This window comes from Chiloscyllium plagiosum, unplaced genomic scaffold (assembly GCF_037043375.1).
Source record: "Chiloscyllium plagiosum isolate Xiang-an unplaced genomic scaffold, Cpla_swu_hap1 HiC_scaffold_39, whole genome shotgun sequence".
Taxonomy (NCBI): domain Eukaryota; kingdom Metazoa; phylum Chordata; class Chondrichthyes; order Orectolobiformes; family Hemiscylliidae; genus Chiloscyllium; species Chiloscyllium plagiosum.
In genome coordinates this window covers 30857043-31142147 of record NW_028270177.1, presented here as the reverse complement: position 1 = coordinate 31142147, position 285105 = coordinate 30857043, and the positions used below count along the sequence as shown (strand labels likewise).

General features: G+C 45.8%; 2 protein-coding genes and 1 pseudogene across 3 annotated transcripts; 1 reads left to right on the top strand and 2 right to left on the bottom strand.

Moving 5' to 3' along the window:
- Positions 1–26817: 26817 nt before the first annotated feature.
- Positions 26818–29906, bottom strand: LOC122545454 (zona pellucida sperm-binding protein 3-like). Its single transcript, XM_087981203.1, has 8 exons — positions 29682–29906; positions 28282–28397; positions 28089–28192; positions 27820–27997; positions 27610–27736; positions 27444–27532; positions 27235–27356; positions 26818–26936 (listed from the first exon to the last, which is right to left on the bottom strand). Exons 1-8 carry the CDS (start codon positions 29904–29906, stop codon positions 26818–26820), a joined length of 1080 nt encoding a protein of 359 aa, XP_087837329.1.
- A 49303-nt stretch (positions 29907–79209) lies between these two features.
- On the bottom strand, positions 79210–270964 carry fkbp16 (FKBP prolyl isomerase 16). 2 transcript variants are annotated; one of them, XM_087981241.1, is made up of 8 exons: positions 269556–270964; positions 262377–262546; positions 227534–227622; positions 136885–137102; positions 101959–102059; positions 91409–91486; positions 80203–80340; positions 79210–80102 (listed from the first exon to the last, which is right to left on the bottom strand). In XM_087981241.1, exons 1-8 carry the CDS (start codon positions 270025–270027, stop codon positions 80016–80018), a joined length of 1353 nt encoding a protein of 450 aa, XP_087837367.1. In that variant the 5' UTR covers positions 270028–270964; the 3' UTR covers positions 79210–80015. The 2 variants fall into 2 exon arrangements, with proteins under 2 accessions (XP_087837367.1, XP_087837366.1); XM_087981240.1 differs by having other exon boundaries at positions 101887–102059; positions 269556–270407.
- LOC122547970 (5S ribosomal RNA) lies at positions 82667–82790 on the top strand (annotated as a pseudogene).
- Positions 270965–285105: the final 14141 nt, after the last annotated feature.

The window sequence follows — 285105 nt, the reverse complement described above, 5'->3', positions numbered from 1 at the left end:
AGACACACCCTTCAGCCCAAACTGGTCTGTGCCGACCACACTGTCCATCCACACTAACCCCATTTCCCTGTACAGGGCCCACAGCCTTCTAATCCTTTCCTATCCATGTGTTTCTCTAAATGCATTTTTGAACATCGTTTATGTACCTGCCTCAAACACTTCCGCTGGCTTCTTATTCCATATGCTTACCCCCCCCACCCCACCCCACTGTGTGAAATCATTGCCCCTCTGGTTCCCTTTCATTCTTTCCCCTCTCACCTTAAACTGATGCTCTCTAGTCCTTGACTCCTCCTCACTGAGTACATTCGCCCCATCCATGCCTTTCATGATCTGATACACTTCCATAAGAATCCACCATCAACACCACCCCCCCACCCCACCCCTGCCCCTCTGTGGTGTAAAATTCCAAGCAGTGGAATGTGGTGAAACGGTTAAAAATTATGTCCCAATACATGTGTGAATCTAACCGGAATGGAGGTGTTGCTTAGTCCCGTGTGAATCTTATTACACACCTCCCCGTGTGAATCTTCTTATCTGTATGTAACCAGAATGGAATGTGTTTTTTAGCCTTGCTCTGCTGTTCACATGAATGTTTATATCTGGAAAAGAGTATATCAGCTGGAAAAGTCTCCAGTTCGGGGAGTCTGCTCCGGGGTTACGTTTAACCGCCGAGCGTGGGTTGTTGGCAACCGCTCTACGAGAACTGACGGCTCCCAGTTCCGGTAACATGTAGAGTGAGTATAAGCCAGACCCGTTGAAGTATGAGACCTGGTTGTGGCGACGCTGCGGGGAATAAAACGCTCATATTCTAGCAGACTCGCCTCTTGGTCGTTTGTTCTGTGTCAGACTACTCTCCTACGAACCTGACCTTGAGAATTTTTTAAAACATTTGGCGCTGCGAGCAGGGTCAATCGCAATTGAGGAGAGATTTTGATACAGAACAATGTTTTGGAAAAAGACTAAGAAACCAGAAGAACAAACTGTGGAGGTCCCGACCGTCCCGGGATGGCATGGATGTGGGCATGTACGTGGCAGTTTGTTTGAGAAATGGTGGGGGGCAACCGGAGGAACCCCAGGGTCGCTGCTATCCACCCTTGAGAGGATCCCAGTCCTGCCGAAGAACCCCTTGCCTGGGGTACAGCGGAGGATGTGGGCATGTCCAAAAAGCTGAAGCGGAGTTAACAGAATTGAATGGGATTGAACTGAACTGAACTGAGTGGAACTGAAGTGAATCAAATTGAACGGAACAAAATGGAACTGAGCTAAATTGAATTGAAATGGACGGAACTGAATTGAACACAATTGAATTGAACTGAACAGACCTGAACTGAGCTGAATTGAACTACACTGAATTGACTGAACTGAAATTAACTGAAACGAATTGAACTGAATTAATCATAATGTAACACATGTATTGGGCCAAGCAGTGGAATGTGGTGTAAAATTCCAAGCAGTGGAATGTGGTGAAACGGTTAAAAATTATGTCCCAATACATGTGTGAATCTAACCGGAATGGAGGTGTTGCTTAGTCCCGTGTGAATCTTATTACACACCTCCCCGTGTGAATCTTCTTATCTGTATGTAACCAGAATGGAATGTGTTTTTTAGCCTTGCTCTGCTGTTCACATGAATGTTTATATCTGGAAAAGAGTATATCAGCTGGAAAAGTCTCCAGTTCGGGGAGTCTGCTCCGGGGTTACGTTTAACCGCCGAGCGTGGGTTGTTGGCAACCGTTCTACGAGAACTGACGGCTCCCAGTTCCGGTAACATGTAGAGTGAGTATAAGCCAGACCCGTTGTATGAGACCTGGTTGTGGCGACGCTGCGGGGAATAAAACGCTCATATTCTAGCAGACTCGCCTCTTGGTCGTTTGTTCTGTGTCAGACTACTCTCCTACGAACCTGACCTTGAGAATTTTTTAAAACACCCTCCCCCACCCCCGAGTCTCCTTTGCTCTGAAGAAAAATGTCCGAGCATGTCCAACCTCTCCCTCCAACTCAGACCCTGAGTCCTGGCAACATCCTTGTAAATTCCTTCTGCACTCTATCCTGTTTAACAGCATTTTTCCTACAGCAAGTTGGCCAAAACTGAACACAATACTCCAAGTGCATCCTCAACACTGTTCTGTACACCTGCAACATAACTTCCCAACGTCTGTACTCAGTGCCCTGACTGATGAAGGCCAGTGTGTCAAAAGCCTCCTTCACTGCCCTCTCTACCTGTGACTCCACTTTCAGAGAACCATACAACTGAACTTCGAGGTCTCTCTGTTCCACTACACTCCTTAAGGCCCAACCATTCATCATGAAACTCCTACCTTGATGTGACTTTCCAACTGTAACACCTCATACTGATCTACATTGAACTCCATTTGCAATTTCTCGGTGCACGCGCCCAGTTGGGAAAAAGGGAGAACTGCAGATGCTGGAGATCAGAGTCGGAAAGTGCGGTGCTGGGAAAGCACAGCTGGTCAGGCAGCACCTGAGGAACAAGAGAGACAACCTACCCTATGTCTTCTACTTTCCAGCCAGTTCTGTACCCACATCCCTGTATACTATGAGATCTAACCTTGCTAACCAGGCCCCCATGAGGCACTTTGTTGAATGCCTTGCTGAAGTCCATACAGATCACGTCCACCACACTGCTCTCATCAATCCTCTGTGTTACTTCTTCAAAAAAGTCAATCAATTTTATGAGAAGTGATTTCTCACGCACAAAGCTATGCTGACTATCCCTAATCAGTCTTTAGCTTACCAAATACATGTAAATCCTATCCCTCAGGAATCCCTCCAACAACTTGCCCACCACCAATGTCAAGCTCACTAGTCTGTAGTTCCCTGGCTTTTCCTTACCACCTTTCCTAAATAGTGACAACACATTAGCCAAACTTCAGTCTTCCAGTACCTCACCTGCAAATGTTAATGATACAAATTTCTCAGCAAGAGGCCCAGCAATCACTTCCCGAGCTTTCCACAGAGTTCCAGGGTACACCTGATCAGGTCATAGAGATTTATCCACATTTATGTTGAATCATGGAATCCCTACAGTGTGGAAACAGGCCATTTGGCCCAACAAGTCCACACTGACCCTTTGAAGAGTAACCCAGCCAAACCCATTCCCTTACCCTATTACTCTACATGTTCCCTGACTAATGCACCTAACCTACACGTCCCTGAACACGAACGGTAATTTACCACGGCTCATTCAGCTAACCTGCACATCTTTGGATAGTGGGACGAAACCAGAGCTCCCAGAGTAATCCCACACAGACACAAGGCGCATGTGCAAACTCCACAAAGAGAGTCGCCCGAGACTGGAATCGAACCCATGTCCCTGGAGCTGTGAGGCAGCAGTGCGAACCACTGTGCCACCGTGCCGCCCCATCTTCCCTTTTAGAATGAATGTTAAATTCTCTGAACACCCCGCACCTGCATCTACCCATCACCATCCCAGCTCCCTTACCCCCATTCTTAATCTCCGATTTATCTCTCAGCCCCCTTTCCCAATCCACAATCCTGATGAAGGGCTCATACCCGAAACATCGACTCTCCTGCTCCTCAGATGCTGCATGACCTGCTGTGCTTTTCCAGGGCCATACACTTTGTGATCTCCAGAATCTGCAGACCTCACTTTCTCCCTCAACACCATCCCCCAACAAACTCCGCCAGGGCAAGGTCAACGTGGGACTCGATACATTGAGCTTCCTCTGCTCATTGTCACTGAACAGAAAGCTGTCTCTACACTTTTAAACTAAATGTACAGCTACACTGTCTACATCAAACACTTTCAATCAAGGGACATCCCTGAGTTAGAAACAGAGTAAAAGATTCTACTCTCTGCAACTGAAACTAAAGCTTCCCCTATTCTTGAAAACTGGAAGGAAAGCTGTCCCCATCAAAGACTCCCAGGACACAGACAGCACGCAGTGAAATACAGAGTAAAATTACCTCTACTCTGGGAATTAAAAATAAACTGAAGGTCAAGCTCTCCCTGCATTGTCCCGATCAAACACTCCCCAAACAGGGACATGACACATTCAGATACAGAATAAAGCTTCTTCCATATTGCCTCCATCAAACACTTACAGGGGGAAGTATAGTATAAGGTCAATCCCTTTGTTCTACCCAAACCCCATTCTCAGACAATCTCTTTGTGGGTCTCACTGAGAGTCCCTCAGGTGAGGGTGGGCAGGACCCAGCAGTCACCCTCCTGGATCAATGAGCTATGTTTGATGATTGTATCCATGGGGCCTTCACCATGAGACCTTGTGGAGCTGAATTCAGTCAGGTGACAGCACAGCAGCTCACAGCCACTCCTATTGGTCCAAATGAAATAGGCCATCCTGGTAATAACTCGATGAGTTCAGTCATTGGTGGAAATTGTAGAGATTGGGTCTGGTTGATTGGTTCAATGTTGCTGCTTCTGGTCACATTGGTGTCAGGTGAGTGCAGGTTGTGTGTATAAAAGGAGCTGTTTGGAGGGTGTGTGGGGATGGTTGTGTTGTTTAGGATCATGGGTGATTTTGTAGTGAGGGGTTTGTTCCCTTTGTTGGTGTTAGTTGGAGTTGTTTGTTGCTCTGAAACATGGCAACAGTTTCTGAGCCAGAAGTTTCCATGGACGATAGTGAGAGCCAGCCCTGTTCCTGAGAGAGTGCCTCCTCATGGGGATCTCATTGGTTCTAGTTTCTGAATGTCTGAGGTTGGGAGTGTGTCCCCACTGCAGACTGTGATGGTGCAGTGTGGAGAGCACAACCTGCTGGTCAGGGCCCAGCTGGATTTATTTGGAACCAGGCACCTGATTAAAGCTGCTGACCTGACCCTGGGGACAGCAGGTTGTTGGCCAACCAGGGTCTACCCTGAGAACCACACTGTCCTCTTTGACTATGGGCTGCATGAATGTGGCAGCAGACTGCAGGTAATGGGGGCTGTCTATACTTGCTGGAAGTTTGGGCTGTAGACTATTCTTGACTGTAACCCTAAATGAGATGTTATTAATATTGAGGACTTGTCTCCTATGTTCTCAAATCATCAGACTTGGTTCCTCTCCTGGATTGGACTGTGCCTGAACTGTTCTCCATCTGTAGCCTTGTGCTCCCATTCTAATTAGTTTAGAAGCTTCTGATTAGAGGGGTTGTTCTGTTAAAATGTATGTTTAGTATGAATTAAGTATCATGGGTTGACTTATGGGTGGTGTGTTGATGCTGTGAATGTTCTCCTGACTTGCTTTAGTGACCGATAGTGTGGCTTTCTATATTATAATTACATTCTCAATAGTGAGGTCACAGGAGCACAACTCTGAGCAGCATGACTTGTGTTTAGTTGGATGGAAAGTAGCTCCATAACCATCAGGCAAATTGTCTTGACTCCCTCCCACTAGGGGTGCTCGTCTATGAATAAATCGACGGCTCTTGTCCTTGAGCTCCACATTTAGCCTGTTGGTCAAACTAGTTTGATTTTATTATGGCTAACTATTTTCTCTATTCCTATCTCATGCACACTGTTTTATTGCCTCACCTTACTATTAATCTCCATATCCTGATCATAATCTGAAGGTTTCATGATTACACTGGGAGATGATGGCCAAAAGATCCCTGCAGCCTCTTCCCTGTGATAACAATCACCACGTCCCTGTTCCCTCAATATTTATCTCTCATTCAGTCTGGGAGCCCAACACACAACCTCCGTTGAACCAACTTTTTTTGTTCAGGAATTCTCATCCTGATCTTTGGAATGATGTCATTGTTAAATTGATCCTAAATGACCCCTGACCTGTGACCTATTGCCCTTGAATACTGGTCTCTCCAGCTCCGGGTGTGAGAAAGCAGTCTCCTGGCCCTGAGCCTGTTGCACTCCCTAAAGAATGTCCAAATAGAATGTTGTCATTGTGAACCCTGTGTAGAACATTCTTATTTCCGATTAGTCACTCATTCTGCAACCTGGTCTTCCAGATGACTGGAGATTTCCTGATCTACACCACCCACCTGACCCACATCCCAAACTATCCTGGATCGCTCATTGTGAGAACCAATGGTGCTGTTGTTCCCATTAAATGTCGTTATTTGAGGTGAGAATCTTTACTCGATTGTCAGTATGATCCCCTGCTGCTGCTGTCTGATGCTGTCCTAAAATGGCTGCCCTGTCTCCTTCCCCCAGGAAGGGCAATGTGAGCAGCAATCCCATCAAGCCCACCTGGATCCCATTCAGCTCCACCAGGTCTGGAGAAGGGTATCTGTCATTCTCCCTGCGTCTAATGAATGGTATGTGATGGGTGGCTGGGGAGGGATCTCCTGGTGTCTCTCTCTGGGAGTTGTACCCATTGGCTCCAACCCTTGTCTTGCTGTACTTCAGGTGACTGGCTGACAGAGCGCACTTCCACTGTCTACTCCCTGGGAGACCTCATTCACATTGAGGCATCTGTTTCAATGGCCAACCATGTGCCCCTGAAGCTGTACATTGATCACTGTGTGGCTACACTGAGCCCAGACAAGGACTCCACCCCGAGATACAGCATCATTGACTACAATGGGTAAGGAGCTCTCTGCTTTCTCCAGCTGCTCCCATCTCAATGACTTCACTCCATTCACTTCATGGCCCTTTGTCCATCTGCAGTTGCCTCCTGGACAGCAAAGCTGAGGACTACTTTTCAACCTTTGTGTTGCCGAGAGACGGGCGTGAGCCGGACAAGCTCCGGTTTGACCTGGATGCCTTCCGTTTCTATGGAGATGAGCGATCCTTGGTAAGAGGAAGCTGCTGATGTGCTTCTCCACAATGGGGAGGGAGTCACTAAACACTGACTTGTTCTGAATGTGTCCCTCAGATGTTCATCACCTGTTACCTGAGAGTTGCTGCAGTGGATCAGGGAGATTCCAGGAATAAAGCTTGTACTTTCCAGAAGCTGCAGAATATGTAAGTTCCCTCTCCCTGTCCCTCAGGGATGTTGTTGTTGGGAGAGGTGATGCACCATGTAGTTGATGGGCTGTTTCTTGTTTAGCTGGACCCCACTGGAGGAGTCAGACAGTGACATTTGTGCCTGTTGCCATGTGGGGAACTGTGGGAGCACAAGGGATATCCTGATCCCCTCCAGAGGAAGGCGAGGCCTTGGCACCGAAGCTGGTAGGACCCTGATCCTCTAGATGTTGGGTCTCTCCCCTCACCCCCTCCCTGACTGGGATGTTTGATGTTGCAGTGAGTGAAGCTGGATTGAAGTGGGAGTGGGAGGCCTCACTTGACCCCCTGATCATTCTGGATACTGAGTTGAACAACCTGGCAACTCAGCCCCTGACTGAGGGTGACGGAAGGATGCAGGAGAGGTCTCCAAGGGGTGAGTTGGCTGCCTGCTAGTTTCCCTTTCTGTCTGTTTTCCCTCCGTAACCATTGGTTTCTTCTTGTTTTGTAGGTGTGGAGTCAGAGATGGTTGTGATGGTGGTCCTGACTGTGATAGCTGTCTGTCTGATCTCTGCTTCATTGCTGTCCTTGTTCCTGTACAGGAGACACAAGCAAACACCCATCAACTGGTGATTGGAATAGTCAATAAAGCAGTGATTCATGGTTTCTTCTGTCTGGAGCTGGTTTGTTTCTGCATCCTTTCTTAGTTTAAACAATTCCTGGGTCAATCCCTAGCTTTAGCCTCTCCAATGCATGAACTGAGCTGAGTGAGTGAGTATATTGTTTGCTCCTCCCAGTGAGTCCAGGAGATTGATGACCACCTTGGAAAGGGGCTTTCTGTTCTGATTAAGTCAGTTTGCAGAATGTGCTGGAAGAACTGCTCAGATGTGGCAGTGTCTGAGGGAGGAACAGTTGGTATTTCTCATCTGTTTAGATTCTCTTCAGCAGTGTCCAGGTGCATTCCCAATGTTACCATCTCCCGGTGTGTGGCCAGTCCTGTTGTCAGTGTCCTGTTTTCCCTCAGAATACTGAAATCTACAGTATTCAGTTTTCAAACTGATGGGCTGAATGTTATCCTGTCCCTAAACCATCAAACTAAATGTCCGGAAAGGTATCTGCTCAGTCAAATGCTGAGAACCCCATTTGGAATATTGATTACTCCTTGTTCTATTCTGAGGTGAATTTGTTTGACTGTGCTCACATCTAGAACAGGGGATGTGGTTTAAGCCATCTAGGACCACCTGCTCTGTAATATTGAAATTTTTCAAGATGTCACCATCTCGTTCCCCATTTTCCACCTTCCATATTGTCCCCCACAGTAGACACTGAAATATTCTTGCTCCCCATGGGTGTATAACATGTTAACAATAGTCATCAATGAAATGGAGGGCAAGATGTGTAATGGTGGTAGTGCAGCTGTGGAAGAGGAACTGTTCCATGTACCAGACAGAGGCAGGCATAGATGTAGTCCATGCAGGTGCCCATGGCTACCCCTTTGGTCTGACAGTTAGTTCCACCAACCAACCCCACCACCCTGTGGCTGAACACTCCAACTGCCCCTCCTATTCCAAGGATATGCAAGTCCTGGACTGCTTCTGCCACCAAATTCTAGCCACCCACAACTGCATCTTTAGGACCCTCCAACCTGATGAGATCAATGTGGTCTTTGCCAGTTCTGATCTCCTGTTCTTCCCCTCCCATCCCAGATCCAACTTGCTAACTCAGCACAGTCCTTTCTGAACTGTCCAACATGTCTACCTTCTTTCCCACCTATCACCAGCAGCCCCCACCTTCATCTCCCTATTGTATTCCCAGCTACCTTTCACCCAGCCCCACTCCCTCCCATTTGTCTGTAGCCTTGCTGTCTCATCCCATATTCCTGATGCTGAGCTTATTCTTGAAATGTTGACTCCCCTGTTCCTCAGTGCTGCCTGACTGGCTGTACTTTTCCAGCACCACATGTTTTGACTTTAGACCAAGTAGTCATAATGGCATAAACCCTGAGGGGGGTAAATAAGTTCCATTACAAGGCTCCAAAACAACCACTGAAAGCTAACTCTACTAATTCTGGTTCTGAGAGCTGGACTGCACCCGTCCAGGCTGCTTCTTTTATTCCAATTTCTTAAACAAACCCCAAGGCCTCATAAGCTGTTTACTTCACTGGTTACTAATAGACAGTTCCCTGCCTTTGCCTCCAAGATTCTTTTCAACAAACAGGACAAAATATAATTTCCAGTATACTGGAACAGAATGGATAGGGACGTGGCATGTTCAGGAATACAGGTCTTTCACCTTACACCCTGACTAACATTGTGGGAATATTGGCTTCACAGTATCCAATGTCTGCAGCTGTTTCTGTCACATGGAGTCAATAGTACTGACTGAAAACAGGTATCGGTGATGCTGGGGACGACAATGGATTGGCCCTTTGGAGATTACTGGCTGCAGATTGTTGCAAATGCTTCAGCCTTATCCTTTGTGCAGGGCTCCCCCCACCCCCCCCCCCCCCAGTCGAGGGTGGGGATATTGTGGAACCTCCTCCCCTTGGCAAATTGGTCCTTGCCTATGAAAATGTCCATCCCCACTAACCCCATTTCCCTGTACATCACCCACAGCCTTCTAATCCTTTCCTATCCATGAATTTGTCCAAATGCACTTTGAACGTTGTTTACGTACCTGCCTCAACCACCTCTGCTGGCTTCTTAGTCCATATGCGGACCTCCCTCTGTGTGAAATCATTGCCCCTCAATTCCCTTTCATTCTTTCCCCTCTAACCTTAAACTGGTGCCCTCTAGTCCTTGACTCCTCAACCCTGGGAAAAAGACTGAGCACATTCATCCCATCCATGCCTTCCTTGAGTGTTTACACTTCCATAAGACTCCCACCCCAGGCTCCTTTGCTCTAAAGAAAAACGGCCGAGCTTGTCCAACCTTTCCCTCCAACTCAGACCCTGAGTCCTGGCAAACTCCTTGTAAATTCCTTCTGCACTCTATCCTGTTTAACAGCATCTTTCCTATAGCAAGGTGACCAAAACTGAACACAATACTCCAAGTTCAGGCCTCGTCACCATTCTGTATAAGTGCAACATAACTTCCCAACGTCTCTACTCAATGCCCTGACTGATGAAGGCCAGTGTGTCAAAACCTGCCGTCACTGCCCTGTCTACCTGTGACTCCACTTTCAGAGAACCATACACCTGAACTCCATGGTCCCTCTGTTCCACTACACTCCTTATGGCCCAAACATTCATCATGAAACTCCTACCTTGATGTGACGTCCCATTATGTAACACCTCATACTGATCTACATTGAACTCCATTTGCAATTTCTCAGTGCACGTGCTCAGTTGGGAGAAAGTGAGGACTGCAGATGCTGGAGATAAGAGTCCCAAGAAAGTGTGTTGCTGGAAAAGCACGGCTGCTCAGGCAGCATCTGAGGAACAAGAGAGACGATGCGTCAAGCACAAGCTCTTCATCAGGAATGAGGGGATGCCCTCAAGATGCATCACAGATAAATGGGATGCGGTGGGGCTGGGAGGAGGGGAAATGAGGAAACTGGTGAAATCGACATGGCCCAATCACATTGGATCATGGTAACCTCCTTCGCTGTACACTACAACACCAATTTTGGTGTCATCTGCAAACTTACTAACGATACCTCCTATGTTCACATTCAAATCATTTATACAAATGATGAAAAGTAGTGGACCCAGCACCGATCCTTATGGCACTCCATTAGTCACAGGCCTCCACTCTGAAAAGCAATCCTCCACCACTACCCTATGTCTTCTACTTTCCAGCCAGTTCTGCATCCAAATCTCTGTATTCTATGAGATCTAACCTTGCTAACCAGTCATCCATGAGGAACCTTGTTGAATGCCTTACTGAAGTTCATATCAATCATGTCCACGACCCTGCCCTCATCAATCCTCTTTGTTACTTCTTCAACAAACTCAATCAAGGTCATGAGACATGATTTCCCACGCACAAAGCCATCCTAATTATCCTTAATCAGTCGTTGGCTTACCAAATACATGTGAATACTGTCCCTCAGGATTCCCTCCAACAACTTGCCCACCACTGATGTCAAGCTCACCAGTCTATATTCCCTGGCTTTTCCTCAGCAACTTTCTTAAATCATGACAACGTGTTAGCCAACCTCCAATCTTCCGGCACCTCACCTGCAACTATCAATGACAGAAATATCTCAGTAAGGGGCCCAGCAATCATTTCCACAGCTTCTCCGAGGTCGAGGGTACACCTTTTATACACCTTTATCTAGAATCATACAATCCCTACAGAATGGAAACAGGCCATTTGGCCCAACAAGTACACATTGACCTTCTGAAAGATAACCCACCCAGACTCATTCCCCTCCCCTAGTCCCCTATTACTCAACATGTCCCCTCAATAATGCATCTAACTTACACATCCCTGAGGAAAGTTTGCATGGCCAATCCACCGAACCTGCACATCTTAAGACAGTGGCAGGAATCCAGAGCACCCAGAGTAATCCCACACAGACACAAGGACAGTGTGCAAACTCCACACAGGGAGATGCCCGAGACTGGAATCAAACCCCTGTCCCTGGTGTAGTGCTAACCAATATGCCACTATGCTGCCCCATCTTCCCTTTTAGAGTGAATGTAAAATTCTCTGAATACCGCGCACCTGCATCTACCTATCACCAACCCAGCTGCCTTGCCCCCATCCCCAAGGCATCTATCTATCACAATCCGAGCTTCCTTGCCCCCACCCCTAACCTTCTATTTATCTCTAAGCCCCCTTTCCCAATCCACAATCCTGATGAAGGGCTTATACCCGAAACCAACTCTCCTGCTCCTCAGATGCTGCATGACCTGCTGTGCTTTTCCAGGGCCACACACTTTGACTGTGATCTCCAGAATCTGCAGTCCTCACTTTCTCCCTCAACACCATCCCCCAACAAACTCCACCAGAGCAAGGTCAGTGTGGGACGCGATACATGAGCTTCCTCTGCTCATTGTCACTGAACAGAAAGCTGTCTCTACACTTTTAAACTAAATGTATAGCTACACTGTCTACATCAAACACTTTCAATACAGGGACATCCCTGAGTTAGAAACAGAGTAAAAGATTCTACTCTTTCCAACTGAAACGAAATCTTCCTCCTTTCTTGAAAACGGGAAGGAAAGCTGTCCCCATCAAAGGTTCCCAGGACAGAGACAGCACGTGGTGAAATACAGAGTAAAACTGCCTCGAGTCTATGAATTAAAAGGAAAGTGAAAGTAAAGCTCTCCCTGCATTGTCCTGATCAAACACTCCCCAGACTGGGACATGACAAGTTAACATACAGAATAAAGCTTCTTCTCTATTGACTCCATCAAACACTTCCAGGAGGATAAGGTCAATCCCTTTGTTCTATCCAAACCTCATCCTCAGACAATCTCTCCGTGGGTCTCACTGTCAGTCCCTCAGGTGAGGGTGGGCAGGACCCAGCAGACACCCTCCTGGATCAATGAGCTACGTTTGATGATTGTATTCATGGGGCCTTCACCATGAGACCTTGTGGAGCTGAATTCAGTCAGGTGACAGCACAGCAGCTCACAGCCACTCCTATTGGTCCAAATGAAATAGGCCCTCCTGGTAATAACTCAATGAGTTCAATCATTGGTGGAAATTGTAGAGATTGGGTCTGGTTGATTGGTTCAATGTTGCTGCTTCTGGTCACATTGGTGTCAGGTGAGTGCAGGTTGTGTGTATAAAAGGAGCTGGTCCTCGGGGATCTGGGGTGGAGGGTGTTGCATGCAGCAGTCCCCTGCAACTGCAGATTGCGGTGGTTCACGGACTCCCAGCCCAACTGCTTGTTCTGTGGACCATGTATATATTGGGTGTGGGCGTTTGCATTCCCTTTTGATTTTCTGAAAAACCTTCTCCTCTGTTTTTGGCTGCACTTCAGTCCCACGCTCCTGATCTTTGGGTACCCGGTATGGAGGAAGGAGGGCAGGTCTGAAGATCTCCTCGTGGGTCTGCTCCTGGGCCTGGCCAAACTGGCCATCAACAGGTCCAGGCAGCGGGCCGTGGAGGGGGTCGTTAAGGCCGGCTGCCTGCCCCTCTTCCGCGGTTATGTTAGAGCCCGGGTGTCCTTGGAGAAGGAGCACGCAGTGTCGACCAACACCCTGGAGTTGTTCAGGGAGAGGTGGGTGCCGCAGGGAGTGGAGTGCATCATTTCTCCCTCCAACTCTATTTTGATTTAGCCCCTACCCTCCCCTCCCCTTCACTGTTTTGATCACACAGCACTGTCCCTTGATGTGAAGGGCAGTGTTTGTCACTGGCCACCCGGGTGTTTTCCTATCATCCTGGTGGTGGAAATCGAATAAAGATTCGTGCACTTTGTGTCTTTCACTGTGTCTCCCACCTGCACACACACACCATGGATACTGGGGAAAAAATAAGCACTACCGCACTTAGGTGGTAGTGTGGGGGTTTAAAAAAAAATAAATAAATAAATAAAAGGAGCTGGTCCTCGGGGATCTGGGGTGGAGGGTGTTGCATGCAGCAGTCCCCTGCAACTGCAGATTGCAGTGGTTCACGGACTCCCAGCCCAACTGCTTGTTCTGTGGAGTCCGTGGACCATGTATATATTGGGTGTGGGCGTTTGCACTCCCTTTTTGATTTTCTGAAAAACCTTCTCCTCTGTTTTTGGCTGCACTTCAGTCCCACGCTCCTGATCTTTGGGCACCCGGTACGGAGGAAGGAGGGCAGGTCTGAAGACCTCCTCGTGGGTCTGCTCCTGGGCCTGGCCAAACTGGCCATTAACAGGTCCAGGCAGCGGGCCGTGGAGGGGGTCGTTAGGGCCGACTGCCTGCCCCTCTTCCGCGGTTACGTTAGAGCCCGGGTGTCCTTGGAGAAGGAGCACGCGGTGTCGACCAACACCCTGGAGTTGTTCAGGGAGAGGTGGGTGCCGCAGGGAGTGGAGTGCATCATTTCTCCCTCCAACTCTATTTTGATTTAGCCCCTACCCTCCCCATTGTCACAATGGGATGGTGTCATTATGAACACTGTAGTTCCTTCTCATTTCAGATCAGCCTCTCATTGCTTAACCTGGTGTCTTTTAGCTGACTGAAGATTTCCAGATCTACACCACCCACCTGACCCACATCCCAAACTATCCTGGATTTGTCATTGTGAGAACCAATTGTGCTGATGTTCCCACTGAATGTCGTTATTTGAGGTGAGCATCTTTACTCGATTGTCAGTATGATCCCCTGCTGTTGTTGTCTGACACTGTTCTAAAATGGCTGCCCTGTCTCCTTCCCCCAGGAAGGGCAATGTGAGCAGCAATCCCATCAAGCCCACCTGGATCCCATTCAGCTCCACCAGGTCTGGAGAAGGGCATCTGTCATTCTCCCTGCGTCTAATGAATGGTATGTGATGGGTGGCTGGGGAGGGATCTCCTGGTGTCTCTCTCTGGAAGTTGGACCCATTGGCTCCAACCCTTGTCTTTCTGTACTTCAGGTGACTGGCTGACAAAGCGCACTTCCACTGTCTACTCCCTGGGAGACCTCATTCACATTGAGGCATCGGTTTCAATGGCCAACCATGTGCCCCTGAAGCTGTACATTGATCGCTGTGTAGCTACACTGAGCCCAGACAAGGACTCCACCCCGAGATACAGCATCATTGACTACAATGGGTAAGGAGCTCTCTGCTTTCTCCAGCTGCTCCCATCTCAATGGCTTCACTCCATTCACTTCATGGCCCTTTGTCTATCTGCAGTTGCCTCCTGGACAGCAAAGCTGAGGACTCCTTTTCAACCTTTGTGTTGCCGAGAGACGGGCGGGAGCCGGACAAGCTCCGGTTTGACCTGGATGCCTTCCGTTTCTATGGCGATGAGCGATCCTTGGTAAGAGGAAGCTGCTGATGTGGTTCTCCACCCTGAGGAGGGAGTCACTAAACATTGACTTGTTCTGAATGTGTCCCTCAGATGTTCATCACCTGTCACCTGAGAGTTGCTGCATTGGATCAGGGAGATTCCAGGAACAAAGCTTGTACTTTCCAGAAGCTGCAGAATATGTAAGTTCCCTCTCCCTGTCCCTCAGGGATGTTGTTGTTGGGAGAGGTGATGCACCATGTGGTTGATGGGCTGTTTCTCTTGTTTAGCTGGACCCCATTGGAGGAGTCAGACAGTGACGTTTGTGCCTATTGCCATGTGGGGAATTGTGGGAGCACAAGGGAGATGCTGTTTTCTTTCAGAGGAAGGAGAGACCTTGTCCCTGAAGCTGGTAGGACATTGCCCTCCTAGATGCTAGGGATCTCCCCTCACTCACCCACCCACCCCCTTCCTTGACTGGAATGTTTATCTTGCAGAGAGTGATGCTGGATTGAAGTGGGAGGGGGAGGCCTCACTTGGCCCCCTGATCATTCTGGATACTGAGCTGACCAACCTGGCAACTCAGCCCCTGACTGAGGGTGACGAAAGGATGCAGGAGAGGTCTCCAAGCAGTAAGTTGGCTGCCTGCTAGTTTCCCTTTCTGTCCCTGTTTCCCTCTGTAACCATTAGTTTCTCTTTGTTTTGTAGGTGTGGAGTCAGAGCTGGTTTTGATGGTGGTCCTGACTGTGACAGCTGTCTGTCTGATCTCTGCTTCATTGCTGGCCCTTTTCCTGTCCAGGAGACACAAGCAAACACCCATCAACTGGTGATTAAAATAGTCAATAAAGTAGTGATTCGTGATGTCTTCTCTCTGGACCTGGTTTGTTTCTTCTTAGTATAAACTATCCCTGGGTACGATCCCTAGTTTTAGCCTCTCCAGTCCATGAAGTGAGCTTCCTAAATGATTGGGTTATGCAAGATATTTTTTTGCTGCTTCCAGGGAGTACAGTCGATTGATGACCACCTTGGAAAGGGGCTTTCCATTCTGATTAAATCACTGTTTGCAGAATGTGCAGGAGGAACGGCTCTGATGTGGCAGTGTCTGAGGGAGGAACAGTTGGTGTTTCTAGTCTGTTCTGTTTCTCTTCAGAAGTGTCCAAGTGGATTCCCAATGTTACCATCTCCTGTAATGCTGCCAGTCCTGTTGTGTTTGCGAATTGTTATCCCTCTGATTTCTGACCTCTACAGTATTGGGATATCAAACTGATTGGATTGAAATTATCATGCCCCTGAACCACAATGCTGTGTTAGAAAGTCCTGAAGGGTTGTGGTCATCTGACTGAATAGAAACCTAATTTTGAATATTGATGGCCCTAATGATCTATTCAGAGTTGAATGTCAACTGTGCTCACCTTCCTGGACAGGGGATTGGCTGAAGATATGAGGAACCACCTCTAATATGGACGTTTTTGAAGATGTCACCATCTGCTTCCCCACTTTCCACACCTTCCATATCCTCCTCCACAGTAAACACTGAACTGTTCTTTTCCCCCCCACCTTGTGCAACCACAAGGTGGTAAAAATACTATCATCAAGTAATGGAGGGCAACATGTATAATGGTGTCAGTATAGCTGCAGAAGATGAACTGACAGAGGCAGGCAGAACTGGGGCCATGTAGGTGACAATTTTGGTTTCACCAACCTGCAGAACATCTCTTGGACACATAATTAACCCCAGCACCCTCTGTGTGAACAATCCAACTCCCCTTCTCCCAAGGACATGCATGTCCTCAACTGCCTCTGCCACCAAATTCTAGCCTCCCAACAACTGGAGGATAAGCAATATCTTCCATCTTTCCCACTCTCCAACCAGGTGGGATCGATTATAGACTTCATCACTTCTGATCTCCCTTCCCCAGTTTATCCCAGATCCAACCCTCTAACTCAGCACTGCCCTTTCTGAACCAAAGAGTCCCAAGGAAAATTGGATTCAGTGGGATTAGAAAATCTTTGCTGGTTGGAGTCATGCCCAGCACAAAGAAAGATGGTTCTGGTTATCAATATTCAATCACGACATTCCCAGGACATCTCTGCCAGAGTTGCTCACGATACTCTTAGACACAACCGTCAGGCAATGACTGTCTCCAACAAGGGAAAATCTCACTATCACACCATGACAGTCTCCATGACATTCCCATTGCTCAATTCCTCACTATTAACATCCTGTGGCTTCTCTGTCTCGGCTGGGATTTGTTGCCTGTCCCTAATTGCCCTTGATTTGATTGGTTTGCTCAGCTATTTCAGAATCAGCGACATTGCTGTGGGTCTGGAGTCACATTTAGACCAGACCAGGTCAAGATGGTAGATTTCCTTCCCAAATAGGAATTGCAAACGAGATGGGATTTTATAAAAGATCAGTTTCACAGTCACAATTACCGAGAGTAAATATTTTCAAAAAAGGATAGAACACAAAAATCCATCAGTGACTACAATCAGATTTGAGCCCCCAGCCTCAGATGATTAACCTGACTCACTGAATTCCTGTCTCAGTAACACTACCATTATGCCACTTGTTCCACCCACCTGTAGACAGAAGCCTGAGCCTAAGACAGATAGCTCAGTGATAGGCATTAGTGTCAAGGAATCAGGAGTTTGATTAACATAGAATCCCTGCAGTGTGGAAACTGGCCATTCAGTCCAACAAGTCCACACTGACCCTCTGAAAAATAAGCCACCTAGACCCATCCTCTTACTCCACATTAACCTCTGATTAATGCCCCTAACCTACATATCCCTAAAAACTATGGTTAATTTAGCATAGACATTTCATCTAATCTGCACATCTTTGGATTGTGGGAGTAAACTCACACAGAGACAGGGAGAATTCCACATAGATAGTCACCCAAGACTAGAATCGAACCAAATGCTAACCACTGTGCCACCATGCTGCCCAAGAGAATGCGGGAGAAATCTTAGCAGCGACTGGGGAGACAGGTTCACGTTTGTGTTGTGTGAGACTCTTGGAAGGTTAGCAGTACCTGACCACTGATGCAGCCAGACTACCTGAGTTTTCCCAGCATTCTGTGGTTTCAGATTTCCAGCCTGTGCAGTATTTTGCTTTAGTCCTGAGTGTAAGTTCTTTCAAGAGTCTTCAGCATCTGACAATGCTATGGTTTTAAGAATTATATTTTGTCCCAGTTTTTTGAAGAGAGTCTTTGAGGCAGAGGTGGGAGCTGTCTGTTGAAAACCAGTAAACAGACTACGAGGCCTTGGGTTTTCCAATTAAATTGAAACAATAGAAGCAGCCTGCATGGATGTGGTCACGCTCTCAGAATCAGTACTTTTAACAGTGCTGTTAAGGCCTTGAAGTGGAAGCTATTTTCCCCCCAGCCCTTCAGTCACAAAATCTGTGGAGGTCTGGATTCTTTCTGCTTTTGGATTTGCAAGAAAGTGGTTTCTAAACTTGCCTTTTGTCAAGGGGTTGTTTATGGGAACTGACTATATTGGACCAGGGAGAGGGGGATGGCTGCAGATGTGCAGATCAGAGTCAAAACATGCGGTAATGGAAAAGCACAGCTGGTCATACAGCATCCAATGAACAGGAGAGTCAACATTTCAAGCATAAGCTTGGCATCAGGAATGTGGGAGGGGGTCCCAAGAGGGCAGAGAGATAAATGCAAAGGGGTGGGGAAAAGTATCTGGGAATACAATATAGTTAGTTGAAGGTTGGGGGGGGGGGGGGGGAGGTGTGATGGTCCTAGGACAAGTAGATGGGAAAGAAGATAGACATGTTGGACAGTTCAAAGAGAACGAGGGCAGTGCTGAGTTAGATGGTTGAATCTGGGATAAGGTGTGAAAGGAAGATCAGAACTGGTGAAATCCACATTGGAACCCTCCAACCACGAGATGAAAAGGTAGAAGAGAAGGTGTCCTTCCTCTAGTTATTGGGAGGCTAGAATTTGGTGGTAGAGGCAGCCCAGGACTTGCATGTCCTTGGCAGAGTGGAAGGGGGAGTTGGAGTGTTCAGCCAGAAGGTGGTGCGGTTGATTGATGTGAGGGCCAGAGATGTTCTGCAGTTTGGTCCAACCAATTCAGAGTAAAGGGGTCGCCATGGGCCCCAGCTCTGCCTGCCTTTTGTCAGGTACAGGAAACAGTTCATCTTCTGCAGCTACACTGGTACCATTACACATCTTGCCCTCCATTACTTGATGACAGTATTGTTACTATCTTGTGCTCCCACAAGGAGGGAGAACAGTTCAGTGTTTACTGTGGAGGAGGATATGGAAGGTGTGGCAAGTGGGGATGTAGATAGTGACATTTTCAAAAATGTCCATAGTAAAGGTGGTGTTAGATGTCTTCAACCACATCCCCTGTCCTGGAGGAGTGAGCACAGTTTAAATTCAACTCTGAATAGATCATTAGGGCTATCCACATTCAAAATTAGGATTTATTCAGTCAAGTAACCATAACCATTCAGGACTTGCCAACACAGCTTTGTGGTTCAGAGGCATGATAATTTTCAGTCCATCAGTTTGATATCCCAATACTGTAGAGGTCAGAAATCAGAGGGATAACAATTCGCAAACACAACAGGACTGGCAGCATTACAGGAGATGGTAACATTGGGAATCCACTTGGACACTTCTGAAGAGAATCAGAACAGACGAGGAACACCAACTGTTTCTCCCTCAGACACTGCCACATCAGAGCCGTTGCTCCAGCACATTCAGCAAACAGTGATTTAATCAGAATGGAAAGCTTCCGATGAAGGGCTTCTGCCCAAAGTGTCAATTTTCCTGCTCCTCGGATGCTGACTGACCTGCTATGCTTTTGCAGCATCACACTAATCTATGTTGCTAGATTAGTTGCATTCCTATAACATCTCTATAGCAAAACTACACAGTGGAATGATGCACTGTGGAAGGTCACTAAAATCAATTCAGGAGAAAGTTCACAGTATCCTAACATTCACAAATCCCCACATGATACCCAATTCATACTGAGAAAACATACATTGTTCTGTTACAATGTATATAACCAGAAGCTTCCAAACCAGTGAACATGGCAGCACAAGACTAGAGAAGGAGAACAGTTAAGGCAGGGCCCAATCCAGGATAGGAACCTAGTCTGAGGTATTTCAGAAAGCAGAAGAATGGTCCACCTCAACATCAATGGTCTCAGCCCAAACTTCCAGCAAGTTCAGACAACCCCCATTACCTGCAATCTACTGCCACACTCATGCAGGCCATAGTCAAAGAGGACAGTCTGGTTCTCAGTGAAAACTCTGGTTACCCGATAACCTGCTGTCCCCAGGGTCAGGTCAGTAGCTTTAATCAGGTGCCTGGTTCCAAATAAATCCAGCTGGGCCCTGACCAGCAGGTTGTGCTCTCCACACTGCACCATCACAGTCTGCAGTGGGGACACACTCCAAGCCTCAGATATTTGGAAACTAGAACTAATGAGATCCCCATGAGGAGACACTCTCTCAGGAACAGGGCTGGCTCTCACTATTGTCCATAGAAACCTCTGGCTCAGAAACTGTTGCCATGTTTCAGAGCAACAAACAGCTCCAACTAACACCAACAAAGGGAACAAACCCCTCACTACAAAATCACCCATGATCCTAAACAACACAACTATCCCCACACACCCCCAACCAGCTCCTTTTATACACACAACCTGCACTCACCTGACACCAATGTGACCAGAAGCAGCAACATTGAACCAATCAACCAGCCCCAATCTCTACAATTTCCACCAATGACTGAACTCATTGAGTTATGACCAGGAGGGCCTATTTCATTTGGACCAATAGGAGTGGCTGTGAGCTGCTGTGCTGTCACCTGACTGAATTCAGCTCCACAAGGTCTCATGGTGAAGGCCCCATGAATACAATCATCAAACATAGCTCATTGATCCAGGAGAGTGTCTGCTGGGTCCTGCCCACCCTCACCCGAGGGACTGACAGTGAGACTCATGGGGGTGGACGGGGACAGGGTGTACATGTTCGTGTTCGATGGAGGCAATATGGAAGAAGCTATATTCTGTATCTAAACATGTCATGTCCCTGTCAGGGAAATGTTTGATCGGGACAATGCAGGGAGAGCTCAACTTTCAGTTCATTTTTAATTCACAGAGTAGAGGTAGTTTTACTCTGTATTTCACTGCGTGCTGTCTCTGTCCTGGGAGCCTTTGATGGGGACAGCTTTCCTTCAAGCTTTCAAAGATAGAAGAAGCTTTAGTTTCAGTTGCAGAGAGTAGAATCTTTTACCCTGTTTCTAACTCAGTGATGCCCCTGTATTGAAAGTGTTTGATGTAGACACTGTAGCTATACGTTTAGTTTAAAAGTGTAGAGACAGCTTTCTGTTCACTGACAATGAGCAGAGGAAGCTCATGTATCGAGTCCCACGCTGACCTTGCTCTGGCGGAGTTTCATGAGGATGGTGTTGTGGAAGAAAGTGAGGAGTGCAGATGCTGGAGACCAGAGTCGAAACGTGTGGCACTGGAAAAGCACAACAGGTCATGCAGCATCCGAGGAGCATGAGAGTCCACTTTCCCAGTATGAACTGTTCATCAGGATTGTGGATTGGGAAAGGTGGCTGAGAGATAAACAGGAGGTTAGGGGTGGGGGCAAGTTAGCTGGGATGGTGATAGGTAGATGCAGGTGTGGGGTTTTGAGGGAACTGAAATTTCATTCCAAAAAGAAGATGGGGTGTCATGTTGGCACAGTGGTTAGCACTGCTGCCTCACAGCGCCAGGGACATGGGTTTGATTCCATTCTCAGTTGACTCTTTGTGTGGACTTTGCACATTCTCCCCGTGTCTGTGTAGGATTATTCTGGGTTTTCTGGTCTCCTCCCACTATTCAAAGATGTGCAGGTTCAGTGGGCTGGTAATGGGAATTTACCCACAATGTTTGAGGATGTGTACGTTAGGTTCATCATTCAAGGGAATGTGGAGTAATAGGGTAGGGGAATGGGTCAGTGTGGACCTTTTGGGGCCAAATGGCCGGTTTCCACACTGCAGGAATTCTATGATTCAACATAAAGATGGAAACATCCATCGGACCTGATCAGGTGTCCCCTACAACCCTGTGGGAAGCTCCGGAAGTGATTGCTGGGCCCCTTGCTGAGATATTTTGTATCATCAACAGTCACAGGTGAGATGTGGAAAGACTGGGGTTTGGCGAATGTGTTTCTACTGTTTAAGAAAGGTGTAAGGAAATGCCAGGGAACTATAGACTGGTGAGCCTGACATCAGTGGTGGGTAAGTTGTTGGAGAGAATCCTGAGTGTGAGGATTTACATGTATTTGGTAAGACAAAGACTGATTAGGGATAGTCAGCATGGCTTTGTGCATGTGAAATCATGTCTCATGCACTTGGTGGGGCGTATTGAAGAAGTAACAAAGAGGATTGATGAGGGCAGAGCGGTGGATGTGATCTGTGTGGACTTCAGTAAGGCATTTGAAAATGTCCTCATCGGGGCCTGGTTAGCCAGGTTCGATCTCATGGAATGCAGGGATGTGGATACAGAACTGGCTGGAAGGTAGAAGACGCAGGGCAGTGGTGGAGGATTGCTTTTCAGAGTGGAGGCCTGTGACCAGTGTGTGCCATAAGGATTGGTGCTGGGTCCACTGCTTTTTGTCATTTATATAAATGATTTGGATGTGAACATACAAGGTATTGTTAGTAAGTTTGCAGATGACACCAAACTTGGAGTGGTAGTGGACAACGAAGGAGGTTACCATGATCCCTGGAGATTGGACCATATTGATTTCACCAGTTTCCTTATTTCCCCTCCTCCCAGCCCCAGCCCCTGCCCCTCCCATTTGTCTCCCAGATACTTTGGGGGAGGGCTCTTTCCTGATGAAGAGCTTGTATTTGAAACGTTATCTCTCTTGTTCCTTAGATGCTGCCTGACCAGCACCACACTTTGACTCTGATCTCCAGCATCTGCAGTTCTCCCTTTTTCCCAACTGAGCGCGTGCACCGAGAAATTGCAAATGGAGTTCAATGTAGATCAGTATGAGGTGTTACAGTTTGGAAAGTCACATCAAGGTAGGAGTTTCATGATGAATGGTTGGGCCATAAGGAGTGTAGTGGAACAGAGGGACCTTGGAGTTCAGGTGTATGGTTCTCTGAAAGTGGAGTCACAGGTAGACAGGACAGTGAAGGAGGCTTTTCACACACTGGCCTTCCTCAGTCAGGGCATTAAGTACAGACGTTGGCAAGTTGTGTTGCAGGTGTACAGAATGTTGTTGAGGATGCACTTGGAGTATTGTGTTCAGTTTTGGTCACCTTGCTATAGGAAAGATGCTGTTAAACAGGATAGAGCGCAGAAGGAATTTACAAGAATGTTGCCGGGGGGGGCAGCGGTGCGGAGGGTGGTGTTCTTATGGAAATGTATAAGATCATGAGAGGTATGGAAAGGGTAAATGTGTTCAGTTGATTCCCCAGGGTTGGGAAATCAGGGACTAGAGGACATCAGTTTAAAGGTTTGAGGGAAAAGAATAAAGGATAAGGCTGAAGCATTTGCAACAGCCTGCAGCCAGAAATCTCCAAAGGGACAATCCATTGTAGTGCCCAGCATCACTGATACCTATCTTCAGTCAGTACTATTGACTCCATGTGACAGAGAAACAGCTGCAGATATTGGATACTGTGAAACCAATGCACCCTGACTAACATTATGGGAATAAGGTGAAAGAGCTGTGATCCTGAACGTGCCGTGTCCCTATCCATTCTGTTCCAGTACAGCTACAGCTGCAGCATCTACCTGGAAATGGAGATAATTGCCCAATAGTGACTTGTTGACAAAAAGTGGGACAAATCCAACCTTGCCAATTCCTCCCCTATCAATCCACTCTCAATCACAAGTGAAGTGATGGAAGTTTTTGTTAACAGTGTTATCAAGGCACATGTCCTCCACACTAACCTGTTCACTGATACTCAGTCTGTGATCTACCAGAGTTACTCACCTCCTGATCTCAGTACAGCTTAGTCCAAGTGTGACTGAAAGAGCTGAATGTAAAGGGGGGAGAGTAAGGGTGACTGCTTTAAGACCAAGGCAGAATTTGACTGAGCAATTTACCAAGGGGTCAGAGGAAAATTGGACTCATTAGGAAAACCTCTTTGCTGGTTGGAGTCATGTCCAGCACAAAGAAAGATGGTTCTAGTTATCAATGTTCAATCAACACATTCCCAGGACATCTCTGCCAGAGTTCCTCAAGGTACTCTCTTAGACACAACCATGTCAACTGCACCAAAGACCTTCCCTCCATCAGAATGTCAGAAGTGGGGATGTTTGCTCATGATTGCCCAATGTTCAGCCCCATTGACAACGTCACAGATACTGAAACAGTCCATGTTCAAATGCAGCAAGACCTGAACAACATTCACATTCAGAGACAACACAACTGTCAGGCAATGACTGTCTCCAACAAGGGAAAATCTCACTGTCACACCACGACAGTCTCCATGACATTCCCATTGCTCAATCCCTCACTTAATATCCTGTGGCTTCTCTGTCTTGGCTGGGATTTGTTGCCTGTCCTTAATTGCCCTTGATTTGATTGGTTTGCTCAGCTATTTCAGAATCAACGATATTGCTGTGGGTCTGGAGTCACATTTAGGCCAGACCAGGTCAAGATGGTAGATTTCCTTCCCTAATGGGAATTGTGAACGAGATGGGATTTTATCAAAGATTAGTTTCACAGTCACAATTACTGAGATTAGATATTTTCAAAAAAAAAGGAACACAAAAATCCATTAGCAACTGCAATAAAATTTGAGCCTCCAGCCTCAGATGATTAACCTGACTCACTGAATTCCTGTCTCAGGAACACTACCATTATGTCACTTGTTCCACCCACCTGTAGACAGAAGCCTGAGCCTAAGACAGATAGCTCAGTGGTAGGCATTAGTGTCAAGGAATCCTGAGTTTAATTCACATTGAATCCCTACAGTGTGGAAACAGGCCATTCAGTCCAACAAGTCCACACTGACCCTCTGAAAGGTCAGCCACCCTGACCTTTACTCGACATTCACCACTGACCATCCATCTAACCTCCACATCCCAAAAAAACTATGGTCAATTTAACATAGCCAGCTCACCTCACCTGCACATCTTTGGGCTGTGGGAGGAAACCCACACAGACAGGGAGAACTCCACGTAGATAAATTGCCCAAGGATTGAACCTAGGTTCCTGGTGATGTGAAGGAGCAGTGCTAACTACTGTGGCACCATGCTGCCCAAGAGAGTGGAGGAAAAAATCTTCGTAGAGTCTCTGGCAAGACAGTTCATGGTTAATGATGGATGTGACTCTTGAAAGATGAGCAGTGTCTGTCCACTGATGCAGCCTGACTACCTGAGTTTTCCCAGCATTCTGTGGTTTCAGATTTCCAGCCTGTGCAGTATTTTGCTTTTAGTCCTGAGTGCAAATTCATTCCACAGTCTTCAGCATGTGACACTGCTATGGTTTTAAGAATTATATTTTGTCCTTGTTTTGATGAGACTTTGAGGCAAAGGTGGAGAGCTATCTACTGAAAGCCGGTAAAAATAAACAGCCTGAGGTCTTGGGTTATAGAGAAATTGGAACTATAGAAGTAGCCTGAATGTGTGTGGTCAAGCTCTCAACCAGAATGAGTAGTTTTACCTTGCAGCAGTTGCTGCTGGGACCCTTGAAATGGAAGATATTTCCACCTATCTCCACCCCCCAGTCAGGTAGAATCTGGGGTGGGGAAGTACTGTCTCTCTTGCAACTGAGACAATATATTTTTAAGTTTGCCTTTTGTCAAGGGAGTGTTGTTGGGAACTGACTACAGTGGACCAGTGAGAAAGTGGGGACTGCAGATCAGAGTCAAAGGGTGTGGTATTGGAAAAGCACAGCCAGTCAGGCAGCATCCTAGGAGAACAGTCAACATCAGGAACTTGGGAAGAGGGGTACCAGAGGATGAGAGGTAAATGGGACATGGTACAGCTGGAGAGAAAGGTAACTGGGAATACAGTAGGTAGATGAAGGTGGGGTGTGATGGTGGTAAGTCACTGTGGAGATGTCAGAAAGACATGTTGGACAGTTCAGAAAGGGCAGTATTGAGTTAGAGCATTGGATCTGGGAATAAACGTCAGACGTGATGATATCTATATGGATCCCATCAGTTTGGAGGGTGCCAAAGATGGTGCTCATCCTCCAGTTGTTGGGTGGCTAGAGTTTGATGGCAGAGGCAACGGAGGACATGTCCTTGGAAGAGTGGGAGGGGAGTTGGAATGTTCACCCACAGGATGCTGGCATTAGTTGTGTCCCAGAGATATTCTGCAGGCTGGTGAAACCAACTGTAGCCATGGGCACCTACTCTGACTGCCTCCGTCAGGTACAACAAAGTTCATCTTCTGCAGCTACACTAATACCATTACACATCTTGCCCTCTATTGCATGATGATTGTATTGTTACTATCTTGTGCTCCCACAAGGAGGGAGAACAGTTCAGTGTTTACTGTAGGAGGAGGATATGGAAGGTGGAGAAAGTGGGCAAGTAGATAGTGAGACCTTCAAAAAAAGTCCATATTAGAGGTGGTGTTTGATGTCTAAAACCACATCCCCTATCCGAGAGGGGTAAGCACAATTTAACGTCAACTCTGAATAGAACATCAGTGAAATCCCAATACTGGAGAGGTCAAAAATCAGAGGGATAACAGTCCACAAACAGGACTGGCAGCATCTCAGGAGATGGTAACATTAGGAATCCACCTGGATACTTGTCCAGAGAATCTGTACTGACTGGAAACACCAACTGTTTCTCCCTCAGACACTGCCACATCTGAGCAGTTCCACCAGCACATTCTGCAAACAGTGATTTAATCAGAATAGAAAGCCCCTTTCCAAGATGGTCATCAATCCCCTCTACTCACTGGAAACAGCAAACAATATCTTCCATAACCCAATCATTCAGGAAGCTCACTTCAAGGACTGGGAGGCTAAACTCAGGGATTGTACCCAGGGATAGTTTAAACTAAGAAAGGATGCAGAAACAAACCAGGTCCAGATAGAAGACACCATGAATCACTGCTTTATTGACTCATTCAATCACCAGTTGATGGGTGTTTGCTTGTGTCTCCTGTACAGGAACAAGGCCAGCAATGAAGCAAAAATCAGACAGACAGCTATCACAGTCAGGACCATCACAACCAGCTCTGACTCCACACCTACAAAACAAGGAGAAACCAATGGTTACTGAGGGAAAACAGGGACAGAAAGGGAAACTAGCAGGCAGCCAACTCACCACTTGGAGACCTCTCCTGCATCCTTCCGTCACCCTCAGTCAGAGGCTGAGTTGGCAGGTTGGTCAGCTCAGTATCCAGAATGATCAGGGGGCCAAGTGAGGCCTCTCCTTCCCACTTCAATCCAGCTTCACTCTCTGCAGGATCAAACACCACAGTCAGGGAGGGGGTGTGGGGAATGGGGTGAGGGGAGATCCCCAGTATCTAGAGGGCAATGTCCTACCAGCTTTAGTGCCAAGGTCTCTCCTTCTTCTGGAGGGGATCAGGATCTCCCTTGTGCTCCCACAGTTCCCCACATGGCAACAGGCACAAATGTCACTGTCCGACTCCTCCAATGGGGTCCAGCTAAACAAGAGAAACAGCCCATCAACCACATGGTGCATCACCTCTCCCAACAACAACATCCCTCAGGGACAGTGAGAGGGAACTTACATATTCTGCAGCTTCTGGAAAGTACAAGCCTTGTTCCTGGAATCTCCCTGATCCACTGCAGCAACTCTCAGGTGACAGGTGATGAACATCTGAGGGACACAGAACAAGTCAGTGTTTAGTGACTCCCTCCCCATTGTGGAGAAGCACATCACCAGATTCCTCTTACCAAAGATCGCTCATCTCCATAGAAACGGAAGGCATCCAGGTCAAACCGGAGCTTGTCCAGCTCCCGCCCGTCTCTCGGCAACACAAAGGTTGAAAAGGAGTCCTCAGCTTTGCTGTCCAGGAGGCAACTGCAGATGGACAAAGGGCCATGAAGTGAATGGAGTGAAGCCATTGAGATGGGAGCAGCTGGAGAAAGCAGAGAGCTCCTTACCCATTGTAGTCAATGATGCTGTATCTCGGGGTGGAGTCCTTGTCTGGGCTCAGTGTAGCTACACAGCTATCAATGTACAGCTTCAGGGGCACATGGTTGGCCATTGAAACAGATGCCTCAATGTGAATGAGGTCTCCCAGGGAGTAGACAGTGGAAGTGCGCTCTGTCAGCCAGTCACCTGAAGTACAGCAAGACAAGGGTTGGAGCCAATGGGTACAACTCCCAGAGAGAGACACCAGGAGATCCCTCCCCAGCCACCCATCACATACCATTCATTAGACGCAGGGAGAATGACAGATGCCCTTCTCCAGACCTGGTGGAGCTGAATGGGATCCAGGTGGGCTTGATGGGATTGCTGCTCACATTGCCCTTCCTGGGGGAAGGAGACAGGGCAGCCATTTTAGGTCAGTGTCAGACAACAACAGCAGGGGATCATATTGACAATCCAGTAAAGATTCTCACCTCAAATAATGACATTTAATGGGAACAACAGCACCATTGGTTCTCACAATGACAGATCCAGGATAGTTTGGGATGTGGGTCAGGTGGGTTGTGTAGACCAGGAAATTTTCAGTCATCTGTAAGACACCAGGTTAAAGAATGAGAGGCTGATCTGAAATGAGAAGGATCTACACAATGTTTACAATGACACCGTCCCATTGTGACAATTCTTTACGGAGCGCGACAGGCTCAGGGCCAGGAGACTGCTTTCCCACACCAAGCTGGAGAGACCAATATTCAAGTGCAAGAGTTCAGGGGTTAGTCATTTAAGATCAACTTAATGTATTACAAAATGCCAAATATCAGGATGGGAATTCCTGATGCAAATGTTGGTTAAAAAGATGCGTTGGGCTCCCAGGCAGAGTTAGAGATAAATATTGATGGAAGAGGGACATGGTGGTTAGCACTGCTACCTCACAGCACCAGAGACCCAGGTTCAATTCCCACCTCAGGCAACTGAGTTTGCTCCTTCTCCCTGTATCTGCTTGGGTGTCCTCCCACAATCCCAAAAGTGTGCAGGTTAGGTGAATTGGCCATGCTAAATTGCCCCTAATGTTTGGTGAAGGGGTAAATGTAGGGGAATGGGTCTGGGTGCGTCACCTTTCAACATGGACTTGTTGGGCCAAAGGGCCTGTTTCCACACTAAGTAATCTAATTTTTAAAAATGGTGATTGTTAACACAGGAACAAGGCTGCAGGGATCTTTCTGACATCAACTCTCGATGTTCTCAGGAAACCTCCAGATTGTGAGCAGAGATTGCTAGCAGAATACCGAGAGATTAATAGCAAGGAGACAGAAGAGTAGAGGAAACAACAATTTACTGGTATTAAATAAAATGACTTTTACCAACAGGTCAAAATGTAGAGCTCCTCAAGGAGGAGAGAGTCAATTTATTCATAAAAAGCTCCCAGTGGAAGGGAATCAAGTCAATTTGTCTTATGGGAATGGAACTACTTTCCCTCAAACTAGCCACAGGCCATGCTGTGATGAGTTAGTTCCTGTGACCTCCCTATTGAGAAAAGAATCACTGTCAAAAACCACACTTCAGAAGGTCACTGAACCAAATTTGGAGAATGTTCATAGTATCAAAACACCATCCACATATCACCACATGATATGTACTTCATACTGAAAACATACATTGTAACAGAACAACCCCTGTAATCAGGAGATTCTAAACCAATGAGAATGGGAGCACAAGGCTAGAGATAGAGAACAGTTCAGGCACAGACAATCCAGGAGAGGAACCTGGACTGAGGATTTGAGAAAGCAGGAGAATGATATAGAGAAGGACCAACGATCTCTCAGCCAGGAAGCTTCTGCAGCCCAAACTTCCAGCAAGTGTAGACAACCCCCATTACCTGCAATCTGCTGCCACACTCATGCAGCCCATAGTCAAAGAAGACAGTCTGGTTCTCAGGGTAGACCCTGGTTGGCCGACAACCTGCTATCCCCAGGGTCAGGTCAGCAGCTTTAATGAGGTGCCTGGTTCCAAATAAATCCAGCTGGGCCCTGACCAGCAGGTTGTGCTCTCCACACTGTACCATCACAGTCTGCAGTGGGGACACACTCCCAACCTCAGACATTCGGAAACTAGAACCAATGGGACCCCCATGAGGAGGCACTCTCTCAGGAACAGGGCTGGCTCTCACTATTGTCCATGGAAACCTCTGGCTCAGAAACTGGTGCCATGTTTCAGAGCAACAAACAGCTCCAACTAACACCAACAAAGGGAACAAACCCCTCACTACACAATCACCCATGATCACAAACAACACAACTATCCCCACACACCCCCAACCAGCTACTTTTATACACACAACCTGCTCTCACCTGACACCAATGAGACCAGACGCTGCAACATTGAACCAATCAACCAGCCCCAATCTCTACAATTTCCACCAATGACTGAACTCATTGAGTTATGACCAGGAGGGCCTATTTCATTTGGACCAATAGGAATGGCTGTGAGCTGCTGTGCTGTCACCTGACTGAATTCAGCTCCACAAGGTCTCATGGTGAAGGCCCCATGGATACAATCATCAAACATAGCTCATTGATCCAGGAGGGTGTCTGCTGGGTCCTGTCCCCCTCACCCGAGAGAACTGACAGTGAGACCCACGTAGAGATTGTCTGAGGATGAGGTTTTGGTAGTACAAAGGGATTGACCTTATACTACACCTCCCCCTGGCAGTGTTTGATAGAGTCTATATAGAAGAAGCTTTATTCTGTATTTAAATTTGTCATGTCCCAGTCTGGGGAGTGTTTGATCGGGACAATGCAGTGAGAACTTTACTTTCACTTTCCTTTTAATTCATAGACTCGAGGCAGTTTTACTCTGTATTTCACCACGTGCTGTCTCTGTCCTGGGAACCTTTGATGGGGACAGCTTTCCTTCCAGTTTTCAAGAAAAGTGGAAGATTTCGTTTCAGTTGGAAAGAGTAGAATCTTTTACTCTGTTTCTCAATCCAGGGACATCCCTGAGTTAAAGTGTTTGATGTAGACAGTGTAGCTATACATTTAGTTCAAAGGTGTAGAGACAGCTGTCTGTTCAGTGACAATGAGCAGAGGAAGCTCATGTATCGTGTCCCACACTGACCTTGCTCTGGTGGAGTTTGTTGGGGGATGGTGTTGAGGGAGAAAGTGAGGACTGCATATTCTGGAGGTCACAGTCAAAGTGTGTGGCCCTGGAAAAGCACAGCAGGTCATGCAGCATCTGAGAAGCAGGAGAGTCGGTTTCGGGTATAAGCCCTTCATCATGATTGTGGATTGGGAAAGGGGGCTTAGAGATAAATAGAAGGTTAGGGGTGGGGGCAAGGTAGCTCAGATTGCGATAGATAGATGCCTTGGGGATGGGTAGATGCAGGTGCGGGGTGTTCAGAGAATTTTATATTCACTCTAAAAGGGAAGATGGGGCAGCATAGTGGCATATTGGTAAGCACTACACCAGGGACAGGGGTTTGATTCCAGTCTCGGGCGACTCTCTGTGTGGAGTTTGCACACTGTCCTTGTGTCTGTGTGGGATTACTCTGGGTGCTCTGGTTTCCTGCCACTGTCTAAAGATGTGCAGGTTCGGTGGATTGGCCATGCAAACTTTCCTCAGGGATGTGTAAGTTAGATGCATTAGTGAGGGGACATGGAGAGGAGTAGGGGAGGGGAATGAGTCTGGTTGGGTTATCTTTCGGAAGGTCAGTGTGGACTTGTTGGGCCAAATGGCCTGTTTCCATTCTGTAGAGATTGTATGATTCTAGATAAAGATGGATAAATCCCTAGGAGCTAATCAGGTGTCCCCTCGACCTCGGAGAAGCGAGGGAAATGATTGCTGGGCCCCTTACTGAGAGATTTCTATCATTGATAGTTGCAGGTGAGGTGCCGGAAGATTGGAGGTTGGCTAACACGTTGTCATGATTTAAGAAAGGTGCTAAGGAAAAGCCAGGGAATATAGACCGGTGAGCCTGACATCAGTGGTGGGCAAGTTGTTGGAGGGAATCCTGAGGGACAGGATTCATATGTATTTGGTAAGCCAAAGTCTGATTATGGATAGCTAGCATGGCTTTGTGCGTGGGAAATCATGTCTCATGTACTTGATTGAGTTTGTTGAAGAAGTAACAAAGAGGATTGATGAGGGCAGAGTAGTGGACATGATTGATATGAACTTCAGTAAGGCATTCAACAAGGTTCCTCATGGATGACTGGTCAGCAAGGTTAGATCTCATAGAATACAGAGATTTGGATACAGAACTGGCTGGAAAGTAGAAGATATAGGGTAGTGGTGGAGGATTGCTTTTCAGAGTGGAGGTCTGTGACCAATGGTGTGCCATAAGGATCGAAGCTGGGTCCATACTTTTCATCATTTGTATAAATGATTTGAATGTGAACATAGGAGGTATCGTTAGTAAGTTTGCAGATGACACCAAAATTGGTGGTGTAGTGAACTGCGGAGGAGGTTACCATGATCCAATGTGATTGGGCCATGTCGATTTCACCAGTTTCTTCATTTCCCCTCCTCCCAGCCCCACCACGTCCTATTTTTCTCTCAGGCATCTTGAGGGCATCCCCTCATTTCTGATGAAGAGCTTGTGCATGAAGCGTCGTCTCTCTTGTTCCTCAGATGCTGCCTGAGCAGCTGTGCCTTTCCAGCAACACACTTTCTGACTCTGATCTCCAGCATCTGCAGTCCTCACTTACTCCCAACTGAGCACGTGCACTGAGAAATTGCAATTGGAGTTCAATGTTGATCAGTATGAGGTGTTACATAATGGGAAGTGACATCAAGGTAGGAGTTTCATGATAAATGTTCAGGCCTGAAGGAGTGTAGTGGAACAGAGGGACCTTGGAGTTCAGGTGTACGGTTCTCTGAAAGTGGAGTCACAATAGACAGGGCAGTGACGGCAGGTTTTGACACACTGGCCTTCATCAGTCAGGGCATTGAGTAGAGACGTTGGGAAGTTATGTTGCAGTTATACAGAATGGTGACGAGGCCTGCACTTAGAATATTGTGTTCAGTTTTGGTCACCTTGCTGTAGGAAAGATGTTATTAAACAGGATAGAGTGCAGAAGGAATTTACAAGGAAGTTGCCAGGACTCAGGGTGTGAGTTGGAGGGAGAGGTTGCACAAGCTCGGACTTTTTTCTTTAGAGCAAAGGAGCCTGGGATGGGAATCTTATGGAAGTGTAACATGTCAAGAAAGGTATGGATGGGATGAATGTGCTCAGTCTTTTTCCCAGGGTTGAGGAGTCAAGGACTAGAGGGCACCAGTTTAAGGTTAGAGGGAAAAGAATGAAAGGGAATTGAGGGGCAATGATTTCACACAGAGGGAGGTCCGCATATGGAGTAAGAAGCCAGCAGAGGTGGTTGAGGCAGGTACATAAACAACGTTCAAAGTGCATTTAGACAAATTCATGGATAGGAAAGGATTAGAAGGCTACGGGCCATGTACAGGGAAATGGGGTTAGTGGGGATGGACATTTTCATAGGCAAGGACCAATTTGCCAAGGGGAGGAGGTTCCACAATTTCCCCACCCTCAATGATGGGGGAACCCAGCACAAAGGATAAGGCTGAAGCATTTGCAACAACCTGCAGCCAGTAATCTCCAAAGGGCCAATCCATTGTAGTCCCCAGCATCACCGATACCTGTCTTCAGTCAGTACTATTGACTCCACGTGACAGAGAAACAGCTGCAGATATTGGATACTGTGGAGCCAATGCACCCTGACTAACATTGTGGGAATAAGGTGAAAGAGCTGTGATCCTGAACGTGCCGTGTCCCTATCCATTCTGTTCCAGTACAGCTACAACTGCAGCATCTATCTGGAAATGGAGATAATTAACCAGTAGTGTCCTGTTGACAAAAAGTGGGATAAATCCAACCTTGCCAATTCCTCCCCTATCAATCCACTCTCAATCACAAGCGAAGTGTTGCAAGGTTTTGTCAACAGTGTTATCAAGGCACATGTCCTCCACACTAACCTGTTCACTGATGCTCAGTCTGTGTTCCACCAGGGCTACCCAGCTCCTGATCTCAGTACAGCTTGGTCCAAGTGAGTAAAAGAGCTGAACTTAAGAGGGGAAGTGAGGGTGACTGCTTTAAGACCAAGGCAGAATTTGATTGAACAATTTACCAAGGAGTCCTCAGAAAATTGGACTCAGTGGGATTAGAAAAACCTCTTTGCTGGTTGGAGTCATGTCCAGCACAAAGAAAGATGGTTCTAGTTATCAATTTCAATCACCACATTCCCAGGACATCTCTGCCAGAGTTCCTCAAGGTACTCACTTAGACACAACCATGTCAACTGCTCCATCAAAGACCTTCCCTCCATCAGAATGTCAGAAGTGGGGATGTTTGCTCATGATTGCCCAATGTTCAGCCCCATTGACAACGTCACAGATACTGAAACAGTCCCTGTTCAAATGCAGCAAGACCTGAACAACATTCACATTCAGAGACAACACAACTGTCAGGCAGTGACTGTCTGCAACAAGGGAAAATCTCACTATCACACCATGACAGTCTCCATGACATTCCCATTGCTCAATCCCTTACTATTAACATCCTGTGGCTTCTCTGTCTCGGCTGGGATTTGTTGCCTGTCCCTAATTGCCCTTGATTTGATTGGTTTGCTCAGCTATTTCAGAATCAGTGACATGGCTGTGGGTCTGGAGTCACATTTAGGCCAGACCAGGTCAAGATGGTAGATTCCCTTCCCAAATGGGAATTGTGATCGATAAAAGATCAGTTTCACAGTCACAATTACCAAGAGTAGATATTTGCAAAAAAGATAGAACACAAAATTCCATCAGCGACTACAATGAGATTTGAGCCCCCAGCCTCAGATGATTAACCTGACTCACTGAATTCCTGTCTCAGGAACACTACCATTATGCCACTTGTTCCACCCACCTGTAGACAGACACCGGAGCCTAAGACAGATAGCTCAGTGATAGGCATTAGTGTCAAGGAATCAGGAGTTTGATTAACATGGAATCCCTGCAGTGTGGAAACAGGCCATTCAGTCCAACAAGTCCATACTGACCCTCTGAAAAGTAAGCCACCCAGACCCATCCCCTTACTTTACATTTACCCCTGACTAATGCACCTAACCTAATCTTCCCTGAACACAATGGTCCATTTAGCATAGCCAGTTAACTTAACCTGCACATAGAATCATAGAGATGTACAGCATGGAAACAGATCCTTCGGTCCAACTCATCCATGCTGACCAGATATCCCAACCCAATCTCGTCCCATCTGCCAGCATCCAGCCCATATCCCTCCAAACCTTTCTTATTCATATACACATCCAAATGCCTTTTAAATGTTACAATTGTACCAGTCTCCACCACTTCCTCTGGCAGCTCATTCCATACATGTACCACCCTCTGCGTGGAAAAGTTGCCGCTCATGTCTCCTTTATATCTTTCCCCTCTCACCCTAAACCTATGCCTTCTAGTTCTGGACTCCCCACCCCAGGCAAATGACTTTGTCTATTTACCCTATCCAACCCCTCATGATTTTATAAACTTCTATAAGGTCACCCCTCAGCCTTTGACGCTCCAGGGAAAACAGTCCCATCCTATTCAGCCTCTGCCTGTAGCTCAAATCCACCAAAGCTGGCAACATCCTTGTAAATCTTTTCTGAACCCTTTCAAGTTTCACAACATCTTTGCGGTAGGAAGGAGACTAGAATTGCACGCAATATTCCAACAGTGGCCTAACCAATGTCCTGTACAGCTGCAACATGACCTCCCAACTCCTGTACTCAATACTCTGACCAATAAAGGAAAGCATACCAAACGCCTTCTTCACTATCCTATTCTACCGACGACTCCACTTTCAAGGAGCTAAGAACCAGCACTCCAAGGTCTCTGTTCAGCAACACTCCCTCGGACCTTACCAATAAGTGTCTAAGTCCTGTTAAAATCTGCTTTGCCAAAATGCATCACCTCACATTTATCTGAATTAAACTCCATCTGCCACTTCTCAGCCCATTGGCCCATCTGATCAAGATCCCGTTGTAATCTGAGGTAACCCTCTTTGCTGTCCACTACACCTCCAATTTTGGTGTCATATGCAAACTTACTAACTATACCTCGCATGCTCACATTCAAATCATTTATATAAATGACAAAGTAGAGGACCCACCACCGATCCTTGTGGCACTCCACTGGTCACAGGCCTCCAGTCTGAAAAACAACCCTCCACCACCCTCTGTCTTCTACCTCTGAGCCAGTTCTGTATCCAAATGGCGAGTTCTCCCTGTATTCCATGAGATCTAACTTTGCTAACCAGTCTCCCATGGAGAATCTTGTCAAACACCTCACTGAAGTCCATCTCAATCACATCTACTGCTCTGCTGTCATCAATCCTCTTTGTTACTTCTTCAAAAAACTCAATCAAGTTTGTGAGATATGATTTCCCACGCACAAAGCCATGTTGACTATTCCTAATCAGTCCTTGCCTTTCCAAATACATGCACGTCCTGTCCCTTAGGATTCCCCCAACAACTTGCCCACCACCAATGTCAGGCTCACTGGTCTATAGTTCCTTGGCTTGTCCTTACCACCCTTCTTAAACAGTGGCACCACGTTAGCCAACCTTCAGTCTTCCAGCAACTCACCTGTGACTATTGAGGTTACAAGGTGTCCTGCAATCACTTCCCTAGCTTCCCACAAAATTCTGGGGAACACCTGATCAGGTCCTGGTGATTTATCCATTTCAAGACCTCCAGTACTTCTTCCTCTGTAATATGGACATTTATCAAGATGTCACCATCCATTTCCCTATATTCTATATCATCCAAGTCCTTTTCCACAGTAAATACTGATGCAAAATATTCGTTTAGTATCTCCCCGATCTCCTGCGGCTCCACACAAAGGTCGCCTTGCTGTAGTCTTGAGGGGCCCAGTTCTCTCCCTAGTTACCCTTTTGTCCTTTATGTATTTGTAAAAACCCTTTGGATTCTCCTTAATTCTATTTGCCAAAACTAGCTCATGTCCCCTTTTTGCCCTCCTGATTTCTCTCAAGTATATTCCTACCACCTTTATACTCTAAGGATGCATTGATCTATTCTGTCTATTCATGACATATGCTTCCTTCTTTTTCTTAACCAAACCCTCAATTTCTTTCGTCATCCAGCATTACCTCCACCTACCAGCCTTCCCTTTCACCCTGACAGGAATATACTTTCTCTGGATTCTCGATATCTCATTTCTGAAGGCTTCCCATTTTCCAGCCGTCCCTTTACCTGCAAACATCAGCCCCCTATCAGCTTTTGAAAGTTCTTGCCTAATACTGTCAAAATTGGACTTTCTCCAATTCAGAACTTCAACATTTAGATATGGTCTATCCTTTTCCATCACTATTAAAAAATTAATAGAATTATGGTCGCTGGCCCCAAAATGCTCCCCCACTGACACCTCAGTCACCTGCCCTGCCTTATTTCCCAAGAGGAGTCACGTTTTACAACTTCTCTAGTCGGTTCATCGACATAATGAATCAACAAATTTTCTTGTACACACTTCACAAATTCCTCTCCATCTAAACCCTTAACGCTATGACAGTCTCAGTCTATGTTTGGCAAGTTAAAACCCCCTACCATAACTACCCTATTATTCTTACAGATAACTCAGATCTCCTTACAAGTTTGTTTCTCAATATCCCTCTGACTATTGGGGGGGTGTCTATAATACAATCCCAATGAGGTGATCATCCCTTTCTTATTTCTCAGTTCAACCCAAACAACTTCCCTGGATGTATTCCCAGGAATACCCTCCCAGAGTACAGCTGCAACGATATCCCTCGTCAAAAACATCACTCCCCCTCCTCTCTTGCCTCCCTTCCTGTCACGTTTGTATTGTGGAACTTCAAGCTGCCAGTCCAGTCTATCACTGAGGCAGGTTTCTGTAATTGCTATGGTATCCCAGTCCCATGTTCCTAACCACACCCCTGAGTTCATCTGCTTTCCTGTTAGTTGTTGTATTGTGGGAGGAAACCCACATAGATGGAGGGAGAACTCCACACAGATCATTGGCCAATGCTGGGATCAAACCCAAGTCCCTGGTGCGATGATGCAGTCATGCTAACCACCGCACTGCTATGCTGCCAGCAAGAATGCAAGAGGGGCCTTGGGGGTTTGTTTAAGAAATTGGAATAAAAGCAGCAGCCTGAACGGGTGCAGTCCAGCTCTCAGAACCAGAATTAGTAGAGTTAGCTTTCAGTGGTTGTTTTGGAGCCTTCAAATGGAACTTATTTACCCTCCTCTCAGGCTTTATGTCATTATGACTACTGGTCTAGAGTCAAAACATGTGGTGCTGGAAAAGTACAGCCAGTCAGGCAGCATCTAAGGAACAGGGGAGTCAACATTTCAAGAATAAGCTCAGCATCAGGAATGTGGAAGGAGACTCCAAGGCAACAGAGATACATGGAGGAGGTGACTAGGTGAAAGGTAGCTGGGAATACAACAGGGAGATGAAGGTGGGGGGCTGCTGGTGATAGGTGGGAAAGATGATAGACATGTTGGACAGTTCAGAAAGGACTGCTGAGTTAGAGAGTTGGATCTGGGATGGGAGGGAAACAGGAGATCAGAACTGGCAAAGTCCACATTGATCTCATCAGGTTGGAGGGTCCTAAAGATCCTAAAGGTGGAAGATGAGGTGTCCTTCCTCCCAGTTGTGGGTGGCTAGAATTTGGTAGCAGAAGCAGTCCAGGACTTGCATGTCCTTAGAATAGGAGGGGCAGTTGGAGTGTTCAGCCACAGGGTGGTGGGGTTGGTTGGTGGAACCAACTGTCAGACCAAAGGTGTAGCCATGGGCACCTGAATGGACCACAGCTATGCCTGCCTCTGTCTGGTACAGAGAACAGTTCCTCTTCCACAGCTGCACTGCCACCATTACACATCTTGCCCTCCATTTCATTGATGACTATTGTTAACATGTTGTACTCCCATGTGGAGCAAGAACAGTTCAGTGTTTACTGTGGGGGACAATATGGAAGATGGAAAATGGGGAACGAGATGGTGACATCTTGAAAAATTTCAATATTAAAGAGCAGGTGGTCCTAGATGGCTTAAACCACATCCCCTGTTCTAGATGTGAGCACAGTCAAACAAATTCACCTCAGAATAGAACAAGAGTAATCAATATTCCAAATGGGGTTCTCAGCATTTGACTGAGCAGATACCTTTCCGGACATTTAGTTTGATGGTTTAGGGACAGGATAACATTCAGCCCATCAGTTTGAAAACTGAATACTGTAGATTTCAGTATTCCAAGGGATAACAGGACACTGACAACAGGACTGCCCACACACTAGGAGATGTTAACATTGGGAACGCACCTGGACACTGCTGAAGAGAATCTGAACAGACTGGAAACACCAACTGTTCCTCCCTCAGACACTGCCACATCTGAGCAGTTCTTCCAGCACATTCTGCAAACAGTGATTTAATCAGAATGGAAAGCCCCTTTCCAAGGTGGTCATCAATCCTGTACTCACTGGGAGGAACAAGCAATCCAGTTCATGGATTGGAGGGGCTCAACTCAGGGATTGTACCCAGGGATGGTTTAAACCAAGAATGATGAAACAAACCAGCTCCAGAGAGAAGACATCATGAATCACTGCTTTATTGACTTTTTCCAATCACCAGTTGATGGGTGTTTGCTTGTGTCTCCTGTACAGGAGAAAGGCCAGCAATGAAGCAGAGATCAGACAGACAGCTGTCACAGTCAGGACCACCAACACAACCAGCTCTGACTCCACACCTACAAAACAAGGAGAAACCAATGGTTACTGAGGGAAAACAGGGACAGAAAGGGAAACTAGCAGGCAGCCAACTCACCGCTTGGAGACCTCTCCTGCATCTTTCCGTCACCCTCAGTCAGGGGCTGAGTTGGCAGGTTGGTCAGCTCAGTATCCAGAATGATCAGGGGGCCAAGTGAGGCCTCCCCCTCCCACTTCAATCCAGCATCACTCTCTGCAACATCAAACATCCCAGTCAAGGAAGGGGAGGGGGGGGGTGAGGGGAGATCCCCAACATCTAGAGGGTCATGTCCTACCAGGTCCAGCACCAAGGTCTCTCCTTCCCCTGAAAGGGATCAGGATCTCTCTTGTGCTCCCACAGTTCCCCACATGGCAACAGGCACAAATGTCACTGTCTGACTCCTCCAATGGGGTCCAGCTAAACAAGAGAAACAGCCCATCAACCACATGGTGCATCACCTCTCCCAACAACAACATCCCTGAGGGACAGGGAGAGGGAACTTACATATTCTGCAGCTTCTGGAAAGTACAAGCCTTGTTCCTGGAATCTCCCTGATCCACTGCAGCAACTCTCAGGTAACAGGTGATGAACATCTGAGGGACACAGAATGAGTCAGTGTTTAGTGACTCCCTCCCCATTGTGGAGAAGCACATCAGCAGCTTCCTCTTACCAAAGATCGCTCATCACCATAGAAACGGAAGGCATCCAGGTCAAACCGGAGCTTGTCCAGCTCCCGCCCGTCTCTCGGCAACACAAAGGTTGAAAAGGAGTCCTCAGCTTTGCTGTCCAGGAGGCAACTGCAGATGGACAAAGGGCCATGAAGTGAATGGAGTGAAGCCATTGAGATGGGAGCAGCTGGAGAAAGCAGAGAGCTCCTTACCCATTGTAGTCAATGATGCTGTATCTCGGGGTGGAGTCCTTGTCTGGGCTCAGTGTAGCTACACAGCGATCAGTGTACAGCTTCAGGGGCACATGGTTGGCCATTGAAACAGATGCCTCAATGTGAATGAGGTCTCCCAGGGAGTAGACAGTGGAAGTGCGCTCTGTCAGCCAGTCACCTGAAGTACAGCAAGACCAGGGTTGGAGCCAATGGGTACAACTCCCAGAGAGAGACACCAGGAGATCCCTCCCCAGCCACCCATCACATACCATTCATTAGACGCAGGGAGAATGACAGATGACCTTCTCCAGACCTGGTGGAGCTGAATGGGATCCAGGTGGGCTTGATGAGATTGCTGCTCACATTGCCCTTCCTGGGGGAAGGAGACAGGGCAGCCATTTTAGGACAGTGTCAGACAACAACAGCAGGGGATCATACTGGCAATCGAGTAAAGATTCTCACCTCAAATAACGACATTCAATGAAAACAACAGCACCGTTGGTTCTCACAATGACAGATCCAGGATAGTTTGGGCTGTGGGTCAGGTGGGTGGTGTAGATCAGGAAATCTCTAGTCATCTGAAAGACACCAGGTTAACAAATGAGAAGGTTCTACACAGGGTTCACCATGATACCATCCCATTGGGACAAGTCTTTCAGGGTGTGAGATAGAAGCAGCCTCCTGAGCCTACCAGCAACCACCGACCCCACCCCTACATTCCCAGAGCTGGAGAAACCACTGTTCAAGAGCAATGTGTCACAAATCAAGGATTAGTCATTTAGGATCAGCTTAACGAGATTGACATCATACCAAAGATCAGATTTGAATTCCTGATGCAAAAGTTGGTTTAAAGGAGGATGGGTGTTGGGCTCCCAGACAGTATTTGCAATAAATATTCAGGGAACAGGGATGTGGTGATTGTTATCACAGAAGGAGGTTGCCAGGATCTTTTGGCCATTTAATTACTAATTAAATCAGGAAACCTCTGGGTTTGAGGAGAGATTACGATGCAATACCTGGAGGTTAGCAGTAAACTGAGGCAAGAAATGCTGTGTCCAAGAGCTGAGAAAAGTAGAGAAAACAATAGGTCACCAGAATGAAATCAAAACAGTTTTACCGACAGGCCAAGTGTGGAACCCCTCAAGTACAGAGCAGTCAGTTTATTCATAAATAGCCCCCCCCCCCACCCCGTGGGAAGGAGGTCAAGTCCATTTACCTGATGAAATGGAAGATACTTTCCCTCAAACTAAACACATCATGCTGCTATCCTGAGGAAGGGCTTCTGCCCAAAGTGTCAATGTTCCTGCTCCTCGGATGCTGACTGACCTGCTGTGCTTTTGCAGCACCACACGAATCTGTACTGCTATGTTATTTACATTCCTATAACATCTCTATAGAGAAACTACACAACACAATGATGGACTATGGAAAGTCACTAAATCAATTCAGGAGAAAGGTCACAGTATCCAAACATCCAAAAATCACCACATCATACCCAATTCAGACTGTTCTGTTACAATGTATGTTTTCAATGTATATAACCAGAAGCTTCCAAACCAGTGAAATGACAGAAGACTAGAGAAGGAGAAGAGTTAAGGCAGGGCCAATCCAGGATAGGAACCTAGTCTGAGAATTTGAGAAAGCAGGAAAATGGTCCTTCTCAATAATCTCAGCCAGGAACCCTTGACAGCCCAAACTTCCAGCAAGCTGAAACAACCCCCCCCCATTACCTGCAATCTGCTACCACACTCATGCAGCCCATAGTCAAAGAGGACAGTCTGGTTCTCAGGGTAGACCCTGGTTGGACGACAACCTGCTGTCCCCAGGGTCAGGTCAGCAGCTTTAATCAGGTGCCTGGTTCCAAATAAATCCAGCTGGGCCCTGACCAGCAGGTTGTGCTCTCCACACTGTACCATCACAGTCTGCAGTGGGGACACACTCCCAACCTCAGACATTCGGAAACTAGAACCAATGGGACCCCCATGAGGAGGCACTCTCTCAGGAACAGGGCTGGCTCTCACTATTGTCCATGGAAACCTCTGGCTCAGAAACTGTTGCCATGTCTCAGAGCAACAAACAGCTCCAACTAACACCAACAAAGGGAACAAACCCCTCACTACAAAATCACCCATGATCCAAACAACTCAACCATCCCCACACACTCCCAACCAGCTCCTTTTATACACACAACCTGCGCTCACCTGACACCAATGTGACCAGAAGCAGCAACATTGAACCAATCAACCAGCACCAATCTCTACAATTTCCACCAATGATTGAACTCATTGAGTTATTACCAGGAGGGCCTATTCCATTTGGACCAATAGGAGTGGCTGTGAGCTGCTGTGCTGTCACCTGACTGAATTCAGCTCCACAAGGTCTCATGGTGAAGGCCCCATGGATACAATCATCAAACATAGCTCATTGATCCAGGAGGGTGTCTGCTGGGTCCTGCCTCCCTCACCCGAGGGACTGACAGTGAGACCCACGAAGAGATTGTCTGAGGGTGAGATTTGGATAAAACAAAGGGATTGACCTTATACTACACCTCCCCCTGTAAGTGTTTGATAGAGTCAATATAGAAGAAGCTTTATTCTGTATGTTAACTTGTCATGTCCCAGTCTGGGGAGTGTTTGATCGGGACAATGCAGGGAGAGCTTTATTTTCACTTTCCTTTGAATTCATAGACTCGAGGCAGTTTTACTTTGTATTTCACCAAATGTTGTCTCTGTCCTGGGAACCTTTGATGGGGACAGCTTTCCTTCCAGTTTTCAACAAAAGTGGAAGATTTTGTTTCAGTTGGAAAGAGTAGAATCTTTTACTCTGTTTCTAACTCAAGGATGTCCCTGTATTGAAAGTGTTTGATGTAGACAGTGTAGCTATACATTTAGTTTAAAAGTGTAGAGACAGCTGTCTGTTCAGTGACAATGAGCAGAGGAAGCTCATGTATCGCGTCCCACACTGACCTTGCTCTGGTGGAGTTTGTTGGGGGATGGTGTTGAGGGAGAAAGCGAGGACTGCAGATTCTGGAGGTCACAGTCAAAGTGTGTGGCCCTGGAAAAGCACAGCAGGTCATGCAGCATCTGAGGAGCAGGAGAGTCGTTTTTGGGTATAAGCCCTTCATCAGGATTGTGGATTGGGAAAGGGGGCTTAGAGCTAAATAGAAGTTTAGGGGTGGGGGCAAGGTAGCTGAGATGGCGATAGATAGATGCCTTGGGGATGGGGGCAAGGCAGCTGGGTTGGTGATAGGTAGATGCAGGTGTGGGGTGTTCAGAGAATTTTACATTCACTCTAAAAGGGAAGATGGGGCAGCACGGTGGCACATTGGTTAGCACTACACCAGGGACAGGGGTTTGATTCCAGTCTCGGGCATCTCCCTGTGTGGAGTTTGCACACTGTCCTTGTGTCTGTGTGGGATTACTCTGGGTTCTCTGGTTTCCTGCCACTGTCTAAAGATGTGCAGGTTCGGTGGATTGGCCATGCAAACTTTCCTCAGGGATGTGTAAGTTAGATGCGTTAGTGAGGGGACATGGAGAGTAATAGGGGAGTAGGGGAGGAGAATGAGTCTGGGTGGGTTATCTTGTGGAAGGTCAGTGTGGACTTGTTGGGCCAAATGGCCTGTTTCCATTCTGTAGGGATTGTATGTTTCTCGATAAAGGTGGATAAAAGGTGTACACTCGACTTCGGGGAAGCTAGGGAAAGATTGCTGGGCCCCTTACTGAGATATTTCTATCATTGATAGTTGCAGGTGAGGTGCCGGAAGATTGGAGGTTGGCTAACACATTGTCATGATTTAAGAAAGGTGCTAAGGAAAAGCCAGGGAATATAGACCGGTGAGCCTGACATCAGTGGTGGGCAAGTTGTTGGAGGGAATCCTGAGGGACAGGATTCACATGTATTTGGTAAGCCAAAGACTGATTATGGATAGTTAGCATGGCTTTGTGCATGGGAAATCATGTCTCATGTACTTGATTGAGTTTGTTGAAGAAGTAACAAAGAGGATTGATGAGGGCAGAGTAGTGGACATGATTGATATGAACTTCAGTAAGGCATTCAACAAGGTTCCTCATGGATGACTGGTTAGCAAGGTTAGATCTCATAGAATACAGAGATTTGGATACAGAACTGGCTGGAAAGTAGAAGACATAGGGTAGTGGTGGAGGATGGCTTTTCAGAGTGGAGGTCTGTGACCAGTGGTGTGCCATAAGGATCGAAGCTGGTTCCACTACTTTTCATCATTTGTATAAATGATTTGAATGTGAACATAGGAGGTATCGTTAGTAAGTTTGCAGATGACACCAAAATTGGTGGTGTAGTGGACAGTGAAGGAGGCTACCATGATCCAATGTGATTGGGCCATGTCGATTTCACCAGTTTCCTCAATTCCCCTCCTCCCAGCCCCACCGCATCCCATTTATCTGTGAGGCATCTTGAGGGAATCCCCTCATTCCTGAAGAAGAGCTTGTGCTTGAAGCGTCGTCTCTCTTGTTCCTCAGGTGCTGCCTGAGCAGCTGTGCTTTTCCAGCAACACACTTTCCGACTCTGATCTCCAGCATCTGCAGTCCTCACTTTCTCCCAACTGAGCACGTGCACCGAGAAATTGCAAATGGAGTTCAATGTAGATCAGTATGAGGTGTTACATATTGGGAAGTCACATCAAGGTAGGAGTTTCATGATGAATGTTTGGGCCATAAGGAGTGTAGTGGAACAGAGGGACCTTGGAGTTCAGGTGTATGGTTCTCTGAAAGTGGAGTCACAGGTAGACAGGGCAGTGACGGCAGGTTTTGACACACTGGCCTTCATCAGTCAGGGCATTGAGTAGAGATGTTGGGAAGTTATGTTGCAGTTATACAGAATGGTGACGAGGACTGCACTTAGAATATTATGTTCAGTTTTGGTCACCTTGCTATAGGAAAGATGTTATTAAACAGGATAGAGTGCAGAAGGAATTTACAAGGAAGTTGCCAGGACTCAGGGTCTGAGTTGGAGGGAAAGGTTGGACAAGCTCGGACTTTTTTCTTTAGAGCAAAGGAGCTGGGGGTGAGACAATAGACAATAGGTGCAGCAGTAGGCCATTCAGCCCTTCGAGCCTGCACCGCCTTTCAATATAACCATGGCTGATCATTCCTAATCAGTATCCTCTTCCTGCCTTATCTCCATCACCCTTGATTCCACTATCTTTGTGAGCTCTATCCAACTCTTTCTTAAATGAATCCAGAGACTGGGCCTCCACTGCCATCTGGGGCAGAGCATTCCACACAGCCACCACTCTCTGGGTGAAGAAGTTTCTCCTCATCTCTGTCCTAAATCGTCTACCCCGTATTTTTAAGCTGTGTCCTCTGGTTCGGCCCTCACCCATCAGCGGAAACATGTTTCCTGCTGCCAGAGTGTCCAATCCTTTCATAATCTTATATGTCTCAATCGGATCCCCTCTCAGTCTCCTCAACTCAAGGGTCTCCAAGCCCAGTTGCTTCTGTCTTTCAGTGTAAGGTAATCCTGCCATTCCAGGAATTGACCTCGTGAACCTACGCTGCACTCCCTCAACAGCCAGAATGTCTTTCCTCAAATTTGGAGACCAGACCTGCACACAGTACTCCAGGTGTGGTCTCACCAGGGCTGTATACAGCTGCAGAAGCACCTCTTTGCTTCTATACTCAATTCCTCTTGTTATGAAGGCCAGCATGTTATTAGTCTTCTTCACTACTTGCTGTACCTTCATGCTTGCCTTCATTGACTGGTGTACAAGAACACCCAGATCTCTCTGTACTGCCCCTTTACCTAAATTTATTCCATTGAGGTAGTAATTTGCCTTCCTGTTCTTGCCACCAAAGTGGATAACCATACATTTATCCACATTAAACTGCATCTGCCATGCATCTGCTCACTCACCTAACTTGTCCAGTTCACCCTGTAATCTCCTAACATCCTCATCACATTTCACCCTGCCACCCAGCTTTGTATCATCAGCAAATTTGCTAATGTTATTGCTGATATCATCTTCTATATCGTTAACATATATTGTAAAAAGCTGCGGTCCCAGCACGGATCCCTGCGGTACCCCACTGGTCAATGCCTGCCATTCCGAAATGGAGCCGTTTATCTCTACCCTTTGTTTCCTATCAGCCAACTAATTTTCAGTCCAAGTCAGTACGTTGCCCCCAATACCATGCACCCTTATTTTGCTCACTAACCTCCTGTGTGCGACTTTATCAAAAGCTTTCTGGAAGTCCAGGGACACTACATCTACTGGATCTCCCTCGTCCATCTTCAGAGTTACATCCTCAAGAAATTCAAGAAGATTAGTCAAGCATGATTCCCCCTTCATAAATCCATGCTGACTCTGTCCTATCCTGTTACTACTATCCAGATGTGCCGTAATTTCAAGCTTTATAATAGACTCCAGCATCTTTCCCACCACTGAGGCCAGGCTAACTGGTCTATAATTTCCTCCTTTCTTAAAAAGTGGTATAACATTAACCACCCTCCAATCCTCAGGAACCGACCCCGAATCTATCAAACTCTGGAAAATAATCACCAACGCATCTACGATTTCCTGAGCCACCTCCTTCAGTACCCCGATATGTAGACCATCAGGCCCTGGAGACTTATCAACCTTCAGACCTAACAGTCTCTTCAACACAAATCCTGGCAAATATAAATTCCCTGAAGTTCAGGTCCTTCAGCCACTGTTACCTCAGGGAGATTGCTTGTGTCTTCCCCAGTGAACACAGATCTGAAGTACCCATTTAATTCTTCTGCCATTTCTTTGTTCTCCGTAATATATTCCCCTGTTTCTGTCTTCAAGGGCCCAATTTTAGTCCTAACCATTTTTTTGCCTTGCACATACTTAAAAAAGCTTTTACTATCCTCCTTGATATTATTGGCCAGTTTACCTTCGTACCTCATTTTTCCTCTGCGTATTTCCTTCTTCGTAATCCTCTGTTGTTCTTTAAAAGCTTCCCAGTCCTCAGTTTTCCCACTTATCTTTGCTATGTTATACTTTTTCTCTTTTAACTTTATATGTTTCTTAACTTCCCTCGTCAGCCACGGCCGCCCATACCTCCTCCTGGGATCTTTCTTCCTTTTAGGAATGAACTGATCCTGCAACTTCTGCATTATACACAGAAATATCCACCATTGTTTCCTCCACTGTCATCCCTGCTAAGGTATTGCAACATTGAACTTTGGCCAGCTCCTCCCTCATGGCTCCATAGTTCCCTTTATTCAGCAGAAGTACTGTCACTTCCGACTGTACCCTCTCCCTCTCAAATTGCAGATTGAAGCTTAATGTATTATGGTCACTACTTCCCAATGGCTCCTTCACTTCGAGGTCACTGACCAATTCTGGTTCGTTACACAATACCAAATCCAGAATTGCCTTCTCCCTGGTCGGCTCCAGCACCAGCTGCTCGAAGAATCCATCTCTGAGGCACTCTACAAAGTCTCTTTCTTGAGGTCCAATACCATCCTGATTCTCCCAGTCTACCTGCATCTTAAAATCCCCCATAACAACTGCAGTGACATCTTTGCGACAGGCCAATTTCAGCTAGTGATTCAACTTACATCCGACATCCAGACTACTGTTTGGGGGCCTGTAGATGACTCCCAAGAGGGTCTTTTGAAATCGTAAGAAAGTGTACAATATCAAGAAAGGTATGGATGGGATGAATGTGCTCAGTCTTTTTCCCAGGGTGGAGGAGTCAAGGACTAGAGGGCACCAGTTTAAGGTTAGAGGGGAGAGAATGAAAGGGAATTGAGGGACAATGATTTCACACAGAGGGAGGTCCGCATATGGAATAGGAAGCCAGCAGAGGTGGTTGAGGCAGGTACATAAACAACGTTCAAAGTGCATTTGGACAAATCCATGGATAGGAAAGGATTAGAAGGCTGTAGGCCATGTACAGGGAAATGGGGTTAGTGGGGATGGACATTTTCATAGGCAAGGACCAATTTGCCAAGGGGAGGAGGTTCCACAAGTTCCCCACCCTCAATGATGGGGGAACCCAGCACAAAAGATAAGGCTGAAGCATTTGCAACAACCTGCAGCCAGTAATCTCCAAAGGGCCAATCCATTGTAGTCCCCAGTATCACCGATACCTGTCTTCAGTCAGTACTATTGACTCCACGTGACAGAGAAACAGCTGCAGATATTGGATACTGTGAAGCCAATGCACCCTGACTAACATTGTGGGAATAAGGTGAAAGAGCTGTGATCCTGAACATGCCATATCCCTATCCATTCTGTTCCAGTACAGCTATAACTGCAGCATCTATCTGGAAATGGAGATAATTAACCAGTAGTGTCCTGTTGACAAAAAGTGAGATAAATCCAACCTTGCCAATTCCTCCCCTATCAATCCACTCTCAATCACAAGTGGAGGGATGTAAGCTTTTGTCAACAGTGTTATCAAGGCACATGTCCTCCACACTAACCTGTTCACTGATGCTCAGTCTGTGTTTCACCAGGGCTACCCAGCTCCTGATCTCAGTACAGCTTGGTCCAAATGAGTAAAAGAGCTGAAATTAAGAGGTGAAGTGAGGGTGACTGTTTTAAGACTAAGGCAGAATTTAATTGAACAATTTACCAAGGAGTCCTCAGAAAATTGGGCTCAATGGGATTAGAAAAATCTCTTTGCTGGTTGGAGTCATGTCCTGCACAAAGAAAGATGGTTCTAGTTATCAATGTTCAATCACCACATTCCCAGAACATCTCTGCCAGAGTTCCTCAAGGTACTCTCTTAGACACAACCATGTCAACTGCTCCATCAAAGACCTTCCCTCCATCAGAATGTCAGAAGTAGGGATGTTTGCTCATGATTGCCCAATGTTCAGCCCCATTGACAACGTCACAGATACTGAAACAGTCCCTGTTCAAATGCAACAAGACCCGAACAACATTCACATTCAGAACACACAACTGTCAGGCAATGACCGTCTCCAACAAGGGAAAATCTCACTGTCACACCATGACAGTCTCCATGACATTCCCATTGCTCAATCCCTCACTATTAAACATCCTGTGGCTTCTCTGCCTCGGCTGGGATATGTTGCCTGTCCCTAATTGCCCTTGATTTGATTGGTTTACTCAGCTATTTCAGAATCAACGATATTGCTGTGGGTCTGGTGTCACATTTAGGCCAGACCAGGTCAAGATGGTAGATTCCCTTCCCTAATGGGAATTGTGAATGCTAAAAGATCAGTTTCACAGTCACAATTACTAAGATTAGATATTTGCAAAAAAGAGAACACAAAAGTCCATCAGCCACTACAATCAGATTTGAGCCCCCAGCCTCAGATGATTAACCTGACTCACTGAATTCCTGTCTCAGTAACACTACCATTATGTCACTTGTTACACCCACCTGTAGACAAAAGACTGAACCTCAGACAGATAGATAGTGATAGCCATTATTGTCAAGGGATCAGGAGTTTAACTAACATGGACTCCCTGCAGTGTGGAAACAGGCCATTCAGTCCAACAAGTCCACACTGACCCTCTGAAAAGTAAGCCACCCAGACCCATCCCCTTACTTTACATTTACCCCTGACTAATGCACCTAACCTAATCATCCCTGAACACAATGGTCCATTTAGCATAGCCAGTTAACTTAACCTGCACATAGAATCATAGAGATGTACAGCATGGAAACAGATCCTTCGGTCCAACCCGTCCATGCTGACCAGATATCCCAACCCAATCTAGTCCCACCTGCCAGCACCCAGCCCATATCCCTCCAAACCCTTCCTATTCATATACCCATCCAAATGCCTCTTAAATGTTGTAGTTGTACCAGCCTCCACCACTTCCTCTGGCAGCTCACTCCATACATGTACTACCCTCAGCGTGGAAACGTTGTCGCTAGGGTCTCCTTTATATCTTTCCCATCTCACCCTAAACCTCTGCCTTCTAGTTCTGGACTCCCCCACCCCAGGGAAAATACTTTGTCTATTTACCCTATCCATGCCCCTCATGATTTTATAAACCTCTATAAGGTCGCCCCGCAGCCTTTGACGCTCCAGGGAAAACAGCCCCAGCCTATTCAACCTCTCCGTATAGCTCAAATTCACCAACCCTGGCAACATCCTTGTAAATCTTTTCTGAACCCTTTCAAGTTTCACAACATCTTTGCGATAGGAAGGAGACCAGAATTGCACGCAATATTCCAACAGTGGCCTAACCAATGTCCTGTACAGCTGCAACATGACCTCCCAACTCCTGTACTCAATACTCTGACTAATAAAGGAAAGCATACCAAACGCCTTCTTCACTATCCTATTCAACCGATGACTCCACTTTCAAGGAGCTATGAACCTGCACTCCAAGGTCTCTGTTCAGCAACACTCCCTAGGACTTTACCATTAAGTGTCTAAGTCCTTTAAAATTTGCTTTGCCAAAATCCATCACATCACATTTATCTAAATTAAATTCCATCTGCCACTTCTCAGCCCATTGGCCCATCTAATCAAGATCCTGTTGTAATCTGAGGTAACCCTCTTCGCTGTCCACTACACCTCCAATTTTGGTGTCATCTGCAAACTTACTAACTATACCTCGTATGCTCACATTCAAATCATTTATATAAATGACAAAAAAATAGAGGACCCACCACCGATCCTTGTGGCATTCCATTGGTCACAAGCCTCCAGTCTGAAAAACAACCCTCCACCACCCTCTGTCTTCTCCCTTTGAGCCAGTTCTGTATCCAAATGGCGAGTTCTCTCTGCATTCCATGAGATCTAACTTTGCTAACTGGTCTCCCATGGGGAATCTTGTGGAACACCTCACTGAAGTCCATCTCTATCACCATCTACTGCTCTGCCCTCATCAATCCTCTTTGTTACTTCTTCAAAAAACTCAATCAAGTTTGTGGGACATGATTTCCCACGCACAAAGCCATGTTGACTATTCCTAATCAGTCCTTGCTTTTCCAAATACATGTACGTCCTGTCCCTTAGGATTCCCCCAACAACTTGCCCACCACCAATGTCAGGCTCACTGGTCTATAGTTCCTTGGCTTGTCCTTACCACCCTTCTTAAACAGTGGCACCACGTTAGCCAACCTTCAGTCTTCCAGCAACTCACCTGTGACTATTGAGGTTACAAGGTGTCCAGCAACCACTTTCCTATCTTCCCACAAAATTCTGGGGAATACCTGATCAGGTCCTGGTGATTTATCCATTTCAAGACATCCAGCACATCTTCCTCTGTAATATGGACGTTTTTCAAGATGTCACCATCCATTTCCCTATATTCTATATCATCCAAGTCCTTTTCCGCAGTAAATACTGATGCAAAATATTCATTTAGTATCTCCCCGGTTTCCTGCGGCTCCACAAAGGCCGCCTTTGAGGGGCCCAGTTCTCTCCCTAGTTACCCTTTTGTCCTTAATATATTTGTAAAAACCATTTGGATTCTCCTTAATTCTATTTGCCAAAGCTAGTTCATGTCCCCTTTTTGCCCTCCTGATTTCTCTCTTAAGTATATTCCTATCACCTTTATACTCTAAGGAGTAATTGATCTATCCTGTCTATTTCTGACATAAGCTTCCTTATTTTTCTTAACCAAACCCTCAATTTCTTTAGTCATCCAGCATTCCCTACACCTACCAGCCTTCCCTTTCACCCTGATTGGAATATACTTTCTCTGGATTCTCGATATCTCATTTCTGAAGGCTTCCCATTTTCCAGCCGTCCCTTTACCTGCAAACATCAGCCCCCTATTACCTTTTGAAAGTTCTTGCCTAATACTGTCAAAATTGGCCTTTCTCCAATTCAGAACTTCAAAATTTAGATATGGTCTATCCTTTTCCATCACTATTAAAAAATTTATAGAATTATGGTCGCTGGCCCCAAAATGCTCCCGCACCTGCCCTGCCTTATTTCCCAAGAGTAGTCAAGCTTTGCAACTTCTCTAGTCGGTTCATCGACATAATGAATCAACAAATTTTCTTGTACAGACTTCACAAATTCCTCTCCATCTAAACCCTTAACACTATGACAGTCTCAGTCTATGTTTGGCAAGTTAAAATCCCCTACCATAACTACCCTATTATTCGTACAGATAACTCAGATCTCCTTGCAAGTTTGTTTCTCAATTTCCCTCTGACTATTGGGGGGGTCTATAATACAATGCCAATGAGGTGATCATCCTTTTCTTATTTCTCAGTTCAACCCAAAAGACTTCCCTGGATGTATTCCCAAGAATACCCTACCAGCGTACAGCTGCAACGATATCCCTCGTCAAAAACATCACTCCCCCTCCTCTCTTGCCTCCCTTCCTGTCACGTTTGTATTGTGGAACCTCAAGCTGCCAGTCCAGTCTATCACTGAGGCAGGTTTCTGTAATTGCTATGGTATCCCAGTTCCATGTTCCTAACCACAACCTGAGTTCATCTGCTTTCCTGTTAGTTGTTGTATTGTGGGAGGAAACCCACACAGATGGAGGGAGAACTCCACACAGATCATTGGCCAATGCTGGGATCAAACCCAGGTCCCTGGTGCGATGATGCAGTAATGCTAACCACTGCACTGCTATGCTGCCAGCGAGAATGCAAGGGAAATCTTCGCAGAGTGTGTGGAAACACAGTTCATGTTTTGTGTTGAAATGGAGATAATTAACCAGAAGTGTCCTGTTGACAAAAAGTGAGATAAATCCAACCTTGCCAATTCCTCCCCCACCAACCCACTCTCAATCACAAGTGAAGTGATGGAAGTTTTTGTCAACAGTGTTATCAAGGCACATGTCCTCCACACTAACCTGTTCACTGATGCTCAGTCTGTGTTCCACCAGGGCTACCCAGCTCCTGATCTCAGTACAGCTTGGTCCAAATGAGTAAAAGAGCTGAACTTAAGAGGGGAAGTGAGGGTAACTGTTTTAAGACCAAGGCAGAATTTGATTGCACAATTTACCAAGGAGTCCTCAGAAAATTGGACGCAGTGGGATTAGAAAAACCTCTTTGCTGGTTGGAGTCATGCCCAGCACAAAGAAAGATGGTTCTGGTTATCAATGTTCAATCACCACATTTGCAGGACATCTCTGCCAGAGTTCCTCAAGGTACTCACTTAGACACAACCATGTCAACTGCTCCATCGAAGACCTTCCCTCCGTCAGAATGTCATGAGTGGGGATGTTTGTTCATGATTGCCCAATGTTCAGCCCCATTGACAACATCACAGATACTGAAACAATCCCTGTTCAAGTACAGCAAGACCTGAACAACATTCACATTCAGAACACACAACTGTCAGGCAATGACTGTCTCCAACAAGGGAAAATCTCACTGTCACACCATGACAGTCTCCATGACATTCCCATTGCTCAATCCCTTACTATTAACATCCTGTGACTTCTCTGTCTTGGCTGGGATTTGTTGCCTGTCCTTAATTGCCCTTGATTTGGTTGGTTTGCTCAGCTGTTTACTACATCAAGTCAAGATGGTAGATTTCCTTCCCTGATGGGAATTGTGAACGAGATGGGCTTTTATAAAAGATTAGCTTCACAGTCACTATTACCGAGAGTAGATATTGCACCCACCTGAGGACAGAAGCCTAATCCTCAGACAGATGGCTCAGCAATAGCCATTAGTGTCAAGGAATCCTAAGTTTAATTAATATAGAAACTCTTCAGTGTGGAAACAGTCCATTCAACCCAACAAGTCCACACTGACCCTCTGAAAGGTAAGCCACCCAGACCTTTATTCGTCAATGACTACTGACGCTCCACCTAACCTCTACATGAAAAACTATGGTCAATTTAGCATAGCCAGCTCATCTATGGACTGTGGGAGGAAACCCACACAGACACAGGGAGAACTCCACGTAGATAATTGCCCAAGGATCAAACCCAGGTCCCTGGTGCTGTGACGGAGCAGTGCTAACCACTGTGGCACCATGCTGCCCAAGAGAGTGTAGGAAAAATTTCAGTCGAGTCTGTGGAAAGATAGTTCATGTTTATGATGGATGTGACTCTTGAAAGGTTAGCAGTGTCTGTCCACTGATACAGCCAGACTACCTGAGTTTTCCCAGCATTCTGTGGTTTCAGATTTCCAGCCTGTGCAGTATTTTGCTTTTAGTCCTGAGGGTAGGTTCCTTCCACAGTCTTAAGCCTGTGCCAATGCTATGGTTTTAAGAATTATATTTTGTCCTGGTTGGTTGGAGAGAGTCTTTGAGGCAAAGGTGGAGAGCTACCTGTGGAAAACCAGGAAACACCTTTCAGCCGTTGCTGCTTAGGCCTTGACGTGGCAACTATTTTCTCCACTCCCCTCAGTCACAAAATCCAGGGGGGGGGGGGGGTGTTTATCGGAACAGACTATATTGGACCAGGAAGAGAGGGAGGACTGCAGGTGTGGAGGTCAGTCAAAATATTGTGCTGGAAGAGCATAACTGCTCAGGCAGTATCTGAGGAACAGGAGAGTCAACATTTCAAGCATAAGCTTGGCAGCAGGAATGTGGGAGGGGTATCCAAGGGGAAGGGCTTGGACCAGGGTGAAAAGTAGCTGGGAATACAAGAGTTAGGAGGGATGGTGTTAGTGAAACATCAAATACATCCAAGGTTGCCTAAACTGCTCACTGGAAGCAGCAAATATCTGCCAGAACCCAATCAATCATTCAGGAAACTCAGTTCACGGATTGGAGAGGCTAAACCTAGAGATTGTACCCAGGAATAGTTTAAATGAAGGAAGGATGCAGAAACTAAACCAACTCCAGACAGAGGACATGAATCACTGCTTTATTGATTATTCCAATCACCAGTTGATGGGTGTTTGCTTGCGTCTCCTGTACAGGAACAAGGCCAGCAATGAAGCAGAGATCAGACAGACAGCTGTCACAGTCAGGACCACCATCACACCCAGCTCTGACTCCACACCTACAAAACAAGGAGAAACCAAAGGTTACTGAGGGAAAACAGGGACAGAAAGGGAAACTAGCAGGCAGCCAACTCACCGCTTGGAGACCTCTCCTGCATCCTTCTGTCACCCTCAGTCAGGGGCTGAGTTGCCAGGTTGTTCAGCTCAGTATCCAGAATGATCAGGGGGCCAAGTGAGGCCTCCCCCTCCCACTTCAATCCAGCTTCACTCTCTGCAAGATCAACATCCCAGTCAGAGAAGGGGGAGTGGGGTGGGGATTCCCAACATCTAGAGGGACAATGTCCTACCAGCTTCAGGGCCAAGGTCTCTCCTTCCTCTGAAAGGGAACAGCATCTCCCTTGTGCTCCCACAGTTCCCCACATGGCAACAGGCACAAACGTCACTGTCTGACTCCTCCAATGGGGTCCAGCTAAACAAGAGAAACAGCCCATCAACCACATGGTGCATCACCTCTCCCAACAACATCCCTTAGGGACAGGGAGAGGGAACTTACATATTCTGCAGCTTCTGGAAAGTACAAGCTTTGTTCCTGGAATCTCCCTGATCCACTGCAGCAACTCTCAGGTAACAGGTGATGAACATCTGAGGGACACAGAACAAGTCAGTGTTTAGTGACTCCCTCCCCAGGGTGGAGAAGCACATCAGCAGCTTCCTCTTACCAAGGATCGCTCATCTCCATAGAAACGGAAGGCATCCAGGTCAAACCGGAGCTTGTCCGGCTCCCGCCCGTCTCTCGGCAACACAAAGGTTGAAAAGGAGTCCTCAGCTTTGCTGTCCAGGAGGCAACTGCAGATGGACAAAGGGCCATGAAGTGAATGGAGTGAAGCCATTGAGATGGGAGCAGCTGGAGAAAGCAGAGAGCTCCTTACCCATTGTAGTCAATGATGCTGTATCTCGGGGTGGAGTCCTTGTCTGGGCTCAGTGTAGCTACACAGCGATCAATGTACAGCTTCAGGGGCACATGGTTGGCCAGTGAAACCGATGCCTCAATGTGAATGAGGTCTCCCAGGGAGTAGACAGTGGAAGTGCGCTCTGTCAGCCAGTCACCTGAAGTACAGCAAGACAAGGGTTGGAGCCAATGGGTACAACACCCAGAGAGACACCAGGAGATCCCTCCCCAGCCACCCATCACATACCATTCATTAGACGCAGGGAGAAGGACAGATGCCCTTCTCCAGACCTGGTGGAGCTGAATGGGATCCAGGTGGGCTTGATGGGATTGCTGCTCACATTGCCCTTCCTGGGGGTGGGGGGGGGGGGGGGGGGAAATAAAGGAGACAGGGCAGCCATTTTTGGACAATGTCAGACAATAGCAGCAGGAGGTCATATTGACAATCAAGTAAAGATTCTCACCTCAAATAACGACATTCAATGGGAACAACAGCACCATTGGTTCTCACAAGGATCGATCCAGGATATTTTGGGATGTGGGTCAGGTGGGTGGTGTAGACCAGGAAATCTTCAGTCATCTGAAAGACACCAGGTTAAAGAATAGAGGCTGATCTGAAATGGTAAGGATCTACAGTGTTTACAATGACACGGTCCCATTGTGACAATTCTTTAGGGAGTGTGACAGGCCCAGGAGACTGCTTTCCCACACCAAGCTGGAGAGACCAGTATTCAAGGGCAACAGGTCACAGGTCAGGGGTTTAGTCATTTAGGATCAACTTAATGTATTACATCATTCCAAAATCAGGATGGAATTCCTGATGCAAATGTTGGTTAAAATGACGTGTTGGGCTCCCAGGCAGAGTTAGAGATAATTATTGATGGAACAGGGACATGGTTGTCAGCACTGCTGCCTCAAAGCGCCAGAGACCCGGGTTCAATTCCCACCTCATGCGACTGACGAGTTTGCACATTCTCCCCATATCTGCGTGGGTTTCCTCCGGCGTCTCTGGTTTCCTCCCACAATCCCAAAAAGTGTAGGTTAGGTGAATTGGCTATGCTAAATTGCCCCTAAAGTTCGGTGACGGGGTAAATGTAGGGAAATGGGTCTGGGTGGGTCATCTTTCAACATGGACTTGTTGGGCCAAAGGGCCTGTTTCCACACTATGTAAATCTAATTTTAAAAAATGGTGATTGTTAACACAGGAACAAGGCTGCAGGGATCTTTCCGACATGAACTCTTGATGTTCTCAGGAAACCTCCAGATTGTGAGCAGAGATTGCTAGCAGAATACCAAGAGATTAATAGCAAGGAGACAGAAGAGTAGAGGAAACAACAATGAACTAGTATTAAATAAAAGAAAGACTTTTACCAACAGGTTAAGTGTAGAGCTCCTCAAGGAGGAGAGAATCAATTTATTCATAAAATAGCCCCCAGTGGAAGGGAAGCAAGTCAATTTGTTTTATGGGAATGGAACTACTTTCCCTCAAACCAGCCACAGGCCATGCTGCAATGTTCTTGTGACCTCCCTATTGAGAAAAGAATCACTATCAAAAACCACACTTGAGAAGGTCACAACCAAATTTGGATAAAGTTCATAGTATCAAAACACCACCCACATATCACCACAAGACACCCAATTCATACTGACAAAACACACTAACAGAACAACCCCTGTAATCAGGGGATTCTAAACCAATGAGAATGGAGCACAAGGCTAGAGATAGAGAACAGTTCAGGTACAGACAATCCAGGAGAAGAACCTGGACTGAGGATTTGAAAAAGCAGGAGAATGGTCCTTCTCCAGAAGAGTGATCTCAGCCAGGAACCTTCTGCAGCCCAAACTTCCAGCAAGTGTAGACAACCCCCATTACCTGCAATCTGCTGCCACACTCATGCAGCCCATAGTCAAAGAGGACAGTCTGGTTCTCAGGGTAGACCCTGGTTGGCCGACAACCTGCTGTCCCCAGGGTCAGGTCAGCAGCTTTAATCAGGTGCCTGGTTCCAAATAAATCCAGCTGGGCCCTGACCAGCAGGTTGTGCTCTCCACACTGCACCATCACAGTCTGCAGTGGGGACACACTCCCAACCTCAGACATTCGGAAACTGGAACCAATGGGATCCCCATGAGGAGGCACTCTCTCAGGAACAGGGCTGGCTCTCACTATTGTCCATGGAAACCTCTGGCTCAGAAACTGTTGCCATGTTTCAGAGCAACAAACAGCTCCAACTAACACCAACAAAGGGAACAAACCCCTCACTACACAATCACCCATGATCCGAAACAACTCAACCATCCCCACACACCCCCAACCAGCTCCTTTTATACACACAACCTGCACTCACCTGACACCAATGTGACCAGAAGCAGCAACATTGAACCAATCAACCAGACCCCATCTCTACAGTTTTCACCAATGACTGAACTCATTGAGTTATTACCAGGAGGGCCTATTTCATTTGGACCAATAGGAATGGCTGTGAACTGCTGTGCTGTCACCTGACTGAATTCAGTTCCACAAGGTCTCATGGTGAAGGCCCCATGGATACAATCATCAAACGTAGCTCATTGATCCAGGAGGGTGTCTGCTGGGTCCTGCCCACCCTCACCTGAGGGGACTGACAGTGAGACCCACGGAGAGATTGTCTGAGGGTGAGTTTTGGGTAGAACAAAGGGATTGACCTTATACTATGCCTCCCCCTGGAAGTGTTTGATAGAGTCAATATAGAAGAAGCTTTATTCTGTATGTTAACTTGTCATGTCCCAGTCTGGGGAGTGTTTTATCAGGACAATGCAGGGTGAGCTTTACTTTCACTTTCCTTTGACTCGAGGCAATTTTACTCTGTATTTCACCACGTGCTGTCTCTGTCCTGGGGGCCTTTGATGGGGACAGCTTTCCTTCCAGTTTTCAAGAAAAGAGGAAGATTTTGTTTCATTTGGAAAGAGTAGAATCTTTTACTCTGTTTCTAACTCAGAGATGTCCCTGTATTGAAAGTGTTTGATGTAGACAGTGTAGCTATACATTTAGTTTAAAAGTGCAGAGACAGCTGGCTGTTCAGTGACAATGAGCAGAGGAAGCTCATGTATCGCGTCCCACACTGACCTGCTCTGGTGGAGTTTGTTGGGGGATGCTGTTGAGGGAGAAAGTGAGGAGTGCAGATTCTGGAGATCACAGTCAAAGTGTGTGGCCCTGGAAAAGCACAGCAGGTCATGCAGCATCTGAGAAGCAGGAGAGTCGGTTTCGGGTAAAAGCCCTTCATCAGGATTGTGGATTGGGAAAGGGGGCTTAGAGATAAATAGAAGATTAGGGGTGGGGGCAAGGTAGCTCAGATTGCGATAGATAGATGCCTTGGGGATGGGGGCAAGGCAGCTGGGTTGGTGATAGGTCGATGCAGGTGCGGGGTGTTCAGAGAATTTTACATTCACTCTAAAAGGGAAGATGGGGCAGCACGGTGGCACATTGGTTAGCACTACACCAGGGACAGGGGTTTGATTCCAGTCTCGGGCAACTCTCTGTGTGGAGTTTGCACACTCTCCTTGTCTGTGTGGGATTACTCTGGGTGCTCTGGTTTCCTGCCACTGTTAAAGATGTGCAGGTTCGGTGGATTGGCCATGCAAACTTTCCTCAGGGATGTGTAAGTTAGATGCGTTAGTGAGGGGACATGGAGAGTAATAGGGGAGTAGGGGAGGGGAATGAGTTTGGGTGGGTTATCTTTCGGAAGGTCAGTGTGGACTTGTTGGGCCAAATGGTCTGTTTCCATTCTGTAGAGATTGTATGATTCTAGATAAAGGTGGATAAAAGGTGTACCCTCAACCTCGGAGAAGCTGTGGAAATGATTGCTGGGCCCCTTACTGAGATATTTCTATCTTTGATAGTTGCAGGTGAGGTGCCGGAAGATTGGAGGTTGGCTAACACATTGTCATGATTTAAGAAAGGTGCTAAGGAAAAGCCAGGGAATATAGACCGGTGAGCTTGACATCAGTGGTGGGCAAGTTGTTGGAGGGAATCCTGAGGGACAGGATTCACATGTATTTGGTAAGCCAAAGACTGATTAGGGATAGTTAGTATGGCTTTGTGCATGGGAAATCATGTCTCATGTACGTGATTGAGTTTGTTGAAGAAGTAACAAAGAGGATTGATGAGGGCAGAGTAGTGGACATGATTGATATGAACTTCAGTAAGGCATTCAACAAGGTTCCTCATGGATGACTGGTTAGCAAGGTTAGATCTCATAGAATACAGAGATTTGGATGCAGAACTGGCTGGAAAGTAGAAGACATAGGGTAGTGGTGGAGGATGGCTTTTCAGAATGGAGGCCTGTGACCAATGGAGTGCCATAAGGATCGGTGCTGGGTCCACTACTTTTCATCATTTGTATAAATGATTTGAAAGTGAACGTAGGAGGTATCGTTAGTAAGTTTGCAGATGACACCAAAATTGGTGGTGTAGTGGACAGCGAAGGAGGTGACCATGATCCAATGTGATTGGGCCATGTCGATTTCACCAGTTTCCTCAATTCCCCTCCTCCCAGCCCCACCACATCCCATTTATCTCTGAGGCATCTTGATGGCATCCCCTCATTCCTGATGAAGAGCTTATGCTTGAAGCATTGTCTCTCTTGTTCCTCAGATGCTGCCTGAGCGGCTGTGCTTTTCCAGCAACACACTTTTTGACTCTGATCTCCAGCATCTGCAGTCCTCACTTTCTCCCAACTGAGCACGTGCACCGAGAAATTGCAAATGGAGTTCAATGTAGATCAGTATGAGGTGTTACATATTGGGAAGTCACATCAAGGTAGGAGTTTCATGATTAATGTTTGGGCCATAAGGAGTGCAGTGGAACAGAGGGACCTTGGAGTTCAGGTGTATGGTTCTCTGAAAGTGGAGTCACAGGGAGACAGGGCAGTGACGGCGGCTTTTGGCACATTGGCCTTCATCAGTCAGGGCACTGAGTAGAGACGTTGGGAAGTTATGTTGCTGTTATACAGAATGGTGACGAGGCCTGCACTTAGAATATTATGTTCAGTTTTGGTCACCTTGCTATAGGAAAGATGTTATTAAACAGGATAGAGTGCAGAAGGAATTTACAAGGAAGTTGCCAGGACTCAGGGTCTGAATTGGAGGGAAAGGTTGGACAAGCTCGGACTTTTTTCTTTAGAGCAAAGGAGCTGGGGGTGGGACAATAGACAATAGGTGCAGCAGTAGGCCATTCAGCCCTTCGAGCCTGCACCGCCTTTCAATATAATCATGGCTGATCATTCCTCATCAGTATCCTCTTCCTGCCTTATCTCCATAACCCTTGATTCCACTATCTTTGAGAGCTCTATCCAACTCTTTCGGAAATGAATCCAGAGACTGGGCATCCACTGCACTCTGGGGCAGAGCATTCCCCACAGCCACCACTCTCTGGGTGAAGACGTTTCTCCTCATCTCTGTCCAAAATGGTCCACCCCGTATTTTTAAGTGTGTCCTCTGGTTCGGCCCTCACCCATCAGCGGAAACATGTTTCCTGCTGCCAGAGTGTCCAATCCTTTCATAATCTTATATGTCTCAATCAGATCCCCTCTCAGTCTGCTAAACCCAAGGGTATACAAGCCCAGTCGCTTCTGTCTTTCAGTGTAAGGTAATCCCGCCATTCCAGGAATTGACCTCGTGAACCTATGCTGCACTCCCTTAAGAGCCAGAATGACTTTCCTCAAATTTGGAGACCAGAACTGCACACAGTACTCCAGGTGTGGTCTCACCAGGGTCCTGTACAGCTGCAGAAGCACCTCTTTGCTTCTATAATCAATTCCTCTTGTTATGAAGGCCAGCATGCTATTAGCCTTCTTCACTACCTGCTGTACCTGCATGCTTGCCTTCATTGACTGGTGTACAAGAACACCCAGATCTCTGTACTGCCCCTTTACCTAAACTGATTCCATTGAGGTAGTAATCTGCCTTCCTGTTCTTGCCACCAAAGTGGATAACCATACATTTATCCACATTAAACTGCATCTGCCCACTCCCCTAACTTGTCCAGGTCACCCTGTAATCTCCTAACATCCTCATCACATTTCACCCTGCCACCCAGCTTTGTATCATCAGCAAATTTGCTAATGTTATTGCTGATACCATCTTCTATATCATTAACATATATAGTAAAAAGCTGCGGTCCCAGCACGGATCCCTGCGGTACCCCACTGGTCACTGCCTGCCATTCCGAAATTGAGCCGTTTATCACTACTGTTTCCTATCAGCCAACCAATTTTCAATCCAAGTCAGTACTTTGCCCCCAATACCATGCACCCTAACTTTGCTCACGAACCTCCTATGTGGGACTTTATCAAAAGCTTTCTGAAAGTCCAGGTACACTACATCTACTGGATCTCCCTCGTCCATCTTCAGAGTTACATCCTCAAGAAATTCAAGAAGATTAGTCAAGCATGATTCCCCCTTCATAAATCCATGCTGACTCTGTCCTATCCTGTTACTAGTATCCAGATGTGCTGTAATTTCATCCTTTATAATAGACTCCAGCATCTTTCCCACCACTGAGGCCAGACTAACTGGTCTATAATTTCCTGCTTTCTCTCTCGCTCCTTTCTTAAAAAGTGGTATAGCATTAGCCACCCTCCAATCCTCAGGAACCGACCCCGAATCTATCGAACTCTGGAAAATAATCACCAACGCATCTACGATTTCCCGAGCCACCACCTTCAGTACCCTGGTATGTAGACCATCAGGCCCAGGAGACTTGTCAACCTTCAGACCTAACACTCTCTCCAACACCAAATCCTGGCAAATATAAATTCCCTGAAGTTCAGGTCCTTCAGCCACTGTTACCTCAGGGAGATTGCTTGTGTCTTCCCCAGTGAACACAGATCTGAAGTACCCATTTAATTCTTCTGCCATTTCTTTGTTCCCCGTAATATATTCTCCTGTTTCTGTCTTTAAGGGCCCAATTTTAGTCCTAACCATTTTTTTGCCTTGCACATAAAAAAGCTTTTACTATCCTCCTTTATATTATTGGCCAGTTAACCTTCGTACCTCATTTTTCCTCTGCGTATTTCCTTCTTCGTAATCCTCTGTTCTTTAAAAGCTTCTCAGTCCTCAGTTTTCCCACTTATCTTTGCTATGTTATACTTTTTCTCTTTTAACTTTATAGGTTTCTTAACTTCCCTCGTCAGCCACGGCCGCCCATGCCTCCTGCTGGGATCTTTCTTCCTTTTAGGAATGAACTGATCCTGCAACTTCTGCATTATACACAGAAATATCCGTCATTGTTTCCTCCACAGTCATCCCTGCTAAGGTATTGCACCATTGAACTTTGGCCAGCTCCTCCCTCATAGCTCCATAGTTCCCTTTATTCAGCAGAAGTACTGTCACTTCTGACTGTATCCTCTCTCTCTCTCTCAAATTGCAGATTTAAGCTTAATGTATTATGGTCACTACTTCCCAATGGCTCCTTCACTTCGAGGTCACTGACCAATTCTGGTTCGTTACACAATACCAGATCCAGAATTGCCTTCTCCCTGGTCGGCTCCAGCACCAGCTGCTCTAAGAATCCATCTCTGAGGCACTCCACAAAGTCTCTTTCCTGAGGTCCAATACCATCCTGATTCTCCCAGTCTACCTGCATGTTAAAATCCCCCATAACAACTGTAGTAACATCTTTGCGACAGGCCAATTTCAGCTAGTGATTCAACTTACATCCGACATCCAGACTACTGTTTGGGGGCCTGTAGATGACTCCCAAGAGGGTCTTTTGAAATCGTATGGAAGTGTACAATATCAAGAAAGGTATGGATGGGATGAATGTGCTCAGTCTTTTTCCCAGGGTTGAGGAGTCAAGGACTAGAGGGCACCAGTTTAAGGTTAGAGGGGAGAGAATGAAAGGGAATTGAGGGACAATGATTTCACACAGAGGGAGGTCCGCATATGGAATAGGAAGCCAGCAGAGGTGGTTGAGGCAGCTACATAAACAACGTTCAAAGTGCATTTGGACAAATTCATGGATAGGAAAGGATTAGAAGGCTGTGGACCATGTACAGGGAAATGGGGTTAGTGGGGATGGACATTTTCATAGGCAAGGACCAATTTGCCAAGGGGAGGAGGTTCCACAAGTTCCCCACCCTCAATGATGGGGGAACCCAGCACAAAGGATAAGGCTGAAGCATTTGCAACAACCTGCAGCCAGTAATCTCCAAAGGGCCAATCCATTGTAGTCCCCAGCATCACCGATACCTGTCTTCAGTCAGTACTATTGACTCCACGTGACAGAGAAACAGCTGCAGATATTGGATACTGTGAAGCCAATGCACCCTGACTAACATTGTGGGAATAAGGTGAAAGAGCTGTGATCCTGAACGTGCCATATCCCTATCCATTCTGTTCCAGTACAGCTACAACTGCAGCATCTATCTGGAAATGGAGATAATTAACCAGTAGTGTCCTGTTGACAAAAAGTGGGACAAATCCAACCTTGCCAATTCCTCCCCTATCAATCACTCTCAATCACAAGTGAAGTGATGGAAGGTTTGGTTAACAGTGTTATCAAGGCACATGTCCTCCACACTAACCTGTTCACTGATGTTCAGTCTGTGTTCCACCAGGGCTACCCAGCTCCTGATCTCAGTACAGCTTGGTCCAAATAAGTATAAGAGCTGAACTTAAGAGGGGAAGTGAGGGTGACTGCTTGAAGACCAAGGCAGAATTTGATTGAACAATTTACCAAGGAGTCCTCAGAAAATTGGACTCATTGGGATTAGATAAACCTCTCTGCTGGTTGGAGTCCTGCCCAGCACAAAGAAAGATGGTTCTGGTTATCAATGTTCAATCACCACATTCCCAGAACATCTCTGCCAGAGTTCCTCAAGGTACTCTCTTAGACACAACCATGTCAACTGTTCCATCAAAGACCTTCCCTCCATCAGAATGTCAAAAGTGGGGATGTTTGTTCATGATTGCCCAATGTTCAGCCCTATTGACAACGTCACAGATACTGAAACAGTCCATGTTCAAATGCAGCAAGACCTAAACAACATTCACATTCAGAACACACAACTGTCAGACAATGACTGTCTCCAACAAGGGAAAATCTCACTATCACACCATGACAGTCTCCATGACATTCCCATTGCTCAATCCCTCACTATTAACATCCTGTGGCTTCTCTGCCTCGGCTGGGATTTGTTGCCTGTCCCTAATTGCCCTTGATTTGGTTGGTTTGCACAGCTATTTCAGAATCAGCGACATTGCTGTGAGTCTGGAGTCACATTTAGGCCAGACCAGGTCAAGGTGGTAGATTCCCTTCCCTAATGGGAATTGTGAATGATAAAAGATTAGTTTCACAGTCACAATTACTAAGATTAGATATTTGCAAAAAAGATCGAACACAAAAATCCATCAGTGACTACAATGAGATTTGAGCCCCCAGCCTGAGATGATTAACCTGACTCACTGAATTCCTGTCTCAGTAACACTACCATTATGCCACTTGTTCCACCCACCTGTAGATAGAAGCCTGAGCCTGAGACAGATAGCTCAGTGATAGGCATCAGTGTCAAGGAATCAGGAGTTTAATTAACATAGAATCCCTGCAGTGTGGAAACAGGCCGTTCAGTCCAACAAGTCCACACTGACCCTCTGAAAAGTAAGCCACCCAGACCCATCCCTTTACTTTACATTTACCCCTGACTAATGCACCTAACCTAATCATCCCTGAACACAATAGTCCATTTAGCATAGCCAGTTAACTTAACCTGCACATTGAATCATAGAGATGTACAGCACGGAAACAGACCCTTCGGTCCAACCCCTCCATGCCGACCAGATATCCCAATCCAATCTAGTCCCACCTGCCAGCACCCAGCCCATATCCCTCCAAACCCTTCCTATTCATATACCCATCCAAATGCCTCTTAAATGTTGTAATTGTACCAGCCTCCACCACTTCCTCTGGCAGCTCATTCCATACATGTACTACCCTCTGTGTGGAAACGTTGTCGCTAGGGTCTCCTTTATATCTTTCCCATCTCACCCTAAACCTATGCCTTCTAGTTCTGGACTCCCCCACACCAGGGAAAAGACTTTGTCTATTTTCCCTATCCATGACCCTCATGATTTTATAAACCTCTATAAGGTTGCCCCGCAGCCTTTGACGCTCCAGGGAAAACAGCCCCAGCCTGTTCAACCTCTCCGTATAGCTCAAATTCACCAACCCTGGCAACGTCCTTGTAAATCTTTTCTGAACCCTTTCAAGTTTCACAACATCTTTGCAATAGGAAGGAGACTAGAATTGCACGCAATATTCCAACAGTGGCCTAACCAATGTCCTGTACAGCTGCAACATGACCTCCCAACTCCTGTACTCAATACTCTGACTAATAAAGGAAAGCATACCAAATGCCTTCTTCACTATCCTATTCTACCGACGACTCCACTTTCAAGGAGCTATGAACCTGCACTCCAAGGTCTCTGTTCAGCAACACTCCCTAGGACTTTACCATTAAGCGTCTAAGTCCTATTAAAATTTGCTTTGCCAAAATGCATCATCTCACATTTATCTAAATTAAACTCCAACTGCCACTTCTCAGCCCATTGGCCCATCTGATCAAGATCCCGTTGTAATCTGAGGTAACCCTCTTCGCTGTCCACTACACCTCCAATTTTGGTGTCATCCGCAAACTTACTAACTATACCTCGTATGCTCACATTCAAATCATTTATATAAATGACAAAAAATAGAGGACCCACCACCGATCCTTGTGGCACTCCACTGGTCACAGGCCTCCAGTCTGAAAAACAACCCTCCACCACCCTCTGTCTTCTACCTTTGAGCCAGTTCTGTATCCAAATGGCGAGTTTTCCCTGCATTCCATGAGATCTAACTTTGCTAACCAGTCTCCCATGGGGAATCTTGTCGAACACCTCACTGAAGTCCATCTCGATCACATCTACTGCTCTGCCCTCATCAATCCTTTGTTACTTCTTCAAAAAACTCAATCAAGTTTGTGGGACATGATTTCCCACGCACAAAGCCATGTTGACTATTCCTAATCAGTCCTTGCCTTTCCAAATACATGTATGTCCTGTCCCTTAGGATTCCCTCCAACAACTTGCCTACCACCAACGTCAGGCTCACTGGTCTATAGTTCCTTGGCTTGTCCTTACCACCCTTCTTAAACAGTGGCACCACGTTAGCCAACCTTCAGTCTTCCAGCAACTCACCTGTGACTATTGAGGTTACAAGGTGTCCAGCAACCACTTCCCTATCTTCCCACAAAATTCTGGGGAAACCCGATCAGGTCCTGGTGATTTATCCATTTCAAGACATCCAGCACATCTTCCTCTGTAATATGGATGTTTTTCAAGATGTCACCATCCATTTCCCTACATTCTATATCATCCAAGTCCTTTTCCGCAGTAAATACTGATGCAAAATATTTGTTTAGTATCTCCCGATCTCCTGCGGCTCCACACAAAGGTCGCCTTGCTGTACTTTGAGGGGCCCAGTTCTCACCCTAGTTACCCTTTTGTCCTTAATATATTTGTAAAAACCATTTGGATTCTCCTTAATTCTATTTGCCAAAGCTAGTTCATGTCCCCTTTTTGCCCTCCTGATTTCTCTCTTAAGTATATTCCTATCACCTTTATACTCTAAGGAGTAATTGATCTATCCTGTCTATTTCTGACATAAGCTTCCTTATTTTTCTTAACCAAACCCTCAATTTCTTTAGTCATCCAGCATTCCCTTCACTAACCAGCCTTCCCTTTCACCCTGACAGGAATACACTTTCTCTGGATTCTCGATATCTCATTTCTGAAGGCTTCCCATTTTCCAGCCGTCCCTTTACCTGCAAACATCAGCCCCCTATTACCTTTTGAAAGTTCTTGCCTAATACTGTCAAAATTGGCCTTTCTCCAATTCAGAACTTCAAAATTTAGATATGGTCTATCCTTTTCCATCACTATTAAAAAATTAATAGAATTATGGTCGCTGGCCCCAAAATGCTCCCCCACTGACACCTCAGTCACCTGCCCTGCCTTATTTCCCAAGAGTAGTCACGTTTTACAACTTCTCTAGTCGGTTCATCGACATAATGAATCAACAAATTTTCTTGTACACACTTCAAATTCCTCTCCATCTAAACCCTTAACACTGACAGTCTCAGTCTATGTTTGGCAAGTTAAAATCCCCTACCATAACTACCCTATTATTCTCAGATAACTCAGATCTCCTTACAAGTTTGTTTCTCAATATCCCTCTGACTATTGGGGGGTCTATAATACAATCCCAATGAGGTGATCATCCTTTTCTTATTTCTCAGTTCAACCCAAACAACTTCCCTGGGAGGGTATTCTTGAGAATACATCCAGAGTACAGCTGCAATGATATCCCTCATCAAAAACATCACTCCCCCTCCTCTCTTGCCTCCCTTCCTGTCACGTTTGTATTGTAGAACTTCAAGCTGCCAGTCCAGTCTATCGCTGAGGCAGGTTTCTGTAACTGCTAGGGTATCCCAGTCCCATGTTCCTAACCACACCCTGAGTTCATCTGCTTTCCTGTTAGTTGTTGTATTGTGGGAGGAAACCCACACAGATGGAGGGAGAACTCCACACAGATCATTGGCCAATGCTGGGATCGAACCCAGGTCCCTGGTGCGATGATGCAGTAATGCTAACCACTGCACTGCTATGCCGCCAGCGAGAATGCAAGAGAAATCTTAGAGTGTGTGGAAACACAGTTCATGTTTTGTGTTGAAATGGAGATAATTAACCAGTAGTGTCCTCCACACTAACCTGTTCACTGATGTTCAGTCTGTGTTCCACCAGGGCTACCCAGCTCCTGATCTCAGTACAGCTTGGTCCAAATGAGTAAAAGAGCTGAACTTAAAACAGTCACCCTCACTTCCCCTCTTAAGACCAAGGCAGAATTTGATTGAACAATTTACCAAGGAGTCCTCAGAAAATTGGACTCATTGGGATTAGAAAAACCTCTTTGCTGGTTGGAGTCATGCCCAGCACAAAGAAAGATAGTTCTGGTTATCACTGTTCAACCACCACATTCCTAGAACATCTCTGCCAGAGTTCCTCAAGGTACTCTTAGACACAACCATGTCAACTGCTCCATCAAAGACCTTCCCTCCATCAGAATGTCAGAAGTGGGGATGTTTGTTCATGATTGCCCAATGTTCAGCCCCATTGACAACGTCACAGATACTGAAACAGTCCCTGTTCAAATGCAGCAAGACCTGAACAACATTCACATTCAGAACACACAACTGTCAGGCAACGACTGTCTGCAACAAGGGAAAAAATCTCACTATCACACCATAACAGTCTCCATGACATTCCCATTGTTCAATCCCTCACTATTAAACATGCTGTGGCTTCTCTGTCTCGACTGGGAGTTGTTGCCTGTCCTTGATTTAGTTGGTTTGCTCAGCTGTTTACTACATCAAGTAAAGATGGTAGATTTCCTTCCGTGATGGGAACTGTGAACGAGATGGGCTTTTATAAAAGATTAGCTTCACAGTCACTATTACCGAGAGTAGATATTGCACCCACCTGAGGACAGAAGCCTAATCCTCAGACAGATGGCTCAGCGATAGCCATTAGTGTCAAGGAATCCTAAGTTTAATTAATATAGAAACCCTTCAGTGTGGAAACAGTCCATTCAACCCAACAAGTCCACACTGACCCTCTGAAAGGTAAGCCACCCAGACCTTTATTCGACAAAGACTACTGACGCTCCATCTAACCTCTACATCATGAAAAACTATGGTCAAGTTAGCTTAGCCAGCTCATCTAGCCTGCACATCTTTGGACTGTGGGAGGAAACCCAGACACAGGGAGAACTCCACGTAGATAATTGGCAAGGATCAAACCCAGGTCCCTGGTGCTGTGAAGGAGCAGTGCTAACCACTGTGGCACTATGCTGCCCAAGAGTGTCAGAAAAATCTCAGTCTGTGGAAAGATAGTTCATGGCTTATGATGGATGTGACTCTTGAAAGGTTAGCAGTGTCTGTCCACTGATGCAGCCAGCCTACCTGAGTTTTCCCAGCATTCTGTGGTTTCAGATTACCAGCCTGTGCAGTATTTTGCTTTTAGTCCTGAGGGTAGGTTCCTTCCAGAGTCTTCAGCCTGTGCCAATGCTATGGTTTTAAGAATTATATTTTGTCCTGGTTGGTTGGAGAGAGTCTTGGAGGCAAAGGCAGGGAGCTACCTGTGGAAAACCAGGAAACACCTTTCAGCAGTTGCTCCTTAGGCCTTGACGTGGCAACTATTTTCTGCACCCCCCCTCAGTCACAAAATCCAGGGTGGGGTGGGGGGAGAAGATACCCTTCCTGCTGTGGAGTTGGAGGAGACAATGTTTTGAGAGTTTGCCTCAGAGGAGGGGGGCTGTTTATTGGAACAGACTATATTAGAGCAGAAAGAGGGAGGACTGCAAGTGTGGAGGTCAGTCAAAATAGTGTGCTGGAAGAGCACAACTGCTCAGGCAGTATCTGAGAAACAGAAGAGTCAACAATTCAAGCATAAGCTTGGCATCAGGAATGTGGGAGGAGTATCCAAGGGGAAGGGCTTGGACCAGGGTGAAAAGTAGCTGGGAATACAAGAGTTAGGAGGGATGGTGTCAGTGATTCATCAAATACATCCAAGGTGGCCTAAACTACTCACTGGAAGCAGCAAATATCTGCCATAACCCAATCATTCAGGAAACTCAGTTCACGGATTGGAGAGGCTAAACCTAGAGATTGTACCCAGGAATAGTTTAAATGAAGGAAGGATGCAGAAACTAAATCAACTCCAGACAGAGGACATGAATCACTGCTTTATTGACTATTCCAATCACCAGTTGATGGGTGTTTGCTTGTGTCTCCTGTACAGGAACAAGGCCAGCAATGAAGCAGAGATCAGATAGACAGCTGTCACAGTCAGGACCACTATCACAACCAGCTCTGACACCACACCTACAAAACAAGGAGAAACCAATGGTTACTGAGGGAAAACAGGGACAGAAAGGGAAACTAGCAGGCAGCCAACTCACCGCTTGGAGACCTCTCCTGCATCCTTCCGTCACCCTCAGTCAGGAGCTGAGTTGCCAAGTTGTTCAGCTCAGTATCCAGAATGATCAGGGGGCCAAGTGAGGCCTCCCCCTCCCACTTCAATCCAGCTTCACTCTCTGCAACATCAAACATCCCAGTCAGAGAAGGGGGGGTGGGGGGATACCCAACATCTAGAGGGTCAATGTCCTACCAGCTTCAGGGACAAGGTCTCTCCTTCCTCTGAAAGGGAACAGCATCTCCCTTGTGCTCCCACAATTCCCCACATGGCAACAGGCACAAATGTCACTGTCTGACTCCTCCAATGGGGTCCAGCTAAACAAGAGAAACAGCCCATCAACCACATGGTGCATCACCTCTCCTAACAACAACATCCCTGAGGGACAGGGAGAGGGAACTTACATATTCTGCAGCTTCTGGAAAGTACAAGCTTTGTTCCTGGAATCTCCCTGATCCACTGCAGCAACCCTCAGGTGACAGGTGATGAACATCTGAGGGACACAGAACAAGTCAGTGTTTAGTGACTCCCTCCCCAGGGTGGAGAAGCACATCAGCAGCTTCCTCTTACCAAGGATCGCTCATCTCCATAGAAACGGAAGGCATCCAGGTCAAACCGGATCTTGTCCGGCTCCCGCCCGTCTCTCGGCAACACAAAGGTTGAAAAGGAGTCCTCAGCTTTGCTGTCCAGGAGGCAACTGCAGATGGACAAAAGGGCCATGAAGTGAATGGAGTGAAGTCATTGAGATGGGAGCAGCTGGAGAAAGCAGAGAGCTCCTTACCCATTGTAGTCAATGATGCTGTATCTCGGGGTGGAGTCCTTGTCTGGGCTCAGTGTAGCTACACAGCGATCAATGTACAGCTTCAGGGGCACATGGTTGGCCATTGAAACAGATGCCTCAATGTGAATGAGGTCTCCCAGGGAGTAGACAGTGGAAGTGCGCTCTGTCAGCCAGTCACCTGAAGTACAGCAAGACAAGGGTTGGAGCCAATGGGTACAACTCCCAGAGAGAGACACCAGGAGATCCCTCCCCAGCCACCCATCACATACCATTCATTAGACGCAGGGAGAAGGACAGATGCCCTTCTCCAGACCTGGTGGAGCTGAATGGGATCCAGGTGGGCTTGATGGGATTGCTGCTCACATTGCCCTTCCTGGGGGAAGGAGACGGGGCAGCCATTTTAGGACAGTGTCAGACAACAGCAGCAGGGGATCATATTGACAATCGAGTAAAGATTCTCACCTCAAATAACGACATTCAATGGGAACAACAGCACCATTGGTTCTCACAATGACAGATCCAGGATAGTTTGGGATGTGGGTCAGGTGGGTTGTGTAGACCAGGAAATCTTCAGTCATCTGAAAGACACCAGGTTAAAGAATGAGAGGCTGATCTGAAATGGTAAGGATCTGCATAGTGTTTAGAATGACACCATCCCATTGTGACAATTCTTTAGGGAGCGTGACAGGCCCAGGAGACTGCTTTCCCACACCAAGCTGGAGAGACCAGTATTCAAGGGCAACAGGTCACAGGTGAGGGGGTTAGTCATTTAGGATCAACTTAATGTATTACATCATTCCAAAAATCAGGATGGAATTCCTGATGCAAATGTTGGTTAAAATGATGTGTTGGGCTCCCAGGCAGAGTTAGAGATAAATATTGATGGAACAGGGACATGGTGGTCAGCACTGCTGCCTCACAGCACCAGAGACCCGGGTTCAATTCCCACCTCATGCGACTGACGAGTTTGCACATTCTCCCCATATCTGCGTGGGTTTCCTCCAGGTGCTCTGGTTTCCTCCCACAATCCCAAAAAAGTGCACAGGTTAGGCAAATTGGCTATGCTAAATTGCCCATAGTGTTAGGTGGCAGGGTAAGTGTCAGGGAACGGGTCTGGGTGGGTCACCTTTCAACATGGACCTGTTGGGCCGAAGGACCCATTTCCACACTAATCTAATTAAAAAGTGGTGATTGTTAACAGGAACAAGGCTGCAGGGATCTTTGACGTCAACTCTCGATGTTATCAGGAAACCTCCAGATTGTGAGCAGAGATTGCTAGCAGAATACCGAGAGATTAATAGCAAGGAGACAGAAGAGTAGAGGAAACAACAATTAACTAGTATTAAATAAAAAGACTTTTACCAACAGGTCAAATGTAGAGCTCCTCAAAGAGGAGAGTCAATTTATTCATAAAATAGCTCCCAGTGGGAGGGAATCAAGTCAATTTGTCTTATGGGAATGGAACTACTTTCCCTCAAACTAGCCACAGGCCATGCTGTGATGAGTTATGTTCCTGTGACATCCCTATTGAGAAAAGAATCATTATCAAAAACCACACTTTAGAAGGTCACTGAACCTAATTTGGATAAAGTTCATAGTATCAAAACACCACCCACATATCACCACATGATATGTACTTCATACTGAAAACATACATTGTAACAGAACAACCCCTGTAATCAGGGGATTCTAAACCAATGAGAATGGGAGCACAAGGCTAGAGATAGAGATCAGCTCCGGTACAGACAATCCAGGAGAGGAACCTGGACTGAGGATTTGAGAAAGCAGGAGAATGGTCCTTCTCAAGAAGAGTGATCTCTTAGCCAGGAACCTTCTGCAGCCCAAACTTCCAGCAAGTGTAGACAACCCCCATTACCTGCAATCTGCTGCCACACTCATGCAGCCCATAGTCAAAGAGGACAGTCTGGTTCTCAGGGTAGACCCTGGTTGGCCGACAACCCACTGTCCCCAGGGTCAGGTCAGCAGCTTTAATCAGGTGCCTGGTTCCAAATAAATCCAGCTGGGCCCTAACCAGCAGGTTGTGCTCTCCACACTGCACCATCACAGTCTGCAGTGGGGACACACTCCCAACCTCAGACATTCGGAAACTAGAACCAATGGGACCCCCATGAGGAGGCACTCTCTCAGGAACAGGGCTGGCTCTCACTATTGTCCATGGAAACCTCTGGCTCAGAAACTGTTGCCATGTTTCAGAGCAACAAACAGCTCCAACTAACACCAACAAAGGAAACAAACCCCTCACTACACAATCACCCATGATCCTAAACAACTCAACCATCCCCACACACCCCCAACCAGCTCCTTTTATACACACAACCTGCACTCACCTGACACCAATGTGACCAGAAGCAGCAACATTGAATCAATCAACCAGCCCCAATCTCTACAATTTCCACCAATGACTGAACTCATCGAGTTATTACCAGGAGGGCCTATTTCATTTGGACCAATAGGAGTGGCTGTGAGCTGCTGTGCTGTCACCTGACTGAATTCAGCTCCACAAGGTCTCATTGTGAAGGCCCCATGGACACAATCATCAAACGTAGCTCAGTGATCTAGGAGGGTGTCTGCTGGGTCCTGTCCACCCTCACCCGAGGAGACTGGCAGTGAGACCCACGGAGAGATGTCTGAGAACGGGGTTTGGGTAGAACAAAGGGATTGACCTTATACTACAACTTCCCCTGGAAGTGTTTGATGGAGGCAATATGGAAGAAGCTTTATTCTGTGTCTAAACATGTCAAGACCCTGTCTGGGGAGTGTTTGATCGGGACAATGCAGGGAGAGCTTTACTTTTCATTTCCTTTTAATTCATAGACTCGAGGCAGTTTTACTCTGTATTTCACCACGTGCTGTCTCTGTCCTGGGAACCTTTGATGGGGACAGCTTTCCTTCCAGTTTTCAAAAAAAGTGGAAGATTTTGTTTCAGTTGGAAAGAGTAGAATCTTTTACTCTGTTTCTAACTCAGGGATGTCTCTGGATTGAAAATGTTTGATGCAGACAGTGTAGCTAATCATTTCATTTAAAAGTGTAGAGACAGCTGTCTGTTCAGTGAAAATGAGCAGAGGAACTCATGCATCGCGTCCCACACTGACCTTCGCTCTGGCGGAGTTTGTTGGGGGATGGTATTCAGGGAGAAAGTGAGGTCTGCAGATGCTGGACATCACAGTCAATGTTTATGGTCCCTGAAAAGCACAGCAGGTCATGCAGCATCTGAGGAGCAGGAGAGTCGACATTTCAAGTATAAGCCTTTCATCAGGATTGTGGATTGGGAAAGGGGCCTTAGAGGTAAATAGGAGATTAGCGGTGTGGGGAAGGCAGCTGAGATGGCGATAGGTAGATGTAGGTGTGGGGTGTTGAGAGAACTTTCATTCTAAAATGGAAGATGTGGTGTGGTGGCACGTTGGTACAGTGGTTGGTACTGCTGCCTCACATTGCCAGGGATCCATGTTCGTTTCCAGTCTCGGGCGGCTCTCTGTGTGGAGTTTGCATATTCTCCCTGTGTCTGTGTGGGATTACTCTGGGTGCACTGGTTTCCTCCCACTGTCCAAAGATATGCAGGTTAGGTGGATTGGCTGTGGGAAATGATCCATCGTGTTCAAGGATGCATAGGTTAGGTGTATTAGTCACGAGACAAGTAGAGTAATAAAGTAGGGGAATGGGTCTGGGTGGGGTACTCTTCGACGGGTCAGTGTGGACTTGTTGGGCCAAGTGGCCTGTTTCCACACTGTAGGGATTCCATGATTCTACATAAAGGTGAATAAATCCCCAGGACCTGATCAAGTGTACCCCTGAACTCTGTGGGAAGCTAGGGATACGATTGCTGGGCCCCTTGATGAGATATTTGTATTATTGACAGTCACAGTTGAGGTTCAGGAAGACTGGAGGTTGGCTAATGTGTTGCCACTACTTAAGGCTGATGGTAAGGAAAAGCCAGGGAACTATAGACCGGTGAACCTGACATCGATGGTGGGCAAGTTATTGGAGGAAGTTCTGAGGGACAGGATTCACATGTATCTGGTAAGCCAAAGACTGATTAGGGATAGTCAGCATGGCTTTGTGCATGGGAAATCATGTCTCATGAACTTGATTGTGTTTTTTGAAGAAATAACAAAGAGAATTGATGAAGGCAGAGTGGTGGACATGATATATGTGGACTTTAGCAAGGCATTTCACAAGGTTCCTCTTGGGTGACTGATCAGCAAGGTTAGATCTCATGGAATACAGGGATGTGGATACAGAACTGGCTGGAAGGTAGAAGACGCAGGGCAGTGATGGAGGATTGCTTTACAGAGTGGAGGCCTGTGACCAGTGGTGTGCCATAAGGATCAGTGCTGGGTCCACTGCTTTTTGTCATTTGTATAAATGATTTGGATGTGAACATGGGAGGTATCGTTAGTAAGTTTGCAGGTGACACCAAACTTGGAGGTGTATTGGACAGCAAAGGAGGTTACCATGGTCCCATGTGATTGGACCATGTCGATTTCACCAGTTTCCTTATTTCCCCTCCTCCCAGCCCCAGCCCCTCCCATTTATCTCTCGGCCCCCTTGGGGGAACCCCCTCATTCCTGATGAAGAGCTTGTATTTGAAACGTTGTCTCTCTTGTTCCTCAGATGCTGCCTGAGCGGCTGTGCTTTTCCAGCACCACACTTCCCAACTCTGATCTCCAGCATCTGCAGTCCTCACTTTCTCCCAACTGAGCATGTGCACCGAGAAATTGCAAATGGAGATCAATGTAGATCAGTATGAGGTGTTACAGTTTGGAAAGTCAAATCAAGGTAGGAGTTTCATGATGAATGGTTGGACCTTAAGGAGTGTAGTGGAATAGAGGGACCTTGGAGTTCAGGTGTATGGTTCTCTGAAAGTGGAGTCACAGGTAGACAGGGCAGTGAAGAAGGCTATGGGCACACTGGCCTTCATCAGTCAGGGCACGGAGTACAGACGTTGGGAAGTTATGTTGCAGGTATACAGAATGTTGTTGAGGCTGCGCTTGGAGTATTGTGTTCAGTTTTGGTCACCTTGCTATAGGAAAGATGCTGTTAAACAGGATAGAGTGCCAAAGGAATTTACAAGGATGTTGCCAGGACTCAGGGTCTGAGTTGGAGGGAAAGTTTGGACAAGTTCAGACTTTTTTCTTCAGAGCAAAAGAGACTGAGGAAGGATCTTATGGATGTGTATAAAATCATGAAAGGCATGGTTGGGGTGAATGCACTCAGTCTTTTTCCCAGGGCTGGGAATGAAGGATGAAAGGATATCTGTTTAAGGTTTGAGGGGAAAGAATGAAAGGGAACCTGAGTGGCAAATATTTCTCACAGAGCGGGGTACGCATATGGAATAAGAAGCCAGCGGAAGTGTTTGAGGCAGGTACATAAACACTGCTCAAAAATGTATTTAGACAAATACATGGATAGGAAAGGATTAGAAGGCTGTGGCCCTGTACAGGGAAATGGGGTTAGTGTGGATGGACATTGTGGTCGGCACAGACCAGTTTGGGCTGAAGGGCCTCTGTGTGCTGTAGGAGTCTGAATTTAAAAATTGCCAGGAGGTGGTTCCACAAATTTCCCCACCTTAATGATCTGGGAGCCCAGCACAAAGGATAAGGCTGAAGCATTTGCAACAACCTGCAGCCAGTAATCTCCAAAGGGACAATCCATTGTAGTCCCCAGCATCACCGATACCTGTCTTCAGTCAGTACTATTGACTCCATGTGATATCGAGAAACAGCTGCAGATATTGGATACTGTGAAGCCAATGCACCCTGACTAACATTGTGGGAATAAGGTGAAAGAGCTGTGATCCTGAATGTGCCGTGTCCCTATCCATTCTGTTCCAGTACAGCTACAACTGCAGCATCTATCTGGAAATGGAGATAATTAACCAGTAGTGTCCTGTTGACAAAAAGTGGGATAAATCCAACCTTGCCAATTCCTCCCCTATCAACCCACTCTCAATCACAAGTGAAGTGTTGGAAAGTTTTGTCAACAGTGTTATCAAGGCACATGTCCTCCACACTAACCTGTTCACTGATGCTCAGTCTGTGTTCCACCAGGGCTACCCAGCTCCTGGTCTCAGTACAGCTTGGTCCAAATGAGTAAAAGAGTTGAACTTAAGAGGGGAAGTGAGGGTGACCAAGGCAGAATTTGATTGAGCAATTTACCAAGGAGATGGAAGATGAGACGTCCTTCCTCCAGGTGTCATGTGGCTAGAGTTTGGTGATGGAGGTAGCCCAGGACTTGAATGTCCTTGGTGGAATGGGAGGGGGATTTGAAGTGTTCGGCCACAGGACGGTGGGGTTGGTTGGTGCGTGTATCCCGGAGAAGTTCTCTGAAACGTTCCGCAAGTTGGCGGAACCAACTTTCAGACCAAAGGAGTTGCCACGGTCACCCGCATGGGCCCCAGCTGTGCCTGCCTCTTTCAGGTACATGGAACAGTCCGTCTTCTGCAGTTACACTGGCACCATTCCCCCACCTATACCCATCACAACAATGACTGTATCGGCGCCACCTCATGCTCCCACGAGGAGGTGAACAGTTCATCAACTTCACGAGCACCTTCCTCCCTGACCTCAAGTTCACCTAGATCATCTCAGACACATCCCTCCCCTTCCTGAACCTCTATATTGGAACAGTGAATTAGTCGTAGTTGATAATCTATTATTCTGTTAAGTTTTCCAATAGAGTTAAGTTATACCAATTTCTTCTTTCTTTTGTTGTATTTTACTTATCGTGCATGAATAAAACGTGTTTTGCTTTAAATCTGATAGTCTGACCAATCGAATTGCATCCAGAATGGAATGCCATGTATTTGCCTTTAAAATAAGAAAACATTAGCGTCTAGACTATCTTCTTAATGTATTTTGAGGGAGGTCTGTTCTGGTCCATAACAAGCACATCATCTCAGCTACCATACAAACACAGTGCTGAGGCTGTACAGCTACCCTTAGAAAGGGCAGGAGCAGGAATAGCCTCTTAACTGCTAAAGCTTGGATTTCCTTCAGTAAATATGATGGCTATCCAAATATTGGATCTTCTATTCTGCACAATATTAATAGTCTTAATAAGCCAATTGGTTTTAAGATGCGTATTATTGCAAATCAAGACTTTTTTAATATAAAAATGCAACGAACAATTGAATGAATGAAATTCAGTCTTTCATACAAAATGCAATGCCACAAATTAGATTGAATCAAGTTTATTTTTCAATGCTTCTTGCATTTGTTGATTGTGTTTTACAGCGTTCCTGCGGGATACGTCTACAGGGCAAATGTCTAGCAAAGTTATCAACTCAAAATAGTGTGGATTGCGATATCATGGTTTGACCTTTCTGTTTCTTGTATAATGAAATGATGTAGCACATGTGCATAATACACCTCCAACAAAATCGCCCCTCCAACACTGAATAAAGATACTGAAGTTGCACAGGATTATTGGCAATTGATTAATCCAGGAATAGGTTTGTAAACTGCTTTACAATAACTGCTTTATTGGAATGTGATTGTGGAATCTTACAGCGAGAGGTAGCCATTTGATCCATCCTGTCCATCCATGCCCAACCTATACATTTCTTATTCCCAAAGTAGTTGTCTGTGTTTTACAGAAATATTTCCAATATTCAATTCAATTTGTTTGTCATGCCTGAACTGAACACGATTAAAATAATTTGGCTCTGTTTATACTGAATTAACTGATCGCACTAATGCTCCATACCATAGTTTGGTTAAAAAGGAAACTGAGCTGAGTTTCAGAATTGCTGAAAACTTCCTAACTCTCTAATTGGGCAAATGCTGTATCGATGTTATTTTGAAAAGAAACCGGGATTTTCTACCCTTTTTCTCTTTCTGTGAAATGAGCCAACGTCAGAAGATACAGACAGGTTAGCCAGTCCAGAACTAACTCAGCTGAGTCAGATGCGTCTTCTTCAAAAGCCTTGGTGTGGTCTTGCCTCTTCGTTCTTACTTAGCCTCGTGCTGCCAAGACAACAGAGGTCACCATGCTTCCAATGATCACCATCGCAGCTCCGAACAGCCACTTCCAAGGGATAGCCTGCAACACAACATGGAGGTTAGTGGCGCAAAGCAGTGATCTCTCAAAATGCGCTTTTCATGTTGATCTCGGTTACATTGCAGTCAGATAAATGTCATACCAGGCCTGACTTCTGAGACTCTGAATGAAAAGTTGCTCGTTTCTCCCCAGGTTTCTGACACAAGCTGTTCTTTAGCTTCAAGGTTCCTCCCCGACCAGTCCTTTTCTGTACTAGTTTGGAGAGTTCTGCATGAATGGCCTGGAGAAAAATTTAAACATCGATTAACATTCATTGCCTGTGCCTCTGGGTATAGTTTCGTAAATATTCGCACAAAAGGAATATCCAGTTTTCTCATATGGTCAAAGAAACAAAGGTAAATCTTTGGACCTTTCCATGTAGATGTTTCCCTGTGAGATGCTCATAAGAACCAACCAGCTTATCTGCAGTTTCTTTAATAGGATCAGTTTTAAAATGGTCCTCACTTACTCTCACAGGCAGCTTTGACAGTGCCCACTCACCTTCATTTTTCCTTGATTCAGCAAACCCACTTGGTTAAAAGGATGCGTGAGCATAGAGTATTTTTATTTTCTTACTTTTGTGGTCAAATCAATATGTAGCCACTCACTCACTCACTCATCCCACCTATCTCTAGTAATCTTTTCTCATTATATATTCCCCACCTCCCCACCAGGATCTCCTTTGATTTGGCCATTTTTGTACCCCCGCCCCCCAGAATGTCCTTTACCCCTATCTGTCAACTTTCAGGATCCCAGTCTCTACAGCCCCCTCTCTACACCTCTTCACCTCTCTCTGCTACTTAAATCACCTCCTTTTGATGTACTCCTTCGGCCAAGCCTTTGGTCACCTGCCCCAATTTCTCCTTCTTTGGCCTTGGCGCCAATTAGTTTGTTTGAGAATGAAGTCCTGCAGCAAGTTTTAAACATTAAAGCCACTATGTGACTGCAAACTGTTTTTGTTTTTTTTTTGTTACATCTGTGTGCTCCTTCAAGCCTTACGTGTTTCCTGGTAATTCCTCACTTAGTTGTGGCTACATTCCTGACTATCACAACAAGAAGTGAAAAATCCTTAGGTGAAATGTGGCTTCCCATAGGAATCAATGTTAAAGTCAGAAATGGTTTCTTGTGGACATTTTGTGCCATTACAAAGCAATGCACAGGTTGAAATACAGTACAGTACAGCCATATAGCATGGAAACCGAGCGCTTAGACCATAGTGGGAATACCCACTATGTTCCCAAACCAAACTACTCCCATTTGCTTGCCCTTTGCCTGTATCCCTCCAAACATTTCCTCTGCATGAACTTATCCAAATATCTTTTAAATGTTGTCACTGTACACGCATCCACCAATTCCTCTGGCAGTTCATTTCCACATCCGAATCAGTCCCTGTGTAAAAAAGATGCCCCTCATGTCCTTTTTAAGTCTTTCTCCTCTCACCTTAAAAATATGCCCCCGAGTTTTGAATTCCCACACCGTGAGGAAAAGGCCTTTCTTATTCACCCTCATGATTTTGTAAACCTTTACAAGATAACCCGTCAACCTCCTACACTCCAGTGAAACAAGTCCCAGTCTATCCCGCCTATCTTTATAACTCAAACCCTGCATTCCTGGCAACATTCTGAAAAATCTTTTCTGAGTCCTGTCCAATTTAATATGTCCCAGGAGACCAGAACTGTACACAGTGCTCCAGAAGCGACCTCACCAACTTCCTGTACAACCTCAACATAACGTCCCAACTCCTATTCTCAAAGGTCTGAGCAATGAAGGCAAGTCTGCTGCACACCTTCTTAACTGCCCTGTCAACCTGTGACACAAATTTCAAAGAACCATGTACCTGAAACCCTAGGTCTCTCTGTTCTACAACACAACCCAGGGCCGTTCCATTATTTGTATAAGCCCTGCCCTGGTCTGTATTATCAAAATTCAATAGCTCACATTTATTCACTAAACTCCATCTGTCACTCCTCAGCCCTTTGACGCAATTGATGAAGATCTTTTTTGTAATCTCATATAGCCTTCTTCGCTGTCCACTACACCATCAATTTTGGTGTCATCTGCAAACCTCCTAATCATGCCTCCTATAGTCTCATCCAACTCACTTATATAAATGACAAACAAAAGGGGATCCAGTACTGATCCCTGTGGAATAACACTCCACAGGCCTCCAGTCCAGAAAACAACCCTCCACCACCAACCTCTGTCTCCTATTGTGAAGCCAATTTTGTATCCAACTAGCAAACACTTCCTGAATCCCATGTGATCTAACTTTACTAATTAGTCTACTATGTGGAACCTTGTCAAAGGTTTACCTAACTCCACATAAACAAGGTCTACGCCTCTGCCTTCATCAATCTTTTTGCTTACTTCCTCAAAACACTCAAGTGAATTTGTGAGACATGATTTCCCTTGTTGACTATCCTTAATCAGTCCTTGCCTCTCTAAATGCATGTCAATTATATCTTTCAGAGTCACCTCCAACAACTTACCTGCCACCAATCGCAGGCTCACGGGTCTATATTTCTCAGGCTTCTCTTTATAGCTTTTCTTAAATAAAGGTCCAACATGCCTACAGCCATAATAGTCTGAACAAAAGCTGCCCGATCTCTTCTGGTCTCGGAAGCCAAGCAGGCTCAGGCCTGGTTAGTACTTGGATGGGAGACCACCTGGGAATACCAGGTGCAGTAGGCTTTAAAAGAGTCCACTGCATTTTGTCATTTATATAAACGATTTGGATGTGAATAAGGATGGTTAGTAAGTTTGCTGATGACACCAAAATTGGAGGTGTAGTGGACAGCGAAGAAGGTTACCTCAGATTACAACGGGATCTTGATCAGATGGGCCAATGGGCCAAGGAGTGGCAGATGGAGTTTAATTTAGATAAAGTGAGGTGCTGTATTTTGGAAAGGCAAATCAGGCAAATTAATTACACTCATTGGTAAGGTCTTGGGGAGTGTTGCTGAACAAAGAGACCTTACTTCCTTGAAAATGGAGTCACAGGTAGATAGGATAGTGAAGAAGGTGTTTGGTATGCTTTCCTTTATTGGTCAGAGCATTGAGTATAGGAGTTGGGAGGTCATGTTGCGGCTTTACAGGACATTGGTTAGGCCACTGTTGGAATATTGCAATTTTGGTCTCCTTCCTATCGGAACGATGTTGTGAAACTTGAAAGGGTTCAGAAAAGATTTACAAGAATGGGCTGGGGCTGTTTTCCCTGGAGCATCGGAGGCTGAGAGGAACTTATAGAGGTTTATAAAATCATGAGGGGCAGGGATAGGGTGAATGGGCATTCTTTACCTCAAGTGGGGGATTGCAAAACTAGAGATTTAGGGTGAGAGGGGAAGAATTTAAAAGGGACTTAAGGAGCAACTTAGGTGTGTGTATGGAAAGAGCTGCCAGAGGAAGTGGTGGAGGCTGGTACAATCACATTTAAAAGGCATCTGAATCGGTAAATGAATAGGAAGGGTTTAGAGGGATGTGGGACAAGTGCTGGCAAATGGGACTAGATTAGTTTAGGATATCTGTTTGGCATGGACGAGTTGGACTGAAGGGTCTGTTTCCATGCTGTACATCTCTATGACTCTATTAGCCACCCTCAAGTCCTCCAGCACCTCACCCGTGGTTGTAGATGATACAAGTATCTCTGCTAGGGGCCCTGCAATTTCTTCCCTAACTTTCCACAATGTCCTGGGATAGACTTGATCATGTCCCAGAGATTTATTCATCTTTAAATTTTCTAAGAACTCTCGCACTTTCTCTCCTGTAACGTGATCTATCCTCAGAACATCAATAGTTATTTCCTGGAGTTCTCTAGTCTCCATTTCTTCCTCCACAATAAAAACTGATGCAAAATATTCATTTAGTATCCCTCCCAACTCCTGAGGTTCAATACACAGACATTATCCTGGCTGAGATAAAAATAAATCTCTAAATAGAAAAGAAATACAGTTTGATAGTTTAGGACATTTCTCAGGTAAAACTAACTTCTGAATATTCTTAAATTTAAATGGTGTACATTCCTAAATGCCTGCATTTTAAAACAAAATGACAGTTAAATTAAATGCATCTTAAAATATAGAATAAATAGTATATAATTTAATTGCTATAAATAAAATGTTACCATTAAACTGACCTGACAAAGTTTTAACTGGCCTAGTGGCACCTGCTGGTGAACAAACACTAAGCACCAACTACCACTAGGTGGAGCCCAGGACACCAGTCCGGGTTCAGAACAGCTGAGAGTCTAAAACTAAGAACAAAGGGTGGAAATGATAGGAAGTGCGGGTGGTGAGTTAGGGGGCAGTTTACAGGTGTGCAAAGAGAGATTGTGAACAGGAGCTGGAGGAAGGTCAGGGGGACTGAGTGTAGGGGTGGACAGACAGAAAAAGGTGGCAAAAACAATGACTGCAGATGCTGGAAACCAGATTCTGGATCAGTGGTGCTGGAAGAGCACAGCAGTTCAGGCAGCATCCGAGGAGCAGTAAAATCGATGTTTCGAGCAAAAGCCCTTCATCAGGAATAAAGGCAGAGAGCCTGAAGCGTGGAGAGATAAGCTAGAGGAGGGTGGGGGTGGGGGTGGGGAGAAAGTAGCATAGAGTACAATAGGTGAGTGGGGGATGAGATGAAGGTGATAGGTCAGGGAGGAGAGGGTGGAGTGGATAGGTGGAAAAGGAGCTAGGCAGGTCGGTCAAGTCCGGACAGGTCAAGGGGACAGTGTGGAGCTGGAAGTTTGAAACTAAGATGAGGTGGGGGAAGGGGAAATGAGGAAACTGTTGAAGTCCACATTGATGCCCTGGGGTTGAAGTGTTCCGAGGCGGAAGATGAGGCGTTCTTCCTCCAGGCGTCTGGTGGTGAGGGAGCAGCGGTGAAGGAGGCCCAGGACCTCCATGTCCTCGGCAGAGTGAGAGGGGGAGTTGAAATGTTGGGCCACGGGGCAGTGTGGTTGATTGGTGCGGGTGTCTCGGAGATGTTCCCTAAAGCGCTCTGCTAGGAGGCGCCCAGTCTCCCCAATGTAGAGGAGACCGCATCGGGAGCAACGCATACAAGGTCACTGAGGAAGTCTGTAGCAAACATCGTTAAACTGGTATATAGTCACTATTTTGTTTTCGATGTTAACTGGGTCAACCTTATATGAGGATTTAATATAGAGTGGATAAGAATCTGCCCTCATCTTTTCACTTTCTTACAAAACTCAACAAAATTTGTGAAAAGACTAAAGTTTTTGGAAGATTATAGAGCTGGAGAGGTTACAAAGCTAGAGTCGGACAATGTGGGATTTTGAGCACACGGATGAGAAAGTAAAGCTACACAGTGTTAACTTGTTCCTATTACCTGGAGTCTCGTGATAATGTCCATGTAGCACACAATACTGGTGTCACTAACTTTGCTAATTTTGATGGAATTTATGTTCAAGTATCTTTCCATGCCATTTATGTTTATGCTAATGATTGCAACAAATGTAATCATAAACTTGTCTTCGAAATGCGTCATTATGAAGATTTTACTGTGGATTTGAAGTAAAAGCTGGAAAATGAACTGGAAATCAGCCTCTGTTCTGAGGAAGGGTCACTGGATGCAAACGTTAACACTGACCTCTCTCCACAGATGCTGCTAGACCTGCTGAGCTTTTCCAGTAATTTCTGTTTTTGTTGTAAATCAGCCATGTCGAACTGAATTCTGGAGCGATGCTGAATAACTTTTAATTACAGCAATGATCACTTCAACAGTACTCCATTGGTTGTAAATTACTGTATTATTGGAAATCCTTTTCTCCTCAGATGCACATGAGGGCTCAATGTGATGTTTCTTACAAAATGTCTGGAATAAATCTGCTCCATAATGAAATAAAAGGCATGAAGGGCAATATTTAGTACTGAGACCATCTTATTTGGTTAGTACATGGTATTACCTGACAATAGGAGTTTCTTGCTTCGAGTTAACTTTTGACTGTGCTCATGGGACTTGCAGAAGTGCAGTTCTCTGAATCTACAGCAGAGGGCAACCGTAACTAATAATTCTTGCTGAGTGTTGTAGCAAGTATTGTCACCAAGCTGTTTACAAGTGGAATGGTAAGCCCAGGTTTCCTTCACACTCCAGTTACCTCAGATTGAATTCTGTGAACTTACGCTTGGCTGCGTTAAATTCCATTGCTCTGTCTCCAATCTATTTTCCTCTCCTTTGAGTATTTGCTCAGCGCCTCCTATTTGTTGGTGTGGTGGATTGAGTGCCTAAATAAAACAAAGACGCGTGGGTACAGGCTATCTAAATGTATGCTCTCTCCTTCTAGGGTTTGCAGGTCCATTTCAGAGATTGGAGTGTCCACCTTCATTTTTCATTAAACTGAGGCTTTATTCTCTCTCTGAAATGAATGTGAAGGATCCCAGGGCTCTTTCGAAGAAGAGTAGGACAATTTTACCTCGCTTCCTTCAAAATTTCACTGCTCAGCTAATGTAATACAAAAAACAAATGGGCTGGCCATGATAACACAGCTGTTTTATGGGAATTTGTTGACCACTGTGGTTGAAAATTACAACTGTGACTCGACAACGCTTCAGTAATGTTGGAACTGCCTGGAGACGTGAACGATGTTCCATCAGTGCAAATATTTAATAATCCCCATCTTAATCTGCTCACAGTAACATTCCACAGTCATTTACTGCAGTTTTCACCACCCAGCTTTATGGAACAATCTACTTCAGCCACTGTAGTTGCTCTGGCCGCCTGAATGCAGTTAAATGTGGGACAAACATGTTGCTATGAAAAATTGTTCCATTCCCCTTTGAAAAAAATTATGGAAAGATGGGACTATCTCAGTTCATGTTTTATTATCCTGTGTACTAATGCATACGTGATTCACTGCCAAAAATAACTCAGTAATACTGCAAGTCCCATGTCACAGGCAAATCTTACTTGAGATCCAGTTTCACAGAGGGGCGTTCTGATTTTTACAGAGACACTTTGATTTTACAAAGAGATGTTGTGAGTTTTAGAGAGAGATGCTGTGATTTGTAAAGAGTGATGCTGTGTTTTTTTTTACTGAACTCATTTGTGGATAGATTACTGAATGTGCAAACATGTTCTATTGCCTTGGTTGTAAGAAGACAACCGGTAAAGGTCAGAACATATGTTAGAAGAAATAAAATTATAATCACATGTTTCTAACAAAGGATACCAAGATTGGGTAAAGCTTCAGTCTTGGAACTTTGAAGCTGACATCTATCTGAATGTGAGACCATGGTTTATGAAGCTATTTAAGATGAGAATATATTATTGTCTTTATATACGATCTGTCTTCCTCTGGATATTATAACTGCTTAATGTTTGGAATTCCAAATTACTGTTTGCAGATTTTATTTTTGCTTAAGATAATCCTGCTGGGGTTTTTGGCTCTATTTCCTACCTCTCTTTGCAGTAAGCTTTCTTCACAACATTTCAAGCATTCATCTCGTACAGATAATGAATTGTCATCTTTGGCATAAACTGCACACAGTGCAGGACCTGGGTTCTGTGGTTCCTGCTACAGCACTGAAGTTACATCAAGACTTTCCTTGTAACCTGGTGGAAAGGCATAAGGTAATAATACTTTGGACAGTTCAGGAATGTTTATTGTTTATTCACAAGTGCTGCTGGCTAGGCCAGAATTCATTGTCCATCTGTAGCTGCCCCTTGAACTGAGTAGCCTGCTCGGCCATTTCAAAGGGCATTTAAGGTTCACCTGCATGGGTCTGGTGTCACGTGTACAATAAACCAGGTGAGAACAGTTAATTGCCTTCTCCAAAGGCCACTGTTAAACCAGTTGATTATTTACAACAATGGTTACATTCTTTGTTATCCCCTAATGGGCGGTGTGTGTCACTGGCTGGGCCAACACTTATTGCCAGTCCCTAGTTGCCCTTGAGAAGGTGATTGTGAGCTGTCTTCACTGGACATCACTGAGCAGCTTATTGCTGAGCAGGTGCTGCTTGGTAGCACTGTTGATGACAACTTCCCAAAACTTTACTGGCGATCGATAGTAGACTGATGGGGCAGTACTGACTGGGTTGGATTTGTCCTGTTTTTTTATGTACAGGACATACCTGGGCAATTTTCCACATTGTCAGGTCGACGTCAGTGTTGTAACTGAACTGGAACAGCTTGGCTAGGGGAGCAGCAAGTTCTGGAGCACAAGTCTTTGGTACTATTGCTGGAACGTTGTCAGGGTCCACAGCCTTTGTGGTATCCAGTATCTCCACCCATTTCTTGATATTACGTGGAGTGAATCAAATTGGCTGAAGACTGGTGTCTGTAACGCTGGGACCACTGGAAGAGGCCGAGATGGATCATCCCCTCAGCACTCCTGGCTGAAGGTTGCTGTGAAAGCTTCAGCCTTATCCTTTGCACTGATATACTGGGCTCTTCCATCACTGAGGACGGGGATATTTCTGGAGGCTTCTCCTCCAGTGAGTTCTTTAATTGTCCACCACCATTCACGACTGGATATGGCAGGGCTGCCGAGCTTAGATCTGATCCATCGGTTATGGAATCGCTTAGCTCTGTCTATCACTTGCTGGTTACACTGTTTGGAATGTAGGTGGCCCTGTTTGGTGGCATCACCGGGTACGTCTGGTGCTGCTCCTGGCATGCCCTCCTGCACTCTCCATTGAACCAGGGTTGATCCCCTGGCTTGATGGTAATGGTTGTGTGGGGAAATGCCAGGCTGTGAGGTTACAGATTGCACTGGAGTACAATTTTGCTGCTGTTGATGGCCCACAGCGCCTTGTGGATGCCCAGTCTTGAGTTGCTAGATCTGTTCAAAGTCTGTCCCATTTAGCATGGTGATGGTGCCACACAACATGATGGAGGTTATTCTCAATGTGAAGGTGGGACCTTGTCTCCACAAGGACAGTGCAGTGGTCACTCTTACTGACACTGTCATGGAGAGATGCATCTGTAGCCAGCAGATTGGTAAGGATGAGGTCAAGTATGTTTTTTCCTTATGTTGGTGCCCCCACCGCCTACCGCAGACCCAGTGTAGCCGCTAATGTCCTTTTGGGCCTGACCAGCTCGCTCAGTAATACTGCTGCTGAGCCACCCCGTTGGGGACCAAGTATATTCTGCACTCTTGCTGCTCTCAGTGCTTCCTCCAAGTATTGTTCAGGAGGTGTACTGATTCAAGCGGCTGAGGGAGGACGGTATGTAGTAATCAGCAAGAGATTTCCCTGCCCATGTTTAACCTGAAGCCATGAGACTTCATGAGGTCTGGAGTCAATGTTGAGAACTCCTATTGCAACTCCCCCCACCACTGACTGTATATCATTGCGCTGCCATCTCTGCTGGGTCTGTCCTGCTGGTGGGACAGGACATACCTACGATGGTGATGGTGGTGTCTGGGACGTTGTAAGTAAGGAACGATTCCATGAGTATGACTATGTCAGGCTGTTGCTTGACTCGTCTGTGAGACAGCTCTCCCAATTTTAGCGCTAGCCCCTAGATATTAGTGAGGCAAACTTTCAGGGTTGATAGGGATGTTTCTGCCCTTGTCTTTTCCAGTGTCTAAGTCGATGCCAGGTGATCTGTCTGGTTTCATTTCCTTATTGAGATTTGACAGTGATTTATAGAATTGAACAGCTTGCTCGGCCATTCCAGAGGGCAGCTGAGAGTCAACCACATTGCTGTTGGTCTGGAGTCACATGTGTGCCAGAAAAAGTGAGGATGGCATCTTTGGACTGTGGGAGGAAACCCACACAGACACTGGGAGAACGTGCAAACTCCACACAGACGGTCACCCAAAACTGGAATTGAACCTGGGTCCCTGGCACTGTAAAGCAGCAGTGCTGCCCCTTTCATTTCCTAAAAGCCAGGTATGTAGTTTTCTAGAAAGCTGCAGTTTCTGGTCAATGATGAATGTTGATGGTGAAAACTCAAGGATGCCGCAGGGGTACGATGAAGATAGTTAGATTTTTTCTTCTTGGAGGTGGCCATTGTCTGCCATTTGTGTGAATTGAATGTTACTTAATGCTCAATTGCCCAATCCTGGATGTTACTCGGATCCACTTGAATTATCAATGAATACCTTCAGTTTTGACATGTGGAAGATTATTGAGGAAGCAGCTGAAAGCATTTAAACCTGGGATACTATGCGTGTGGCATAGGGACCCTTGTGGTGCAGTGGTAGTGTCCCTATCTCTGAAGCAGGAGGCCTGTGTTCAATTTCCAGCTGCCCCAGAACTGTCAAATGATATCTCTGAACAGGTTGATTGAAAATATCTACGTGGGTGGCATAACTGGTGAGAATTGTGTAACTGATGGTGGTTTCATAAATGATAGGAACTGCGTAGTGATGAAAAATTGGCTGGTGTGTGAAAAGGGTATTCAATCTGAACTCACCCCATTTCGAGCCGATGGGTTCAGTTAAAATGGGGGCTCTATTAAGTTCAGTCTGAACTGTTTCTAAACCAGACTGGAGAACACAGCAGGACTGGTATCAGACAGTCTGCAGAAACAACACAATAACCCAAAGATGTAATTGCTAGAGAATGAATAAAGCCAGCGGCTCTATAGAGACTTTCATAATATTGGAGCAGTCTGGTAAATGCCTGTCTGGTAATAATCCCTTTCTATTACAATGTTTTCAACAATGATCCAAAATAAATGTAAAGTAATAGATTAATGTTTGTGTCTGTTTCTGTTAGCTTTGCTCGTTCCAATGTCTATTTGTAGCAACATGTCTCGGAGTATATTAAAGTGCTCAGTAATTTGACCTTTGGCTAATCTTGAACTCTGTGCGGATAACAGCTTGTACGTTAAGTGCAGGCAGTCTAAGTAATTCTCTCAGCTTAAGAACCCTGTGGGTGTGCAGAAACAGAAATGATAGACACATTTAGTTTGTTCCAGAGAGTTTGGCTTCTGTGCCATTCTGCTTTAGGTGGGATGCAGTTGCTGAATCGGTATGGGAGAAACAAAAACATGATATTTTGCAAAGTATAAAGCTTGCTCACTGCTCAAAGTTCACAGCTCAGTGCAGATATACTTCAACAACATTGTGGGACCAGTTAAATAGCCAAGCCAAGATAGTCAAATGATTTTTATTAGTTACTCTAGACTCAAGAGGATTTGAGTCTCAATGAAGAAAGCATTATCATTACCCGGGAGCTTTGACGTAATTAAATCTGATTGTACAAATACACATTCCCAATCCCCGCTCAACATCTTCTGTTTGGATTAGCACTGTACCCTGAAACATGTCATCTGCAATCTTCTTTGAAGGCAGGGACTAACATTCTTCTGTATATGTGTACAAGGTTACATTGAGGTTTAATGCATTTATTTACCTTTGTACTTGGTTCAAGTTTCAATGCTCTCTTGAGCGTCTCCATGGCTTCCTCATAGTCACCCCGTTCAGATAACAACTGCAACAAATTGGAAAAACAGAATGAATCATTTTGACTCACCAAAAATAAATTGGACCATTACTGGTCTGTTTGTTTTGATGGGCAGGCTGCGTTTGTATTTTGCCTGGTTAAATGTGTGTGGAAATTTAATTTAAAAAGTCATTTACAATGGCTTCAAGGGACTTTTAGAGCCACAGTGATGTACAACTCAACATCGATTATAATCCGGGGTGAGAGAAAGGTTATTAACTGGTCCAGTCAGTCTGTGTTTCTGTCGGTTCATTGCTTGTGTGTAACTGGTTCAAACTCTGAAGCAAATCAACATGACCCTCTCTCCAGCCGCCCCCTCATCCTCACCTCCCCAAAACTCTTAGTTTCAAATTCTTACCGTCGTACATAAGCTTCATCCGCAAAGTGTTTAAGTTGAGGAGAATGAAGCCCTGGGAGCCGAAGGGATACATTCAAGCAGCTCAAGGGAAATGGGAAAAGCACTAACTGGAAAACACAGCTATATGGATGTATGCCAAAGGATTGGAGAATGGGCAATGTAATGAATGATTATGAAGCTGTTCTATCTAGAAATGAGTGGCACGGTGGCTCAGTGGTTAGCACTGCAGTCTCACAGCACCAGGGTGGTGTGAGACTGTCTGTGTGAAGTTTGCACATTCTCCCCGTGTCTGCGTGGGTTTCCTCTGGGTGCTCCGGTTTCCTCCCACAGTCCAGAGATGTGCAGGTTAGGTGGATTGACTGTGCTAGAATGTCCATAGTGTCTGGCGATGTGCAGGTTAGGTGGGTTAGCCATGGGAGAGTTGGGAGGTAGTGGCCTAGTGGTATTATCGCTGGACTATTAATCTGTGGGTTGGAATTCAGTTGTTAGAATTTGAATCCAGTAAATAAAGAAATCTGGATATAAGAGTCTAATGATAACCATTGTTGGGAAAAACCCATCTGGTTCACCAATGCCCCTTAGGGAAGGAAACTGCCATCCTTACCTGGTCTAGTCTGCATGTGACTCCAGACCCACAGCAATGTGGTTGAATCTTAACAGCACTTGGGGATGGGCAATAAATGCTGCCTAGCCAGTGACACCCTCATCATGAATGAGTAAAATGCTGGGTTACAAGGATAGGGTGAATCTAGGTGGGATGCTCTTCGGAGGGTTAGTGTGGACCTGATGGGCTGAATGGCCTGCTACCACAGTGTAGGGATTCTATGTTCTTGTTTCAATAGGTGAGTGTCAACCAATAGCTGGACCAGCTGTCTTCATGTTTTGAGTACAGGGTCAGGAATGACCCTGGAGGGAGGGTAGGTTGTGTGTCAGATTTCTTTCTTTACTCCCCTTCCTGGATTAGATGAGATTAGGATCCCTACAGTATGGAAACAGGCCCTTCGGCCCAACAAGTCCATACCAACACTCCGAAGAGTAACCCACCCAGACCATTCCCCTACCCTATATTTACCCCTGACTAATGCACCTAACACTACGGGCAATTTAGCATGGCCAATTCACCTAACCTGCACATCTTTTGGACTGTGGGAGGAAACCGGAGCACCCGGAGGAAACCCACGCAGACACGGAGAGAATGTGCAAACTCCACACAGTCAGTCGCCTGAGGCAGGAATTGAACCCGGGTCTCTGGCGCTGTGAGGCAACAGTGCTAACCACTGTGCCACCATGCCCTTAGGAAGAGCAGTGTTGTACTTACTGCTGCTCTGTCACTTTCGGAAAATACAAGTTCAAGGTGGAAAGTGACCATTACCCTGAGGTCTGATGTACAGGATTATGCCTGACATCCCCCAGTAGCATCCTCTATCTGTCCCTGTCATTATTTTCCCATCACCATGTGGCTCTGTCTGCCTGGTCTGTGAACTGATGTGGTTTGCTGAACTGTTTTTGTATTCAGTCTATTAAAGTGAGTGGAGTCTGTCCAAAACCATTCCCGTTCTCTCTGACTAATGTGGTTCCTGGATTCAGAAGAGAGACAGAGCTAACCCAGGAAAAACCTGCACTAGAAGTGATAGGGTGAAACAGTGACATTTCTGTTAAAGATAAAATCTTCCAGATGTCCAGATAAAGAGACAATCATTAAAATTACAGAAACTAAGACTATATGGCCAAACTAATACAGTTCTTAGTGAAAAGAGCCAGTTTAGCTGGAGGGGGGATTTGCAATGGTCGTGATGAATGTGGATTTTCAGAAAGCCTTAAAAAGTTATCACACAAGAGACTATATAAAAAGATTAAGGGGTTTGAAACTGGACAAAGCTGGCGATTTGCCTTAAAAACTGAGAGTAGCAGCATCAGAGAGGGAGGGTTCAAGGATGGTGCTCAAATGGCTGCAGATTGACAGACATAGAATCCCTACAGTGTGGAATCAGGCCATTCGGTCCATCGAGTCTAAACCGACTCTGTGAAGAGCAACCCACCCAGACACCCCCTCCTACCCTAACCCCGTAACCCTGCATTTCCCATAGTCAATCCACCTAACCTACACATCTTTGGACTGTGGGAGGAAACTGGAGCACCCAGAGGGAACCCACACAGACGTGGGGAGAATGTGCAAACAGCTGATCACTGAACACATCAATGGAGAGCTGGAGCCAAACATCTCTATGTTTAGATGATTCTAACATGAAGACCCAATTTTAAAGACCAACGTGAACTGAAAGGGGTTAACAAGCAATCTGCAATTGGTAAAATGTGACACAATGATTTCAATGTCATTAAGCGTGAGGTGCTAAATTTTCAGTGAAAATTAGAGGGAAAAAATTATATATCAAATGGTCAGGTTTTTTAATGTGAAGGAGCAGAGGGATTGGGCGAGGTTAGATTTGCAAGATATTAAAATACTGTGTCTCAAATGGTTGAGAATGGGGTATATACTGGGACTTTGGGCAGAATTACAGAATCTTTAAACAAAACAAAAGTTGTAGAGTTTATCTGTGTTCATCCTTGGTAAGGTGACAGTTGTATTGAAATCCAAGCAAGGGGAAGGATGTTGTGGATTGAGACATTCTGCAACACAGCTTTCCTGAGGTGCTGCCAGGAATGAGGAAATACTGAGGTGAAACACAGGCATGATAAATCTGGGCTGCTGGGTGGGCAGAGATGTTTAAAATGACAAAAAAAAAGGATACACTGGATAGAGACTATTTGCTATAACTGTACAAACTGGAATGGGGAGATACACATCGAAAGTTAAACATCAGCAGCAGGAAACAAAGAGAAACATGTCTTGGTCTTGATGAGGTTAAACAACATCCCTTTGGTGGAGAAATCCAGAAAGATCAGCTCAGAACTCACGGCTGCCTCACAGCGCCAGGGACCCAGGTTCAATTCCAGTTTTGAGAAACAGTCTGCATGGAGTTTGCACCTTCTCCCCGTGTCTGCATGGGTTTCCTCTGGGTGCTCCGGTTTCCACCCAGAGTCCAATAATGTGCAGGTTAGGTGGATTGGCCATGAGGAATGCAGGGCAACAAGATCAGGGTGGGATGCTCTTCAGGGGGTCAATGTAGACTCAATGGCCTCCTTTTGCTTTGGAGAGAGTCTATGATCATCTCAAACTTAGAACTAATCTTTTCTGACCGAATGAAAGCGTGCATCTTTACATAAGAAGCAGAGTAGATTTGGCACTCTCTCGCCCAGAATTCGGGAAATACTGGAGGTAACCTGAGGGGAAGAAAATAAGGGATGAGGAGAAAGGATGGACTAAGTAGGATTGGGATAGAGATCAGTCAAGATATATCTGCACACAGCAGACCCAAAAGGCTGAATGTCAGAAAAAGGCACATTCAGAAAGTTAATATTAAACTCTAAGTATGGGGAATAGGGCAATCTAGTGAAAGGCAAATGTAGGGCCATATTAGGAAATCTTTAGACAAAAACGATCAACACTTGGAATGAAGGTACAAATACGGTCTTGGAGGAGAAAGACTAAATAAACGATAGGGGCTGAAGGACTATAGAGTGATGCCGTGTGGGTGTCAGAAGATGGGCCAAAAGGTCCTCCACATCCAGAATCAATGTGTAAATGTTATCAAATCATGTTCGGGTGAATACAGCAAATCACCAAAGGTGGAAGTGAGACAAGTTCCATTCTGAGGAGTGACGTGAAAGTGTTCCTGACTTGGGAATAAAAATAAAAAGAACTGTAGACACTGAAAATCAGAAACAAGAGCAGGAATTGCTGGAAAGGCTCAGCAGGTCCGGAAGCATCTGTGGAGAGAAAGCAGAGTTAATGTCATGGGTCCAGTGACCCTTCCTCAGAACTTGATGGTTGGTTAGTTTTTATGCAGAGAACAGGGTGGGTGGAGTAAGGAGTAAATGATAGGTGGAGATAGAGCCCAAGAAGAGAGAAGAACAGTTGGACAGACAAAGGAGGGATAATCTGGCTACGAGGATGAATGGGGACAATTAGTGACAAACAATGGGTTGTGTATAATAGCAGACCATGTGATAACAAGGCCTGGTGTTGGAGGGGTGGGTAAGGACATGGGAGAAGCTCAAGCCCTAAAATTGTTGAACTCGGTATTGAATCCAGAGGGTCATTGAGTTCCCAAGAGAAAGTTTCCAAGTTTTTTTTGTTTGTTATTGTGGATCACAGTGCCACAACAGAGCAAGTGAAGTTATGACCTCCTGCCAAAATAACTGATGTCAAGCCATGGCTAAAAATCCTTGTAGGTTGTGCTTACTGGGACTCTAACCCTCCTTCAGACAACCTCACAGGGTCAATGGTTCTATTTTTGTGTCAGATGGCCATGGATTCAAGTCTGTAAATTATTAAAGAACTGTCAGCGCAGTTAGCTTGGAACTAAGACACCATCTGTTTTTGATTAACATAGGAGAAAAGTAACTCATCAAAAACAAATCAATTTGTCCAAATGCTCATAAAGTGAAAGATAAGAGACTGAGATTGAGGGATAAACAGCCCAATAAGCCGCAATCTGCCTCCCAACCATATGGCATTTTAAACTGATGTACCCTGGCATTGACTCCACATGGAAACGGAACTCCAGGCAACAGAGAATTAGGAATGGTTAATATGTCAGCTAATGTGGACTGGATAGGGACAGGAACATCCGTCCGATCAAATTTAAGGTTTAACACAAGGCATGATGCATTGATTTGGTTTTACGGGGAGGGGGAGGAGGGTATTGTGCTCAGATTTCAGAGAAATGTACAAAATAAAAACTAAAAGAACTGCAGATGCTGGAAATCAGAAACAAAAACAGAAATTGCTGGAAAAGCTCAGCAGGTCTGGCAGCATTTGTGGACAATCCACTACCAGCTGTTCATTCTCCCAGGCTGACCATTATCCACACCTTTCCCTGTCAACTGTTCTTCTCTCTCTTTAGGTTCTATTTCTAATCTATCATTTAGTCTTTACCCCCTTCCTATCTTCTGCATAAAAAAACTTCTTTCCTACCCACCGTCAGTTCTGAGGAAGGGTCACTTTTCCCATAAAAACATATAAATGTATGAAGGGAATACATCAGGTGGAAGCGGGGAGGGTAATAGATGCGGACAGGTAAGTGGACCTGAGTCCATGAAAAGATCAGCCACGATCTTATTGAATGGTGAAGCAGGATCGATGGGTCAGATGGCCTACCCCTGTTCCTAGTTCTTATGTTTGAAGCTGATGCGTTAAATCTGATTTCCCTCCACAGATGCTGCCAGACCTGTTGTGCCTTTCCAATAATTTCTGCTTTTAGAGTCATAGAATCATAGAGATGTACAACATGGAAACAAATCCTTCCGTCCAATTCATCCATGCTGACCAGGTATCCCAACCCAATCTAGTCCCACCTGCCAGCACCCGGCTCATATCCCTCCAAACCCTTCCTATTCATATACCCATCCAAATGCCTCTTAAATGTTGCAATTGTACCAGCCTCCACCACTTTCTCTGGCAGCTCATTCTATACACGTACCACCCTCTGTGTGAAAAAGTTGCCCCTTAGGTCTCTTTTATATCTTTCCCCTCTCACCCTAAACCTATGCCCTCTAGTTCTGGACTCCCCATCCCACGGAAGAGACCTTGTCTATTAACTCTGTCCATGCTCCTCATAATTTTGTAAACCTCTATAAGGTCACCCCGCAGCCTAGAATGCTCCAGGTAAAACAGCCCCAATTGATTTACCTCTCCCTATAGCTCAAATCCTCCAACCCTGGCAACATCCTTGTAAATCTTTTCTGAACCCTTTCAAGTTTCACAACATCTTTCCAACAGGAAGGAGACCAGAATTGCACGCAATATTCCAACAGTGGCCTAACCAATGTCCTGTACAGCCGTAACATGACCTCCCAACTCCTGTACTCAATACTCTGACCAATAAAGGAAAGCGTACCAAAAGCCTTCTTCACTATCCTATCTACCTGCGACTCCACTTTCAAGGAGCTATGAATCTGCACTCCAAGGTCTCCAAGGTTCAGCACTCCAAGGTTCAGCAACACTCCCGAGGACCTTCCCATTATATGTATAAGTCCTGCTAAGATTTGCTTTCCCAAAATGCAGCACCTCGCATTTATCTAAATTAAACTCCATCTACCACTTCTCAGCCCATTGGCCCATCTGGTCAAGATCCCATTGTAATCTGAGGTAAGCCTCTTCGCTGTCCACTACACCTCCAATTTTGGTGTCGTATACAAACTTACTAACTGTACCTTTTATGCTCGCATCCAAATCATTTATGTAAATGACAAAAAGTAGAGGACCCAGCACCGATCCTTGTGGCACTCCACTGGTCACAGGCCTCCAGTCTGAAAAACAACCCTCCACCCTCTGTCTTCTACCTTTGAGCCAGTTCTGCATCCAAATGGCTAGTTCTCCCTGTATTCCATGAGATATTACCTTGTAATAAGTCTCCCATGGGGAACCTTGTCGAACACCTCACTGAAGTCCACATAGATCACATCTACTGCTCTGCCTTCATGATTCCTCTTTATTACTTTTTCAAAAAACTCAATCAAGTTTGTGAGACATGATTTCCCACACACAAAGCCATGTTGACTATCACTAATCAGTCCTTGCCTTTCCAAATACATGTAAATCCTATCCCTCAGGATTCCCTCCAACAATTTGCCCACCACCGAGGTCAGGCTCACTGGTCTACAGCATCTGCAGTCATTGATTTTACCTTTTATATAGTTCCTTGGCTTGTCTTTACCACCCTTCTTAAGTAGTGGCACCACAATTGCCAACCTCCAGTTTTCTGGCACCTCATCTGTGACTATCAATGATACGAATATCTCAGTAAGAGGCCCAGAAATCACTTCCCTAGCTTCCCCAGAGTAATTAAGTACACCTGATCAGGTCTTGGGGATTTATCCACTTTTATGTGTTTCAAGACATCCAGCACTTCCTCTGTAATATGGACATTTTTCAAGATGTCACCATCTATTTCCCTAGATTCTATATCTTCCATGTCCATTTCCACAGTAAACACTGATTTTGTTTCAGAGAAATGTGTTTGGAGATACCTATTAGGACCTAACACTCTTTCACATGTTCTCTTTAGGCAAGTGTACTTACTGCAGAGATGAGGTGTAGCCAGCTGCTTGGCTTTTGAAACTGAAAAATATTGTTTCTGTAATCTCATCAAACACAAACAGCAAGTTTCTGATTAACATTCAGCGTTCAATGTTCTGTCCTTAAAGCTGAGAGGGCTTTACACTTGTGGAAAACAAATTATAAATTAGAAGAGAGAGGTCTGGTAGGAAAGTTAACACGTGATATAAATTGACTTGCATTTTTGTCTAAAGATATGAATATCCAACATGCATAGAGAAGATTTTTACTTTGGGATTAAAGTTTCTTCAGAAAGCCAGGAAATTCAGCTTCTGATCCTTTTCCCTTCATGTTTGAATTGGAGAGAGGTCATATGGATTACTTTGTTATTACACTGACCAATGGAAAATTGTGTATTCAATATTTCAACCACATTGTGTGGAAAAAAGAGTCACACGTCGAAAAGCCTGGCAAGCATCCTTCGTTTGGAAGATTCTTGGTCCTAACATCTTGCTAAATTGTCATTTCCGATCCTACAATTCTAATGCCCTGATACCTGTGAAGATTGTTTGAAATGAGAGAGATGGGTTTCTATGAAGTCTCAGGCAATAAATGCTTGGTGACGATGTCAATGGATTGATACAGTGCCCACATTCAGCACACACAAACCAGGAAACTTGTGGTTAAATTAGGCCTCAGGCCTTGGATCACATCTGCCTAAACTAGTAGCTGGAGAGCCTGCAGCAGCAAATGACTTTTTATCAAAGGCCAAAAAGCCACCTGCCTCCCGGCAGTTTGGAGATGGGATTAGGACAGTGGCAGTGGGATCAGGTTTTATTCAGGAAAGTATCTCTAGTTGGCGGACCTTACTTAGGCCATAGAGCTGGATGCTGAAAGAAACACGAGCTGGGTAGCCCCAATGTCTGCTATTGTGAGGTCACCTAGAACAGACATTAGCCCTCTGTTAAGGCGAAATACTGTGGATTCTGGAAATCTGAAACAGAGAACATTGGAGAAACTCAGCAGGCCTGGCAGCATCTGCAGAGAAAGATATACAAAACTTGAAACATTAACTTTGTTTCTCTATCTACAGATGCTGAGTTTCTCCAGGATTCTCTATGTTTCTTTCATTCACTGTCTGTTGATATTTGCAACGAACATAACTTTATTTAAGTTAATTTCAACTTAATTCAGGTTAACATCTGGCAAAATATTATTCCTTGGAATGCGGCAAGTTGGTGTCTGAAATTGAACATTTTATGCCCATTTTATGCCAGCTAAATGGCAGCAAACAGTGCTTACTCCACTATTTTTTAGTTTAGGGATGGCACGTTAAGCTTTCTCTGGAAAGTGATAATGGCAAGTGATCTCTAAGCATGAAACATCTGCGCACGTACAAACAAAATCCATTTAGTTCTCCATCAATCCTGGGGACAGTGCTTGAAATTACAAGTGAAGGGAATCACCCAACATGGTTGTGGTTTGATAAGAATAGATGAGAACCCGTTAGTTCAGATGAGGCTTTGATGCCTCTAAACCTGAAGTGAGTCCAAAAAGATAGCATATTTTCTCAAACAGTGGTTCATTCTTAACTCTTACTCATTGCCTGATGCTAGACTGGGTGAATAGAAGTGCAAATGCCAAATATGTTGGTATGATGTTCCTAACCCCTTCCTTTCTGCCAGGATTAAAGGCAGGGGAGTGGGACTAGCTGAGATATAATTACAGAGAGCTTGCACAGATGCAGAGGACTAAATAGCCGTCTCCTGTGATGTAGCTGATCTATGATTCCCTAACTAGTGGAGAACTGATTCATTCAAATAGATGGGTTAACCTTCTGTAGTGAGGTCAGCCAGGTGGGCCTCATAGAACTGAGGAAGGGTCACTCAACCCGAAAACGTTAACTCTGACTTCTCTCCACAGATGCTGCCACACCAGCTGAGCTTTTCCAGCAATTTCTATTTTTGTCTCGAATATGAGTTCCCTGACTGGGGCTGTTGACCTGATCCAATTAGGGAATCCTGGCTGACAGATATAAACAGGAGTGTCAGAGGTACTGTTCACTGTGAGAAGAAAGTGAGGTCTGCAGATGCTGGAGATCAGAGCTGAAAATGTGTTGCTGGAAAAGCGCAGCATGTCAGGCAACATCCAGGGAACAGGAGAATCAACGTTTCGGGCATAAGCCCTTCTTCAGGAAAGGCATTCCTGAAGAAGGGCTTATGCCCGAAACGTCGATTCTCCTGTTCCCTGGATGCTGCCTGACCTGCTGCGCTTTTCCAGCAACACATTTTCAGCTCTGTTCACTGTGAGAGCTGGTTCTGAGGGAGCTAGATCAATGTTAAGGATTCTCTGCATGTTAATAAAGGGTGAGTTGGTGACAGGATACCAGTCTCAATAGAGTCTTTTTTAATTCATTCACAAGGATGCTGCTGGCTGGACCAGAACTTATTGTCCAACCTAATTGCCTAGAGGGCAGTTTAAGAACTACTCATATTGTTGTTGGTCTGGAGTCACATGTAGTCAAGATTAGGGTGGTGCTGGAAAAGCACAGCAGGTCAGGCAGCTTCCGAGGAGCAGGAAAATCGACATTTCGGGCAAAAGCCCTTCATCAGGAATGTTCAAATCTCGCATGGCAGATGTTGGAATTTGGATTCAATGAAAACAAATCTGGAATGAAAAGACCAATGATGGTCTTGAAACCATTGCTGATTGTTGGGAAAACCCATCTAGCTCACTAATATTTTTTTGGGGAAGGAAATCTGTCATCCTTACCTGGTCTGCTTACATGTGACTCCAGGTGGAATTCATTGACAAATGAAGGGATGAAAGAGCTTCACGCAAATGGGAAAACCCACACAAAGTGAATACACGCAGTAAGGAAATGCTGGTGGGGAGTTGTCGATACTCAACTTTTCCTTTCCTGAACAAAGCTTTCACATGATTGGGGTCCAGCTGCAGCACAGCGTTACTGGAAGCAATCACCTCATCTCGGAGATCCAACTTCAGCTGAGCAGCCGCCAAGTTGTTCAGACACTTCAGTCCGTCTTCCTGCAATTCTTCTGCTTCCTGAGCGCTGGGATTAGCTGAAATTTGAAAACAGCAGAGATATTAAAAGACTAGAAATAGAAAGAAGCGTCATAGTGATGTGTCCCATAAGGAAAAGCCAGTAAAATGTGCAAATCTGATATCCGACTGGATTTGTATACCTCAAAATGGAGGTTCAGTGCGACCATTACATTTATTTTCAACTATTGCTGTTTTCTTTCCTTCTGGCTTGCTGCTACTCAGACCTATGGCACTCTGTAGTTAACAAACTGTGTTTTCTATTGTAATGGTTTCTGTCAGATTTTTGTGTCAGCTTTTCCCATCCTAATTTCCTATGGGCACATTTAAAATTGAAGCTGTCTATGTCATATTGTAATAGCAGTGTGTCGTGGGATTTCCATTTGTCATTTCTCAGTTCTGCTAATTAGAGTTCAGTAGAAGCAATATTGCTTTTCTTCCTCCCACCCCCCTCCCCCCCAAATTTCTGTAAGTTGTGTGGCTTTTCTACTTTCTCTTTCCGAAATGTTGTCTGAAATCAAGTTTTCAATTTTCAGGATCCGTTGTTGGGTTCATGTGGGAGTCCTGGGCTCACTCACATCACCCCTGTACCCCATGTCACAGTCTGAAGGCTGCCTAATTGTGGCCCCAGACTTGGAATGCAAGAAGCTTGCATTGATGCCAGGACCCATCAGGAGAAGTAGGTACTGCTGAGGCAGGTAAGAGGCTGTGATAGTGTCTCAGTATGCAATGCTCTCATCTATCTGCATTCATATCATCAAATAAAGAGATCTGAAGCCAAAAGCGCCATTGGGAATGGAGGCGAAATTACAGAGACAGGAGGTTATGCACTTTCCTCCTCTGGCTGTGTCATTAAGACATGGAGTCTTTGCCTCCAATGGCCCTGGTCTGCCTCATTAGAGCTGGTGGCCTCCATATGAGTCAGCGGACCTATCCAAAATTGAATGAACGCTGATGTCATGGTCCCTAAGCAGGGTCTCATTTGCCACAATTGTCTATATCTGTTGAGAGGGCAGAACCCAGTTTGTTGCCTGACCTGGAGGCAGTAACACATTGTAGAACTATCCTAGAGTGGCTCCTCCCTGGTCATGACAGCCTTCTCCAACCCTGTGTCACCAGAACTGGGAAGATTCAGCTCCAAGTATCACCTTGGTGCAGTGGTAGTACCCTTACCACCCATGGATTCATGTTAAAACAACATTGCAGATCTTAAACATGTACTGAAGGCTGACATGTCTGCATCATACAGAATGCTGGATGATCAGAGGTGCTGATTCTTTGACAATACATTAAACCGTTGGTTATGTTTAAATAGCTGTTAAAGATCATTTAAATCATATGAAAAGCAATACAGTTCACCGGGTGATGTGATCAAAATTTATCCTGGAAAGCAACATCACCAAAACCAATTTAGTTTGTCATTTCTCTCACAATTGTGTGCAGATAACTGCAATGATTGACCACATACCAATCCTAACTACTTTTCAAACGTATTCATTAGATTTGGGTGTCTCATGGACTTAAAAGTGCCACGTAATTGCAATTCATTTTCTATCCCGTAGTATCATTTTACTAGTTTGTATTCATGTCCCTTTGTGTTGCAGTCTTGTCTAGGATTAGGATTAGCTCAGGATTACCTTTTTCTATTCCACATAGTATTTTAAGTACAGTCAAGGGTTTCTTAATGATCCCACTTCACAGCTGAAGTGTTCCAGTCTTAGGGGGAAACCACTGTTTCTCACCACTTCCAAAGTTTGAGTGCCTCTCCCTCACGACTTGTTGATCAGAACCAAAAGCACTTTCTGGCTGTATGTTTAGCAAATCTTTATGCAGCTTGAGTATGTAATATCAGAGTAACACACTGCAGATTCAGCAAGACTCCTCAGCATTAAGAATACAAACTCATCTGACTGCGCCATATTCTCACCTACTTGGGAAACCTTTCACTCCCTTTCTTAGCAAGAATCCATTCGATTCTGTCTTAAATATATTCAAAACCACTGCTTTCACCAGCTTTGGGGAAAGTGAGCTTAAAAACCTCAACTTTCTGTGAGAAAATATTTCCCCTCATCTCTGTCTTAAATGGATAACACTTGTGTGTTTTAACAAATTGATTGCATTGTGTAACATAAATGAGGTGAAGCAAAGTTTGTTTTAACTGGCACCTAATGAATCAACATATTTAATAATTATAATAACCTCAAATACCACAAGATTTACTGTATTATTCTGCCCAATTATTACAGTTTCTAAAATGTATTTACTGCAATGTGTTGTTCAATCAAATGGCCACACGAAATGTCAACAGCTGATTCGATTTCGAGTCAATGATCTACCACAATGTTTGAGTAGCCAGTTGAGGGTGTGAGTGCGAAGACTCTGATGCTAAGTTTTATTTATGCTGTGGGTGAAGTGATGTTTGAATCCCCTGCATTACATTTCTATTATTTGGTGTGTGTTTTTACATTGATTATGTGGATCTCTTGATTCTCTACAATATTTGAGCAATTGGTACACTCCTGGTCCCATAGGTGCTGGATGTTAAAAAGTGTACTGTACATGGATTCTGTTTAATTGAAGATCTCTGGTGGTCTTATTTTAAACTAATGCATACGGTAGAGAATCCATAGCCATGGCTTGTGCCTTTAATGCTGCAGTGCGGCGATCCTACGTCCTGTCGTCATGTGACAACATCTGGGTATTTGAAGCATTTCCAAGTTGATCTTTCAAAGGGACATCACTCCAAAATTGATAATAGAATGTATTTTTTTCCAAAGACATCTCTTGAATGCTACAAGTGAAAGCACATAAGCTTTGGGTAACAGCAGTTATATTCAGATAGGCATTGTAAAATTAACACATATGGAAGTCAAAGAGTCCATATGTCATTTTGATGGTCTGTCATACAAATGAGGAATGTGGAGGATCTCTGGTGGTTTTAATTACAGCTAAACTAATATATATAACACAGAGTAATCTCCAGACACAGCTTGTGCCCTAGGTACTACAGTGCAGAGGGATTGTAGTCTGTGACAACATCTGGGTACTTGGCTTATTTATATGTTAAGTTCCTAAAAAGGATATCACTCCAAAGCTGATAGCACAACCGTCTTATTTTTAAACTATGACTCCTGGTTCTAGATTCTTCCACAAGAATTCTTTCTACATTTATTGTATAAAGACCTCTTGGTATCTTACATATTTCAGTTAAGTTGCCTCTTACTCTTCAACCTTTCCTGATCTGGATATTAAGATTTGCTCCTTCGCGATCCTTAGCTGAACTCCCACCAAGTCTGAATTGCATTATCATACTGGGTCATGCTTCAGGCACTCCTCATGTTAACCTTTTCACACCCTTACACCCTTGAACAACAAAGGTGAGTGGTTAAATGCGTGAGTGTGTGGCACAGTGGGGCTGGGTTTGGGATGAGTCGGGTCGCTGGGTTAGTTGGGTGGGTGGAATAGGGTAGTCAGTCAGTGGGTGTTTGGGTCAGGCCAAAGGAGTCGTCAGATGTTGGAGGGGGGAGGATGTTGTAGCCAGGCAGGTCGGAGTTTGATGGGTCTAAGGGTTGTCAGGACAACGTTCTTGGTTTGCTGCTCTGTTTAGTAACACTGGCTAACCATGGAGTTAAGTATAAACCAGTGCACCCCCTCCTAGATAAATATCCAGCTGCGTGCCTGACCCAAGTCTTCAGCTTGGGCTCAGTATTAGAAGAATTCTGGGTACTGGAAGTCAGTTAAAACTTCCCAGGCAACTTCATTTCTCCGTGTGTCAGGATATCCCCAAGGTCCTGATGGGCTTCTCCCAACTTACTTATATTTTGAAAATCCATAGACTGGAAGATTTGGATGATCTACTTTTCTCTACCTGACTGACTGAGCATTTCCACCGTTTTCTGTTTAAGTCTGCTCAGTGGGTGATGTTTCTTTTATAAGTTCTTTCCTGCAATGGTAACTGTCAATTGAGGCATTCAAGAGTGCATTGGATAATTATTTGGATGGAAATAGAGTTCAAGGGGATGGGGAAAAGGTAGAAGATTGTCACTACATGATAGAACCATCGAAATGATACAGCACAGAAGGTGGCTGTTCAGCCCATCTTGTCCATGCTGACCCAAATGTGCTTTCTAATTGTTATGGTGCTCCTTTGAAGAGCTGGTGGAGGCATGATGGCCAAATGACCTCATTTTACGCTGTAACCATTCCCAAATTCTGTGTAAAGTTTATTAATCACTCCCAGAACTCCTCAATCTCTGCCTTTTCAATTCCATCCATTCAGCAGATTCCTACACTCCTTCCAATGAATTACATAAAATAGCAGTGGAAATGATGTTGTCAGTTCTGAAGGACCTGATCTACCCTGGCAATGGTTAACAGCATTCAGTGTTGAGTGAAGATGGGATGTGAGGAATGACAGTTAATGATCTCTGAAGCCTTGGAACAGCTGAGTCCAGCAGCTGGGAAAACTCAGTTTGAATCCTGGCAAATTTATTTCCCAGTTGCATCCAGATTTGCAAGGTCTATGTAAGTATCATTAATACGAACTTTAGCACAGGGTAAAAATAACTATTGAGCTCTTGCAGTGCCCCTACCTCTGGGCCAGAAGATCTGGGTTCAACTCCCACATGTTCTTTAAACTTTCTAAACTTACCAGGATGGAATCAGTTGGGAATAGAGGTCAGGTGGGCATGTAGACTGGAGGCTGTTGCGGGGAGGTGCATCCCTGGTATGAATTGGAAACAAGTCCCTGGACTGGAGGTGAGTCCCTGGACTAGAGGCAAGTCCCCGGGATGGAGGTGGGGGACTGGAGGCCATTGAGAGGAGGCGTATCCCTGGTGTGAATTGGAGGGAAGTCTCTGGACTGGAGGTGAGCCTCTGGACTGGAGGCAAGTCCCTGGGCTGGAAACAGGGGACTGGAGATTGTCACAAGGAGGTGAGGCCTCAAGTTTCAAAGCCCAGTGTGGTCTGGAGATTTGGCCTAGTGTGGGCTGGAGGCGAGGTGCACAGACTGGAGTGGAAGGACTGTAACTGAGTATCATTTTTAAAGTTTTTCCTTTTATTATTATCTGAGACTCCTTTTTTTTCTAATTTATACCAAATAATTTAGTATCTGTACCTAAGTATCTTCTACCTAAGCTGATGCCATAAGTGGCAACTTGTAAACTTTTCACTGTACTAATTCGAGTACATGTGATAATAAAGCAAATTCATTAATTAATTCATGTCCAGGCATGTGTCATAACAGTTTGAATAAAAATATCTGAAAGGGAATATTGGGAACAAAATCCACCAACATACACGTGAGATTTTTGCTAGGCCTCATCATTCATTTGTCTTTATAATAACGGTTCCATATCTCCTCTGATTGAATCAGTCAGCAGTAGCTGCAACAAGTTAAACACATCAGTCACACATAATGGGCAGGGGGCCATAGAAAACAGAAATGCCTCACTGAGGTTGTCAGACTAGTTAACAGGCTTCAATATCACCTCAAAGGTGGACGAACTTAAACTCTTCCAACAAAAACTACTCACGATTAACTTTCCCACAGTTACTTTCCCTGTGCTGACAAGTAACAGCTAAGAACAATATGAAAGGGGAAAAAGCATTAAAGTTATATAAGCTCTAAGTATTTATCAAGTGAAACATAGAGAGATGAACAGCCTAATCAGGCACTGTTGGCATTTGCAAGGGACTGCAGGTTTAATAATCTCATCCACGCTCCCCTGATTTTATTTCTGCAGTGATTGTAACAAGGTCAGCCAGGTGGACCCCATAGAATATGTGTTTGCAGCTGTTAATCTGGTCTAATCAGGGGTCCCTGGCTGACAGATATAAACAGGAGTAAGTGTCACTGGCCACTTGTGTGTCTCTTTTCTTCCTGGAGGTGGAAACTGAATAAAGATTAAAAAAAAATAAACAGGAGTAAGCCCAGGTGTCCCTAGAGAAGGAGCACTCAGTGTCTACCAATACACTCGAGGTTTTCAGGGAGAAGTGGGCACCATGAGGTGTGGACTGTTTTAGTTACCCCTCCAACTCTATTTTGATTTAGTTCCTGTCCTCCCTTTTCACTTTTCGATCACGCAGAATTGCTCTTTGTTGAGAAGAGTTCTGTTTGCCACTGGCCCACACGAGTGTTTCCATTCTCCCTGGTGGTGGAATATAAATAAAGATTTATGTACTTGTTGTTTTTCGCTGTGTCCTACACCTGCACACACACACACGATATGGGTACTGGGGAAAAATAAGCGCTATCGCTGTTAGGTGGTAGTATGAGGAAAAAAGGGGAAAAAACAGACAGGAGTGACAGAGGTTCTGTTCACTCCGAGAGCTGGCTCTGAGGGAGCTGGGTCAGTGTCATGGACTCTCCATGTGAAAATAAAGGGTGACTTGATGATGGGATACTGGTCTTTGTGGAATTATTTCAGGCTCCGTTAATGTAAAGTCAGCAGGTGCCCACATCGGAGGAGAGTGATTCTAGATATGCTCAGAAGTCCAGATGTGAATGCTGCCTTCTGCCAAGTTGGACTCAGACACCTCTATGTGCCTTAACCATGGCAAGAGGTTGTTTGGCAAATCAACACTGGATCCTGTTGCTCAGAATGTGGGTGAGCTCACTGTGCTCTGTATGGGGGGGTGGGCCCACTGTGCTCTGTATGGGGGTGTGTTTTGTATGGGGCGGGCTCACTGTGGTCTGTATGGGGCGGGCTCACTGTGCTCTGTATGGGGGGGGTGGGCCCACTGTGCTCTGTATGGAGGGGTGGGCCCACTGTGGTCAGTATGGGGGTGGGCTCACTGTGCTCTGTATAGGGGGGTGGGCCCACTGTGCTCTGTATAGGGGTGGGCTCACTGTGCTCTGTATAGGGGGGTGGGCCCACTGTGCTCTGTATAGGGGTGGGCTCACTGTGCTCTGTATGGGGGGGTGGGCCCACTGTGGTCTGTATGGGGGGGTGGGCCCACTGTGCTCTGTAAAGGGGGGTGGGCTCACTGTGCTCTGTATAGGGGTGAGCTCACTGTGCTCTGTTTGGGGGGGGTGGGCCCACTTTGCTCTGTATGGGGGTGGGCCCACTGTGCTCTGTATAGGGGGGTGGGCCCACTGTGCTCGGTATGGAGGGCGGGCCCACTGTGGTCTGTATGGGGGTGGGCTCACTGTGCTCTGTATAGGGGGGTGGGCCCACTGTGCTCTGTATAGTGTTGGGATCACTGTGCTCTGTATGGGGGGGATGGGCCCACTGTGGTCTGTATGGGGGTGGGCTCACTGTGCTCTGTATAGGGGGGTGGGCCCACTGTGCTCTGTATGGGGGTGTGCTCTGTATGGGGCGGGCTCACTGTGGTCTGTCTGGGGGGGGTGGGCTCACTGTGCTCTGTATAGGGGGGTGGGCCCACTGTGCTCTGTATAGTGTTGGGATCACTGTGCTCTGTATGGGGGGGATGGGCCCACTGTGGTCTGTATGGGGGTGGGCTCACTGTGCTCTGTATAGGGGGGTGGGCCCACTGTGCTCTGTATGGGGGTGTGCTCTGTATGGGGCGGGCTCACTGTGCTCTGTCTGGGGGGGGTGGGCCCACTGTGCTCTGTATAGGGGGGTGGGCCCACTGTGCTCTGTATAGGGGTGGGCTCACTGTGCTCTGTATAGGAGGGTGGGCCCACTGTGCTCTGTATAGGAGGGTGGGCCCACTGTGCTCTGTATGGGGGGGTGGGCCCACTGTGCTCTGTATAGGGGGGTGAGCTCACTGTGCTGTGTATGGAGGGGTGGGCCCACTGTGCTCTGTATGGGGCAGGATCACTGTGGTCCGTATGGGGTGGGCCCACTGTGCTCTGTATGGGGTGGGCCCACTGTGCTCTGTATGGGGCAGGATCACTGTGGTCCGTATGGGGTGAGCCCACTGTGCTCTGTATGGGGTGGGCCCACTGTGCTCTGTATGGGGCGGGCTCACTGTGGTCTGTATGTGGCGGGCTCACTATGCTGTGTATGTGGGGGTGGGCCCACTGTGCTCTGTATAGGGGGGTGGGCCCAATGTGCTCTGTATGGGGGGTGGGCCCACTGTGCTCTGTATAGGGGGGTGGGCCCACTGTGCTCTGTATGGGGGGGTGGGCCCACTGTGCTCTGTATAGGGGGGTGGGCCCACTGTGCTCTGTATGGGGGGGTGGGCCCACTGTGCTCTGTATACGGGGGTGAGCTCACTGTGCTGTGTATGGAGGGGTGGGCCCACTGTGCTCTGTATGGGGCAGGATCACTGTGGTCCGTATGGGGTGGGCCCACTGTGCTCAGTATGGGGTGGGCCCACTGTGCTCTGTATGGGGCGGGCTCACTGTGGTCTGTATGTGGCGGGCTCACTATGCTATATATGGGGGGGTGGGCCCACTGTGCTCTGTATAGGGGGGTGAGCTCACTGTGCTGCGTATGGAGGAGTGGGCCCACTGTGCTCTGTATTGGGGTGGGCCCACTGTGCTCTGTATGGAGGGCGGGCCCACTGTGGTCTGTATGGGGGTGGGCTCACTGTGCTCTGTAGAGGGGGGTGGCCCCAATGTGCTCTGTATGGGGGTGAGCTCACTGTGCTCTGTATGGGGGGGTTCGCCCACTGTGCTCTGTATGGGGGTGTGCTCTGTATGGGGCGGGTTCACTGTGGTCTGTATGGGGGTGGGCTCACTGTGCTCTGTATGGGGGGGTGGGCCCACTGTGGTCTGTATGGGGGCGGGCTCACTGTGCTCTGTATAGGGGGGTGGGCTCACTGTGCTCTGTATACGGGGGTGGGCCCACTGTGCTCTGTATGGGGGTGAGCTCACTGTGCTCTGTATGGGGGGTGGGCCCACTGTGCTCTGTATATGGGTGGGCCCACTGTGCTCTGTATGGGGGTGGGTGGGCCCACTGTGCTCTGTATAGGGGTGGGCTCACTGTGCTCTGTATGGGGGGGTGGGCCCACTGTGGTCTGTATGAGGCTGGGCCCACTGTGCTCTGAATAGGGGGGTGGGCCCACTGTGCTCTGTATGGGGGTGAGCTCATTGTGCTCTGTATGGGGGGGTGGGCCCACTGTGCTATGTATGGGGGTGGGCCCACTGTGCTCTGTATAGGGGGGGTGGGCCCACTGTGCTCTGTATGGGGGGGTGGGCCCACTGTGCTCTGTATAGGGGGGTGAGCTCACTGTGCTGTGTATGGAGGGGTGGGCCCACTGTGCTCTGTATGGGGCAGGATCACTGTGGTCCGTATGGGGTGGGCCCACTGTGCTCTGTATGGGGTGGGCCCACTGTGCTCTGTATGGGGCGGGCTCACTGTGGTCTGTATGTGGCGGGCTCACTATGCTGTGTATGGGGGGGTGGGCCCACTGTGCTCTGTATAGGGGGGTGACCTCACTGTGCTGCGTATGGAGGAGTGGGCACACTGTGCTCTGTATGGGGTGGGCCCACTGTGCTCTGTATGGGGTGGGCTCACTGTGCTCTGTATGGGGCGGGCTCACTGTGCTCTGTATGGGGCGGGCTCACTGTGCTCTGAATGGGGGGGTGGGCCCACTGTGCTCGGTATGGAGGGCGGGCCCACTGTGGTCTGTATGGGGGTGGGCTCACTGTGCTCTGTATAGGGGGGTGGGCCCACTGTGCTCTGTATAGTGTTGGGATCACTGTGCTCTGTATGGGGGGGGTGGCCCCAATGTGTTCTGTATGGGGGTGAGCTCACTGTGCTCTGTATGGGGGGGTGGGCCCACTGTGCTCTGTATGGGGGTGTGCTCTGTATGGGGCGGGCTCACTGTGGTCTGTATGGGGGTGGGCTCACTGTGCTCTGTATGGGGGGTGGGCCCACTGTGGTCTGTATGGGGGCGGGCTCACTGTGCTCTGTATAGGGGGGTGGGCTCACTGTGCTCTGTATAGGGGGGGTGGGCCCACTGTGCTCCGTATGGGGGTGAGCTCACTGTGCTCTGTCTGGGGGGGTGGGCCCACTGTGCTCTGTATAGGGGGGTGGGCCCACTGTGCTCTGTATAGGGGTGTGGGCCCACTGTGCTCTGTATAGGGGCGGGCTCACTGTGCTCTGTATAGGAGGGTGGGCCCACTGTGCTCTGTATGGGGGGGTGGGCCCACTGTGCTCTGTATAGGGGGGTGAGCTCACTGTGCTGTGTATGGAGGGGTGGGCCCACTGTGCTCTGTATAGGGGGGTGAGCTCACTGTGCTGTGTATGGAGGGGTGGGCCCACTGTGCTCTGTATGGGGCAGGATCACTGTGGTCCGTATGGGGTGGGCCCACTGTGCTCTGTATGGGGTGGGCCCACTGTGCTCTGTATGGGGCGGGCTCACTGTGGTCTGTATGTGGCGGGCTCACTATGCTGTGTATGGTGGGGTGGGCCCACTGTGCTCTGTATAGGGGGGTGGGCCCACTGTGCTCTGTATAGGGGGGTGGGCCCACTGTGCTCTGTATAGGGGGGTGGGCCCACTGTGCTCTGTATAGGGGGGTGGGCCCACTGTGCTCTGTATGGGGGGGTGGGCCCACTGTGCTCTGTATGGGGGGGTGGGCCCACTGTGCTCTGTATAGGGAGGTGGGCCCACTGTGCTCTGTATGGGGGGGTGGGCCCACTGTGCTCTGTATGGGGGGGTGGGCCCACTGTGCTCTGTATAGGGGGGTGGGCCCACTGTGCTCTGTATGGGGGGGTGGGCCCACTGTGCTCTGTACGGGGGGGTGGGCCCACTGTGCTCGGTATGGAGGACGGGCCCACTGTGGTCTGTATGGGGGTGGGCTCACTATGCTGTGTATGGGGGGGTGGGCCCACTGTGCTCTGTATAGGGTTGGGCTCACTGTGCTCTGTATGGAGGAGTGGGCCCACTGTGCTCTCTATGGGGTGGGCTCACTGTGCTCTGTATGGGGCGGGCTCACTGTGCTCTGTACGGGGGGGTGGGCCCACTGTGCTCGGTATGGAGGGCGGGCCCACTGTGGTCTGTATGGGGGTGGGCTCACTGTGCTCTGTATAGGGGGGTGGGCCCACTGTGCTCTGTATAGGGTTGGGCTCACTGTGCTCTGTATGGGGGGGTGGGCCCACTGTGGTCTGTATGGGGGTGGGCTCACTGTGCTCTGTATAGGGGGGTGGCCCCAATGTGCTCTGTATGGGGGTGAGCTCACTGTGCTCTGTATGGGGGGGTGGGCCCACTGTGCTCTGTATGGGGGGGTGGGCCCACTGTGCTCTGTATGGGGGTGTGCTCTGTATGGGGCGGGCTCACTGTGGTCTGTATGGGGGTGGGCTCACTGTGCTCTGTATGGGTGGGTGGGCCCACTGTGGTCTGTATGGGGGTGGGCTCACTGTGCTCTGTATAGGGGGTTGGGCTCACTGTGCTTTGTATAGGGGGGTGGGCCCACTGTGCTCTGTATGGGAGTGGGCCCACTGTGCTCTGTATTGGGGGGTGGGCCCACTGTGCTCTGTATAGGGGTGGGCCCACTGTGCTCTGTATAGGGGGGTGGGCCCACTGTGCTCTGTATAGGGGTGGGCTCACTGTGCTCTGTATAGGAGGGTGGGCCCACTGTGCTCTGTATAGGGGTGGGCTCACTGTGCTCTGTATGGGGGGGGTGGGCCCATTGTGCTCTGTACAGGGGTGGGCTCACTGTGCTCTGTAAAGGTGGTGGGCCCACTGTTCTCTGTATAGGGGTGGGCTCACTGTGCTCTGTATGGGGGTGTGGGCTCACTGTGCTCTGTATGGGGGGGTGGGCCCACTGTGCTCTGTATGGGGGGGGGGGGGGGGGTGGGCCCACTGTGCTCTGTATAGAGGGGTGGGCCCACTGTGCTCTGTATAGGGGTGGGCTCAGTGTGCTCTGTATGGGGGTGAGCTCACTGTGCTCTGTATGGGGGGGGTGGGCACACTGTGCTCTGTATGGGGGTGTGCTCTGTATGGGGCGGGCTCACTGTGGTCTGTATTGGGCGGGCTCACTGTGCTCTGTATGGGGAGGTGGGCCCACTGTGCTCTGTATGGAGGGGTGGGCCCACTGTGGTCAGTATGGGGGTGGGCTCACTGTGCTCTGTATAGGGGGGTGGGCCCACTGTGCTCTGTATAGGGGTGGGCTCACTGTGCTCTGTATAGGGGGTTGGGCCCACTGTGCTCTGTATAGGGGTGGGCTCACTGTGCTCTGCATGGGGGGGTGGGCCCACTGTGCTCTGTAAAGGGGGGTGGGCTCACTGTGCTCTGTATAGGGGTGAGCTCACTGTGCTCTGTATAGGGGGGTGGGCCCACTGTGCTCTGTATAGTGTTGGGATCACTGTGCTCTGTGTAGTGTTGGGATCACTGTGCTCTGTATGGGGGGGGTGGGCCCACTGTGGTCTGTATGGGGGTGGGCTCACTGTGCTCTGTATAGGGGGGTGGCCCCAATGTGCTCTGTATGGGGGTGATCTCACTGTGCTCTGTATAGGGGGGTGGGCCCACTGTGCTCTGTATGGGGGTGTGCTCTGTATGGGGCGGGCTCACTGTGGTCTGTATGGGGGTGGGCTCACTGTGCTCTGTATGGGGGGTGGGCCCACTGTGGTCTGTATGGGGGCGGGCTCACTGTGCTCTGTATAGGGGGGTGGGCTCACTGTGCTCTGTATAGGGGGGTGGGCCCACTGTGCTCTGTATGGGGGTGAGCTCACTGTGCTCTGTCTGGGGGGGGTGGGCCCACTGTGCTCTGTATAGGGGGGGTGGGCCCACTGTGCTCTGTATAGGGGTGGGCTCACTGTGCTCTGTATAGGAGGGTGGGCCCACTGTGCTCTGTATGGGGGGGGTGGGCCCACTGTGCTCTGTATAGGGGGGTGAGCTCACTGTGCTGTGTATGGAGGGATGGGCCCACTGTGCTCTGTATGGGGCAGGATCACTGTGGTCCGTATGGGGTGGGCCCACTGTGCTCTGTATGTGGCGGGCTCACTATGCTGTGTATGGAGGAGTGGGCCCACTGTGCTCTGTATGGGGCGGGCTCAATGTGCTCTGTATGGGGCGGGCTCACTGTGGTCTGTATAGGGTTGGGCTCACTGTGCTCTGTATGGGGGGGTGGGCCCACTGTGCTCTGTATGGGGCGGGCTCAATGTGCTCTGTATGGGGCGGGCTCACTGTGGTCTGTATAGGGTTGGGCTCACTGTGCTCTGTATGGGGGGGTGGGCCCACTGTGGTCTGTATGGGGGTGGGCTCACTGTGCTCTGTATAGGGGGGTGGGCCCACTGTGCTCTGTATAGGGTTGGGCTCACTGTGCTCTGTATGGGGGGGTGGGCCCACTGTGGTCTGTATGGGGGTGGGCTCACTGTGCTCTGTATAGGGGGGTGGCCCCAATGTGCTCTGTATGGGGGTGAGCTTTCTGTGCTCTGTATGGGGGGGTGGGCCCACTGTGCTCTGTATGGGGGTGTGCTCTGTATGGGGCGGGCTCACTGTGGTCTGTATGGGGGTGGGCTCACTGTGCTCTGTATGGGGGGGTTGGCCCACTGTGGTCTGTATGGGGGCGGGCTCACTGTGCTCTGTATAGGGGGTTGGGCTCACTGTGCTCTGTATGGGGGGGTGGGCCCACTGTGCTCTGTATAGGGTTGGGCTCACTGTGCTCTGTATGGGGGGGTGGGCCCACTGTGGTCTGTATGGGGGTGGGCTCACTGTGCTCTGTATAGGGGGGTGGCCCCAATGTGCTCTGTATGGGGGTGAGCTTTCTGTGCTCTGTATGGGGGGGTGGGCCCACTGTGCTCTGTATGGGGGTGTGCTCTGTATGGGGCGGGCTCACTGTGGTCTGTATGGGGGTGGGCTCACTGTGCTCTGTATGGGGGGGTTGGCCCACTGTGGTCTGTATGGGGGCGGGCTCACTGTGCTCTGTATAGGGGGTTGGGCTCACTGTGCTCTGTATGGGGGGTGGGCCCACTTTGCTCTGTATGGGGGTGGGCCCACTGTGCTCTGTATAGGGGGGTGGGCCCACTGTGCTCTGTATGGGGGTGTGGGCCCACTGTGCTCTGTATGGGGGTGGGTGGGCCCACTGTGCTCTGTATGGGGGGGTGGACCCACTGTGCTCTGTATAGGGGGGTGGCCCCACTGTGCTCTGTATGGGGGTGTGCTCACTGTGCTCTGTATGGGGGAGTGGGTCCACTGTGCTCTGTATAGGGGGGTGGGCCCACTGTGCTCTGTATGGGGCGGGCTCACTGTACTCTGAATGGGGGTGGACTCACTGTGATCTGTGTGGGGGTAGTCTCACTGTGGTCTGTGTGGGGCGGGCTCGCTGTGCTCTGTGGGGGGTGGTGGGCTCACTGTGGTCTGTATGGGGGTGGGCTCACTGTGGTCTGTATGGGGGTGGGCTCACTGTGGTCTGTATGGGGGTGGGCTCACTGTGGTCTGTGTGGGGGTCGCTCACTGTGGTCTGTGTGGGCGTGGGCTCACTGTGCTCTGTATGGGGCGGGCTCACTGTAGTCTGTATGGGGGTCGGCTCACTGTGCTCTGTGTGGGTTGGGCCCACTGTGCTCTGTATGGGGTGGTGGGTTCACTGTGCTCTGTATGGGGTGGTGGGCTCACTGTGGTCTGTATGGGGTGGTGGGCTCACTGTGCTCTGTATAGGGGTGGGCTCACTGTGCTCTGTATGGGAGGGTGGGCCCACTGTGGTCTGTATGGGGGTGGGCTCACTGTGCTCTGTATAGGCGGGTGGGCCCACTGTGCTCTGTATGGGGGTGAGCTCACTGTGCTCTGTATGGGGGCGGTGGGCCCACTGTGCTCTGTATGAGGGGTGTGCTCTGTATGGGGCGGCCTCACTGTGGTCTGTATGGGGCGGGCTCACTGTGCTCTGTATGGGGGAGTGGGCACACTGTGCTCTGTATGGAGGGGTGGGCCCACTGTGCTCTGTATGGGGGTGGGCGCACTGTGGTCAGTATGGGGGTGGGCTCACTGTGCTCTGTATAGGGGGGGTTGGCCCACTGTGCTCTGTATAGGGGTGGGCTCACTGTGCTCTGTATAGGGGGGTGGGCCCACTGTGCTCTGTATAGGGGTGGGCTCACTGTGCTCTGTATGGGGGGGTGGGCCAACTGTGGTCTGTATGGGGCTGGGCCTACTGTGCTCTGTATAGGGGGGTGGGCCCACTGTGCTCTGTATGGGGGTGAGCTCACTGTGCTCTGTATGGGGGCGGTGGGCCCACTGTGCTCTGTATGAGGGGTGTGCTCTGTATGGGGCGGGCTCACTGTGGTCTGTATGGGGCGGGCTCACTGTGCTCTGTATGGGGGAGTCGGCACACTGTGCTCTGTATGGAGGGGTGGGCCCACTGTGCTCTGTATGGGGGGGGGCGCACTGTGGTCAGTATGGGGGTGGGCTCACTGTGCTCTGTATAGGGGGGGTTGGCCCACTGTGCTCTGTATAGGGGTGGGCTCACTGTGCTCTGTATAGGGGGGTGGGCCCACTGTGCTCTGTATAGGGGTGGGCTCACTGTGCTCTGTATGGGGGGGTGGGCCCACTGTGGTCTGTATGGGGCTGGGCCTACTGTGCTCTGTATAGGGGGGTGGGCCCACTGTGCTCTGTATGGGGGTGAGCTCACTGTGCTCTGTATGGGGGGGGTGGGTCCACTGTGCTCTGTATAGGGGAGTGGGCCCTCTGTGCTCCGTATGGGTGGTTGGGCCCACTGTGCTCTGTATGGGGGTGGGCTCACTGTGCTCTGTATGGGGGGGTGGGCCCACTGTGCTCTGTATGGGGGGGTGGGCCCACTGTGCTCTGTATGGGGGGGTGTGCCCACATTGCTCTGTATAGGGGGGTGGACCCACTGTGGTCTGTATGGGGGTGGGCTCACTGTGCTCTGTATAGGGGGGTGGGCCCACTGTGCTCTGTATGGGGGTGAGCTCACTGTGCTCTGTATGGGGGGGTGGGCCCACTGTGCTCTGTATGGGGGGGTGGGCCCACTGTGCTCTGTATGGGGGGGTGTGCCCACATTGCTCTGTATAGGGGGGTGGACCCACTGTGGTCTGTATGGGGGTGGGCTCACTGTGCTCTGTATAGGGGGGTGGGCCCACTGTGCTCTGTATGGGGGTGAGCTCACTGTGCTCTGTATGTGGGGGTGGGCCCACTGTGCTCTGTATGGGGTGGGTGGGCCCACTGTGCTCTGTATGGGGGTGGGCTCACTGTGCTCTGTATGGGGTGGTGGGCCCATTGTGCTCTGTATGGGGGGGGGTGTGCCCACTGTGCTCTGTATAGGGGGGTGGGCTCACTGTGCTCTGTATAGGGGTGGGCTCACTGTGCTCTGTATGGGGGGGTGGGCCCACTGTGCTCTGTATAGGGGGGTGGGCCCACTGTGGTCTGTATGTGGGTGGTCTCACTGTGGTCTGTATGTGGGTGGGCTCACTGTGGTCTGTATGGGGGTGGGCTCACTTGGTCTGTATGGGGGTGGGCTCACTGTGGTCTGTGTGGGGGTCGGCTCACTGTGCTCTGTGGGGGGGGGGTGGGCTCACTGTGGTCTGTGTGGGGGTGGGCTCACTGTGCTCTGTGTGGGCGTGGGCTCACTGTGCTCTGTATGGGGCGGGCTCACTGTAGTCTGTATGGGGGTGGGCTCACTGTGCTCTGTGTGGGTTGGGCTCACTGTGCTCTGTATGGGGTGGTGGGTTCACTGTGCTCTGTATGGGGTGGTGGGTTCACTGTGCTCTGTATGGGGTGGTGGGCTCACTGTGGTCTGTATGGGGGTGTGGGCTCACTGTGGTCTGTATGGGGGCGGGCTCACTGTGCTCTGTATAGGTGGTTGGGCTCACTGTGCTCTGTATAGGGGGGTGGGCTCACTGTGCTCTGTATGGGGGCGTGGGCCCACTGTGCTCTGTATGGGGGGGTGGGCCCACTATGCTCTGTATAGAGGGGTGGGCCCACTGTGCTCTGTATAGGGGTGGGCTCAGTGTGCTCTGTATGGGGGTGAGCTCACTGTGCTCTGTATGGGGGGGGTGGGCACACTGTGCTCTGTATGGGGGTGTGCTCTGTATGGGGCAGGCTCACTGTGGTCTGTATGGGGCGGGCTCACTGTGCTCTGTATGGGGAGGTGGGCCCACTGTGCTCTGTATGGAGGGGTGGGCCCACTGTGGTCAGTATGGGGGTGGGCTCACTGTGCTCTGTATAGGGGGGTGGGCCCACTGTGCTCTGTATAGGGGTGGGCTCACTGTGCTCTGTATAGGGGGGGGTGGGCCCACTGTGCTCTGTATAGGGGTGGGCTCACTGTGCTCTGTATGGGGGGTGGGCTCACTGTGCTCTGTATGGGGGGGTGGGCCCACTGTGCTCTGTAAAGGGGGGTGGGCTCACTGTGCTCTGTATAGGGGTGAGCTCACTGTGCTCTGTATGGGGGGGTGGGCCCACTTTGCTCTGTATGGGGGTGGGCCCACTGTGCTCTGTATAGGGGGGTGGGCCCACTGTGCTCTGTATGGGGGGGGTGGGCCCACTCTGCTCTGTATGGGGGTGGGTGGGCCCACTGTGCTCTGTATGGGGGGGTGGACCCACTGTGCTCTGTATAGGGGGGTGGCCCCACTGTGCTCTGTATAGTGGGGTGGGCCCACTGTGCTCTGTATGGGGGTGTGCTCACTGTGCTCTGTAGATAGAATTACAGAGATAGGGAAGGGCAAGACAATGGAAGGGTTTGAAAACAAGGATAAGAATTGCAACATCAGGAGATTGCTTGTTTCACCCGCCAGTGGGGGAGTGGGTCCACTGTGCTCTGTATAGGGGGGTGGGCCCACTGTGCTCTGTATGGGGCGGGCTCACTGTACTCTGTATGGGGGTGGACTCACTGTGATCTGTGTGGGGGTAGTCTCACTGTGGTCTGTGTGGGGCGGGTTCGCTGTGCTCTGTGGGGGGTGGTGGGCTCACTGTGCTCCGTATGGGGGTGGGCTCACTGTGGTCTGTATGGGGGTGGGCTCACTGTGGTCTGTATGGGGGTGGGCTCACTGTGGTCTGTATGGGGGTGGGCTCACTGTGGTCTGTGTGGGGGTCGCTCACTGTGGTCTGTGTGGGCGTGGGCTCACTGGGCTCTGTATGGGGGTGGGCTCACTGTGGTCTGTATGGGGGTGGGCTCACTGTGGTCTGTGTGGGTGTGGGCTCACTGTGCTCTGTATGGGGCGGGCTCACTGTAGTCTGTATGGGGGTGGGCTCACTGTGCTCTGTGTGGGTTGGGCCCACTGTGCTCTGTATGGGGTGGTGGGTTCACTGTGCTCTGTATGGGGTGGTGGGCTCACTGTGGTCTGTATGGGGTGGTGGGCTCACTGTGCTCTGTATAGGGGTGGGCTCACTGTGCTCTGTATGGGAGGGTGGGCCCACTGTGGTCTGTATGGGGGTGGGCTCACTGTGCTCTGTATAGGCGGGTGGGCCCACTGTGCTCTGTATGGGGGTGAGCTCACTGTGCTCTGTATGGGGGGGTGGGCCCACTGTGCTCTGTATGGGGGTGTGCTCTGTATGGGGCGGGCTCACTGTGGTCTGTATGGGGGTGGGCTCACTGTGCTCTGTATGGGGGGGTGGGCCCACTGTAGTCTGTATGGGGGCGGGCTCACTGTGCTCTGTATAGGGGGTTGGGCTCACTGTGCTCTGTATAGGGGGGTGGGCCCACTGTGCTCTGTATGGGGGTGAGCTCACTGTGCTCTGTATTGGGGGGTGGGCCCACTGTGCTCTGTATAGGGGGGTGGGCCCACTGTGCTCTGTATAGGGGGGTGGGCCCACTGTGCTCTGTATAGGGGTGGGCCCACTGTGCTCTGTATAGGAGGGTGGGCCCACTGTGCTCTGTATAGGGGTGGGCTCACTGTGCTCTGTATGGGGGGGTGGGCCCATTGTGCTCTGTACAGGGGTGGGCTCACTGTGCTCTGTAAAGGTGGTGGGCCCACTGTTCTCTGTATAGGGGTGGGCTCACTGTGCTCTGTATGGGGGGGTGGGCTCACTGTGCTCTGTATGGGGGGGTGGGCCCACTGTGCTCTGTATGGGGGGGTGCGCCCACTGTGCTCTGTATAGAGGGGTGGGCCCACTGTGCTCTGTATAGGGGTGGGCTCAGTGTGCTCTGTATGGGGGTGAGCTCTGTATGGGGCGGGCTCACTGTGGTCTGTATGGGGCGGGCTCACTGTGCTCTGTATGGGGAGGTGGGCCCACTGTGCTCTGTATGGAGGGGTGGGCCCACTGTGGTCAGTATGGGGGTGGGCTCACTGTGCTCTGTATGGGGGTGTGCTCTGTATGGGGCGGGCTCACTGTGGTCTGTATGGGGCGGGCTCACTGTGCTCTGTATGGGGAGGTGGGCCCACTGTGCTCTGTATGGAGGGGTGAGCCCACTGTGGTCAGTATCGGGGTGGGCTCACTGTGCTCTGTATAGGGGGGTGGGCCACTGTGCTCTGTATAGGGGTGGGCTCACTGTGCTCTGTATAGGGGGGTGAGCTCACTGTGCTCTGTATGGGGGTGTGGGCCCACTGTGCTCTGTATGGGGGTGGGTGGGCCCACTGTGCTCTGTATGGGCGGGGTGGACCCACTGTGCTCTTTATAGGGCGGTGACCCCACTGTGCTCTGTATGGGGGTGTGCTCACTGTGCTCTGTATGGGGGAGTGGGTCCACTGTGCACTGTATAGGGGGGTGGGCCCACTGTGCTCTGTATGGGGCGGGCTCACTGTACTCTGTATGGGGGTGGACTAACTGTGATCTGTGTGGGGGTAGTCTCACTGTGGTCTGTGTGGGGCGGGTTCGCTGTGCTCTGTGGGGGGTGGTGGGCTCACTGTGCTCCGTATGGTGGTGGGCTCACTGTGGTCTGTATGGGGGTGGGCTCACTGTGGTCTGTATGGGGGTGGGCTCACTGTGGTCTGTGTGGGGGTCGCTCACTGTGGTCTGTGTGGGCGTGGGCTCACTGTGCTCTGTATGGGGGTGGGCTCACTGCGCTCTGTATGGGGGTGGGCTCACTGTGGTCTGTGTGGGTGTGGGCTCACTGTGCTCTATGTGGGCGTGGGCTCACTGTGCTCTGTATGGGGCAGGCTCACTGTAGTCTGTATGGGGGTCGGCTCACTGTGCTCTGTGTGGGTTGGGCCCACTGTGCTCTGTATGGGGTGGTGGGTTCACTGTGCTCTGTATGGGGTGGTGGGCTCACAGTGGTCTGTATGGGGTGGTGGGCTCACTGTGCTCTGTATAGGGGTGGGCTCACTGTGCTCTGTATGGGAGGGTGGGCCCACTGTGGTCTGTATGGGGGTGGGCTCACTGTGCTCTGTATAGGCGGGTGGGCCCACTGTGCTCTGTATGGGGGTGAGCTCACTGTGCTCTGTATGGGGGCGGTGGGCCCACTGTGCTCTGTATGAGGGGTGTGCTCTGTATGGGGCGGGCTCACTGTGGTCTGAATGGGGCGGGCTCACTGTGCTCTGTATGGGGGAGTGGGCACACTGTGCTCTGTATGGAGGGGTGGGCCCACTGTGCTCTGTATGGGGGTGGGCGCACTGTGGTCAGTATGGGGGTGGGCTCACTGTGCTCTGTATAGGGGGGGTGGACCCACTGTGCTCTGTATAGGGGTGGGCTCACTGTGCTCTGTATGGGGGGGGTGGGCCCACTGTGGTCTGTATGGGGCTGGGCCTACTGTGCTCTGTATAGGGGGGTGGGCCCACTGTGCTCTGTATAGGGGTGGGCTCACTGTGTTCTGTATGGGGGGGTGGGCCCACTGTGGTCTGTATGGGGCTGGGCCTACTGTGCTCTGTATAGGGGGGTGGGCCCACTGTGCTCTGTATGGGGGTGAGCTCACTGTGCTCTGTATGGGGGGGTGAGTCCACTGTGCTCTGTATAGGGGGGTGGGCCCACTGTGCTCCGTATGGGTGGTTGGGCCCACTGTGCTCTGTATGGGGGTGGGCTCACTGTGCTCTGTATGGGCGGGGTGGGCCCACTGTGCTCTGTATGGGGGTGTGTGCCCACATTGCTCTGTATAGGGGGGTGGCCCCACTGTGGTCTGTATGGGGGTGGGCTCACTGTGCTCTGTATAGGGGGTGGGCCCACTGTGCTCTGTATGGGGGTGAGCTCACTGTGCTCTGTATGGGGGGTGGGCCCACTGTGCTCTGTATGGGGGGGTGGGCCCAAAGTGCTCTGTATAGAGTGGTTGGCCCACTGTGCTCTGTATGGGGGTGGGCTCACTGTGGTCTGTATGGGGGGGTGGGCCCACTGTGCTCTGTATGGGGTGGGTGGGCCCACTGTGCTCTGTATGGGGGTGGGCTCACTGTGCTCTGTATGGGGTGGTGGGCCCATTGTGCTCTGTATGGGGGGGTGTGCCCACTGTGCTCTGTATAGGGGGGTGGGCTCACTGTGCTCTGTATAGGGGTGGGCTCACTGTGCTCTGTATGGGGGGGTGGGCCCACTGTGCTCTGTATAGGGGGGTGGGCCCACTGTGGTCTGTATGTGGGTGGGCTCACTGTGGTCTGTATGTGGGTGGGCTCACTGTGGTCTGTATGGGGGTGGGCTCACTGTGGTCTGTGTGGGGGTCGGCTCACTATGGTCTGTGTGGGCGTGGGCTCACTGTGCTCTGTATGGGGGTGGGCTCACTGTGGTCTGTGTGGGGGTGGGCTCACTGTGCTCTGTGTGGGCGTGGGCTCACTGTGCTCTGTATGGGGAGGTGGGCCCACTGTGCTCTGTATGGAGGGGTGGGCCCACTGTGGTCAGTATGGGGGTGGGCTCACTCTGCTCTGTATAGGGGGGTGGGCCCACTGTGCTCTGTATAGGGGTGGGCTCACTGTGCTCTGTATAGGGGGGGTGGGCCCACTGTGCTCTGTATAGGGGTGGGCTCACTGTGCTCTGTATGGGGGGTGGGCTCACTGTGCTCTGTATGGGGGGGTGGGCCCACTGTGCTCTGTAAAGGGGGGTGGGCTCACTGTGCTCTGTATAGGGGTGAGCTCACTGTGCTCTGTATGGGGGGGTGGGCCCACTTTGCTCTGTATGGGGGTGGGCCCACTGTGCTCTGTATAGGGGGGTGGGCCCACTGTGCTCTGTATGGGGGGGGTGGGCCCACTCTGCTCTGTATGGGGGTGGGTGGGCCCACTGTGCTCTGTATGGGGGGGTGGACCCACTGTGCTCTGTATAGGGGGGTGGCCCCACTGTGCTCTGTATAGGGGGGTGGGCCCACTGTGCTCTGTATGGGGGTGTGCTCACTGTGCTCTGTAGATAGAATTACAGAGATAGGGAAGGGCAAGACAATGGAAGGGTTTGAAAACAAGGATAAGAATTGCAACATCAGGAGATTGCTTGTTTCACCTGCCAGTGGGGGAGTGGGTCCACTGTGCTCTGTATAGGGGGGTGGGCCCACTGTGCTCTGTATGGGGCGGGCTCACTGTACTCTGTATGGGGGTGGACTCACTGTGATCTGTGTGGGGGTAGTCTCACTGTGGTCTGTGTGGGGCGGGTTCGCTGTGCTCTGTGGGGGGTGGTGGGCTCACTGTGCTCCGTATGGGGGTGGGCTCACTGTGGTCTGTATGGGGGTGGGCTCACTGTGGTCTGTATGGTGGTGGGCTCACTGTGGTCTGTGTGGGGGTCGCTCACTGTGGTCTGTGTGGGCGTGGGCTCACTGGGCTCTGTATGGGGGTGGGCTCACTGTGGTCTGTATGGGGGTGGGCTCACTGTGGTCTGTGTGGGTGTGGGCTCACTGTGCTCTGTATGGGGCGGGCTCACTGTAGTCTGTATGGGGGTGGGCTCACTGTGCTCTGTGTGGGTTGGGCCCACTGTGCTCTGTATGGGGTGGTGGGTTCACTGTGCTCTGTATGGGGTGGTGGGCTCACTGTGGTCTGTATGGGGTGGTGGGCTCACTGTGCTCTGTATAGGGGTGGGCTCACTGTGCTCTGTATGGGAGGGTGGGCCCACTGTGGTCTGTATGGGGGTGGGCTCACTGTGCTCTGTATAGGCGGGTGGGCCCACTGTGCTCTGTATGGGGGTGAGCTCACTGTGCTCTGTATGGGGGGGTGGGCCCACTGTGCTCTGTATGGGGGTGTGCTCTGTATGGGGCGGGCTCACTGTGGTCTGTATGGGGGTGGGCTCACTGTGCTCTGTATGGGGGGGTGGGCCCACTGTAGTCTGTATGGGGGCGGGCTCACTGTGCTCTGTATAGGGGGTTGGGCTCACTGTGCTCTGTATAGGGGGGTGGGCCCACTGTGCTCTGTATGGGGGTGAGCTCACTGTGCTCTGTATTGGGGGGTGGGCCCACTGTGCTCTGTATAGGGGTGGGCCCACTGTGCTCTGTATAGGGGGGTGGGCCCACTGTGCTCTGTATAGGGGTGGGCCCACTGTGCTCTGTATAGGAGGGTGGGCCCACTGTGCTCTGTATAGGGGTGGGCTCACTGTGCTCTGTATGGGGGGGTGGGCCCATTGTGCTCTGTACAGGGGTGGGCTCACTGTGCTCTGTAAAGGTGGTGGGCCCACTGTTCTCTGTATAGGGGTGGGCTCACTGTGCTCTGTATGGGGGGGTGGGCTCACTGTGCTCTGTATGGGGGGGGTGGGCCCACTGTGCTCTGTATGGGGGGGTGCGCCCACTGTGCTCTGTATAGAGGGGTGGGCCCACTGTGCTCTGTATAGGGGTGGGCTCAGTGTGCTCTGTATGGGGGTGAGCTCTGTATGGGGCGGGCTCACTGTGGTCTGTATGGGGCGGGCTCACTGTGCTCTGTATGGGGAGGTGGGCCCACTGTGCTCTGTATGGAGGGGTGGGCCCACTGTGGTCAGTATGGGGGTGGGCTCACTGTGCTCTGTATGGGGGTGTGCTCTGTATGGGGCGGGCTCACTGTGGTCTGTATGGGGCGGGCTCACTGTGCTCTGTATGGGGAGGTGGGCCCACTGTGGTCTGTATGGAGGGGTGAGCCCACTGTGCTCTGTATAGGGGTGGGCTCACTGTGCTCTGTATGGGGGGGTGGACCCACTGTGCTCTTTATAGGGGGGTGACCCCACTGTGCTCTGTATGGGGGTGTGCTCACTGTGCTCTGTATGGGGGAGTGGGTCCACTGTGCACTGTATAGGGGGGTGGGCCCACTGTGCTCTGTATGGGGCGGGCTCACTGTACTCTGTATGGGGGTGGACTAACTGTGATCTGTGTGGGGGTAGTCTCACTGTGGTCTGTGTGGGGCGGGTTCGCTGTGCTCTGTGGGGGGTGGTGGGCTCACTGTGCTCCGTATGGTGGTGGGCTCACTGTGGTCTGTATGGGGGTGGGCTCACTGTGGTCTGTATGGGGGTGGGCTCACTGTGGTCTGTGTGGGGGTCGCTCACTGTGGTCTGTGTGGGCGTGGGCTCACTGTGCTCTGTATGGGGGTGGGCTCACTGCGCTCTGTATGGGGGTGGGCTCACTGTGGTCTGTGTGGGTGTGGGCTCACTGTGCTCTATGTGGGCGTGGGCTCACTGTGCTCTGTATGGGGCAGGCTCACTGTAGTCTGTATGGGGGTCGGCTCACTGTGCTCTGTGTGGGTTGGGCCCACTGTGCTCTGTATGGGGTGGTGGGTTCACTGTGCTCTGTATGGGGTGGTGGGCTCACTGTGGTCTGTATGGGGTGGTGGGCTCACTGTGCTCTGTATAGGGGTGGGCTCACTGTGCTCTGTATGGGAGGGTGGGCCCACTGTGGTCTGTATGGGGGTGGGCTCACTGTGCTCTGTATAGGCGGGTGGGACCACTGTGCTCTGTATGGGGGTGAGCTCACTGTGCTCTGTATGGGGGCGGTGGGCCCACTGTGCTCTGTATGAGGGGTGTGCTCTGTATGGGGCGGGCTCACTGTGGTCTGTATGGGGCGGGCTCACTGTGCTCTGTATGGGGGAGTGGGCACACTGTGCTCTGTATGGAGGGGTGGGCCCACTGTGCTCTGTATGGGGGTGGGCGCACTGTGGTCAGTATGGGGGTGGGCTCACTGTGCTCTGTATAGGGGGGGTGGACCCACTGTGCTCTGTATAGGGGTGGGCTCACTGTGCTCTGTAGGGGGGGTGGGCCCACTGTACTCTGTATAGGGGTGGGCTCACTGTGCTCTGTATGGGGGGGTGGGCCCACTGTGGTCTGTATGGGGCTGGGCCTACTGTGCTCTGTATAGGGGGGTGGGCCCACTGTGCTCTGTATGGGGGTGAGCTCACTGTGCTCTGTATGGGGGGGGTGAGTCCACTGTGCTCTGTATAGGGGGGTGGGCCCACTGTGCTCCGTATGGGTGGTTGGGCCCACTGTGCTCTGTATGGGGGTGGGCTCACTGTGCTCTGTATGGGGGGGGTGGGCCCACTGTGCTCTGTATGGGGGGGTGTGCCCACATTGCTCTGTATAGGGGGGTGGCCCCACTGTGGTCTGTATGGGGGTGGGCTCACTGTGCTCTGTATAGGGGGTGGGCCCACTGTGCTCTGTATGGGGGTGAGCTCACTGTGCTCTGTATGGGGGGTGGGCCCACTGTGCTCTGTATGGGGGGGTGGGCCCAAAGTGCTCTGTATAGAGTGGTTGGCCCACTGTGCTCTGTATGGGGGTGGGCTCACTGTGGTCTGTATGGGGGGGTGGGCCCACTGTGCTCTGTATGGGGTGGGTGGGCCCACTGTGCTCTGTATGGGGGTGGGCTCACTGTGCTCTGTATGGGGTGGTGGGCCCATTGTGCTCTGTATGGGGGGGTGTGCCCACTGTGCTCTGTATAGGGGGGTGGGCTCACTGTGCTCTGTATAGGGGTGGGCTCACTGTGCTCTGTATGGGGGGGTGGGCCCACTGTGCTCTGTATAGGGGGGTGGGCCCACTGTGGTCTGTATGTGGGTGGGCTCACTGTGGTCTGTATGTGGGTGGGCTCACTGTGGTCTGTATGGCGGTGGGCTCACTTGGTCTGTATGGGGGTGGGCTCACTGTGGTCTGTGTGGGGGTCGGCTCACTATGGTCTGTGTGGGCGTGGGCTCACTGTGCTCTGTATGGGGGTGGGCTCACTGTGGTCTGTGTGGGGGTGGGCTCACTGTGCTCTGTGTGGGCGTGGGCTCACTGTGCTCTGTATGGGGCGGGCTCACTGTAGTCTGTATGGGGGTGGGCTCACTGTGCTCTGTGTGGGTTGGGCTCACTGTGCTCTGTATGGGGTGGTGGGTTCACTGTGCTCTGTATGGGGTGGTGGGTTCACTGTGCTCTGTATGGGGTGGTGGGCTCACTGTGGTCTGTATGGGGTGGTGGGCTCACTGTGCTCTGTATAGGGGTGGGCTCACTGTGCTCTGTATGGGGGTGTGGGCCCACTGTTGTCTGTATGGGGGTGGGCTCACTGTGCTCTGTATAGGGGGGTGGGCCCACTGTGCTCTGTATGGGGGTGAGCTCACTGTGCTCTGTATGAGGGGTGGGCCCACTGTGCTCTGTATGGGGGTGTGCTCTGTATGGGGCGGGCTCACTGTGGTCTGTATGGGGCGGGCTCACTGTGCTCTGTATGGGGGGGGTGGGCCCACTGTGCTCTGCATGGAGGGGTGGGCCCACTGTGCTCTGTATGGGGGGGGGGTGGGCTCACTGTGCTCTGTATAGGGGGTGGGGTCACTGTGCTCTGTATGGGGAGGTGGGCCCACTGTGGTCTGTATGGGGGGTGGGCTCACTGTGCTCTGTATAGGGGGGTGGGCCCACTGTGCTCTGTATAGGGGTGGGCTCACTGTGGTCTGTATGGTGGGGTGGGCCCACTGTGGTCTGTATGGGGGTGGGCTCACTGTGCTCTGTATAGGAGGGTGGGCCCACTGTGCTCTGTATGGGGGTGGGCTCACTGTGCTCTGTATGGGGGGGGGGGTGTGCCCACTGTGCTCTGTATGGGGGGGTGGGCCCAAAGTGCTCTGTATAGAGGGGCTGGCCCACTGTGCTCTGTATGGGGGTGGGCTCACTGTGGTCTGTATGGGGGATGGGCCCACTGTGCTCTGTATGGGGGGGGGGGGTGGGCCCACTGTGCTCTGTATAGGGGTGGGCTCACTGTGCTCTGTATGGGGGGTGTGGGCCCATTGTGCTCTGTATGGGGGGGTGGGCCCACTGTGCTCTGTATAGGGGGTGGGCCCACTGTGCTCTGTATAGGGGTGGGCTCACTGAGCTCTGTATGGGGGGGGTGGGCCCACTGTGCTCTGTATGGGGGGGGTGGGCCCACTGTGCTCTGTATGGGGGGGTGGGCCCACTGTGCTCTGTATGGTGTGGTGGGCCCACTGTGCTCTGTATGGGGGGGGTGGGCCCACTGTGCTCTGTATGGGGGGGGTGGGCCCACTGTGCTCTGTATGGTGTGGTGGGCCCAAAGTGCTCTGTATGGGGGGGGTGGGCCCACTGTGCTCTGTATGGGGGGTGGGCCCACTGTGCTCTGTATAGAGGGGCTGGCCCACTGTGCTCTGTATGGGGGTGGGCTCACTGTGGTCTGTATGGGGGGTGGGCTCACTGCGGTCTGTATGGGGGTGGGCTCACTGTGGTCTGTGTGGGGCTGGCCCACTGTGCTCTGTATGGGGGTGGACTCACTGTGGTCTGTGTGAGGGTGGGGTCACTGTGGTCTGTGTGGGGGGGTGTCACTGTGGTCTTTGTGGGGGTAGTCTCACTGTGGGGCGGGTTCACTGTGCTCTGTGGGGGGGAGTGGGCTCACTGTGGTCTGTATGTGTGTGGGCTCACTGTGCTCTGTATGAGGGGTGGGCTCACTGTGCTCTGTGTGGGGGGTGGGCTCACTGTGCTCTATGTGGGGGGTGGGCTCATTGTGCTCTGTGTGGGGTGTGGGCTCACCTTGCTCTGTGTGGGGTTGGGGTCACTGTGCTCTGTGTGGGGGTGGGCTCAGTGTGCTCTGATTGGGGCAGGCTCACTGTGCTCTGTATGGGGGTGGGGTCACTGTGCTCTGTATGAGGCAGGCTCACTGTGCTCTGTATGGTGGGGTGGGCTCACTGTGGTCTGTATGGGGGGGTGGGCCCACTGTGCTCTGTATGGGGGGGTGGGCCCACTGTGCTCTGTATGGGGGTGTGCTCACTGTGGTCTGTATGGAGGGGTGGGCCCACTGTGCTCTGTATGGGGGGGTGGGCCCACTGTGCTCTGTATGGGGGTACGCTCACTGTGGTCTGTATGGGGGTGGACTCACTGTAGTCTGTGTGGGGGTGGGCTCACTGTGGTCTGTATGGGGGTGGACTCACTGTGGTCTGTGTGGGGGTGAGGTCACTGTGGTCTGTGTGGAGGGGTCTCACTGTGGTCTGTGTGGGGGTGGTCTCACTGTGGTCTGTGTGGGGCGGGTTCACTCTGCTCTGTGGGGGGGGTGGGCTCACTGTGGTCTGTATGGGTGTGGGCTCACTGTGCTCTGTATGAGGGGTGGGCTCACTGTGCTCTGTGTGGGGGGTGGGCTCACTGTGCTCTATGTGGGGTGTGGGCTCATTGTGCTCTGTGTGGGATGGGCTCACCTTGCTCTGTGTGGGGGTGGGGTCACTGTGCTCTGTGTGGGGGTGGGCTCAGTGTGCTCTGATTGGGGCAGGCTCTCTGTGCTCTGTATGGGGGTGGGGTCACTGTGCTCTGTCTGGGGCGGGCTCACTGTGCTCTGTGTGGGGGGGTGGGCTCACTGTGCTCTGTGTGGGGGGTGGGCTCACTGTGGTCTGTGTGGGGGGGGGGGTCACTGTGCTCACTATGGGGGTGGGCCACTGTTCTGTATGGGGTGTGGGGTCACTGTGCTCAGTATGGGGGTGGGGATCACAGTGTTCTGTGTGGGGCTGGGTCTCCTACCCCTGATCTTGGGCTGGGTCCTGGGTCCTGGGTCTAGTCCAGAAGCAGATGGGAGCCTGTGGTTTCCATCACTAGTCCCGCTGAGTCTGACCCTTTACCCTGTGCTGCTGACCTGGCTAACACAGCATCCTTCTGATTAGGCCTGCTTACAGGACACACCTGCCTCTGCTGATCCCAACTTTATATTCACCTTCAGGATAAGTGTCATTTCCTAATCTGAGTAAGTGTCACATCAAGTGTGGGAACTTAGCATCACTGCAGTGTTGTTGCTGTCTCTGTGTCACTCTGTCTCCCCTCCCTGGGGCTCCTGGAGCAGAACAGGCTGAAGGTTGTAAGTGTCTGATAGAAGGAACTCAGATGGGATTGTTAGTGTGAGGTGAGAGGGTTGGAAGGGGGAGCTGGAGATCTATAATCAAAGTATGGATAGTTATGGACCATGAGGCTACCAGACCTGTGATCATAGACAACGTTCCCCACTGCAGGGCTCAGGAAATGGAGGGCTCTGTGCCCCTTCTCTGGTTCTGCTCTGCTCCGCTCCCTTTTCTTTGTGTGGAACCTTGTCCTGCAGGTGTGAGGTCCAGAATGCCATTGTGTCGGGTTGAAGTGAAATACCTGCTGATTTGGTGTAAGTCCTGAGTGCTGGGCGGTGTTCCTGGGTGAGTGGTGGGGATGTATTAGATTGAGCAGTATGAACAGTCAGTGTTAAAATGGGTAGCAATCATTGTGTGAAAGGTGCATTCTCTCACATTGACATTGGCAGGAGGGCATTCCCCCTGTTATACCTCTGCTGCCAGGTCGTCGGTACCTGTCTCCAGGAACTGACCTCCCTGGTCACCTGCCTTCTCAGGGTGGACCCTGACAGTCTCCTAACCCTGACTATGCGACCATAGCATCTCCCTTCATGTTCGTCTATAAGGCCAAGATTCCTAGTGCCATATCCGTCAGTACACTCTGACCTTAGTTCCCAGGATAATCCATTTCAGCCACCTTTGTGGTTAGCTTCTCTCTAAAAGTGCACAACACTCTTGAGACATTCTGCTGCATGCAGAAGCTCACTGGCAGAACTGAGAGGCAGAGAGCTGTTGATTAGGCTGATTAGAAAATATATATTTAAAAACATATGTAAAGCAACTATTTTGTCTCATTGACATAGAAGTATATTGATAGGAGGACTTGCATTTATTTAGCATCTCTTTAATATTACCAGTCCTTAGAAGGCATTTTACTATCAATGAAATCCTTTTGAGGTGTCGTCGCTGTTGTAATGAGGGAACCAGTGCAGCAATATAGAGTCTTCGGTCCAACACATCCATGCCGACCAGATATCCTAAATTAATCTAGTCCCATTTTCCAGCATTTGGCCCACAACCCTCTAAACCCTTCCTAATCATATACCCATCCAGATGCCTTTTAAATGTTGCAATTGTACCAGCCTGCACCACATCCTCTGGCAGCTCATTCCATACACGCACCATGAAAAGTTGCCCTTTAGGTCCCTTATAAACCTTACCCCTTTCACCCTAAACGTATACCCTTTAGTTTTGGACTCCCCTACCCTGGGCAAGAGACCTTGTCCATTTACCCTATCCATGCCCCTCATGATTTTATAAACCTCTATAAGGTCACCCCCCAGCCTCCGACGCTCCAGGGAAAACAGCACCAGCCTATTCAGTCCCTTCCTATAGCTCAAACCCTTCAATCCTGACAACATCCTTGTAAATATTTTCTGAACACTTTCAAGTTTAACAACATCTCTCCGAGAGTAGGGAGACCAGAATTACATGCAGTATTCCAAAAGTGGCCTCGCCAATATCCTGTATAGCCGCAACATGACATCCCAAATCCAATACTCAATGCACTGACTGATAAAGGAAAGCACACTGAACATCTTCACCACCCTGTCTACCTGCGACTATACGCTCAACAAACAATGATGTGATAATGACCAGATCACCTGTTTCATTTTTTGTGAAGGGAATTATAGATATTTGCAAATCAATAATTTCAGATATTATTACACACTTCTGATGCAGGTGGGATTTGAGCCCATGCCCAGAGCTAGGGACATTACCACTGCAAAGAACCTTATGCTAAATATGGCAACTGAGAGCACATACGAAACAAGCTATATCATAGTGATGTCAAATGACAGGGAACTATAGCCTGAGTCCAGGGGCTCCAAGTTGAATGTTCTGTTTTACTGTCCTCTGTATATTGTTATATTGTGTAGAGACTGTTGATGTTCACTCACAAGACGGTAAAGCTCACACTGCTGCCTTTTCTCTGATGTTATCTGAGGGTGAAATATTGGCTGGCTCACCAATGAAAGACAGACCACTCTGTAGCAAATTCAGGAGGATTCTTTTCAAACCAAAAGTACTACAAATCTGAAATGCTCTTCCTCAAGATTCTGCATTTTCTGGGAGAAGTGCTGCTGTCAATGGCAAAAATTAACAGATTTTTTTGTCAGATAAAAGTTATCAAGGGATAAGTATTCAATGTGATTAAATGAGGAGCAAGAGCAAGGAGCTAGTTGAATGACAAAGTCGGTTGAAGGGCTTAATGGCCTTCTCCTAACCCTACTTACATTGCTCCTGTGGTATTTCTGTTGAAGGCAAGACAAATCCCCTGGAAACTTTACCTCAATGTCTGCAACTCCAGCTTTTTAACAGCAAGTGCATTCAATACCAACCTAGTCTGGCCAGCTTTCAGCCAAAGTGTTAAAATTAACTGAGTGCTCACAAGTCTGAACTAAAACCTTGTTTTCATATTCTGAGTCAGTGTGATTTCAATATGAGAAAGCTATGATTACGACATTCAATTTTCATTCACGATGCATTAGTGATTTTGCTGAAACACAAGACAGGTTGTCTTTTGTGCTGAAGCTGTCATAGAAAGTGAAGCAACTCACTCTTATCAAAGATCGAACAGTTCCAGGCATGTCTTAATTCTTATTCCAATGATATTGCCTGCTATTCCAGTAACTGAACTGCACTCAGTTACACTTTCACAGAATTATTACGGCACACAGGAAGGTCATTTGGCTCAGTTCTATGACCTAGTGTCAATTTCCTGTCTTTTCCCCAAATTCCTGCTATCCAAAAAACAAATCCAATTACCTCTTGAATGCCTCAGTGGAACCTGCTTCCATCACATTTTCAGGCAGTTCACTCCATACTCTAACTACTTGCTCTGTGTAATTTTTTTTTCCCACATCATCCTTGCTTTGTATGCACTACAAGGGGCAGCATGGTGGGTCAGTGGTTAGCACTGCTGTCTCACAGCGCCATGGTCCCAGGTTCAATTCCAGCCTTGGGCGACTGTCTGTGCAGAGTTTGTGCATTCTCCCTGTGTCTGTGCAGGCCAGGTGAATTGGCCATGCTAAATTGCCCATAGTGTTAGGTGCATTAGTCAGTGGGTTACTCTTCATAGGATTGGTTGGGCTGAAGGGTCTGTTTCTACACTGTAGGGAATCTAATCTACATTTTAAATCTATGACTTCTCATTCTTGTATCCATTACAAATCGAAACAGCTTCTCTCTCACTACACTGTCCAGCTAACTCATGATATCGAAACCTCTATCTGATCACCTCTTAGCTTTCCTCTCTCTAGGGAGAACAATCTTTCCTTATAACTAGTAAATTGCTTCTTCACTCTCTCTCTCCAATGCATTCACATTGTTCCTACATGTGGCGCCCACAACTGTCCACAAACGCCAATGAAATTCAACATCAACTCCCTGCTTTATTCCCTAATTAATAAAGTGGAGGACAGTGCATGCTTTATTAACTGCTATCTCTACCTGTCCTGCTACCTTCATTGACCTGTGCACAAATACAGCAGAAGTGGATACTGCAGATCCTGGAGATTAGAGTCAAGATTAGAGTAGTGCTGGAAAAGTACAGCAGGTCAGACAGCATCCGAGGAGCAGGAAAATCGATGTTTCAGGCAAAAGCCCTTCATTAGTTTCCTGATGAAGAGCTTTTGCCCGAAACATCAATTTTCCTGCTCCTCGGATGCTGCCTGACCTGCTGTGCTTTTCCAGCCCCACTCTAATCTTGACTGAGCACAAATACGCCCAGATTCCTCTGTAATGCACCCCCATTTGGAATTGTACCCTCCCTTTTATATTGTCTTTCAGTGTTCTTCCAACTAAAACACATCATTTCACACTTGTTTGCATTTCTTTGCATTTTTGCTCCATTGTTTAGTGTTTTTGTCAAACTTCACTTTGACAGTGTCCATATGTTTGAATGAACGATGAGGGATTATCTGTCATCATTTTGTGATTTATAAACAAAAGATTATATGAGGATCCATGCTGGTCACTAGTTCTTGCTGACAGCATTGTGATTGTTTATTCCAAGGTTATAAACAGACCAGAAACTTTTCACTGTCAAGTTCCTTTATCAAAACAAATGCTGCAGATCTCAAATAAAAACAGAAAACTCTGGAATTATTTGTCTGGATCTGGCAGGATCTGTGGAGAGAGTTAATGTTTCAGGTCACAGGCCTTTCTTCAGAACTTTTCTGTTCTGAGAGAAACTTGTTAATTTGAAACATTAACTGTGTTTCCACAGATGCTGCCAGACCCATTGTGATTTCCCAGCATTTTCTATTATTTCAGCCTCCTTTGTGTTTCCAGATGGCAAGAGACTTGCATCTCCACGACATGTAGGCCCAGGGTTGTCATGGGAATGAGGCAGAAGAGGGTTACGCTTGTGTCCTGGGGTACCTATGCCTCCAGAGTCCCAAGAGCCTGGCTGAATATCTTTGCCTCTCAACTCCCCTCAGGTTAGTGAGTCTGAGGGGGTCAATCATCAACATTGTGAGGATAGTGGCCTTCTAATGAGTTGGCGACTGGGTTGTCTGTTTTTCAATTATGCTGGTGGAAGGATAAATAAGAAACTGGGCAGAACACCCAAGCTATTCCCTGAAATAGTGTTCTGTGATCATTTACCTCCACCTGAGGGCCAATAAATAGCCTTGGTTTCTTGTGTCGTCCAAAAGACTGTACCTCCACCTGCACCAGAGAAGCATCTTAGCTATTATACTCACACCTCAGAAGTGGGAAATTAACGCACAGCGTTCTGGCGCAGGGACAAGATTGTCACTGGCTAAGGTGATTGTATTCAAAAATAAGTCATTTTTACAGGACTCGACCCGAGAGATCCTGGAGGGATGTTTCTCCTGGTGGGATGGGTGTTGTCTAGAGACAAACGAAACAGTCTCAAATAAAGGACAACTCAATTAAGTCTGAAATGAGGAGGCATCTCTTCACCTGTAGGATAGTGAGCTTTTGGAATTGTGTACCCAGTGGACTGCAGAAGCTCAGTCACTAAGTATGTTCATAGCAGAGATGACTTGCATTCTACATATTAAATCTATTATGATAATAGTGTTAAAGCAAAAGATCAGCCATTGAGACGTACAGCACGGAAACAGACCCTTTGGTCCACCTCATCCATGCCAACCAGATATCCGAAATTAATCTAGTCCCATTTGCCAGCATTTGGCCCATATCCCTCTAAACCCTTCCCATTCATATACCCAGCATAGATACCTTTTAAATGTTGTAATTGTACCAGCCTCCACCATTTCCTCTGGCAGCTCATTCCATACACACACCACCCTCTGTGTGAAAACATTGCCCCTTAGATCCCTTTTAAATCTTTGCCCTCTCACCTTAAATCTATATCCTCCCGCACTTCTGGGAAAAGAACTTGGCTATTTACCGTATCCATGCCCCTCATGATTACTTTAGCAATTATCTTTACCCCTTCTGTTATATCTTCTTTGATGCATTTCTCAAATGTCACATATAGAACCTTAGTCATGTTCTCACTGGACAGCAGAGCAAGCACAGAGGGGTGAATAGCCTCCCACAGCTCCCATATCTTAAGCTCTTATGACACCTTACAAACTTGGATGGACAAAAAAAAATCAGCAAAAAACAGATTAAACAAACAAAAGGCAAACATTTTGATATATAGTGCAGTTCATCACATCTGAATACTCCCATGTGCTATTACAGCCAACAACGTAATCTTTGAACTGTGGTCACCTGTAGGAATATGGTGAATAACTTGTGCAAAGCAAGTCCCCACAATCAACAGTATTATGATGACCACATTACGTGTTTCATTGAGAGGTGGATATTGGCCACATTACTGGGGAGAATACCATCTGCTCTTCTTTCAATGATAATTAATCCACTCAATTCACTAAGCCAGATATTCCTACAATACCAGTCAGAGGACTGGCGAAAGGGGTTTTATAATTATTGAGTTGTGTCTTACATTCTGAGGAAATATTCAGGACATCCAAAGCCAAGTTGTATGATTTCACAGCACTGTGGTAGTCTTCCCTCTGGAAGTGGTAATTTCCACGCTCCCGTTTCTGTTTACAGATCCGAATGCAGTCCGAAACCGTCAGCGTTTTCAGGTCAGGAGCATTTCTGACATTGAGAAGCTGGACCTCGTATATTACTGTTGCATCTGCAGGGACATCAGGCTCTCTGACATGGAAGAGGAAAGAAAACATCATTGGTCATTCATCATCAACTATACCTGCGGTAAAGCGAATGTTTAACACCAGCTGTTTTACCAACATTGTCAGTTCTGTACAATGGAAATATTAAATGTAAGCAGTTGAGTGGGATAGCAGGGAGTACAGGCCAGTGACATTTTGGTATGAACCTGAGGCAAGAAAAGCCAGAGGTTACAGTGAATCCCAGGAACTCAATAGCCTGTGAAATCTTCTCTGGAAGCAAAGAGTATTAGGTGGCACGGTGGCTCAGTGGTTAGCACTGCTGCCTCACAGCACCAGGGACCCGGGTTCAATTCCCACCTTGGGCAACTGTCTGTGTGGAGTTTATACATTCTCCCTGCGCCTGTGTGGGTTTCTTCCAGGTGCTCTGGTTTCCTCCCACAGGTCATGTGAATTGGCCATGCTAAATTGCCTGTAGTGTTAGGTGCATTAGTCAGGGATGAATTTAGGGGAATTGGTCTGGGTGGGTTGCTCTTCGGAGGGATGGTGTAGATTTGTCAGGCCGAAGGGCCTATTTCCACACTGTAGTGTAGTGATTCTAGTGACAAAACGTGAATCTAGTCCTAGGGACATTGCACATCTTTAGCTTTACATTTTCAAATATTCAGGTAGAAATCAGGCTTCATTGTATCCCTTCTGCAAGTGTAACATAAAAAGCAACAATTTCACAGCAATGTCCAAAGTTTGCCACAAAGTGCCCAATCCTATACAGGCTTGGTCATTTTAACAGCGGCCCTACTTCAACCTAACAAAGGCTTTAGGCTCCATTCATAGGTAAATGATTTGACTTGGTGGCTGCATATGCCCCTTGAAATTGGAAAGGCATGATACTTCAGGCATTATACTGACTTTTCTCAGGATTCTTCGCTGGTCGGTGAGTTTATTTATCAGTGCTCTGATGTCAGGAGAAGCAGAAACATTCTCTAGACTCTACAGCCCAGGTCATGAGCTTGCCTCCCAGTCTTTGCCACCAGGGTATACCCTAAACCACTGCTGCTGAAGCAAGAAGCCTGATACTCGTTTCCTTAAAATTGTTGAGCTGTCAGTGAAGACATGACAGATGCTGGGCTTCACCAATTACCAGTCATAAACACACAACCTGATTTCCAACCAGCTTCAGACCTCCCAGTTGCTTTGTGGGGTCCAGATCAGACCCTAATGTCGGCCAAAGTGAATTTCAATTCAGTTCCTTTAATTTGAATGTTTTGTTTTCCCAGTGAATTTTATTTTGACAATCCAAGGCCTGTTATTGAAAAAATTGAGCTCTTTATTTGTTCAAGTGCACAATGTAACTTAAAGCCAACTGTAGTAAAATTCATGGAAAGCACTTTTTGATCATTCCAGCAGTTTGCCGAAGGATATTTATCACTCCTACTGTACAGCTCTGACATCTTTTCTGTTCCCTGTACACCATCCTGACTGCCCCTCTGATGGAGGTTTCTAAGTCTATACCAATTTTTACCAATTCGCAGCACCTTTGTCTTTCAGATATGCTCTCTTTGATATATGACTGAGACTGCCCAAGGTTATTTTATAGTTGCGCTTACAGTCAGTTGGAAATAAGGGCTTTTACCCCCCGCAGTATGATGGTCTCAGGGAGTGAAAGGGAACTAGATGCCTGACTATCTCAATGGCATTTTCTGAAGAAGTCTCTCAGGTACTAACATATTTAATGGACCAGCTGTCTGTGGTACTTTTAGGACTGAATACGGGCACTAAAATCTGCTAACAAATATAATAAAGATAATCTCTTACTCATAAACGGGGGTTAGGAATGACATCTAATTCCCCGAAACAGGCCCTGCTATTTTACCAACATTGTCAGTTCTGTACAATGGAAATATTAAATGATTTTTGTCATTTATGTATAATAGTGCAGATGTTAATATTTTACATCTCTTTTGAAAAACACTTGTCAGATAAGGAATGATAAATTAAATGTATTTTAGCATTGCATGCACTTGGAATTGTCCTTTATTGAAATTGTTGCAGAATAAATACCAGAAGTAAAAAATATTTGCAAGTGATGTTTATGGAAAACGTGGAGATAGTTTGGAGTCACTTTGTACACAGTGACAACATCTGACAGTCAAGAGTCTGTGCTTAGCTTCATTTACTATTGAATGGCTTTCTTGAAATCCAAATCTGCTTTGGACTATAATAAATATGACTAAAACACATCATATCATTTCAACAAAAAAAATCTGTCCCTCATGATTTCTGACTTTAAATCACCTCAGTCTAATTTCTCCACTAACCTATAAGATCATTCTTAAGATTATCTATAGATTTCCCTGGATGCTGAACACTTCTGTCAACTCTTTCTCTTTTAATGATATTTTGTTTTTGATTAAAGTAATTGTCAAAGGCTTTAAACAATTCTTTAGAAGTATCTAAAATTACTTTCACAACCTTGGTAAGCTACAGCATTTTCAGTTTGTTCAACCTCTAACTTTGTATCCATATTGCAAATTATTTTGTATCTTAAGTGCTGTTTTCTCCAAGATGTCCAACTCTGTTTTGTTTGGCCCATCTCTGAACATATCTATTAACATATGAATGAGGAGCAGAGGTAGACACTTGGGCTCCTCAAACTCACTCCACCACTTAGCAAGATCATAGCTTATCTGATAATGTCACATTCCCACCTGCTCCTATTAACCTGTCACCTGCTTACTTATCAAGAATCTATTTATCTCTGTTATAAAAATATTCAAGGAGTTTGCTTGAATGAGGAAGAAAATTGCAAAGACCCATGAGGCTCTATGAAAAAGAATTCTCCCCAAATCTGTCATAAATGAGTGCTAACTTATTTTTAAACAGCATTCCCAGTTCTAGATTTTCCCACACGAGGAAATGTCTTCCTACATGCACCATATCAAGATCTGTCAGGATCAATCAAATTAATTCTTACTCTTCTAAACTCACACAGATACAAGCCCAATCTTTCCACAGAAGCCAACCCACCCATTCTGAGCACTAGTCGAGAGTGTGGTGCTGGAAAAGCACAGCAGGTCAGGCGCATCTGAGGAGCAGGAAATTCCACATTTTGGATAGGTTTTTGCCCGAAACATCGATTCTCCTGCTCCTCGGATGCTGCCTGACCTCATGTGCTTTTCCAGCACCACACTCCCGACACTAGTCTCCAGCATCTGCAGGCCTCACTTTCGCCTGGGTATTAGTCCAGTAGACCTTCATTGAACTGCTTCTAAGCTGAACTGATTTACATCTTTGGTTAAAAAAAGGACTAATACTGTATACTCCGTGTGTGGTCTCGCCAGTACTCTGTATAGCTGAAACATAGCCTTCAATTACACAAGTAAACTGGAGAGTTGCAACCTTTTCTCACATCTCCCATTATTTTCCACCTAAATAAATGATAGCCATTTTCTCAGCGGCTTTACTGAGTGAATCCTACTGCCTGTAGCTTTAATAATAGCTTATGTTTCCTTCACAGCTTTCTCTGAATGATTCCCGCTGCCTGTGGTTTTGAAGAGTGTTTCCTGTCTCTAGCATAATTTTAATAATGGATCTCTTGCCTTTTCTATGGCTTTGATAAAGTCTTCTAACTTTCTTCTTCCACCATCTGCTTAGCTTTCAAATATGCCCCTTTGTCCCTTTAACTGTTTCTTTACAATGTCCACAAGTCTGTAACTACAGTTTAAATCTGTTTTGCTGTAGATGTGCCTCATGGTATCCATCCACTCTGGGGGAGGGGGAGGGGAGGCTCAATTTGAGCTGAAAGCACTTTTTCTTCAGTTCTAGTTTTCCCAGTCTGTAACTTAAAGCATTTCTAAAAACTATCCCTGACCCACCAGATGCTCTAACTGTACTCACACAACCTCTGATATATGTTCTTGACTGCAACCTGACTTGGGTCAGCTCCTACAGAGCACTGGCACCTGATGCAATTAGTAACTGCCTTGGAGTGACAAAGTCGAAAACTGTGGCATGTGACCCACATTTCCCATGGCTAACCCACCTAGCCTGCACACCATAGGTAATTTAGCATGGCCAATCCACCCTAACCTGGACATCTTTGTACTGTGGGCGAAAACCAGAGCAGCTGAAAGAAACCCATGCAGACACGGGGAGGATGTGCAAATGCCACACAGACGAACATTCCTGATGAAGGACTTATGCCCGAAACGTCGCTTCTCCTACTCCTCGGATGCTGCCTGATCCACTGTGCTTTTCCAGCACCACACGTTTTGACTCTGATCTCCAGCATCTGCAGTCTTCACTTTCTCCTGCCTTGGAGTAACCAATACATCAGCTCCAGAGAGCACCTAAATCCCATGTTGACCTCAGCACTGACCACCGGGAGACAGCTAGATTGAATCCACATTGCTCCCCATTGACCACAGTGTTGTCGGAGATTATTGTTTACAATGGGCATGGTTTGCTTCCACCATCCACTTTGAGGGTAAAGATCTATAGGGCCCTCTTGATCTGGGTGTGAGGAAAAGTATTTGTTACTCTAATGAAAGGAAGCTGTTGTCTTAGAATCATACAATCCCTATGGTACTGAAACAGACTGTGTGAGTTCACACTAACCTTCCAAAGAGCAAACCACCCAGACCCACCACGTCCCACCATTCCCTTGGCTAACCCACCTAGCCTGCACACCATGAGCAATTTAGCATGGCCAATCCATCCTAACCTGCACATCGTTGGACTGTGGGAGGAAACCAGAGCGCCTGTAAGAAACCCACACAGACACGGGGAGAATATGCAAGCTCCACATGGACACCCAAGCCTGGAATCAAACCTGGGTCCCTGGAGCTGTGAGGCAGCAGTGCTAACCACTGAGCCACTGTGCCACCCACTTAAGCAAGATGTAGTTTATTGTAGGTTAGCAACTAATTACAGGTTAAATAGATACAACATACATTGAATGGTTTCAAGGAGTCAGATTTAGTTCTCAGGGTTAAAGGGTATGAGGTGAAAGTGGGAGCAGGGTACTGAGATGGATGATCAGCCATGATCATATTGAATGGGGTAGCAGGCTCAAAGGGCCGAATTGCCTACTCCTGCTCCTGTTTCTACAGTGTTACAGAAACTATGAAGAGAACCTGGTGGTGGCTCTTACTTTTTATAGATCCGAAATTGTTCTTCCCCCACCTTGTCAAATAGCATCACCATAATGCTTAAAGCATTCCTCAGTATTAATTTCTTAAGACCTTTCAACTCTGACACAACTGACATCTTTTTATCCTCTTATTCTCTTCTTACTGAGAGCCCACCATTAAACATTTTTGTAAAGAAAATGTTGCTGTTTTGATGAGGCAATGGATGACAAGACTGGCATTATTGTCCATCCCCAACTCGTGTTGAGAATGTAGCAGGTGAGCCTTCTCCTTGTCTCAGTACTGTACACGTGGTGAAGCTCTACCAAAATGCTTCTCTCCTAATTTCCTTCTAGGAAAGGTGAGCATCATTGGCAAGGCAGTATTTATTGTCCATCCTTAATTGCTGTTGACAGCAATTAAAAGTCAACCACATAGCTGTACCCATAAGGAAGAAACGGAGTCACTTCTACAAGGCACCATGGTTTGACATTTATTCAATGTCACTGCAACATTGTGAGCTTGACTTGAAGTGCTTCACTGGTAAGGTTCAAGTGAAAGGGCATTGTTCAGATTGGAATTGCAGGAGAAGCTCAACAGGTTTGGCAGCATCTGTGGAGAGAAAGCAGAGTCAGAGTTGAATCCAAACACCCTCTTCAGAATTTTCTGGAGAAGGGTTACTGGAGCTGAACCGTAAACTCTGCATTCTCTCCACAGATGCTGCCAGACCTGCTGAGTGTCTACAGCAATTTCTGCTTTCGTTTCGGATTTCCAACATCCGCAGTTCTTTGTTTTGGCCTTTCAGATTGGATTTCTCCAAACTCTTATTCACGGTAACCAAGACCCTTTATCTGAAATCGTGTGGTTTCAATGAAATGGATTGGCTGTCTCTCTCTTAGAAAAAGGTTTCTCGGGGATTCCTAATGTTGCAATGGTAACGTTAGTCTAGTCATCTGTGACTTGATTGCAAATATTACTCCAATTTCATCAAGTTTGTATAAACAATGAACTAATTCAACAAAATATGCAGGTAGGCATATGTGTGTGTGTTTGTTAATAACAATGGCACAGGTCATAAAACGTTCATTGTAAGTTAATAGGCTGTATAAGGTTCAGTTACTTAACTTCTTTATAAACTACTGATTCTGGAAAGATCTTAATTTGCATTCTTTGCCTAATACCAAGTTGAGGGTATTTGCTGTTGTTTATGTTTTCTTATCTTTCACAAGGCTGTGAGAGTATAGAACATAATCCATATTCGGAATGCTGCCAAAAAGGCTGGAGAAATGCCGAAAGCATTGTTGATCTATTGACTGGAAAAGAGTAATATTCCACTCCATGATGACATGCCAAATGTTGGGTTTTGCTTCCAGGAAATTTGCAGACCCCTGCTACTTTGCCAACAGCAACCATTTCCACTTGCCACGCTGGACAGAGAATATCAACATTGTGCATCAACCTCACTTTGAGGAACAGCTCCTCATCTTTCAACTCAGCACTTCATAGCCATCTGGGCTCAACATTGAGATAAAGAAAAATAGATCATAACCCAAGTCCCTGCTTTGTTTTGTGTTTCTATGGTCATTTTCTCCCCCTTTTTCTCTCTGCTTCTGGAGAGAAGTTATTTTCCCGTTCACACCAGCTCCCGACATATCCTTTGTTTCTATTACAATTCCATCCAGTTTCTGTAACTTGAACCACGTTGCTATTTAATCTCTCCTGCCTACGCCCTATCACAGATCTTCCCTTTCATCCTTTTTCGCACCCTCATCTCCTTACACTTGCTTAAAGCCTATTACATTTACAATTACATCTTTAACTTACCCAAATTCTTATTAAAAATCACTGACCTGAAGTATTAACTCTATTTCTTTCTACACTCATGCTGCCCGATCCACTGTTTTTATCTCAGATTTTCAGCATCAGCAGTATTTTTCTGTTTTTAATCATTTGTGGGATGTGAGCATCACTGGCTGGGCCAGCATTTACTGCCCATCCCCCTAGTTGTCCTTGAGAAGGTGGGGTTGGTGAGCGGCCTTCTTGGACTGCTGCAGTCCGCATACTGTAGGTTGACCCTCAATGCCCTGAGGGAGGGAATTCCAGGATTTTGACCCAGCGACAGCAAAGGAATGGCAATATATTTCCACATCAGGATGGTGAGTGGCTTGGAGGGGAATGTGCAGGGGGTGGTATCTACCTTCTAGATGGAAAAGGGATGGCATGGTGGCTCAGTGGTTAGCACTGCTGCCTCACAGCACCAGGGACCCAGGTTCAATTCCAACCTTGGGTGACTGTCTGTGTGGAGTTTACCCATTCTTCCCGGATCTGCGTGGGTTTTCTCTGGGTGCTCTGGTTTCCTCCCACAATCCAAAGATGTGCAGGTCAGGTGAATTGGCCATGCTAAATTGCCCATAGTGGTAGATGCATTAGTCAGAGGGAAATGGGTCTGGGTGGGTTACTCTTCAGAGGATCGGTGTGCACTTGTTGGGCCAAATGGCCTGTTTCCACACTGTAGAGAATCTAATCTCAAGTGGTCTTGGGTTTGGAAAGTGCTATCTAAGGACCTTTGGTGAATTTCTGCAATGGATCTTGTAGATAGTACACACTGCTGCTGCTGTTTGTTGATATCACATGGAGCAAATTGAATTGGCCAAAGACAAGGTGTTAGTAATGCTGGGGACCATTGGAAGAAGCCGAGATGGATCATCCACTTGTACCTTATGGCTGAAGATTGCAGCGAATGCTTCAGCCTTATCGTTTGCATTGATGTGCTGGGGTCTTCTGTTATTGAGCTTGGGGATATTTGTGGACACTTCTCCTCCAGTATGTTGTTTTACTGTTCCCCCACCATTCATGACTGGATGTAGCAGGACTGAAGAGCTTAGATCTGATCTGTTGGTTGTGGGATTGCATAGTTCTGTGTATCATTTGCAGCTAATGCTGTTTGGTATGCGATTAGTCCTGTTTGGTGGCTTCACCAGGCTGACACCTCATTTTCAGAAATGCCTGGTGCTGCTAATGGCATACCCTCCTGCACTCTCCATTGAACCAGGGTTAATCCCTTGGCTTGCCTGTAATGATTGAGTGAGGAGCTATGCCGGGCTATGAGGTTGCAGGTTGTGCTGGAGTACTGTCTTGCTGGCAGGACAGGGCACATCCAGGGATGGTGATGGTAGTGTCTGGGACATTGTCTGTAAGGTATGATTCTGTGAGTATGGCTGTGTCAGGCTGTTGTTTGACTAATCTGTGAAACAGCTCTCCCAATGTAGGCACAAGTCCCCAGATGTTAGTACGCAGGACTTTGCAGGGTCGACAGGGCCGTTTCTGTCATTGTCTTTTGCGGTGCATAGATCAATGCCAGGTGGTCATCTTGTTTTGTTTCTTTGATGAGACTTTGTAACGATTGGTTCCACAGGTCGGCGCAACATCGAGGGCTGAAGGGCCTGTACTGTGCTGTAATGTTCTATGTTCTATTAATAGAACTGAGTGGCTTACTAGGCCATTTCATTGTGCAGTCGAGAGTCAACCACATTGTTGTGGGTCTGAAGTCACATGTAGGTCAGAAGTTGAGTCCATTTTGAGGGTACTTCAGAGCTCCACATCAGTGGTAGCTGTGCTCACACACCGATGGGGAAATTGAAGCCAAACGTTGTATTGGTTCAGGGATTAATGGTTCAGGGATCAGTGAACATCCACTGGAAATATATAGAATGGCAAAATTAGAATGATTGGCATTCAACAGTGATTTGACACCAGTGCTAAATAGTCGCTCAGAGCTCTAACAGTTGAATGTGAGTTCAGCAGCAGTAATAAATCTTTCATTTACATGCTATCTAAAACAATCATCAATTACTTACAGGTTAGTTGCTAATTGATTTTTGCTGTACATGACTCTGCATGTGATTGATTTGTGTACAGTTGTTTTTAATTGTGGAATGTCTACAGCGTAGCAGGTGCTGAAGACTTTTGTTTCTGACTTCAAAGCCTTCAGCACAAACCAGTTGTCCCCAGATATGGTTCACTATTAGCAATTCCCTTTGAATTACTGTGCAGCTGGGAGGATCAGCAAGTGCGGAACTATTACTTGCAAATTTAAAGACACAAAGCAGTTGCTTCCAGGTTTGGGTGGTCTGTCAAGATTCCAGTGGGCATCGAGTGTGTCGAAAAGAGGCCATAACGAGAGGTCAAGTTGCTGAAACAGGGAGTGGGAGTCGGGCTCTTGTGTGGAGGCCATATCCACAAAGGGTCCTCAGGAGAGCAATTCCACAACATGGATCTGAGTGAGAAGCAATGTGTGAGATCTCGGTTCGATCAGCCTCAGTGTGAAATCTGCCACTCAGTGCCAACACAACTGCTACCTCCCAACAGGGTGAGGGCTACATTGCCCATGACACTGGAGACAACAATGGGATATTGTCGTGGCTGGAGATATTTGCAACGTCTTATAGTTTGATGTCCAGCTGTTGCATACAGCGCATCATCAAGGCTCTCTATTCACAGACAATTAACCACAATTCATTCTCTGTTAGAGAGAGAACCAGGTAGAGCTAGCAAGTGGCTTCACTAGGATTGTAGCTTTCCTATAGTGCAGGGTATTAATGATTGAGTCCAATGTGCAGGCTGCTGTTAACCCCTTCCTATATCAGATGTGCATATCCCTCAATATTATCTGGTATGTGACCGCAAGCAGTGTATCTTTGCCTGTTATCCTGGTAGCATTCGTGGTGCTTTCATTCTGCATCACAAAGCATTCTGAGGAATCACTTTGATGTCTCCAAATGCTAATGCTATCCCTTTGATTTCACTTCTGCACACACTGCTACACATCCCCAACTTTCAACTCTTTCAAAATCCCACCGAGCTCAAACAACTCACCCCTAAACCTTCTACATTCCTGGGAACACAAGCCTAGTTTATGTAATCTCTCCTCACAACTTACAAGAATAATAGAGAGGAGGAAAAAACACACAGTTCTGGCTAGACCACATTTGGAGTACTGTATACTCATACCAGCCAATGCACATTCTAAAAGATTTGAAGAAATTGCAGCACAGATTCACTAGAATGTTACTCGGATTCAAGAGGGTCAGTTAGCTCAGTTGGCTGGATAGCTGGCTTGCAATGCAGCAAAGGTTCAATTCGTCCTGAGGTTTCCATGAAAGGTTATCCTTCTCACCCTCTCCCCTCACATACTGCCCCCCCCCCCCCCCAGGTTAAACCATCACCAGTCATCCCTCTTTAATAATAGAGTGGTCCTATGCTCTGCTAGGGTTATGGCAACTTTACCTTTTACTCAGGTTCCAAGAGTATTGAGGACATTAGAAATTTGTAGTTTTAATTCACCACAGTTTCCCTTTCCCAGATAACGCAGAACAGGGTGCGAGGGGAGGTGACTGCAGGCTATAACAGGAATCAAATTTTCAGAATTCTAATTCAACTAGAAGAATGCAGATGTAAGTTAAAATTGATGAGGTTGAGCTAAAAGAGGGAAACTCTTGCTCTACAAAGCACTGAGGTTCTCTGGTTGTGTGTTTATACCTTACACTAGAAAGGTGTCATTTTGGATTTTATGTGCCTCACTGAACTTATTTTAGCAGGGTGGGTGGTGGTATGTAACGTAGTCAACCATTTACACACCCATCCATGAGCTGAGCCCATAGTATACTGGGCACTGAAACTGACCGTATAAATGTCAACAATGCTTGTTAACAAACCCGCCATTCAGGATCAAATGCTACCATTGCTTCTGTCCGACTGCCTTGGTGGGAGTGAGTAAGCTGAGACAGAGTGGGAAAGAGTGGCTCGACACCTCTTTAGCAGTTTACATCAGGAACATACCCAGGGCAAAAATGTCATGCCTCCTTCCTTCTGGGCTGCTTGTCCTCCACCACCTGATGCCACCTTCACCACCTCACTCCCTCCCCATTTCCCTCCCCCACACTGGACTCTCGTAATACCCGCTCACTCTAAAACCTTGGGATGTAATGGCTGAGGGCTGCCCTGATCACATTTGTCACTTGCCCTACAGTCCTGGCAGTAGCCTCCAGCTCTGGCACTGCTGAGAGTGCTACAGCAGCCAACAATCAGACTGGTCACTGAAGGGTGGGAATCCCATCCCACCCACCCTCAGCCACTTTCATCTGGTCGCCGGGTGTTATGGCTGTGGGTGAGTTCCTTCCAGTGGAGTCAACTTCCAGCCAACTGAAGTGGGGCTGGGGTAAGGTTGATGTGAGCTATCCAACTCCAACTTCTATAAAATGCATCCTGTTTCACCTGATCTCGTCTTCAGGATGCTCCCTGACTCACTGTATATTTCAAAATTTATCTGCCACAGTTAATCTTTTCATCATTTGTGTATTTTGCCTTTTTGCTTCATTTATTTTTACGTCATTCTTCTCAGTGACATAATCCACTGGAATCTTTTTAATCTAATCGATCTAAAAGGAAGAGGTAGATTCCTTTCAATGCTGTTAGATACTGGCAATAGAGATTCCTATCCATTGACTTGCAGAATAACATTGGACAGAGAGTACAAGTAGGTGTCAAACCTGAAAGCACATTGATTTTGACTGAACCCACTTGTGGGGACAATGTCAATAATGGCGACACATTAATCTTGAATAAATACATCCAAGTCTACTTTAACCTAGTTAATTGTCATGTGATGGTTTATTTATGGCTACATTAAAATAGTTCATAATTAGAATTATTTATCAAGAGTTTTTAAAACAGCAGGTACCTTTCATTGAGAAATAAGACAACTATGGCCCAGTGTTTGTTACAAGTTTTAGAGTAGAGGCAGACAGCATGATATTTACTGGCAAAGGGCAGATATAAATGAATACTTATAATCTCCCAAAAAATCAGGTCAGAAGGTATCATTGACAACTGATGCCATTAGAAATTTGAAATACAGGCACTCATTGTCTGAAGCAAGAAATTATGTAAGCATACATATTGAGGGCAATGATTTTGGCACAGTGACTTTGAGAGATAAAAGATCTTTCTTGTCGTGACATATTTATCACATTAATGTAGGTATATTACCCATCAAAGAGAAAATAAAAAGGCATGGACTGACCTTTGCAGTGTGATGGCCAAACAATGCAAACTCACTCAGAACAATACGTTGGAAACTGAGAGGTGTGAACCATAGTTCAGCAATCAAAGAAACATTCATTGAAGTGGATTTACCTGAACAGACTCTACTGACCCCCATCACAGCAGACTCCGAAAAAAATTACCTGGGAAATTGAAGATTCCCAACTGCCTCACATCTGGAATGTCTGAAAGTCTCTATTTGAATCTGATGAAATTAGATAAATAGTTACTCAGGAAAGTTAAAAATCACACGACAGCAGGTTATAGTCCAACAGGTTCATTTGGAAGCACTAGCTTTCGGAGCGCTGCTCCTTCATCAGGTGGTTGTGGAGAGTAAGATCATAGGACACAGAATTTATGTGAAAAGTTTACAGTGTGATGCAACTCAAATGACTTATTGAAAAAGACCTGGATTGTTTCTGAAGTCTCTCATCTTTCAGAATGACCATGTTGATTTCAGTTCTTTCATATGTTAAATTGTTAAAATTCACTTGAGAATGTAACTTGAAAAAAGGATCTGGGATTTACATATTAAAGAACTGAAACTAACATGGTCATTCTAAAAGATGAGAGACTGAACAAACAATCCAGGTCTTTTTCAAATTATAATTTCAGTTACATCACACTGTAAACTTTTGCTATAAATTCTGTGTCTTACGATCATATACTTCACAACCACCTGATGAAGGATCAGCACTCCAAAAGCTAGTGCTTCCAAATAAAACTGTTGGACTATAACCTGGTGTTGTGTGATTATTAACTTTTTACACCCTAGTCCAACACCTGCACCTCCACATCATGAAAAGTTACACCATTAAAACCCCAATCTTAGTCCAGTGTAACTATTCAACTGACCCCATGCACTCATCAGACACCAGCAACTACACTTACCCCAGACCCCTGACATGCACACCACCCCCACCCCCCAGAATGTGAACTGACCCTGCCAGAATACAAAATTCACAGCCCGCACCAGACACCCACCTTCTCCCCCACTACCTTCAGCATCTGCTCCGGATCCAACCCAACAAGGAACTAACACCCTTTCACCCCCCTCAGCCCCAGATCCAACCTGGGACTTGAGCACCCTGTTCCTTCTCTGGTTCATAACCTCTTCATCTTCAGGAGCTGATGTCCTTTTCATCCACTCCCAGCTCACCACCCACTTCCCTCATCCTCCCCATGCCCTACTCCTAACGTGGCCCTCACATCCCCTCACTGCTACATCCACCTCCCTCCTCCTTGGGCCTGTGTCCCAACTTTCTCCACCTCTGCAGGGCTCAATTTCCCTCATCCTCCCCAACTTAAACACTTTCCTGGCCCCCTTGCAACCTTACACCTGGTGTCATACCCACCTAATACCAGAGAGATTCAGTGTGGTTTTGGAAAGGATTGAGGAACTACTGATATGGTAGTTGCAATTAACTCTAAGAGACATGCCAAGAACAAGTTGAGCAGACACATTCTACACCATGTTTGTTGACATGACTAAAGCTTGAGACACAGTGGGCCAGGAGGCCTCTGGAAATTTAGCTGTTGAGGTTGTGCAGGGCATGGTCGAAGACTCTTCTGGAGAACTGTGTCCAGTTCTGGTCTCCCTGTTATAGGAAGGATATTATTCAGCCTCCCCATGACAACCATCCTGGCATCAGAATCAGATATCACATTGACAAGAAACTCCTCAATCTGTGATGATTCCAGGCAAAGACCATGGTCTCCAAGGACATCCAACACAATTTCCAATTTGCTGATGACTGTGAACTAGTTGTGGGTTCAGAGCAGGACACACAACATAGTGTGGACTTGTCTTTCAAAGCTTTACAATCAACATGAAGAAAACTGATATAAGGTACCAGCCCTTCTCCAGGAGAGTCCTATCTTGAATCCAAAGTTTCAGTCCATGACCAGAACCTGTTAGAGATGGATAAACTTAAATATTTTAGGAGGGCATTCTCTCAAACTGTCTGTATTGACAATAAGACATGACCTGGAACTAATATAGCAAGTTTAACGTTTGGCAGCTTTCAAACAGCAGTTTGGGAAGGAAGCTGAGCAAGTCTGCCAACAATCTGAAAGTCTATGCAGTAATAAAGCTACCCAATCTGCCTGATACATGTAAGATGTGGACTGTGTAGCCATATTACTCCCAGAAGCTTAACCCCTTTTATCTGAGTTCTTTGGAAACTTCCAACAATCAGATGGTTAGACAGAATACCAGTCACTGAGGTGCCAGTCTGAGATAGTCATAACTGAGTTGGACTGGTCATGTCAGCAAAATGCCTGACCTTGCTGAAGTGTACCTTCCATCCAGTCTGAGGTAGGCACTTCTGAAGGTCAAAGGAAGCTCTACATGGTCACTGTCTGAAGGTTTCACTTAGGAGCTTTGATAATTAGTGCTGGGAGAAACTTGCCCAGGATCTCTGCAGTTGTGCAACCAATAAAAACAAACTCCTTTGAAAGCCAATGCATATTGGAAGCAGTGATGAGAGGAGACCCTGAGAAAGCAACTTATCCAAAACTCAATACTCGAGTATCCTGTCCTACTGGCATCAGAACCTTCCAGGCACTGATTGATTGATTGATTGATTGATTGTTTTGTTTTATTGTCGTGTGTACCAAAGTACAGTGAAAAGTATTGTTTGTGAGCAGTACAGGCAGATCATAGTAAGCAAGGACATACTGATCATAAAGTGAAAAAAGTTTGGACAGTGGAAGGCATACAGATTACACTGCACAGGGCATTCACTAGGCAAGATCCACACTAGCATTATTTGAAGTTAGAGAGTCCGTTTAGCGGTCTAATCCTGGCAGGGAAGAGAGTCTTCCCAAACCTGTTGGTGCGTGTGTTCTGTATCTTCCTGCCCAATGGAAGAGGTTGTAGGAGAGCATTACCAGTGTCTTTAATGATGTTGGCAACCTTTCCATGGCAACAAGACATGTAAATGGAGTCTATGGCTGGGAAGTTGACTTCTGCGATGGTCTGGCCTGTGCACATAACCTTCTTAACATTTTTACGGTCCTGGGCAGAGCAGTTGCCATACCAGGCCATTATGTACCTGGATAGTATGCTCTCAATGGTGCATCAGTACGGACATGTTCAATTTCCTGAGCTGAAAATGTGTTGCTGGTGAAGCACAGCAGGTCAGGCAGCATCCAAGGAACAGGAGAATCGACGTTTCGGGCATAAGCCTGATGAAGGGCTTATGCCCGAAACGTCGATTCTCCTGTTCCTTGGATGCCGCCTGACCTGCTGTGCTTTACCAGCAACACATTTTCAGCTCTGATCTCCAGCATCTGCAGACCTCACTTTCTCCTCGACAATTTCCTGAGCTGCCTGACGAAGAAGAGATGTTGTTGTGCCTTCTTGACCGTTGCATCTACGTGGGAAGACCAGGACAGGTTGTTGGTTTCCATCACTCCTGGGAACTTAATGCTCTCCACCCTCTCAATCTTTGCTCCATTGATGTAGATGGAGGCGCTTTCTCCTTCCTGTAGTAAGTGATCAGTTCTGTAGTTTTGCCGACATTGAGAGAGAGGTTGTTCTCATTGCATCACGTCACCAAGCCCTCTGTCTCCTTTCTGTATCCTGACTCATTGTTGTTTGATATCCATCCTACTGCGGTGATGTCATCAGCAAACTTCAGAATTTGGCAGCACAGTCATGGGTGTCCAGGGAGTACAGCAGGGGGATGCTGTAATGTTGAGTGTTATTGTGGAGGAGGTGCAGTTGTCAGCCTTCACTGATTGTGGTCTGTGGGTCAGAAAGCTGAGGATCCAGATGCAGACAGAAGAGTTGAGACCTAGGTCTGAAAGGAATGATGGTGTTGAAGACGGAGCTGTAGTCGACGAGCAGAAGTCTGACATTGGTGGCCTTGTTATCCAGATGTTAAGGTTAGGGTTAGGGAAATGGTGTCCACTGTGGACCTGTTACATCAGTAGGCAAATTGCAGGGGTTCGGGGCAGGCTGGGAGACTAAAGTTGATGTGGACCATGACCAGCCTCTCAAAGCATTTTATGATTATGGAGGTCAGAACCACAGTGTGGTAGTCATTAAGGCACGTTGCATTTGCTTCCTTAGGGGACGGGGATGATGGTGGTCTTCTTGAAGCAGGTGGGCACTTTGGCTAGTAGGTGGGAGAGGCTGAAGATGTCGGTGAATGCCTCTGCCAACTGGTCCACACGGGATCTAAGCACACAGCCAGGGCTCCGTCCGGGCCTGGTCACTTTCCTTGGGTTGTCTCCCCCAGGAAGACCAATCTGACGTCTGTGGCGGTGGCTGAGGGAACAGGTGTGTCCAGGGCTCACCGCAACTGCTGGCATTCAGCTCGAACCGAGCATAGAAAGCATTAAGCACAGCAGGAGGGATGTGTCTCTGTCTGCTCTCTTACTCGGCTTCATTTTGTATCCCATTATGTTGTTTAGGCCTTGCCACAGGCAGTGAGAGTCTGTTTGGTTGGTTTGGCCCTGGAACTTGTCAGGTACAGCCTCTTGACATCCTTAATGACTTTGTAGAGGTCATACCTGGATTTTCTGTCTAGCTCTGGGTCATCCGACTTGAATATGCACGCCAGGTCTTCGATAGGGAGTGGATTTCTCGGTTCATTCAAGGTTTCTAGTTGGGGAGCACTCAGATTGAATTTTTTGGCAAGTAGTCCTCCATGCATTTGCTAATGAGATCCATGATGTTGGTAGTATACTCATCCAGGTTTTCCATTGAGTATTCGAATACAATCCAGTCCACCGATTCCAAGCAGTCTTTATAGTTAACTATGCAGTCACAGAACCCACTCAAATAGCTCTGATGATGAACGTGGTCACCTTAATTTCAACGGATGACGAAGAAAGAAAAGAGAAAGAGATGCAGAGAGAGAGGGAGAAAGTTAGAGTGTGAGAGAGAGAGAGATGGAAAACAGGAGAGGCTTAGAGAGAACATCACAGTGTTTAAGCTCTAGGCATCCAAAGGTATGGCCACCAAGAGATGAGGGAAGTCAGGGATTGGCGCTAAAGTCCAAATGTTGAGGAATTAGGAGATCTCAGAGGGTTATAGGGTTGAAGGAAGTTACTGTTAAATGAAGAGACAAAGGGATGGAGAAATCTGATGATAATTTTAAGTTCAAGATCAGCCAACAGGAAGCCAATGTAGGTCAATGAGCTCAGAAGTGATAGAGAAACAAAATTTAGTATGAATTAGGGTACAAGCAACAGAGTTTTAGTTAATTTACCTCTCCCTCTTTAAAGAGGTTCCCAAACATTAAAATTATACACATGCCATTGTAAATCTGGAGGGACCTCTCGGTTCCACGATTGGTCAAATAAACAGTGATTCAGCAAGATTTAACATTTTATATAGATGCTGGACATAGGTTAAAGAGCAATACAAGGGTTAAGCACCTCTGCGTACTCTGGAAAAGCTGTGCATTTTAGTTTAAAACACAAACAACTTTTACAGGTCTCTTAACAAACAGAACAGCCATAATAGCAAAATTAATCCAATAAAATGAAATTAAATGATAAATAGACATAAAATTAAGCCAATGATATTTCCTGGGAATTGACTTGTTTTGCATGTCTTTATCTCTAGGGACAACCAGTTTCCAAGGTCAATTTAGGATACTTTAATAATGTCATCTCTTACTTAGTTAATTCATAGTATGAACAGGGCATTGTTTGCTAATTCCTTTCAATTAGTTCAGGAATGCAGTTTTTTAGCAGAGTTAGATCCCATTATAAACAAAATTGTTAATTTGCTCCTAGAAGCCATTTCGTTATGTTACTTTATGTTACTTATATTAAGAAGCCATTTTGTCGTTAGTAAAGGCATGCATTAAATGGTTGCTCCTGACAACAGCCTAAATCCAGATTTTAGATCCTCACCATTGCAATATCATTCCAACATTTTAAAATGGTGTTCCTTCAACATGCAATGGTCTTTTTTGATCTGGTAGCCGAATCTAATTTTTCAACTCGTATCATGTATTCAACATGTTGAAGCAGACATTGGTTAGATTTCACTCCCTGCAGGTGGATTTTGCGACAAAGTGAATTGAATTTTTCATATTGTCAGCAACATGCTAGTACCAGCAATATCTACTGAATTCAAATGATAATTTTGCTGCTCTTATATTCAGTGCTCTGAACTGTAAATTCAAATTAAACTAATTATGTTGAGAAGCGTAAAATTAAACAAAATGTGACATATTCCAGCTATTGACCAAAGTCTGTGTTAGCAGGCCTTACAACTTCAAACAAACTCCAGAGTTGTGACACTCTGCACTAAAGTCGCTCTTATCTCCTGGTGTAACTTTCCTTTTTACATTTCTCCTCTTTGGTTTTGATCAGGCCCACTCAGGTCGACGAGAAGAAGGAAGAAATATTCCAGTGTTTTGAGTGAAAAATTCCCCTCAAACAGCACCACCAAAAGCAGACTAACTGATTGCTTGTTCAACTGCCATTTATAGGATCTTCCTTGACACAAACATGGCTGCCATCTGGCAGGAATGACAACAGTGATCCATTTTCAGAGCATTTTGGGATATCCTGAGGAAATGAAAGACACCTTCTTCATTTTATTTCTTTCCTTCAGCTCAGGCATAATTCTTCCACACAATCACATTGACACAGAAAGACAAACACATCCTCAGGGACACTCATTCAAACAGACGGATGTTGAATTTGCTTCACAGTCTTGGGCACCTGAAAAATCACTGCAAAGGCAAGGAGATACCAAGAATGACATCGCCTGCACAAATCCAGCCAAGCGTGACTTCTCTTGCCTCTCATTGGGGTTCACAACGACAATGACCAATGTGGAAATGGGTTAACCAACGTGGTGGTGAACATCTCAGGATGCTATTGTGTTCCTTGGAGACATTGATCCATGTTTCTACATTCTGTTCCAAATGGGAACATAAATTAATATCTCCCGAACCCCATCCCTACTCCATCTCAGCCCCCCGTGGTAGTTTTTGTGTTGTGGCATTGATACCAAGCAATAAGGTTCGGATTGTATAAGACTGACAGCCAGAGGAAACATTACCTGAAGCAATATTTTGCAGGTGGAAATCACTCCCAGAAATAAAGCAGCTAGGCCAAAGGTTCAGGACGGCAAAAGTCTTGATTTCTACTACGATGCTTGCTCATTATTACTGTGGGGTTGGAGCCTTGGAAACTCATTCTCTTTGACATATTGAAACATGTTGGTTGTGTTACTATCTCCTACTACTGGAATCCAACTAACAAACAATAATAATTGGCATCACAGGAATCACTCCAGTAATGATTACTTATCTGCCATAGGCCAGTTAGCTATGCTCCACTTTGAAAGAACACCTCTGGCCATTGTGCAAGCATGACCCACCCTTCCCTTAGCCAGTCATTTTAACACAGCATCCTGCTCACATGCCCACTTGTCACGGCATGCTGCAGGGTTCCAGAGAACCACAGTTCAAACTGGAGGAATAACATCTCATCTTCAGACTAGGCACTGGACAGGTTTCTGATATTGAGTTCAACACCTTCAGATTGTGAACCCATTCCCATTCCTTCCCTTTCTTTTAGCTTGACTTGTTACATTCCCTGTCACCATGTCCCCTTTCCCCACCCCAATGGGGCTGTCTGTTCTTTCCAGTCTGGCAGTTAGACCCACCATTGTTCTGCCATTCTCACATTCCAGTCATCAATGTGGACTTCACCAGTTTCCTCATTTCCTCTCCTCCCACCTTACCTTAGTTCCAACCTTCCAGCTCAGCACTGTCCTCATGACCTGTCCTACCTGCCAATCTCCCTTCCCACCTATCCACTCCACCCTCCCCTCTGACCTATCACCTCCATCCCAACATTTTTTCTCCCTCAGCATCTACACGGCACCACTCCCCACCTCTTCCTCCGCTACATTGATGACTGCATCGGCGCCACCTCATGCTCCCGTGAGGAGGTTGAGCAGTTCATCAACTTCACCAACATATTCCACCCTGACCTTAAATTCACCTGGACCATCTCTGACACCTCCCTCCCCTTCCTGGACCTCTCCATCTTAATTAATGACGACCGACTTGACACCGACACGTTTTACAAACCCACCGACTCCCACAGCTACCTGGATTACACCTCTTCCCACCCTACCTCCTACAAAAATGCCATCCCATATTCCCAATTCCTCTGCCTCCGCCATATCTGCTCCCAGGAGGACCAGTTCCACCACAGAACACACCAGATGGCCTCCTTCTTTAAAGATCGCAATTTCCCTTCCCACGTGGTTAAAGATGCCCTCCAACGCATCTCATCCACATCCTGCACCTCTGCCCTCAAACCCCACCCCTCTAACCGTAACAAGGACAGAACCCCCCTGGTCCTCACCCTCCACCCTACCAACCTTTGCATTAACCATATCATCCGCCACCTCCAAACGGACCCCAGCACCAGGGATATATTTCCCTCCCCACCCCTTTCCTCCTTCCGCAAAGACCGTTCCCTCCGTGACAACCTGGTTAGGTCCATGCCCCCCAACAACTCACCCTCCCATCCTGGCACCCTCCCCTGCCACCGCAGGAATTGCAAAACCTGCGCCCACACCTCCTCCCTCACCTCCATCCAAGGCCCCAAAGGAGCCTTCCACATCCATCAAAGTTTCACCTGTACATCCACCAATGTCATTTATTGTATCCGTTGCTCCCGATGCGGTCTCCTCTACTTTGGGGAGACTGGGCACCTCCTAGCAGAGCGCTTTAGGGAACATCTCCGGGACACCCGCACCAATCAACAAAATTCCCCTGTGGCCCAACATTTCAACTCCCCCTCCCACTCTGCCGAGGACATGCAGGTCCTGGGCCTCCTCCACCACCATTCCCTCACCCCCTGACGCCTGGAGGAAGAACGCCTCATCTTCCGCCTTGGAACACTTCAACCCCAGGGCATCAATGTGGACTTCACCAGTTTCCTCATTTCCCCTCCTCCCACCTTACCTTAGTTCCAACCTTCCAGCTCAGCACTGTCCTCATGACCTGTCCTACCTGCCAATCTCCCTTCCCACCTATCCACTCCACCCTCCCCTCTGACCTATCACCTCCATCCCCACCCCCATTCACCTATTGTACTCCTTGCTACCTTCTTCCCAACCCCATCCCCACCAGCCACACCCCCCCCTCCCCATTTATCTGTCCACCCTCGAGGCTTCCTGCCTCTATTCCTGATGAAGAGCTTTTGCCCGAAACGTCGACTCTCCTGCTCCTCAGATGCTGCCTGACCTGCTGTGCTTTTCCAGCACCACTCTGATCTAAACTCCGGTTTCCAGCATCTGCAGTCCTCACTTTTGCCTACCCCAACTACCCCCTCAACTATAGCATAAATGTTGCCCCCTCCACACTTACCTTAGTTCCACCACAGAACACACCAGATGGCCTCCTTCTTTAGAGATCGCAATTTCCCTTCCCACGTGGTTAAAGATGCCCTCCAACGCATCTCATCCACATCCTGCACCTCTGCCCTCAAACCCCACCCCTCCAACCGTAACAAGGACAGAACCCCCCTGGTCCTCACCTTCCACCCTACCAACCTTTGCATTAACCATATCATCCGCCACCTCCAAACGGACCCCAGCACCAGGGATATATTTCCCTCCCCACCCCTTTCCTCCTTCCGCAAAGACCGTTCCCTCCGTGACAACCTGGTTAGGTCCATGCCCCCCAACAACCCACCACTCTGATCTAAACTCTGGTTTCCAGCATCTGCAGTCCTCACTTTTGCCTACCCCAACTACCCCCTCAACTATAGCATAAATGTTGCCCCCTCCACACTTCACTTCGTCTCTGACGAAGTCTTCTAGACTCGAAATGTTAATTTACCCTCTCTCCATGGATGCTGCCTGACCTGCTGTGACCTCCAGCATTTGTGGTTTTCCGGTCCAGATATTTAGTTTGTGGCTAAGGTTAACCCACAAGCAAAAACAAAAATAGAAACTGCTGGGGAAAAAAAAACTCTGCAGGTTTGTCAGCATCTACAGAGAGAAAACAGAGTTAACATTTCCTCTCCAGTGAAACTTCCTCAGAACTCCACAACACTTGGTTTGATCACCATTCACTGTGAGGTGGACTTGAAGCCTGTCTCATTAAACAAGAACTACAATGGGCTCTTGCAGCACAGTGGTAATGTCTCTACCTCTGAGTAAGAAGATCTAGGTTCAAGTCTCAACTTTCCTGAAAAGTATATCATAGTATGTCTGAAAAGGTTGATTTATAAATATATATCATAGGCTTAATGCCTGGCCAAAAAAAACGTATGTAGTGGTACGGGTATGGAATGAGCTGCGAGAGGAAGTGGTGGAGGCTGGTACAATTTCAAGATTTAAAAGGCATCTGGATGGGTATATGAATAGGAAGGGTTTGGAGGGATATGGGCCGGGTGCTGGCAGGTGGGACGAAATTGGGTTGGGATATCTAGTCGGCATGGACGGGTTGGACCGAAGGGTGTGTTTCCATGCTGTACATCTCTAAGACTCTCTATGATTCTATGTACCTGCTGTCCCTCCCTAATGTCTATTGACCAACTGGGTGATACGATATAAAACAAGAGTTCCCACATCACCTTAGGGCTACAGCATTTTAACGAAAGTGAATTACTGATATAGTTTAAATAGGTGGCAAGTAAAGTTCCAGCTGAGTAAAATATGCGTTTTCTTTTCATCTCAAAGGGCTGTGTGCTTCGGGGCAAAGGTGGAATCTCACAACTAAAGCAGCATCTATTGTCATGACTGCTAACTGCATGTCCCTTCCTATGTTGGGCCTAATTAATTATTCACAGCAAAACAAACAATTCTGAGTGGCGATAATGGTTCTTGCAGCCTTTAAAAATTTATAGAACAGTACATAATTTTAAAATTTAAAACCAGTTTTTAGATCTATATGCAGCAAGTAGAATATCTGCCAGAGAGAACGTAAGTTCAACTCTGCTGTACTCAGTGGAAATGTGGGTAACTGTGACTGCACTGGAGAGGGTATAGTGAAGATTTACCAGGATGCTGCCTGGAGTTATGAAGAGAGTTTGGGTAAGCTGGTGTTGTTTCCCTTGGAGTTTGTGGGGGTGTCATCACCAAGATCTTTAAAATATTGAGGGGCTAATAGATAGAGTGGACAGGAAGAAACATTTCCCATTGTTGGAGAGATAGATTACCTACAGCGTGGAAACAAGCCCTTCAGCCCAACAAGTTCACACCGACCCTCTGAAGAGGAACCCACCCTCCTATATTTACCCCTGACTAATCCACCTAATTCTACGGGCAATTTAGCACGGCCAATTCACCTAACCTGCACATCTTTGGACTGTGGGAGGAAAGCGGAGCACCCGGAGGAAACCCTCACAGACAATGTGCAAACACAGACAGTTGCCCAAGGCGGGAATTGAACCCAGGTCCCTGGCGCTGTGAGGCAGCAGTGCTAACCACTGAGCCACCGTGCCACCCCAATAGGGGGCATAGATTGAAAGTAAGGACCAGGAGGTTTAGAGGGGATGTGAGGATGTTTTTTTTTTCGCTCAGATGCCAATGGGACTCTGGAACTCACTGCCTGTTGGAGTGGTAAAGGCAGAAACCCTCATAACGTTCAAGAAATATTTAGATGTGCCAAGGCTAACAAGGCTAGAGTCTAAGTGCTAGAAAGTGGGATGAGAATAGTTTGATGGTTGTTTGTGGCCAGTACAGATTTGATGGGCTGATGGGCCTTGTTCTGTGATGTGGATCTGTATGACTCTATTACAATATCCCATCCCTGAGGAAATTGCCAACATTCTTCAAGAGACAATGCATCACTTCTTTTGTGAAATATTTCTTGTATAAACATACAGTAGAAAAGCAGGGCAGATACCAATGAAGTATGGAATGGAACCAAACAAGACATTAACTTCCAAACTCAAATTGCTCCTTTGTAGAGGAACATTTTTAAATGTTGTCAGATTGCCTTCACTTTGCAGAGATTTGGTTCGATGGCTGGAAACATCATATTTTCCATGCACCTATTTAGGTACATTTGGTTTATTTGGTTTATTTGGTTGTACTTGCTGGTCCTTGCGACCATTATCTTTCATTCATCATCACTTTTGGTGACTGTTTTGAGATAACGAGTGCAATTTTATGTCCTGTGTATTTCGAGGAATTTCTGCAATTTTGATAATTTGATATGAAATCATGGCTACCTTCTCCTTTTGCAGCGAGGAAAATGTAATTATATTTGGTCATACCACTGGCACTGGCAAATTATAGGAAATTCAGAAATAAACTCACCACTGATCTCCATTTTCCAAAGTTTAGGGTGTAGGTTTGCTCGCTGAGCTGTAGGTTTGATATCCAGACGTTTCATTATCTGGCTAGGTAACATCATCAGTGGCGACCTCCAAGTGAAGCGAAGCTGTTGTCTCCTGCTTTCTATTTATATCTTTCTCCTGGATGGGGTTCCTGGGGTTCGTGGTGATGCCATTTCCTGTTTGTTTTCTGAGGGGTTGATAGATGGTATCTAGATCTATGTGTTTGTTTATGGCATTGTGGTTGGAGTGCCAGGCCTCTAGGAATTCTCTGGCATGTCTTTGCTTAGCCTGTCCCAGGATAGATGTGTTGTCCCAGTCGAAATGGTGGTTTTTTTCATCCGTGTGTAGGGCTACAAGGGAGAGAGGGTTGTGTCTTTTTGTGGCGAGCTGGTGTTCGTGTATCCTGGTGGCTAACTTTCTTCCTGTTTGTCCTACATAGTGTTTGTGGCAGTCCTTGCATGGAATTTTCCAAAGTCTATAATCATCAAGGAATATGTTAGTCTGCTCAATTTAGAACTGCATTTGGTGAACTTGAATTCAGGATGGAGCTGACAAAGTTAGATCAGGACATTCTCACATGTGGCTGCAGACTCAATGGTTTTTTAATCTACATGTTGGAAATATGTAGATGGTAGAAGATGAGGTGTCATTTCATCTAAATAATTGATCTCATGGAAACCAATGACAAAGCTTGTCAGTTGAATGCCTCAGTTGAATCTGCATCTGCCTCCACCATATTTCCAGGCAGTGCATTCCAGACCCTAATTACTGACAGTGTAGAAAAGATTTTTCTCGCAACACATTTGCTACTTTTACAAAGCATTTAGGCAGCTGTTTTTAACAGCGTGGACATAATGGGCCAAAAGGCCTTTCTTTGCTACAGATCCCTATGGACCTTCAAACTGTGTTTTCTGGTTCTTGATCTTATAAGCAGGAACAGTTTTTTCCCCTTTCAAGAGTTGGAGGGTTTGAGCTACAGGGAGAGGCTGAACAGGCTGGGGTTGTTTTCCCTGGAGCGTCGGAGGCTGAGGGGTGACCTTATAGAGATTTATAAAATTATGAGGAACGTGGATAGGGTAAATAGACAACCTCTTTTCCCTGGGGTTGGGGAGTCCAGAACTAGAGGGCGTAGGTTTAGGGTGAGAGGGGAAAGATATAAAAGGGACCTAATGGATAACTTCTTCATTCAGAGGGTGGTGCTTGTATGGAATGAGCTGCCAGAGGAAGTGGTGGAGGCTAGTACAATTGCAACATTTAGAAAACATCTGGATGGGTATATGAATAGGAAGGGTTTGAAGGGATATGGACTGGCTGCTGGTAGGTGGGACTAGATTGGGTTGGGACATCTGGTCGGCATGGACAAGTTGGACTAAAGGATCTGTTTCCGTGCTGTACATCTCTATGACTCTATAACATTGAAAGCTTCTATCAAATCTCCTCTTAGCCTTCTCCCTTCTGTGGAGAACAGTCCCAACCTTCCAAACTTCCTTATGTCTGAACCCTCTCCACTTCCTGGAACCATTCTTACACCCTTCCTATAAAGTGGTGCCCAGAATTGGACATCAGAGCTCAGCTGAGGTCTAATTTTATCTCAAAGTTTATTATAACTTTGTTACTTTTGTTCTCAATCCTCTTATTCATGAAGTCTAGAATACTGTAAGCTTCATTAACATCTCTTTCTGCCTGCCTTGTCACCTGTAATGACTTATGTACATATACACCTAGGTCTCTCTGCTTATCCACAGCTTTAGAATAGGACACTTTATACTGTCTCCCTATGATCTTTGGACCAAAATGCATCACCTCACACATTTCCACATTGAACTTCCTCTGTCACCTATCCACTCACTCCAACAACCTGTCAATGTCTTTTTGAAGTTCTACGTTGTCCTCCTCACAGTGTAATGTTCTTCCATGTTTGGTGTTGTCTGCAGACTTCGAAACTGTCGCCTGAACTGCAAGATCTGGATCACTTACATGTGTCAGGAGAAGCAAGGGTCCCAACCTTGACCAGCAGCCAAGGCACTGAATGATCTGGGCCTGAAATCTGAGCCTGGAAGTTCCTCTGTGCTTTCACCAGAGAATCTGAATCTGAAAATGTCCTATTCCAGAAACCATTTCCCTGCCATTCCTGCTGATACCAAGCCCCATTCAATTCCCTGTGAATATGAATATGACTGAAATCCACCCAAATGTGGAATGGGCACAAAGCATGTGAAATAATTGAAGTCCACAAACAGTACAGATTTCACAGCAATCCTTGAGCATGAGAATTTAATTCTTTGGACCATTCATCGCAGGCATGGGACAGTTCAAAACCTTCCATTAGGGAAGCTTTCCAGCCTTTAATATAACTTTTACTAATGCCATCAAAGTTAATCAGAGGAAAAGCAAGTCTCAGTGAGAGACGATAATTTAAATTTAGAGAAATGGTTATCTACTTTAATGTGACTGGACTAGTGATCTTTAATACCTGGGAACAAAAGTCCAAATCAAAACTAAGGTAGAATTTAAATTCAGTTAATATAATTGTGTTCAGATGTAGGGTTGTACTGCAGAGGTTCACCTGGCTGATACTTCAGATGGCAGGACTGTCCTATGAGGAGAAATTGATTTGACTGGGCCTGCATTCACTAGAGTTCAGAAGAATCAGAAGGAGGTCTGATTGAAACTTATAAATTTCTAATGAGACTAGACAGACTAGAAGTAGGGAGGGACTTTTTTCCCCGGGTTGGGGAATCGAGAACCAGGTGTCACAATCTTGCTAAGCTATTTAGGACTGAAATGTGGAAACATTTCATCACTCAGAGGGTGGTCAACCCTGATGAATTCACTCTCACAGAAGGATGTAGAGACTGGGTCACTGAGTATATTCAAGAAAGAAATTGATAAACTTTCAGATATTAAAGGCATTAGGGGGCATGGAGAAAAATAAATGGAAACATGGTGTTTTAGATTAGATTAGATGCTCTACAGTGTGGAAACAGGCCTTTTGGCCCAACAAGTCCACACTGACCCTCTGAAGAGCTATCCACCCAGACCCATTCCCCCACTTTATATTTACCCCTGACTAATGCACCTAATACTATGGGCAACTTAGCATAGTTAATTCTCCTGACCTGCACATCTTTGGACTGTGGGAGGAAACCAGAGCACTCAGAGGAAACGCACACGGGGAGAATGAGCAAACTCCACACAGGCAGTCGCCCGAAGCAGGATTCCAATCCGGGTCCCTGGCGCTGTGAGGTTGAGATAAAAGATCAAGCATGATCAGATTGATTGGTGGAGCAGGCTTGAAGGGCTGAATAGCCAACTCCTGTTCATAGTTTTGATGTTTCTATATTTCTATCTGGAACTTAAAACTATTGTTGGTAAAAGTAACCATGAAACTATAATTGATTGTTGTAAGAACCCATCTGCTTCACCAATGTCCTTTAGGGAAGAAAATCTACCATCCTTACCTGCTCAGACTGACATGTGACTCCAGACTCACAGCAATGTGGTTTACTCTTAATTGCCCTCTGAGGAGAAATTGGCTTGATTAGGCCTGTATTCACAGGCTGACCAAACCATTTAGTTCAAGGACAATTAGGCATGGGTAACAAATGCTGGCCTTGCCAGAAAAGCCAACATCTCAAGAACGAATGAAAAAAAATCTCTAAAGAAAATGTAAATTCCAGGAAAAACAATTTACTGGGCATAAAAAAATCTGGTTTTAATCTGATGAGAGTGTCTGAGAGGTGTAATTGCAGGAAACACATGTTCAAGGATTTGTGACTTTACGTTGAGATCTAAATGATGGGCAGTGATGCATGTTGGTAAAGGGAGCGATAAGGTTGAGGAGATTGGGCAGATTGTATTTAAGTGTACAACCAACAAATGGCCAAAGTTCTTGAACTGTTTAGGCTGCACATTTGATTTGTACTCAGTTGCATGTGAACACAAATACTTTGGAAATTCCAGGTTGTGCATTTCTTCTGATGAAGATCGATTCCAGGATTTGTCAAGTGTAAGCTTCACCCCTTCACCTTCTCAAACTTCAACTCCTTCTATTCTCCCTATACTGCTTTGTAATGCTTTAGTGCTAGATTATTGGCCTCCCTTACCCTTTCTGAGCTTCTCAATTCCCAAGACAGACTCAGCCACAGTGCAACAAAGGGAGGAAGAGGAACAGAATTGTTATGCAGGAGAAGGAGGGTCAGCTCTCCACATATCTCCCTTTTTCTGAAATGCTTGTATCAATTCAAACAATCATCCAATGTCCTCTTGAATACTTCAATTGACGCTGCCTCTAACACACTTCCAGGCAGTGTATTCAAGTCCCAAGCCACTCATTGTATAAAAAAGATTTTTCTCACATTACACCATCTCTATTTGCAAATCACAGGATTTGAATCCTTATTTGTTTTGGCGAAGTGTCAGTTTTGTCAGTTTTTTTGGAGGGTTTTTCAGTGTGAGGCCCAATGAAATCTCTCTTCACATCTTAACCAACATACCTCATTAACTACCCAAACTCCCCCTCTAATTTCTCTCTTGCCCAACTCTAACTCCATCTTACCACACAGGTTCTTGGAAGAACTTGCTATTCACTAGCTGGACTGGCCTTGTTTAAAAACACTGTGCACCCAAGTGAGCACTGGCACTCTGAAGCTGCTCTGCTCAGCTTCGGTCAGTCATTCAGCAGGATGGCAAAGAGGATTCCCTCAGAAGAACAAAAAGCTCCTGGTGGATGGTGTGGTGAAAGGAGTCAAAATGTCATAGAGACGTACAGCATGGAAAGAGATTCTTCAGTCCAACTCGTCCATATCAACCAGATATCCTAAACTAATCTAGTCCCATTTGTCAGCACTTGGCCCAGATCCTTCTAAACCCTTCCTATTCATATACCCATCCAGATGCCTTTTAAATGTGGTAATTGTACCAGCCTCCATCACTTCCTCTGGCAGCTCATTCTGCATGAAAAAGTTGCCTCTTAGGTCTCTTTGATATCTTTCCCCCCTACCCTAAACCTATGCCAAGTAGTTTTGGACTCCCCCACCCCAGGGAAAATACCTTGTCTATTTATCTCTAACCTCTTTAGCTTGCATTATATGTTTATTTATCTCTAACCTCTTTAGCTTGCTTATTTAATTTTCTTTTGTGAAAAAATGTCAGTTTTCTTGATAAAATCAAATCCCCAACATCGCATGCTCCTGTTTCTGGGATCTAACTTGTTCAGTAATAAACATCACCTGGGACCCAATAACGACTGTGTTTTCCCAGCTTGAGAAGTGATTTCTAAGACTCTAGATGAACTTTCTGTACCCTAGGGTCATTCTCTTCCAGGAGGACGGGCAGAGGCAGCCACCTGACCCTGGCAGCTTACTCTGAGGTTGCCACCCAGTCAGTATGGTCTCTGCAGTCCAGAGGAATGGCCAGCAGTGCCTCAAGAAAGTTAATGACCTTGCTTGCTGTGCCAAGGTACCACATTCTTCTCTCTGACACCTCACCCTCATACCTTCTCCGTTGCTGTGCCCACCTCTTGCCAAGGGTCATGCTCAGCCACTCTCACTATCACCTACAACATCTTCACTCACCCTCTCTGACTCTGCCCTGACCTCCCAGACCACAGACCCTGTGCGGCCTCAGTGCTGCCTCGTCACTCCCTTGGAACACCTCACGGTCTTTCTCCCACAAACATCAGCACTAACAGTTCCGCCACTCCAGGCGATGGCAGCCCCCATGAGGGCAGAAAGGGACTTGAAGAGTGTCCGACTTCAGGCTGCATGCCCACTGTAAGGAGAGAAGCTTGTCTTCCACAGGGGGAAACTGGGACCGCTCCCACAGGGATTCCAAGACATCCGTATCTCACCCAGTGGGTAAACACCAATCCTCATTCTATGGCTAGCTTCCCACTGTCAGTGCCACTCCTAACCACTGGCTGGGAAACCTTCTTACTCTTGCAGCTGAATGTCCATAATCTTCTCAGAAAACTGGGCTGCTCCACCTGAAGACCATTCTCTACGGCGTAATGGGTTAGCGCATTCAGCTGTTAACTGGAAAGTTGGTGGTTGGAGACCACTCAAGGACAAAATTCGACATACTTTTTGACCCGGATTCAATTCCAGCCTCGGGTGACTGTCTATGTGGAGTTTGCACATTCTATCGGTGTCTGCACCTCCAGGTGCTCTGATTTCTTCCCATTTGTCCAAAGATGTGCACGTTAGGTGCATTAGCTGGGTATGGATGGGATGCTATTTGAAGAGTCAGTGGGTGGAATAGCTTGTTTCCATGTGTGCATGATTTAACGAAGGCATCTCTTCCACCTTTCAGGAAAGGACTATCAAGGGCTAAAGAGAAGCATCAGCAAGCCCAGCTCCTGCACCCCACACCAGCCCAGATACTGACACCTCGATGGGAATGTCACATTATGGAGCACAATCTGGTGGGAACCTCATTCTGACAGCTCCAGAGCTGGCAGAGGGAGAAACACCCCAAGCCGTAGCCCTTGGAGAGGTGCCTGAGACCATGGTCCTGCTCAGCCCCAGCCAAGAGAGCCCCCCTGTGGTGTGGGTAATCGGCGACCTTGTCCATACACACAGTGAGGGCCAGGAGCAGCAGGTAGAGATGTAGGACACAGTGGTCCCCATTGTCCAGATGCTGCAGCAATTCAGCTAGTAATGCTGCCTTCACAAACAGGTTGGCAGTGCCCAGCAACCTGAGGTACTGTAGGAGAGGGGCATACACCTACACTCCGTCGCCCCAGACATTGGTCCGCAGGAACATGGCGACCAGGGCATGGGGAACCTGGAACACACTGCAGATACCCTCCTTCCTCACAAAGAGGTGGAGAATGCCAGGAGATATCTGTTGGAGGAGGAACTACCCACAGACTCCTCTCCTGGTGTCTCCTCCCAGAGGTATCTGAGTCCCCCACCTCTACCCTCGCTGCCCCCCGATCAAGCCCGTGGTGGATCACTTGCCTCAGTAAATGAGGCTGTCAGGGTAAATGGGCCTTTAGATATAAACCCCTCCTTGGCTAGGGACTGAGATGTATGAGGGTGAGCACGATAAAAATCTATTGAGGGCATTTTAGTGGCACAAGTGATATTGAAGTATCATGTTTAAATAAATGTGACCTTTTTTTACTACATCTGTGTTTCTGACTCTCTCTGCAGCCCTAAATATAACTGTGCCACCATGTTGTCTGACATCATGTCCGTACAGGATATACCAGGGACTAGTGACTGTGGTGAGAGTGGAACACTATGTAAACAGATTCTGTTTGCACCTCATAGTCCCTGTTCTCTCCCTGGCTCGGTGATGTCTAGGGCAAGAAGGTGTGTAGCATCTAGGGAGCCAGTGTGTTCGGATTGCCAGGGATTAGGGAGCCTGTCAGACCCTGTGTCCTGCACAATGCATGGGTCTGAGTGTAATGCTGTTTTATTTTAACCAGTTTCACATCGGTGGGTCCTGCAACCCCCTCCCTCACAGGCCAAGAGAAAGGGCCATGCAATGATCAGCCTCAGACACTCGGATGCAGCTGTGAAGTTTGGGAAACACAGGGTGCTGCTCAGCACACTGCAGTCAAATAGCTTATCTATATACACAGACGCACATACACAAGCAAGCACAGAGACACACATAGACACACACACACATTCACACACACACTCACCGACACATACAAACACACACACGCACTGACACACTCACACTCTCTCTCTTTCACGCACACACAAACACACACACGCACCGACACACTCACACTCTCTCTCTTTCACACACACACACACACACACCGACACATACAAACGCACACTCCCACTCTCTCTCTTTCACACACACTCACAACACACACACACTCACACTCTCTCTCTTTCACACACACACACCGACACATACAAACGCACACTCCCACTCTCTTTCACACACACACACACACACGCACACACTCACACTCTCTCTCTTTCACACACACACACTGGCACATACAAACGCACACTCCCACTCTCTCTCTTTCACACACACACACACTCACAACACACACACTCACACACACACTCTCTCTCTTTCACACACACACACTGACACATACAAACGCACACTCCCACTCTCTCTCTTTCACACACACACCGACACATACAAATGCACACTCCCACTCTCTCTCTTTCACACACACACACACTCTTGACATTCAAAGTCTCATGGTTGAGACATGTCACCTCAGCCTGAATAAGTGCCTTCAAGATAAGAGAAAATCTACAACAAAATACAGAAAAATTAAGCTATTATGCTAAAAATTCAAAATTTAATGTGTACCTGATGTAAATGGTGAGAGGAACAAAGAAGCTAAGCAACATGATGTGAAGCTTGCCACGTCTGGTGACATATATTCCTGGAAGTAGCATTAGAACCCGAGCAAACACACAGATGGTCAAACAGCCTTCTTTTTACCCCCTCTCTCCAATACTGTTATTAAAAAGTACATTACTAAAAGATCCATGACTTTTCTTCTGGGCTTGTTTGCAGTAGTGGTTCGGGGTTTGGATAATATTTAATTCTTGGTGACTTCAGGACAATCCTAGGATTGGCAACCCTTCGGCATTAAAGGAGATATAGGGAAAATGAGAAGTGGAGTTTAGGTAAAGAAATCTTAAAAGCCTTATCAGCATGCACTGTCTCCTTCTAAGAGAAATGCAATGCATTCTGTGCTTTGAAGGAACAGTGCAGAAAGGCTGGGAGCTGTGCTAAACCTTTATCAGCTACAGGCTAAGCCTAAAGGATTATATTTAGGAGACTGAGGAGGCTTACCAGGCTGTAAGCAAAGATGAAGAAACCTAAATTTTGTAAAAAAAAAACACAGAGATTGCTGTCTTCAGAGTAGAGAAGGTTAAAGCCAGATTTAATACAATTTTTAAAAAATGAACGCTTTTGACAGAACAGTCATGAAGTCTGGAGGGACAGTAAACAATCTCTGTCAAATGGGTTTGTCCCAGGAAATCGTCAATTATCACACCAAGCAACTAATTTATTCCTGCTCCACTCCAGATGTGAACTGAAGTTAGAGCCATAAATAGTAAAACCAAGAGAGGAACTGGACCCATTCTGTGATCTAGCCCGATCGAAGTAAGCTCTTCTGTAGTTTAAGGGCTTTACACGGAAAAATACAAAATCTTTCCCGGTTATTAGAATTAGAATTAGAATTCCTCCAGTGTGGAAACAAGCCCTTCAGCCCAACAAGTCCACACCGACCCTCTGGGGGTTATGACTGATTGCCAGTTACTTACGGCTGATTGAAAACATCAGAAGCTATTCAAATACAATCCATTGCTCTACTCACACCCATTAATTATGTGATGATGCTGTGGCTTTAAGAGATGTATTTTGTCATTTTCTTTTGAAGACAGGTTTTAATATGGAGGTCTTGAGCTGGCTAGTGAAAACCCATAAACTAAAGAGCTTGGAAGGCCTTGGGTTTTTTTAAAGTTGGAACAATAGAGGCAGCCTGGATAGGTGAGGCAAGCTCTCACAGTTTTTTTTTTAAAGTTTTTAGGTTTAGCTTTAAGCAGTTGCTGTTTTGAGCTTGAAGAAATTGGAGCTATCTTTTCCTTTTTTTGGTTACAGTGAAAAGTTAGGCTTTCTCTCTGCTGCTGGGTTACCTGAGAGACAAATCTATTTTTATGAATTTGCCTTTATGCCAAGGGGTGTGTTTATGGAATGTTACTACATTGGAACAATTAATTAGTAACAGCAACTTCATCTATTATTCTGTTAGGTTTTCCAATAGAGTTGAGTTATTCTAAATTCCTCTTTCTTGTGTTGTATTTTAAGTATAGTGTTTAAGTAAATTGTATTTTGCTTAACATTGAGTAGTTTGACCAGTTGAATTGCGTGTGGAACACAGCATGTTACATTTGCCTTTATATTAAGATAAACTTAGGGTCAAGGCTACCTTCTTAAAACCCGACAGCATTAGCACCAACCCTCCCACCACACATCCCAATTATTTCTGGAATGGTTCCAGTTCCTCATATAGGATAGATTTTGTTGGTGCAAATTCAATGGACTGTAGGCCCTTGTCTGTATTGTATTATTATGATATGGTTCTATTATTTTTGGTTTCTAAATGTCCTCCATCGATATGGTACTGTCAATGTATTTATTTTTGTTCTTCCTACATTGAAGTTTTTAAGGAACCTTCTACTTTTGCTATCTTTGACTCTGAGATGACTATATATTTCATATATTCTGAGGCTGCGCTATTCATTTCCTGCATGTTCTTCGACCATTTACAAGTATCAGGTCAAGGCAAATGCTGCCCATTGTTCTTTTAATGCATTAAACAAAAATAAAACAAAAAAAAAATTCCCTCTTTAAATGAAAATTTTTGTGTATTGCTGAGAAAGGTCAGACTTTGTCGAAGATTTTTGTCTTGCATGTAAGAGGGCATTTATCAAGAATGCCAAAGTCAAGGGAAAAACCAACATTTATACTGCATGAGGGGAGAGTGCTGATTGGTTGACAAGTAGATTCTGATTGGCAGATACATTGCCATGGAGAATGCATCCATTGATATTGATTGACAGTTAACACCCAGACTTTGCTAAATTTTAGGAGAAAGTGAGGACTGCAAATGCTGGAAATCAAAGTCGAGAGTGTGGTGCTAGAAAAGTACAGCAGGTCAGGCAGCATCCGAGGAGCAGGAGAATCGATGTTTCGGGTGAAAACCCTTCATCAGGAATAAGAAGGGTTCTTGCCTGAAACGTTGATTCTCCTGCTCCTCGGATACTACCTGACCTGCTGTGCTTTTCCAGCACCCCACTGTCGACTTTGCTAAATTTTAGCCTAGGCTGGTTGGCCAGGACATTGCCCTGAGAAAAGAATCATCAAATGACTGTCACTTATTTAGCTGAGTTGAAACAAGTGCAGTGTATACATGCTTTCTGTGTGCAAAGAACAGCGCTCTGTATGTTACTATATGCAGCTTCCTGTACAGACAAATGCATTGCAACTGACAATCCTAAACTGGCTACCAACATGATTCCTCTCACATTTGGTATTATCCAGCAAATATCGTCCGACTGCAAAATCACACCTTATGTTAGACCCTGATGCAAGGTTTGCAAACATGAGCTGGTTGGAGGTCAGTACCTTGTTTACTGCAAGCAATTGAAAGCACCTGACGTTGTGACATACAACTAATATACCTGGCATCACACCAGCATTGAAATTTGTGGACCAATCCACAAATTTGTGACTGGCAGAATCTCCTTTTGGTTTAATTGCAACATTCTGTTAATCGCATAGATGATAAGAAATTGGTAGTTTCTCTGTTCCTTGAAGATTTGAGGTATCTTGACCTTCTGAGGTGGATTGGACAGTTTTATTTAGAACCAAGAGTGACCACCTTAGGGCCTTTGATGAGTTTGTGTGATAAACAGGAAGAAACGATCTGAACAGTATAACCACAGGATGGCATTAGTGCACCTATTGCAACATTAAGTTTGCAGGGTGTAGCTTGTGTCTTATTAATAGGATTACTGATAAGGCCTATCTTACAGTGTGTGGGAATGTAGGAATCCCAACATTCATACTGGTCAGCGAAGATGGGTTTGTGATAGACAGTAACAGAGATCCCATTGAGTGATTTCCCAACTAGAACATTGAGGGCAGGGAGCTCATTTGACTGTTCCATTTCAAATGTGGATTTCAGCCCAGGATGGACTTATACCATTTACATTTATAAGAAAAATCTCACATGTAGTTTCAAATATAATGAATATATTGTCTCCATATTGGAAAAATGAGAAGGTCAGGAGGTTAGTTATTATTCCAAGAAGGACATGTTTCTCATGGAATCCAACAAAGTTAGATTGAGACTACCTATCAATTCCAGATGCCTTTTAGGTATTTTCTAATCAACCTGTTCAGGCATGTTTTAACACACCTCAGGAGCATATGGGACTTGAACCTGGGTCAGCTGGTGCAGAGATAGGTGCATTAACACTGCACCTCAACAGCCCTAATTTCAGCCTTCTATTAATTTGATGTTAAATTGTGGAAGGGATTGAAACCAGTACCACCAGACCATTAACCTTTCCATCCAAATTACAGGTCAGTGATAGAACCATTACATCACCATCTCTCTGCCCGTGGATCTACATAAAGTAAAATAATTTTCTTTCGGACAGAGAAAATAGAGAACCACTAAAATTCTGAGCTTATTTATCCAATACATCTAATTTATTCTCATTTCAACCAAATGCTAACTGCCAGTCGGGATTGGTGAGATAGCTTACATCAGCAGTTTTTAGCTTAAGGCTTCAAAATATGTCAATAATTGTCTAGCTGAGAGCAAGAAAGGAGCTAAAGACAATTATCTAGATAAAAAGGCAACTCCCAGACAATAGATACTTCTTTTAACTATTGTCATTAAGATTACATTTGTATATAACGATCATACTTCTGGGTAGGGGTCAGACTGTGAAACCTATTCAAATGAATTCCACCCACAGGATAGATAAAAGATGAAAGAAATAATTTTGCACAATTGATAAATAACTCAGGGACTATTCTATGATGATTAATGGACTGCTGAAATGCAACTCAGGAGATCCACCAGACACACCCAGAGATGAGGTACTACCTACTAACAGCCTAAGGCTGATGGATTATAGGTGTCAACAAAGCATTTATCACCACATTTCCTTTTAGCAATTCAGCACATAAATTGTGCCATTTTATACCATTTGTTTTGAACAGTGTATTGTAAATTGTCACAACATTTACTTTATTGCCCAACCAGCTGACAATATGGAGCCACAGGAGAAAGATCAGTAAAAGCTCGCTTTCAACTTGCACAGCTGGATGTCAGAATTTCCTTACCTGTTTTACTGGATTCCATTCTGGACTCAAATAACATATGAAATGGAACAGTCAAATAAGCATTCTTTCCTTGATGTTCTACTTGGGAAATCACGTTCACAAGTACCTTGCTCAAGTTAAGCAAACTACCTGACAAAATGCAAATCTCCATGTGCTTCAAGAAATGGTGATGAAAGGATGACCAGAAAGCATCAATGACACATTAGTTGCTATAGGAGAGTACAGGGCAAATAGAAATCAATTGATAGACCTAGATAGCATCATGAAGTCATTCTTCCTAAGGCGTTTAAAGATGGATAGCTAACACCATCCAAGTAAACCACCTAGGAGTTGAGTCAAGTCTGAAGAAGGCAAGAGATGTCATAGAGTCATAGAGATGTACAACACGGAAACAGACCCTTTGGTCCAACCCGTCCATGCCGACCAGATATCCCAACCCAATCTAGTGCCACCTGCCAGCACCCAGCCCATATCCCTCCAAACCCTCCCTATTCATATACCCATCCAAATGCCTCTTAAATGTTGCAATTCTACAAGCCTCCACCACTTCCTCTGGCAGCTCGTTCCATACACCACCACCCTCTGTGTGAAAAGGTTGCCCCGTAGGTCTCTTTTATATCTTTCCCCTCTCACCCTAAATCTATGTCCTCTAGTTCTGGACTCCCTGACCCCATGGAACAGACTTTGCCTATTTAGCCTATCCATGCCCCTCATAATTTTGTAAACCTCTATAAGGTCACCCCAGCCTCCGATGCTCCAGGGAAAACAGCTCCAGCCTGTACAGCCTCTCCCTAAAGCTCAAATCCTCCAACCCTGGCAACATCCTTGTAAATCTTTTCTGAACCCTTTCAAGTTTCACAACATCTTTCCAATAGGAAGGAGACCAGAATTGCACACAAAGTTCCAAAGTGTTCTGAAACCATTCAAAGCAGGAAGTGCTGGAGAAACTCGGCAGGTTTGGCAGCATCTGTGGAAAGAAAAGATTAGATTACTTACAGTGTGGAAACAGGCCCTTCGGCCCAACAAGTCCACACCGACCCGCCGAAGCGCAGCCCACCCATACCCCTAGATGTACCCCTTTTTACCTAACACTACGGGCAATTTAACATGGCCAATTCACCTAACCTGCACATCTTTGGACTGTGGGAGGAAACCGGAGCACCCGGAGGAAACCCACGCAGGCACGGGGAGAATGTGCAAACTCCACACGGTCAGTCACCTGAGTTGGGAATTGAACCCGGGTCTCTGGCGCTGTGAGGCAGCAATGCTAACCACTGTGCCACCGTGCCGCCCACCGTGCCGCAAACTGAGCTAACGTTTGGAGTTAGTGGCTGAGAATGATTTTGGAGGATTGCTCACCATGAACACAGTGACAGATATTGTTGTTCATGTCATGAGTGGACAGAGTCATTTGGTGCCATGAGAGGAATGGGCTTCTGATTTGAGAAATGGAAACACAAACACCCACCATATTGTACGTAGGTCACGAACTTTGATGAAGGATAACAAAAACCCATAGCAAAAGGCAGCACAGTCCCAAATATCAGTTTAAGGGTGAAGTACCTTGCATAGATACATAGCTCTGAAGGATAAACATAAACATATTTCTGCACCAATTATATTTTAAACCTCATCTTTTGTCGGTGTGCGTTTTTGACAAGAGTATTATTCTGCAGTACAATGTCCCTTACCTCAACGAACAAAACTCACAAGAAAGTTAATGTTGGTAACATCTGTTGTCTTCTACTAACTGAACTGCTGGTTTGCTGTTATCCACAATCACAGAGTTTGTCCCATACAGTTGCTGCTTACAGCTGGAAAACATTGCAGATTGATGCATGTTTTAATCCTGTTTGGCATTAGTAATTAGTCATAGTGCCAGTCCCTGCTTGACATCATAACTTGATCAGGTCAGAAAGCAAGGATTCAATTATTGATGACTCTCCAACTCCCCCACATGCCACCTACTGTCTACGTCTGATTACTTGGCAAATGGAAAAACTAGCAATACTGCAGTGACGTGGGAATGTGTCATCAAGGGTTCAAGAAAGCTCATATGAGCACTGGAAGTACAAAGGGCAGATACACAGCACTGACTAATGCAGAGGGACATTTGTCTAAGGTTGTCATGACTATGTTTCTTACTCATTCTGACGACCGAACAATTGTGTAACAAAGGAAGAGAACTGACTCATCAGTGCAAAACATGCAACTTTTAAGCCTCAAGTGGAACTATCTATGGGTCTGTTTATTTCAGAGCAGAGGTCTCATAAAGTTCAGAGGAGACTGAGTTAAACAATGTTTTTCCCATGGGCTGGAATAAGGATGGTTACTTCTTTCGATAAGCATTAGTTTTCAGGACTTGGGTGCCTTCTCCTTATTCAGTGCTCTGCCTGGAGATTAGTCCAACCCATTAGCACTGTGACCTCTACAACAGGTAGGTCAAGAAGGAAGGAACCGAATCCAACCCATCTGGAACAATTAGTTGAATCCCAAGCTGTTGGCATCAAGCTAATCTGCAGCAGTTATAAATCCAACCAGTCCCACAAAGAGGTACTGTTGCAGCTACCACTTTTACATGCACCTTTAATCTGGAGCTATGTATAATGACGGTCAAGGCTTCAGTTTCTTTCCATCACACGGCTGAACAGGAATCTCTCTTGAACAGGCTGGGGCTATTTTCCCTGGAGCATTGAAGGCTGAGGAGCAAACTTATAGAAGTTTATAAAATCATGAGGGGCATAAATAGGATGAATAGTCAAGGTATTTTACCCTCGGTCGGGGAGTCCAAAACTAGAGGGCATAGCTTTATGTTGAGAGGGGAAAGATTTAGAAGGGACTTAAGTAGCAACATTTTCACATAAGGGATGGTGCATGTGTGGAATGAGGAAGTGGTGGAGGCTGGTACAATTAAAAAGTTAAAAGGCATCTGGATGGGTATATGAATAGGAAGGATTTAGAGAGATATGAGCCGGGTGCTGACAAATGGGTCCAGATTAATTCAGAATATCTGGTCAGCATGGATGAGTTAGACCGAAGGTCTGTTTCTGTGCTCTACATCTCTATGACTCTCTGATTCTCTAGTCCCTTGCCATGAGTATATGTTGGAGAAAGTGAGGACTACAGATGCAGGGGACCAGAGTCAAATAGTGTGATCCTGAAAAGCACAACAGGTCAGGTTGCTTCAAGGATCAGGAGAGTAGACATTTCAGGGATAAGCCCTTCAACAGGTATGTTGGAAGATTTTACAAGTTGATGCTGAAAATGTTTGGCCATGTCATAATTGCACCTTCCCAGGTCATCAATTCCGAGAAGAGATTTTGAAACCAGAGCTTCTGGCTTCGAGGCCAGGATGTGAAAACTGTGCCTCAAATCCATGTTGGATTTGGCTATATAGGATGTAACCTCAAGCTTTCCAATGATTAACATTACAGAAATGTAACAAGAAAGGAAGAGGATAGTCAGAGGTTTCAGAAGGATAGCGACAAACTAGTTAAATGGGTAGGCACATAGAATCATAGAATCCCTACAGTGTATAAAAAGGCCATTCAGCCCATCTAGACCCCCACCCTATGCCTGAAACCCCACATTTACAATGGCCAACCTCCTCAACCCACAGACAATCTCCCATGATCATTGTACCTAACTTGCACATCTTTAGACCATGTGAGGAAACCGGAGCAACCCCATGTAGACACAGGGAGAATGTATAGACTCCACACAGACAGTCACCTGAGGCTGGAATTGAACCTGGGTCCCTGATGCTGTGAGATAGCAATGCTTTGAGCCACTGAGTATCAGGTATGGAAGGATTGTTTTATGAGGAGAGGTTGAGTGAATTGGGCCTGCACTTGTTGGAATGTAGAAGCATGAAAGGCAACCTTATTGAAATATATAAGATTCTTCTGAAACTTGACAGTGTGGCTGTGGAAAGGTTACATCTCTTTGTGGGAGAACAATCTCAGAATAAGGGGTCACATATTTAAGAGATAAGGAGGAGTTTCTCCTCTCATTGGGTTGTAAATCTGTAGAAATCCTTACCATGGATGGCTGTTGAGGCTGGTTAATGGGTATATTCAAGGTTGAGATAGACACATTATTAATCAGGAAGGGAATCAAGGATTATGGAGTACAGCCAGGAAATTGGAGTCGTGGATAATCAGATCAGACATAATGGCAGAATAGATTCAGTCTGCTGAATGACCTATTCCTGCTCCTAAATCCTACATCTTATCATCTCAGAAATAGAGGGAAACTGTTTCCAGCGGCAGAAAAGTTGGTGATCAAAGGACATTTATTAGAGGTGATTGGTGACATGACTAACCATTTGTAATTTGCAGTAAGGTGTTGTGTTCTGGAATGTACTGGCTGGCATGGCGAAAACAGGCTCGATTGAACAATAAAATTGGGTTGAGAGAAAACTATTACAAGGTCACAGGAAAGGAACAAAGAAGAAGGATTAACTCAATAGCTCTGCTGAAGGTCACAATGTGCTGAACAGGCTCCTTCTGTGCTATATTCTTCTCTGATTTGATGATACACACAATCTTTAAAAACTCTCTTGATTCAGGCAATGCTTCTTAGATTGTCACTTTATTCTTTAAGAAGGAAAAGAAGAGATAAAATAAGAAAATGTATAGCCTATGTGTCAGCTGTGGGACAATCACTACAATCTATTATTTGGGACAAAATGGCATAGCATTTGAATAAACATAGAGACATAGCGATGTACAGCACGAAAACAGATCCTTTGGTTCAACTCGTCAATGCTGACCAGATATCTTATATTAATCTAGTCCCATTTGCCAGCGTTTGGCCCATATCCTCCGAACCCTTCCTATTCATATACCACCCACACTGATCTGTGAAGGGCAATATACATTGGCAAACAGTAAACAATATCCAACATATTTAGTGAAATCTTTTGAGGTGGTAACAGATGTTGCAGGTAAAGGACTATCAATAAATGTTACTTATATGGCTTCCAAGAATTAGGGCTTTGACAAAATACCCCATAAGAGAGTGTTAACAAAATTGAAAACACATTTCATGAACAGCACTGTGGATGTATCCACCCCAATGAACTGCAATGGTTCAGGAAGGCAGTAAAAGCTAACCACCACCTTCTCAAAGGCAAATAGGATTGGGTAGGGCCTGGCCAGCAGTGCCCATATCTCATGAATGATTTGTTGCCCTAGATAGGGGATTGGATAAGAAATACAGGATAGAGACAAAGGATTATGGTATAGATTCAAGTTGACAAGATGTGACCTCCTAGTGGTATCTCCTTGGGACCTGTACTGAAGTCTCAGCTTTTCCCTACAAGACAGATGAAGAAACAAAGAGACCCACATCACGACACTGGCACAGTAAGCAGTATGGCCATGAACTGATAGATACTGAGGGATGGCAATAACTTCAGAAAGTGGACAAAACTATAGCAACTGAATCCAGTGTTCGGAAATGTGTGGTCATCCACTTTGCATCAAAGAAAGATCAGATCGGAATATCTTCTGAATGACAAGAAACTTGGAACATGGATGAGAAGAAAGGTTCATTGTTCAAAATCCAAAATTGATAAAAGCTAGGGGATAGATTAAGAAAAACAGCAATTTAAAAACAGAAAGAACGTTAACATTTACTTCAAAGGGTCTGGAATGAACAGAGGTGAGAAAAAATTGTTCAGTGACGCAATGGATCTAGTGAACAAGAAAATGAGTCATGGTCACAGGATGGATTTATGATATAGAAACAATAGGACCAGGTGTAGGCCATTCAGCCCTTCGAGCCTGCTCCATCATTTATTATGATCATGGATGATCGTCCAACTGAATAGCCTGTGCCCACCTTTCCCCCATATCCTTTGATTCCTTCAGCATCAAGTGCTACATCCAAATCCTTGAAATCATACAATGTTTTGGCCTTGACTATTTTCCATGGTAGCAAATTCCACAGGCTCACCACTCGCTGGGGGATGAAATGTCTCCTCATTTCAGCCCTAAATAGTTTACCTTGTATCTTTAGACTGTGACCCCCTGTTTCTGGACTGCCCTGCCATTAGGAACATCTTTCCTGAAGGGCTTATGCCCGAAACGTCGATTCTCCTGTTCCCTGGATGCTGCCTGACCTGCTGCGCTGTTCCAGCAACACATTATCAGCTCTAACCTGTCTAGTCCTATTGACTTGTATCAGTTTCTACGAGATCCCAGTCATTCTTTAAAACTCCAGCAAATATAATGTTAACCAATTTAACATCTCTTCATATGTCAGTCCCACCATCCTAGGAATCACTCTGGTAAACAGCTGCTGCACTACCTCTATAGCAAGAACATCCTTCTTCAGATGAGGAGACTAAAACTGCACAAAATATTCCATAAGTGTGGCACTGTATAACTGCAGCAAGACATGCCTGCTCCTGTACATGAATCCTCTTGCAAACATACAACTTACTTTCTTTACTGCCAGCTGTACTTGCATGCTTACCTTAACTGACTGGTGTGTGATTACACCCAGAGCTTGTTGCACATCCCTCTCTCTCAATTTAGAGCCATTCAAATGATAATCTACCTTCCTGTTTTTGCTACCAAAGTGCGTATCCTCACATTTATCCATATTCTATTTCATCTGCCATGCATTTTCTCACTCACTCAGCTTGTCCAAATCACACTAAAGTATCTCTGCGTCCTCTTCATATTCAGCCTCACCCCAATCTGCAAATTTGGAAGATTATCAAAACTATGACTGAAGCGTGGCTTAAAGATGGGCAAAGACTACAGCCAATCAATAACTAAAAAGGCAACTTGTATATCAAGGTGCAAGATGGGGGCTTGGTTCTTCATGAAATTGAAAGATGAAACAGACACTTGTTAAGGAGAAGTGTGTAATTACAGATGGGATAAACATAATGAGGGAGGAAATATTAACACATTAACATCCATCAAGAACATAAAATCACCAAATGGTAGGTAGTAAGGCAAGAAATAGCAGCAGCCCACAATTATAATTTTCCAATCTTCAGGTGTGATACCTGAGAACTGGAAAACTGTGTGCATTATATTACATAGAACATAGAACAGTGCAGCATGAGAACAGGTCCTTCGGCTCATCAAATCTGCTCTAATCATAATGCCATTCTAAACTAATTCTATCTGCCTGCACATGGTCATTATGCCTCTGTTCCCTACCTGTTCACATGTCCGTCTAAAGTCCTGTTAAGGCAGCATCCCGAGGAGCAGGATAATCGATGTTTCGGGCAAAAGCCCTTCATCAGGAAACATCGATTCTCCTGCACCTTGGATACTGCCTGACTGGCTTTGCTTTTCCAGCATCACACTCTCGACTCTGAGTCCTCTCTCACCACATTCTCACATCTGCAGTCCTCACTTTCTCTTAAATGCCTGTTCTACCTATCATATCAGCTTCCACCACCTCCCCTGACAGTGCATTCCAGGCACCTTTCACCCCCTGTATAACAAAGCCTGCCTCACACATCTTCTTTAAACCTCCCCCTCTCAGCCCTATGACACGTACAATTTGACATTTTCTGGGAATAAGACTCCTACAATCCGCCCTATCCATACCTCCCATAATTTTATATACTTCTATCAGCACCTGACCCTCCAGCAGAAATAATCTAAATTTGTCCATCCTCTCCTATAGCTAAAATACTCTAATCTAGACAACATAATGAGGTGTTTAAAATGAGGAAGGGATAATTTAAATAATTTCAGGATTATCCTAGTAAATCATAGGAAAAAGTATCTGAGATTATTTAAAGCATCATTTTGAGAGACATGGATTAATTATAGACAGTCGGCATGAATTTGCTCAGTGAAGGTTGTATCTGGGTAACTTGTTGGAACTATTTGAGCGAGTCACAAAGAGAGTCAATGAAGGTCGCCTATGCAGTGTAATATACATGCATTTCAACAAGGCTTTGACAGTGTCCAGACATCAAACTGAACGGTACATGAACAAAGAAAATTTACAGCCTAGGAACAGGCCCTTCGGCCCTCCAAGCCTGAGCCGATTCAAATCCATTGACTGAACCCATCGCCCAATTCCTAAGCATCTGTATCCCTCTGCTCCCCCACCTACTCATGTATCTGTCCAGACCATCTTAAATGAATCAACTGTGCCTGCCTCTACTACCTCCTGCTGGCAATGCTTTTCAGGCACCTACCACTCTCTGTGTAAAGTACTTGCCGCGTGTATCCCCCTTAAACATTTCACCTTTCACTTTGAAAGCGTAACCTCTCGATATTGAATCCTTCACCCTGGGGAAAAGCTTGTCTCTATCTACCCTGGGTAGTAAACTGAAATCTCATGGGATTCAAGGGTAAGTTTGATCCAAAATTGCCTCAGGGCAGAAATAAATTGTTATTGTTGACGGGTGTTTCGGTGACTGGAGCACTATTTCTGTTGGGGGGTTTCTGAAGGGCTCAGTTTTGAGTACTTTGCGTTTGTATTGTATCTCAATGATTTGGACTTGAAGATAGGGACATAGTAGGAAGTTTGAAGACGACATGAAATTAGCCATTTTGATGATATTAAGCAAGGAGAGTGCAAAGAGGACTGATCAGGTGAGCATAAGAGTGACAGTGGAATTCAATCCTGAGTACTGTGAGGTCATGCATTTGGAGGAGATAAACATGGCAAACTAAGACAATAAATAGCCAGATTATCAAGAGTGTAAAGGGACACTTGGCATTTGGAGAGATTTGGGGTTAATTGTGGAAAACCAGCATGGATTTGCAAAAGGTAGATTAGTTTGACCTTACTAATTTCCTGGAGAAATAAAAGGAATAGTTTAATTAAGTAAATATCGTAGTCTGTGTAGATTTTTGGAAGGAGTTAACTGGGCAACACATGAGAACATGATGAATAAAATTAAGGCCCATGCTACAGGAAGGTCAGTGACAATTTGGCTAAAAAATTGGATTAAGGACAATAAATAGTAAATAGTTGGATATTGTAAGACACAGTAAAATTTCAAAATTTGGAATGACACCAAATTTAGGAGTGTGACACACAGTGAGGATAATATTAACCAACTGCAACAAAACATAGTCCAGCAAAATGGGCAGAGAAATGGCAACTGGGACTTAATGTAGAGAGGTGGGACATGATATATTTTGGCAGAAGGAATGAGGAGAAGAAGTAGATATTTAAAGATACAGTTATAAAGATCGTGTGGACAGAGAAGAATTTGAAGATTCATATCCATAAATCTTTGAAAGTAGTCAAAAACAGTGACAGCAGTTAGCAAAGTGTGTAGGATTTTACATTTTTAAAATGGAGACATTGTCTACAAAAAACAGAGATGATATGGATGTGCCAGTGTTGGACTGGGGTGGAGAAAGTCAGAACTCACACAACACCAGGTTATAGTCCAACAGGTTTATTTGAAATTATAAGCTTTTAGAGCGCTGCTCCTTCCTCAGGTGAAGTGGAGAGAAGTGCACAGGCCCAGAATTCTGGAAGCAGGTCATTCAACCCAAACAAAGCCTCCAAACATCATCCCACTCCCATCCCTATATTTCCCCACAGCTAATCCACCTAGCCTGCTCATCCCTGGATACTACAAACAATTTACCATGACAAATTCACTTAACCTGCACATTTTTGGACTGTGGGAGGAAACCAGAGCACCCAGAGGAAATCCACACAGACACGGGGAGAACATGCAAATGCCACACAGTCAGTTTGACTGAGGGTGGAAGGCTTGGGCAAGAGAAATGTGAATATCTGAAGAAGGATTGTTTTTGTGCAGGGAGTAGTAATGTCTTGGAGCTCCCCACCCACAAGGTGGTGGATGCAAAGATGAAAAATGATTTCAAAAGCTATTGATGGTTAGTTACGAGAAATAAATGCATAAGGCTAAATTAATAAAATGGGCACTTTGGACATGCTATTTTTCAACATAGAGAGCTAGCACATTCTTGATGGGCTGAATGTTCTCCTATGATGGGTCAATTTGTGTTGTGTTGTCCTGATTTGTATTCCAGTGCAGAAGTATGATATTTCCCTTGCCATCAAACCTGACTCTAGAGGGACTGGCCCGGAAACTTGGAATTCTGTTCCTGGGTGACAACGATCACTGGGAAGCAGGTTGGACAACCCACACTGAGAGCAGAGATTACTGGCTGCACATGTTTGTTATGGACCAGACCAGATCAGACCAGACACCCTCAAAATATTTTAACAAGGTAACCTAGACCCTAACTTCTTCTTATTTTAAAGGCAAATGTAATGTGCTGTGTTCCAGATGCAATTTGACTGGTCAAAGTACTCGATGTTAAACAAAACACAATTTATTTAAACACTATAGTTAAAATGCAACACAAGAAAATAGAACTTAGAATAACTTAACACTACTAGAAACTTAACAGGATGATAGATAGAGTAGTTATTAGTAATTAACTGTTCCAATATAGTAACACGTCCTTTGAAAAAAAAAGCAAATACAGAAAAGCAGATTTTGTCTTACATACAATCCAGTAATCCAGAAGGATAACATCAAGAGAAAACTTGGACAGAGTAGCAGCCAGGAGAAATTTACAACAGCTTCCAGCCCCTCGGAAACTCTAACAGCAACAGCTGAACGTGAACTGAAAATCCTGGATCTGTGAGAGCTTGACCACACAGACTCAGGCTGCCTCTATTGTTCCAACTTTTTTAAAAAGCCCAAGACCTCTCAAGTTGTTTTTCCTCTCATGGATTGCTCAGCACTTGTCTCCCAATCTTTCTCTAAAAGAAACCAGAACAAAGACTTCTCTGAAAGCTACAGCAAAGTCATATGTGGCTGGCACACGGCTTGCCCCTGTGTGTTGACACTGTGATGCAGATTAATGTTAAAAATTAAACCAAAAGCAAGGATAGTACTTCAGGAGCCTTTTTTCAAAGCTTTGATAGTTTCATTGGCTTTCCACAACCTCCCGCCCCAGGTATCCTGGGACCATATACATGGGGGCACCTCCAAAAGGGTAACCTAGCTTTTGGAAATAAATTAACTGAATCAGACCTGCTTCCACCAATATGCCTTACTGCCTTGGAAAGATAGTCAACATATTCAAAGATCCCTTCCCATCAGGTTATAATCTTTTCCATCCTCTTCAATCAGACAGAAGATACAAAAGCGTAAACATATGTACCAACAGGTTCAAGAGCAGCGTCTTCCCAGCTGTTATTAGATTTCTGAACGGACCTCCCAAATTTTAAATCTAATGATGATCTCGCTCTCCCTGCACCTTCTCTGAAGCTGTAACACTGCATTCCTCATGCTGTTCTATTACCTTATGCACTTGTGGTTTAATTTTAAGCAGTAGCTATTGGGGTCTCACGACGGTTGGAAGCTTCAATGAATTTCTCCTGGTTGCTTCTCTCTCTGGATTTTCTCTTGTTTTTTTTCCTTCTGGATTGGAGAACTGCATCCAAGCCTAGATTTTCCCTTTTGCCAAGGGGTGCGTTTATGGGATGTTACTATATTGGAACAGTCAATTAGCAATAGTTACTGTATCTATTATTCTGTTAAGTTTTCCAATCGTGTTAAGTTGTTCTAAGTTCCTCTGTCTTTGGCTGTATTTTAAACACAGTATTTAGGTAAATTGTTTTTTGCTTTGCATCAAGTAGTTTGACCAGTCACATTGCATCTCAGGCAGATATTTTACATTTACCTTTAAAATCAGAACTAGTTAGGATCTAGGCTACATTCTTAAAATATTCTGAGGGGGTCTGGTCTGTTGTGTAACACATGAGACAATAATAAATCAAATCAAATCAATATCAACATCTATTATGTGCACTCTCAGTTCTGGACAGCACACTACACCAAAATTTGACTTATGTGGAGAAAGCTGACCATTGAAATGACCCATTCTCTCCAGGAACTGTGTATGTTCAAAGTCTGAAGTACCCATAAACCCATCACTGGATCCAGCACTTTCAAATCTCAGGGCTTTCTGCAGTTAGCAATCATTTCAGATAAGTGTTTAAATGAAGGTGGATAGGGAAGAAAAGCATTTATTGCTCTGAGATGAAATGTATAGTGTTTTACTTTTTGCCGCGTTGTAGAAATCACAGTCCAGAAAGGAATTTGTGGGACTTGTGCTCACTCTTGAAATGGAGATCCTTATTCCAGAATGTTCATATATATATAGAATATACAGAATTGCCATATTAAACATCTCAAACATCACTTATAGTAAAGCCTTCCTTATAAGGCTTTGTCAATAAAACGCATAGTCTGTGTGATCTCCTGAGAGAACTAGAGAAGAATTAATCAGAGTATGTTATTCCCTATATTGGCCCTGGGACTGTCACAGTTTCATGGTCAAGTACTTTCATGGTTTTAGGTGGAGTTAGTGTGGTCTGGAATCATGTGTAGGCCAGACTAAGTAAGGATGGCAGATTTCCTTCCCTAAAGGTCATTAGTGAACCAGATAGGTTTTTCCAACAACTGGTAATGGATTCATTATCATCATTAGACTGTTAATTCCAGAGTTATTTTAACTGAATTCAAATTCCACCTGTCATGGTGGGATTTGAACCTGGGTCTCTAAACCAACAGCCCAGTGACAATACAACTAGGCCATCACCTCCCTTAAATGGTGCGAGAATTGTCAAGTTTTAGAGATATCAAAGGCACAGATGAAGGTTCCACTGACAGGTGAAGCTATAAATAATACAGACGTAAGTACATAATAAAAATAGCAACTTGGTTTTTTTTTACAATTGAATATCAAATGAAGATTGACAAGTTAAATAAAAGAATTGTTTCATGTTGCACTACTAAGGTTAATTCTTTCCTGTTTAAACATGCAATTCCTTTGGAATCAATTTTGTTTATTATTTCCTTGGTTCAAAGACTTAAATGCCATTTGATAAATCATCACTGAAGATAATAGAAAATATAACGATCAAATAATATTCATAGAACCCCATGTTTTTTATTAACACCTGGTAACTGCAACATTAATTATCCAAGTACCTGCTTTAACCTGATACTTTATTGATATCAGAATTTTGCACTTTCCAGTCATTATGATCAGTTCACCATCTCCCATCTGTAGTTGACCTTGAGAAGTTGGTGGTGAGCTGTTTTCTTGAACCTTTGCAGTCCATGTGTGGTACGTCGACTCACAGTTTTACAAGGGAGGGGGGTTCCAGGATTTTGACTAAGCAACACCGAAGGAACAGTGATATATTTTCAGTCAGGTTGGTGATTGGCTTGGAGATGCATTTGTAGGTGGTGATATTCCAATGTATCTGCTGCCCTTGTCCTTCTAGATGGTAATGCTTGTAGGTTTGGAAGATGAGTTCACAGAGCCTTGTCGAATTTCTGCGTATCTTGTAGATGGTGTACACTGCTGCCACTGAGTGTCAGTAACGGAGAGAGTGAATCATGGAACCAAAGGATTGTTACTGCACAGGAGGCCATTTGGTCCTTCATTCCTGCAACAAATCCTATTTCCTGGTGCCAATCTCCTGCCTTTTCTCCAAATCTCCGCACACTATTTTTATTCAAATAATTTTCCGATCCCCTCTTGAATGCCTTAATTGAACCTGCTTTCACCAATTTTCAGTGCATTCCAGACCCTGACTATTTGTTGTGTGAAAACGGTTTATCTCACATCATCATTGCTTCATTTGCAATCACTTTAAATCTATGCCCTCTGCCTCTTTTTTCTTTTACAACTGGGAACAGTTTCTCCGTATCTTGTTATCTAGTCTGCTAATGATTTAGAAACCTTTATCAATTCTCTTCCATCTTTCTTCTCTTCAAGGAGAACAATCTTAGCTTTTTCAATCATCCTGAATGTTTGTAGATTTGATGTTAATCAAGCAGGCTGCTTTGGCCAGGATGCTGTTAAGCTTCTTGAATGTTATTGGAGTTACATTCATCCACTGAAATGGGGAGTATTCCATCACAAACGGGCGATGAGGAGTCAGGATTCCTAGACTTTGACCTGTGGATTAGTGAATGGTCTTTGACACTTTGAGCTGCAGTGACATTTGCACCAAGTGTAATAATGTTTTCTCTGTTTTTTTTTCAGTGTTGATGACAAAAACATAACTGCCGGCCACAAAACCCACTGCCAATCCATTGGACATGGTTGCAATCACTGAGAATAACAGCTGCCATGAGACATACTGTCTGAGTGCAAGGCATGATGTTCTTGCCTGATGAGTTTGAATGTTTATGTTTACTACAGCAAAAGTGAAAATAGATTTGGATAGAATCAACTTCAAACCTCATGCTCAACTCATCAGTGTGGGAGGAGGCTGTAAGGAATGTAAATACCAGCCTCTGGCAAATGAGCCAACCAAGTTGTATCTGTGCTGTAAATTATATGTAATTCAGGCAAATCGCATCTTTATGTATGAAGTTATGAGCTTATGGGATCAAACGGTAAATTCCCCCTCCTCCTTCATGAAGTCCTGTAACAATGTGGGGATTCCCCTATTTATCAATGTCCAACTTACAAATACTTGTACGTGTGAACATAATCCCCCACATGGGTATACTTTAAAGAGCTGACATAAGAACATTGTCCAGACTATTGTCAAAGGTTATGCATTTGTAAATAAAGGGTGATTGATGATGAGGTGCCAGCCTCTGTAGAGTTATTTCAGCCTCCTCTGTTGGTGCTCCAGGGGGAGGACTCCCCTCCTTTCCACCACCCAAAACGGTTATTTTATGTTGCCCCATATTGTGTTCAAATTTGTGCACAAATCGATTAGCGAACAAAATCAAGATCAGAACCTGTTCCTAACCTGGGGACTACCTGTCTACAGCATGGAAAATATCCCCCACCTACCTTGGCTTGTTTCCTGAACACAGGGGTCCTGAGTGTCCAGTGTCCAGATATAGCCCTACCTTCCCATCACAACAGCACGCTATCAGATGGCACCTAACCCATCTGACACCCTACTGACCTTGGCAACCTGCCATCTGACCCAATTGCCCACTTACTTCACTCTCACTCATTTAATAACATGGTGAAAAACTACTTAAGTGTTCCAAACCTTTTCAATGTGATAGCCAATAGAAATATGCCAGAATACAGCCGCTACTATATAAAAATACCCAGCTTCCCCCTGTGAATCTATACTACAAAGAAGGCCATTGATATCAGATATGCTCTACATTTCTGAAGAGGCTAGATTCAGAAGTCCAAGCCAGAAATACAACACCTGGTGGTTGTGGTAAAAGGTAGGAGTGAAGTGCTAGTCTGTTGGTGATTGTCATGCCTCAGAAGATATGGCCCACATGATTGTTGAGACAAATCTAATCAGTCTAGTTTTCTACAGGCTTTGTGGCAAGAACAACATCATCTGCTCACGGACTAAGCTAAACATTTCTTCAAAATAACTTGAGGAGTGAACATCATGTAACCACAAAGGAATTGCAAATATCTCCCAATGCCATAGCGAAAAGCCAAACATTGCAAACTGCATTAATAACCCACATGCAATTAATATTGCAAACTGTTTGAACACAAAGCCCTCAGTCTGTAAGATTCTTTTTTTTACACATTAGCGTAGGAGGAGTATGTGAGCATAGCTGGGAAAGTGAGTAATGTTTACAATGGGTCGCCCACAAAAGAACTATTCATACACGTTTTGAAGATCGCATTAATTCACACGTGTATAACTGGAGGAACCCAGCGCACTCAAACTTTTGGGGTTTTTTTTACAGTTGCTTCAGCGACCTTTGGCTAATATTTTTAAGAGACTTATTTTAGGAATGTCTTGCTTACACTCAAGAAATTGGACTTGGTCAATGCCCACAAACCTTATTGGTTCCAGTAACTCATTTCTAGTTGTTTTTTTTCTCGTTTGCTGTAAACAAAAGATGGGGCTGAGTTTTACATTTTTGTGGCTAAGCCCAGTTGCGTTGTACTGTTTTGTCACACGGCATAGTGAGTTCCCTTGCTGTATCTTACTAAAAGCACTTCCTTTATTAACTGCGCCAACTTCCATTGGTGTCCATTTCAATTGATTTGGTTCTCATCTTACCCTGCCCTGTACCCAGAATAACTCAGCAGATATCTGCTGAAAGACCAGCATCCCTTGCATCTGTGCCATCTTTGAAAGGCTACTGTGCACCCGCACTAGCACTGGCATTCCAAAGCTGCCCTGCTCATAGATGGACAGAATCTGAACATGGACAATAATGAGAAGATGGCACATAATTCTTTGACAGGATCTTGGTGGGCAGGCTGGTGTAAAGGAGGTGAGTCCTCTCCCTGGAGCACCAACAGAGGAGGCTGAAATAACTCTACAGAGGCTGGCATCTCATTACTAATCACCTTTTATTTACAAATGCATAACCTTTGACAATAGCATCACCTCTGCTTGAGTCAGGCATTCCAGCCTCTCGATATCCCTGACATTCATCCTTATATGTCAGTCGGGTCTCCCTGATTGGACTAGATTAACAGCCCCAATCAGGGAACTCATACAGTATGGGGACCAGCTGACTGACCTCAGTACAGCCTGGCCTGAGGTTACCTCTGAGGTAGCGACCCAGATCACTGCCATCTCCAGGGTGCAGAGGAATGTCCAGAAGTATCAGAAGAAGTTCAAAGGGTGTTTCCCGTGATGTTAGAGTAAGTGCCATGCTCTTCTCTCTGATACACTCACACTCACTCTGTCTCTACTGCTGCACCCAACTCCCACCAAGGTTCATGCTCCACCACACTCACTGCTGCCTGCAATATCTTCCCCCACCCACTCTCAACCTCAACTAAACTCCCACCTCAGGCCCCCCCACACTGCGAACCTTGCATGGCCTCTACCCTGCCCTCTCATTCCTTAGGAGTGTCTCACCAATTTTTGCCCATCTGCAGCAGCACCAGTGTGCGTGCCACTCACTTTCATCTCACTCCCTCCCTCCCTTTCTTTCATTACAGAGGACATCAGTCCATAATAGGACAGGGAGAGCCTGTACAGGTGGAAAGGAGGTGCTTGTCATTAGGCACCTCACCCTGTATGAAGATAGAATTCTGGCCCTCACAGAAGAATTCTGGATCATTCCAGTGGAGATGCTGAAATGCCCATTTCCTGAGGAAGTACCACTCCTCATTCCCCTGCATCTCTCACCGTAACCCCACTGTCAAAGTCATTCATTATACACCAGTCCTAACCACTGGCCACGGCACCTTCTCTCTCTTGTGTCTTATCGGTACAACCAACATCTCCACTAACCCAGTAGAGAAACATCCAGCTCCCCCCCAACAGAAGACACCTCCTCAATTCCGGAGGACAAGAATACTGAGGTCGCCAGGGAAGCATCAGCAGATCTGTGCCCCACATCTCCTCCCACCACACCAGCCCAGATACTGACACCATGCTGGTTCACAAATTGGCTGACACCTCACTGTGACAGATCTGCAGCTGGCAGAGGGAGAAATGCCCCAGGCCACTGGCACTGCACTCAGAGACGTGCAGAAACCAGGTTCCTGCTCAGCCCCAGACAAGAGAGGTGCCTGTGGTGTGGGGAATCAAGGGATTCTTCAACCTACTCCATGTTATTTTCAGATTTCCAGCATCTGCAGTATTTTGCTCTTATACCTCAATGCCACGCTATCAACAAGTATTAATCTTCCATAAGTGGCAACTCACCACTGCCCAGTGAGAAACTTGTCACTTCATTTGTGAAAAGCAGAAAAGGTGGAAACATTGAGATGGGCCTCAATAGATTTCTTGTCTGTTTCTGCCAGATATCTCACCATAGCCCACAGAGCTCAGAACGCTATGAGATTCCACCCTACATCACTACTATTGAGGTTGTACAGGACATTGGTGTGGCCTATTCTGGAGTACTGTGTCCAGTTCTGGTCTCCCTGATATATGAAGGGTATTATTAAACTGGACAGGGTTCAGAAATGGCTAACCAGGATGTTGCCGGGATTGGAGGGTTTGTGTTATAAGGAGAGGCTGGGACTTTTTTTGCCGGAGGGTAGGAAGTTGAGGATTGATCTTCCGGAGGTTTTTAAATCATGAGGAGTATAGATAAGGTGCATGGCAGGTGTCTTTTCCCTTGGGTGAAGATTTCAAGACTAAGGGCATACTTTTCAGCTGAGAGGAGAAAGATTTTTTAAAAATCTTGAGGGGCAATTTTTTTTACACAGAGAATGTTTTGTGTGTGGAATGAGGAAGTGGTGGATGCAGTTACAGTTACAACATTTAAAAGATATTTAGATAAATACATGAATAAGAAATGTTTGGAGGGATATGGATCAAATGCAGGCAGGTGGCACTACTTTAGGGATTATGGTTGGCATGGACTGGTTGAACTGAAGGGTCTGCTTCCATGCTGTATGACTCAATGACTCTATCACTAATAATTCCATTCAGGAATCAAGAGAATGACTTGAATGTGAAACCAGCTACAAGAGAGGGTAGTTGAGGTGAACAGGGTAATGTACACTCAAAGCAAAGCTAGAGTAGATTGTCACACTAAGGAAAAAGGAATAGAAAGATTTGCTTTTATGGATTGCTGAAGGTGGGTCAGAATGGGCAGAATCATCAGCACAGAGTCTGATGGAGCAAATAGTCTGTTTCTATCCTTTTAAAGAAAACAGCCCATTGTGGGGCACTGTAATTGAAACACATTTATGGTCAATGGAAACTTACAAAGCTAGAATGGAAAATTATCAAAACCAAACCAAACTACCATGATCTGGGATGATGGTGCACCCAGCCCATGTGGTGCCCACTGGTCTCTGATGGCCACTTCTGTGTTAGTTAATACTGTATACTCATTCTCAATGGATACCTGGATTCATAGGTATCTGTGGAAGAAGGACAGAAAGTCTGGTACTATGACCCCCCTTTGTGGCCCACAGCCTGGACTTTTTAATGACCACTTTGAAAAGGCCAGGAGCAGACACTGTTGGAAGGTCTCCCACCTGCCTGTCATGGTAATGCTACTGATGTGGTTAGGGAAGTCAGTTCAAATGTAGCCTACTTTTATCAATAACTCTTCCTTTGCTGTTACTAAGAGCATCTAATGAAATTACTTCACCAGGCAGATGTCCCACGATACTGGATGGAGCAGTTGCCAATTCTGTTTGGACATGTTCCTGACGATTTCATTACATGACCTTCTGCTCTAACTGACCCACCGTCTCCATTCCACCTCTATTGGCCAACTGATCTGCCCGTCATCGGAGGGCCACACTCAGAATATGAATAAACTCATTATCCAACTGGATGAGGGGTAGTGATGGGTCTTACACCTAACACTCCTCATACTTCCACTAGATTAAAAAGATTCTCAAATATAATTTATAAATTTGCTCAACTTTACATTTTCCTAACAAAACTTAACTCTATAGCTTCCCAAACATTTGTGGTGATTAAATGTAGACTTTGTGTACTGCTTGTCTTAATCTACTGAAGATCATTTTATTTAGTGATTAGAGAGATGATGGCATAGCGATAATATCGAGAGTGTGGTGCTGGAAAAGCACAGCAGGGCAGGTCAGGCAGCATCTGAGGAGCAGGAGAGTCGACGTTTCGGGTAAAAGCCCTTCATCAGGAATGGCCTGATGAGGGGCTTTTGCCCGAAACATTGATTCTCCTGCTCCTCGGATGCTGCCTGACCTGCTATGCTTTTCCAGCACCATACTCTCAACTCTAATCTCCAGCATCTGCAGTCCTCACTTTCGCCTAGTGCTAATATCTCTAGGCCAGTAACTTAGAGCTACAGACTAACGATCTGGCTACATGGGCTCAAATCCCACTGTGGCAGATGATAAAAATTAAATTCAGGATGAAGTCTAAAATTATAAAGCTAATTTAATGGTGACTGTATAACCGTTATTGTAAGTACCAACCTGATTCATTAATATGCCATTTTAGGGAAGGAAATCTTCAATCCTTCAACCCCAGGGCATCAATGTGGACTTCACCTCTTTCCTCATTTCCCCTCCCCCCACCTCACCCCAGCTCCAACCTTCCAGCTCAGCACCGTCCCCATGACCTGTCCTACCTGCCTATCTTCCTTCCCACCTATCCACTCCACTCTCCTCTCTGACCTATCACCTCCATCCCCACCCCCATTCACCTATTGTACTCTTTGCTACTTTCTCCCCACCCCCACCCCCTTCTCATTTATCTCTCCACCCTGAAGGCGTCCTGCCTCGAGCTTTTGCCCGAAACGTTGATTTTCCTGCTTCTCGGATGCTGCCTGACCTGCTGTGCTTTTCCAGCACTACTCTGATCTAAACTCTGGTTTCCAGCATCTGCTGTCCTCATTTTTATCTAATCTTCAATCCTTACCTGGTCTGATGTGACTCATTCTTAAATGTCTTCTGGGCAATTAGGGCTGGACAATAATGCTTACCTAGTCAGCAATTCTCATTTCCCAGGAAGAACTATCCTTTTCAAAATCCTCTTTGTCTCATTTAAAATGAAACATCATTAGGTTGTCTTCATACCAGAGTGGTGCTGGAAAAGCACAGCAGGTCAGGCAGCATCCGAGGAGCAGGAAGATCGACGTTTTGGGCAGAAGCCCTTCATTCCTGATGAAGTCTCCATTCCTGATGAAGGGTTTTTGCCCGAAACGTCAATCATCCCGCTCCTCGGATGCTGCCTGACCGGCTGTGCTTTTCCAGCACCACTCTGATCTCTACTCTGGTTTCCAGCGTCTGCAGCCCTCACTTTTGCCTTCATACCAGGTTACTTCTACTTCCCAAAGGCATGGCAGATGCCCTAACTCTCCAACCCAGCTGATTTGAGCAATGGGCCCATCAACTGTCAACATGATTTTGATATTAATACAGAGTTACAACATTAATCACACAAACTGTGAGTTTACTAACCCTTGCCCACAATCCCATCCACTCATCCTTTGGCAGAATCACACTGCCTCTTTCTGGGTCAAAATTAGTCTTGAATTTGGATTTTACATTTGAAAGTGAGTGCTACTGTCAAGTACAGACTGCTTCATAGTCACATTGACCTGCAATATAAATACAAGCTGAAATATCCAAAGTAAAGTGAAGTGAATTGCTATTGTCATTTCAAAGTGGAATGTACTCATTCATCTCTCACTGTATTTAACATTAGGTGATACATTTAAGCTCATCTTTTCCTAAGCAGTGGGCTCTTCTGGTGATACAGTGCCACAATGAGTTACAGCAAAGATAGAATCTTCATCTGGAATAATTTCAAACCTAGTAATTACTGTCATCTAAATCAAAACTTACCTCTAAATAATGAATACTAATCTACACAAGAGATCTTTACTGAGAAAAATTCAGATTGAATTACCCAGCTACTTCTATCATTATTTCACAGATGACATTTATTGCTACAAATCATTTTTTGATGTTTGAATTATTAATTCGTTTTCATGTTTTTTTGCATCCAATAACTGTTCCAAACCATAATTTTGAATTATATTTTAATCTTTATTTTTGAGGGTCTAGTGTGAGAAAAATTGATTCTGGATTCCGTTCTAAATTTCTTTTCCCCATTGACCAATTATAACATTGTATGTGCACACAGAGATTCAAAGTTAGGCATTTTATATTTAAGGAAAATAGTAATGCTCCAGATTTCAATATCTCTTAAAATACTTCATGAATAGCTCTAGGTCCAAATGATATTCAGCATAAAAAATATAAAAAAGATGGAACCAATTAAGTTTGAGTGTTCTGACAAAACCGGTACAATATTACCAGATAAGAATTCAATGTATTGCTTTGCTTTTCAAAGCTCTGACTTTCACTGAAAATCTATAAATATGATTTTGTATAGCCAGATCTAAGACTCTCCTCATAATAAACTGAAGCTTCGAACAACGTGCTGTGAATGATGACTGTCCTCTATCCCTTGTAACCTCAATTTTCATTCTGAAGTGGAGACAGGTTTGGAGGTGGGTGTGCCATCTATTTTTTTGTAACTAACTGGCACACTGGTCTGCTGGCATGCTCCAGCTTCTTGCCTACTTTCACCATCATCCAGCTGCCAGTGGCAGGCAGCCTGTTTGGCTAATCACAGTGAGGGCACACTTAACACCTCTTTCTTTCCCCCAGCTTTCAGAAGTGTCGGTGAAATAGGGGGGATGGTGGGGTACTCCTAGTGACAGGATGGGAGGGTTGGCAGAGGTGGATCCTGCAATGCAGCCAGGTATAGATCTGTTGGGGCATAAGAGACACCAATTCAGTTGCAAGGGTAGACACAGGTACAGGCATTGTGAATCAAATGGCCTTTTTTGAATTCCGTGATTCTGGGTTCACCCTTGTCCTTAAGGCATAACAATTGTGTCTGTAGTATGTTTGGCATCACTTACAATCTTTGGAGGTGTACTTATGGCTCGTCAACAACAGCAGTTGCACCCACCTCTTCCAGCAGGGATGCTAGACATTCAGAGTCAAGAGCTCTCTCTTTGACCTTCTGCCTGAAGGTTCTCCCCGTGTCCTTCATTAACCAGGACACCAGAAGGCAGAGTCCTTGAAAATCTCCTCAGTATACCACCATGGAAATATGCCTGGTGTCATGATCCAGAGTCTGGAACTAAGATTCAGCCCACTATGCCCCTTCCAGATACAATTCAGCACTACAGTCTTAGGAAGCTACACCAAGACATCCCAAGTTAATCAAGCTTAAAAAGGGAAAACCCTCTGGCAGCTGGAGCAATACCTGATATAAAATAAAATGTTTCTAGTCATTGCGTTTAATCATTGCAACACCAGGACATCATTGCAGATGCTCCTCACAACATCATCATTGATGTTCTCCGTCTCATCTGATTTACAAATACCCTTTCCTCTGTTACAAGGTCAAGAATGAGACTGTGCACTGATTGTTCCAAACTATTTAGTTCCATTCAACATTTCTCTGAAAACAATACAATGCACACCGACTTTTCACAAAACCTGAATAACGTCCAGTCTTGTGCTGACAAGTGACAGATAATATTCACTCCACATGAGTGCCAAACTCCTTACCATCTTCAGTACTTCAACTGGACAAGCCTATCAACATAAGTGCTATAGGTTGAAGGCAATGTCAATAGATTCTGCACTATCAGGTTTCCTGTGGTGTAATGGAGTGCTGAGTGTGCACTGGGATGGATCTAATTGCCTCATTGCTCAAGCAGCTCTAGACCATCTTGACTAGGTCAATTTGCTTCATCATTGCCCCAATTCCTGAAGCCCTGAATGTCCTCTCCCTCTGTCACTGGCTCATTGTGGCTCAACAAGCGACAGGATGTGCGGCAGCATCTTATCAAGTTACTACAACAGCACATTGCTGCCTCTAGGGCGTTGACAGCACAGAGCACCAAAATGATGGCAGCAGCTCCAGCTGTTACGTTCCCTTCCAAATTACACGCTACCTTGACTTGGACATAGATCACCAGTCCTTTATCATTGCTGAACCAGCTACATTCTTCTACATAAAACATAGCAAGCATTTTCACTGCAAAGACTGTATTGGAACATGAAGAAAACCTACCACCACATTCACAATTGGAGATGGGTAAGAAATCCTGGCCTTGCCAGGGCCCCTCATATTCCATGAGTAAATTATAAAAACCAAAAAAATCACTTATCATTCCCGCACTCGGCAAAATCTCTTGGTTAAATAAGAAAAGTATTTGTGTGAGAGAAATGATGAGACCTCTTCACTCCAATGCAATAAGATCTGATCTGTCAGACTGGGAAATCATTAAACTTATGTTTCCAGGAAAAAGCTTCTCTGAATAAGTTGGAATTATTCTAAGGATTGTGGAATTTTTCAGGTAATCCCATCATTTTCAATTTGTGATACTTAATATAATCCAGCTGCAATAAGTAAAGTTACATTGATTTAAAGTCAAGAAATTTTAGGTCAATAAACAGTCCAACATTTACTTCGCAAAAAAAAGTTTTAATAAATTGCAATCATTTTTCATGTGATTCGTGTCAGTACTTTGATCTCCCTAAACAGATGACAATCTTGGATGCTTTTTCTAATTCATTTTGATTTGAAAGATTAATAAGCAAACTCTCGTGTTGAGTACTAATACAATAATTCAAAACATAAAACACAGTGTGCTCTGTTGTTTGATACATCATCACTGACACCATTCCAAGCTTTTAAAAAATGTTTGAGTCCATTCAATGCAGCTGCAATCACATATGTTGTTGAACAGTAAACCAGATGCGCATGAGGCTGGCTCTCAACTTTACTGCCCTTATGTTAAAAGCTGTAAACTCACATACCAACTCCATCTAACCTCTTCAACAGCAGATATCCTGCATGGACACGTTGCTTTGCTGGACATAGGCAACATAATCTTAATATGCTGCTAATGTGGCCAAAGTCTTATTTATTTCAAATGGGTTAATATCAGAGAGAGCAAAATGAAGTGTCTCACAAGGTACCAACTCAAGCAAGCCCAGTTAACCTCACGTGGATGGTCATGAGTCGATGTTTTATACAGAGGCACAAGAGTTCAGGATTTCAGCTCAGAGCAGATTTTATAAACTGGCATGCACATCATTTTCTGATGGTTGGAATGGCCTCCTTCTGTCCAAAGATATGCATATTAGGTGGGTTGGCCATGTTATATTGCCCATGGTGTCTAACGATATGCATATTAGCTGGGTTGGCCATGTTATATTGCCCATGGTGTCTAACAATGTGCAGGTTAGGTGGATTGGCCATGTTATATTGCCCGTGGTGTCTAACAATATGCAGGTTAGGTGGGTTGGCCATGTTATATTGCCCATGGTGTCTAACGATATGCAGGTTAGGTGGATTGGCCATGTTATATTGCCCGTGGTGTCTAACAATGTGCAGGTTAGGTTGATTGGCCATGTTATATTGCCCGTGGTGTCTAACAATGTGCAGGTTAGGTGGGTTGGCCATGTTATATTGCCCGTGGTGTCTAACAATATGCAGGTTAGGTGGATTGGCCATGTTATATTGCCCGTGGTGTCTAACAATATGCAGGTTAGGTGGATTGGCCATGTTATATTGCCCATGGTGTCTAACAATGTGCAGGTTAGGTGGGTTGGCCATGTTATATTGCCCGTGGTGTCTAACAATATGCAGGTTAGGTGGATTGGCCATGTTATATTGCCCGTGGTGTCTAACAATATGCAGGTTAGGTTGATTGGCCATGTTATATTGCCCATGGTGTCTAACGATATGCAGGTTAGATGGATTGGCCATGTTATATTGCCCGTGGTGTCTAACAATATGCAGGTTAGGTGGATTGGCCATGTTATATTGCCCATGGTGTCTAACAATGTGCAGGTTAGGTGGATTGGCCATGTTATATTGCCCATGGTGTCTAACGATATACAGGTTAGGTGGGTTGGCCATGTTATATTGCCCGTGGTGTCTAACGATATGCAGGTTAGGTGGGTTGGCCATGTTATATTGCCCATGGTGTCTAATGATATGCAGGTTAGGTGGGTTGGCCATGTTATATTGCCCATGGTGTCTAACAATGTGCAGGTTAGGTGGGTTGGCCATGTTATATTGCCCATGGTGTCTAATGATATGCAGGTTAGGTGGATTGGCCATGTTATATTGCCCGTGGTGTCTAACAATGTGCAGGTTAGGTGGATTGGCCATGTTATATTGCCCGTAGTGTCTAACAATATGCAGGTTAGGTGGATTGGCCATGTTATATTGCCCGTGGTGTCTAGCGATATGCAGGTTAGGTGGGTTGGCCATGTTATATTGCCCATGGTGTCTAACAATATGCAGGTTAGGTGGATTGGCCATGTTATATTGCCCGTGGTGTCTAACAATGTGCAGGTTAGGTTGATTGGCCATGTTATATTGCCCATGGTGTCTAACGATATGCAGGTTAGGTGGATTGGCCATGTTATATTGCCCATGGTGTCCAATGATGTGCAGATTGGATGGATTGGCAATATTATATTGCCCATAGTGTCTAACAATGTGCAGTTATGTGGATTAGTCATAGTGCATGCAGGGTAACAGGGATAGGGTAGGAGGCTGAATCTGGATGGGATGTTCTTCGGTGGAGTGGTGCAGATGTGATGGACTGAATGGTCTCTTTCCACACTGTAGGGATTCTATGATACTGTGCAGCAATGACTCTACAGCAGCCTCACATTTGAAATCAATCAGCAGTGTAACATTAAAGTGCAGCAGGGGGCTTCTCTGCTGCGATAATTGTGACCACAGCTCTAGTATTTGGGTTAAAATCATGAACAGAGATTGACCTTGTGGCCTCCTGAGGTATAATTACAATGATAGGTACTGAAAAGACCTGCTAAATGGCAAAAGTATCTGCAACAAAGATTTGTACCTGTATTTCTTACAGCCACTTGCTTTCCTCTTTTCTAGTCTTCCTTTGTGCCCACATACCCTGGTTGCGCTGGACTCATCACAATTCAAATATATCCAAGCGATACGTGGCTACATTAATGTTATATATTACATTCCCATTTATTCTTTCACAGGAGGCATGGCCTACCCACACCAGAGAATCTTCTGCAGAGTGGTCTCTGACATAATGAACTCTGGGTGGTTGAGCTCTGCTATCACTAATCCTCCTCTCTCAACTGAATCTAAATCCTGTTGAATCATCAGTGTTGGAGGAGAGACTGCTGTATGTCTTAACAAGAAGACACACTTGTCTTACATAACAAGAGGCAATTTATTGCGTGGTAACTATAGGTACAAGTTTTATTCACCAGTTAGGCACAATGACTTAAGACTGATAGAGGCCAAGGAGCTCACTTCTGTCTTCATTAGGACCTTTTCTGGACTACCTGATTTTCCACCTGAAGCTGAGTGAAGTTATCAGATTGAGTGAAGTTACCGGATTGAGTGGAGCTTCATACAATTTCAGCATTAGTGCTTTCAGAACCATTACCTTATACACCATCTCTCTTCATGCTTTGCAAAGGAGGTTCCTGGAGAACCTCTTGTTATTGTCTACAAACACCCAATGTAACCTTTGAACTAACTTCAAGCCCAAAAGTACAGAAGCTTGACAATGTAGCAAAACAATGAAGATAGGCTCTATCTTCATGAAGAGGAAGTTGGTAGTACATCAGAAATACAGAATGTTCTCTTGTGAGGCATCAAGCTTGGTTTAAGAATAAGTACACATTACTATTTTATCAGGATTTTATGCATACTAATAACAATCACTAAAACATGTGATAACTCTGGAGAAGAGTGGTTATCTCCTGTCAGGAACAATTTTTTTTATATTTAGGTGATCAGACGTAAAGGTTCCCCAGATGATATTGTTGGACAAGTAACTAGATTAGCTCGGCTTGTAATTGCAATGTAACTTGTTACTACTGTTACTGTGCAACAAATTGCCTCGTGTTATGTAAGACAGATGTCTTTTCTTGTTAAGACTCACATTGGTCTATCCTCCAACACTGATGTTTAGAGAGACTTGTGTCTCTTAACATTCCCAGCATATATTACCGACCAGCTATTCCTGTCCTATTTGTGGGAAACCCTGCAAACAGGTAAGTTGCCATATTATGAACCTAATAGCAGCTTTTCAAGGTAATCCATTAAAAATTGGGACATGCTGAGGATGTGGAAATCTCTATATAGATGCATGACCTTTCTTTATTGCATGGAGAAGGTTTGCACAACAGAAAGGAGTATTATTTTGAAGTCACTCTGAGCTATTCCAAACATTTCTAATTCTTATGCCGTAAAGTTGAGTTTACTTACAATTCTCTTCCCTGCTTTGTTACTTGAGATTACACATGTATATATATTTCATATCATCCATGACAGAAGTGCAAATGAACTCCAGCTGGGGGATAGAACCAAGGTAACTATTAAAGATTGTGAGTCCCCCAGCTATTATTAGCTGAGGATTCATGATATAGAGTTAGATTCAGCATCACTTCTCATTTGGCAAAAGTAAGCATGTGCAGCTTTCTCTCAATAGGATTCAAACTCATTCCAACACCTGAGCCATGAGAAAGGGAATCCCACTGACGTTCATGCTCTGAGTGTACTCAATGAACTCATCGCAGTACCTCCTGAACCGAGAGCTTCCAGCATTTACCAGGACAGAGCAACATGTGTCTGGGAATGTCAGCAACTTCAGATACCCTCCAAATCAGATGGCAAAGTGACTTGGGCATATGTCACCAATTGTTCATTGCTGATGGGTTCACTGTGGGAGAGCCATTGCATGGACTGAAGTGGTCCATGATACAGCTCATTGCCACCTTTTAAAGGCAGTGAGAGATGGCCAGATTGACAATGGACACCCACGTCCCATGAATGAATGCACAAGTCAAGTCCCACTTCAACAATAGCTGTTAACAATGAGAATCACATGGCCCAGATCCTATCTAGTCATATATTCTATGTCCAAACCTTCACACTGGCTTGATGCTGCCAATATTTGAACATCAATGCATTTGATCATATGCAGTTCCTTCCTTGCAATATGATTGATTAAATTGTGTGCTTGCAACATGAGCAACACTAGTAATGTTATTGCCAGTGTTTTTACTTATTGCCCAGTCTTAGCTGCTCTGTTGGTATTAGGAGTCAACCCTGTAGATTAGATTCCCTACAGTATGGAAACAGGCCCTTCGGCCTAACCAGTCCACACCGACCCTCTGAAGATTAACCCAGCCCGACCCATTTCCCTCTGACTAATGCACCTAACACTATGGGCAATTTAGCATGGCCAATTCACCTGACCTGCACATCTTTGGACTGTGGGAGGAAACTGGAGCACCCGGAGGAAACCCACGCAGACACAGGGAGAATGTGCAAACTCCCCACAGACGGTTGCCTGAGGTGAGAATTGAACCTAGGTCCCTGGACATCCTCAACATGACGTCCCAACTCTATACTCAAAAGGTCTGAGCAATGAAGCCAAGCGTGCTAAATACCTTTTTTAACTGCCTTGTCTATATGAGATCCAATCCTCATGAGCCCCGAGGTGCCTCTGTTCCATAACAGTATCCATGGCCCAGACATTTATTGTACAAGTCCTGCCCCTGTTTGTTGTACCAAAATGCAATGAATGGGCCACAAGTTGGAGATGGGACAAAAATGCTACTGTTCCAACGTCTACTTCAATGTCCTGTAATGGTGGTGTTAAAGGAGACCAGATTTTAATGGCCTCCTCCTTTCCCTCAAGAAGTGTGGTAACATAGAGTTAATGTCAGTCGATTAATTCTTCAGAAACAATTGTTCAAATCCCACTGCGGCAGTTAGGGGAATTTAAATTCAATTAATAAATCTGAAATACAATGCTAATCTCTTTAATAATTATTACTACATCTTGGGTTTTAAAAAAAATCCAAACTGATTCACTAATTCCTGTCAGGAGAGGAAACCTGGCATTCATTCCAGGCTGACTGACTCATGACTCCAAATCCACTGGGGTTCTGGGAACCTTCTCAGTTAGACAGACCCAGATTAATACACTTTGGAAGCATGTACACTACATAGTTAGCGTCAGATGGATCATTCCCACCTTTGCAAAGGCAGTTAGGAATGGGCAATACATTCTGGCCTTGTCAGAAATGCTCACAACTCAAGAATGAAAGAAAATTAGGCAAGGGAATTAGTTGGATTTTTGCAACAATATGACAGCTGCTCTGAGTTATTTTTGTGTGGAACTAACCACAAATTATAAGATATGTACTCAATTCAATTTCAAAAAAGTAGTAGAGTAACCTGGGATATTTGGCATGGGCCTTACAAATACAGGAAGAAACAACTCGCAATGTCATTTGTCCTGTATCATGTCTTCCAGGTATCTTAAAACATTTTGCACACAATAAATTACTCTTCTGATGAATTGTTGCCATTAGTGTTATAAATGCAGTAGTTAATTAAAAACACTTAAAGCTTAAAAGTAATTAATATGATTTTGTTCAAGTCTATAACTTGCTGTCAGCATTTTGAAAACAGTCGGGGGGAGTAGTTTTCCTGGCATTTTACAGTGAGTGTGCGGATTGTTTTCCCTCAGTGTAAAGGGTGACCACTTGCACTGTGACAGTTGTTGATCAATAAATGCCTTCAGGGCTGGATAAGTGCCATCAAGATGGATGCTGACATCAAAAAACGTTAGTCGCTACTAGTTAAGATTGTCTTGTGTTTCTTTTTGTTTCACAAAATGAAAAAAGCAGAGAAAAATCTCGGAAATGCTAAACTTCCCACGGGGTGAAAGGTCATCTTACCAATCTGGTTGTCCTCGTTGTACAGTGATAGCAGATCGCATGATTCTGAACTCTGGTAGGGTGGGCAGTTGTTCTGACTGCGGCGATATGTCAGGAAGCTGTCTGCTCAATGGAAGTACTTTACAGCGCAGTGGTTTCCTATTTGGAGTCCCTTTTCATCAGGCTATCCTGCCATTATTGCGGATTCCAGCAAAAAACAAATTCTCAACTCGTTTCTTTAAACTTCTCCCGTGCGGCATCCCAGAAGGTCAGGCAGCAAGTGATGGAGTGTGCACTGTATCCTGGATCTGAACCTGTAACACTCTCCTCCAGGCCTGAAATGCCAATGCCAACAACACTGAGATGGTCAATGTGGCAGCACTGAAATGGATTGTGCTACTTTCCTGCTCCTGCTCAGTGAACTGAATGAACCAGACTGATTCCCGGATCAATATGAAGAAAGAATGGATTAACTGGGCTTGTATTCACTGGAATTTAGAAGAATGTGGGGAAACCTCATAGAAACATCCGAAATGCTGATGGGACTGGACAGGCTAGATGTGAGAATAATGTTCCTGATGTTGGGCAAGTACAGAACTGGGGGTCACAGTCGAGGAATAAGGGGTAAGGTATTCAGGAATGAGATGAGCAAGAATTTCTTCACTTAGAGAGTTGTGAACCTGAAGAGTTCTCTATCACCGAAAACTGTTGGGGCAAGTTTGTTAGATATATTGCAGAGGAAGCTGGATGTGTAGCTGGACGTGTAGCTGGACGTGTAGCTGGACGTGTAGCTAAAGGGATCAAAGGGTTTGGAGAGAAAGTGGGAATGGGACACTGAGATTGTTTAGGCGAAAGTGAGTGCTGCAGATGCTGGAGATTAGAGTCAAGAGTGTGTTGCTGAAAAAGCACAGCAGGTCAGGCAGCATCTGCGGAGCGGGAAAATTGACGTTTCGGGCAAAAACCCTTTATCAGTCAGGATCATATTGAATGGTGATGCACACATGAAGGGCTGAATGGCCGACTCCTGCACGTATTTTCTATGTTTCTCTGAAATTTGGCCCTGAAAGGACTTATTCAACTTTCTAACTGCATGGCTCAGTGGTTAGCAGTGCTGCCTCACAGCGCCAGTGACCTGGGTTCGATTCCAGCTTCGGGTGACTGTCTGTGTGGAATCTGCACATTCTCCCTGTGTCTGTGTGGGTTTCCTCCGGGTGCTCCGGTTTCCTCCCACACTCCAAAGATGTGCAGGTTAGGTGAATTGGCTATGCTAAATTGCCCATAGTGTTCAGGGATGTTTAGGTTAGATACATTAGTCAGGAGTAAATGTAGAGTAATAAGGTAGGGGAATGGGTCTGGGTGAGATACTCTTCAGAGGGTCGGTGCGGACTTGTTGGACCAAAGGGCCTGTTTCCACACTGTAGGGATTCTATGAAATACAGCAAGAATTGGAATTTATATCATACCTTTAATATGGTAAAGCTTCTGAAGGTTCTACAGATGTATGCAAGGCTGAAACTGTCACAATGGCTGTTCTATTTTTCAAAGATTATCTGCAATTGGTTATGTCCACATAGTCTTTCTGATGATAAATTACTGTTATCAGTGGACCCTGCAAGGTCACAGGAAAAATCAAAGCAGAAGGTGAAGGGTGACAGAGAAAGACTGGGCGATGGAATTATTTTATGATGCTCTTGGCAAGATATGGGCACACATCCATTGAGATTCGATGCCCATTTCATCACTTCTTCACTGGGGATCATATTTCAAAGGTCCCTGCTGTTCTGGTGGCACAGAATTCATGGTTACTTGAAGAAAAAGGCATTGACCTCAATCCACAGAAACGCGTCATTTCTGGTAGTACATGTGTCTATAGACTTAACTTCAGTTGATTTCCAACCAGAAAGTTAAGCAACGCCATGATGATGGGTCTGATGACAAATCTTAGCAATGGGAAAAAAAAGCAAATCTACTTTTCTCACCATTTTACTGAAGGAAAACTCTAACCATGAATTTAAAGATGTTTATTAACTCCAGCTCCTTTCGGGTTAGGTTCCGTTCAGTGTCAACTGATGTGGGGGTCTTTGGAAGGTTAGATCGTGGAATCCGCCTTTCTCTCTGCAGCTTCTGGTCAGACGTACAGTAGGTGGAATATGGAGGAAAGTCTATGATATCCTGGAATATCTTAATTTTGTGATCACCAAAACTGATGGCACAGATGAACAAATATAAGAACATAATGATAGTGGAAAGCAGAGACCATAGTCTCCCTCAGCCTGATTCTCCATTCAAAATGATGATGATTGACATTCCACCTCACCTCCACTACCCTACCTGTTCCCCACAGTCCTTGATTCACGGAGAGGCTAATAATTTGCCCATTTCAGTTTTAATATATTCAACAGTATATGGTCTACAACCTTCTAGTGTAGCAAATTCCAACAATTCATAATCCTTTCACCGAAGGGCAGCACTATTACCTCACAGCACCAGGGAACCGGGTTCGATTCCACCTTTGAGCGACTGTCTGTGTGGAGTTTGCATGTCTGCCCCGTGTCTGTGTGGGTTTCCTCCGGGTGCTCCGGTTTCCTCCCACAGTCCAAAGATGTACAAGTTAGATGGATTTGCCATGCTAAATTCCCCATAGTGTTCAGGGATGTATAAGCTAGGGGCATTTGTCAGGGGAAATGTAGAGTAATAGGGTAGGGGAATGGGTCTGGATGGGTTACTCTTCAGAGGGTCGGTGTGGACTTGTTGGACTAAAGGGCTTGTTTCCATAGGGATTCGCTGATTCCATGATCTGCTTAGGAAAAGTAACATCTGACGTGGGCATCGAGGGTGACTGGAAACAAATGCCTGCATTATTCAAAGTCAATGCTGTATTATGAAGGAAGCATGTACAGAATTCCTGTTTGTATAATCATAGTGCTTTAAAAAAAACTGATTTCAACAAGAGAGCCACAGGGCCCCCTTGGAGTGTCTATTATGTATGAGAACAGTGATTAAACCCTCATTTAAGCATCTGCTCTTCATCCAACCTAATGTTATTTTTGGCACTGGATGAAATTCCTTTTATGTAATGCTCTAAGAGACAGAGTGCTTCACCAAGAAGGTCACATCTCAGCCATCAATAAAGCTACTTACATTTGCTTCCTTATCCTTCCCAGTATAAGCAGAATAAAATCCAGAAACACAAAAACTGTCTTTTCTGTTTGCATACTGCCTGTTGTGGTGTTCCAGCATTTTCCTACTCAGATTTCCAGCATTTGAGGCCAACTGTTTTACACTTAATTTGTAGAAAAGTTTAGATTTCAAGTGTGGTTCTTTAGCACACATTCTGATTCCTGTAAAGCCTGGGGTCACCATTGGCTATTTGCTGCAATGTACCAGCTGTTTAAATATTGTGGTGACAAAAGCCAGATTTCAGCAGTGAGTAACTCACCTCCACACTTACCACAGCCTTTCCAACATCTGCAAGGTGCAAGTCAGGAATGTGATGGAACAACAACACTTGCTTAGAGCATAGCTTCAATATCAATTGTGAAACTCAGCATCGTCCAATGCAAAACAGTCCACTTGCTCGGTGCCACTTCCAACCCCCCACCCACCACCCCGGTAAATGGCCAGATAATAGGGTACTAAACTGTTAGAAGATCCCAAAGATTCGCAGTATCACCACTGCGGAGTTAGAGTCATCGAGTCATAGCGATGTACAGCATGGAAACAGACCCTTCGGTCCATCCCGTCCATACCGATCAGATATCCCAACCCAATCTAGTCCCACCTGCCAGCACCCAGCCCATATCCCTTCAAACCCTTCCTATTCCTATACCCATCCAAATGCCAGTTTTATTTCTTCACAGATCGTAGACACTGCTGACTAGGCCAGTGTTTCTCACACAATGTGAATTAGTCTGGTGATCTGCCATCTTGAATTGCTGTAGTCTATGTAGTATAGGTGCACCCACCCACAATGCTGTTAGGGAGGGAGTTCTGGAATATTGACCCAGTGACAGTGAAGAAAGACACATTTCCATGGCAGGTTGGTATGGGGCTTGGAGGGGAACATGCAGAAGTAGATGTTCTCATGCATCAGCTGATTATGTCCTTTCAGGTGGTTCAGAAGGTACTGTGGAAGAAGCCATGGTGAGTTGCTACATTATATATGATCACTTGAATAAAGAGCATGAATAGACCATTTAGCCTGTCGATCCTGCTCAGTCCATTAATAAGATCATGACTGATCCGATTGTAACCACAAAACCACATCGCTGATAGCCTTTCATCCTGTCCTTACCAAAACTGAATCCACCACCAATATAAAAATATTCAAAGACTGGTTTCTACACCTTTCCAGGAAGAGAGTTCTAAAGACTCTACAATCCTCTGAGAGAGAAGATTTTGCCTCGTTGGTTTTAAACAGGCAACCCTGATTTTTAAGCCATGACCCCTAGTTCTCCATTCTCTCAAAAGAGGACCTTGTCAATATTCTGCAGGATCTTAAATGTTTCAAACAAGATGCCTCTTACTCCTCAGAACTCCAGTGATTTCAAGCCAAGCCGTTCTGCATGCCACAGCCCACTCAATCCACATATTAGTCTGGCAAACTATCTCTGAACTGCTTCCAATAAATTTATTTCCTTCCTTACTAAGGTATGCATTACTGCAGATGTGGTCTTACCAGTGCCATATATAACTGAAGCTTAACCTCCATCCTTTTATATTCAATTTCTATTCCAATAAATGATACTATTCTATTAGCTTTCCTGATTATTTGTTCTACCTACACTCTAACTTTGAGGTTCATACACTCTAACACCCGGATCCTGCTCGAAGCACAGCAAACTCTCAGTAATTTGACAGTATAGTTTTGCTTATTCTTCCTGCCAACATTTTCTCACATTCTCCATTTGCCAGATTTTTATCCACTCATTTATATGTATCTACAGTAACAGTAATATAATATATCAGGATATATACCTTTTCTAGGCTCCTTATGTCAGCTTGGCAAATTACTTTCCTATCTATTGGTTATCAGTATACTTTCTATCCCTGCATCCAAGACACTGATATAAACTACAAACAGTTGAGGTGCCAGCACTGATCCTTACGGCACACCACTCATTACATCGCGCCTACCTGAAAAAAGACCCACTTATTCTTACTGTCTGCTTCCTGTTAGCCAGACAATCTTCTATCCATGCCAATGAGCCCCCGTACCATGACGTTTTATTTTCTGTAATAATCTTTGATGTGACCCTTTAGCAAATGGATTTTGGAAACCTGAGTTCAATACATCCACCTTTTTGTCCACAGCACAGTACATGTTTCTTTCTCAAAGAACTCAAGTAAATTGGTCAAACATGATTTACCATTCAGAACACTATGTTTACTCTACCTGATTATCTTGAACTCATCAGAAGTGTCCTGCTGTAACTTATTTTTAAAAACTCCTAACATATTCCTTTTGATAGATGTTAAGCTAACTGGCTGGTAATTTCCTGTTTTTTGTCTCCCTCCTTTATGAATAAAAGAGTTAGATTCAATACCTTCCAATCTAATGAGACTTCCTCTGACTCTAGGGATTTTTAGAAAATTAAAGTCAATGCTAGCAAAGTAACTGCACAGAGGCTGGTATCCTGGCACCCTATACTTACACGTGGAGAGTCCTTGACACTGATCCAGCTCCCTCAGAGTCAGCTCTCAGAGTGAACAGAACCTCTGACACTCCTGTTTATATCTGTCAGTCAGGGCTCCCTGATTGGACCAGAGTAACAGTCCCAATCAGGGAACTCATATGCTATGAGATTCATGTGGCTGACTTCATTACAATCACTACAGCACGTATTATTTCAGTAGCTACTTCTAACTTGCTCTATCATAATCAGCAGGGTGGGATGGTGGCTCAGTGATTAGCACTGCTGCCTCATGGGACCTGGGTTCAATTCCAGCCTCGGGCGACTGTCTATGTGGAGTTTGCACATTCTTCTTGTGCCTGCATGGGTTTTCTCCTGGTGCTCCAGTTTCCTCCCACAATCCATAGATGTGTAGGTGAGGTGAATTGGCCATGCTAAATTGCCCATGGTGTTCAGGGATGTGTAGATTAGGTGCATTAGTCAGGGGTAAATGGGTCTGGATGGGTTACTCTCATGAGGGTCAGTTTGGACTTTCTGGGCCAAATGTCCTTTTTCCACACCGTAAGGATTCTATATTCTATACCTGTATAAACCCAAACACTTGAGGAGAAAGTGAGGTCTGCAGATGCTGGAGATCAGAGATGGAAATGTGTTGCTGGAAAAGCGCAGTAGGTCAGGCAGCATCTAGGGAACAGGAGAATCGACGTTTCGGGCATTAGCCCTTCTTCAGGAACCCAAACCCAAACACTTGTCAGCCCATAGCGGTCAACAAATGAAGTATCGCTCTCTAGTGAAAGTAATTTTCTTTAGTTGCTCTCTCTCATCCATTTCCTGATTTATTGCTGCTTCTGGGAAGTCACCTGTGTACTCTACAATGAATACGGATGCAAAATAGTGTTGCACACTGTGTTAATATAATTCTAGATTTGGACAATATTTGTTGAATAATGCTGAGTGTGCAAAGAATTATGCTAACAACCAATTTAGGGTTGTCATTCAAGCTCACAGTGTGGTGCTTTTGAGTGTACTGGGAGGTATATATATATAGATTTCTATTCAGTACTTCAGTCTTCGCAGATAGAAAGAACATCTAACTGCTTTAATTCAAAACAGGTGACAGCCATTCAATGGTTCATTTCTCAGGGCAATTCCCTGAGAACCGGCTTAGTCTAAAATTTATTAAAGACTGGCTGTTAATGTGTCAATCAACATTAATGCATGGGTTCACCATGGCAACATCACTATCAATCAGAATCCACTTGGCAACCAATCAACACTTTCTCACAGAGTACAATGTTGGATTTCCTCTTAAATTGTTATTCTTGCGAATTGTCCTGATGAGATTAGATGAAAAGAATTATTTAACAAAACTCCTAAATAACATTTGTCTTTTATCTTGTTTCTACTCTGATTTACCACATCTCCCCAAATTTGACCTCTTGCCGTCAATGTTTAGTTTAAAATTCTCTCTATGTCTTTAGTCATATAGCTCAGAAGAACACCAGCTCCACAAGGTTCAGGTAGAGATCTCCTCTTTAGTACAGAACTCATTTTCTCCATTATTAGTGCCAGTGCCCTATGAACTGGAATCCACTTCTCCCGCACCAGTTTTGAGTCCCACTGAGCCAGTCTTTGCCAGTCGTCTTGCTCTTCACATTTGCTCCATGATAATTTGCACATGGCTCACGTAATTATCCAGAGATTATGACTTTTGAGAATTTGTTTCTTGCTTTGGAACATATTTCCTCATAATCGTCATGCAGAACCTTCTTGTTTGTCCTGTCTATACCTTTGTTACCTTTTTGGACCACAATGGCCAGATCCTCCCCTTCACACTGTAAGCTTCTCTCCAGCTCTAAGCAGTCATTCCAAGCTCCGGCACTGGGCAGACAACATTGTTGTCTAGATTCTCATCGTTTGCTGCAGAGGGTGCTGTCAATTCCTCTGGTTATACTGCCTCCTAATAAGACTGCATTCTTTTTTGTTACTCTATGTTTCAGTACCAGGGCACCATGATCTGCTAACTCATCCATCCTGCAGCCTCTACTCCCATCCAAGCCACCTGAAAGAATCTCAAGCCTGTTGGACAAATGCAAGGGTTGAGGCTCCTGCACCCCTGCCATCTCGGCCCCCTTACCTGCCTCCATCACTACCATTCTCCTGTTCCTGAACACTGACCAAATCAGAAAACATAATCCTAACCAGTATGACTGACTCTGACTAAAAATAACCCCTGGTGGACTTCTGTTGTGTTGCAGTGTCTGTGGTTGAGCTTCCAGCTCATAAGCTCTATACCAGACCTTCCTCAAGCTTCAATTGTTACTATAAGACCATAAGACCATAAGACATAGGAGTGGAAGTAAGGCCATTCGGCCCATCAAGTCCACTCCGCCATTCAATCATGGCTTATGCGCATTTCAGCTCCACTTACCAGCGTTCTCCCCGTAGCCCTTAATTCCTCGAGACAACAAGAATCTATCAATCTCGGCCTTGAAGACATTTAGCGTCCCGGCTTCCACTGCACTCCGTGGCAATGAATTCCACAGGCCCACCACTCTCTGGCTGAAGAAATGCCTCCGCATTTCCCTTCTGAAATGACCCCCTCTAATTCTAAGGCTGTGTCCACGGGTCCTAGTCTCCTCGTTTAACTGAAACAATTTCCTAGCATCCACCTTTTCCAAGCCATGTATTATTTTGTACGTCTCTATTAAGTCTCCCCTTAATCTTCTAAACTCCAACGAATACAATCCCAGTATCCTCAGCCGTTCCTCATATGTTAGACCTGTCATTCCAGGGATCATCCGTGTGAATCTCCGCTGGACACGTTCCAGTGCCAGTATGTCCTTCCTGAGGTGTGGGGACCAAAACTGGACACAGTACTCCAAATGGGGCCTAACCAGAGCTTTATAAAGTCTTAGTAGTACATCTCTGCTTTTATATTCCAACCCTCTTGAGATAAGAGACAACATTGCATTCGCTTTCTTAATCACGGACTCAACCTGCATGTTTACCTTTAGAGAATCCTGGACTAGCACTCCCAGATCCCTTTGTGCTTTGGCTTTATTAATTTTCTCACCATTTAGAAAGTAGTCTATGCTTTTATTCTTTTTGCCAAAGTGCAAGACCTCGCACTTGCTCATGTTAAATTCCATCAGCCATTTCCTGGACCACTCTCCCAACCTGTCAAGATCCTTCTGCAGCCTCCCCACTTCCTCAGTACTACCTGCCTGTCCACCTAACTTCGTATCATCGGCAAACTTCGCTAGAATGCCCCCGGTTCCCTCATCCAAATCGTTAATATATAATGCGAACAGCTGTGGCCCCAGCACCGAACCCTGCGGGACACCGCTCGTCACCGGCTGCCATTCTGAAAAAGAACCTTTTATCCCAACTCTCTGCCTTCTGTTAGACAGCCAATCCTCAATCCATCCCAGCAGCTCACCTCGAACACCATGGGCCCTCACCTTGCTCAGCAGCCTCCCGTGTGGCACCTTATCAAAGGCTTTTTGAAAGTCTAGATAGACCACATCCACTGGGTTTCCCTGGTCTAACCTACTTGTTACCTCTTCAAAAAATTCCAACAGGTTTGTCAGGCATGACCTCCCTTTACTAAATCCATGTTGACTTGTTCTAATCAGACTCTGCTCTTCCAAGAATTTAGAAACCTCATCCTTAATGATGGATTCTAGAATTTTACCAACAACCGAGGTTAAGCTGATTGGCCTATAATTTTCCATCTTTTGCCTTGATCCTTTCTTGAACAAGGGGGTTACAACAGCCATCTTCCAATCATCCGGGACCTTTCCTGACTCCAGTGACTCTTGAAAGATCTCAACCAATGCCTCTGCTATTTCCTCAGCCACCTCTCTCAGAACTCTAGGGTGTATCCCATCGGGGCCAGGAGATTTATCAATTTTAAGATTTTTTAACTTTTCTAGCACTATCTCTTTCGTAATGGCAACCATACTCAACTCAGCCCCGTGACACCCTTTAATTTTTGGGATATTACTCATGTCTTCCACTGTGAAGACTGACGCAAAGTACTTGTTAAGTTCTCCTGCTATTTCCTTATCTCCCATCACTAGGCTTCCTGCATCAGTTTGAAGTGGCCCAATGTCTACTTTTGCCTGTCGTTTGTTTCTTATGTACTGAAAGAAACTTTTACTATTATTTCTAATATTACTGGCTAGCCTACCTTCATATTTGATCCTCTCCTTTCTTATTACACTCTTTGTTATCCTCTGTTTGCTTTTGTATCCCTCCCAATCTTCTGATTTCCCACTGTTCTTAGCCACTTTATAGGATCTCTCTTTTTCTTTAATACATTTCCTGACTTCCTTTGTCAGCCAAGGTTGTCTAATCCCTCCCCGGTTAATCTTTCTTTTCTTGGGAATGAACCTCTGTACAGTGTCCTCAATTATACCTAAAAACTCCTGCCATTTTTGCTCTACTGTCTTCCCGGTTAGCCTCTGCTTCCAGTCTATTTTAGTCAGTTCCTCTCTCATGCCCTCATAATTACCTTTATTCAACTGTAACACCATTACATCCGATTTTGCCTTCTCCCTTTCAAACTCCAGACTGAACTCTACCATATTATGGTCGCTACTTCCTAAGGGTTCCCTTACTTTAAGATCTTTTATAGAGTCTGGTTCATTGCAAAGCACTAGGTCCAGAATAGCCTGCTCTCTTGTGGGCTCCATGACAAGCTGTTCCAAAAACCCATCCTGTAAGCATTCCATGAATTCCCTTTCTTTAGATCCACTAACAACATTATTTACCCAGTCCACCTGCATATTGAAGTCTCCCATGATCAATGTAACCTTGCCTTTCTGACATGCCTTCTCTATTTCCCGGTACATGTTGCGTCCCTGGTCCTGACCACTGTTAGGAGGTCTATACACAACTCCAATTATGTTTTTTTTGCCTTTGTGGTTCCTCAATTCCACCCACACAGACTCCACATCATCCGACGCTATGTCATTCAATACCATAGATTTAATTTTGTTCTTAACTAACAAGGCAACCCCACCCCCTCTGCCCACCTCTCTGTCTTTTCGATAAGCTGAAAAACCATGGAGGTTTAACTGCCAGTCCTGACCCCCCTGTAACCAAGTCTCTGTGATGCCTACTACATCATAATCATTCACTATTATCTGTGCCATTAGTTCATCGGCTTTGTTATGTATGCTACGAGCATTCAGGTAAAGTGCCTTAATGCTAACTTCCTTATCATTAGAGATGTTGGAAGTCATATGTCCTAAGTTATCCTTGCTTTTTACTGCATTCTCAGTCTGCCTCAATTTTAAATCCGCCTGGAAACATTCTATCCTGCTGCTAATCTTGCCATTTACCTCCATACTCCCTGTTGCTTTCACTTTCCCTTCCCCCCAACTCAGAAGTTTAAAGTTGCTCTTAGGCAAACACTATATGTGTTTGCCTAAGAGCAAATGAGCTATGAGCTCCCATATACTTCAGCTGCGTCATATAACCTGCACTGCCATCCTTAACGTCTTCTGAAAAACAACTTAATTATTTTATTCAATTATACGTTCTTTTTTTTATATAATTGTATTAATTTTAACACCAGTGATGATACTATTTTAGAACTTAGGAAAAAAATAAACCTTAGTCACACATTTACCAAATAATTGGCTTCTTCTCCTATTATAGAATCCCTAAAATGAGAAAGTAGGCTATTCAGCCCATCAAATCCACACTGCCTCTCTGAACAGCATCCCACCCAGACCCACCCTACATTTCCCATGGCCAAACCACCAAGCCTACACATCCCTGAACACTATGGGCAATCTAGCCTGGCCAATCCACTTAACTTGCACATCTTTGGACCACCCGGAAGAAACCCACGCAGACACGGGGAGAATGTGTAAACTCCACACAGTCACCTGAGGCTGGAATTAAACCTGGATCACTGATACTGTGAGGTAGCAGCGCTGATCACTGAGCCACCCATATTGCAGAATAAGAATCAAATCGAGGGTGCTCAAGAAGTGAGTTAAAGCCAAAGAGCACCTGTTATCCATTCTCCCCAAACTCCCTTATTCATCCAACTCCAAGTACTCCATTGTAAGGCACAGTCAGAGTCCAGAGCTTGGATTTCTGGAGGTGGGAAGGCAATGGGATCCTGAGCTGTTACTGAGCCAAGTCACTTGTTCGCCAAATGACTCCACGCCTACCACCTTCAGCTGGAAAATTCTGCCTCATCACTCCTTGTTCTTAAACTCCAGAACTTCCAACCCTGTCAATCTTCAATGCTCAAAGGTCAAGGCAGTTCCCCAACAGCAAACCAACAGCTATCTTCTCAATTGACAAGGAGCTTGTTTAAATGGGTAATCTTCCTTTCTTCTTCCACAAGTATTATCAAATAGAACTTGGGATAACCATGCTAATTGCCTTTTGACTAAATCTTGGTGAATGGATGGGAAGTCTAGCTCAGTCTTTGAATTGAACCTGGATTATAAGTAGAGTTCATCTCTGTATCTTGGATGATATTCAGTTGTCCCTATGCCATGTTTGAACTTTTGATGGCCCTTGGTAGGGGTATGGATTTAAAGAAAAAACGAATGAATTGACATTATTACATAATATTTGTGACCAATAGCAGCTAAATAATAAAATTAATGGCTTTACTTTAATGAAAGTTGTGTTATTTCTTCATATGGCTTCTCTGATCGGACTAGCATTTATTGACCATCCGTAATTGTGCTGCAGGAGGTGGGCCAATTCCGTGAGCTGCTGCTGTCTATGTGGTGTAGGTACACCTTTAATACTGTGAGGCAGGAGATGTTGATGTTTTGACCCAGCAACACTGAAGGAACAGCGACATAGTTGCAAATTGGATGCTGAGTGGCTTAGAGGGGAACTTGCAGTGATGGTGTTCCCGTTTACCTGCTGCCTTTATCCTTCCTAATGGTAGAGGTCACAGATTTGAAAATTACTGTCACAGGAGTCTGGACGAGTTACTGTAATGCATTTTGTAGATGCCACTGTGCTCCGAGGGTAGATGGAGTGAATTGTTAAGCAGGTGAATGGGGTGCTAATCAAGTGAACCAATTCATCCTGGATGATATCAAGTGTTACTGTTATTCAGTTAAATGGATAGTGTTTCATTAAACTCCTGACTTGGACCTTTGTAAACAATAGGCAGTCTTTGAGGAGATAGGACTAGAGTAACTTGCTGCAGAGTTCCCAGCCCTCTGCCCTGCTGTTGTAACCAAACCAATATCAAATTTTTCTCAGATTACCAAAAGTCCTTATCAACCTTCTCCATAAGCAATCAGCAGCCATGTTGTAAGGATTGGCATTCCTTTATTGACAGGAGGTGTATGACAGGGCCATGTTCGAGTCCCAGCATATCTGGTTCTGTGGGTATTATACAGGAAATTGAAACTTCCAGTGGACAATCTCTGGTGTCTGGAAACCTCCAAAAAGGTCCCCAGCTCTAAATTAGGGTTGGAGACTTCAGTGGGTTCCAACCAAGTTAGCTTAACAGGTAACAAGAAAATGTTAGCAGAGTTAAAACCCACTGTAACTCCTGGGCAACTATTAAATTGACTCCCACCCATCCCTTCAGCTCGCCATTGGCACCCTCAATTATTCTCCAGATCACCCCCCCAATGGATATCTACTCTCTCCACTAACCTGAAAACACCTGACATGACTCCCCACTGAGCTTCCAATACCCCTAGATGGCTGACAAAGGACTATCTTCCCCTTCTCTAGTACTCATCTCACCCAACACCACACGTCACAAATTACCACACATCCCTGCATCCAATGCTGACTGTTACTTCCATCTCTGACAGCACCAAAATGTCCCACGACATTACTCTATCCCCCTCGAACAACTCTCAGCCCCTATCAACACACTTGCCAACCTACCCACATGCTAATCTACCATCTTAAGGCACTATCTATCCATCTATTAATGTACCACACTGTCCAACGACAACTTTACAATCTGATCAAGCCGCCACTCTACTTTCACAAAGTTACCTGACTTAGTTCAATTACCCACACCAATTCCCCAGGTATCGTTAAATAACTTTGAATGGTAAAGTAAGTCAGACAGTATAATGACACTTTAATTACACAGCCAACTACTGTCATATTGTATTGGGAGATAGTGCCAGTATATTGTCCCTGTTGGTTTCTGCAGGAACCATGTGGAATATCTTTAATGGATTCACAATCACCAATCCTTCCTGCTTTTATTAATTAAGCGATTGATACCATGTGTGAAAGGATACCTTTGGCGAAACAGAGAGAAGCACAAGAATTCCTAGAGGCATATCATTCCAACGGGAACTCTATCAACAAACACATCGAGTTAGACCCCATCTACCACTCCCTGAGAAAAAGAACAGGAAATGACATCACCTCATGAAATGACATCACCAGCCTAAAGAAACCCAAACATATAAATAGAAAGCAGGAATCATCAGCAGTACTTCATCTTACCTAGTATGGTGACGAAACATCTGGAAATGAACCTTCCAGCTCAGCGAGCAAACCTACATCCAGAACCTCAACATGAGCTACAAATCTTCTCAAAACTTGCTAAGTAGCTATTTACATTACATCTAAAATATATAATTGGCACCTGTGAAACATTGAAGCCCAATGTAAAGGTATAGCAGCTGTATTTGGAGAATTGGTAGGGAACACAGACAACTCTTTAATGAGCATGTAGAGAACTCTCTGCAACACTGGATAGCTCCTCCCAGGGGCAGTTCTTTATACCTTACTGGTGAAACTTATGTAGTGCTCCCTGCTGACCTTTCAGATACAAACTGCCTGATACAACAATTGCACTACAATTGATTAATAGAAATAGCACTGAATATTTAGAAGGAGCAGAAAAATAATAAAGAAACTATGTATTTACATTGTTTTACCTTGCTCTACTATCTGTATGGTAATCGTTGACGACCTTAAAGGGCATTCCAGAGCCTCTAGCATCATGGGAGACATGGCATCACTTCTTGTGTTGTTGTGAGGCCTAGACAGTCAGCTGTGAAAGAAGCATCTGGAATGGCCAGACTAGAGAGACTTGGAAATCTCGCTACAAATACATGGAAAGGTAAGAGGGAATTTTTTTTGATATGATTACCATCAGAGGGATTTGTGCCTTTGGTAATCAGACATTCTATGCCATTATTGTCATGAAGAGAGGTTTTTAAAAGTCAGAAGAGTCATGATGGGCCAAACGATCAAGTGCAATCATATGATTCTATGAGTTTAGATTTAATCGATCAATGGTGTCGCAAATTTCTGAAGTATAGGTGGTTCAATATTGCTGTTGGACTATTTTTAAACAAACAAACAGAAAAATTCCATATGGCGCACAGTTTTGGATAACTCCACCACAATGAATTTCATCTTTAAGCATCATATTTAAATAGTTGGATTATCCATCGATTATTGCAGTGTCAGGTAGAGTTTTCAACAGGGGGCTGGCAACAGGAGAACTACCACCTGTCAGTATAGGAGCAGAATTAGGCCAACTTGTCCATTAAATCTGCTCCACCATTCAATCATGGCTGATATGTTTCTCAACCCCATTCTCCTGCAGTCAGTGTGATGGGTCGAAGTGTATCTATTTTAACGCAACAAGTATCAGGAATAAGGGTGACAAACTCAGAGCATAGTACTTGGAACTATGATGTTGTTGCCATTACACAGACTTGGATATCATGGGAGTAGGAATGGTTGTCGGACGATCAAGAGTTTAGATGCTTCAAAAGGAATGGTGGGGGAGGTAAAAGAGGTGGAGGAGTGGCGTTGCTAATCAGTGACAGTATCCTACCTACAGAAAGGGAGATCAATGAGGAGAGTTTGCCTACAGAGTCAGCATGGGTGGAAGTCACAAGGAGTAGTTACTTTAGTAGGAGTTTTCTACAGGCCCCCCAATAGTAACAGAGACACGGAGGAGCAGATTGGGAGGCAGATTTTCGAAAGGTGCAGAGGCAACATAGTTATTGTCATGGGTGACTTTCATTTCCCTAATATTGATTGGAACCTACTTAGTTCAAAGAATTTGGATGGACCAGTTTTTGTCAGGTGTCTCTGGGAAGGGTTCTTGATGCAATATGTTGATAAGCCAACTAGAGGTGAGGCCATATTGGATTTGGTACTTGGCAACGAACCTTGCCAATCGTCAGATCTCTTAGTGGGAGAGCATTTCAGTGATAGTGATCACAATTCCCTGATCTTTACTATAGTCATGGAGAGGGTTAGGAGCGGATGGTATGGGAAAGTATTTAATTGGGGGAAGGGGAATAACAATGCTATTAGGCAGGGACTGGGGCACTTAATTTGGCAACAGATGTTCTCAGGGAAAAGCACAGCAGAAATATGAAGGCTGTTTAGGAAGTACTTGCTGATAGTGCTGGATAGGTTTGTCCCACTGAGGCAAGGAAGGGGTGGTCGGTTGAAAGAACCTTGGGTGACAAGGGATGTGGAACATCTAGCCAAGAGGAAGGAGGAAGCTTACTTAAGGTTGAGGAGACAAGAATCTGACAGGAGTTTAGAGGGTTACAAGGTAGTCAGGAAGGAACTAAAGAACGGACTTGGGAGAGCTAGAAGGGACATGAAAAGGCTTTAGTGGGTAGGATTGAGGAAAACCCTAAGGCATTATACACAAGGAACAAGAGGGTGGCCAGAGTGAGGGTAGGGTTGGTCAGGGATAGTGGAGGGAACTTGCACCTGGAGTCAGAGGAAGTAAAGGAGGTCCTTAATGATTACTTTGCTTCTGTATTCACTACTGAGAGGGACCTTGATGTTTCTGAAGACAGCATGAAGCAGACAGATATGCTTGAACAGGTTGATGTTAGGAAGGAGGATGTTCTCAAATTTTGAAAAACATAAGGATAGGTAAGTCCCCTGGGTCAGACGGGATATACCCATGGTTATTACAAGGAGCGAGGGAAGAGATTGCTGCTCCTTTGGCTATTATCTAAGCATCCTCACTGTCCACTGGAATAGTGCCAAATGATTGGAGGGTGGAAAGTGTTATTCCCTTGTTCAAGAAATGGATTAGGAATAATCCTGGGAATTGCAGACCAGTCAGTCTTATGTCAGTAGTGGGCAAAGTATTGGAGAGGAGTCTGAGAGCCAGCATTTATGATCACTTAGAAAACCATAGTTTGATTAGAGATAGTCAGCATGGCTTTGTGAGGGGCAAGTCATGCCTCACAAGCCTTATTAAATTCTTTGAGGATGTGACAAAACTCATTAATGAAGGTAGAGCAATGGACTTCAGCAAGGTGTTTGATAAGGTTCCCCATGGTAGGCTCATTCAGGAAGTAAGGAGGCATGGGAGACACGGAAATATGGCTACCTGGATACAGTATTGGCTGGACCAAAGAAGACAGAGGGTGATAGCAGATGGAAAATATCTAGCCTGGAGCTCGGTGACCAGTGGAGTCCTGCAAGGATCTGTTGTGGGACTTCTATTCTTTGTGATTTTTATAAATGACTTGGATGTGGAAATGAATGGGTAGGTTAGTAAGTTTGCTGATGACATGAAGGTTGGTGGACTTGTGGATAGTGTGGAGGGCTGTTGTAGGTTGCAACAGGACATTAACTGGATGCAGAGCTGGGCTGAGAAGTGGCAGATGGAGTTCAACCTGGAAAAGTGTGAAGTGATTCAGTTTGGAAGGTCAAATTTGAATGCAGGTTACAGGGTTAAAGGCAGGATTCTTGGCAGTGTGGAGGAACAGAGGGATCTTGAGGTCCATGTCCATAGTTCCCTCAAAGTTGCCATCCAAGTTGGTAAGGTTGTTAAGAAGGTGTATGGTGTGTTGGCTTTCATTAGCAGGGAGATTGAGTTTAAGAGCTGCGAGGTTATGCTGCAGCTCTATAAAGCCCTGGTGAGACTACACTTAGAATATTGTGTTCAGTTCTGATTGCCTCATTATAGGAAGGATGTGGAAGCGTTAGAGGGCAGGCAGAGGAGATTTACCAGGATGCTGCCTGGACTGGAGGACATATCCTATGAAGAAAGGTTGAGAGAACTAGGCTTTTCTCATTGGAGTGAAGAAGGATGAGAGGTGACTTGATAGAGGTGGACAAGATGATGAGAGGCATAGATAGAGTGGATAGCCAGACTCATTTTCCCCAGGCAGAAATGACTATCACGAGGGGGCCTAATTTTAAGGTGATTGGAGGAAGACTTAGATGAGATGTCAGAGGCAGGCACTTTACACAGAGAGTGGTGATACATTTGGGACGTTTAAACAACTCTTGAATAGGTACATGAAAGATAGTACAATGAAGGGTTTGTAGGTTAGTCTGATCTTAGAGTAGGAGAAATGTTTGGCACAACATTGAGGGCCGAAGTTCCTCTACTGTTCAATGTTCTACATTCTATCTCTGTCTTAAATACATTTAATGACTTGGCCTCCACGGCCTGCTGGAGCAACAAGTTCCACCAATTAACGCTTCTCTGGGGGCAGCACGGTCGTTCAGTGGTTAGCACTGCTGTCCCACAGCACCAGGATCCCAGGTTTGATTTTTGCCTTGGGCGACTGTGTGGAGTTTGCACATTCTCCCCATGTCTGTGCGGGTTTCCTCTGGGTGCTCCGGTTTCCTCCTGCAGTTCAAAGATGTGCAGGTTGGGTGAATTGGCCAGGCTAAATTGCCCCATTAGCCAGAGGGAAATGGGTGTGGGTGGGTTACTCTTTGGAGGGTCGGTGTGGACTGGTTGGGCCAAAGGGCCTGTTTCTGCACTGTAGGGAATCTAATCTAATCTTAATCTCAGTACTAAAGGGTCATGCCTCCTTTCTGAGGCCTAGTCTCTCCTACTAGGGGAAACAGCTTCTTCACGTCTAATCTACCCAGGCCTCTCAGTATTCAATAAGTTTCAATTCAATCTCCCCGTCATCCTTCTAAACTCCATCTAGTACAGAACCAGAGGCTTCAAACTGATATTACAAGCCCTTCATACCCAGTGAAGCCCTTCATCACAGTGAACCTCCACTGTACCCCCTCCAACTCCAGCACATCCTTCCAGTGAATCTTATATTTTGTGACATTGAGGCATGCCCTCACTTTCAGTGAACATACGCTTGGCTTAGGTAAAATATTACTGATGCTGAACATCTGGAATAAAAGCAGAAAGTGCTGGAGAAACTCAGCAGATCTGGCAGATTCTGTGGGGAGAGAAACAGTTCATGTTTTGAGCCCAATCTGACTCTTCTTTGGAACTAAAGGAGACTGGAAAGTGACAGAAGTGAAGGAGGATCTAATGGAACGAGAGACAAAATGACTGCCAATGGTAATAACCACTTGATGAAGGAGCAGCGCGCTGAAAGCTAGTGCTTCCAAATAAACCTTTTGGGGTATAACCTGGATTGATTTTTAACTTTGTCCAACCCAGTCCAATACCAGCACCTCCAAGTCATGGTAATAAGGAAGAGATGTAGGTGTCAATAGGTAAAGTCACTGCAGTCCCAGAGGGCTGCTTTCTCATTACAGGGAGATGAATGCTGATGGGTTTAACGTGAGAGTCACTACTCCCTAATAAGGTCTGAGGCTGAGAAGGTAGGACCTTCATGGTAATCTCAGCTGAGTGGGAACTGAATCCATATTACTGCCATCACTTTACTTCACAGACCAGCTTTCCTGATGAAGGGCTTTTGCCCGAAAGTCAATTTTCCTGCTCCTCAGATACTGTCTGACCTGTTGTGCTTTTCCAGCACCACTCTAATCTTGACTCTGATCTCCAGCATCTGCAGTCCTCACTTTTACCTAAACCAGCTGTCCAGCCAACTGAATTAACTGACGCCATATCAGCATTAGTAACATGGAACTGATTGAAAACCGATCTGCTCCAAGAGATCAAATCCATGTCATCAAGACATGGCAGAGATGTTGGACAGCGTTCATGGTCTGAAGATGTTGAACTTGAAGTTAGTCCTGAAGGCTTTAAAATGCCGAGGTGGAAAATGATGTGCTGTTTCTTCAGCTTGTGTTGAAACACTGTGGCAGGCGTAAGGTGGAAGTGCTAGCATGAGAGCAAGATGCTTTATTGAAATGGGCAGCAACTGGAAGGATAGCAAGACAAACACACCTCTGTGAGGCTTTGGCCCTGTCTGACTGGATAGAAAATACTCACAAGTCAAAGATAAAATGGTGGTTAGATACAAATCCTGCAGGAGTCAGCCTTTTGACGAATGTATTGGAAAATGCTGGCTGTGCAAACAAAGCACTTCAAAAGGAGCATATTACTGTTGGCTCGACTGGGAGTCTAAATTTGAGAAGTGGGGCTGTCACAATGTTAATTAAGAACAGCCACAGTAAAATGATTTTGCAACAGCTAGAATACTATCATTGAGGTGATACAACACTGTGCTATCATTGAATGCTCCTCTACCAGCTACTAAGTCACACTTTAGCAATTAGGAGATTACATCCCATGTAATGGTCTACATCCCAGGGTACTCAAGGAGGTGGCTCGGGAAATCGTGGATGCATTGGTGATTATTTTCCAGAGTTCGATAGATTCGGGGTTGGTTCCTGAGGATTGGAGGGTGGCTAATGTTATACCACTTTTTAAAAAAGGTGAGAGAGAAAAAGCAGGAAATTATAGACCAGTTAGTCTGACCTCAGTAGTGGGAAAGATGTCGGAGTCTATTATAAAGGATGAAATTACGGCACATCTGGATAGTAGTAACAGGATAGGACAGAGTCAGCATGGATTTATGAAGGGGAAATCATGTTTGACTAATCTTCTTGAATATTTTGAGGATGTAACTCTGAAGATGGACAAGGGAGATCCAGTAGATGTAGTGTACCTGGACTTTCAGAAAGCTTTTGATAAAGTCCCACACAGGAGGTTAGTGAGTAAAATTAGGGCGCATGGTATTGGGGGCAAAGTACTAGATTGGATTGAAAATTGGTTGGCTGATAGGAAATAAAGGGTAGTGATAAACGGCTCCATTTCGGAATGGCAGGCAGTGACCAGTGGGGTACCGCAGGGATCTGTGCTGGGACCGCAGCTTTTTACAATATATGTTAATGATATAGAAGATGGTATCAGCAATAACATTAGCAAATTTGCTGATGATACAAAGCTGGGTGGCAGGGTGAAATGTGATGAGGATGTTAGGAGATTACAGGGTGACCTGGACAAGTTAGGTGAGTGGGCAGATGCATGGCAGATGCAGTTTAATGTGGATAAATGTATGGTTATACACTTTGGTGGCAAGAACAGGAAGGCAGGTTACTACCTCAATGGAATCAATTTAGGTAAAGGGGCAGTACAGAGAGATCTGGGTGTTCTTGTACACCAGTCAATGAAGGCAAGCATGCAGGTACAGCAGGTAGTGAAGAAGGCTAACAGCATGCTGGCCTTCATAACAAGAGGGATTGAGTATAGAAGCAAAGAGGTGCTTCTGCAGCTGTACAGGGCCCTGGTGAGACCACACCTGGAGTACTGTGTGCAGTTCTGGTCTCCAAATTTGAGGAAAGGCATTGAGGAGTGCAGCGTAGGTTCACGAGGTCAATTCCTGGAATGGCGGGATTACCTTACACTGAAAGACTGAAGCGACTGGGCTTGTATACCCTTGAGTTTAGAAGACTGAGAGGGGATCTGATTGAGACATATAAGATTATGAAAGGATTGGACACTCTGGCAGCAGGAAACATGTTTCCGCTGATGGGTGAGGGCCGAACCAGAGGACACAGCTTAAAAATACGGGGTAGACCATTTAGGACAGAGATGAGGAGAAACTTCTTCACCCAGAGAGTGGTGGCTGTGTGGAATGCTCTGCCCCAAAGGGCAGTGGAGGCCCAATCTCTAGATTCATTTAAGAAAGAGTTGGATAGAGCTCTCAAAGATAGTGGAATCAAGGGTAATGGAGATAAGGCAGGAAGAGGATACTGATTAAGGATGATCAGCCATTATCTATTGAATGGCTCGAAGGGCTGAATGGCCTACTCCTGCACCTATTGTCTATTGTCTATTACAAGTTGCTGCACTGTTAAGATAATTCACCAAAGTAACAAACTAGCATTCACAGGAAGTAAATTAAATGAAAAGAAAATTACTTGTTTCTTTTCAGTTGTCTATATTGACGAAATATACACTTCATTGATCTTTGATACTGATTTGGATCCAAGTGCAACACATTCATCATGCACAATATTTATATTTAACTTTGAAAAGTGTGTTCCCAAGGCAGCATTGACTTAGTTCATATCCTCCTCCCTACGACCATTTTCATAGTTTCTTTAACAGTAGATAACATTTGGATAAACTCAGTGGATGCAACTAAGAGTTTTAATAGAACGGTATAATAATGATGGATTAGCTGGAAAACGTTTAGAAATAACACATCACATGTTGTTGAAGTTTGGAAAGGGTCAGACTTGCCCAGCAGGAATATTAATCTGTTCAATGGCACAATCCCATCGATCGGAATCCAAAATGCAGAAACCCAAATCGGATGTAAAGGATTCCAGGGCACTTTTTCAAAGGGAAATTGAAACTCCTTGGGAGTTGTACTTGGTGTCCCAGCCAATATTTATCCCTCAATCGCTGAAGCAGATTATCTGGTCATTTTCACATTGCCTTGGGAGTTTGTGGTGCTGAGATTGGTTGCTATGTTTTCTGTGTTACAGTGGTAACTATCTCACTGGCCGTAGAGTGCTTTAGGATTTGTAAATGCACACCTTTAACTTTAGCTGGCTACAAATCTAATTTATCTCTGCATTCCACATTCAATGTGGAGAGACTTCTTTGCAACATATGCAATAATACTGTGCGATAACTTAAAGGATCAACAGCATACTGGGATGTTGATTGACCAGAAGGTACATGAGCAACTTTCCGTCCGAGAAAAATTATCTAAGTGTTAATAACTTAAAGATTTTGAAACTAAGAAACAAACATTTATTTGCAAAAGCTGAGTTTTGCTGCATTCACTCACAGGCAGCCACTTACTCAGTCAGTGGTCAATTTAATAACATTATAAGCTACGTCTGGCTACCTTACGAAGGCTTTTCACTTCTACTACTTTTCTTGAAACCTCTTGCACTTCAATACTTAATGAGTTCTTTACTATAAATAAAAGCTCACATTTATATTTTACTTATCGACATGAACCATATTTCAAAAATGAGTCGACTGCTGATGACTATTTTCACTTTTGCCCGTATTTCTAGTCTTCTTTATGATTGTCTGCTGAACCAACACCGTGGAAGTTCAGGCTTTTAACATCTCTCAGCCACAATCTCTCGACAGACATGAAAATATGACCTTACCTCCCAGTGTGACCGTAGGCATATTGTCCGTCAGAGATTACAAGAGCAACTTCATCCAATTGCATTGAAAATGCACAGAATTCAAGTGCCTACGGATAGCAAAATAAATATTAAGGCATTAATTAATTGCTTGAATGCATTACAAGTCTTCCAAGTTGTACAAAGTGATTAAGGTAATCAGGGGTCCCTGATTTAAAAACGCTCATATTTATGAACATGATCACATATAAGGGTGTAATTTTAAAGATCTGACAGATAAACACTTCCTGGATTTATGAACAGTTATTTTACATTGTCCTGCATTGTGGTCTGTCTGCTGCACAAGTCAATTAGCAAACAGATTCAAGAATGGAACTCTTGGGGGCTACCTGTATACGGCATGGAATATTTGCCCCTTCTGCCTTGGTTTGTTTTCTGAACACACAGATTGTCTGGACTCTGATAGTCAAATATTGCCTTACCCACCGAGGTTGAGGTCCCTGTCTTTATTAGAGTGATGAATGGACTCTCTAACTTCAAATAATGCCGATCTTGTTAATGTCGATCTCACCTAGCATCCATCTCATGTGGTGTAACCTGTATGCGTTACTCTGTCGAAGTTTTGCGTTCACCCTATGTCCTTGCTTACTCTGGTCTGCCTGTACTGCTCACAAAACTTTTCTTTGTGCTTAGGTACACGTGACAATAAATAAAATCAATCAATCATACAATAGATTTTTTTGTCTTTCAGTGTATCTAGAATTTGGAGATTCTGTAATAAAGTGAAGTTGAGATCAAGCATCAGCCATGATCTTGTGGAATGGCAGAGCTCCTGCATCTTAAGTCCTTTAATTAACTCTTCCACTGAAACTCCCTCTCTAAGGTCATGGAGAATATTTACATTCGACGTAGACATTCTCCATGTTCTAGAGTTCCACCAGTGCTCCGGGGTCCATGTCACACCTTGAGTCCACTGTCTCGTCAGAGAGGGAGAAACAAATGAATAACAGTAAATTGTAAATAACCATAAATTAATTATGTTTTTATGCAATGTTTGTGACATAATGACTGCAGAGAAAGAAGACACCAATTGACCACTGATTGGGAGTGGGGGGATTTGGCATCACAATAAGCATAACTCCTCGACAAAACTCCTCACAAAAAAGATAAATGTGAGTCCGGTTCATCTCTCAGCCACAATCAGGCATGGACCCTGAGATTATTGAAGTGCTGGGAATGACACCAGACGCCCGATGTAGATCCCTCCAATGTGCTAAACGCTGATTTCTGTCCAGTTTTGAAGACAAACCACAGACTGGTTCTAATAGCTGCTGAAAGGGTATGAGGATCTCTTTTGATCTTCAGGATTTGATCCCTGTTATATATCTTTTGAATTCACACATACACATTACAAGCATCACTAATAGAGACAGAATTCATTGTCCATCCCTCATTGCTCTTGAGAAGATGGTAGGAAGCTTTCTTTTTGAACCACTGTAGTCCATGTAGTGAAGGTTTACTGCCAATGATTAATCAGCAGATCAAAGATTCCGATCCAGTAACAATGAAGGGACAGAGTTGCATTTCCAGGTCAGGATGGTATGTCGCTTGTAATTCAATTTGAAGTTGATGGTGTTACCATGGACCTACTGATGACAGGTGCTACAAAGTGTGGTTTTGGGATGTGCCATTGAGGATACCACAGTGCAATCTATAGATGTTATACACTACATTCACAATGAATGGGGATGGTGTAGACTTCTATATCATTGGTTAAATGAGCTGCTTTATCCTGAACAGTGTTGAGTAGTGGAGTATTGAATATTGCCTTTGTACACACCCAGGCAAGTGATGAGTCTTCCCCTACATTCTTGACTTGCACCGTGTAAGTGGTGGGAAGTCTTTGAGGAGTTAGGAGGTGAGCCATTTTGTCACAGCATGCCTTGATCCTGACCTGATCTTGTAGACACAGCATTCATGTAACTGATACAGTTGAGTTTCTGGTCAATGTTGACTGCTGCTGAACCTCTAAACCTCCAAATCTATAACTGTTGAGACCATGATTGAGCAGGGTTGATGCTGGGGCTAGGAAGATGAAGCAAAGCATTGTGCTGTTTGTAGAAAGCTTGATCCAATGTTAATGAGAGCTCAAACTGAAATTCATCAGTTACCTAAAGACCAGAAAATGGCTCCACTATGACACAGACTTAACATCTCCCTGAGGAGCACAGTCAATGTATTTCCAACTGTTACAGGAACATAAGCTTTAACAGAAGTCCACAGCCCCAATTTGTCACAATTGGAATTTTTCAGGACAACCCACCTCTTAATTAATTTCAGGCAGAAATATTGACAGCACCAACTTTGTAATGAGAAATCTGTTAATTTATTTATGCAACAAAACTAAAATGCATCCTTTCATGAGAATGTGTTCTAACTGGAAAACTAAGAATCTGCACCAAATAACTCACCTCCTGACTTCCTTGAGCCCAATTATCATCTCCAAGGCACAAGGAAGGAGGGTGATGGAATACTCCCCACTTGCTTGGATGAGTGCAGCTCCAACATTACTCAAGAAGCTTGACACCATCCAGGACAAAGCAGCCCATTTGATTGACACTACACCGACAAGTATTCACTCCCTCCGCCACCGAGACTCAGCAGCAGCAATGTGCAATATCTACAAGATGACTGCAGAAATTCACCAAATATTCCTTAGACAGCACCTTCCAAGTCCAAGACCACTTCCATCTGGAAGGACAAGAGCAGCAGATACATGGGAACACCACCACCTGCACATTTGCTTCCAAGACACTCACCATCCTGACTTGGAAATATATCACCATACCTTCCGTGTCGCTGGGTTAAAATCCGGAAATTCCCTCCTTAAAGGCATTGTGGGTCAACTTACAGCAAGATGACCCCATTAGCTTCAAGAAGGCAGCTCACCATCACCTGCTCAAGGGCAAGGAGTCATGGGAAATAAATACTGGCCTCGCCGCAAAGCCCAAAATCCCATGAATGAAAAGGGAAAAACAAATCCAGTCAGAGACTCTCAACTATGGGTGAGTATTTTTGAATATTTGGGTTCCACAAGACAGTGCCTGATCCATTTCACATTGTGTTGTCAGGAAATATCTGTCCTCTTACATATTGCACTAAATATTTTAGCAGACAAAATATGAAATTGTATTTCGATTTCCTGTAGCAAATATGAGTTTTATGCTCTTTCTGGAACTATTTCAACAGTTCCAGAGCTTTTCATTGTTGGCTTCATTCTAGAAATGTTTTAAATTTGATTTATCCTTTAGACGAAATATTAGATGTCTGAGGTGACTGTAAAAGATTCCATGATGTTGTTGCAAGAAGAGCAAGAGGCCTCATCCCCTACGGCCTAGACAATATTTTTACATCAACCAACACTCAAAAACACATTATTTGGTCAATTTGCTGTTGTGACAGCTGCCAATTGGCAGATGCATTTGTCTACATCACAAAGGTGCCTACATCTCAAGCACTTCATTAACTATAAAATACTTTGGGAAGTGAACGCTGTGACATAAATGCAAATCTTACCATTTGTGCTTGAATTGTACGTTGTTGATAATTTTCAAAGAAAAGTTGCCAACCCTCCTGGACTGACCTGAAATCTCCAGGAATTAAAAACTAAATTCTAGGACGCTACTGTTGGCAACGCTGGGAAAAAAAATTATAATGACAATAAAAAAATTCCTTGCAAAACATTTTCGTTTTTTTTGTTAAAATAATCTCAGAGATGGGACGGAAAATGTCATTGACAACAAGAATCATCTGATTGGCTAATGAAGTGCTTGCTTTCTGTTGAAAGCCAATGACGGGGCAGATGGAGTAAAACAAACCTGACTTGATACATAGAACATAGAACATAGAAGAATACAGCGCAGTACAGGCCCTTAGGCCCTCGATGTTGCGCCGATCCAAGCCCACCTAACCTACACTAGCCCACTATCCTCCATATGCCTATCCAATGCCCGCTTAAATGCCCATAATGAGGGAGAGTCCACCACTACTACTGGCAGGGCATTCCATTAACTCACGACTCGCTGAGTAAAGAACCTACCCCTAACATCTGTCCTATACCTACCACCCCTTAATTTAAAGCTATGCCCCCTTGTAATAGCTGACTCCATACGTGGATACATCCTGAGACATGTGCAGCCAGAGCTGGGACTCGACTTCAAAAGACATTGTTATCTCTGTTTTACAGTTTTATAGAAATTTTATTCTCACAATCTATCCTTGATTTTGTTCCAACTTGTATGGAGAAATGTGGTAGTATCAGAAACCCAATGAACACTTCACAGAGTTAAAAGCACTTTTTTGTTTATGAGGGGGAGAGTGGGGCAATGGAATCTATCCCAATTCTGTTAGGAATTTAGCAGAATGGTCCAGAATTAGCTTATTAAAACATATAGATCCTGAGAGGACTGAATTCGTTGAATACTGAGCGGGTGTTTCCTGTTGTGAGGGGAACGAGAGCTTGGAGGTATGATTTAAGAATAAGGTATCTCCCTTTGAAGACAAAGATGAGAAATTTTTTCTCTCTCTTGCAGATTTATTAATCTCTAAATTTTCGTCCTTGGAAAGTAGTGGAGGCTGGTTCACTGAATTTAGTCAAGACAGCGTTTGAAAGATTTTTGAAGGACAAGGGAATTAGAGTTAACGAGTCACAGAGATGTACAACATAGAAACGGACCCTTTAGTCCAACTCATCCATGCTGCCCAGGTAACCTAAATTAATCTAGTCTCGTTTGCTAGCATTTGGCTCATATCACTCTAAGCCCTTCTTATTTATATAGCCATCTAGGTATCTTTAAAATGTTGTTATTGTACCAGCCTCCACCACTTCCTCAGGCAGCTCATTCCATACACTCACCAACCTTTGTGTGAAAAGGTTGCCCCACAGGTCACTTTTAAATCTTTTCCCTCTCACCTTAAATCTAGTTTTGGACTCTCCTACCCTGGCATAAAGACCTTCACTATTTACCCTATCCATGCCCCATATCTTGTTATAAACCCCTGTAATATCTGACTTTCCAGGGAAATAAAGCCCCAGCCTATTCAGCTTTTCCCTATAGCTCAAACCCTCCAACCCTAGGAGGATTGTAAACCTTTTTTGAACCCTTTAGTTTAACAATATCTTTGCTCTAGCAGGGAGACCAGAACTGAACACAATATTCCATAAATGGCATAACCAATGTCCTGTACAGCTACAAGATGATATCCCAACTTCTATAATGACAAGTGTGCCAATTGCCAATTAAGGGCCAAGCAGGGATTCAAGAAAGTGGTTTTAAGTATGTGTATGGAATGAGCTGCCAGGGGGAGTGGTGGAGGCTGGTACAATAAGCTGCAGAGCTGGGCAGAAAGGTGGCAAATGGAGTTCAATGTAGGTAAGTGTGAGGTGATTCACTTTGGTAAGAGTAACAAAAAGATGGGGTACTGGGCTAATGGTCGGATACTTGGTAGTGTGGATGAGCAGAGGGATCTTGGTGTCCATGTACACAGATCTCTGAAAGTTGCCAACCAGGTTAATAGTGCGGTGAAGAAGGCATATGGCGTACTGGCTTTTATTGGTAGAGGAATTGAGTTCCGGAGTCCTGAGGTCATGTTGCAGTTGTATAAGACTCTGGTGTGGCCGCATCTGGAGTATTGTGTGCAGTTTTGGTCACCATACTATAGGAAGGATGTGGAGGCACTGGAATGGGTGCAGAGGAGGTTTACCAGGATGTTGCCTGGTATGGTAGGAAGATCGTATGAGGAAAGGCTGAGGCACTTGGGGCTGTTTTCATTGGAGAAAAGAAGGTTTAAGGGTGACTTGATAGAGGTGTACAAGATGATTAGGGGTTTAGATAGGATTGACCATGAGAACCTTTTTCCACGTATGGAGTCAGCCATTACGAGGGGGCATAGCTTTAAATTAAGGGGTGGTAGGACAGATGTTAGGGGTAGATTCTTTACTCAGCGAGCCGTGAGTTCATGGAATGCCCTGCCAGTAGCAGTGGTGGACTCTCCCTCTTTATGGGCATTTAAACGGGCATTGGATAGGCATATGGAGGATAGTGGGCTAGTGTAGGTTAGGTGGGCTTGGATCGGCACAACATCGAGGGCCAAAGGGCCTGTACTGCGCTGTATTTTTTTCTATGTTTTTTCTATGTTTCTAATTGCAGCATTTAAGAGGCATTTGGGATGGGTATACGAATAGGAAGGGATGGAGGGATATGGGCCGGGTCCTGGCAGGTGATGCAAGATTGGGTTGGGATATCTGGTCGGCATGGACCGAAGGGTCTGTTTCCAATCTGTACATCTCTATGACTCTAAGATCACAACCAGAACAGTCACAATCATATTGAAGGGCTGAATGGCCTAATCCCACTTCTTGTCCTGTGTTGCTAATTAAGGCAGAACATGGATATGCAAAGACGATTGGTGTGAATGGGGATAAAGAGAGCTTCCAGCTCCCTCTTCCAATGTTGTGGAGCTGATTCTTCTGCTCCTTTGTACAACATGGGTTCTACTGGCAAAGGCAGCATTTATTTTCCATCCTTGATTGCCCTTTGAGATGGCAATGCTGAGCAAATTGAGGGAGGGAAGTCAAGAATCAATTTCCTGTTCCAGTCTGCGCGAATAAAGCTTGCTGTTTTGTAGGGATTTCTAATGTTCTTCATTAACTGAATTAACATTTCACAGTTGCTATACAATGTCAGGCTTTGAATTCACAGTTCTGATTATTTGCCCAGTCCTTCTGGATTACTAATCCTGTCACGACAGCATCTTAATTAATTTTTTTGTGGATTTGAGTTTGAAAGATTATAGCGATACTGTAATTTTTTAAAAGTAGTCAATGAAAGGATAGTGATTGTGTTTTTTTAAGAAGGTTTTTCTTTTGAAGCTACATGGTTCCAGATAATTGCAAATCTTGGTTGCTTGAACTCACTTCAGGGAAAGCTCCTGACTGTTTTTACCTCTGGGTTTTATGGCTGTTCTGTTTCAACACGTTCTGCAGGGTTGGTTTCGGCATTCAGTTGAGGAAGCTGCTGAAAGAAGGAAGGTGCTCGGCTCCTGGCTCTTGCTCCTGTTTGTGGAGAATTCTCTGTGATACCTGACTGTACCCTCTTGATGAGCATCTGGAAGCGAGACTGCTCAATACTGTGCTGCCTGAGCAAACTGCATTTACTGTCTGAGCTAGTGACATCTGCCTATATTGATGACAGTGCTTGGCTGACAGCAATTTGAGCATCCTACACCTTATTCTTCTTGCCTTCAAGAATTAAGACTTATTGCTTATAAGTGCTTTCTTTCTCAAAGTTAATCTCTGCAGAGAGAAATACATTTTATTCCCTTTACCGCGTGTATGTGTGTGCATGTGCATATGTGTGCTTGTGCAGGTGTGTGTATGTCTGTGTGCTTGTGCGGGTGTGTGTGTGTTTGTGCGGGGGGTGTGTGTGCGCTTGTGCGGGTGTGTGTGTATGTGTTTGTGCGGTGTGTGTGTGTGTTAGGTTACTGAGAAGGGTAAACATCTACATTTCCCATTACAAAGTAACCATTTCATGTTTATTGAAGAAACTTGGTTGCCAAAACTTCTTATTCAAAATCTGACATAGTAAAGAATAGAATCCCTGTAGTGATGAAACATTTGGCCCAATAGGTTCACACTGACCCTCCAAAGAGTATCCCACCCATACCTTTACCCTTTTACTCTACATTTCCCATGACTAATGCACCTAAGGTACACATCCTAAACAATATGGGCAATTTAGCATGGCCAATTCACCTATCCCACACATCTTTGGACTGTGGAAGAAACCAGAGCACCCAGAGGAAACCCATGCAGACTCAGGGAGAATGTGCAAACTCCATTTAGGCAGTCATCTGAGGTTGGAATTGAACCCGGGTCCCTAGCACTGTGAGGCAGCAATGCTAACCACTGAGTCACCATGCCACCCTGCAGGCAGGACATAAAGCACAGGATTGACAAAATCGGGTTCTGTTAATGCATCCTTCAGTCAGGCCTCAGTTTAAAATGGCAGACTAGGCCCCAGTGGCAACATTGAAACCAACTGTGAATATTTAATGTTGGCCTCTTTAGTTTGGAGATTGTTGAGTGTCCTTGTGCCTGTATTTTAAAACTGGAATCAGTCTGATCAGAGCAAAATGTAAGTTAGTCAATCTACTGTTGTTGCAAAGAGATTTGCAAAGCTAGAACAGGAATCAGCAATGGAATCAATTTTGCATCTGAATTGTTAACAAAAGACACATTGGTTTTTAGCATGTTAAGATTCAAATTGAAACCAGTGATATGTTTAGGGTTAGGGCTGAAAACAGCTCAACAAATCTGGCAGCGCCTCAGGAGAGAGTAACAGTGTTCACACTCCGTCTCTCCATAGAAGCTTCCAGACTTCTGAAAATGCTGAGCATTCCCTCTTTTCCTTTTGAATTCCCAGCATCTTCAGCACTTTCCTTTTGAAAACAGCAAAGAATGAAACCTGAAAAGGAGATGGTGAACCGGTTTATGTCCGTAGTAATGTGCTTTGGGGCATTTTTTTAAAACTTTGATCAAAATCTTGATTTGAACATATTGCTAATTCTTCATGGTCTCTAAACTTGGTTAACACTTTGGGATTCTCTAAGATATTTTCAGGAGCACCCTCACCAGGAGAATCTCAAAGCATTTAAAGAGAAATATCGCCCCACCTTCTCATTGAGATGGAAATAATTATGGCCTTGCCAGTGTTGCCCACAATCTGAGAACAGGGAGAGCAGATTTAGGACAGAGCTGAAGAGGAACTATTTCACCAAAGGATTGTGAATCTGTGGAATTCCCTCCCCAGTGAAGCTGTTCATGCTACCCCATTGAATGTTTAAAAGACAAAGATAGATAGATTTTTGAACAGTAAAGGAATTAAGGGTTATTGTGATCTGGGGGGTAAGCGGAGCTGAGTCCATGAAAAGAACAGCCATGATCTTATTGAATGGCAGAGCAGGCTTGATGAGGCCAGACGGCCTACTCCTGCTCCTAGATCTTATGTTGTTATGGGCATCACAGTTGCTCAGTAGTTAGCCCTGCTGCCTCACAGCACCAGGGACCCAGGTTTGGTTCTGTCCGCGTGGAGTTTGTACATCCTGCCCATGTCTGCGTGGATTTCTTCTGGGTGCTCCACTTTCCTTCCATAATCCAAAGGTGTGCAAGTTAAGTAGATTGGAAATGTGGGGATTTGGGGATAGGATAGGGGTGCGGCTGGATAGGATGCTCTTCAGGGGGGTCGGTGCAGACAAAATGGACAGAATGGCCTGCTTCCACACTGTTCTTACAACAGTGAAAAGGTCATAAGCTTTTTAAAAGGTCATATATAGTCACTAACTCGTGGGAGATCCAGGTTTGTATCCAACCAAAATGGTGAAGGCTCATTTGGAAAGGCACAGGACACATGAAGAGACTGCATTAGGGAACACACAAACCTCCAAAAAAACCCAACCATCCAACTCTGTAATAACCATTTACCATACATGTAGCAGAATCTGTTGATCCCGAGTTGGACTTATCTTTTTAGAACCCCTTGAACCGAGTGAACTGAGACAGATAGATTCTCGAGTATCAAAGGGATCAAGGGTTACAGGGAGAAAGCAGGAGAATGGGGTTGAGAAACTTATCAGGCATGATTGAATGATGGAGCAGACTCGATGGGCTGAATGGTCTAATTTCTGCTCCTATGTCTCATGGTCCTATGGTCTCATCCTCGACTCTGAGTGACTGCATACAAAGAAAAGAAATCTTTTCCTCAGATTAAATTAAATCTCATTCAACATTTCAATATCTGTTCAAACTCTGGAGAATCCAACACCTTTAAAGCCATTTGTTTCAAAGAATTAACAGAGAAAATGGCTTATATGCTTTTCATCACTTATATAAATGATTTGAGTATGAATATGAGGTATGGTTAGTAAGTTTACCCATGACACAAAAATTGGAGGTGCAGTGAACAGCAAAGATGGTTACCTCAGGTTACAATAGGATCTTGATCAGTTGGGCCAATGGGCTGAGGAGTGGCAGATGGAGTTTAATTTGGATAAATGCGAGGTGCTGCATTTGGAAAGACAAATCAAGGCAGGACTTACGCACTTAATGGTAACTTCCTAGGGAATGTTGCTGAACAAAGAGACCTTGGAGTGCAGGTTCATAGCTCTTGAAAGTGGAGTCACAGGTAGATAGGATAGTGAAAAAGGTGTTTGGTATGCTTTCCTTTATTGTTCAGAGTTTTGAGTACAGGAGTTGAGAGGTCATGTTGTAGCTGTGCAGGACATTGGTTAGGCCACTGTTGGAATTTTGCGTGCAATTCTCATCTCCCTGCTATAGTAAGGATGTTGTGAAACTTGAAAGAATTCCAAAAAGATTTACAAGCATGTTCCTAGAATTGGAGCATTTCAGCTAGAGAGAGAGGCTGAATAGGCTGGGCCTGTTTTCCCTGGAGCATCGGAGACTGAAGGGTGATCTTACAGAGATTTATAAAATTGTGAGGGACATGGATAGGGTAAATAGCCGGTCTTTTCCTAGGGGTGGGGGAGTCCAAAACTAGAAGTCATAGATTTAAGGTGAGAGGGGAAAGGTTTAAAAGGGACCTAAGGAGTAACTTTTTCACGCAACGGGTGGTACGTGTATGGAATGAGCTGCCATAGGAAGTGGTGGAGGCTGGTACAATTGCAACATTTAAAAGGTGTCTGGATGGGTATATGAATAGGAAGGGTTTGGAGGGATATGGGGCAAGTGCTGGTAAATGGGGCTAAATTAATTTAAGATATAAGCTCGGCATGGACAAGTTGGACCAAAGGGTCTGTTTCCATCCTGTATACGTTTCTATGACTGTATCACTCTGAATTTCAGGAATGGTTTCTCATGCTTGTTGAGGTGATCATATTTGTAAAAGGATTAGAATGAAAACTCAAATGTGAATTATCAACTTATTTGGCAGCAACTTGTAGGTTTTGGCCCCAACTTGAAATTTTCATTGACTCTCGAGTCAAGGCTAGGATAGATGAATTCTCTCCAGATCAGCATAATACAATTTGTGCAGCCAAGCTGCTTTCCACAAAGGCATTCAATGGATTCATTCCAATTGCCTGGAGACCATGACCCTCCCTTGCACATTAAACAAGGAATACTCCAGTGATGGTTCAGCAATAAAGCACTAGTTGTGTGAAGGTTATAATTTGAGTTTGGATTGTAAACGTTTGCAGTCATCTGCAGTGAGAAATCATTCAGGATGAGATAGTGAAGGTTGCTGGCACCAAAGTGACTGCTCAGTGAATTTGGAAATGAAAAGCATTTCATGGCTAGCTCCATCTTTGGCTTTGGTTGAGCAGAAAAAGAAACATTCTTCTCTTAATGTGAAGACCACATGAGGAGCAGACAATGACTAGCAGAGAACGGTGAAAAGATTGAAAAATATTTATTCATACAAATTGATGGATAATGGCACATTCACAGTTACGATTAGGGTAGGGAGAGAATTGAAACCCTTGTTTCCTTGTTTTAACTGTTCAAATGAGTGTGTTTCTTTTAAAGGAATCCATGTGAGTTTCTCAACCTGAGCGTGTGGTCACTTTCTAATGAACGAGGCTTTCCTGGCTTCAAATAAGAAGGCTTATGTGTTTATACATTCAGCCCAAACGTTTATTGCTACATCCATCACTCAGCACTCACACTCATAAAATTTACAGTTAAAGAGGATAGTGCATTTTATAGATCTAAATAAAAGAATAGTTCATTGTCCATATGTTTGGCTCATCATAGAAAAAATATTTGTGGTGTGGAACGGTGGCTCAATGGCTCAGTGGTTAGCACTGCTGCCTCACAGCATTAAGGTCCCAGGTTTGATTCCACCGTTGGGCAACTGTCCATGCAGAGTTTGCATGTTCTTCCCATGTCTGTGTGGGATTCCTTTTGGTGCTCCAGTTTCCTCCCACAGTCCAAAGATGAGCAGGTTAGATGGATTGACCATGCTAAATTGCCCATAGTGTCTATGGTGTTCAAGCTAGATGAGTTAGCCATGGGAAATGCAGGGTTACAGGGGTAAGGTGGGATGTTCTCAAAGGGTCAGTGTGGACCTAATGGACAGAATGGCCTGCTTCCACACTATGGATTCTATTCATCATGTGTTGCTGGAAAAGCGCAGCAGGTCAGGCAGCATCCAGGGAACAGGAGAATCGACGTTTCGGGCATAAGCCCTTCTTCCTGAAGAAGGGCTTATGCCCGAAACGTCGATTCTCCTGTTCCCTGGATGCTGCCTGACCTGCTGCGCTTTTCCAGCAACACATTTTCAGCTCTGATCTCCAGCATCTGCAGACCTCACTTTCTCCTTATCTTCATCATGGGCTCATTGAAGAAGGTATTCCCATTCCAAAAGGGTAGCCTGTGTGGTTTGAATGGCTAGAGCCTTATATCAAGATTATTTCAGAATTTTCTCTTTAATGAAAGGTGTCTGATTGATATATATATTGTATAGATATAAATTTTAGAGTTTGAATTTTGGTATGCAGGATTTGTTACTTTTCTGAAAGGTTTCCAAATAATAACTAAGTCAGACAATCCTTCTGGAACAATGACCTGTGTCAGAGAGCTGGGACCTCTCCCGGGTGTTAATGGAAGATTGCTTGTACTGTTTTGGTTTATAACAATATGGCTCATGAGTTTACTTTTGATTCAGGATAATCAAGGCTGGGACTTCAGTGAGGAAACCAAGAGATTAACAGTTTTTGAATAGTTTGGAGGAAACCTGATTTTTGTCAGAAGCAATTATAATTTCCTTATAAAATAAGAGCCTACACTACATCAGAAATAGTACATTTACTTCAATAAAAAAAAGTTCAGTTTGTGAAACTTTCAGACCAGAACAGTTTGGTTGGAAATCTGCAGGTTATTAAAAAGCTGAGAAAATATAAGCTTATTGTATTCATGTAAGAATATTTCACAGTTCACAGGAAAGAATTGGAAAAAATCAAATTTATTGAACTTAAAAATTTGATGTGAAGGCTTAATGTCTCCAGATTTGAATCACTATAAAGTGATGATGTGGAATAGATGAGAGTTTGTTTTATTGTGTATTTGAGTATCTTTGTGCTGTGTTTGAAACCTGAATAGTGTTTTTTTAATCTTCTTTTATGTAGTAAACTTCGTTCTGTTGCTAAAGAAACTCAACAGCCACGTGTGACTATGTTTTAATGATTGAGCACTAATAACTAAGAAAACAATCAGGCCAAATTTCATTCTGAGATCTGACTTATACAGTAGTCCCACCAGGAGGAATCATTATAGCTCAAAGAGTTGTATGTTCTGCAGGTCATGACATCTGTCACTTGTAGTTTTTCTTACCATGAGGTCAAGTTTTTGCATTGGGAAAACTTCAAACTGAAGTGCTGGGACACTTTAAGATGGAGGTATCTCCAGGTTTTTAATGTTAGATATTTGCACCTTTTCCTCCCTGATGCTATTTCTGCAAACTGACCAGGTGCGATCTCGTTTTTGGGATAACAAGACTCATTATCTGAAACCAGCTTCAGTCACGAGTAACTGCTACTGACCACTCAGAATGGTTTGGATGTCGAAATCCACTGCTACTCAATGGGAATTAGACAATGGTCATTCATATCAACTTTTGATGAAATGATTTCTTTAGCTCTCTGTTCTTAAAAGTGGATTCAGAGACAAAGCATTTGGGACTCTATAGATATTGAGTTTTGAGTAAACCATAAATAAAAGCAGGTGTATTTTTGTCAGATTCTCGGTATGCATGTCCTTTCAAGGGGGACTTCCACCCACAGTTATTCAACTCGGAACTTTTTGGAGACTTGAGGCAGAAAGACCAAAAGTCACCTGACCTTCAGTAGCCATCTACTGGGTCTCTTTTGGAACCCATTTTTAATTTTCTAGAACACTCTTTTATTTATATTCTGAATGCAATCCATGTTTAGAGTTATAGATTGGTTGAGCCTTTAATGGTCATGACACAAAGTTATGACAAACATTGCGTTTAATGGTTATTATTGAAGTCCCTATCATGGCCAACTCTCCTGGAGTCATTAACCAAGTCACTATTTCCCCATTATCTCTATTTCAGGTCTATTTCAGATACAAGGGTGCAATAGCAACATTTGAAGATGACACAAATGTATGTGATTTAAAGAGAACAAATAAATTGGTAGTTATCCACTGAATATTGATGTCAAAAGATTTGAAATGATAAATATTGGGGGTGGAATACAGAGAAGACAGACATTAAACAGTAAAAAGAATATGGGAACAGCTCTCTAGCCTGTTCTATCGTTGGATTTAATTTCCCTGCCTTGTTTTTGTGGCATTTATTACTGTTGCCTTACAAAAATCGATTCATCTCATTTTTGAAATTTACATTTGACCCTCAATAACCTTTCTTCGAGACAGGAGTTCCAAATTTCTGTTAGTTTCTGGATGAAACAGTCCGTACTTGAATGCATCAAGGTATTGACAACATCCAGACATGGGTTAATGAGTGACAAGTGACATTTTCAGTACACAATGTGCCAGACAACCTAACAAGCGGAACCTCATCAATGTCACTTTGATGTTCAAAGGTATTAATGGCTCCAGATTCCTTTTCCATTGACACACTATTCTGACTTGGAGCTATGTTGTCAAGTCTTAATCATCTTGGAACTCACTCCTCAACAATATTGTGGAAGTACCATAATCACAGAGACTGTACTGTTTCAAGAAGGCAACTTACCACCCACCCACACAGGTTGGGAAATAAATTTTGGTCAAAGCTAGTGAAATATATATGCCATGAATGAGAATAAAAAATCTAGTCACATCGCTATCTGAGGGACCTTATTGTTTAGAGTTTGAAACAGGAAATCTCACAACCTTTAAAAGGTACTTGGATGAGCACTTGAAATGTCATAACATTAGACCAAGTGTTGGAAAGTGGGACTAGTCTAGATTTAGAGTGTTTTTTTTTGTCAGACCAGACATTTGTAATGTACAATTCTAACATTTAATTTGGTTGGTGTGTTTCTTACGATACGACAGCAACCACACTTCAAATAAAACAGTATTTCATTGATTGCAAAGTACTTTAGGACTTACTAACTGTGGGCAGCACGGTGGCACAGTGGTTAGCACTGCTCCTCATGGCGCCAGAGATGCGGGTTCAATTCCTGCCTCAGTCGCCTGACTGTGTGGAGTTTGCACATTCTTCCCGTGTCTGCGTGGGTTTCCTCCGGGTGCTCCAGTTTCCTCCCACAATCCAAAACTGTACAGGTTAGGTGAATTGGCCATGCTAAATTGCTCATCAGATTAGGTGAAGGGGTAAATGTAGGGGAATGGGTCTGGGTGGGTTGCGCTTTGGCGGGTTGGTGTGGACTTGTTGGGCCAAAGGGCCTGTTTCCACACTGTAAGTAATCTAAACATGAAAGATGCTACATAAATGCAGGCCCTTTCCTTTCTTGGCCATAATTCTGAAAATTAGCTCCTGTCTTTGCCAAAACATATTCACCTACACCATAACGTTTTCTGTTGATCAATGACAAACTCCCAAGTGATTAGTTATTTGTAAAAGGTGTTACCAGTTATAATTTAATCCACCTGTTTAGTTTATCCTTGACTATCATTTTGCCTTTTCTATGCTTACCATTTAATTATGCATTTAATAGCAATAAAAATGTGAGAATATTGCTGATGTAGAACACAGTTTATCATTTATAACCAATGGAGAGTCAGGCAGATACTCTTGGAATGATATGTATGGCTGTCAGCAGCATAGACCTTTATCCTTTAAGTTCCTACTGCCTGGATCATTTTTAATTAAATTCAAGTACTTCACTTATAACTCCATGTCCTCAGATGTGGAACCTAATTAAATATTTTCTGAAATCCAATATATTATATCTACTGGATGGTTTTATGTTTGTCCCTTCATGAATCCTCAAAAGATTTTGTAGCCGATTTCTGAGGCTTGGCCTATTTTCACTATAACCATTCTGATATTTCTATGGCTCCATTATCTTCAGATGAACATTAATGGCACCCAGTCAGAACGGTGTTGAGGTTTTCATTTCAGCTGAAGGTCAATTCACCTCCACGCTTTACTAATCTGTGTCAGTTATCAGAATAGCAAACTCTTCTTCACTGTTTGCAGAGGGAAATAAAATAGCTGATAATTTTCTGAGTCACATTGCCATATTTGTACAATTGTTTTGCTTCAGCAAGGTGAGGCTAACAATCGTCTTATACTTCAATATAAAAATTCAGCTGATCTTTTTGAAGTTATCTGCTCACAGATCAAACAGTTCTGCAAACTATTACATGCGGTTAACCACTACCCCTCCCTCAAAAAGGCTGGGTCAGTTGAAAGACCTAAAACCAAGCTTGATAACATTCTGTAATATGTTTAGGGTACAGAACTAGATTACAAGGATCAAACTAAGACAAGAGATTGACCATGATCTAATTTCATGGCAGAGTGACTCAAGGGACTGAATAAAATAAAACTTCGACAGGCAGTAAAAGACTGCTGGTCTACCACAAGCTTACTCTACACTATGATGGCTCGAGCATCCTGATTAGACACTACTAAATCCCTACTTCCCATATTTTACATTCCATTTTCCATAGGAAAGCCAAAAGAACAGAGACAGATGTTAGAGCCAATGGATGAAGCTGAATCTGTGAAATTCCATCCTGAGCATATGTTTCTCACATCAAATAAATCATTGGTTTCATCAGGCAGGGCATAATACTCAAAGCTCACTTCACCAAGGTCCATGTGAACATGTTCCATCCAACTCGTACGAGATGAAGACTTGACAATCTAATTTAAGTGTGCCACAAACTTGATTGAGTTTTTTGAGTAAGTAACCAAGAAAATTGATGACAGTGTTGTTTACTTGCACTTTAGTAAAGCCTTTGACAAGGTTCTGCGTGGTAGATTAATTAGTAAAGTTCGATCACAGGAAATTCAAGGTGGGCTTGCCAATTGGCTTACCAGCAGGAGGCAGAGAGTGATGGTGAAAGATTGCTTTTCTGATTGGATGCCTGTGACCAGCAGTGTTCCACTAGAATCGGTACTGAGTCCACTTTTGTTTGCCATTTAAATAAATGATTATAGACTATAAAGGCATGTTTACAGAAGACACTGAAATTGGTGGTATAGTGGACAGTGAAGAAGGCCATCTAAGATTACAAAGAGATCTACTGTTGTTAGAATACTGAATGGACTCACAAACTCTTACCATTTGCCTGTACCTGTGTATTTTTGTTTTTGCCGCTGTTTACCTGTTATCTACTTATCTACGCTATGTAACCATGTGATCTGCCTGTATTGCTCGCAAGAGAAAGCCTTTCACTGTGCCTTGGCACACGTGACACTAAATTCAATTCAATTCAATTCATCTTCATCAATTGGGTCAATGGGCTGAAGAGGGGAATTTAGTTATGACAAATGTGAGCTATTGCATTTTGGTAAAATGAACAAGGGCAGGACTTATACAATTACAAACAGAGCCTTGGGTGATGTTGTAGAACAGAGAGACCTAGGGGTTCAGGTGCGTAATTGTTTCAAATTTGCACCACAGGTTAATAGACTTAGGTTAAGAAGGCATTTAGCAGACTTGCCTTCATTGCTCAGACCTTTGAGTATAGGAGTTGGGATGTTATGTTGAAGTTGTCAAAGTTGAAGGGTGGTGAGTCCTCTTCTGGAGTACTGTGTTCAGTTCCGGTTGCTTTGTTATAGGCAGGATATTATTAAGCTGGAGAGGTATCAGAAAAGATTTGCCAGGAATGGAGAGTTTGAGTTGTAAGGAGAGGCTAGATAGTCTGGGACTTCTTTCGCTGGAGTGTAGGAGGTTGAGGGGTGACCTCATAGAGGTTTATAAAATCATGAGGGGTATAAATAAGATGCATGGCAGGTGTATTTTCCCTCGGATGGGGGATTTCAAGACAAGGGGGCATATTTTTAAGATGAGAGGACTAAAAAGGACACGGGAGCAATTTTTTTTAACACAAAGTGGATCATGTATAGAATGAACTTCCAGAGGAAGTGGTGGATGCAGGTACAGTTACAATATTTAAAAGACAGTTAGATTAGTGCACAAATAAGAAATATTTGGAGGGATATGGGCCAAGCACAGGCAGCTGGGGCTAGTTTAGTTTGGGATTATGGTCGGCATGGACTGGTTAGACCGAAGGATCTGTTTCCGGGTTGTATCACTCTATGACTCGATGTGAAGAACTAGCCGATGGAACTCTTTCAAACTCTTGGAGTAGGAATTCACTCCTGGAATGAAAACAATTCATTGCAGACTAAAAGTGAGAAACAATACTTCACTTCCCTGAACGAGTGCAGCTCCAACAACACACAAGAAGTTCAACACCATCCAGGAAAAAGCAGCCCACTTCACCCTCAAAACTTACTCGCCCCACCACAAATGCTCAGCAACAGCAATGTATCCCATCTACCAAGATACGTTGCAGAAACTCACCAAAGGACCTTAGGTAGTAACCTCCAAACTTTAAAACCTAGAAGGACTGAGACAGCAGATGCATGGGAACATCACTATATCAAATACAAGTTTCCCTCCAAGTCACACGCTATACAGTTGTGGCCAAAATAGTCCACTTGAAATGGCACTATTGGTATACGTTATAATGTGCATGTCGTAGAGTCATGGAGATATACAGAATGGAAACAGACCCTTCAGTCCATGCTGACCAGATATCCCAACCCAATCTAGTCCCACCTGCCAGCACCCGGCCCATATCCCTCCAAACCCTTCCTATTCATATACCCATCTAGTTGCCTTTTAAATGTTGCAATTGTACCAGCCTCCACCACTTCCTCTGGCAGCTCATTCCATACCCGTATCACCCTCTGAGTGAAAAAGTTGCCTCTTAGGTCTCTTTTATATCTTTCCCCTCTCACCCTCAACCTATGCCCTCTAGATCTGGACTCCCCACCCCAGGATGATTCATAACTGTGGCACAGCGAACCTTCACAATAGCTTTTCGGAACGGCCAATAAATACAGACCTCACCAGCAACGTTAACATTCAGTGAAGGAATTGAAAAGTCCTTAACTTCAACTGAGTTGACCAAATTTTGAGTTCATTTATCTCTCCACTCTGCAGGCTCCCTGCCTCTATTCCTGATGAAGGGCTTTTGCCCGAAACGTCGATTTCCCTGCTCCTCGGATGCTGCCTGACCTGCTGTGCTTTTCCAGCACCACTCTGATCTAGACCCAAATTTTGAGTTCTGTTGTGAATGTGGAGCTGTCCAGACTAATTCGCATAACAACCACTTACATTTTTTTTGTAAATTGCCAAACCTAATCGAGTGTTCATGAGATGAAATGCATAGAAAAATTAATTCTTTAAAAGACTGTTTTGCCCACATTTTTCTTTAATTACTTACAATGTGTTTGGCCAGCTGCCATTGCGCATGGGTTTTTATTTCAGGGACTCTGAATGACTTCCCACTGTCTGAACAACAAAAGAACAAAGAAGCCATACTATAAGCTAGCTGATATAAAATCAAAGAGCTTATTAAATGAAGCCGAGGCAAAGCAACATGAAAGGGCCAACTTGGCAAACAGGAATGTGTTTAGTGTTCACACAGTGCTTGGTTCTTTACAAGATGTATTGATGCAGTGCCCAACGCATATAAATGAATTCGTAGCAGCACAGCAGTGGGGCAGTACTGGCCAGTCCTTGATCTGAGGGGTCAGCGAGGCTGGAGTGTTTGGTGGCTTCTTGTGAATACAACCAAGAACTTTGATGTGCTATCACTTCTCAGAATGCAGCAGTATGTTGCTTTCTTGTAAAACCAAAGACAAGGCAAGTGTTAGCCAGCTGGCAGTTCTCCTTCTCCCAAGACACCTGGGTGTGTTTTGTCAGAAATCACAGTGAAAGGATACTACAAATGATCAATTACACTTTCATTAGGAGGCCAATATTTTCTGTATAAATCATATTTAATTACTCCAATTTTCAGTGTGACATTAACAAACATAGGTTGGAAATTTAACATCAAAGCGCCTCCTCTAATATCTAGCTCCAGGAGTAGTTCAACATGTTTACATATCTGTATAAAATGTGGAATACAAATCCGTGTAAATTTTCATCAGTGAAGGTTTGTGAGCAGGAGCTGTCTTTTTCTCTGAGACTGAAATGCTGCTTTATTAAAACATGGACAGACCTTGTTCCAATCTCTTCTCTAAGCCCTTGTAAGCTCACACTCTGGCTGTGGTTAAGATTTTAGATTACATTACAGTGTGGAAACAGGCCCTTCGGCCCAACAAGTCCACATCGACCCACCGAAGCGCAACCCACCCATACCCCTACATTTACCCCTTACCTAACACTACGGGCAATTTAGCACAGCCAATTCACCTGACCTGCACATCTTTGTGACTTGTGGGAGAAAACCGGAGCACCCGGAGGAAACCCACGCAGACCCGGGGAGAACGTGCAAACTCCACACAGTCAGTCGCCTGAGGCGGGAATTGAACCCGGGTCTCTGGCGCAGTGAGGCAGCAGTGCTAACCACTGTGCCACCATGCCACACAGGTTTCTCGGCAATGTTTTCCAATTTGTCTTTCTGTGTGTGGTCATTCGGTACAAAACACAAAGGTACTTTGCACCAATAACCTTTCCATAAAAACTGCTGTCAATAGTCCCTTCATCTTGTATGTCCCTATTGTTGTGTCACCATAGTCTTACTAGATTATAGGGACTTCTCCCATCAGAGACAGGCAACTGGTGGTGAATTAACCAGGAGAGAGAGGAGTTTGAGAAGGAGAGCTCTTCTTGGTAACCTCAAACCAGTCCTGGGAATTGAACCCACACTGTTGGCATCACACTGCTCTGTGAACTAACAATCCAGCCTCAAAGCTTTGAGAGGAACCTGGTTCCTAAGTACCAACATTGACTTGATATTGGACACTTCTGGAATACAGCATTCAAATCTGATTTCCCTACTATAGGAAAGCTGCTGGCAGGTGGAACTAGATTGGGTTGGGATATCTGTTTGGCATGGACGGGTTGTACCGAAGGTCTGTTTCCATGCTGTACATCTGTACGACTCTATGTTGTGAAACTTGAAAGGGTTCAGAAAAGATTTACAAGGATGTTGCCAGGGTTGGAGGGTTCAAGATATAGGGAGAGGTTGAACAGGCTGGGGCTGTTTTCCCAGGAGCATCCAAGACTGAGGGATGGCTATGTTGAAGTTTATAAAACCATAAGGGACATGGATAGGGTAAATAGACAAGGTCTTTTCCCCAGAGTAGGGGAATCCAGAGCTAGAGGGCATATGTTTAAGTGAGAAGGGAAAGATATAAACCCGACCTAAGGGGTAACTTTTTCATACAGAGGGTGGTGTGTGTGTGTGGAACGAGCTGCCAGAGGAAGTGGTGGAGGCTGGTATAATTACAGCATTTAAAGGGCATCTAGATGGGTATATGAATAGGAAGACTTTAGAGAGATATGGGACAAATGCAGGCAAATTGGGACTAGATTAATTTCGGATATCTGGTCAGCATGGATGAATTAGACCAAAGGGTCTCTTTTTCTGTGCTGTACATCTCTAGGACTCTGACTGCCATGGTGCAGAACACCACTTCAGATAAGTTAGTCAAACTTTATCTTGATGGCTATACATTTTAAACTGCAATCCATGAAACTTAGTCTGTAAGGTGACCTTAATTGATTCATGAGGACACTAACTCCATCCATTTATGTTTAGGTCCACTGTATACAACTAATGTTTTGTGAATTCTGCAATCTAGATTTCCTACGTAGGACTGATGGATGTGTTGTAACAGGAACTGAGCCTGAATCTAAAAATAAATTTTGCCATTTGTCACATACCCTGGAGACATGGGCAACAAACAAGTAGACTAATGGAATGCTGAATTCATCCGAGATGTGGACACATAAGAGAATGGTCTGATAGCCTTTCCACACAGAAAGCTTAGTGATGAAGTGCTGGAAGTGGCTAGAGAAAAGCTGAATCACAGTGTGGAAGCAGGCCATTCAGCCCAACAAGTCCATACTGACCCTCTGAAGAGCATCCCACCCAGACTAATCCCCCTACCCTATCCCCGTAACCCTGCATTTCCAAAGGCTACTGCACCAAACCTATACATTCCTGAACACAAAGGGGTAATTTAGCATAAGTCAAAAAGTATGGCACTGGAAAAACACAGCAGGTCAGGCAGCATCCATCTACCTAGCATATTGTTGGACTGTGGGAGAAAACTGGAGCACCTGGCAGAAATGGGGAGAATGTGCAAACTCCACACAGGTAGCCACCTGAGGATGGAATCGAACCTGAGGCCCTGACACTGTGAGCCACTGTGCCACCCACAGTGTTTATTATGAAAGAGACAATGATTCAATACTGAGATCATTGGAGCTGCTGGTAGATACAGACAGTTATTGGAGGTTAGATCAATGGAAAAAGGAGGAGAAGGAAGCAAGGGAGAAAATAGATGACTGATAAAATAAGCTGGATGCAGCTGACTGATGCAGAATGTGAGAAGGCTGTATAGAGATCAATGGCTGATTCATCGTTGGTTCATAGACCTTCTGGAAAGATGATAATACCAATATAAAGCAAACATACTGGTAAATGCTCCAAACCATGTTATCGTGATGTTACTGTCTTCACTTGGGAAGTTACGCAGGTAAGGGTCCATGGGTTTGGGAGTAATGTATTAATAGGAATGGATAAATGGTTAACAGAGAGAAAACAGAAAGTAGGGGTAAATAAAGCATTTTCAAGTTGACAACCTGTAATTAATTAAAAGATTTGAGAATCGGTTAACAAAAGATTTCACAACTAAATATCTTTTCCTAATGCACTCATGAGACGTATATTGCCTATTCCTAATTGTCAAGAGCGCAGTTAAGAGTCAACCCCATTGCTGTGGGTCTGGAGTCACATGTAGGCCAGACTGAGGAAGGATGACAGATTCCTGCCCTAAAGGTCATCAGTGAACCAGATGGATTTTTCCCAACAGTTGATATTGGTTTCATGGTTATTATTAGACCTTTAATTCCCCATTCTTTATTGAATTCAAATTCCATAATCTGCCCTGGTGGGATTTTTATCCAGGTCCCCAGAACATTAGCTGAATTTCTGGATTAATAACCTAGCAATAATAACCCAAGACCATTGATGCCCCTTGATAAATTTTTAATCAATTGATGTTTAATTAGCAAGAATACTCTGGTAATGGATAATTGATATTACTCTAAAGATTGGCCTGAGATTCAAGGATCTCAATGATAAGTCCCTTCATTCTTGAGATTACAAGCCATTAAAAATTACAGTGGTGTAAACTAGGCAAGTTGGAGAGAAAATGATTTCCCTTGTGGAGAATGCAAAACCAGGGCAACAAATATAAAATAGTCATTAATATAACTAATGAGAATTCAAATGTTTGACAAATTTCATTATTCAGCGTTTGGTGGAAGTATTAAAGTTGCTATAGCTTGAGGCAAGAAGCAATGAAGCAAGACATTTGGAACATGGAACCTCTTATTGTCTAACCAACCCATATATTTGGAATTTTGTGAGCTTTTGTGGGCCTGAGCCACATTGGCAATAGTGAGATTTGTGGCAGAATCATGTGGAAAATCCAATGGTGATGTTAGGAGCAACTTGCTGTTTGCTGAATGGTGGCCATGTTTCTTGCTAGGCAGCAGCAAGTTCGCAATTTAAGGGGATTATAGTTTGTTAAATGCTTTATTAACAGCACAATTTGCCTCATTAATGTTCAGCTTCCTATTTTCCCAAACAAGTTACTCGTCAAAACGTTTTGACATGGAAGTCAGAGTGACTACTTCAGCTCGCTACTTGCTCCAAAGGACCTCCATGTTGGGTATTTAGCACAACATCTCAGGGCATACTGTGTACTCACCATACATTGCAGACATTGGTGCCAGCCTCTAAGAACTCTATTGGTATGTCTCTAATCCATTCACTAAATGCTTTTGCATTGGAATGCTGTAAGTCAGGCTGCATCAGCAACCATCACTATAATGTTACTGCAAGGACACTATGTATTCAGGGACTGGACTCAGCTGTATCTCCACCTCTCCATTTGCTGTCAAAGCACTCACTCACTCTAAACCCACTTGCATGTACTCAGCATTGATTTTTTTTTCCCTTTTTATGGTTCACCCCATCATCCAGAAATACCAGGCTCACTGTGCTTCTGTATTGTTGTTTCATTTAGCACAGGCACAAAGCTTTTCATGATAAGGTGAGAAAGAATGTTTTTTCACAAAACAAGAGCAATTGGGTGAAACTTGCTGCCTACAAGTGGTGGAATGATATAGAATGTGGAAAATAGTATTTCTTTATTGTCACGTATACTCCAGTACAGAACTACAGGAGTACAGTGAAAAGTTTTAACAATGGCTGCCTTTAATGGCTCTATTTTGGGTACATGTACAAATCTTGGATACAAAGCGGACTAAGAGGAAAAATAGCAGCATTACTTACAGCAGCATTACTTAAAATTAAGTTAGAAATAAGGTAGTTATAGGACTGACATTACAGTCTGGCAGAGATTTCCAATAGCAACAGTTCAGCATGTGGTCTGACCACCAGCACAAGGCCCAAGTCTAACGACTGTCCTGCTCCAGCCTCCAGTCCACTCCTCGCTGGCACTCAGCTGCAACAAGGTAAGTTGCACTGTTCCAGGTGTCATTCGCTTTGTGTGGTACGGGCACTCACTTCCCCTCACCCTGCTCCAGGCCTCATTCCCCTCACCCTGTTCCAGGCCTCATTCCACTCGCCCTGCTCCAGGCTTCATTTCCCTCTCACTGCACCAGGCCTCATTCCCCTCGGACTGCACCAGGCCTCATTCCCCTCACCCTGTTCCAGGCCTCATTCCTCTCACCCTGCTCCAGGCCACATTCCCCTCGACCTGCTCCAGGCCTCATTCCCCTCGCACTGCACCAGGCCCCATTCCCCTCATGCTGCTCCAGGCCACATTCCCCTCGCCCAGCTCCAGGCCTCATTCTCCTCACCCTGTTCCAGGCCTCATTCCCCTCACACTGCTCCAGGCCACATTCCCCTTGCCCTGCTTGAGGCCACATTCCGCTTGCCCTGCTCCAGGCCTCATTTCTCTTGCCCTGCTCCTGGCCTCATTCCTCTTGCCCTGCTCCTGGGCACATTTCCTTCGTACTGCTCCAGGCCTTATTTCCCTCGCACTGGCTTAGGCGATATTTTCCTCGTGCTGCTCCAGGCCACATTCCCCTTGCATTGCATTGTGGCTCATTTTCCCTCGCGCTGCTCCAGGCCTCATTCTCCTCACACTGCTCCAGGCCTCATTCCCCTGGCAATAATTCATGCCTCATTCCTCTCAAGCTGCTCCAGGCCTCATTCCATTCAGCCTGCTACAGGCTACATTTACTTCGCTCTGCTCCAGGCCTCATTTCCCTCGCATTGTTCCAGGCCTCATTCCCCTCATGCTGCTCCAAGCCTCATTCCCCTCATGTTGCTCCAGACCTCATTCCCCTCACACTGCTCCAGGCCTCATTGCTCTCGTACTGCTCCAGGCATCATTCCCATCCCACTGCTCCAGGCCTCAATACTCTCACACTGCTCCAGGACTCATTTCCCTCACACTGCTCCTGGGCTCATTTCCCTCGCACTGCTCCAGGCCTCATTCCCCTCGCACTGGCCTAGGCGATATTCTCCTCATGCTGTTCCAGGCCTCATTCCCCTTGCATTGCATTGTAGCTCATTTCCCCTCGCGCTGCTCCAGGCCTCATTCCATTCAGCCTGCTCCAGGCCACACTCGCTTCGCACTGCTCCAGGCCTCATTTCCCTCACATTGTTCCAGGCCTCATTCCCCTCATGTTGCACCAGGCCTCATTCCCCTCACACTGCTCCAGGACTCATTTCCCTCACACTGCTCCAGGCCACATTGCCCTCGCCCTACTCCAGGCCTCAATCCCCTCGCCCTGCTCCAGGCATCATTCCCCTCGCCCTGCTCCAGGCCACATTCCCCTTTCCCTGCTTGAGGCCTCATTCCTCTTGCCCTGCTCCTGGGCTTATTTCCCTCACACTGCTCCAGGCCTCATTCCCCATGCACTGGCCTAGGCAATATTCTCCTCATGCTGCTCCAGGCCTCATTCCCCTTGCATTGCATTGTAGCTCATTTCCCCTCGCGCTGCTCCAGGCCTCATTCCATTTAGCCTGCTCTAGGCCACACTCGCTTCGCACTGCTCCAGGCCTCATTTCCCTCGCATTGTTCCAGGCCTCATTCCCCTCATGCTGCTCCAGGCCTCATTCCCCTCATGTTGCTCCAAGCCTCATTCCCCTCACACTGCTCCAGGACTCATTTCCCTCACACTGCTCCAGGCCTCATTCCCCTTGCACGAACCAGGCCTCATCCCCTCACAGTGCTTCAGGCCTCATTCCCTTCATGTTGCTCCAGGCCTCATTCCCTTCGTGCTGCACCAGAACACACTGCTCCTCATGATACTCCAGGCCTCATTCCCCTCACACTGCTCCAGGCCTCATTCCCCTCACCCTGCTCCAGGCCTCATTCTCCTCGTGCTGCTCCAGGCCTCATTCCCCTCGTGCTGCTCCAGGCCTCATTCGTCTTATGCTGCTCCTGGCATCATTCCCCTTGCCCTGCTCCAGGCCACATTCCCCTCACACTGCTCCAGGCCACATTCCCCTTGCACTGACCCAGGCGATATTCTCCTCGTGCTGCTCCAGGCATCATTCCCCTTGCATTGCATTGTAGCTCATTTCCCCTCACGCTGCTCCAGGCCTCATTCCATTCAACCTGCTCCAGGCCACACTCGCTTCGCACTGCTCCAGGCCTCATTTCCCTCGCATTGTTCCAGGCCTCATTCCCCTCATGCTGCTCCAGGCCTCATTCCCCTCATGTTGCTCCAGGCCTCATTCCCCTCACACTGCTCCAAGACTCATTTCCCTCACACTGCTCCAGGCCTCATTCGAGGAGAAAGTGAGGTCTGCAGATGCTGGAGATCAAAGTTGAAACTTTATTGCTGGAACAGCACAGCAGGTCAGGCAGCATCCAGGGAACAGGAGATTCGACGTTTCGGGCACAGGCCCTTCTTCAGGAAGGGCCTGTGCCCGAAACGTCGAATCTCCTGTTCCCTGGATGCTGCCTGACCTGCTGTGCTGTTCCAGCAATAAAGTTTCAACCCAGGCCTTATTCCCCTTGCACGCACCAGGCCTCATCCCCTCACAGTGCTTCAGGCTTCATTCCCTTCATGTTGCTCCAGGCCTCATTCCCTTCGTGCTGCACCAGAACACACTGCCCCTCATGCTACTCCAGGCCTCATTTCCCCCGCTCTGCTCCAGGCCTCATTCCCCTCACCCTGCTCCAGGCCTCATTCTCCTCGTGCTGCTCCAGGCCTCATTCCCCTCGCACTGCTCCAGGCCTCATTCCTCTTATGCTGCTCCATGCCTCATTCACCTCACATTTATCCTGGCATCATTCCCCTTGGACTGCTCCAGGCCACATTCCCCTCGCACTGCTCCAGGCCACATTCCCCTTGCACTGACCCAGGCGATAATCTCCTCGTGCTGCTTCAGGCCTCATTCCCCTCACACTGCTCCAGGCCTCATCTCTGTCACACTGCTGCAGGCCTCAATCCCCTCATGCTGCTCCAGGCCTCATTCCCCTTCTGCTGCTCCTCATTCCCCTCACACTACCCCAGGCCTCATTCCCCTCACAGTGCTTCAAGCCTCATTCCCTCCATGCTACTCTTGGCCTCATTCCCTTCATACTGCACCAGGACTCACTGCCCCTCATGCTACTCCTGGCCTCAATCCCCTCACCCTGCTACAGGCCTCATTCCCCTCACCCTGCTCCAGGCCTCATTCCCCTCATGCTGCTCCAGACTTAATTCCCCGCGCGCTGCTCCAGGCCTCATTCCCCTCGCACTGCTCCAGGCCACATTCTCCTTGCACTGCTCCAGGCCTCATTCCCCTTGCACTGCTCCAGGCCTCATTCCCTTGCACTGCACCAGGCCTCATTTCCCTCGCGCTGCTCCAGGCCTCATTCCCCTCGTGCTGCTCCAGGCCTCATTCCCATCGCACTGCTCCAGACCTCATTTCCATCGCACTGCTCCAGGCCTCATTCCCCTCGTGCTGCTCCAGGCCTCATTCCCATCGCACTCCTCCAGACCTCATTCCACTCACGCTGCTCCAGGCCTCATTCCCCTCGTGCTGCTCCAGGCCTCATTCCCATCGCACTGCTCCAGACCTCATTCCCCTCATGCTGTTCCAGGTCTCATTCCTCTAATGCTGCTCCTGGCCTCATTCCCCTCACACTGCTCTAGGCCTCATTCCCCTCACACTGCACCATGCCTCATTTCCCTCGCACTGCTCCAGTTCTCATGCTGCTCCAGGCCTCATTCCCCTCACGCTGCTCCAGGCCTCATTCCTCTTATGCTGCTCCAGGCCTCATTCCCCTCACCCTGCTCCAGGCATCATTCCTCTTATGCTGCTCCAGGCCTCATTCCCCTCACCCTGCTCCAGGCCTCATTCCTCTTATGCTGCTCCTGGCCTCATTCCCCTCATGCTACTCCAGGCCTCATTCCCCTCACACTGCTCCAGGCCTCATTCCCCTTGCCCTGCTTCAGGCCTCGTTCCTCTTATGCTGCTGCAGGCCTCATTCCCCTCGTGCTGCTCCAGGCCTCATTCCCATCGCACTCCTCCAGACCTCATTCCACTCACGCTGCTGCAGGCCTCATTCCCCTCGTGCTGCTCCAGGCCTCATTCCCATCGCACTCCTCCAGACCTCATTCCACTCACGCTGCTCCAGGCCTCATTCCCCTCGTGCTGCTCCAGGCCTCATTCCCATCGCACTGCTCCAGACCTCATTCCCCTCATGCTGTTCCAGGTCTCATTCCTCTAATGCTGCTCCTGGCCTCATTCCCCTCACACTGCTCTAGGCCTCATTCCCCTCACACTGCACCATGCCTCATTTCCCTCGCACTGCTCCAGTTCTCATGCTGCTCCAGGCCTCATTCCCCTCACGCTGCTCCAGGCCTCATTCCTCTTATGCTGCTCCAGGCCTCATTCCCCTCACCCTGCTCCAGGCCTCATTCCTCTTATGCTGCTCCAGGCCTCATTCCCCTCACCCTGCTCCAGGCCTCATTCCTCTTATGCTGCTCCTGGCCTCATTCCCCTCATGCTACTCCAGGCCTCATTCCCCTCACACTGCTCCAGGCCTCATTCCCCTTGCCCTGCTTCAGGCCTCGTTCCTCTTATGCTGCTGCAGGCCTCATTCTCCTCGTGCTGCTCCAGGCCTCATTCCCCTCGCGCTGCTCCAGGCCTCATTCCTCTTATGCTGCTCCTGGCCTCATTCCCCTTGCCCTGCTCCAGGCCTCATTCCCCTCGTGCTGCTCCAGGCCTCATTCCTCTTATGCTGCTCCTGGCCTCATTCCCCTTGCCCTGCTCCAGGCCTCATTTCCCTCGTGCTGCTCCAGGCCTCTTTCCCCTTGCCGTACTCCTGGCCTCATTCCCCTTGCCCTGCTCCAGGTCTCATTCCCCTCGCACTGCTCCAGGCCTTATTCCCCTCATGCTACTCCAGGCCTCATTCCCCTCACATTGTTCCATGCCTCATTCCTCTTATGATGCTCCAGGCCTCATTGCCCTCACACTGTTCCAGGTCTCATTCCCCTCACACTGCTCCAGGTCTCATTCCCCTCACGCTGCTCCAGGCCTCATTCCCCTCACACTGTTCCAGGTCTCATTCCCCTCTTATGCTGCTCCAGGCCTCATTCCCCTCGCACTGACCCTCCTTTCCATGAGACTCAATTTTGTGAACCAGCCTTTTACGTGATACTTTGTCAAATGCTTTCTTAAAACCATTCTTGCAACATTTTCTTCAGCAAACCTCCTTGTTACATCCAGGTCTCATTCCCCTCGCACTGCTCCAGGCCTCATTCCCCTCGCACTGCTCCAGGTCTCATTCCCCTCACACTGCTCCAGGCCTCATTCCTCTTATGCTGCTCCAGGCTTCATTCCCCTCGTACTGCTCCTCATTCCCCTCATACTGCTTCCTGGCAGGATTCCTCTTGCTCTGCTCCAGGCATCATTCCCCTCGCACTGCACCAGGCCTCATTCCCCTCGCACTGCACCAGGCCTCAGTCCAGGAATGAAAAGCTTAAAATATGAGGAATATTTGAGGACTTGGGTTTATACTCAATTGAGTTCAGAAGGATGAGAGGGGATCTAATTGAAATATACAGAATACTGAATGGCCTGGACAGAGTGGATGTTGGGAAGATGTTTCCATTGGTAGGAGAGACTTGGACCTGAGGGCACAGCCTTAGAGTAAAGGGAAGACCTTTTTAGAACAGAGATAAAGAGAAACTTCTTCAGCCAGAGAGTGGTGAATCGATGGAATTCATTGCTACAGAGGGCTGTGGAGGCCAGGTCATTGAGTATATTTAAGATGGAGATAGATAGGTTTTTGAGTAGCAAGGGGATCCAGGGTTAGGGGGAGAAAGCGGAAGAATGGGGTTGAGAAACTTATCGGCCATGATCAAATGACAGAGCAGGTTCGATGGGCTGAGTGGCCTAATTTCTGTACCTATGTCTTACGGTCTTATGGTCTAATGGTCTAAATTCCAATGTCGCTGTAAGTTATAAATATATCAGAAAAGGAGTGATCCAAGCATTGATTCTTGAGGAACAACGCTGTCAATGGTCTCACAGACTGAAAAACAGCCATTTAACATGGCTCACTATTTTCTCTTCTGAAGCAAATTTTTATCCAATCTGCCACTGACCCTCCTTTCCATGAGACTCAATTTTGTGAACCAGCCTTTTACGTGATACTTTGTCAAATGCTTTCTTAAAACCATTCTTGCAACATTTTCTTCAGCAAACCTCCTTGTTACATCCTCAAAAGATTCAGCTAGGTTAGTCAAACACAATCTTTCAGAAATCCATACTCTCTATCCTTAAGGAACTTAAAGCTCGACAACTGTTTGTTAACGTCTTCACTTGTTAATCTTTTCCCAAGTCTTAATCTATCTGAATGCTAAATTGAGTGATCTGTGGTCAGTAAGAATGTTCTTACACCTTTTCTTGAAGAAGGTTATGACCTTTGCCACTTTCTCATCCCCTGACACTGTCTCTGGGGGATTTAAGGAAAATTGTAGGATGGTAGCAAGTCATTCTGTTTTCTCCACCCGACCTCCCTTGGAAACCTAGGTTGCAAGCCATCTATATCAGGAGACGTACTCACTATAAGCAGCACCAAGTTTCCCAGAATATCCTGTCTGTTAAATTTCACATCATTCATTACCCATGCCATTTTAGCTTGGACTCAATTTTTTGCAGCAAACCCCTCATTAGTGATTACTGACACAATTACTCAGGAGTTATTCTATCCTTGCCTTGAAATATTGAGGATATATAATCTTCTTTGTCTCTCTTCTGCTTCTTACTACTGATTAATGCCTAAGTGTAGATTAAATTCTTTTGAGTTACCTTTGGGTTGTCATTGTACATCTATAAATTGATGACTATCTTCAACAAGAGAGAATCTAACCATCATTCCTTGACATTCAACCATCATCCTCGGGGAGGGGTGGGGGGGGGAGGTAGCATTGGCGAGAAGCTGAACAAGGCTACCCAAATAAATGTTGTGGCTGCAAGGACAGGTCAAAGGCTAGGAATCTTACAATGAATGACTCACTATCTGATTTCCCAAAGCCTGTCCATCATCTACAAGGCAAGAGTGTGATGCAATTCTCCCCACTTAATGGAAGAGACCAGCTTAAGCAACTGCTTTTTGTCATTTATATGAATGATTTGGATGTGTGTATTGGAGGTATGGTTAGGAAGCTCGCAGATGACACCAAAATTGGAGGTGCAGTGGACAGCAAAGAAGGTTACCTCAGAATACAACGGGAACTTGATCAGATGGGCCAATGGGCAGATGGAGTTTAGTTTAGATAAATGTGAGGTGCTGCATTTTGGAAAGGCAAATCAGGGCAGAATTCACACACTTAATGGTAAGGTCCTGGGGAGTGCTGCAGAACAAAGAGACTGTGGAGTGCAGGTTCATAGCTCCTTGAAAGTAGAGTCGCAGGTAGATAGGATAGTGAAGAAGGTGCTTGGAATACTCGCCTTTATTGGTCAGTGCATTGAGTATAGGCATTGGGAGGTCATGTTCCAGTTACAGGACTTTGATTAGGCCACTATTGGAATACCGCATTTTGTTCTAGTTTGGCCTCTGTGGGAAAGATGTTGTGAAACTTGAAAGGGTTCGTAAAAGATTTACAAGCTTGTTGCCAGGATTGGAGGTTGTCAACTATAGGGAGAGGCAGAATAGGCTGAGGGCTGTTTCCCCTGGAGCGTTGGAGGCTGAGGGATGACCTTATAGAGGTTTATAAAATCATGAGGGACATGGATAGGGTGAATAGTCACGCTCTTTTTTCCACAATAGGGGAGCCCAAAATAGAGGACATTGGTTTAAGATAAGAGGGTTGGATTTAAAAGAGATCTAAGGGGCATCTTTTTCACACACAGGGTTGTGCATGTGTGGAATGAGCTGCCAGAGGAAGTGATGAAGGCTGGTACAATTATGACATTTAAAAGCATCTGGGTGGGTACATGAATATGAAAGGCTTGGAGGGATATGGGCCAAAAGCTAGCAAATGGGACTAGATTAACATCGAACATGGACGGGTTGGACCAAAGGGTCTGTTTTCATGATGCACATCTCTATGACTCTATTCAAGAAGCTTAACACCATCCAGGATAAATCAGCTTGATCGATTGCCACCAGATCCCCAAACATTCACTCTCTGCTTCAGCAATATTTAGCAGTAGCAATGTGTACTATCTACAAGATGCACTGCAGAAATTCACCAAGGTTCCTTAGATAACACCTTCCAAATTTATGGACACTACAATCTAGAATGACAAGGACTGCAGATAAATGGGAACACCACCTGCAAGGTCTTGCCCACACCACTGACCATCCTGGCTTGGAAATATATTGCAGTTCCTTTAATGTCACTGGGCAAAAGTCCTGGCACCATCTTCCCAACAGCACCTACACCAAATGGACTGCAGCGGTTCAAGAAGGCAGCTCACCACCACCTTCTCAAGGGCGATTAAGTACGGGTAATAAATGCTGGCCCAGCCAGTGATTCCCATTTCCCATGAAAGAATAAAAAAATAATTCTATAATTGTCAGTGGCTATAAAACACTTCAGGATAACCTTAGGATATAAACGGTGTGATATTAATTGTTTTTACTTTCGATTTGAATTAATTGCAACTAAAGATTGCAAACCTTTTTCATCTAATTCTACAAAGTGACCTTTTGTTCAACAATAGCAATCTCCCACGAGGTAACAGCTTTTTCCAGATGCTGGTTTTTTGGGAAATTCCTAATGGGTAAGAATAGCTGACAGTATTAGACAAATGGACCCCAGACTTTATTAATAGGATTCTCTTCATTAATTTCCCTTCCCATTAAGCCAACACAAATTTCCTGAATGAATAACAAGCAGAATCAATCCTTAAAAAGTATAGAATGCTGGAAATACACAGAGGGCTAGACTGAGACCCTTCATGAAGATCGCTGCCAAACCTATAAAGCCTATTTTCTTTCAAGATCTGAATAATGGACTGCATCTGTGTAGTGTTTCCTGTTTTTATGTCAGAAAGTCTCTTAATTTTACACATTTCTTTTAATCAGATGTAATGTGGTTGTGGAGGTCTTGCAGCACACTCAGTGGTGCTCTGTGTCTAAGCCAGGAGCTCCGGGTTCAAATCCCACCCAAGGACACAATGACAAAGGAATGGGCATTTGTTGTCAAACAAATTGGGGCGGCATGGTGGCTCAATGGTTAGCACTGCCGCCTCACAGTGCCAGGGACCTGGGTTCAATTCCTGCCTCTGTCGACCGTCTGTGTGCAGTTTGCACATTCTCCCCGTGTCTGCGTGGGTTTCCTCCGGGTGCTCCGGTTTCCTTCCACAGTCCAAAGATGTGCAGGTCAGGTGAATTGGCCATGCTAAATTGCCCATGGCGTGAGGTTACTCGTCGGAGGGTCGGTGTGGACTTGTTGGGCCGAAGGGCCTGTTTCCATACCGTAGGGAATCTAATCTAAACTAAATTGAGTACTAACTTCTGATTCCTTCAAACAAACGCCAATGGCAGACAGTCAAAGCGGGAGTCAGCCATGTAAAAGCTAGCAATTGGAGAGTCTATCCTCACTATCTGTGTCTATTTACTATAACATGCACATAAATGTCTATGTTTCTCAGCAACTGGTAGGTCACAGGGTTGGTTGGGTTAGTTGCTGTCATGGATAGTGCAGATAGAGGCCATTTGGCCCACTGAGTCTGCACTGAGCCTCCAAAAAGCATCCCATCTAGACTCACTCTATTGCTGTAACCCCACGTTACCCCAAACACACCTTTGGCCTGTGGGAGGAAACTGGAGTACCCGGAGGAAACCCACACAGACACAGGGAGAATGCACAAACTGTCACCCAAGGCTGGAATTGAACCTGGGACCCTAGTGCTAACCACTGAGCAACTGTGCTACCCTCAGGTTGGGTGCCAATAGCATGGGGTCTGATTCTTATACTCGTTGGAGTGAATTTTGGGCCAGTTTCTTTGCCCTACCTGCGGCAGAGACAGAGAACACAAGAAGAACATGGTTGCATTGAAACATTCTAAAGGGTGGAAAAACATAGTCATGGCCAGGAGCAATCAATCAAGACAGTGAAACCAAAGATAAAAATGAATGAAAATGGGACCAACCTGTATGACATCACCATCGCCAATGATAAAGGTAAGCTTTGGGTCCCTGTCTATTATGGTCCCATCTTCCAGGACTCCAAGCAGCTTTAATGTGACCTCTTGACCTACATCAGGTCTGGTAGCTTGTCCCTGTCCTTCTTTCAGGATTTGTTTCTGAAGCAGCCAGTCATCTGTAAATTGAATGTGTTTTGAAGGTTATTGTAATGCGGTTAATCCACTCAATACAAGGGCAGCTCGCACTGTAGAGAGCAACACTCTGATTTGTGCACTGCTGCTAGTTATACTGTTGACTGCCCCTCACATTGACTTTAGCAACAGTTGAGTTGTGCACTAAGTGAGTACAGTCCCAAGGACCAATTCTTCATTCTGTGAGAGGCTGCTTTCTCCTGACTTCGAGAACCTTGAAAAAGTGCATTTCTAAACTCTCCAGGGAACTTATTATGGACTTGTAAAATGCCAACGTTCTAAAATAGATTACCCGGTCTTTTGCTGTCGGTGGAAGTTTGCTGTGTTCATTTTGACCGTTGCCATTCCCAACATTAAATACATTTTTTCTGCTCCTTCCTGGCTTTGGGACATCCTTGGGTAATGATAGGCTATAAATGCCGGATCTGTTTTCTTTCTTATTAATCCACAACGAAAATACTCTCCAAAAAATGTGAGGTGCCTTAATCGAAGTTTACAGCTAATCTTGTGGGATTCTGCTCTCTGTGAAAAGTTAGCTGAATGATCACACATCTTTGACGATCAGGGTCATGCTACTCACTGTTGGATATCTATTAAAATCTAAGTAACAGAAGACAATGCAATATATCTGAGGTATCCCAATATGCACACACTGTCTCTCTTCAGAAATGCTCAAATGGTTACTAGAAACACAATTCTTAAATATGCCAGACAGCTTCAACTTATTGCAAAATCATACTGAGACAACCTTGAGGCCGGAGTTCAAAGATCTTACACCTGCCCAGAGATCTGCTCTTTGTCAGGTCGTTGAACTGGTTGCAGGAATGCCTGGCACTAGAGGAGTGCCTGCAGTGATTGTTCTTTGGAAAGTCTTGAAAGACTTGCATTTACATAGCACCTTTCATGAACTCAAGATGTCCCAAAATAATGAGGTACTTTTGAATTATAATTACTGCTATAACTAAGTGGGGGACTCAAGTAATCCAGCATTCAGGCTATCAGTTGGCAAAGACATCTACCCAGAAGCAACAGCAACAACTTGTACGTAGCAACTTTAATGCAGTGTGACATCTCAAGGTATTCCTTGGAACATTAACTAACAAAGTTTGACACTGCATCAGGTAAATAGACGTTAGAATGGATAAGCAAGCACCTGGTCATAGAAGTAAGTTATCAGAAGCATCTTAAACGAGGGGAAATCAAGGTTGAGAGTTTTGGGGAAGATGCTTAGGAGCCAGGCAGCTGAAGATATGGCTCCCAGTACAGGAACAATTAAAATTGGGAATGTGTAAGAGCGCAGGATGGGTACAAAGATCCTGGAGAGATGTAAAGCTGGAAGAAGTTACCGGGATGGTGAGGGGTGAGGCCATGGAAGAAACTGAAAACTCAAACAAGATTTAAAAGTGGAAGCTAGGCTGAATCAGGAACTCAAGGAGGCAAATATGTACAGCATTGGCAAATGGGATTTGGTGAAAATTAGCATACAGGCATCGCAATTAGCATACAGGCATCACAACATTGGCTAAACTCAAGTCTACAGATAGTTCAAGACTGGAGGCTAGCCAGAAGATCATTGCGGTCTTGAGGTGGCAAAAGCGTGATAGAGGGTTTCAGTAACAGATAAACTGAGGCAGCAAAGCAATGAGTAATGTTATTCAAGCTGATGGGTTACATATGGAAACACATCTCAGGATTAAATAGGACACTACATTTGTTGGTTGTCTGAAAGCATCTCAGACAGTGGTCCAGGAAAGGGATTGAGTTGGTGGCTAAGATGGGTAAAAACAATCATACAATCCCCACAATATGGATGCAGGCCATTCAGCCCATATCAACCCTATCCCTGCATTTCCCATGTCTAATCCACCTTGGCCACACATCCCTGGACACCGTGGCCAATTTAGCATGGCCAATCCATCTAACCTGCACACCTTTGGACTGTGGGTGGAAACCAGAGCATGCCCACACAGATGGTCACCCAAGTCACCCAGGTCCCTGGCACTGTGAGGCAATTGTGTTAACCACCATGGCTTCATCGTTTACAATATTTAGCTGAAGGAAAGTTTTGCTTGACTGGATTACATCACGGTCCTTGGTTGGCTCAAAGGTTCTCAATCTCACCCTAAAGAAATCCAACAAACATAATCCTCCCAACAACCAGGAGTCCCTCAGAAGGAACTGTGCTGACATATCTGTTCTATATAAATCACAAATACAAAGAGGAAATATTAAGTTTTACAGGAATCACACTTTGGCACTGGGTTAGACTGATGCATTGTATTTGATATTCTGTCTTCCCAAGGTGGCTGTGTCAGTTGACCAGAAGTGCAGCAAATGCAGAGATGTTGATATACCTGCCACCACTTTCCTGTTCTTAGGGCTCTTTCTCTGCCTATTGATTTGCTTAATTGTTGGACGAGAGGACAATTTCAGTTCGATTGTGTTGGTGTTATTCAGGGGTAAACAGTCAGGAGAACAGATGGGAGCCTCCGCAGCAAGGATGGTGCTACCCGAGGGCTTGGAACACGGCATACGGGATGCATTAACATTGCCAGTGAGTGTGCTTTCCTGGTCCTCTGCCAATATGTTCAACAATGCAAAAGCATTTGTCTTGACAATTCATAGGAGAGACTTCTTCCTTTTGGGGGATTTTTGGACAATGGAATGAATAGGCAAGTAGTGAAAAAGATGTCAGCCTTGGCACAGCGAAATTCCTGTCATCTCAAAATGCAAAGATCAGGAGTTCAAACCACAGTCCAGGGATTTGAGCACATCACGAGGATATTGGTCCTGGTCAGCAGACAGAGAATCTTACACAGCGGTCAGAGAATTTGGACAGGTGGACATGGATAGGTGTGAAATTGATAATCACATTATTGGAGAGGAATGCAAAGCCAATTCCAATGGGAAGGTGAGGATGTGTCTTCATGACTTCTTAATGGACAATGGAGATACCTAATAGGTCTACAGAAGAGTCCTCACTGGGCCAGCTCGGGCTTTTCAACCTTCAGGCATGGGAACTCTAGAGTCTGGTGGAGTCAGGGTACCTCAGGTAGGCACACAGAGGAGAGCCTTCAGGCTTAACAGGGGCACAGGGCAACTCAAAGAAAAGATGGATAATCACGATAAACAGCTCAGCAGGTAGAGTTCACACTGCTGGTGCTGAGGACCTCGCATTTCTCATCGATACCTGTGTGGGGAGGGGAGGGGTACATGAGTTCTGGGCTGGGTGTCAGGCTGTTGGTTTCAGCTGGGTGGCAAAGGTTGGCAAAAGGTGCCCTGCCACACAAACAGCTGGCAACTCAGGGATGGGAGATTGGAATGGGCGACACCGATCCAAGCAGAGCAATGAGGAGAATCCCAAGCAGTGTGCATCCCTCTGATCGGGAGGAGACCACAGGAACTCACTGAGGAGTGCCAAGAGAAGATGGCGCCATGAGCAATGTAGGGCACACTGCCCAGGAGTCAGCTCCCCGCAGAGTGTCTCTACCAGGGGGAAAGTGCACCTCTAGGCCAACAGGCTGAGAGTCTTGCAAAGTGCTCTGTTGCTCGTGACCCCCTTGACAGTTCCCTATTTGCATCCATCAAGGTTATCAACGCCCTGACATTTGAAGTGTCTGGGTTGTTCCAGGGGATAGCCGTAGATCTGGGTGGCATTTCAACGTCAGTAGCCCATCACTGTTCACCATAGTGAGACATCCATGGCTTGTCTGTGCATATCCACAGGCTGCTGTTCCCTGTGTCATTGTGAGGTCTTTGAGTTCAAGGGGCCTAGGAGTGGGGTTGAGGAATAGCACACTCAGCTGCTTGTGGATATCTTATTCCAGGGAGTTCAAGGATGAATCTAACTTGGCACAGAGACAGTGCAGATACATTGACCTTTCCCACCATCGATGGATTGCACCAAGTTACAAGGGGGTCACTGACTGTGCAGAGCCATCAAGGCACTGCCAGAGCACTCAGCACCACTGCTGAACAGAAAAAGCTTCCACCCATTGTCCAGATGGTCTTTGTCCACAGAAAGCTTATCTTGCAGGATGGTCCTCAATCCCGGGAAGCCGGGAATTCTAGGGACAGAGATCCAGACCCTGCGGGTGGCTGCTTGGGGAAAAGGGTTATCTCCTGAAGAGGTGGCTCCTATTACGCCGACCAGTATCCAGACAGGGGAGGAATAGGGGGAAAGTGATGGCATCCAGCTTAGGCCAGCTAGAGGGGCCCACACTGTGACCGTCTGCTGCAGGTGTCTGCTCCAGGAGGCCTGAAGCTAGATGAGGGGCAGCGAAGGATAGATGGCTCTTCCTCAGAGGATGACAGAGACGAAGAAGGAGAGGAGGATACAGGGGGAGCGGCGGAGGAGCTCCCCCTGTAATGGAGGGAGGCTATTGAGACTATAGTAGGCCTCATGGAACCAGCCGGCTGGCCTGGAGACGTGAACCACACTGACTTGTTAATAAAATGACTCCCAGGCTAATGTCAGGTGGCTCCCAAACTGGAATTAAAACACTGAAGCAAGTTTACAAACCAGCATCCCCATTGGGATCACACGCAGGAATAGATCACGGAACAGAACAGATACCAACTGCAGCAGATGGAGGGGAGATCTGTGCTCATGAGCACTCCCCACCCACTGTGGATAGGGTGGTGAGGGGCAGCCTGCTCACCTGAACCAGCAGCCAGTTGAGAGGCCCAGGGATCCCAGGGACTTCCCCCATCCCAGGGAAAAGACTTTGCCTATTTACCCTATCCATGCCCCTCATGATTTTGTAAACCTCTATAAGGTCACCCCTCAGCCTCTGACGCTCCAGGGAAAACAGCCCCAGCCTGTTCAGCCTCTCCCTATAGCTCAAATCCTCCAACCCTGGCAACATCCTTGTAAATCTTTTCTGAACCCTTTCAAGTTTCACAACATCTTTCTGATAGTAAGGAGACCAGAATTGCATGCAATATTCCAACAGTGGCCTAACCAATGCCCTGTACAGCCGCAACATGATCTCCCAACTCCTGTACTCAATACTCTGACCAATAAAGGAAAGCATACCAAACACCTTCTTCACTTCCTATCTACCTGCAACTCTACTTTCAAGGAGCTATGAACCTGCACTCCAAGGTCTCTTTGTTTAGCAACACTCCCTAGGACCTTACCATTAAGTGTATAGGTCCTGCTAAGATTTGCTTTCCGAAAATGCTGCAGCTCACATTTAGCTAAATTAAACTCCGTATGTGTGTGTGTGTTGTTTGTGTACGTGTTTGTGTGTGTCTGTTGCATATGTGTGTGTGTCTATGTGTGTTTGTGTGTGTTGTGTGTGTGTATATGTGTTTGTGGTCTGTTGTATATGTGTGCGTATGTGTGTGTGCATGTATGAGTGTATACGTGTGTGTCTGTGCGTGTGCATATGTATGGGTGTTTTGTGTGTATGTGTGGTTGTGTGTGTATTGTATATGTGCATGTATATATGTATGTATATATGTGTATGCATATGTGTGTGTGTATGTGTGTGTGTGCACTGCATTTGTGTGTATTTGTGTGTGGGTGTGTGCTGGATGTGTGCATGTGAGTATGTGTGTTTGTGTGTATGTTGTATATGTGCATGTATGTGTGTGTGTTGTATATGTGTGTGTATGTGCATGTGTGTTGTGTGTATATGTATTTGTGTGTGTTGTATGTGTGTATACGTATGTATATGTGTGTGTTGTATATGTGTGTGTATATGTTTGTGTGTGTGTTGTATGTGTGTGTATAGATGTGTGTGTATGTCTGTTTGTGTGTGTTGTATATATGTGTGTGTGTTTGTGTGTATACCTGCAGATTCAGAGATCTTTGCTCACTGGTTTGGGGGATGTGAGGGGTTGGAGGGCCCTGCACAGTGTGATCTACCCCAGGTCTTGCCTCCCTCCCACCTTTGGGGCATCTCATCCAATCAGACCAGTGCTCATTAGGCTGTTTGAAACCCACCTGGAGAATGTTTTAAATATCAAACTCTGAGCAATTTTACCCTCTATTACAGTCAGTATAAATTGACTTTCCACCTAATGCTTTTAGTTTGCCATTCCACTGGGTTAATGACCCTTTACAATCTCCTGTCTTTCACGCCAAGAAAATGTTAGGTTGGAGGAATTGAGAAAGTTGTGGAGGCCCCAGTCCCAGCGTTGCTGTGGTCTGAGGAGAAGATAGAAGGATTTGATAACCTCAAAAAGAAGCTTACATTGCTTTCTGAAAACAATTCGGTGAAATAATTCGGCAAAGACACTGCACAAAGTGGGTGCAGCTTCACTGAGCTCCAGAATGACTGAGAGAATAGAAATGTGTCCATGCCAGTGAACAGAAAGCATTAGTGATAAGGTAAAGCAGAGCGAATATCGAGGGACGGATGAGTCGATTAACCTGTTCCTTTCCTGACACAGCTTTTTGTCACCATCAATCATCGAAAATGTGGAAGAATCCAGTCCAAGCTCAATGTTAATGCTGCCTGCAGGTAATAATTGCATTCCTGCTCCAAGTACACAGTTTGAAAGGGCATTTCTGCAGCCCCCACTCTGTCAGCATTCCGTTAACATTCCACTAAATATAAAACAGAAGCTTAGAGATGCCATTAAAAAAAGTGTTATTTTTATTAAACGGGATTTGATGTTACAGCTATTGATTGATCTTTAAATAATTCCCAGAAACAAACCGATTGTAAAATTCAATGTTTCTTCATTAAATAAATCCTTTGAATCAAACGTATAGTTTTGCAAAGTACCGGTCTTAAAATTGTTCAAAAAGGTTTTAAAGTGGGGGGGAGGGTAATAGAATAAACTGTTTAGATTTCAGTATTGTGAACTGCTTAGATATTATCTTTTCGCAGTCAGAATAACTGAATGATTTGCTTTTTGTAAGTGGATCTGGACGTATTTATATGTATGCGCAGATTATTGCTGATATAATGACTTTCTTTAAAAATTCTAGATCAAAGTTATGGTAACTACTCAACAGGTCAAAGGGTCAACACTTGCCTGTGATGCCAATCCAATTCTCAGAGTGATAAGTGTTCGTGAAAGTACTGACACAGCATTCTCCAAGGCCATCGATTTCAAAAAATGGAGCCTGTAAATCATCAACATCAGACGCCCGAATTGTCTCCGGAGGCAGCTGAAATCTGACAACCTTACTGAGGCCAGGAACTTTGTCCAGGTTTGTTTGTCCTACCTCCTGTGGACTGACAGATCCCATGATGGACTCGTTATTGGGTTTGAAAGCTGCTGCGTCGGTGTTCCCTGGTCCTCTGACCGTTTGTGCCCTGAGCATTTGATGATGGTTACCCATCTCATCGACCAAGGCCTCGCCATCTGGACAGGTCTTGGGTCGTGTACAGCGCTGAGCTCCTTCGATATCTGCCCAGTTATCTGCCTGTTTTTTATCCCCATCCACTTCTGCCAAGGTCTCGCCATCTGGACAGGCTGATGGATGTGCACACTGCAAAAACATTTCAGCACGATTAACTGATTCCTCTTCAGTTTTTGGCAAACAGTTCCCGGGGGTTTGTTGAGTCTTTTTGGAGGACTCTGCTCAACTGAAGAATCCCTCAGAGGTTGTCAATCCATCGGTCTCCTGTTTATCAACTAAGTCTGTACAATATGTGAGATATTGCAGCTTTCACTTAACTAGTTCAATGGACTGCCCAGCATTTCTACAGCAAAAGCAGGACAAAATGAACAGCTAAGGTGATTTTACAAATGCATCAAACAATGTCAGGAAGGAATCTGTGGAGATAATCTCTGTAGATTAAAATGACAAAATCCTGTAAAGTGTCAGTCAAAACCAATTAATTATCGAGCACTCCCATCATTCCTTGGATTTTAAAAGAACAACTTCAGCTAAAAATAATTGGAAAATATATTTTTTAAAAAAGACTCAAAGATCTTTCCCAGAATTGCTTCAGATTCTGATGCTCTGAAACTCAACAATGTTTTCCAGTCCATTCTTATTACAGAAGCATGTGTTCTACAATATTGTTCTATATTTACATCTGCTTAATTACCAACAATGTTGAGCGTTTGACAGCCTCAGGAATGGATTATTTAGAATGTATGCCTTAGGTTCATAATTTTCAAAGTTTGCACTCATCCACTGATTCAATCAATAAGCATATCGACCTGGAACCAATATACCGGCCACTGCAGCGGACAGCTGGAACTGACAACCGGAAGCGGCAGGGACAGGCCACTATAAATGCCGGAGGAAACATCACAGAAGCGCTTCACAGGAGGCTCCCAAGCACTGAGGATGTCACCTAGACAGGGGACGAAACGTCTGCAACACAAATTAGGTTCATAATCGGTGGCGTCAACACCTGAATTCCCAATTGGGTGGCTAAAAAACAGCCTGAAATTGGTCTTCAGGTCTTGAGAAATGTTTTGTACTATTGCGATTCCACAGGTTTGCTGTCGTAAACATGCCAAAGGATTCTGAGAGGAAGACGTCCAAGCTCTGGCTCTGCTTGTCAGAAAGCAATTTCTCAAAGAGGCCTCTTATTAATATGTGCAAGGTGGAGGGGGTCCTAATGCCTTTTCTTAGGTGACCTCTTGAAATGCCTAAAAGCGATCTTGAGAGGTTGAGCATAGGCCCAAACATATGCGCAGATTAGCCACTGGAGGTATCACAGGCAAGTGCCCCCATTCACATCTGAAAATACACAATTAATCTCTACCCCAGTTGTTGTACCCTTTCCTAGCTCATGCATTGGCATAGGATAATAGGAAGATGGTAACTGAGCTTTACATTAAAGACTTATTTTGAAATAATTTGAAATATGCATGGAACGAACTGATAGTGCTTTGAGAGCCACAACAACTTGCATTTATGAAGCACCTTTAAAGTAGGGAGACAGCTCCGGCTTGACAGGAGTATCGTCAGACTGAAACTGACACCAAAGGTGGCACAGTGGCTCAGCAGTTAGCACTGCTGCCTCACAGCACCAGAACCTGGGTTCAATTCCACCCTCAGGTGACTGTCTATGTGGAGTTTGCAGTCTCTCCGTGTCTGCGTGGGTTTCCTCCCATAGTCTAAAGATGTGCAGGTTAGGTTAATTGGCCATAGTCAGGAGTAAATACAGGGTGGGGGAATGAGTGTGGGTGGGTTGCTCTTCAGAGGGTTGGTGTGAACTTGTTGGGCCAAAGGGCCTGTTTCCACACTGTAAGGATTCTATGATTTATTGCTGACCCTTTCTTGCCCTTGAGAAGGTGGTAGCCTTCCTGAGTCGCTGCAGTGCATGTGGGATATTTACACTCAATACTTTTACTCTAATCATTTAATGCAACTGAGGGGCTTGCTCAGCCATTGGAGAAGCCAGGTAACAGTCAACCACATTGACTTGGGTCACATGCAGGCCAGACCAGGTAAGGATGAAAGATTTCCTCCATTAAAGGACATTCATGAACTGTGCAACTTTTAAACAAACACTTGCTTCTACTCATGGTTTGTGTAAATAGATCTGAAAGGGGATTTACCTATAGATAAACTGCATGCAAAGCAGTCTCTGCGTAATGCTGCCTGATTTGTGAACATGTCTATAATATTCAACTTTACTGTTTGGATTAGGCAATGCAAACGACTTTGATGGCTTAGTGGTTCGCACTGCTGCCTTACAGCACCAGGGACTTAGGTTCGATTCCACCCTCTGGTGGCTGTCTGTGTGTGAGTTTGCATGTTCTCCCCATGTCTGCATGGGTTTCCTCCCACAGTCCAAACTTGTGTAGATTAGCCATGGGAAATACAGGGTTACAAGGGGTAGCACCGGGTCCGGGTGGATGCTCTGAGAAGAGTCAGTGTGAAGTTGATGGTCTGAATGGCCTCTTTCTGCACTGTTGGGGTCCTATGACTCATATAAAATGTGACAATCAGTTACCTTTGTTGAAAAGTGTTCTTCATTTTGATATAAACTAGTCTTAAAATGAAGCAAAGTGGGCTCAAAATAAGTCTCTCTTGCTAACTTTCTCCCTCTCTTCTTCCCTGTATTCATTAATTGGGCACCAGATGATATGGACATGTTACTTCAAGGAACAGGAAGAGACTGATTCACTTTCCATAATTCTTGTTCTTCACCCGTCCTTAGTCCAACAGCACTATTGTTGTCTTTTGCTAAAGTTTATAGACAATAGACATTATACAATAGGTGCAGGAGTGGCCATTCGGCCCTTCGAGCCTGCACCACCATTCATTATGATCATGGCTAATCATCCACAATCAGTATCCTGTTCCTGCCTTATCCCCATAACCCTTGATCCCACTATCCTGAAGAGCTCTATCCAACTCTTTCTTGAAAGTATCCAGAGACTTGGCCTCCACAGCTTTCTGGAGCAGAGCATTCCATACACCCACCACTCTCTGGGTGAAGGAGTTTCTCCTCAACTCTGTTCTAAATGGCCTACCCCTTATTTTTAAACTGTGTCCTCTGGTTCTGGACTCATCTATCAGTGGAAACATGCTTCCTGCTTCCAGAGTGTCCAATCCTTTAATAATCTTATATGTCTCAATCAGATCCCCTCTCAGCCTTCTAAACTCAAGGATATACAAGACCAGTCGTTCCAATCTTTCAACATATGATAGTCCCGCCATTCCGGGAATTGGCCTCGTGAACCTAGGCTGCACTCCTTCAATAGCCAGAATGTCCTTCCTCAAATTTGGAGACCACAACTGCACACAGTTTGTTCCATTTCACATTTCTGAGTTCAAACTGTAGGGTTGCAATGGATGATAGGGTGGGTGGCATGCCATAGCTTGATATGGAGGGTAAAAACCATGATGGGAAAGGGTTTAACAGCAGTGGGTGGGCAATATGAGGTGGCATGGATTGGCACAGATGAGGTCCAGGACCTGTGTTGGGATGAGGGGTTGTGAGAGGTTGAGAAGGGAGACAGTTTATCGAGTCATAGAGTTTTACAGCATGGAAACAGACCCTTCAATCCATGCACTCCATGCTGACTATGTTCCCAAACTACACAAGTCCCACTTGTCTGTGTTTGGCCCATATCCTCCAAACCTTTCCAATTCATGTACTTATCTCAATGTTTATGTTTTTTAAATGTTGTAACTGTACCTGCATCTATCACTTCCTCCAACAGTTCCTTCCACACATGAACTGTTCTCTGTGTAAAAAGGTTCGCCCTCATGTTGCTTTTAAAATTTTCCCCTCTCACCTTAAACTATGTTCCCTAGTATTGAACTCCTCCGCCTTAGGGAAAAGATAATTGTTATTCACTTTATCTATACCCCTCATGCTTTTATAAACCTCTATAAGGTCACCCCATAACCTCCTAAACTCTGGCGATAAAGTCCCAGCCTATCCAGCCTATTTTTATAACTCAAAACTTCCATTCCCAGCTACATCCTGGTAAATCTTTTCTTAATCCTCTCTAAGTTTCATAATATCCTTGCTATAGCAGGGAGACCAGAATTAGACGCAGTACTCCAGAAGGCGAAAGTGAGGACTGCAGATGCTGGAGATCAGAGTCGAGAGTGTGGTGCTGGAAAAACACAGCAGGTCAGGTAGCATCCAAGGAGCAGGAGAATCGACGTTTCGGGCATAAACTCTTCATCAAGAATGAGTCTTGTGGGTTGCGGGGGGGAGGGGGCGGGCGCTGAGAGGGAGGTGGAGCTGGGGGAAGGTGGCTGAGAATGCAATAGATCGATGAAGGTTGGGGTGAAGGTAATAGGTTGGAGAAGAGGGTAGAACCGATAGATGGGAAAGACGATGAACAGTCAAGAGGGCGGTGCTGAGTTGGAGGATTTGGACTGGGATAAGGTGGGGGGAGGGGAAGTACTCCAGAAGAGGCCTCTCCAACATCCTGTACGACCTCAACATGACTTCCCACCTCCTACACTCAAAGCTCTGCGCAATGAAGGCACGTGTGCTAAACACCTTCTTAGTCATACTTGTGATGCAAGTTCCAAGGAATGATGTACCTGAACCCTGAAGTCCCTCTGTTCTACAACAGTACCCAAGACCCTACCCTTAATTGTATAAGCCCTACCCTTCTTTATTTTATCAAAATGCAATACCTCACATTCATGAGGGCTGATCTCTGTCGTGTTCTCTTATGAACAGCAGGGAGGAAGTTGCAGTGCGCCAACGATGAACATTCAATTGACTAATTCCACTTCTGTCTCCCAGTTGCTCCTGAACGTTTCCAGTATTTTCTCTTTGCTTTTAATTTATTACCTATTTGGCTGAGTGCTCAAGAATTTTCTTCCAGTCCAGATCCTTATCCGCAAAAGATTATTTTTAAAAAGAACCTTGATTTCATCCAATTGCGGTCATTTGCATATTAATAGAAATACATCTTAACCTCGGAAAGAAAATTCAATTAACCTATGACACTGTTACCTCATGAAAGCCTCATTCCAATTTAAACAATTTCTGTAATGGTAGTACCTGCACCTGCTTTAAGTTGCATTTATATCTATTAACAATTCATCTAAAAATCCTTACTTTTCTTTTATGTGTCTGTGATTAGTTCCTGATAGGAATGCAACCCTTAAATCTTGGACAAAAGCTCAAGCCCATTTAATTGTCTCCCTATTTTAAGGATCTTATTATCCAATCAAGGTAAGAACTCCCAGCTTCCAAGGATTGCGTCACATAGTGATTCATATCTTACTGTTCAGGTTGCGGCTGAATTTCTCAGAGAAAAGTCGCACCTATGACAGTACGGCACTCCCTCAGTATTGAACTAAAGTACAAGTTTCAGTATTTCCTCTCTGGAGTGAGGCTGATGCTCCTGATCTCCTCACTCAGGGGTCAGAATGCTGTCAACCTTGACAATCGACCCAGTCAAAATTGAATCAAACTCTGCACTATCTCACACAAAACCAACGTAGACAGAAGAGAAAAAAAAAAACCATCACTGGTTTTATACTCAATCATTAATTTGTTTGCATTAGGAAATCATGTTGGAACATCCTGTGACTGAAGCGATTATTTGCAAAGGGCGTTTAAGGTAAATCAAAGGCTCATATTCAGATTTCTGCCAAAGTAGAAATATTCATTGGCTTCGGGTTCAATTCTCTTTCCTGCCTTTTCCAAAATGTAATTCCACTTGGCATTTTTATAAAATCACATAACCACTTTGCAGAAAGTTCCTTTCTTCATTGATTAGTACCGTTTCGACAAATTAACAGCGATGAGTCTATACTGCACCTTTCTTCTCATTGTTCTTGTTGAATATTTTGCTGCCCCCAGTGTGCCCACCCTTCTGACTCCTCCCCAACCCTCAGGGAAAGCTCAACCCCTCTAACTCCGCTCCCCCTCAACCTCCAACTGCCCCTTTAACCTCCAACTGCCCCTTTAACCTTCTCATTTGTCTTTGATGCCTCCGACATCCTGGCATAGGGTCCAACTCCCACGGCCATCGTGACTCCCTCCTCAAACCAATGTGGCCGGTTGTCACCACCTACCTAGCTACCATCTTGTGACTTTCCACCTTGGCACACTATTCCCCGCTCACCTCACTCTCATTCATTCACGAACAAGTTGAAATCTTTGTAAGGGTCCCAGATCTTTTCAGGGTCTCAGTGAACAAAGAGTCACCAGAATACAGCAGCTGGTATTGGCAAGAGGAGAATTAACTTGGATTCCCCAGCGCCCAGTGATCCAGCATCATGAGGAAGAATCCCAATATCAGATATCCTCCGTTCAGACATCTGGCCAGAAATGTGGAGCCTGTTTGAAACAGAGTAATGTAGGACTGGGAATAGCCATCCATTCCCAAAGGATTCAAAACCCTGATCTTCAGCTGTGTAGGATTTCATCTCTAGAACCTCTTCCAAAACTCTCTCTGCTTCACTTTTACATTTTCAGAAACCACCTCAAAATCTTTCATTTTTGGCTGTTCCATTAATTCATGCGTCTGCAACTTTATCTCGGTTTATTTCTGTCCAAGTCAATCAGCCGGGAATAATTTCTCCTTTTCAGGCTCGATGGAAATGAAAGTTATTGGTATGACAAGACTAATTTGAATAGGAGCAAAAGTTTTTTTTTTAAAAAGGCATCACTTCTGAAACATTCAGCAGAATTCTCACTGCCCACCCCAGAGATTTTACAGAAGTGTGTGAGGGAAGTTTAATTGAGTAGGAGACAAAACTTCAGTGTTTCATCTGTGGTTTTGGTCTTAAGTTCTCAGAACGTTTTATGCAGGATAGCTTTCCCGACCTTCTGTTTTGAATTAATTAGCATGTTGTGAACACTCATTAAGATTTCAGTCTGCTGGAATTACACTCAGGGAAACAATCTGGTTCAGTATAAATGGGAAACACGTGTGTTCACAAATCTGACTGTCTATGAGGCAGTCTACCTGGAGAGGGTAGATTTCTTCAACCAAGTCCTGGCAAGTACTGACGTCTTCAGTTATTTGGCTTCTTTATTGCCAAGACTTTTCTTTGTGCAAAGACTTACTCAGTGGTAGTGGTGAAGCCTCTCCATGTTGATCAGCTCATGGGAACTTTCAGTCATATGCCCTTTGGCTCATGGTTGTCAAATGCAAAAGCCTGACTTGACCAAGAACCTCATCCAAACGAGATAGTCACACTGACTGATGCCAGCTGGACGCTAATGGGGGCTCACCTCAGTCAGCCATCTTTTCTGGTTGTGCCCTTGTCCCATGCAAGGTTTTGGTGAAAAGCAGCTCTCAGTTGTGCACATTCTCCAAGGTGTGACAGAAGGCCAGTGGCTGAATGGTATGGGAGCTGTTGTAGCTTCTTGTCTGTTTTCTGTGTGAATCCTGGTGGATGTACCAGAGGCAGTGACACTATGGTGCTAGTCATGTAGCTGCAATGAATCAGACATTGATTGCACATAAAGCAACTGATAAATGTGTTTATCTCCTGTGTGACAGTCCCATGCAGTGGCAACCTTATAACGTTCACACTGACAGGAGCATGGGGCATTGAGTAGATAGTGGTGCATACCCTGGCAGGTTACAGCAGGTCATTCACCTGCTTGTGACTGCAGGGTCTGGGGCTCACTATGGTCTCTGCAGCTTCATCTATCTGGGCTGCCTGCCTCAGGTCGGACGGCATCTTGCATCTTTCTGTAGGGAAAATAATTTGTCTTTTCTCCCAGATAGGAGTGCTTTAAGGAGGTTTCTTAGATATTTTGACTTTGTGTTAGAGAGTAATATAGAAGAATTAGGACTTTACGAGGCTCAGTGGTTAGCACTGCTGCCTCACAGCGTCAGACACCCGGGTTCAATTTAACCCTCAGGTAAATGCCTGTATGGACTTTGCACACACTCCCCGTGTCAGGTAGGTTTTTGTCCAGGTTCTCCAGTTTCCTCTCACAGTTGTAAGCTGAGCAGGTTCAGTGAATTGGCCATGATAAATAGCCAAGCATTGACGAATGTCAAAGCTGGATATGTTAGCCATGAGAAATGCAGGGTTACAGGGGTAGGGCAGCGGGTTGAGTCTGGGTGGGACGCTCTTTGAAGGGTTGACATGCACTCTATGCTCACATCCCCACGGCAGTTCATCACATCACTTCCACCCCCATCATGGCAGTTTCCACAGCCACTTCCGCCCCTCACAATTTAACAATGCACCACACGTGACATCACTTCAGCCCCACACGTCATCGCTGACATCACACGTTCATTGACTTCTGCCCCCCTACTGCCATGTTCGTCACCATTTCCACCCCCACCAATGCCACTCACCTGCATACTGCCAACACGCCCCCCACCCCCCCCCCCCCCTCCCCGGCCCCCCACAGATCTCACTGTCACTATCCCGGCCCCCCAGTACCCTGAGGGGAACATCACCCCGGCTCATGACTCTACCCCCATTCCCCCTACCACCACGCCCACTCCAATTACAGGCTCCGCCCCCCACTCCCAGCTCCATACCCACACCAGATCCCACCTCCCAGCCCTGCCGAGTTTTCACAATCCCCCCAGATCTCCCTCTCACTGAAGATGAACGATTAGTCCTCAGCAAAGGCCTCACCTTTATCCCCCTCTGCCCACGCTTCAATGAATTTAATACACACCGTGACGTCGAACACTTCTTCCGCCACCTCTGCCTCTGAGCTTACTTTTACAATCAAGACTCCCGCCCACCTTCTGAGGACCCCTTCACTCGTCTCCAACACACTCCATCCACCTGGACACCCCGCGCTGGCCTATTACCTGCCCTCAACCTCTTCATTTCCAACTGCCGCCGAGACATTAACCGCCTCAACCCTTCCCCCGCTCCAACCTCTCACCCTCACAACGCGCAGCCCTCCAATCCCTCTGCTCCAATCCCGATCTCACCATCAAGCCAGCAGATAAAGGGGACGCAGTGGTAGTCTGGCGAACCGACCTCTACACCGCTGAAGCCAGACGTTAACTCGAAGACACCGCCCCCTCGACCATGACCCCACCCCCCATCACCAAACCATAATCTCCCAGACCATACAAAACCTCATCACCTCAGGAGATCTCCCACCCACAGCTACCAACCTCATAGTCCGGGAACCCCATACCGCCCAATTCTACTTCCTTCCCAAGATCCTCAAGCCTGACCATCCCTGCCGACCCATTGTCTCAGCATGCTCCTGTCCCACCGAACCCAACTCCACCAACCTCAATACTGTCCTATCCCCCCTAGTCCAGGAACTCCCCACATACATTTGAGACACCACCCGCGCCCTACACCTCCTCCAAGACTCAGTTTCCCCGGCCCCCAACGCCTCACCTTCACCATGGATATCCAATCCCTCTACACCTCCATCCGCCATGACCAGGGCCTCCAAGACATCCGTTTCTTCCTCTCCCGATGTCCCCAACAGTACCCTTCCACCTACACTCTCATTCGTTTGGCGGAACTGGTCCTCAACCTTAACAATTTCTCCTTCGAATCCTCCCAAAGGGGTAGCCATTGGCACTTGCATGGGCCCCAGCTATGCCTGTCTCTTTGTCGGTTACGTAGAATAGTCCATCTTCCGTAGTTCACTGGCAGCACTCCCACCTCTTCCTCCGCTACATTGATGACTGCATCAGCGCCACCTCGTGCTCCTGCAAGGAGGTTGAGCAGTTCATCAACTTCACCAACCAACATTCCACCCCAACCATAAATTCACCTGGACTATCTCTGACACCTCCCTCCCCTTTCTGGACCTCCCCATCTCCATTAATGACGACCAACTTGACACTGACATTTTTTACAAACTTACCGACTCCCACAGCTACCTGGATTACGCCTCTTTCCACCCTATCTCCTGCAAAAATGCTATCGTGTATTCCCAATTCTTCAGCCTCCGCTGTATCCGCTCCCAGGAGGACCAGTTCCACCACAGAACACACCAGATGGCCTCCTTCCTTAAAGAACGCAATTTCTCTTCCCACATGGTTGAAGATGCCTCCAAGGCATCTCATCTACATCTGCACCTCTGCCCTCAAATCCCACCCCTCCAACTGTAACAAGGACAGAACCCTTCTGGTCCTCACCTTCCACCCTACCAACCGTCGTAAATATTGTATCATCCACCAACACGTCCTCCACCTCCAAACGGACCCCACCAGCAGGGATATATTTCCCTCCCCACCCCTTTCCGCTTTCCGCAAAAACTGTTCCCTCCATGACTACCTGGTCAGGTCCACACCCCACAACAAACCACCCTCAAACTTTTACCTGCACCTCCACCAATATCCTTTATTGTATCCGTTGCTCCCGATGCGGTCTCCTCTACATTGGGGAGACTGGACGCCTTCTCACAGAGCACTTTAGGGAATATCTTCAGGACACTTGCACCAATCAACCACACCGCCCTGTGGCCCAACATTTCAACTCCCCCTCCCACCCTGCCAAGAACATGGAGGTCCTGGGCCTCCTTCACCACTGCTCCCTCACCACCTGACACCTGGAGGAAGAACACCTCATCTTCCGCCTCGGAAAACTTCAACCCCAGGGCATCAATGTGGACTTCACCAGTTTCCTCAGTTCCCCTCCCCCCACCTCACCCCAGTTCCAATCTACTAGCTCAGCACCATCCCCATGACCTGTCCTACCTGCCAATCTCCCTTCCCACCTATCCACTCTACCCTCCCCTCTGACCTATCAGCTTCATGATACCCCCCCATCCACCTATTGTAATCTTTGCTTCCTTCTCCCCACCCCTACCCCCACCCTCCCCATTTATCTCTCCACACTGGAGGCTCCCTGCCTTCATTCCTGATGAAGGGCTTTTGCCCGAAACGTCGATTTTCCTGCTCCTCGGATGCTGCCTGACCTGCTGTGCTTTTCCAGCACCACTCTAATCTGGACTCTGATTTCCAGCACCTGCAGTCCTCACTTTTGCCTATGCACTCTATGGGCCAAACGACCTCTTTCTGTGCTGTTGGGATTCTGTGAGACATTGCAAGCAGCTCTAACAGCTCCAGAGGTTGTATGGGTTTGATGAGCAAGGGGGATTGAGCGATGTATAATGAAGCACAGAGAATGAAGCTTTGTCTGGGAGCTTTTTAAATGTGAAGTTGGATATTGGTGCCATAAGGTTCCAGCAGGGTTCAGAAAAACTGGCAAAGGTAATGAGCTTAGAAGCATGTAATTATGTGAGAAAATCCGACCCACATCACCCCACACAGAAACACATCGTATTTCAGACTCACCTCCATGCTCTGCCTCAGAAGAACAATATTCTGTCCTTGTACAAGAAATGCTGTGCCATTAACTGAGTGAACTTAAACTTTGTCCTTTCATTAACTTGTTAAGAAAAGTCTGTATTTCAGGTGAAAGACTATCAAGTCTGTACAATTTTTAAAAAATTGTTGCCCTCCTATGATTTGCCAGCAATTTGTTTTCCAATGTAGGGCACAATGGAAAGCTGATGCATATTGCAACAGTAATACCGTAACACACCGTTTCCCTTGTGATGGCCCACTCTCCACTTATCTCTGGTACAAGCGAATTCCAGGTCATAGAGAGCAAAAAACATCAAAGTAACAACAGAGATGCTGGAAACACTCAACTGATCTGGCAACCGAGACATATGGAGACAGGAACAGTGTTAATCTTTTGAGTCCAATATGACTGTCTTTGTGGGAGAAAGTGAGATCTGCAGATGCTGGAGATAAGAGTCGAGAGTGTGCTGCTGGATAAGCTCAGCAGGTCAGGCAGCATCTGAGGAGCAGGAGGATCGATGTTTCGGGCCGGAGTCCTTCATCGGGATGCTGCCTGACCTGCTGTGCTTTTCCAGCAACATGCTCATAACTGTCTTTGTGGTGAGAGAGGTTAAGGATTTGGAAGGGGTTGCCAAAGAGATTGTATTGAGTTTCTGCAGTGCGTCTTATAGATGGTACACACTGCTGCTTTTGTACATCAATGGTGGGAGAGTGAATGTTTAAGGTGGTGAATGGGGTGACAATTCAACCAATGTCAAATGGTGTCAAGTGTCTTGAGTGTTGTTAGAACTGCACTCATTTGGTCAAGTGTAGAATCTTCTATTACAATCCTAAATTGTTCCTTGTGGATGATGGACAGGCTTTAGAGAGTCAGGAGGTAAGTTACTGACCAGAGAATTCCCAGTCTCTGGCATGTTCGTGCCACCAGTGTATTGATATGGCTCAGCCAATAAAGTTTCTGGTCAATAATAATCACCATTATAGAACAGTGGTATAGGTTTGAAGTGAAAGGCTTTTGACTGAAACATCAATTCTCTTGCTCCTCGGATGCTGCCTGACCTGCTGTGCTTTTCCAGCAACACACTCTCGACTCTGATCTCCAGCATCTGTAGTCCTCACTTTCGACTTAAAGGGCCGAATGGTCTATTTCTGCTCCTACGTCCAAATTACTGCTGGAACATCTTGTTGGAACATCAGGGTTAAATTTTGTGAATTATGAGGTGCCAAATTAGCTGAAACTTCGAAGAGTATCCTAAAACACAAAAGCAAAATGTGGGCAACTTACAGATCTTCTTCCAGCTCTCAGAATCCTTCATTTGCTGAGACCTTTCCAGTATTATTTATAGTAGATTCAATTTTCTTCGCTGTATATTTTTCCATTGCTATGAAACCTGTGCAATGGGAAATAGCTGAATTTTCGAGGCTGATTTGGGCACTGATGCATGTGATAAACAAACTGCAGGATTACCAGTTTCCACAGATTATCTTTGACAATGATCTCACCTGTAAGTTATTGTCCTGTATATGTTATTATTAATTTGAAGGGTGCAAGGTAATTGCTGCCTACAGTTTATACTGCAGGTAGTTAATAGCATCAGGTAACACAGAACACAGGCCTAACAATAGTAACATCTATCCAGTCCTGGGAATAAACAGTCGCTGGCAGAGTCAATGAGATAAACAAGTTCCAACAATTCTCTAGGGAGCGTAGCCTACAGGGACTATCACAGTTCACTAACAAGTGTTTAGAGAATACTGGGAAGGGTAATTATCGATGGCTAAGGCTCAAGTGGCATGGACATTTTCAAGATTTGAAGATAATATCTGAGCTGCCTCTTGGAAAAGGCCAAAGGCTAAATGCACTTTGTCTGCAATACTGATGAAAGTTATATTGACGTGCTTTATCTGGCATGAGACCACAATGTAAAATAATTAGCACAAGTCAGTGCATAGACTTGTGCATAGAATAATCATGCATAATCACCCAGCTGTGTTATGTCAGTACACAGAATTAAAGTGCCAATGAAGTTACTAATGAGGGGTGAATGTTGTAAATGGCTATTTAGGGTAACTTCTCCAGACCTGCAGCAAGCAACCTGCCGCACAGGAGTGGGAGTTGAAATGTTGGAACGGTAGCATTTTCGTCCCATCTCCAACTTGTACCCCATTCATTGCATTTTGGTACAACAAACAGGGGTAGGACTTATACAATTAATGTCTGGGCCATGGATAGTGTTATAGAAAAGAGGCACCTAGGGATTCATGTATATAATTCTTTGAGGATTGCATCTCAGATAGACAAGCTGGTTAAAAAGGGTATTTAGCACGCTTGACTTCATTGCTCAGACCATTTGAGTATAGGAGTTGGGACGTCATGTTGAGGATGTCCAGGGACCCAGGTTCAATTCCGACCTCGGGTGACTGTCTGTGTGGTGTTTGCACATTCTCCCCATGTCTGCATGGGTTTCCTCCCACAGTCCAAAGATGTGCAGGTCAGGTGAATTGGCCCATGATGTTAGGTGCATTAGTCAGGAGTAAATATAAGGTGGGAGAATGGGTCTGGGTGGATTACTCTTCGGGTGGGTCGGTGTGGACTTGTTGGGCCGAAGGACCTGTTTCCATACTGTAAGAAATCTAATCTAATCGTGTACAAATCATGTATTGGTGAGGCCTCTTCTGGAATACTGTGTCCAAGTATTTATAGGAAGGATATTATTAAGTTAGAGAGGGTTCAGAAGAGATTTACCAGGGTGTTGCTGGATATGGAAAGTTTGAGTTATAGGGAGAGGCTGGATAGACTGGGACTTCTTTCACTGAAAAGGAGGAGGTTGAGAGGTGACCTTATAGAGGTTTACAAAATCATGAGGGGTATAGATAGGGTTAATAGAAGGTGTCTTTTCACTAGGGTGGGGGGATTTCAAGACTAGGGGGCATATTTTTAAGCTGAGAAGAGAGAGATTTTAAAAAGTCATGAGGGGTAATCTCTTTACTTAGAGGGTGTAGAATATATGTCCTGAGAAAGTGGTGGATGTGGGCACTAAGTTTTAAAACTTAGTTTTAAAATTATAAATATAAAATTTATATTTTAAAACATAAATAGAAGAGTTATGAAGGGATATGGGCCAGGAGCAGGCAGGTGGGACTAGTTTCATTTGGGATTATGTTTGAGACAGACTATTTTGACTGAAGGCTAAAAATGTGTTGCTGGAAAAGCGCAGCAGGTCAGGCAGCATCCAAGGAGAGGAGAATCGATGTTTCGGGCATGAGCCCTTCTTCCTGAAAGATTTAAAAGGGACTTCAGGGGGAACTTTTTTTTAGATTAGATTACTTACAGTGTGGAAACAGGCCCTTCGGCCCAACAAGTCCACACCGACCCGCCGAAGCGCAACCCACCCATACCCCTACATTTATCCCTTTACCTAACACTACGGGCAATTTAGCATGGCCAATTCACCTGACCTGCACATCTTTGGACTGTGGGAGGAAACCCACGCAGACACGGGGAGAATGTGCAAACTCCACACAGTCAGTCGCCTGAGTCCGGAATTGAACCCGGGTCTCTGGCGCTGTGAGGCAGCAGTGCTAACCACTGTGCCACCGTGCCACTCACTGATTTCACACAGATGCTGGTGCGGTAATGGAACAAATTGACAGAGGGAGTGATAGAGGTGGGGACAATTACAACATTTAAAAGGCATTTGCATGGGTACATGGATAGGAAAGGTTTAGAGGGATATGGGCCAAGCGCAGGCAAATGGGACAAGTTCAGGTTTGTGTACATTAGGTGCATTAGTCAGGGTTAAGTGTAGAGTAATTGGGTAGGGGAATGGGTCTGAGAGGGTTAGTCTTTGGAAGGTTGGTGTGGACTTGTTGGGCTATATGGCCTGTTTCCACACTATAGGGATTCTATGAT

Excerpts from the sequence above, each read along its gene's own strand:
- LOC122545454 (XM_087981203.1), bottom strand. The coding sequence starts at position 29,906 with ATGTCTGAGGTTGGGAGTGTGTCCCCACTGCAGACTGTGATGGTACAG. Across the intron at positions 27,533-27,609 it reads ATGGAGATGAGCGATCTTTG|ATGTTCATCACCTGTCACCT; the intron begins GTAAGAGGAATC and ends TGTGTCCCTCAG. Across the intron at positions 26,937-27,234 it reads AGACCTTGGCACTAAAGCTG|GTGTGGAGTCAGAGCTGGTT; the intron begins GTAGGACATTGC and ends CTTGTTTTGTAG.
- fkbp16 (XM_087981240.1), bottom strand. The coding sequence starts at position 270,027 with ATGTTTTTGCAGTGTGCACATCCATCAGCCTGTCCAGATGGCGAGACC. Across the intron at positions 262,547-269,555 it reads GAATTGGATTGGCATCACAG|ATGACTGGCTGCTTCAGAAA; the intron begins GCAAGTGTTGAC and ends TTCAATTTACAG. Across the intron at positions 227,623-262,376 it reads GCGATGGTGATGTCATACAG|GCACTTGAATTCTGTGCATT; the intron begins GTTGGTCCCATT and ends TGCTATCCGTAG.